The sequence below is a fragment of the Triturus cristatus genome, chromosome 12 (assembly GCF_964204655.1).
Source record: "Triturus cristatus chromosome 12, aTriCri1.1, whole genome shotgun sequence".
NCBI lineage: Eukaryota > Metazoa > Chordata > Amphibia > Caudata > Salamandridae > Triturus > Triturus cristatus.
Genome location: NC_140595.1, coordinates 708,693,673 through 708,982,030, shown reverse-complemented (window position 1 = coordinate 708,982,030; position 288,358 = coordinate 708,693,673). Strand labels below are relative to the sequence as shown.

The 288,358-nt window shown below is 43.1% G+C and overlaps 1 protein-coding gene across 2 annotated transcripts; it reads right to left on the bottom strand.

Moving 5' to 3' along the window:
- Positions 1–69,553: 69,553 nt before the first annotated feature.
- Positions 69,554–271,614, bottom strand: LOC146780368 (hydroperoxide isomerase ALOXE3-like). Of its 2 annotated transcripts, none has more exons than XM_085639758.1 (14): positions 271,231–271,614; positions 127,082–127,286; positions 117,650–117,734; positions 112,221–112,343; positions 111,158–111,261; positions 108,247–108,419; positions 95,206–95,349; positions 93,740–93,943; positions 93,408–93,494; positions 91,196–91,365; positions 89,764–89,885; positions 88,671–88,771; positions 87,814–87,984; positions 69,554–70,244 (listed from the first exon to the last, which is right to left on the bottom strand). In XM_085639758.1, the coding sequence occupies exons 1-14, from the start codon at positions 271,375–271,377 to the stop codon at positions 70,065–70,067; spliced, it is 2,016 nt and encodes a 671-aa protein (XP_085495884.1). In that variant the 5' UTR covers positions 271,378–271,614; the 3' UTR covers positions 69,554–70,064. The 2 variants fall into 2 exon arrangements, with proteins under 2 accessions (XP_085495884.1, XP_085495883.1); XM_085639757.1 differs by lacking the exon at positions 271,231–271,614 and adding an exon at positions 170,705–170,915.
- Between the last annotated feature and the right edge of the window lie 16,744 nt (positions 271,615–288,358).

The following is a 288,358-nucleotide window of genomic DNA, read 5'->3' as shown; positions in this document are numbered from 1 at the left end:
GAGTGGTTACCAACTCTGTGTCTGCTGAGACACTAGAACGTGTCCAGCAGGACACAACATTCCTCCCAAATATTAATGACAACAAAACAATCAATAGTCCAACCTGTAGGGGTAAACAACAATTAAACATACACCACAGGGTCCACCCGCTTCTCATGTCAGGCAGCAGGAAGACAGCAGACAGGGACTGGTGACTTGACTGCAGCAGGATGATCTCGGCGGGCACTCATAATTTAACCCGGGTGGTGCAGGACACGAACACTGGCTTGGAGACGTCAGCTGCACTCTTGTAACATGCCGGTGGAAAACTGTCTTTTGGTCCTAGGTGGCTCCCCTTCACTGACATCGAGGATGGTATGTGGTGGGTAATAACAGTTCATTAAACAGGGTGCTTCAGGAGCATGGTTGAAGACGATGGCAAAAGTACACAGAAGAGTTGCGGGATCACCTGAAGTGTCTGTTAGACTCCCTTGCTGTATCCGGTAACCTGTCGGTGGGGCAATGTCTCTTCCAACCCTCTCGCATGGGGAGGCCCTTTGTCGGGTTTGCCACGGGACTGCTTGTGGTCTGCGTGTGTGCCGACTGGAGGCAGGTGCAAGACCACCGAGGAGGCAGCACCTAGTCGCTCGCACATACCTCAAGGATGAATGAGTCTTGTGCAAGACATGCTCTCGCTGCTGCAGCCCAGGTATACACCAGGTTAGCAGGTAGCCTCTGGGTCTTCTTGTTGGCTGGTTTAACAACAGTGTAGGACTCCAGTCCATTGGTACTCTTGAGATGGTATCGTTTGATGCACTTGACGAGGTCTGGCGCGATGGCATTGGCAGCCTTGTGGGGAATCTGGACAACAGGTGGTGATGACTTGCCTCAATGGGTGCAGGCCTTCAGTCTTGAGTCGATCACCAGAAGCAGGGGGTGGCCAGGTGCCTCCATTTCCTTTGGGGAGGCAGCTACATTCGTGCACTTGGACTTCTAGGGCTACTATGACGTTGGTGACAATGGCGTGATGGACACGCTGACAAACTTGAGGCATGAGACTGTTCGCACAGGCTTGCAGCTTAGTCTCGGTCTCCCACTGGATGGTCACCAGTTCTTTCTCTGGTTGTCACCCCTTCCCTTGCTGTTGGGGAGTCGGGATGTGCTCCTTTGGCAGCTCGGGTTCTCTGCATGGTCCGGCCCGGCCACTCACGACTTACCTTTCTGAACCTGGTCGGTTGTCCGACTCTTTGTCTAGACCGTCCGGTCACACTTCCATGTTTCTTGCTTAATGAGGTGTGATGCACATGGCACTGATGATGTGGTTTCCATGGGACCTGGACAACAGGTGTTGACTATCTTCTGTTAGAGGAGGTTTCTGGAGAGACTTCACAGCTACATGTCTCTGCCTTGCTGTGAGGCTGTTCCTTCACCTCTGGCATCTGCGGTCAGGAGCAGGGATGCAGTCCGACTTTGACTGCCGACACTTGGGGATGGACGGTCGCAGTGGGAAGCGTTGGGGAGAGACATGGTTCATGCTTTCTGCGGCCTATGTTTGGTTCTCCCATGGGGCTGTTTCCAGGGATGCAGCCACTTGTCTTGGGTGCTCCTTCTTCAGGCAGCTTCTTGAAGCTCCTACTCCTGGTGTTCCCTCTTCTGGGAAGGACTTCCACAGGCAGTAGGGAGCTGTGGTAGTGGCTGGCCACTTGGAGTGTGCTACTCCCCTCTTGCCTGTCTTGGGTCACCGGCGACTCCGTCTTGAGGCAGTGTGAGGGAGAACACTGTGCTGTGTTTGGCCTGCTCGGGGCTCAGTTGCTGCTGTGGAAATGTAGAGGATCTCCCTGCTGTCTCCAGCATTGCCTCTTTCCTTTGGAGAGGTCTCTTTCCCTCCTGGGCATTTACCCATGCTGACGCGCTTCAGGGTGCACGTGTCACGCACCTCGGACTGCGCACGCTTCGCCTTTTTCTTGGGTGCCCTCTTCTGGCACCTGGCGTACCTACTCTGTCCCCTTGCGGTGGTGATCGTTCACCGCCAGGGGCATGTGGCGCACTCTGCTCCAGTCATTCTTGGTTAACTAGGTGGGGACAGCTGGTTGGAGGCTTTTTGCTTCCGGAAGCTCCTTGTGGGGGTTAACAGTCTCTCCCCTCCAATGCAACAGACAGGAGGTGGTGCCCCATCGGGTATTGGTGGTGTTACTATGCAGTGTCTGCTGGTGCCTTATGTGCCCACATTTCTATGGAGCTGATGGGCGTTCGCCACTTGGGGCATGCTGCGCTGTCTTCTTTTCCGAGATGTTGTTTGCCCACGTACTGCCTCTTGTTTCTGGCCCGCATACATGCACTGCTACACCTTTGCTCAACTTGCATTTATGGCGGAGTGTTGGTGATGCCTGACATTGTGCATGGTCATTTGTGTGACTGCCGGCAATTAGGCTTCCTGTGACATTGTCTCTATTGCTGCAGTGTCTGACTACCACTGAGAGCCATACCATTCTCTTTTGGCTAGTCCTTGCTTCTAACCACTTTGTCTCAGGCTTGACTTTGGTACCGTACTTGTAACCATGGCTGCCATTAGAGGCAGAGTCTCATGCTGAAGAAGTCAAAGGGAAGTCACAGGGCAACCCTTGACCCTGTGTTCAGGGAGGTCGCTCCCCACGCGGCACAGCTAGCTCCACCTGACTGTGCCTGTGCCCTTCCTCCTGTGAGTCCGAGCCTCCTGTGGCCGCTCTTGTTTTTCACTGTAATTTTGCTGTAATTTGCCCGCACTTTTGGGCTACTGTGATGCCTTTTCCTGCATTTTTTGTATTTGGTTTTTCGTCTTCCTGACCTTCCCCCCCTCTCCGTTGCACTCCGATTGTTTTTCCCACTGCTGTGTCCTGTGGCCCTGCCCTCCCCGCTCGCCCATTCACCCTCCCACCCATCTCCCAGCTGCTCCTCCCTCCCACCTCCCCTTCTTAATGGCGGCGGCCGCTGGCACGCCTAAGGCAAGCCTGTCTGCTCTTGGACCGTGCCCAGCGCCAGACCCCCTGGCCCCCGTAAGTGCCAAACACCAGACGCTGCTACAATGCCAACCTCCTGCACGCACTCAATGTGGCCAATAAACCACCTACTTCTAGGCCACCCCGAAGATCACCCACGGACCCTTCACCTGCCAGAAATGCATCTTCACCAGCCAGCAAACACCTGCACATTCTGTCCCTCCCACTAGGGCAGGTCACAACCACCTCAGATGCATACTACTTAACACCCGCTCCATCCACATGCATGCCGTTGAACTCTGGGACCTGCTAGACTCATCCTCCCCGGACGTCGCCTTCCTGACTGAGACCTAGATGACCCCCCTCGTCGGCACCAGACATTGCCATAGCTATCCCGGAGGGCTACAAGATCACCCGCAGGGACCACACCAACAGACCGGGAGGAGGAATCGCCATCGTCCACCAGATTACCCTCAGAATCTCGACCAGCACTGCAGACACCCTCAGCACCATCGAACACCTGCACTTCCAGATCCACATCGACCCTAACACCACCCTCAGAGGAACCCTCGTCTACAGACCCCCAGGACCCCGACCACAGTTCAGTGACTCCATCACAGACATCGTCAGCCCGCACACACTGGCCTCCACAGACTACATCCTCCTCGGAGCCCTGAATTTCCACCTTGAGAACGCCGACAGCAACTCCACCACCCTGCACGGCAACCTCCCCAACCTCGGACTCAAACAACTCATCAAGACACCCACTCTGCCGGACACACGCTCAACCCTATCTTTTCCACCAGCAACCACGTCACCTTCAGCCACACCACTGAACTCCACTGGACCGACCACTGCTGCGTCCACTTCTCCTTTGAGAAAAACACCACACACAACCACCCGCAACGAATCCCCCACTGCAGCCGGAACAAGATGACCAAAGACCAGCTAGTCCCCACCCTTGCCATAGACCCACCTACCGACCACACCGACACCAACACAGCTGCCCGTAACCCCAGGCAATGGATTGAGGACTGCACCAACACCCTCGCCCCAATCAAGAAACCCTCAAACAGACATACCAACAGAAGGGCTATCTGGTTCACCACTGACCTCCAAGCATCCAAGCAGACTTGCCGAAGACTCGAGAAGAAGTGGCGCCTTAAACAAACACAGGACAACCACGCAGCCCTCAAGAACGCCAGCCGCAGACACCACCAACTCATTCAAACCGCCAAAAGAACCTCCTTCAAGAAACACCTCGACAACTACGCACACAACAGCAAAGAGCTCTTCACCATCGTGAAGGAACTTGCCAACCCAGCTCCAGCTCTAACGACATACTGCCGTCACAAGACCTCTGCGACTCGCTAGCCACCTTCTTCCACCGCAAGATCATAGACATCCACGACAGCTTCAACACTCAGACCCCCCCTCCCCGACAGCCACCGACACTTCAGACTCACCGCCCCAAATCACACCGGCCTCCCGCTCTCCTGGAACCACGTAATTGACGACGACACCATCAAAACCATGATTACCATCCACTCCGGCTCACCGTCAGACCCATGCCCCCACTACATCTTCAACAAAGCGAGCTCCATCATCGCACACCAACTCCATAAGATCCTCAACAGCTCCTTCGAGACCGTCACCTTCCTGGAGAGCTGGAAACACACCAAGATCAATGCCCTACTCAAGAATCCCAAGGCAGACCAAACGGACCTCAAGAACTTCTGGCCCATCTCCATGCTCCCATTCCCGGCAAAAGTCACCGAGAAGATAGTCAGACAACTGACCCACTTCCTCAAAGAGACCAACACCCTGGACTCATCCCAATCCGGATTCCGCAGCAACCACAGCACTGAAACCGCCCGCATCGCAGCCATTGACGACATCAGGACCCTGCTGGACAATGGTGAAACCGCGGCCCTCATCCTCCTAGACCTCTTGGCCGCCTTCGACACCGTCTGTCACCACACCCTACGCACACGCCTCCACAACACGGGGATCCACGACAAAGCCCTGGACTGGATCACCTCCTTCCTCACTCACAGAACCCAGAGAGTCCGCCTCCCTCCATTCCGATTCAAAGCCACCAAGATCACCTGCGACGTACCCAAAGGATCATCCCTCAGCCCATCCCTTTTTAACGTCTACATGTCACCGCTCGCCAACATCATCCGATCACACAATCTCAACATCTTCTCATATGCCTATGACACCCAGCTAATCCTCTCCCTCACCAAGGACCCCGCCACCGCCAAGACCAACTTCCACAAAGGAATGAAGGCCGTCGCCGAATGGATGAAGAACAGCCGTCTGAAGCTGAACTCGGACAAGATGGAGGTCCTTATCCTCAGCCTGGGAAGACTCCTGGTGGCTGGCCTCGCTAGGAGCTGCACCGATACCCACCAACCATGCACGCAACCTGGGTTTCATCCTGGACTCATCACTGTTAATGACCCAGCAAGTCAACGCCGTCTCCTCCCCCTGCTTCAACACCATCTGCATGCTTCGCAAGATCTACAGATGGATCCCCTCCGAAACCAGAAGGACGGTCACCCAGGCTCTCGTCACCAAACTCCAGAAAAGACTTCAACGCATACAGAACACCTCCGCACGCCCAGTCCTTGACATCCCATGCCACAGCCACGTCACTGCCCACCTAAGAGACCTGCACTAGCTCCCTATCAACTAGAGGATCACCTTCAGACTCCTCACCCACGCTCACAAAGCACTCCACGACACCGGACCAACATACCTCAACAAACGATTCACCTTTTACACTCCCAACCGCCAGCTTCGCTCTGCTGACCTCTCCCTCGCCGCCATCCCATGCATCCACCAAACTACCTCTGGCGGCAGATCTTTCTCCCACCTCGCCACCAAGACATGGAACATCCTCCCCATCCACCTGCGACAGACCCAGGACCTGCTGACCTTCAGGAGACTTCAAGACCTGGCTGTTCCAACAGTAGCAGTCCCCCCCCCCCCCCCAATCACCTTGAGACCCTCGCAGGCGAGTAGTGCGCTCTCTCTACAAATGTTGATTGATGTTGACAGGCTGCAGTCAGTGCTTGCTGTGGCTGTGCTTCACAGCCTCCATCTCCCTTGAGGAAGGTAGGTGTAGAGGTGCCCCAGTTTGCAGCTTCCAACTCTGAGGGTTTCGCATAACAAGTGTCATTGTCGCGGTACACTGCTGGCTTACATTCTTGTAGGGTGCTTGCCTGTGGTGTGGCATAATGACCGCCAGGTGGCGCAACAGTTCTTTTCCTAGACCACGGCAACTTCTGCAGGAGGTCCTCCGTGCTTCTTGTAGAAGATGTGGTGCCACTAATGGCAGCCAGGTGGCGCTACTGGCACCTCGTAGGCCACCTCTCTTCGCTGAAGCTGCACTTTAGCCAAGGCTGTCCATGCGGGCGAGGGCACGCAGCTCCGGTGAGCTCATTACCTTAGCACCGGTCGGGGCGGCCGCACGGAAAACTCCAGTAAGTGTTGGCTTTCTCTACCACACGTTACCTCTTCACACACAGACAGCTTCTGCCCGGACGGTGGGCTGTGCCTGACAATGGCGGTGTTGGGAGAGGACCATGGAGAGCATTGCCATTGCTTCTGGGTGCGGTATCTCCGCTCACGAGACGGCCGGTGCGATTTCCTTTTCCTTGCTGCCATCCATCCTGTTAGCTGTGCCGGCGCTCTGTAGGTGGGGAAGGAGGGCTAGGGAGCCTTCCATCCATTCTTTGTTTGCAGGTGGGGAGCATGGGGCTGTTTGTCTCTTAACGGCAGAGACCGCTTTCTTCCACGGGACCGAGGTGCGGCTATTGGGTGCTTTTCTGCACATGCGGGGCCAATGAAGTCGTCACAGCGCTGCAGGCTGTTCTTTCTCCCACCTTCCGCTGCAGAAAGCCGGCATAGGGCATGCTGTGCAAGGGGCGGTAGATCAGAGCTGGTGCGACTTCCTTGCGCTTGCCGGTCAGCGCTGCCCTGCCTGCCTTAGCTTCACTGTATTTCTGACTTGCGATGGCGAATCTTGGCAGGCAGGGGCAGCTTGCAGCACCACAGGCATGGAGCAAGACTAGTCTTACACCCTCTCGTACTGCTGGGGTGTTCATGGGCTCATCCACTTGCTGCCTTGCATCCCTCTTATACATGCCGTGACTCACCAGGCGGGCGACAATGGGACTCCCGAACTGTGGATGGACGATTTAATTCTTCTCTCCCACATCAGGGCTGGTCAGCGTAGCAGGCTGCTGCAGGCAGGGGAGCATGATCTCGCCAACATGCTCCGAGTTGGTGTGGGGGGGGGTGCCTCCAATGTCAGCTGCATAAGAGAATATGTTGAGTCTGTGGTGTTTGACAAAGTCTGCGAGGGGATCATGTAGATGTTGAACAGAGTAGGGCTGAGGGATGATCCTTGTGGTAGGCCGCATATGATGTCTGTGGGCACGGAGGTGAACGGAGGACTTTGGATGCTCTGTGGGCGTCCTGTAAGGAAGGAATCGAGCTATTTGAGGGAGTATTGCTTTATGCCTATGTTAGAGTCTGATGATGATTGTGTTGTGGGAGATGGTGTTGAACACTGCGAAGAGACCTAAGAGGCTCAGGGTCACAGTTTCTCCTCGGTCGAGAAGTGTTCAGAGGTAGTCTGTAGCAGCAATCAGCGTGGTCTCAGTTCTGTGGTTGGCAAGGAATCCTGATTGTGAGGCATCCAGTAGGAGATTTTTTCCAGGACTTCAGTAAGCTGCCGGTTGATGGCTTTCTCGAGTACTTTGGCCGGGTAGGGGAGTAAGGAAATCAGACGATAATTTTTTAGATCACTGGGGTCAGTAGAGGCTTTCTTTAGGAGGGGTCTGACGTCTGTGTGTTTCCATCTGTCCGGAAAGGTTGCTGTGGAGATGGAGGTGTTGAGGATGCTCGTAATTTGCATGCTGATGGGGTTCAATGCAAGGTTGCAGAGGTGGTGGGGACAGGGGTAGGTGGGTGGGTACCCTGGAGTGGATGGAAGACAATATTGCTGAGGTGGTCAGGGCGGTGAGCGGAGACCAAGTGGTAATGGTTTGGATGAAGTTCCCAGTTTTTTTGAGGTCGCTGGGATTGGGGGTGGCAGTTTGGAGGTTGTAGATGTTGGTGATCATGCTGTGGAGGTAGTCTGAGAGGGTGTCACAGAGTTTTGGGAGGGGTGGATAGTGTTCTCTATGGCTTTTGAGATCTAATTTGGAAACCCTTAATTGTTGGCATCCCAAGCTACTTAAAGTTCACTATGGATGCTATCAATCTCTTAGAGGGGTTGGAATTTGATGAAACTTATGATACATTTGTCACACTGGATATTATCAGTGTATATACCAATGCACCACAAGACCGTGCCTTGAAGGCCAATTAATATTTACCCCAACAAGAGGCCAAGTTCACATGAGGTCCCTACACAGTACATATTGGAGCTCGCCAAGACATGTCTGAAATACAACTTCTTCAGATTCAACAAACAACTCTATCTACAAACCAAAGAAACAGCGATTGGCTGTCCCTTCGCACTGGAAATGACACTCATGTTTGTGGCTTTGTATGAAGAGAAATGGATTCTGAATAATAACCCTTTACATTCCCATTTGAAAAAGATACATAGAGGAGTTGGGCTAACAATTCTGTCACTTCCTCCCCCAATTTCAATGTAATGCCATTTATCAGCGGCATGTAGATACAAAAGGACGACATTATCTACCTGCGCCCATGTGATTAAGGGCTAGCTGGAAGCATACAGAAGTAATACTGGCCTTGAACTGCATTCATAAGCACATACCGACGCACACCATAATAACCTGAGTACGTGAGGCATTGCTGCTTTTTGGAACGCGACTGTACAGCGCCAAATCCAGTAATATGGCAGATTGAATACTATGGAAGGCATGTCGAAAAACGATTGAGTAACACTACCACTAATATGCCATTGTTTAGGCATTATGGATTACTAGTGTGTCTATTTTTCCCCATAGGTTGTCAGTTAACACTGTGTGTTGTTTTCCCGTATAAAATAAGGGTGGGCGTAGTTCGCGAAGTAGCACTTCGCGAAGCTACGCAAAGTGAAGTTCGCACTATGTGAGCTACGCGTAGCACTTCGCGAACTGCGTAGTAACATGTTCGCACTGTGCAAGATGTTGTTTTCAATGATTGCACAGTGCGGACAAGCAACCGGCATTGTGCAATCATTGAAAATGGCATCTTGCACAGTGCGAGCTGTAGTTTTCTGCTGCTCGAGTAGATTTTTACTCGAGCGGCAGCTTTCTCAATGCGAACTGGTAGTTTCTCATCGCGAGCGGTCGCGAGCATACGCGACCCCTCGCAATGAGAAACCTGACCTCCTCGCGTTGGGAATCTCGCAGGGAGGTTTATTTTCCATGCTCGCGATCGCCAACTTGATGTTGCTGATTGCGAACAAGGAAAAAGTCTTGCCGGGATGTCATTTTGCTTGCTCGCGGTCGCCAACTTGACGTTGAGGACCGCGAGCAAGCAAAAAATGACCGCAACACTACGCTACGCGTGTTCGCACTGTGCTACGTGCAGTTCGCGTAGTGCGAAGTAGAGCGACCTTCGCAAACTACGCAAGCGTAGCGTAGAAGCTTCGCCCAGGCTTAGTATAAAAGTCACAAGGTATGCATTAACATAATCGGGGGAGAATGTTAGGCTTGGCATCTTTTGGCATGTTTCCCCTGTCGTTTTGCTTTCTGAACTTCTGTTTTTTGCTGGTTTAGTGTCTCTGCACACATTCTCACTGTTGTCCAGTGTTAAAGTGCAAGTGCTCCTATTGTAAATTGTATTATGGATTGGTGTTTCCATGATTGGGATATTTGATTTACATGCAAGTCCCTAGTAAAGTGTACTGAGAGTGCCAGGGCCTGTAAATCAAATACTGTTAGCCGGCCTGCAGCACTGATTGGGCCATGAACACGAGCAGCCTTTCAAAGGGTTCTCAGACCTGCCACTGCAGTGTCTGCATGCAGTTTTTAACGCCATGCCGACTTGGCAAGAGCACCCACTTGCTAAACCCTAACCTTCCCTTTTATGGCATGTAGGTCACCCCTAAGGTAGGCCCAAGGTACCCCTGTCGGCAGGGTGCAATGTATGTGAAAGGTAGGACATATACTGGTGTGTGTAACATTTCCTGATAGTGAAATACAGTGCAATTCAAATTTCACTGTTGAAAGGCTATCCATCCTATAGGATAGAATGGGAGTTTACTTACAACATCTTATAAGTAGATCTTCCCACTGGGACAAGATAGAGAAATTGAGTTTAGTATGCCTGAACTCAGAATGTAGAAATGCATCTTTTAGAAACAATGATTTTTATATTCTGTGTTTCAAAATACCACTTTTAGAAAGTAGGCATTTTTTTGCCTAGCCATCCTGTGTGCCTCTGCTGGGTTGTGGATTGACTGTCTGGCTTTTGAGTGACAGTGGTTTGGGATGTGCATTCTCCTCAAACAGCCACTTGGGGAGAGGGGGGGGGGCAAGGTGTGTCCTGCCTTTCCTGGATGAGTAAGGGTTGGGCTGAATAGACCTTGGCCGCATTTAGTGTAGTGGGAGGAGATATCCTTGCACTGAATGGGCCTTGTCTGCCTTGGACAAAGCTGTCTCCACCTTCTGCCACGAAGCTGGGCCAGAGGGGACCAGACACTCTCTGCCCAAGAGAACAAAGAGAAATGCAGTAGAAATATTGGGGTACACACCCCAGAACTTTAGAACTCGTTGGAACCTAGGAACCTGCCAGGTAGAAGAGCTGGAAGAGCTGCCAGGAGAAGTACTGCTCATTTGCTGTTTTGTTTCTTTGTTCGGTTGGCCTGCAGTTACTGCTTCTGCCTTGGGCAGTGAAAGGACTGGACTGAACTTTCTCCACTTGTGCTGGGAATCTCCAAGGGCTTGAAATATAGCTTGCCTCCTGTTCATGAAGTCTCAAGGGCAGCAAAGACTTCACTTACCTCTGAGTACTGCCTCTGGAACCATGGGTTTCAGTTGCCACAGAGGGCAAGAGTCACCAACTCCACTGCTGGCTCCGTGTCCTTAAGGCACTTCAACCCTGGTCTCACCATCTACCGCCACCGCGCTGCTGCTTGCACCACGACCTGTTGGCACTCCACTCCGCACTGCCTTGCTTCACCCTGCCGCTCTGGTCTCACCAATGACGTCGCTGGCCACTGACTTCGACATCTGTGACAGCACCGTGGCTTGGGAGCACTGCTCACGAGTCCTACAATGCACCACCCCATCCTGCACAGCAGTCTGGGCCAACCGACGCCAGCTCCCATCAACTGGCTCGGTCGTGTGCACCGTGACCTGTCAGCACCACAACGAGCACCGCCTCACTCCGCACCGCAGCCCTGGTCTCACAACTCTGCTGGACAACCATCACCGAGCCACTGCCTGCACCACGACTTGACGACACTGCACCGCTACGCTTCACATCGCAGCTGCGATGGTTGCCACGACCGGCCCACACCCATGCGGCCGGCCAAGACCATAGGTACTGATTACGAGTCTGTCAATGCTACTGCTGACCCGCACTGATGCGGTCGGCTGGAACTGTTGGATTCTGTTTTTTTCAGCACCGCCGTATACGCGAATGGAGCTACCGACTCCCAGGAACTGCATTTTAAGGTTATTCTTGCAATGGGCATATCTTTAATAACTGTATGGTGGTCTTTTATCGTTTTTGGTCTTGTTTGCACAGATAAATATTGGTTATTTTTCTAAAACCGATGTGGTGTGCTTTTGTAGTGTTTTCAATGTATTCATGTTGGTTATGAGCTAATGCTTTACACACTGCCTCTGAGATAAGCCTGACAGCTCGTGCCAAGCTACCAAGGGGGTGAGCAGGGGTTATTTCAGCAGTGTATCCCCTTTATCCCGACTAGAAGAAAGGGTCCGTACTTGGACAAAGTTGCAAGTCATTGGCAACTAGCGATCCCCACTTCTAACAAGGAAACATGTTTTTTTTGTCAGCATGCTGCACAGCTGACCCACTTTTATTGTTTCAGATCAGCCTCTCATGGCTTCAAAGTAAACTTACCTACCATATGATGAAAAAGACCTACTTTTGGCATAAAAGAGACTGGCATGTAAAGCTTCGGTTGTATGTTTCCTCTTTGCTTAGAAACATTTTCTGGTGATTAGTTTGTGACCTATAGTTTCACTTTGTCTCTGCACAGTGTCCGTTATGGAATCTTGTGAGCCCAGTTGAAGACCTGAATTTAAAACTTAGCCCCACAGAAGGTTGAAACACATCAGCATAATATATATATATATAGGTTGAAGGCACATGCACAACCAGGTCAAAGGATGCCAGGAATTTGTTGAATGGATTAATTAAATTCAAACTGTCCAAAGTGATGGAAAAGTGTTCAACCTTGTGTCCAAACCCCATATGGCCCCTCGGAGTTAGACAAGTATAAGGAGGATAAACTTGAATCTCCTATGGTGTATTGTATGTTGGAGACTTATTTTTGTGAAACTGAAATTTTGTTTTGTTATCAATCTTAGTTTGAGGATGGATGTTAAATGTTAAGTATTTATGTGATTGTATTGCAGTCACTTTTGAGGTCAAGATTGTACAGCAATTGTTTCTGTGAAGTCAAGAATGTTTTTTAATAACACTTTGTCATGAATTAATCATATTATGTGCTATATGTCTTTAGTGATATATTGTCTCCTGATTAATGTCTTGTGATACTTTTTATTTATAATTCTGTATGATATTCTCTTTTAAACATGCAGTTTGGGTTAGCTTATAAATATTTATCATTCATCAATGTATTTGTAAGACAACAGAAAAACAATTTATCAATGAATACAGAATGTATTTTAAAGTTTGAGGTTCCGAGTAATTACGAGACCTTGTGAAAATGACAAGATTTATGGTTTACAGGGTCATTTATTTGTAGTGTATTCTTGTACGGATCCCTCCCCCTGATTCCTTAACTGGATCACTCTCCATATTTGGATTTACTTTGAGATAGCTGGCTTTTTCTTATCCCAAACTTATGGTGCCTGCAGCCTGTATCCTGGGTCAACTGACTAGGTTTAGATGACAGTTTGTCTTTGTTTATTACTCCCAGAGAGTGAGACAAAGGGGGTAATAGGTGCTGGCAGGCTAGACCATCTGACTTGAGGGGGGCGGAGCGGTCACCTACCCCATCACAAGGACTGCCTCAAAACCCTCGCAAAGGATTTTAAACTAGTCATTTGTGCCCCCAGACATGTTGGGGCCAGGACCGGGAGGCCAAAAATTCCAGACATCTCAGTGGGGGAGGACTCTAGAAGCTTCCTCCATTTCAAAGAAGGCACCAGGTATAAGTAGTGGAACCTCAGTCCCAACTCTTCAGATCACTTCTCGACCTGTGGACTCTGCCAGGGAGGAGGAATGACCAGCTCTGAAGAATGCCCTTCTGCCCAATCTCTGCTCTGCTGACCAAGGCTGATTTGGTGCCCAAGCATGCTGTTGCAGCACCAGTACTCTTCTGTTGCTATGAACTGCCCTGCCGAATCCAACCTGCCTTTTTGGACCCAGAGCTCTAGAAAACCCTCAAAGGTCAATGGACTGACCCCCTGTTCAAGCCATGGGGATACAACAGGCTTCTTCGATGTAGATGCATTTTGACACACTGCAGATACCATCAACTCAGGCCCAGCATGGTGCAGCACATCCTAGATGCAGACACATCCCAGCTCAAGCCCTGGAGGATTCGTCAATGCCGACTCAGCCCGGCACCAACACTGGCACAGTGCAACACATATTGTCCCCTGCACTGATGCAGCATAAGTCTCGCAAGCACCAACAGCTTCCTCAGCAATGCAAGACCTCGCATTGCAGCTCTTAGTAAACAGTCATACACTCTGCTGCTGTGCAACGCATCTCGATTTCAGACTTCCCATCACAACTTCCGGTCAACGGCTCCGCAACAGTGGCCCCTGCAGCTCAGCACAAGGACTTTGCATCTCAATGGCCAGGTCGCAAGGTACTTTGTCAGTGGACTGACATCGTCCTGTATCCGTCTCAGCTCCATCACAGTCACCCTGAATTGAAACTTGGACCAGTCTACTGTGACCAGATAACTGTGGTTGGCCCGTTTTGCCTCTTATCGCTGGATTTCTACAAAACCTTTAAAATTGCCTATCTCCTGTTCTACTAATTCAATTTTTGATGTATTGGGGTCATTTTATTAAAACGTACTCTATTTTTCTACATTGGTGTGGGATTTTTCTGGTGTTGTGTTTTCACTTTATTTCGGTTCATGCATTGCACAAATAGTTTACACATTGCCTTCAAGTAAAGCCGGACTTCTTTTGTACCGAGCTACAATAGGGTTAAACAGGTTAATTTGGGGTTTACTTGTGTTTCATCCTGACAGGTATTGTGGCTCTTGCCTGCAGAAAGATCCGTACACCTGCCAACTAACAAGCACATTTCTCACAAAAACAGTTACCAATTAAGTTACACTCCAGACCTACACCCTTTTCCAATCCAAAAAGCGTTATTCGACAAATAAATGTCATAAAAGAGAAATACATCTAATAAAGCTCATTTTTGTTACAAAAATTTCAGTGCAGTAAATTTAAAAATACAATAAAAAGAGTATTAAATATACATCAATCTGACACTTAGTTAAAATCATATTAAACAAGTAGAATAATGCAGTAAATCAAAATGTTGGATTGTCCTATTTAGAAATACAATAAGTAATTAGACATACACATTGGTTAAAAAGAATAAACTACGGACATGGATGCCAGTCAACAACAGAGCGATTGGTTAGGAGAGATCTTGATCTTATAGCCCAAATCCAGCTCAGATACTTGGCAACAGCTATTGCAATACAAGGGAGAGTATCATTACACAATATCCTCATTGCAGTGCTACATATTCTGATAGACAGCAATCTGCATATAGGAGCCAACCACGCTTTGCGTGGAGCTGTATGTGCTGGGCACACAAAAAGGACATGAGCAAAGGACTCTTCACACATCTCGCAAAAAGGGCATTTACTGTCGCTCTCATATACCCACTTAGCCGTAAAGGGTCGCAAGGGCAGAGTCCCAACTCTAAATTGGAAGTACAGCTTCCAGTCATAAGTTTTGGATATAATAGCCCAGTACAACTCCAATTTAGGTTGGGTTTTCACTATTAAGAAAAGCCCTGTTTCGGATGAGCGATCACATTTATCATAGGTATTATAATAGCCCATATTCCAGTGTCTTTCTTTTAGAATTTCTTAAGATGGAATTGGGTTGTTCATAGGGTTATCCCATAAGTCTTGCATACCCATGTTTAATCAATAATGCTCTGATTTCACAAAGCCAACGAATCTTATGAAAAGGGTCTGCCTTAATTATATCCCTTAGGCCTTCAGTGTATGGTAGCAGTTCTGGTGTGCCCAGATTCTGCGCCAATACAGAATAGGGCACAACCTGGCAAGATAAACCAGAGCTTTACGGCCAAGATCTTACAACAAAGGCAGTGTCGTAGTGCTTTGTGGAAGAGCAGTAATGTTCCGAAGAAAGCGGTTTTAATGAAGCACAGACCACGGTCTATCATGTTAACTCATCCTCCAAATGCACTTCACAGCGTATCAGTATGGATCACAATGTAAATGCATCTACAATGCAAAAGAATACAGATATTTGTAGAGAAAATCCTTTCTATGTAATCAACTGGCTGCCAACCCCTCCCTTAAAGCAAACATGCCATTTCCTTCGGACCACACTGCTTCCTCACCTGGCCATATTACACCTGGTTAGCACCAACCCTCAAAATGGCAGGCATGCATGAGAGGAGGCCCACATCACTGCCTCCTTGTACAAAGGTAAGATAGGTATATTTTGTTAGATGTAGTAGTGCTCCTCATATTTTGCTCCCTAATGCCCTGTGAAATCATTTCGGTGGACGTGACAGAGGGAGTGTAAGAAATTGAAGTATTAGTTGAGGGAGTTGCAAACCCACCCTAAATAATCACAATTCTTGTCAGGGTGAATCTCAAAGTTCACTAAATAAACACGTACTTAACCCTCTGGTAGCTTGATGCAAAAACAGTCAGGCCTAACTTAGAGGCAATGTGTAAAGTATCTATACAATACTCAAACAGTAATATAGTATAAAACACCACAATACATTCCTATCCCAATTTAAAAAAATAGAGGATAAATCCAATCAGAAGAATGGGAGATATGAATTTTTAAAATTATGGTTTAGAATAGTACAAAAAAATCATACCGGGCCAGCCATGGTCATGTGGTTCCACTTGACCAGGGCACAGTCAAAAGTTAAGTTATGGCCGATCGTGATGCAGCGCAGGTGGAATACAAGGACCAGGTTCATCCCAGAGAGAAGTTTAACCTTCAGGTTTAACCTCTGGGATGAAGTAAAAAATCCTCAGCGTGTATGGCAGTAGGCTATGGCCAAAGAGGCCTCCAAGTTGTCAAATAGCTGCTGGGTGAAGTCTTTGTGAAGCAGTTTACTTTTGTTGAGTAATGTCAAGATAGAGAAATTGGAATTTCGTGCCTAGAGAAGGTCTCTTGCTGGCTGGATACTTTTATTGCCTTCACACAGTGAAGATTTCCAACTTGGAATTTCATCATGTTTCCGGAACTTGGATTCTTTCAGGGGGGCAAGGCTCAGGATTTGACTGAAGAGGGCTCTATGAGGTGGGCCACCCTCTCCACAAAACCCTGCTAGATCTAATTTACTGTTGCAGAAAAGAGTAGAGCAAACAACCTGAATCTTTGGCCCAGCAACAATGCATCTTCATTGGATTGGCACGACAGGTTGATCCCAGTCCCCCATCAGCTCTCAGAGAAAATATTTGGCAAAAGCTTCAGAGTCCCAGGTTTCAGGAAACTTTAGGAGGAGTACACTGACACTAGTGAGGGCTCCAGATCTTGGGGCCAGCACTTTGTGTCTCCAGCTAAGGCCAGCAATGCAGTCCAGGGCAGGTCCAGTTGTAACTGGTCAGCTGGGCGGTCAGATGCATGAAAGGCCTCTGGAAGCTTCTTGTATTCCAGTGGCTCGAACAGGAGTTAGCGGAATTTGTGTAACTCGGCATTAACATTTCTAACACGGAGTTCATACCAAATTCAGCCAATCGTTGCATGGTTAAATTATTATGCCATTTGCGCCCTGCAGGAGCAAAGCAAGTCTCTACAATGCGCTCTTTTGAGCATGATTTGCTGGCCCCTGGAGTAAGTTCCAGTCGCCACAGAGTTTTTCAGCACCGTTCTATAACGCAGGCAGGCAGGAATGGTCGCGGTCAAAGAGGACTGCCACTTGAGTAGATTTGCTGCCGCTCAACTAGATTTTCTACTCGAATGGCAGCAAAATCAAGTCTACAGGCCATGGGCACTTGCACAACACATGATGCTGTTTGCGCCGATTTGATCTGATTGATTTTGGGAGTTTATCTGTAACTCTGTGGATTTACACAGAGGGAAATGGAGTTCTGCGCACCCCTAGATTCAAACAGCAGGCAGTCCTCCTAATCTTCAGAGGTCCAGGAATATTCTGAGAGATACCACATTTCTGCCCAGTGCCAGTTTGTGGATGGAGAGGATCTCCTGGCCACTCACTACCCAAGGGGTAAAAGTTCCCCCACTTCTGCATTTCTTCATGTGAGTTTTACTGTAAACTATCACACAAATCCAACAGGACAGAACCCTTCTTCCATGGACAGAATTCCCTGTGCTCACCCAAATGTGCGGTTATGATCATGGGCAAACCCTCCCTTCTGGTCACTCCAAACCAATTCTGGAGACCACTCCAACTGGACTTGGAGCCAAGCAGACTAGAAAGGCAAAAGGAAGTAGTCCTAGGTGTGATCTACATCTGCCAGTGATAGGGTAGGCAACATTTGAAGCTCAAGAAGAGGCTGAGCACAACAACCCAGGCCATCCCGCTCAAAGAAGTAAACAACCTCTCCACACAAACAACCTCTCCACACAAAAGCATTTTGTCCACTGTCTGGTAGCAATCCACATCTCACCACAAGGGAGACATTTATCAGTCATGTGACACTAATCACCGTCAGAAAGGAATATTTGACAGACAGGAAAAAGACTTTCTAAAAGTGTAATTTTCTAAATAGTAATATAAAAACAGACTTACTATATAAAATACAACTTACCATTAAAGTGAATTTTAAATTACTATCAAAATAAGTCCTTGAATCTCTTCTAGCCACTCCAAAACAAAGCATTTTGAGTGGTTATAATGTAACCCAGTGTTTCCCTATGGGAGAGCCAGTGCCAGCCTCACTTCAGTGAAAAATTACTTTGGAGGTTTTTCACTGCCAGCACTTGTAAATCATTAAGATACACGTTCTACTTTTTAAGTACAATGCACTCTGCCCTATGGGCATTTAGGGCAATTTTTTGGGACAACTTTGTACTAGAGAGGAAGGTTTAGGACAGGTGACAGATTTCATTTGCCATGTCAAAATGACATTTCAGAACTGGACACAGGTTGCAAGGACGGGCCTGGAGACATTTGCAGCCCACTAAAGAGGCACTTGAAAACATGAGTGCCGCAGCCCACTTGTAGCATTTAATTTACAAGCCCTGGGTACATGTAGTGAAATATACTAGGGAGTTACAAGTCAATGAAATGTATACCAATTTTTACATGTTTAAAGATGACAGCACAAGTACTTTACCACTGGTTGTAAGGTGCACAGAGTCATATGGCCAACAAAAAAATGGGTTCAGCAAATAAAAAGGATGCGTGCCACTCATTGTCCCCTTCTCTCAACATCAGTTACAAGGCTGCTGACAGGTTGGGGAAAGTTAATATGCCCTTCACAAGCAATTGCTTCTCTGGAGGTAGGAGTGGAAGGAATGGTCTCAGAACTGGGTTCACTTTTCTTGTGGTGTATTCCATCTTCTAGGACAAAAGTTCTAAACCTGTGGTCCAAGGACAACGGAGTTCAAGGTGCCTATTCAGGGGTCAGTAGATCAATATGACCAATATAATTATTTTCTATCAATATTCATAGACAATTTCTTTTTTTAATTTTTTATTAGCCATATGTATAACATAATACATTGCAAGCACTTAAGTAACATTTAACCAAATCCATAAAAGAACACAAGATCACAGAGGCGAGAGCTTGCATTATACAATTGAAAAATGGATATTAGAATACCTTGGTAAGTATAATTAATTTGCAATAACTAATACAAAAAAAATTCATGCACAACACAAATTGTAGTACCACTGAACACTGGACTTCTTTAAATTTTTGCCAGGAGTGTGGGCTTCTAACTTTATAAAGCGCCAGCTCCATTTCATGAATTTCTCTAAAGAGGACCCAAAATTCTTTAATACTTAGACTTGCCTTTTGAATCCAAGCTCGAGCAACACAAAGACGGGCACATACATTTGCAATAGAGACAAATAATCTCGTAAGACAACCCCGATCTTGTATTGTCCCCAAGACTATATCCTTCTCCGTCATTCGAATGTCATATCCAGCCAGTACTGAAAGGGCAAGATTTAGAACAGACCGAAATAAGCTCAGCCTTGGACACGATATAAGCATGTGTCTTAAATCAGCAGCATACTCTTGACATTTTGGACAATATGATCTAGATGAGAACGGTTGATTCACAGCCCATTTAGAAATGAGCTCAGGGGTATAGTACAGCATAATAATATGACCGTGTGCTGCTGCAGTTTCAGGTTCACAGATGCTACCACAGAGTCTATGGTTTCCAAAGATCCCTGTAAATCTTCTTTTGTCATAACTGTATTAAAAGTTTGGCTTAAGTTTATTGCAATCTGTATGCCATCGTCACTAGCAGTAGCTAAGAATTGCTGATATACTTTACCTATTAGCCCTCGACCTGAACTCTGGTCAGATACAGATAGCACCTCTGATGGACTAGGCATCTGTAGTAAACCCAAACCACGAGTACAATAGTTCATAATTTGCAAATATTTAAAGAATGAGTTCTGCAACAACCCATAACTCTTCTTTTAAAGCACTAAATGACCGAAACCCTTGGTCCATCATACAGCTGGCCAAGCTGTACAATCCCCTTACTTAGCTACCCTCTCCCTACAGAATCGTGAAATATGTCAGGTAATGTGGGGTTTCCCCATAACATAGTATATGCATTTACTTTTTGAACAGCATATGCCTTACAAATATCATGCCATATCCTTACAATGTCCAACTACCTTAAATCGAACCCTCTTGTAATAATTTGGATCAGCAGTTTTATATAGCAAAAACCCCGTATCGGGGCCACAGGCCAGTTGGTATGAAAACCAGACTGTTCCAGTATTGAGTCCCTTAAGCAGGCTTTGAATTCGACCAGCAAATGTAGCCCAGAAGTATAATTTAAAATCTGGAAGCTTAAAGCCCCCTTGATTATATGGCAATTTAATATACCGAAGGGCTCTCCTGGCCCGCCGATAACTCCATAGAAAGCTACCTATAGCACGGTCTAGGCACTTAAAAAAAAACACCAGCGATACCCTTAACGGAATTGTACGATATAGATACAAAAACTTCAGAAGGACATTAATTTTTACAATATTACACCTCCCAACTATACTAAAAGGGAGCCGGTGCCAGCTACGAAAGTTTGCCACTACCCTCTTAAGCAAAGGTTCATAGTTTAGCTTAAACACCTCCTCTATTTTACTACTAATACAGACTCCTTAGTACGTTGCGGTTTGTGTAATCCCCAATACAGCCGGAGCCGTGTCAGATTGATAATTTAATATTGTCTGCGTCTTATCTAAATTAAGTTTATACCCGGAATAAGACCCAAAGCGTTGAGCTTGGATTGGGATTTCAGTTATAGCATCTTCCAGTCTAGTGTGAAAACCTGCTATATCGTCTGCTTATGCAGTTAATTTAAGTTCTAGGCCATTGAGATGTACCGGGAGGATCCTAACATCATACAACAAATATTTTATATAGGGCTCAATGTATAGAGCAAACAGTAGCAGGGACAAAGGGCATCCCTGTCGCGTACCCCTTTGAACAGAAAAATAAGGTGAGGAGAGACCGTTCAGCTTAACAGACGCCATAGGTTTAGTGTACAGTTTCTGGACTGCCGATATAAAACAACGACCGAGACAAAGTGCAATCATTGTTGACCATAAAGATCCCCAAACCACCCGGCCAAAGGCCTTCTCGGCATCCAGCATCAGCATCCAAACGCACTGATTAGGTTGGCCAGAAATATCAAATGCAGCAAAAGCTGTATTTATGTGGGCCACCGTGTCTCTCCCAGGGACAAAACATGCTGTTGCTCTGAAACTAAAACATGATTAACTGAAGCCAAGCGGGAGGCAAGAATTTTAGAGAAAAATTTAGCATCAGCATTAATCAATGATATTGGCAGATCTGAACTAATTTCCTCTACTGGCTTCCCCTTTTTTGGAAACACTATAATATTCTGAATATTCCAGGAGGGCGGAGCATCATCCCCCTGCATAATCTTATTACAAAGTACTTGGAAGACCAGCGTAAACATTTCTTTAAAGATCTTAAACAATTCCAATGGGATTCTATCTTCTCCAACAGCTTTGCCAATAGGCAAAGCATTAATCGCCTCCTCAATTTCCCCAATATCAACGTCTCTTTGAAGAGGCTCCGAAAGAAATGGATTCAAAACAGGCATTGCACTCTCCTGAATGTAATCAATAGCAGCTTGCTGATTAAAAGGAGTTATATATGCCATACAGATCAGCATAAAATAGCTTAAATTGATCCACTATATCTTCAGATCTAGTAAACGCTAAACCACCTGCCCCTTTAATTTAACAATAGATCTAGCCCTTAGATCAGCAATCTGGTTAGCCAACAGTCACCCAACCCTAATGACCTGCTGATGGACCTGTTGTTCACAGGGGTCCTTTGTAACAATGGCGCTAGCATGCATTTGCTACAAATCTAAGTAAAGCTTATGTTCCTGTTGCATCAAATGTACCCTCTGCTGGTTCTGATTAACAATATATTGTAATGTGGCCCCTCTTACAAAAGCCTTAAAAAAATCCCAAACTATTGTCACAGAGGCCGTGCCCCTATTTTTCTCAATATACTCCCCCAAAGTTCCTTGAATAAATTCAACATAATCTGGGTTGCTAAGAACATGACTAGGAAAAGAAAATTGCCTCCCTGACCACTTGTCCCCCGGCTGAAACCGTACTGTCAGCATCACAGGATTGTAGTTTTAGGACATACCTCAATAGATACATTCTCTAAAATCGCATTATGAACGAAAATCATATCTATTCTGGAGTATGTTTTATGCGGATGCGAAAAGAAAGTGTATCCTGGCATCGTAGGATTTAGTTTTCTCCAAGCATCCTCCAATTGATGTATGTGGAGAAATTCCACAATAGCTGCCCTGATCCTGCCCATTCTGGCACAAATTGAGGTATTAGTAGTATCTATCTTGCTATCTAGAATACAATTACAGTCTCCATTGACAATCAGCTCCCCTGCCCACTCCAATAGTTCAGAGCACAGAAATAAAACATCTGGACAATCAATATTGGGACCATATACCACACAAACCATAACTTTGCGACCGTAAATCAATAACTGAGCAATTGCCCATTTCCCTTTAGAATCAGCCAGTGTACGAAGCACGGTAACCTGGCAAATCTTAGATTTCCAAATAGCCACCCCTCAAATAGTAATTGATTGCGTGGTGCTAACAAGCGTATCGTATCCAAGCTGCTTTAAGTATGCTCTATCTTTAAAAGCCAAATGTGTTTCAGAGAGCTCAAGTATATGAAGTTTGAAAGCCAGAAGTTGCTCCATTACAAGGCGGCGCTTTCCAGCATTATTGTGTCCGGCTACATTCCAACACATATACTTAAGATCCAGCATTTTATCTACATTTGTACAGCCAATCTATTAACTGCCCCCTCATTACACGTCTCATTACATGTCTCTCTCCCTTATGGTGTACCAATGCTGCTTTAACTAAACAATGGCTACTTAAACTCCCCCCCTCCCTAACCCCCTCCCCGACTGCCCCTCAAACAGTTTAACCATTGACGGCCAGCTCCTGTCGTGTCTTCCTCCTCCAGCGATCTAACCCATCCCTGTGCCTACGGAAAGGAATCGCCACCTTCTCTGCTGTCCCAGAATGACAGCATAAAGAAACTGCTCCCTCCACTCCCCTCAGACCCTTGAACTCCGCCCTGACCCACACGCTCCTCCCAAAGTGCACATACAAAACCAACCCAAAAATTCAAAAAGCCATGAAAAGATTGTGAAGCAAATTACATAAGCAATAACAAATTAGTCCTTCGTTAGTCCAGGACAGAAAACAAAAAGGGGAGGTTACAACTTTTAAGAGTTCGGTCCTTTCTTGGCAACAGATTGCCACTCTAATAAAGCTTGTTGAGCATCATGTCCGTTAGAAAAGAAGTGAAGTCGGCCATCCTTCAGAACCTTTAAATGCACCGCAGGCTCTTGCAAAAATACTTGTGAGCACATATCTTTAAGCGGATCCATCAATTGATGCATCGTTTATCCATTGTCTGTTTGCAGAGATCAGAACGCATAAATATAGACATAGCGTCCACCTTCACAGTGGCCGATGGACGTGCCTATAGGTAGATTGCCTGTCGCAGCAAAAAGTTACCCAAAAACACCAGAATCGGCTGTGCAAAGTTAGACCTGCCCTGGTTAGCCTGCGATATGTTAAAAGGTAGCCTATGCGCACGCTGGACCGGAATGTCCATATCCCAGTCTGCCAGGTCAGGAAAGGCATTCTGAAAGAGACTCACAATAAAAGCCAGAGGGTCTGCGCCTTCCCTCCCTTCCGGGATACCAAAAACCTTAGATTCGGACAGCATTGCCGATTCTCCAGATCCTCGATCTTTGCTTGTATAACCCCCATTAGAGAGTCTTGTGATTTTGCCAGATTAACTGTATAAGTATTAGCCTCCTCCACAGCTGCAAATCCCTCCTGTAGGTCCAAACCTCAGAGGAGAGCAGAGTGACATTTGACGCAACATCTAGCAGAGCTTGCTATATCTCCTTACTATCAGTTTGGCCTGCTGATAGTACTCTTGGGCCTCTGCTCTCTGAGTTGCTAATGCTTGCATTATTCTGAGCAATAATGTCTCCTCACCTGTTGACAGCAGCTGGCCCTTGGGAGAGGTTTCTTTCTCCAATGCTGCTATTGATGAAGATGTTAAACCAGGAGCCAAAAGTGGGAGTGTCGAAAGACCGGGAAGCACGAGGCGGACAGTCTCCACCCTCTGCTACGGGTTCAATTAGAAGTGCTGAAGAGCCTAAAAGGCTATTATTTTGTCCATTGGGTAGCATGCCCTGGTTATCAGTACCATCCTGAATAGTTGCTGTAGTCCCAGGGTTGCTGTTAGTATCGATCGCTAAATACCACCCTCGACTCCTGCTCCAACACCAGTCCCTGATACGACCACTGCCATGTTGCCAGAGTTGGATAGCCTTGAAACAATGGCCTTAACTTCGCCCTTTGTAGCAACCCATTTGCGTATAGGACTGATCCCAGGGCCTTGCTTTGCAGTACAAACCGCTGCCTCCTTAAGCCGTCCCACTGAAGTAGCTACTTGAGGCTTTATTCCACCACCCCGACCCTTGCCTCCTTTCCAAACCCTGGTGACTTTAGGGCCTTTTGCTTTATCGTTTTTCGCCCCCTCTAAGATATTAGCTTTAGGGATGCAGGTAGCCCCTACATCATGAGTACGACTTCTATGTAAAGTTCAGGGAATCCTGCTGTTTCAGAGGTTCTATCGGTGGGCTGAGCTGCCCTTGCCCCACGTCTTGGATGAGGTTGGATGGCACCACATCTACTGCCCGGTCGCAACTTATACCTGAGGAGGAACTACAGCTTGAGTGCTCAAGCAGATTTGCTATTCCATTACCGGGACTGCTCCCGTTCTCTTTCCCTGTGGCTTTATTGGGCATTTTTTCAAGTGTCTGCCTGACTGTTTAAGGCTACAGCATCTTCTTCAAGTAACAAACTGCACAAATTTAGAACAACTGCTGCTTTAATTGTCGAGTTTGAAATGAAATCTGTCTCCGAGCCATCAAGCAGTACGGCACTGGCTAATCCATCTTTCGTGCGGATTTCATTGCGGTCACCATCCATTAGTGTTTGAAACTGACCTGGTCTCTCTGCTAAAGCATCCTCACGCCTAAACCCCTCCTGAACTGCTGTGTTCAGTAAATTGGCCATGGCAAAACCAGAACTGGAGGGCTCTGTTCCACAGGATAGGAGCAGTTCCATCACCTTTCCCCTACTGCAAAATCCTCAATGTCAGTTTACCCAGCCTCGAACCAGTGCCATCATCCAAGCCGAGTGTAGGGGTACCATCCAGCACAACTTCCCCAGTGCCTGCCATTAAGACACCTGCTGTGGCAGCATCGTTGCAGCGCCTATTGTCGCCCTGGCCCCCCACAGGAACTCCTGCTGCTACTGGTACCTCCACACGGCCTCGTCCTCTAGCAGAGCACTGGGGGGCCATTCTTGTCACTGAAGTCACCGCCAACCTCCACCTGCCGTCACAGAACCCTGAAACGCCTCCGACCTCAGATAATGGCGTCCACTGTATCTGCCGTGTTAGCCACCGCACCACCCGACCGGCTAACACAGCACTCTGCAGCTGAGTAATCTGGCACATAAACAGGATACTACAGTCCGTGATTTAAGTTTGAGGTTTTTTTTTTTTCTTGAAGTGCTGGGCATCTTCTTTTGCTAAACGCTTTGTTTATCCGTTTTGTGGGAAGAGCAGGTGGGCAGCGGCATAGCCCGGGCTCGAAGGTGGAGAACGGAGAAGAGCGTCCTCACACGCGGAGTCAATCCGCCATGTTCCCTTCCCCATTCATGGCCATTTTCAGCAAAATGACTATTAAAATAGTTACTTCTACAATTTTAATCGATTCAAGTAACAATAGTAATTTAAGTCTACTATATTGCCTCCACAAAGTAATTGATCGGTGTATTAATAAAATCAAGAAAGATATCAAAAATAATCATAAGCAGTTTAAAAAAATGTTTTAATCAGAAGCTGATAGCTAATCCATGAAGAAGCATGTGTGCAAGCACAGTGTTGGCATCCAAACACTCCAAGCTGAAAAAGCAATCAACTGACTAACAAACTTGAATTGCTTATGATTTTCTAAAAAACAAATCTGCTCTTAAATAGGCAATGCTCAGGGTACTCCTTGACCTATGTGTATATATATATATATATATATATATATATATATATATATACACACACACACACATCTGCTATCCTAGAGAAAGGTCTTAGCAGAGAGGTCAATACTTCTTTACACCTACTTTGAACACTTGTCATTCCAAAGAGATGTATCAGTAGAGGGGCTAGTCTCTCCACTCACCCTACCATGCACACCGGTCATCCAACAGAGGCCAGGCCCTCCCTACATCATATTATGCATATTCATCAACCAAGACAGAGGTTTCAGAGGCAAGGCCTGTCCCTCCATACACCCTACTACACACAGACGTCATAAAGGGAGAGGTTTTAAAAGGCCATTCTCGGTCTTTACCCTAGTAGTCTGAGTGATGAATCCAGTCTCTTCAGCTTAGAGTCTTTTTTTTATCTATTAGGCTCATTAGTATCAAGGGAGTCAGAGGTAGTCAGATAAATATATGGGTAGAGTCAGCGGTTTGGTTGCTCCCACACTTGTGGGTGTCAACATACCAATGAAAATGGAGTTATTATATAAAAGATATATTGGTAAAAGTGTCAGTTTGGCAAAAGAATATGGTATTTAATGAATATGCAATTCTGTTGCAATCCAGCAAGAGTAGTTTTCAGGCATCAGGGAGTGAATTTTATAGCATGAGGCTTGTGCGAACACATGCGAGTCCCTCGAGGACGGCATGGAAAATGACTGAGCCTGCCATGAGGTATTTTACGATCCTGCAGGAGCCTTGCCAGATTGTATAGGGAAAAGTAGAAAAAAAAATGGCTGGGTTATATTAAGGACAACCGATAGCTAACATTGTGTTTACATGGTTGAGGAAATGCTGTAATGTGAATGGCTGCACAACCAGAGAGAACCAGGATTGTGCTTGGTGGTTTTAACAAGAAGGAAGTCTCTGTGTCTTGTGCTCAGCAGATGTGAAATAATTTGGAACTGAAAGACTGGCGTCTTAAGCTGCATTTAAGAAACAGTACCAAGTTCAGGTAATTGATATACTTTAGGAACGTTGTTGAGAAGTGTGGGTGATAAATTTACAAACATTTCAAAATTACAGCTAATGATTTTGGTTGCTTTCTATTTTTCTAGGAGGAAAATGGAAAACAGATTGTTGAAAAGCAAACTACCGTGTGATAAAGTATGGAGGCGGAAAATAAAACTGTCACTTTTGAAGAAACGGGAAACAGTAACTTTGTGGAAAATCATGCTCCTGCAGGTTTATGGATCTATACCGTAGTATACGCATATTTTATGCTAGTGAGACTTGTTAATGGAGAAGCCAATTATTTCAACACCCCAATACGCGGTTTATCATGCACTGGAGAGCCCACTCCCTACCCACACCCTACTGTGTATTCTTCTTGCACTGGAAAGAGGTGTCAGTCAAGAGGCCACTTCCTCCTCACACCCTACTGCTCATCCAGGTCACCCTGTGGAAAGGACAATCTTTACTTACACCGTACTGCACAGGTCTGTCACACTGGGGAGAGGTGTCGGTGGACAGACACATCCCTCCCCAATATGCATGGTTATTGCCCTGGGAAGAGGTCTTAACAGAGAAGCCAGTCGCTCTTACACCCTACTCTGCACACTGGTTGCCTTGAATAGAGTTCCCAGTGGAGAAGATAGTCACTCCCAAAACCCTGCTATACACAGTTTTGGCCCTGGTTGGAGGTATCAGTGAATAAAGTCTATCCTTACACCCTCGTATGCACTCTTGTAATACTGTGGAAAGCTTGGAGTAGATAAATCACTTTCTCCTCACATCCTTGTAGTGGGAACTATAAAGTATAATCACTGTTAGCAAAGAGTGTAAAATCTTTCCCCCTAAACATTTTACGATCTTGGAGACTCTCACTTGATCGGAAAATAGTAAGGAGGGGTAGAGAAACTTTGTCTGAAGAGAGGTCTCAGTTGACAGGCTTGTGTGTTTGTACACTGTACTACCCACACTCAAGAATTCAAGACAGTTATCCCTGAAATATATGCTAAGCGTTAGAGCTTGTGAGAGTCAGACAAATATACAAATGGAGTCTGGCATTTGGAAGCTCCTGCTCTTGTGAAAGTATTGGTGGTGTCATTATCTCAAAAAATAAATGGGAGCTACAACATGAAATTATGACATAATGTAGGGTATGGTGGCTCTGACAAACGTTATTGTCTTCACAATGTATGGTGTTTAGTTATCCTTAGAACGGGATGCATTCCTTGATGCTATAGAGGAAGATCCGGTTCCCTTCTGCAGTGAAGTGCACTCCATCTTGCCTATTGACACCTGGCATATCAAACTGGATATTGTTATGATATATAGAGCCCATGCCATGGTCACAAAGAAACACAGAAGTTGTTTTATAAACATGCTTCCGTGATTCTCAATCTTAGGACAAAACCCTTAATGCCACTTCCATTTTTGCCTTTGACATATATTAGAATATAGAAAGTCTGTGTGAGGAAATACATCAATTGTGAAAAGGTCTCCTTTTGGATTTCAAGTGCAATCCCTATGACTATGCCTAAGCAATTGCCACAACACTGCACAGTCATCAGGTCTGGTTGCTCACAATCCAAAATGCTCTCAAATATTGGTAACAATTGATGCCACTTCATACCTCAATGGCCAATCCACATTTTTTTCAGTACCAAAGTTAATGGAATAGCTTCATCCACTGGATGGGAGAAAGAGTCTCAAATTCCAGAGGCAAACCATGGTGCATTATGGATATCAAAAAATCAAGTGGGGAATGGATCACTTGTCCTGAGTAACCAGGGTTTTTTCAAAATTTTTGTATGCAATACTGATAAAAAACCCTCATTCACGTACAGAGATAGCGGTGGCGGTATATCTTGGTTGTCCACCTTTCTCTTTAAAAACATGACAGCATCGTCATCGGGTTAGTTTTTATGCTTCCTCCACCGGGAGGTGTACCACTGGTTAGTGCAGTAGTAATCAGTGATGGTTGGGTTATGTACAGTGAGAAAAAAGGGAATAGTTAAAATGCTCGTACAGCCAGATAAAGTTTTTTACTAAATCTGGATTCGAGATAGTCTAAAAATAGTTCCGTGCGTAAGGGGATTTATTATGAATCTCCCGCACCTAATATGTCCATAAAAAGGTCGACATGTTTCAGCCCTTGCGATTGCCCTGAGGGGTCAAGTGGGCTTTCTTCAGGACCTAGAGTGAAAAGATGTAGGAAAGGGGTATAGTGAGAAACCTATTGTGTCTCTGTGAACTTAGACCATGTGTTGTCAGGGTCTTCGTGAATCTAGGTATATTCACCTGATTCTGCTTTGGTCAGATAGTACCTGTAAGAAAGGGAGGAAACAAGACAAAACAAACAAAGGAGAATATCAGGTCTGTATTCTCACAAATGGTCATGCTGTCTTTGTGCTAAGACAGTGCAAGAAACTATAAAATGGCAACTCTTTATAACAAGGCAAATTCCTATGACAGACCTATTAGTGGGGATCTCTAATCTTTGCTTGCTGTGGGCTCGAGTATAGTTGGAATAGCACTCGATGTTTTGTTGTTATCATGTAGATTGATAACATAAATGTGGTACAGTGTCAGGAAGTGTTAATTATCAGCGTTCTGGGTGAAAAATCTACATGTTTCATAGTTGACGTTACATTAAATGATGTTAGCTGTTGTTACGCTCTTGTAAACAAAAGTGATAGGAATTCTAGCAGGTCTCTTATTCGCTGGGTAGTACTTAACAATGTGTGAGTGTTGAAAAGTTATCACAGCATGATAGCGTAAGATGTTAGTACTTAGGGTTAAAATATTTGCAAGCGTTCTGAGTGAATGATTAGGGCGTCTCAATATTGGTGTTAAATATAATTTACTTGGTGATGCTACCCATGATTGGATACAAAATATGTCCTGTTCCTATGGTAGGGCGCTTCCCTTAGATTCACATTCTGGCCAACTCCTTCGATCTTTCTCATGTCAATTTGTATTGTTTCTTTACAACTAGATGTTAATGTGTGGCAGATTAAAATTTGTAGTGTAAAGAGTCCTGACCAAATGGCAGCATGCGGTAATCGCTTTATTAGTTGGAAAGTATTTATGGAAGAAGGTCAAAAATAGTCGTTACAATGCTGCTGTTACTTGGAATGTTGTAGGAACTAAGTGCGCAGTGAAACAAAATGTTTATGGGTGCATTTCCCTTAGTAAAAAACACTCCTCTCAGTTAATAGATGTGACCAGCCCCCTCGCTCGCACCCTTCTTGATTTACCTATTGTCCTCGTTACTGGACATCAACAGGTTTTCAGCGAGTAAGTCACCTGTCTAAGGACACAAAATAATACTCATTTAACACATATTTTGATAATACGTTACGGTTTCGTAGATCCTAGCTCTCTTCGTTGTTTGCTTCTACCCATCAGGTTGGTGCAGCACGACTTGTGCTGACTCTACCTCTGCCAGCCTGGTTGTGTTCGCCTTCACCGTGGTGTCATTTTTAAAGAGCTAGAAGAAAGACTATGGGTGGTTTTTACCACTGATATAGTTCAAGAAGAGGTGTTCAATTATTTTTCTTTAAAAAAAAAAATGTTTGCTGTGTATATTGTTAAAATAAAGACAAATAAATATCAATAAATGATCGTGCTTCTTTCATCAGACTCTGGGTGTTTTTAGCCCTCGATCTCTTGACTCATTATTTGAAAGGGTGTTTATAAAAGGTGGAACGATCAAGTTTGTTGAGGTATTTGTTACGCCGGTCAGAGAGGTCTTTATCAATGTGTAGTTTTACATTAGAAATTCACAGATGTTTTGTGTCAGATGTTCATCAGGTACGTGAATTAGTGGTTTAGACTCAACCACGGGATATTATCATTGAGTCCATGATCATTTGTATGGAAGCGATGGACCCATCTCTGTTGCTTTTCAAACAGCACTTTTTCTGCATTATGATTCTTTGTCTTAAGTGTTTCCAAGATCAACCTTTTTAAGTCTCTTTTTAAGTTTCTTTGAAGTGGTTACTCATTTTTGTCGTGTTTCTTTTACATTTGACCTTACTCTTGTGTTCGCTTACCCTTAGCTTCACTTTGCGACACGTCATCCCTATGTAGCGTAGGGAACAAGGACAGGTGATCATATAGATTGCGTGTGTTGTGTTGCAATTCGTATGCGATCTAATCGTCCATTTGAAATCTGGAAGCAGTTGTATTGTTTCGGTTACTGTAGTCAAATTGCAGACAGAGCAGGAACTACATGGATAATGTCCCAACACGGGGGGACTGTCCCACAGTTGTGGAATCATTTCTCCTCGTGTGTTTGGAGGTGGTCTGGTGTGTACAAGAATATCTTTAAGATTTCTAGTTCTTTTGTTTGCGGATCTCGGTTTTGGCCAGCTCAGGGAACCTGAAGCGAGGATCCTCCAGTTTTTGTTTATTATTTTCTTTACATTGTTAGAGGCCGTGTTATAGGTGGTCACACAGGTAACAAGGTCTTTTTCAGGTGCTCTTGGTGTTGTGTCCAGTAGGCTTTCTCTTGGTTGGTGCTTGGCTCTCTTGACATTTGCTAATGGTTTTCTCAGGGTAATCACGGTTCCTCAGTTTCTTGCACAAGTCTTCTGCTTGGCTCTCGTAGTCTTTGGTTTTACTATAATTCTGTCTAAGACGTAGAAATTGGCTATAGGGTAGGTTCTCTCTCAGTGGTCGTGGGTGAAAGCTTTTGTAAGAATGCAGACTGTTTTTGACGTCGGTTTAAAAAAGGTTTTAGTTTGTAGTTTATCATTTTCAGCATAGATCGTTATGTCTAGAAAATCCAGTGTTTTCTTGTCTGCTGTGTATGTGAATTTGAGCCATTCAACCCTTGTGTTGACCCATCTGTGGAATTCTTTGAAGCTTTCTATGTCACCTTCCCAGATCAGGATGATATCGTCAATATAGCGTTTCTAGAGCAAAATCTTTTGTTGGTATGGATTTGAGATGTTCTCTATGTGGGTCTCCTCAAAATCGCTGACATACAGCCCTGCCACACTGGGGGCAAAGGTGCTGCCCATAGAAGTCCCGTGGCATTGCTGGTACATGATGTTGTACTCGAAGTAATTTTCGGTTAAGGCTAGCTTGCAACAATCTAAGACAAAATGTACACTGTACTAACCACACAAGAATTCAGGACAGTTATCCCTGAAATATATGCGAAGCGTTAGAGCTCGTGAGAGTCAGACAAATATACAAATGGAGTCTGGCATTTGGAAGCTCCTGCTCTTGTGAAAGTATTGGTGGTGTCATTATCTCAAAAAATAAATGGGAGCTACAACATGAAATGATGACATAATGTAGGGTATGGTGGCTCTGACAAAAGCCATTGCCTTCACAATGTATGGTGTTTAGTTACACATAGAACGGGATGCATTCCTTGATGCTATAGAGGAAGATCCGGTTCCCTTCTGCAGTGAAGTGCACTCCATCTTGCCTATTGACACCTGGCATATCAAACTGGATATTGTTATGATATATAGAGCCCATGCCATGGTCAAAAAGAAACACAGAAGTTGTTTTATAAACATGCTCCCGTGATTCTCAATCTTAGGACAAAACCCTTTATGCCACTTCCATTTTTGCCTTTGACATATATTAGAATATAGAAAGTCTGTGTGAGGAAATACATCAATAGTGAAAAGGTTTCCTTTTGGATTTCAACACTGCACAATCATCAGGTCTGGTTGCTCACAATCCAAAATGCTCTCAAATATTGGTAACAATTAATACCACTTCATACCTCAATGGCCGATCCACATTTTTGTCTGTACCAAAGTTAATGGAATAACTTCATCCACCGGATGGGAGAATGAGTCTCAAATTCCAGAGGCAAACCATGGTGCATTATGGATATGTCAGTCATCAAAAGAGGGTTCAGAACAATGAGTAAGCTTCAGAAATAATATAGTTACATGAGAAGAGAAAGCATTGGGAGGCAAAATGACACTTGTAATTGGTAGATTTTTCCAATTTATAAAATTAGGTCAGATTTTGACCAACTGCTGTTTGTATGATGCACAGTTACGTGTTACACAGTACAAGTTTTATTTTCTTTGCAATTTTCCTACAATCCTGCAAGAGTCTCGCAAAAGTCATTTACAAGCTTCTGTGGATGAAGCTTGCTGTGGGCAACCTCGTACAAGCCCGCAAGACTTGTTATATTCCCAAGTTGGACCCATGTAGCGAAGCAGCTTATTTCGTACAATGTCCTCGCAAATATCCTTTTCAGTGGAGACCTTTTACACAGATGTGCGTGCACAACAATGTTGGATTGGTTTCCCTGAAACCAAACTTGTTTTTACATCTAGCTTTGTGCAACATTAACAACATTATCACAACACCCTGAACATCATCTACAAGGTCTAGTTTCATACTATGTAAAAATGTCATCATCTTCTTCCACGGGGCAACAGGCCTATCTACATATCCCTAACATTTCTAATCTATACGCACAACGCAAAACTGCTTTCTATTATAAAAGATAAGCATCCCAATAGATAAGCATAGCAGGAACTAACGCTGACAACGAGGGTTTTTACATGCTGAGAAATAACCAAGCAGCAGTCGGATATCTCGTGAGGGGTGTGCAGTGTGTGACCAAGACGGGGTCCTACATTCTATACCATCAGGAAATGAGATCGGATCGTACCTTGGGGTGACTCACGTCTTTATGCCTCCACACACACACTCTAGATGCACTTACAATAAGGTTTGCATCATAAATGTACGCTCGATCACGGCCTTTTTTTATATCCCTGCATATATACATTGCTTTAGCACCATGGTAGAATTATACCTACTATTTATGCTATTGGCACTCGTAATCACCTTTATCAGCTTCTGTCTTTTAATCATTACAGCACACGTGTTTATGCAAGAGTAAAGTTGATTCAATAAAGGTATTGAAAAACATTCCACTGTGTATTCTCCCTATACTTCTCTGAGAATAAGTGAGCACGAGTGACAAAGCAAAACGTTCAGTACTGTTTCTACGATCCCAGAGGGGTCAGGGATGTCATGTTCAGTGGTTGCCAGAAACTATTTGCTTCCTGGTGAGGTTAGTGGGGCTTATGGTGGCACTGTGAGCTAGCTTGTGGAGAGGCCGACATATGCTGAGGGGGTGTCCGGAATAAATCTCGGCACCAAACCACTAGTTTGTTGTCAAAACAATGCACAGATCCTATGGATTAGTAGGAACTACACGACATGGCCCGACCAACATTGGTTAGGCTCTTAGTTTCACGGTCAAATCTGAGTAGTTTAGAGCGGGGAAGCTGTTTGCCAAGGCCTGTTTCAGCTGCTGTTACTGGGGGGCGGTATTGCTGCAAAACCGGCCCCAGGTAACAAAAACGGCCCCCAGCGGTCCAAAACCAGCCCCCACTCTAATGGCCCATTGGGGAAACACCCGGTGCCAGCTACGCCCAGTCCGGCCCTGGACCTGGCCTGTCCTAGCTTCACATACACCACATCCAGATATTGCTTTCTTAGCAGCAGGAATGCGTAACTCTATAGAGACCTAATAAAAATTTACAGAAATCTTACAAAATACGCAATGAGAACATTAACATTTCAACCTATGAGGGCTGCTCAGGCTGCACAACCACAATTAGCTAATATGGGTATCAGTCCCCAAACACAATGCCGTTATGATAAAGATTCCCACCAGCTGTGGGCAAATCCCATTCTGGATAGCACAGAAAACAGCTCAGCTAGAAGCAGGTATTTTCCCATACGTGCCAGCAGAAAAAATAAAGAAAACCACCAATTTTCTTGCCAATGGATATGGCTCCTCTGATAGAAGATTGTGTCACTTGGAGTAGAATCTTTGCTGCTTTTCATACCAGAACACATGGTACCCCTTGAATAGCAGTCATACCAGATGTACTGAATCAAATTCCGAATGAGTACGGGGCAGGGCCTGCTCTAGATCTGGGGATGAAACTGATGGGCAATTTTGCCCAGGTATCAGCGATTATGCTGAGTAACATAAAAGAGAAGGAAGCAGCAGTGGCTATAAGCTAGCACCTGAGGGATTTTGCTCCTGTACAGAAGGAGCAAGAATTGCCCAAGATTATAGAAGATGCATATGCTTCGCTTGGTAAAAATAATCTGGGACCCAGACCTGGGATACCAATAGTTAAGGGCAATTCTGAAAAGGATAACTCTAAGCAATCACCCAGTTCTTCAAAGGAGACATTGGAGAATAAACAAAGAAATGAACAAAACAAAGGCACGGGTGGGTCTCCTCAACAGGAACACAGTGAGAGAAAATACAATTTGGGAAACTGTGACAATGTTAGGAAGCCTGACAGGCATCAGGATACAGATAAGCGTTCCTCTCGTTCCTTTCAGGATTCATCTGAAAAACGTTCAAAGAGATGCACGGTCAGAGCACAGCTAGGAATAGAGAGACAAGCTGAAAAAGGAGACACATCACAGTTTTGACTACATCATTAAAAAGGAAGATAAAAGACTTACAAACCTCAATTTAAAAAGAAGGTAGCTGGGATCAAAATAAGAAACATAGAGGCTAATGAGAACACTGCTCTGAATGGGGAATGGGCAGTTTCGATGCTGGACAGCGTGACAGATGTCACAATAGCTCACCAAAACCTGATGGATTATCTGGCAGCAGTAGGTCTGAGTTAGCATATCACGGTGGACACACCAGATACAAGGGTAAGTGCCCCATATCGTTTATAGAACATAAGACTCCAAATGGAGAGGGACATACTCAGGTGAGTGAAGGGTCTCTTTTGGGAGAACCTGACATATGGTTACAGTATGGGGGAAGAAGTTATTTTACCTGCTTTCTCTGACCTCTTACCAGATTTAGTTAAAATTCATATGCGCAGGAGTGGGCTTTTGCGCTAGCTCTTACACTTTACCGCAATCATGTTGGGTGGGATGATAAATCACCTAATCACAAAATACCATTAAAATCGATTCCTCAACCACAGAGACAGTACCCAATAACGCATGAGGCAAAGAAACAAGTCAGGGAGATCCTAGATCAACTTGAGTACCAGGATGTGATAGAAAATTGCAGCTAGCCTATGAACAATCTCTTGTTTCCTGTAATGAAACCCGAATAATTCATATAGTTTTGTCTTCGATTATAGACATTTAAACGCATCCACTTGGACATTTCCAGTACAAAATACACATACTGCTACACTAATGCACAATATCATGCGGAAGAAATACAAAACACTAGATACCTCAAATGGATTTGTCTGCCAAAATATGGCGCCTGAGAGCAGGTACTTGAAATCAGTCTCAGCGCTAGGTTCTCAATGACAATTTTGTCAATAACTTCAGGGGTATGATAGCCATAGGCTCCTTTCAGCCCGATTGACAGTTGCTTCAAAATGTTAATGAGGAGGCATCGTCCTATGTAGATGACATCCATATGAATTAATAGAACTCTTGTCTAGGTTGAATCACATTCTTGGGTTCACTCACCTGGGATACAAATTTAATTTGAAGAAAAAAAAAAATCAAAAATTGCCCATCTCAGTGTCCTATTTCTGGGGTATGCGCTGTCAATTCAAGGCAAAAGCCTGGCGGAACAGTTATTAGAAAAATGTGCACTGCTCCAACCCCGAACGACTCTGAAAAGACTAGACTGCATTTTAGGATTTTTTAATTTTGGTAGGACATAAATTTGGGATTACACAGAGTAAAACCTTTAATAGATTTAATTAAACCTTATTTTTCACTACATCATTTGACACAAAAACAGATATTTTACATTCCATACAGGCCGACAGGATATCTTCTAATCATCTACATATGCAAGTTAACACAACTAACCTGGTTATCCGCATAGTTACTGGACCAACTGGGTACACATTTCTCACTTTCAATTAAGGTGATACCGTAACAATAGCATACAAATCACCTTTGTACACAAACGCAGAAATGCGTTTTGCACCCAATGAAAAATTCTCACAATTGTACAGATTACTATAGTGAGAGACAGAGCACTAGCACAGGAGAAACACATCATTGTCGTGACCCTGGCACCTACCCTAGAGACTGTTACAAAGGCAAGCATCCTAAATGCTAAAACATTCATCCACAACGGATTCAATGGGCTAACTCTCTGACTGCCACAGATTACAGATTTGACTCTACATTACAAACACAAGCATTCTTGCAGTACGAACAAGAATATTCTCTGCCAAATGAAATCATGCCTCTAGATTGATATGAAGGTATCATTTATACCGATGGATCTGCACAGCTGGCAATAGGAATGAAACTGAAATAATCCACAGCATATGCAATTGTAAAAGAGTGCATGCATGACAAAGCACAGTCCAGGGAAAACACACTCAGTCTCTAGGGGATTGTACAGCACAGGGATTTGCGAGTCTGTATAGGACCATACGCAAATGGCACACTACATTCCGACCAGGGTCCGGCGTATAGCTCTCGGGCTTACAAGGAAGACATGGGAAGTTTGGGTGCAGCCTTGAAGTACCGCTCCCTGTACCATCCCCAGTGAATTTCAGCTGTTGGGAGAAAGAAACAGTCCATGACTTAAAGCAATCCTTGACAGCAAGGGTATTAGGCTTGGGTGGCAGTTGGGTCAATCATCTATATGGGGCCCAGAGGGCACTTAACATGCCTAGAAAATCCCTGGGGGGGGGGGGGGGGTCGTACACCTTATGAACTCCTATTTGGTGTAAGAATGTGGATACTAGACCTAGATAGTTTCAGCATAGTGGCGGCTAAATCTCCATTTGACATCAATGAACGTTTGGTTGTTTTACAGGGAATCAATGAATTCCAGGCTTTACAATGAATTTATAGGCCCAAGTAAAATGCACCACCACTGGGGAAGTAAATGTAGTCTTAGCAAGATCTGCCTGGGTCCCAAAGATGGGGGATTTGGTCAGAGAAAAGATAGTGGACAAGAAAGAATTTGGGCCATCTTACAGAGCCCCTGTACCTGTCCTGGCTGATGAAGGTACCAGAAGTTTACATCTTCGACCTCTTGCCAGCCGCCGAGACAAAAGGTTGGTCTCAATTGGGCTGATCAAACCACACTACATGGTCAATTCTCAACAGTAGGCCACGTCGCCTCCTGGGTAGCCACCGCTCTCTTCTCACTACCGAACATGAAGTTCGAATGGAAGCTTTAATAATGACTGAAGACTCCACTCTCCAAAGAGACACTACAAACCATGAAATGGTACTTCGTCCTGTTGAAATAACTACAACTGCACAATCAGAGTACAGAAATCTCAATTAAAAAAATTGATGACGTCTAGGTTACCATGTCACAGATCCAGTCTTCTACCAGTTCTACAAAACCTGCTGAGCTGCTAAGAATAGACGTCATGGCATCTGGCTACTTCCTTCATTACGACCATTTCTCATTGGATCCCAGAAAACCTAAACTGCCAACACCGCCGCTCCCTTTCAAGCTACAAGCATATGCTTTCAATCTTTGGATAAAAAAGACATACTTTATGGTTTCCTAGATGCATCTCTGGATTACAATTGGATTACTTTTCCTGGTTCTCTGAATTGGTTTAGTGACTGTCTTTTTCCTGCTTCTGAATGGACGTTCTTTCCCAGAATGCTCTGCAGTACACCTTGTGAATTGCGTTCTTAAGCCACATGCATCATCACACCTTGAATTAAGGGACCCATCCCTGGTGAACATTACAGTGGTCCTGAAGGGATTGTATGGGACAGGGTACCATATGAAGTATATGGTCCTACTGAATTATTACAAATTCCTTATTTGTTTAAAATTTCCTTAAATGATATCATCACCTCTAGTACTTTCTCTGATGATTGGGACATTGAAACTGTGCATAATGTCCTTGCAGATTTAGAGTAATCAGCTGCATTTTCTAATGATGAATTGTATGATGGTACAAGTAAGTATAGAGACATGTTCTGTTACCAGCATTGCGGTCACCATATTTCACACAACGGTAGTATCCAATGCACTGCTTATAATTACAAACCAAGAGAACACTGACCCTCACTGCTGAAAGGTAGTTCAAAGACACTTGCAGAGAAGTTTGCTTATTTTTCAGGTTTCAAAACATCAGATCCAGCCTCGTATTACTATAGGCTTGCACCTACACCTGCAAAGAAAACTAATCTAACAAACGCCAAACTGATATACTCTGCCTCCTTTATTGCCCAACTGTCTATACAGGGTTTTGACTTTTGGAAAGTATCCAGAGAAAATCTGTCTGAGGGACAAAAGAGTGGCAGGTTCAGGGAACAGAGGCAATAGTTCGAGCATGCCACATACCACATCAAATTATTTTTATGAACAAAACAGTGCAAACTTCATGGCTTTCTATAGCAAAAATAAAGGATTCAAACACACCATGTATTCCCGCATTCTCATGCTTCGAGAATTGGCAGCACTTTACACACTTCATTGAGGATACACTAGATACCATGATAAGTAATGGTTTCTTTGATTCATCAGACCCCAATCGGAAGGAATAGTTGGTTTGGCCTGTGGACACAAACTGGTGTCAGTCTAGATTCCTGGGTAACACCGAAGGATTTAGGATCACTAGGCTTGATCAACGATATGTACAAACAGAACACTCAGTGGTGGTGACATCATACAGTGTTGGGAAGTTGTGCCTTACGTAGGTAAAAACCTCCACACTTTCTCAGGTGAAGCAACACTTGTCCCTTCTTTCAGATGACATGGATTTCAGGGATTTTTTATTAGGTTCTGGGAACCCACGTCAAAAGCGCTTTTTGTATAGAATATACGAGCTATGGAAAACTTTTCAGCAGGAAGCTGCTGGGATATTGCGCAAGATTGGTAGGGTTAATTTAGAAAAAGGCTATGGCTGTGGTTGACAATAGTATGACCACATTATCATCCAGAATGTCTTCACTGGGCAACATAGTGTCTTCTGACATTGACATAATGCAGCATGACAGGTCTAGATTACAACATGGACCGTCACAATTAGGGTCAAAAGTAATACCGAGCTGGACGTTACAAACATTATGTTCTGGCCATGTGCCATGGCATTACATCAACAGTACAAATCTGTTTTTAGCATATGATCTAACAAGGAAAAAAGATAGTAATGGCACACAGATGTGAAATATACCATGTTCCACATTGAAAAATTAGACTAATTACCTTACACTGTTTCTGAGATACCATCACTGACTGGGAAATCCATTGTTACATCAACCTCCCAGTCCAGACTTTCAAATTGCAATATTGTCTCCAATACCTACAGGTAGGTAGATATGAAGTGCTAGGGGAAGGATATGTGCACAAGTATTGGAAATTACCTTTCAGGTTTAGAAGCAGGAATGGGTACATGGATGTTTTTCTTAGTGGCTCTGACTGTAAAGATAGTTTAAGTGGCTCTTAATTTGCAAGCACATTTCTCTCCATGGGGCCTGCAATGCTGCAGTAGCGAACTTTCTTGTTATCTGAAGGGTTCCCCAGCTGCCGTGATTCATCCGGTGTTCAGGCTGCTGCCGAATGGAGGGTACTTAATGCTGAATGATCAAGGTTGCTACGGAAAGGAACCAGGTATCGCTTATCTAATATCAGTTAATTCCATAATGACTTGTTGCACTAAAGTACAGTTTCCACCTGCCTGCACAGATAGGGAGGCGGAGCTAAGGCCTTCAATAAATGTTTCCAACATATAATGTGATTCTCTAAGCAAACTGAACGACATGCTTGTTCAAAATTATGTGGCCCCAACTTCAGCTGGCAAGATATTTGATCTCCAGGTTACAAGGTCCTCGTCTGAGATACAGACACTCCTCCACACTAATTTCCCACTGCATTTTGGGGAGCTCGACAATCATATCTTTAACATTCTGATTCCGCACACCTTGGATTCAGTAACTGAATGAGCATTGGATCATACCCTTCAGGCCTGTCTGGCTTGACTGCATACAACCTGTGTTCTGCGGTCTGCTCTGCAGCCATGAATGCGTCCTTGATGTGTGTCTCGGATCAGAATTGGTTGCTCCATCGGACATTGATTTACTGATGGACCCCTGAAAGGCCCATGCATATTGCTGTCCCCAGGGTATTCCGTTGATGAATGCATTCTTAGAGCCACCCTCGGATGCTCTAGCTCCTAGTGAAGCGAACAACGGTTCTGCGTAAAACTTGCGGGATACGACGCCTTACTCGGTGGCTGCTGTGGAAATCTGATGGATCACCTTTACGCCATAAACATTCTACAGGGTACGCCTTTGGGAACATCTGAAGTTATGGGCAACAGAATTGTTGCATCCACCACTTGGAACACAAACAATCGGCCTTCTCCGTGTGGGAACAATTTGGCCTCTTTTTTAAAACAAAGTAAACCAAAAAAGTTTTTGCTTTTTCTAGGCACCATGGCTTTCGGAGTGCTTGGGATTTCAAATGACATAAATGACTTATGAATAAATATTTTAAAGGGAAGCCAGCCTTTTAGATGCTTTTAAGAGTAGATAATGTTTTTAAAATGGTCTGTCTTTTTAGATAGCTTTTTAGAGATCGACCTTTAGTATGAGGACGTGTGTTATGTTCCCAAGTTAAAGACACACAATTGATGGACGGAATGCAGAACAAATCAAAACATTTACTCCCAGTCAAGAGATCTGGGTTAAATCCATCATTCTTTTGCTCACCATGCCACCCCAGTTTAGACTTGGCCTATGCAAATCAGTCTTGACCCTGTGCCTCATGGGAACAGTCCAGACCGAACTGCCAAGCCAGGTCCTCCTTGGACCGGAAACACGCATCCTAGGACCGGTTTCGGGGTTTCACATATCCTTAACTTTGCTAACCTGTACGCACATCGCAAGGCTGCTTTCCATTATAAAAGATGAGCATCCTGAGAGATTAGCAAAGGAGGCACCTCTGCTGACGAGTGTCCTTACATGCTAAAACAATCACCAAGCAGCAGTCTGATATCTTGTGAGGGCTGTCCAGTTCATGACCAAGACGAGGTCCTCCATTGTATCCCATCAGGTAATGGGGTTGGATCATCCCTTGGGGGGATTATTGACTTTACACCTACACGTAAACACTCTAGGTACACTTAGAGTAGGGTTCGCATCGTAAGAGTTCGCTCGATTACTGCCTTGTTTTATATCCCTGCATATATACATTGTTTTAGCACTATGGTAGAACTATACCTACTATTTACACTATTAGTGCTCATAATCATGCTCATTTGCTTCGGTCTATTAATCATTGCAGCACACATTTTATGCAAGAACATCTTTGGTCCATTAAATATATTGAAACATTTCCCACTGTGTATTCTCTGTGTACCTCTGAGAATAAGTGAGCATGAGTAACTGAGCAAAAAGTTCTGTAATGTTTCCATGATCTCTGAGGGGGTCAGGGTGGTCATGTCCAGTGGTTGCCAGAAACCATTCGATTCCTGGTGAGGTTGGGGGGGAGGGGGTTTATAGTGGCACTGTGAGCTAGATGGTCTATAGGCCGATACATCCTGCGGGGGTGTCCGGAATCAGTTGTGGCACCAAACCCCTAATTTATGTCGTCCAACAATGAGCAGATCCTACAGATTGGTAGAAACTACATAACAGACTCTTGCGTGGAAATTTATAGAGTGACCCTGCTCTGAGGACTTTTTACGATCCCGAAAGAGTCTTGCGACCCTGATGGCACAGGGATAGAAAAGTGGGTGTAGTACAACTGTACAAGTGTCATTAACTGGGTAAAAAAGGCTATTAAAGAGAATTATGGTACATGTAGTACACGTGAAAACAGAAGTAGTATGCAGTTCCTAATATATGGTGCAGGTAATGGTAAGAGCTCAAATGGTTAACCAGAGTGTGGATAATAAGGCGTGCAGGAAATGTATTTCCTCCTTTCGGAAAAAGACCCTCACACATTCAACAAGCAGGTGTCTTGCTTCATAATCGTGTCTGCTCCTTATCGGGTCGGCGCTGCAATACCCGATCAGGCACCCGTGATGGGGCCTTCTTGGCAGAGAGCTTTATTCCCAATGCCGGTGGGTGTAGTGCGTGTGAGGGCCCTAGCGGATATGTATATAGTGTAGGTGGTGGTGATGTGTAGGGATGTGAGAATAAAACAGGGATTAGTGGTCCACTCAGAACAATTTTAATGAGTTGTGGTCACTACCCTGATTAAAACCAGAACAAACGCAAACTCTCACTCTAAGGTATGTGAGAATATGTGCTAGTGAAAAAGGTCAAGTATATTACACCCAGCTTTTAATCTGTGTAGAGCTATTATTAGAGAGGAAATGTTACAATAAAGGTTAGCCTTTCCCTTTGTATGGAATTGTATTACAAATGTTTACTTTTGCATCAAATTTTAATATCCTCTATTACTATGTGATAGCACAGGGCCTAGAGTTTCTCTGTGAACTTTTATACACACACACCTATTGTAGCAGTCTGATGCTCATGGCCGATTGCATATTTCAACCAGCATTTCCAGATCTCTCCATGTACTTACTGCATCAAGGTACTGGAACCTATGTGTCATCACCCCACAGACCACAGCCGAATGCTGTTGTACTTGCAGCATTGGGTTATATTGGGATCTGGATTGTAGCTGCACCTGTGCCTGCATCATCTAGTGGCCGTTGGGATCATGGTAACTGAAGTCCCAGTTTCTTCCCTCCCTCTACATCATGAAGATTCTTCCTTCAGCGAGGAGCCCTTGTATTAAAAGGAGCATTTGTTATTGGCTCAGGAAGATAGATTAGATAAAGAGAGATAAAAGAGATAAAAGAGATAAAAGAGGGATAAAAGAGGGATAAAAGAGGGATAAAAGAGAGATAGAGAGAGATAGAGAGAGATAGAGATAGAGAGATAGAGAGAGATAGAGATAGAGAGATAGAGAGAGATAGAGAGAGATAGAGAGAGATAGAGAGAGATAGAGAGAGATAGAGAGAGATAGAGAGAGATATAGAGATAGAGCGATAGAGAGATAGAGCGAGAGAGATAGAGCGAGAGAGATAGAGAGATAGATAGACGTTTGCTACAATTAGTGCTGACATTTCAAATTAGTATTTCTTTATACAACTGCAATATTTGTCTGCTGTGTGGGGAAGACATGAGTCGGAAGACATTTATTGGTCTCCCACATCCCTTGGGATTGTGGAAAATGGAGTCCCAGTTTGTTTCATCGCTCCTCTCAGGTCATGTCTTAAAGATTTGTCCTTTGCATTGGAGGACTGGCAAATGAGAATGGGACACATCTATTTATGTCCCAGGTCTCATTTCTTTAAAACATGCACTATGGGCATCCATTTACGCCAAAATTATACCTAGCATCTAGATTGGATTCTCCTTTTGCACTTATGTGTTTTCCTGTACTGTGACGACATGAGTCAGGGAACGCTGTGAGGGGCATGTCTTACCGGCCACTGTGTTGTCCTTCTGGCTATCCGTTGGTGTGTCATAAAGGGTTAATAGCTGCGGCATTGCTTTTAGTCTGTGCTAGCCTGTGGTCATTATCTGGGTGTCAATTGTGACCATGGGATATCTCCACTCAGTCCTATAGACATGCTGCACAACTTATAGTCCCATCTCTGTTCGCATCTCAACAATTGTTGTTTTGTTGCAGGTGGAGACAATTTCTCAATGGCGAACCAGGCAATATAATTTTCTGAGTGGCCCATTGGTACAAAGTGTTGCACCAATTTTGTTATCTTTTTTCACCGAAAGGTGCCTCGGTGTTTGTGAATACGAATCTTGATTCTGGTGGTCATGCCTACATATTTTAGCCCACATTTGCAAATCAGGATGTACACCACATTAGAGCTATTGTAATTTGTATGCCTCATTAAAACCAATGGTGTCTGCTGGCCCAAGTCTATATCTTTAGTTCCTCTTCTGAGGGGGCAGACATTGCAATGTCTGCAGAGGTGGTGACCCATTATGCTGGATAGGTTCCACATGGTGTGCAATGTTTGGTCTGTGGTATTCTGCCGCTTGGCCTTTTATGGACCAGCAGGTCTCTTAGCAATTTCCCTCTTTGAAAGGCAAACATTGATCGTGCAAAATCCAAGGAGCTAGATGTAAAGGTTTTTCAATGTTTCAGAATCAATCTTTTCATTTGGTTTGAACGTCTACCAAAGGTAGTGACACACACTAAACGATCACTGTACAGTTTTTCAATGGTTTGTAAGAGGTAGTCCCTCTGGTTGTTCCTTGCTCTTTGTTTTGCTCTAGTGATCAAGTGTTGTGGGTAAGTTTTGACTTCCAGTTCTTTCATCAGAAATTCTGCGTGATCATCCAAGGTAGTTTTTTTCCGTACAGTTTTGAGCAATCTGAGAAACTGGCATAGCGATAACTTGACTCTCTTGGCTTTGGGATGGAAACTATTGTATTGAAGCAGGTTTTTGACATCTGTCGATTTGTAGTGCACCTCAGTTTTGAGATGGTTGTCTTCTGACAAAATTCTAAGATCCAGGAATGTAATAGACTCTATTCTGGTTGTGATTGTAAATTTTAGGAAGGTATCCGTGGTGTTTAGTGAATTAGCAAAATTGAGAGCTTCATTCATTCCCACCTCTCCAGATGACCTATAGATCAATTAATCATTTTGACAATTTGATGTTGGTATTTAAAGTATTCGTGTTGTTATATATAAGTTTTTGTTCAAACTCATGAATGTAGAGGCAGGCTATGCTTGAGGTGAATGTGATGGTCATGGACGTCCCGTGTGTCTGCAAATAGAAGCTCTCTTCAAACTGAAAATAATTCCAAGTCAGTGCCATGTGTGCACAGTCTAGGATGAAACTCTTAGGTGTAACAGTCTCATTTTGTCTCATTTAGTAAAGCATCAAGAACCTCTAGTGAACCCTCTTGAGGTATACTCTTATACAGGGCTTTACATCCAAAGTTACAGGACCTCACATTCAATCCAGATATGGATCTGTTTGTCACACCACCAGAATATCCTTGGTGTCTTTCACATATGAAGACATTTGGCTGACAAGGGGTCTTAGAAAATTGTCTGTAAACTTTGACAACGGCTCCAGAGCAGAACCGATGTCAGACAATCGGATTTCATGGTGGGGGAAGAATCCCTTAATGGATTTTTGGCAGTATGCAAAAATAGGGAACTCTGGGTCCACGTCCAATGAGGAATTCTTCTTCCTGTGCAGTTATCCAATCGTTGTCCTTTGCCTCATTCACTATGTACTGTATATCATCAGTGATCTCTCGTGGGATCCCTTTCAAGCTTCATGTAGTTTCTTGAATCGTTGAAGAGTCTCTGGCACTAACAGCAATACATTTCTTTGGGAAGGATCAAAGTTGCTCTTCCTTTGTCGGCCGGCTCAATGATTAAGAACTCCATATTGTCGAGCTCATTTACTGCTTGATGTTCCAATTTACTGAGGGTGTTGAACGTATGCAAAACCTGATCTTTGCATTTTTCTACATCAGGGAAGACCACTTTTTCGAAGGCTAAGACTGTTGGGTGGATTGAATTGGGATTTTTTCCATAGTTCTGTGTTCACATTCTCATCAAAGGACACCAGAGGTTGTTCTCTGAAAAAGACAGCTAAGCAGATCCGATGGAAGAATTGAGCCAGATCTCCTCTCAAGTTGGAGAAGTCGGATTGTGAGGTGGGGACAAAGCCCAACCCCTTGTTTAGTACCTTCAGTTGGAGATCCGAGAATGTCACTGTGCTCCAGTTCCCCATTTCTAGATGGCTATGCTGGTTCCAGGCTGAGGGATCATGGGCCAGTTCCTCCTGGAGTTATGTCTGCCACTGTACTTTCTAGCTTCTTCGCCCCCTTCCTCAGTTTTGGCCCCTCTCTAAAAAAGAAGCTGGGAAGGTTTGCCAAGGATATTGGCATTGTGGTGTTTAAATTGGGGTGGAGCATACAGATTCCACCCGAAAGGTTGGGGGGTGAAACTGTCGAGGCTGTTGATAGAACCCACTGTCTCTCCACAGGCATTTTCCTAGTTTTCCTTTATGGTTGGGGGTGGAGATTTCCACTGGTGAAGTCACTGGAGTACTTACAGGATCATATCTCATCTGTATCGGAGAAATCGGATGTCTCGGAGTCCATAACTTCAAATATGGAAAGGTGTCAAACGTAAGCCATTTCAGGTCTTTTTTGGAACTTGTTTATCTTTGCTTGTGTTAAATATTCTTTGTATTCATTGATCATTCTGTTGTTCTCGTCAAATTTCTTCTTAAACATTGTTGCTCTCAATTGTGTTTAAATTAATTTTCCTTAGTTTTGATTTGGACCAGTAACATATATGAATTTCTCTTTGCGGTCTGTATAATTAGAACCAGACAGTCCCTCATGCAGTTCCATTCCATGAGGGACCAGCTTAGTTTAAATTCTGCGTCGTTCAGAAAAATGCATGGAGCACTGGACACAATGAGACCATTTGGGCTATATTGCAGTGTAAATATTCAGCCATAATTGCCCATGTAAGAGTGCTTTTAGTTGTGACCATTTCAATCCAGTTAGGGATTTCCAATCACTGGTGCATACACTTGTAAGGGATAGTGTAGTGTCAGAAATTGGGGGTGGTGCTGATAAAATGGATAATATTACATCCTCATCAAAAGATAGACCTTCTACCAGCTCTACTGTTTTTCAGGTGAGGGGTGCACAAATTAATACACACTACTCTAGCTCTGACACTATCTTCAGATTATATGAACCTCTCAAGGCTATGGAGGCCCCACTATACTGTTATCACAGAGAGAGAGCAAGAGATTACCTACCCAGCTGCATTCGCCCAAATAATCACTTTTTTACAAACTGGCAACTGGGAGAGAAGAACAAAAAAGAGTGGAGTCCAAGAAATACACTATTTTGTAGTCCTGCCAAGATATCCAAAGATATTGGAATAGACGCCTCACTCACTTTATCATGAAATACTTCATCATTGACGCCTATCCACATCCTGGTAGGGTGGTACCACCAAGGTGGACTCATCCAAAATAAAGGGAGTTCTTAGATAATGTTTTAAATGGATAAAGCAGATATCCAGATAAAGAGGGAAAGTTAAAAAATACCTCACAGTATACCCAAAAACATTCTTCATTTATAGGGTACTGGGGGTATAGGTCAACATTATTTCCGTTTTTTTCATTGAGTTTCAATATCTCAATTAACTGTAGTCTATGTATGCCAGCATGTTTCGGCCCACACCTAGAGACCAACCTGGTCTGGGGCCTTTGTCAGAGCCAAAGTATATATCCCTGCCTAACTATGCATGCATTCCATGCACATACGCGAGTCCTTAGGCTCTCACCGGAGTCAGTGTTCTGTCTGTTAAGGATTCCTAGGAGACAAGTATTGTCGCCAGAAAGGAATACACAGTAACAGGATAGTGTGCATTCTGTAAAAAATGTTTTGACATAGTCCATAATACGCTGGTTACAGAGAGCAGAGCAGTCTGTCATTATCAGTGTGGGTTGCCCATTCTGCTTTTAGAGTGCTGGAGATGAACTGTTCTGGTTCATAGAGTGCAAATGATTTAATCCCGAGTGACAGTAATATCCAATCAGAGTGTACTAACAATTGAAATAAATTGCCTAAACTCCTGTGTGTAGCTGGGAGGCCAGATGCGGTGTGTAAATTAAAATTACCTTAATCCTTCATCATAAACCGTTTTTTGCATTTGAAAATAGTGGTGTCATGCGTAGCACATGTATTGTACTAAGGAGTTCAGTGGTCCATTCACACACCCCCATTTCTTACCCCGTCTTCGGGTTGTTCAAGGGTCATGTGTGTCTGGTGCCATCCTATAGTCACACTCCTATCAAAGTAAGAACATACAGGTCATATCATTAGGGTTCAAAGTTACATTTCTGTATTACATCAGTGTCAGTAACGGTCCCTAAATCAGGTGTGATGACGTGGCCATGTTGTATATGTGTGTCGTTCAAGAAGTTAGTTTCATACTTTATATTGCACGCTAGTGTCCATACGCCTTTCATACTTTATATTGCTAGAGAGTGTCCAACCACCTGGCAACAATCATGTTTCTTTACCAGTGTCAGTTCATAAATTGTGCCAAATCATTAATGTTTTTTTTGCCAGCCTCTCATGTGGCCTCTTCAGCAATTGTTCTAAAGAAAGATAGGATCTTGTTGAATGTTTCAAAGCTTCCGCTACACTCAGCATCTAGAGTGTGCAAGTATCTCTACCAAAGTTTCTTTGAAATTATATTAAATCACATTGTTCAATGCAATGTCATATAAACATTCCTGCAGCCCACATGAATATTTACCACAATTTTTACACCCTTTACTTCGTTCAGAGATAGTAGTAAAGAGATTGCAGTTTGTAAAGCCAAACAAGACAGGAGGTACTAGTTCTCCAAGTTCTTTTACAAAAACCATAAACTATCACTAGAGGCGCTGCTGTTAGAGATTGAGATAATTATGCGTTTTATGAAACTATCATACAAAATGTATAGCATGTTGAAATGTACTAGAACAGAGCCCAGTTTTTCTCTTAACCCTTCCAAACGGTCTATTCTGTTCAATGGCATCATTAGAAATGGTAGCCTTACTGTACTGAACCAAACACCCCATTCACTCACAGAAAACATCTTTACAGAGGGATGACTTTCAGTAAAGCCTTTCACACTCAGACTATCTTTGAGAAAGAGGTCACCAGACCTCTGTTATCATGTTATCATAAAAAAGAAGCATTTACCAGGTCTACAGTTATAAGAAAAGGAGCAACTCTCATCAATCAGTAACACACTGTGTTTTTTATATAACTGGTTTTGGGGAAATTTTAATTGTTGAATTTACTTATTGTGGCTCTGACCTTTTTTTTGCTGCTATATTGGAGGTTGGTTATCACTGTTGAACTTTAGAGGCGATTTGTGAGGCCTGTTAGAGCCCACCTCTGCCGTTCTCTTATAGTTGCCTTATTGGCTGGCATGGGGATTGTCCCCTCCTTCCGTCAGCCATTTTGATTGTGTCGAGAAGAGGCGGTCAGTGGGGTAGCACGGATTTCATGTGCTCTAGTGCACATAAAAACCCGTCCGATGTGCGGATACACAGCTGGCGCACCAAAGGCAAGCCCGTCCGCTCCTGGACGGTGCCAGGGATGCTGCCCGTGTGAAATTTTAAGGTAGGGGACTGTATTACTCCTGAGATGAGCTACTCTCCTCAAGGCAGTAAGGGCATCTGTGATTTCGTTTTCCCTACTTACACCCTTGCGCATAAATGTTCCCTACTGTAATTGGCACCCAAATTCAACTTTGGACACAGGAATGGCTTCCCGCCATTACAAGGGAATACAAAAGGTTTAATGGGGTCCTAACGCAAAGAGGCAGACTCTGCCGCTCCCCAGCCTTTTATTGCCGAGATGCCAGCCAGGCCAGTTCTAACCGGCCTGGCATTAGCCCAAACGCGTGACCCGGAAGTGTTTCAATCACTTCCGGGTCACGCCCGGACTCCGACCAATTAGTGGTGAGGTGGGCCAGTCGCGTCATCACTGCGCGCGACAGGCCCGCCCTCCGGATGGTCATCGGGGGCCGGCACGACCGCCATACCTTCGGCGTGGCAGATGCCGGCCCGCCTTTCTTTTTTGCACCCAGTTGAACGCCCGGTAAATGGTTAAACATAGTACTGAATTACATGAATTATTTGTTAACCAAGATTTAAACTGCTTATTTGTGACTGACCGAATCCTGGACCAAGGAAGACTCAGGACCAGAATTAGTAGAACCCCCCCCCGCCCCTCCGGGTTATTCTTTGCTCAGATTTGAGGAGGGGGGGTGGGAGTGGGAGTGGGAGTTGGCAATAATATTTAGAGACTGCTTGAATTGCACTCTGCAACCCATAAGAGCCGATATACAGGTTTTTTGCGAGATAGTGCAGTTCATAATCAAAGCTAGGAAAAACTTTCTTTTCTAGCGTTTCGCCCTCCTGGCTCTAGTAGGCAGTTTGACTGCTGGGACCAAATTCTCTAAGCCTTGGTTTCCAACTATAATTTTAACATTTTTGGTGATTTTACTCTCCATTTGGAAGATTTGGAAAGTAAAGATGATAGTATATTTTTAGAACTGATGAATAATTGTGTGTTCTCTCATTGGTCAACCTTCCCACTCATGTGGCTGGGCATTGTATTTTTGGTGAATAATTCGGTCTTGGAGACAGGAAAGGTCCCTATTCTTAGATGGTCAGACCACTCATCTATTACTTTTACCCCGAAATTGCAGATGGAACAAGTTAGGATACAGAGCAAGTCTATTTCCTCTAGAAGTTGAAGCAAAATCTCCCAGACAGTGTTGGAAGTGGCCTTAGATGGTAAAATGGTGGCCATGAGAGTCAAGACATCTGCGCCATGGTTCTCTGACAATTTAAAGGAGCTTAGATGACAATGCTTTAGACAGGAGCGCAGGTGAAAGTTTACTCCAACTGCAATAGAGAAGACCACACAAAGAACTGTGAAATATAAACGTGACTTTTTTAATGCTAAATCTGAATATATCATTTAGAAACTAGGTGCTGCCACCCACACCCCCAATTAACTAAGTTTTGAAGGAGCTCTACAAACCCTCTTCTCAGCAATTCTTACAGAACTCACAAAGCTTTTGCAATGAGAACGCAGATTATTAAAAAAAAAAAAAAAACATTGAATATATCAACTGATTATAAGGAAGGAGTGCAATTTTTATCACGTTGAGAATATGGAGGTTTCTTTGGTCAAGGAATCTGTGACAACTCTGTCTACCTTTCCTCCCATATCTTGAATGCAAATTAAAGCCTTCCTTATGCATCTGAAATCAGGGTCCCCAGAGGACCCTTGCCCGCCCAAAGTACTTTAGCTGGTCCCTGACTTGATTACTACTTTCTTGGAAAGTCTACCACCAGATAATTTGGAAAGAAGCCATTGTTATTTCTATTAAAATTAAGCAAATGGAGAGAAAGATTTTAAGAATGCGTCCCCTGTTTCACTTTTACCCACCACGGCAATAAGTTTTGAAAGATATCTTAAAACAGACTTTGGCAGAGGTTTTTTTTTCCCACACAGAACCTGCTGGACTCTACACAGAACGGTTTCTGTAGAGAACACAGCACCGAATGGGCTCTAGTAGCTGTGGCAGACAACATTCTGGTCATTCTGTATCTGTCAGCAGCATTTGACACGGTGTTCCCCTCCCAGTACAACGTTTGTGACAAACTGGGCTGAAGGACACCGCACTGGACTTACTGAGATCTTCTCTCACTAACAGAACTCAGACTGCTAGCTGCGGGAACTTCACAGCAGAACCTTTCCATCTTCCTTTTCGGGTGGCTCAGGTGTCCTCGCTCAGCCCTACTTTGTTTCATCATTATGTACCACCAATGGCAACTCTGGTGAAGTCGTTTTACTTCCAGGTGTTGTCATACGCCGATGAAATCTAGATTGTCTCAGTGTCTGACGATTTTGATATCAGTGGCAGGAAAATTCCAAATCTGAATGGTGAACATTGAACTTGGATGAAGGAGAACTGGTTGAATATGAACTGAGGGAAGACAGAGCCTGGTTTGGTGGGCTCAGCATTCTGTATGGTCAGCACTGTAGTGGTGAGATGCCTTCTGATCCCCTACCTGAACCGGTTGCCTCTGTTAGAAACTGTAACGCCCTGAACGTCTCAGGATCGTTTAACAGACACGATAATGAGAACGCAACCACTTGTGAAGGTTTAGTTATTTTAATGAAGGCAAAAATAATACAAGGAATAAACAAAGGTTATAGTCACTGGAATCCTCCAGGCTAAGTATGTTACCAGCCCACAGCACGGATGGTCCTAACCGTCCTCTGCATATACGCCGATCCCGGCGTATGCCAACAGAGGGCAGAAATGAAATGGCCGACAATGCCAATCGGTAGGCTGTGAGGGGCACGAAGAGTGTTGGGGAGAATCGAGGAGTCAGGGAAACACCCAGCCGGGGTCTCTACCTGAAGGGAGCAGCCGCTCAACCTCTTCCTCAGACTGCACCGGGACGCGGAGTCACCTCCTGGTGATGCGTCACCGATACCCCAATCACAAGCAAAGAAGACTGAACCGAGAGCAGCCGCTCGATCGATCCCGTGGACTTCAGAGTCTGTAACGCGGCAAACACCTCCTGGTGTGCGTTACAGCTGGCAGTCCCTGTATCTCTGGTCGGGCTGGGAGTTACGACTCCAACCAGCAAAAGCGCCACTGTGCTTTGACTCAGCCGAGTCAAAAAGCGAAGCTCAATGGTTATCCGGTAGAGCTTCCGGGTCCTTCACAGGTGACGATGGGGCAAGACACGGCCCAGGGAGTAACGACTCGACCTACCTCCGTTCTTGCCTTACTGGAGCACCACTCCGGAACACTGCTCTTCACTAAGCAGGTACGTCGGTGTAAACACAATATCCGACAGCGTTGTACCTCCCGGTTCCTCCCTTTATAGGGCGTGTTTTCCTTGAGTTATGTAACAGCTCTCCTGTTTACATAAGGGCGTGTTTTCCTTGAGTTATGTAACAGCTCTCCTGTTTACATAAGGGCGTGTTTTCCTTGAGTTATGTAACAGCTCTCCTGTTTACATAAGGGCGTGTTTTCCTTGAGTTATGTAACAGCTCTCCTGTTTACATAAGGGCGTGTTTTCCTTGAGTTATGTAACAGCTCTCCTGTTTACATAACCTCTCAACCGCTAAGCATCCTGGGAGATGTAGTCCGTTTTCGCTGGTTACCGTTTTCCTCCCCTCGCATGACAGGAATTCTTGACAGAAACATTGGACTAATCCTTGACAAGGAACTCACTTGTGATACTCAGGGAAATAGGACCACAAGCTCTGGCTTTTTCATTATTAACATTTTGAAAACGATCCTTAGTTTTATTCCTGTGGATCACAGAACTGCAGTAGTCATTGCACTAACCACCTCTCGCCTCGACTACTGCAATGCTCTCTACCTGAAGATCAGTAAACCCGCACTCAAACTTCAGATTACTCGAAACGCGGCTGCTCGTTTGATACTGAATATTCCTAAGTGCCAGTCAGTGAGGGAGGGCTTCTGCTCTCTACCATGTCCACCTGTGAGGAAGTGGGTGATATTTAAAGCTTTATGCATGGTCTAGTCGGCCATGCAACATCAGGGACTGCTTTTCCTGAGGTTAACTTTCCAATGATGTTCACTTGAAAGGCAGCCGAGATCTTCCTTGAGGATGGGGATAGTACAGAGTGTTCGAGATGCGAGATGGTGGTGGCTGCACCTTTTTGTTAGCTGGTGCCAAATTGTGGTATACCCTGCCAATACACATTTCAAGTTTAACTGCTCACATGGCATGCCATAAGAATTTTACGACTTTGTTATGCTGTGTCCCGTAAGTTTTCCTCCTGTGGATTGCTTCTTTTCTGCTGGCAGTGCTTTGACACCTTAGGGCATAGTGTGCTCTATAAATAAAAGCAAAATAAAAACAGAATCTGCACAGAGTTGAAATGTGATAATGCAAGCCTAGTGTTTCCAAGGACTCTTCTAGACTGATCCTTTTTCCTTTTCAGAGGTGTCAGTAGACAGATTGCTGTTTGTAAACTGAGATAAATACCCTGTTTAGTATAAGAAGAGAGGTGTAGAGAGGGATGGGTTCATTAATAAAGCCCTTTACACACACCGTTTAACCTGTAAAGAGATGTCAGTGAACATAGTGTTAGAAAACTGAACCATTCATACAGCATGTTGCCTCAGAGTAATCGTCTTTATAGCGGGCGAATCACTCACTAAAGCCTTTTTACCTCTCTGTATAGAATTGTATCAAAAATGTTTAGTTTTGCATCAAGGTTTACCATGACCAATCTGAACTTTGTTAAAATGTGATAGCACAGGGCCTATAGTTTCTCTGAGACCTTCTACACAACTCTTTAGTCTATCCAGAGGTATAATAAGTAGCTTGCCGTTTGTAAAGCCATATGACACAGCAGGTACTAGTTCAAGTCCTTCTACACATACCATTAGCTCTCTTCTGAAGCGTCACTAGAGGGGCTGCTGCTGTAGAATAGTATGAAATAAGATTACTGTTTTACGAAAGTACCATACAGAATATATAGCATGTTGAAATGCACTAGCACAATACCTATTTTTTCCTCTTAATCCTTCTACACAGACAGTCTACTCTGTTCAGATGAATCATTACAGAGGGGGATCTTAGTGCACTGAACTAAACACCCTATCAACTCACACAAAATATCTTCAGGAAAGGATGACTTTCTTGGTAAAGCCTTTCACATTCAGCCTGTACAGTGTATAGATGTCTGATCAGAGACTAGGTTGTTATAAAGAAAAAGAAGCATTTAGCCTGTACACATTTATATGGAAAGGACCAATCTCTCATCAGACTGAACCATACAGAATCTGCACTCTTAAAATGTGAAAATACTAGGCCTAATGTTTGCATGAATCCTTCTACACAGATCAATTATCCTCTTCAGAGGTGCTTGTACACAGATAGCGGTTTGTAAAAGAAAAACCCTGATCACTTTGAAAAAAGGTCTATAGAGAGATTAGTTGATCACTAAAATCCTTCACACCCACTGCTTAACCTGTAGAAATGCATCAGAGAGATGGTGTGCTTCAAACCATTCACTCTGTATGGACTTGTATGAGAAAGAGTGAGGCTTTCATCAAACTACCACACACAATCTGTACCCTCTTTACATGTGCTAGCAGAGGACCTAGTGTTTTTCTAAAATCTTCTACAGCAACCTTTTACTCTGTTCAGAGGTAACAATAGAAGGTTTGCTTTCTGTAAACCCAGTCATACACCATGTTCCCGGAGTGGCTACCTTTGTATGGACCTGAATTAAGGCCTTTTACACGCAACTTTTGACCTCAACAGAGCTATTAGTAGAGCGAGATGGTTCCCTTTGAAGTGAGTCATTCTCCCTGTATAAAATTGTATTACAAAGGTTTACTTTTATATAAAAATGTACTATCCTCAAACTGCCATCTGCTAAAATGTTGTAGCACTGGGGTAGTTTGTCTGACAATTTCAACACACCCTTTAATCTCTTCAGAGATATCAGTAGAGAGCTTTTGGTTTGTAAATCCATAACACACAGCAAGTACTAGTTCTCGAAGGTCTTCTATACAAGGCTTTCCATCCCTGCTAAGGTGTCACTAGAGAGGCGCCTGTTGTAGTGTGACATAGGATCACTGTTTTATCGATCTCTACCATATAGATTGCATAGTATTTTGACATTTACTAGAACAGGAGCTAGTTTCTCTCTTAATCCTTCTACACAGACAGTTTATTCTGCTCCAAGGTATCACTGAGGATGGTGTTTTATCATCCCTCTTGAAATAATGCTCATATCAATTTTATACATGGGTGATGATAGGTCCTAAAATGTTGTTGCATATACTTGCCACTGTACATTTATAATTGATGCAAGAAAACTAATGAGCGAATATACACAAGGGGGGATTATGGTCTTTAAAGAGCTGATACATTTACCCCTATTTCCTCTAGTGACAATGAGCATGGAGCACCATATGGCGGGCTCACAAAGGTAGAATACTCTTATGTAACTTTACTAGTTTTGCTGTTCATAATAGGGAGATTCAAGAGTCGGGGGAATAGATGTTTGCATGGTGAAGTGAAGGAAAAAATAGTTTATTTAACTCAAAAATAAATGTTAGATATTTTTTCTGTTAAATATTAATGTAAAATAATTTTATATATTTATCTTAAATTCAGACCATTAAAAAATGCTACTTCCTTAACGTTGAAATAAAAACTTAATTAAAAGGAAATATTAAATGACAAATATTTTACTGACATCTAAAGTAAAAAACAGATCTGCACCAAAAAACATGTTTTAATATGCATTAAGTATTACATGATTTATAGCAATAATTAAAAATGTATTGTATTTAAAAATTGTTACTTTTTAAAATTGAAAATAGGGTACTAAAATATTTTATAATTAAATAAATATGTAGTATTTTTATGTGTTTTTACATTATATTTATTCTTTCCATTTTAAGGAATTTATTATAATGTAACATTATTTTGTATGTGGTTTCAATTTAATTTCCGACCGTAATTTATGAGATGGTGTTTCAGTACCAGTGGTTGGCAATGTGTGGTGCTAAATTTATTTGTTTTGTGTTTTTAATTTAACTTACACTTGGATGCTGTGAATAAACAAAGTAGTAAACTTACTCAAAAGTGTAAATTATTCAAAAATGTAAGTTACCCATATAAAGCATGCCCTATGATTTCTTTAAGTATATGGTAATGAATAGCTTCTACATAAGGAATTACGGGTGTTCTACTCTATTCTAATGGTTTATTTTATTAAATAGGGTGCAGCTAATTGTTTTAGTGATTGTTAGACATTGGCTGTTGAATACCATTTCCACTGCATTCTAATGGTTCCCAAAAGGAAAGTGGTTATATCTAATTTATTCAAAGGATGGGTATTAAATGGCTGTTATATATTCTCTGTAAGGTGTTTTATTCTTGTTTTTTTTAAGTAATGGGCATAGTGATTTTGCTGCTCCTCCTTCTGTCGGACCGCCAAAGTTGTAATATGGCCCTAACTCAAGAAACATTGTGTAATTTCTGTGGCTTAAACGATGAAAACATCTCACACATACTCTGCATCTGCTCCTCTTTGGTACAGCTTCTTCAACGAGAGGATGTCTGCTTGGGAGTCCAGAACTGCCGACAGGCTGTAATTGCGATGAAGAACTGCAAGAACACTACAATAAATGTTAAGACATTACATTTATTCAGTTGACTATGGTGAAATCAGGACCCACAAGTACTTCCTTCGCTTAAGAATTTGGTCCCAAAATCAGCCCGACATGAAACTGCTATCAACCATTTTAAGCAATACAGGGACAATCCATTGCTTCGATACACTTAGCACTTTCTACTGCATGAGTCTCCAAGAGGAATGTTAGGAGTATCTTCGTTGCTCTGTTATTAAATCTTCAATATCAACAGCAATCTGGGGACTCCTCGTGTCGCCTTCATATTTAAAACGTTCAGGTAACCTCAGCTATGGAAAGGACTGTCTGTTGATAGCTCAAAATGCACTTCAATGTACCTGGCACTTTCCACTGCATGAGTCCCCAAGAGGAATGTCAAATATTTCTGCTGCTCTGCAATTAAACCTTCAACATAGAGCGCAATCTGGGAACTCCTCGTGCCGCCTTCATATTTGTAACGTTTATGTGACCTCAGCTATGGAAAGGACTGTCTGTTGATAGCTCAAAATAAACTTGGCACTCTCCACTGCACTAATTCCCAAGAAGAATGTCATGAATATCTCTGCTGGTCTGTTAATAAACCCTCAGCATTGGCAGAATTTGTACTTTCATGTGAATTCAGCTATGGAAATGATGGTTTGTTGACTGCACTGAATGAACACCAGCAATACCTTTAGATTAAATGTTTTATTTATTGATTTATATAATGCACTTGGAACTGCTAACATTGCGCCAGTACCACCATCATTCTACTTATACTCGCATTGAGCCTGCTGCCTTGGGCAGAGTCCTGGCAGATACCCGCCCGGGTACCTTTGGGGGTCTGTTGGAAGCAGTTGACGGATTTAATACTTGGCTGGCCAGAGCAGTGGAGCAATTTTCCGCACCTCTGGGTCATAAAAGAGCATGAAAATCCCCGTCCCAACCCTGGTTTTTAAAGGAATTAAAAGAACTAAAAAAATCCTGTAAAAAGCTTGAGCGCTGTTGGAGACAGGCCTATTGTCCGCTAGCCAAGATAGCTCTCAGGAAGGCTCAGAACAACTATTACGCCATGGTCAAGCTGGCCAAAGGCCACTTTTTTGCAGAGCGCATTGCCTAATCAAAAAATAATTCAAAATAAATATTTGCAATCGTTCAAAGCTTCCGGAATCCATGCGCTGAACAGATGGCTTCACCCGTCTCTAACGATTGGTGTTAGCAGCTTTCGGGATTTTTATTGATAAAATTCAAGCCATACAGCATAGCTTCAGAACTGTTATTCAACTGCAGGCGATCTATTCGCATCAAACAGCCATAGACTCTGATCCAGTCCACCCCTGTTTGACTACCTTTACTCCCATCCCGCTGTCAGATACTCTGGCAATACTTAAATTGCTTAAATCAGGCTCTCCTACGGATCCCGGACGAGCAAGGTTATTGGCGGCAGTAGTTAACCCGGAAGTCAACAAAACTGTTAATCTGTCCCTCCTGGCCGCCACGGTCCCGCCTGAGTGGAAACAGGCAAAACTCCTCCCCCTGCTGAAAAAAACCTTCATTAAATCCCGCTACCCCGGCTAGTTACCGCCCAATTTCACTCCTTCCGGCTGTGGCTATGGTGTGTGAGAAGGCCGCTCACAAGCAACTCTGAGTTTGAGACTTCTGGCACCCTCCACCCCGCCCATGCGGGTTTCAGGGCCGCTCATAGCACTGAGACAGCCCTGGTTGAGGTGGCGGAGGCTATTAGAGGCTGCCTGGATGCCGGCGGCAGAGCGGCTCCAGTGCTATTAGACCTCTCTGCCGCGTTTGACACTGTGCCACACCACCAACTTTTGGCGCGGTTGTCTCACATCGGCATCTCTGGTCAGGTGTGGATTGAATCCTTTCTAGCCAATAGAACACAGCAAGTATGGCTGCCTCCTTTCTCCTCAACTCCGAGAAGTCTTGACTACGGAGGTCCCTCAGGGCTCAACATTGAGCCCTCTTCTGTTCAATGTTTATATGATGCCCCATATTTACCTGGCGGAGGAACTGGGTGCTAAGATCATAGCCTATGCTGATGTCACCCAGCTCCTCTTCACGTGGAAGAAAACGGATTTCTCTCCGACCATTGTCAAAAACTGTCTTGCAGAAGTTTTTAAATGGTTAGCGCAAGCCCAACTGAAATGCAACAAGGAGAAATCTGAGGTGCTCCTCTATGGATCCTTCCCCCGCATTTAAGAGAGGACATCTGGCCGGTGGATTACCCCTTGACTAACTATGGGGAGCCCCGCAAAAAATCTGGGGGTTTGGTTCAGTGAGGAATTAAGATTTCTGCCTCAGATTAATAAATTAGACGGTGTGCGCTTTGGCACACAAACGCTTAAAGAAGTTCCTGCCCCTCTTGCCCAAAGTGGCTAAAGAAATGGTGACCCGTGCTCATCCTTTCACGTCTGGACTATGCCAATGCTTTGTACATTGGTCTCCCGGCATATCAGCTAAAAAAAGCTGCAGATTGTCCAAAACGAGACGGCGAGAGCTTTATTGGGTAATCCTGGCAGGTCTAGCGTAAGGCAGACTCTACGGGATCTGCGCAGGCTCCACGGGATCTGCGCAGGCTCCGGGTTGACCAACGGATTTTGTTTAAGGCTCTTACAATGGCCCACAGTGCCCTCTACAAGGCAGGGCCTCAGTATCTTAGGAGACGCTTCACGTTCTATGTGCCACCCAGACAGTTACGCTCTACAGGACAATGCCTCGCTGTCATACCTAGGTACCGCCTGGCTAGAATGGGCCGCAGCTCCCTCTCTGTTAGAGCGGCTATGGCTTGGAATACCTTGCCCTTTGAACTTCGAAATATCGTGACCTCAGGCTGTTTAAAAAACATTTAAAAACTTTGTTATTCAAGTAATCCTCCAGCCGGGTCAGCTCCCTTCTCTCTCCTCCATTTGGCTTCTGCGCCGGGACACTTCCGAGTAGCCGTGCGCGCTATAAATTAAGGTTAACATAACAGAACTTTTCATGCTGGCTCAGGTCATGTAAATTGCCTACCGACTGCCAAGAGCCAACATCTGCAGCAATTTGGGACTAACAATTTATCTGCATATCCGTAAAAAAACAATAGAAAGGGGGTCAGTTAGGCCAACTATAACAGCCTTGCACAGGCCAAAATACTCATCTTTGCACCCTGCTGCACTCAGCTCCTTGCTTTACTCCCTTCTCATCAACTCGGATGCCAAACATCTGTGCTATAGATTCACTTGTCTAATACACCAACTGCTATGTTGCTCAGAAAAATTAAATACTATAGGGGTCGGTCAGGGCTTTAAAAATAATTTTGCACAGATCCTAGAACTGCTTTTGCACTCTTCACTTTTTCTTGCATCCTTCAGTACTTATCATACTGTAGATGAGAAAGAACAGAGCTAAGAATCGGTTCAAATAGAACAGCTCCTCTTGCGATGCGGCCGAGTCGCTGACTATAAAACCTTTGTTCATTCTGTAATATTTAAATAGCTTAATTAGCCACAATCAGTCTCCTAGGTAGTTCAGGGGTTCCAGCTATTTTATGCACTTTCAAGTCCGGTTTCAAATGGTGTTTGAATACGCGTCATGAGACGTTCGTTTGTAAGGGTTTTAATTAACTGCACAGTAACATTTTACTTACCCACTTACACTACTGACTCTGCCACAGCCATCCCGCCTTTTCAAACCGGATATCTTTATCACGCCTCTTTCATGGTGTCTTTTCTCCCCCTGCTCTCTCTCCTTTTTCATTTCTCACGTCTCCCCATGCCAAATGTAGTCCCCAATGTTCCTACCCGACAACTGTTCATGTTCTACAACCATCTCTCTTCCCTTACCCGGAACTGCCGCTTTCTCTTCAGTCTGTAACCCCTCCATCTCTGATTCACGCCAATGCTGGAAAATTAGTCACTCATCCTCAGCCAGACTCATTTTTGGCTTGGGATCTTGAAGGACCTCACACTGAGCTGGAGTCAGCCATGTAGCTCAAAAAACAGGGTTTTTGGACTACCCTAGAGGAAGCCAAGAAATTGCCAAACTTTCTTTTAAGACTTCCGATTTAAGTTTTCTGTAGTTTTCGGTCCTAAATGAAGCATCCAACTTCGGGTGTGTTTTCAGATGTTATGAAGCTTTGAGGGAAGTCAAACACCTCAGTGTTTTATGGGTAGAATTGGTACACACACACACACACACACACACCAATGGGTCAATTTGCCATTTAATTCAGTTTGAAAGGTGTACTGAAGCCATCGTATGAAACATGTTGGTAGGCGTTACTGCAAAGGGACCACAGGTGAGAGAAAAAAATATGATCATCAAGTAAAGACTTTAAAAAAAAAAAAAAAACTCACTCAATATACAATAAAAATATATGTATTGTGTAAGTTCTACTCATCCATTCTTTAATGCATTACTGTAACATGGAGCGAAAGAAAAACATTCACAAACAATAAACCAAAACAAAAATCTTCAATAAATTGACATTTAAACAATATAATTTAATTTGGAGATGAGATTTGTTAACATAACTCCTAGGCAACACACATGAGAAATTGTATATATCAAGGGGGTGGGGGTAGTGTTGAGGGGCGGGGGATAAGAATTACTACTATAACCTCAATCCCACCAAGAGCTAGTAAAGTGCATGTATTTGGGACAGGGTCAGAATAGCATTGGGCAAAGTGCATATAATTGGGGAAGGTGGATTTACTATTCGGATTCCAACCCACAAACATCGGGGAAAATTCATTATTTGGGGATGGAGCAAACACAAGGAGATGATTAATGGAGCACTAAACTTTTCAGACACTCACTCCCAGTCACTATTACACCTAGGTTGAATCCATCATCATTCTTTAGCTCACTTCGCCATCCCTGTTCAGACCCAGACATATGCAAATCAGTCTTGACCATGTTCCTCATGGGAACAGTCTAGCACAAACCGTCAACTTAGGTCTTCTCTGGACTGGGATCAAGCATCTTGGGACTGGTTTCGGGGCAACACCCCTCATTAGCCAGGCTAGCTTGAATCCAGTGGCAACCGGTCCCAGTATGCTTGTTTCCAGTCCAGGGAGGACCTGGCTTGGCAGTTCGGGCTGGACTGTTCCCATGAGGTACAGGGTCAAGACTGATTTGCATATGGCTGGGTCTAAACTGGGGTGGCATGGTGAGCAAAGGAACAATGGATTTTACCTAGATCTCTTGACAGGGGTGAATGTGTGATTCATTCAGCATTCCGTCCATCAGTTGCTTGTGTAACACTATATTGGGGAATGGAGCACATTTACTATTCCAATACATAGAGGTGATCAAACCAGTGAAAGCTCAATCTAGCTAGCTGGTCCAGCTCAGCTCGAGGTCCTTTATGACCCTCAAGCAAAAAACAAGCCTAGCCAATCTGAGAATGAAAGACTAATCTTCCAGCTACGATGTGAATCAGATGAAGGTATAAGATTTGAGCAAAAGAGAGGGGACAGGGGAAATTAAAGGAAATGAAGTAAAGAAAATGAAATGAAAGAAAGCAAAAGATAGAGAAGTAGAACATGGAAAGTTGTCAAGGCTAGGCAGTGCAGAGAGGGAAACAGAAAGCTTGGTAATAGACATGTCAGAGAAAAATAGGTGCTAGATTTGCCCTGGGGAGTGATGAGATGTAAAAGAAGATACAGAGCAAATATGCAATTGAAGAAGAATTAAAATGGTGCAGCCTAGAATGAAAAACAGGAAGAGATGTGCCAGCTTCAGTAGTGTTACTAAAGAAGACCGCGTGCTCTAATGGATTTTAAGGTGTGCCAGACTGAATTTTGCAGTTCTGCCCCGGTACACCTCTAATACCCCTATTCTCGCCGCCAGGTCACATCTTGACATTACTTTTGCAAGCTTGGGTTATGCCTTCGCTCTTCGAGCTAATGTGGATTACAGACTTGTTCACCTCTTCCCATAATCTTCACATTCCCACATCTTCACCATGCTGGGTATCCATCCAGCCTCACGCCCCAGGCCAAAGACAGTAAGGTCGGGGCATGAGCAGACAGGAACCGGAGCATGTGTGCCCTTGCACCAATCCAGGAATGATCCAGACCTCCCACCAAAAAGTTATCCAGTCTACTGTAAATATTGTGTCTGAGAGTGGCACCTATAATCAACTGCCTGGGTGTAATAGGTGCTACCCATCTAAGACACTCAAATACTGCATTGCCCTCCTCAGTGCGCCAGTCATCAGTGGCTTTGTTCCGTCCTTGGGTGTATAGCAATCCCCTGACCCCCTTCAAAAGACAATCACTGACACTCCAGCTGGGGCATTCTGCCCTTGACAGTCTCCACATCCCAATCTGCCAAGAGCCAGTACTTTCTTTAGGCAACCTGTCCCAGAACACCAACCAATGCCACCCACCCTCAAGGCTATCAAATATAATTTTCTGCCTGACAAACACCCTCAGCTGGGACGGGTACAGCAGAATATAGCATAGGCCCACGAGCGCAGTTTTGCCTTTATCTCCAAGAAGGTTTTCCAGGCGCCTTGTACACTATTAATATAGTCCGGATAGATGGATATTCTATGATTTTCATACCTGGCTTACCTGATGACAATCCCTGTCCTTGCAATTCAGTATGCAGGCAATGATGGTCCACGGTGGGGTTCCATGAGGAGGAGGCACCAAGGCACAGTGCACTTGGGCAAGGATGAACATGGGGCAGACGAGAGGGCTTTAAATGTGTTGAGAATCCATATCCAGAGTGTTCAGTAGCAGTTCCCTCTGCCTGCTCTGGAAACCCCAGCAGGTGCACATTATTGCTCTGCGATCTCACCTCTGCATCCTCCACCTGGGCCACCAGAGCCCCAGACCTGGATGTAACCTAAGCCACCTGTTTCTGTAGGGTGGCAACCTCTGTATGTAGCCCTTAAATCGAATCCTCGGCCACCCAGACCTTTTTAGAGACTTTGCACAGGTCTATGGGGAGCAGATTGCCCTCCAGGGCCACTGTCTCAATTGTATTTTCCAATGCCAATCTTGAGCCCTGAATGGCTGCCAAAAGTTCAGCCTTCAAAGGTTTCTCCACAGATTGGTCAGGATGTTGGCCCATCCCACCAGAAGCAAGACAAGTGCTTCTCAGTGCCACAGACCCTGGGGAGTGTATTGTTCCATGGTGTTCCCTTGTGGGGCTCCCGACAATTTGTTTCTACCCATGGAGGGGCAGATTGGAGGACTCCCGTGTGCTGGCAGATCCTCAGAGCATACTACAAGTAGACCCCCCCGATCCACTCGGAGTCTGTCTTGCCTACACACTCCACTCTAAGGCTTTGCACTCAAAGCAAAATCACAGGGCCACTGCAAATCGTTATGTAAATCAGCCCGCTGGAGATCCAAATCAGTCTCCATAGAAGGAGAACCCTGTCTCCAGATCCAGGCATCCAAGTCTTAGTGCGGTGCCCCAGTTGCAGCCCAGGAGACCACGAGAGACAGACCCCCCCCCCGCATAAAGCGGAAGGCCTGAACAAGGAGGTAGGAGTTGCTCGCCGATGCAGGCTCCGATCACTCTGCAGCTCTGTCCAGGCCCGGACTGTACAATGGCTACACTTGCATCCCCAGTGGAGCAGTAGAGGCCCGCTGACCACAGATAGAAGCTCCCCTACAGCAGCAGTATGCATCTTCCAGGGAATTAGGCCCCACCAGCCATAGCTGCCGCAGCTCCACTCCATCCTCAGCAGCCAGGAGCGCACAGGCCAGTAAGACTCAGCACCAGTCAGCGCCTCTAATGAACCTACCAGCATCATACCAGGACACAAATCGAGCCGCAGAGGCACCACAGGGACAGATGTCTCAACTTAAAAACTTAAATTCAGCAGGATTCTGAAGGATTAGCTGGGGTCAAACAGGAGCCACCAAGGAGCAAGTCCTGTCTGCCATTTGTATGGCCAGGCCCCCTATATCAAGAATATTTGACTGCACCTCTGACTGGAAAGATTTTGCTTTCAGTCAACCTTGTTGCCTAAAAACTGCAGCTCTTGTCCATAGCACAGTCATCTTGGATGATGTGTGTTCCCCTTCTTGCTAGATCTTCTTCGCCTCTGATCTTCTGTCCTCTACCACCAGGTCTATGAAGGCACTGATAGACCAAAGTTGACTGCTGTGCAACCCAATATTTCCAGAGTGTTGGCCGCATGAGCGGTGATGGCAGCCATGGTAGCAAATCTCTTGCTTATATTGTCCAAGCGCCTGCCCTCCATCTGGTGTAGCAGAGATAAGCGTGGACGGTTTTTGGAATGATGCTCAGCAGCTGGAGAGATATTGGACAGATTAAGCCAGACTCCATTAAGGCAGGCTGGTGAGTCATCTGGTGCCTTGTATTTCTTATCTATGTGTGGTAACACAGCAGCTACTGTAGCAGGTTTCTCATAATTTGTGTGATCTTCCCATATGTAGTCTACAATGGGGATGGCTCATACCGATTTCATTCCTAGCTCACATTCAGACTATTTGACATATCTTGGCAGCTGCAATCTTGTCGCTGCTCTCTATGTTAGGTTCTGAACCACCTCCTCACATATCCTCTGGAGAGGAGTGGGAATCAAATAGTCATCCCATTCGTTGTGGGTGGATTTGTTTTCTGAAACTTCGCTCATCTCTCCATCATCCAATGAAGAAGTATCATTCCCTAGGAGGCACTGTGATTTTTGATGCAGGAGTCCTCGGTGTTAATGGTGGAAGAATGGACCTTTGTGTTCTGGGGCATGGAGATGGTACAGTGGGCTGTTCTGCTGAGGGCTCTGAAAACCTGTTATGGAAATCCTTCAACATGTCCTGAAGGTTCTGGAAAAGAGACATAGGTACTTGCACCATACCCTCATAAGAAGGCGATTCGCCATTATCCTGAAAATGTCCCCCATAATGCCTTTCCACATATAGTATTCACCATAGTAGCATGCTTCCTCTTCCTCATCCTTTTGATATTTTACATGAAGTTCGGAAAGGCTATTGTCTGTCCAGAAAAGGCCTTCATCATCATACTCCTCCACGTCCAGAAGATGGCGGGGGGGGGGAGGGAAGAGGAGACACTTTATTTGGTGATATATGCTCAGGCAAGAGGAAAGTCTTTGCAATTTATGGTGTTGTCAACGTCACGGAGTCAATGATTGCAGATCCAAACAGCTGGGGCTGCCTAGTGACTTTCAGCACCGATAGTGCAATTATCGTTGGCAAGCTCAGCGTCTATGGTATCACCTTTAACGGTAGCAATAGGGGTCATCAACAGAACCTTCGATGATGATACTTCTTTAGTTGGCGGGATTGATAACTTCGGATGGCGTCATCGATGCCATAGTCCATGTCAGTGGTAACTGATCGGCAAAAATGGTGTTTGAGGGTGAGGTGGTAGTCATCTAGAGTTTAAAAGTGGTTTTCAGCTTGGTCATCGGTTCCGAGGAGGTATGAACTCCAGCTTTTACAGCGGAGCTCGGGTCTGGCAGTCTGAGATATTTTCCTTTTTCTCCTTTTTTGAGCTGTTCTTGGCAGACTCACAATGAGCTTTAAGGGCCTCTCTGCATTCTTCTAAAGCCTCTTGGTCATGGGATTGGTCTGCTGCTCAAATATGAATTACCTTGAAAAAACAAAAAACAAGAGCCGTTTTGCAAAATCAGAACAATTTGTTTAATTAAAAGCTTTGGCTGGTAGACAGTTACAGAAATGGGGTTTAAGGACTGTCAAATTACAATTAGTCGGAAATGGGTTTTATACAGTTCATTGAGGTCCATAATTTAGTTTCGCCAATCCTTTTTTGGTAAGGAATGTGAACCACTGTGTTTGGAGTCCTAAATAAAAGGCAATGAATGAAGACTCCAGGTGGGCCTCAACCTTGCCTGGACACAATATGGCCAGTGGGTAACGTGTTCAGATGTTTGGCATGGGTTGGGCATGTGATCACCGTGTGTGCTGTGTCCTGATTGGCTATGTGTTACTAACTTTGTGTCATCTTATTTCATGGTGTTTTGGGAACACGCATACACCTCCAGCCATGTGTGCTTTACTGGGGCCAATCTCCCTGGACCATTGTGGTGTTGCTCCGCCTATCTGTGGGATTGATCAGGGTTTCCTGTTAGCGCATTTGTCTGCTGGCTACGTGCTACCCCACCTGTTAAATCAGTAACCCCAGGCCTAGGTATCAGAACTTGCTGAGCACGTATTTGAGTCGGGGTTGAAAGAGTGTTCATGACAGGCAAATTCAATAACCGATGCGATTTCGTTTTTATGCATGAATGTATAGTTAATCAGATTAACAGACTGTTTCAATATTAACATTTCCCCCTTATGTGATCTCTTCTGAGATGTTGAAGAGGTGTCATGGTCTTCCACCGAGCTAGGAGACCTTTTAGACTTCCATTTTGAAGTCATAAAATAAACTTCCCCTACCTATCATTCAAGGTTTTGGAGGAAAATGTATGACAGTCTTTATAGTCTTTTACCTTCTGCTGGGGATAGAGGCAGTACGGACAGTCCTTGTGGGGGTCTTCAGCATGAAGTCTTTTGTTCCCACATGTATGGAAGGACCTGAAAAGCCCATGTTAGAAGTCTCAGACATGGCAGAAGCAGTAGAGTAGCTTTCCAAAAATGGTTTTGAATAAAACTGAGCAGAGCTCAGGGAGACTCCTTTCCCACGACGTGTGGTAGAAAACCTCTCTGTTCGAGAGGGTGCTATCATCTGACTGGTAGGACTTAGATTCCTTTTTTTAAAGGAAATAAATAGGCTATTTAAGTTATTGTTCATTGTCATTATAGCCTATGATAATGACCCATACTGCTTTATTATGTTACTGTGGAACTCATTTTGATGACTCGGAATGATTCAAGCATGTGACTATGAAAGATCCAAAGCTGGAGAAAGTAACAGATGTGTGCCGTGAGAATGAGGATGGAACTGGATACTCCTGAAACCTTGGTTTTCATTAGTAGTCACATTGAGACTGTAGAACAGAATCTTTTGACTTTGAGGGGTTAAGACCCCTCTTTGCTTCTTGTTCCTTAAAGTGAGTAGCTTTATGCTATACACTTGACCCTCTTTTAGAAGACTTCTACTGAAGCCTTCACAATGCTGACAACTTCTCTTGATTACTGGTTTTCCTGAGATCCTGGATTTATTCTCATATCTGATTTAGATTTACCACTAGATGGCCCATAGTTTTATTCATGTTTAGAAAGGAGGAGTGGAGATTTACAACTAATCAAGTTATATTTTTCTGTACTTGAATTATTCTAACTGCAGTCTTTATTGGCACTATTTTGTCTAGCCAACATACTAATTGATGAATTCATTTTCTTATTGTTATGTTTCACATACATAATACCTTTTTATTCTGCTTAGTTTCTGGATTGTTCATAAAGCAGAACTACATTTTACTTTATTTAACTAATTCTGGTCTTTGTGTGACCAAATGGCTTACACCTATGTGAATTTTTCACTAATGCCCATTACTCCTAGGCAACCAATAAAAAATACATTAGGTGAACACTGATTCCCATTTCCAAATGGTGTTACTTACATCAGAACCTAGTCTTTGTTCTTCTGTCTCTAACTTCTTCAATCATTTCAGACACAAAACATTTGCTTTACTGGTGTAGCCCATTGATGTAGTAAAGTGAATACAAGTACACATTTCTAAACAATTCAAAGAAAAGAACACATTTTGTGATCATGTCTCCAATTTGCAAAACTTGTTTATTAAAACACTTTTGCAAACAAAAACAGCTGCCCAGTATGCCTACATTTGCGCACACAAGGTGTGCATCAATTACATACATCACTTTCTCTCGAAGAATCAATGTCATCTTAAACGTACTAAGGGACAACAGGGAAATCTGAGTTTTTTTTATCTTTCAAGATCTTCTAAGACAGATTTGTAGAAGATACCAGATGTCGATAAATTAGTTTGTAAATAAAATACCTTGCTTTGTCGATTAATTAGTTTGTAAATAAAATACCTTGCTTTCTGTGAATGCGTTTCACTCTGCACTTGACCTATTCCAAACAATTGTATTTCTGTTTTTAGCACCTCCAACACTAGAACCCTTGAAGTGACCTCTCACCTAGGTCCAGTGATGCTAATACTTGACTGATCAGAATCTAGAACAGAGAGGGATGTGGACCAAGAGACGCAATTTACTGACTATGGAGGAGCATGGGATGTTCTTGCTGGTTGGTTAGTTGCAGTTATATGGACACACTGTTCTCAATCACTTTGGGGTTCAGGTAGTCGTACTTGAGAGGCAGGGACGTGTTTCTGCTTTCAATCTCTGCAGATATCTGAGACAGGCGTTCCTGGAAAGCTTTGATGCACCGTTCAGGTTCCTCCTCTGTAAAATGTACATCAGGGAATGTGCCTAAAGGCCGCTTTAGAAAAAAAACGAGAAAAAACAAAACATCATCTCACAAATCAAGAGAGTAGATTAGGGCAGCAACAAACAACGCATTCACCAATGTCCCTTGCTTTTAAGTGATCAGGTTAGTGTAGACTAGCCTAAACATGGAATCTGCTTTTCGTTCCTCCCTCACCTCCTTGTACTGCTCAGTGGTCCTCTGACCTTTGAACGCACTCTAAGAGATAAACACTGATCCCATGACAGATCTAGGTTTCTCAAGTGCCTATCCTAGGCTTAGTGCTATTCTCCTCAAACACCAGCTCCCTTTGCAACATCTCCTGTGGCTGCTCATGTTGTCTTTACTAGGGATTATGCAATATCGTTTCATACAATCTTCCTATGAGTGACTGTTTCTCTATCATCAGATGTTGGATAGCTCATGTCTCTTATTTAATTCCCCCAAAACTGAGAAAGTTTACTTTCTCTTCACCTCTGCACCAACATCCCTGTGAAGATTTTTATCAACTTTAAGACATATGTACTTTCTCATACTCTGTCAGAAACCTTGGGGTTCACTCACATCATAGACACAGCAGCAGGAGACTACATGTCTAATGCAAGAAAAATACAGTCCAGTCCCTTTTCACACCACTATGACGCACATTAATCCACAAATAGCTTGTAAGGTATGGTTGTTTCTTACCTGTAATCAGAGTTCTCTTAGGGGAATCTCCATTGAAGTCACAAGCATGTGAATAGTTTTGCTCATGTGCAGGAATCCCACAGCAACTTTCCTTAGAACACCTTCTTAAGCGTAGACGTTCGCCTTTCTTCAGGAAGGCCTCAAGAAACACTTAAGAACAGTTTATGCAGCCTATAAACACTGGCTATAGTGGAGAAATCCTTCATATTGTACATACAAAAGGTTTAATATGTCCATAGTATAATTTTAGGCAAATATTTATACAGAACAGCTTAATCTTTTACAAACCCTTTTTGTAAGAGTACAAGATGAAGGATAGTAGGACAGTGTAGCCCTTAAGGCTGCTGTTATGCCAGTTCAAAACCATGTCTGCACCTTTAAGGACACAGAAACCACAGTATCCCATCAAGCCTAGCAGGTGGCAGTTGCCTTAGTTCTTTTTAATGAGATGCGTCAGTAGTAGGTATGTACAATAATTCTCTGTTATGTCCACCTTAGAGGCATGAGGGTTGTTTAGGACTTCAATGGAGATTCCCTCAAGAGAGACCTGGGATTACAGGTAAGAAACCATACCTTCTCTCTTAGGGGGATCTCAATTGATAGTCGTAAGCATTTGAATATAACAGCAAACCCAGCCCCACCAAGAGCGGTGGAAAAATAAAAGTGAAAATGGGACTGAATTAAGTAAATAAATTAGAGGCTTGTCCTACTTAGGCATCTGCTCGAGCATCCGAATCCAAACAATAGTGCTTGGTGAGTGTGTGAACTGAACTCCATGTCGCTGCTTTTCAAATATCCACTATAGGGACATTTCTCTTCACTGGGCAGTAGCCACTTTGCCCCTAGTGGATTGAGATTTAGGTCATGCTATCAAAAGGCCAACAAGACGGTCAGCTAAACAGTATGCAAGACATTTTCCATGGGGGATGGATTGTTTGGAAGTGGCTAAACCTGTGCGGTCCAGGCCATAATTGAGAACAAAATTGGTCCGATCTACGTAGGTCACATTTCTTACCAAGATAAAAATATAGCCCTTCCTCACCTCCAGGGAATGATGTGTTCTTTCAGCCAGGGTTGAAGGATGCTGAAAGGTTGGTAATGAAATAGTCTGATTGACCCAAAAATCTGATATAAACTTGGGGAGGAATTTCAGGTGAGTCCTCATAGCTCCCTTGTTAAGGATGAAAAACTTTAAGGTTCATGAGAACATAATGCCTGGATTTCGCCAACCCTCTGATAGGTGTGGGATTGCTACGAGGAAAGCAGTTTTCCATCAGAGATACAGCAGTGAAGACTTATGAATGGGTTCAAAAGGATCCTGCAAGAGTCGTGAAAGGACTGTGTGAAGCTCCCAGGGAGGGGGAAGGACGCCTAATGGGAGGGAACACCACCTTCAACCCAAATCTGGGAGTCAATTGCAAGCCAGATTTTACCAAACGGAGAAGGTAGGGTCTACGTTCTTGAAAGAACACCAAATTCAAAACCTCTTCCACTTGAAGGCATACACTGAACGGGTTGACAGCTGTTTAGCCTCATTGAGGATGTACATGCAGTCGTGTGGTAGGTTCAAGTGTCCATACTGCACTAGCTCAGAAGCCATGCTGCCAAATTCAAGGAGGAGAGATTAGGGTGAACCATCTTGCCTCCAAACTTCGTTAGCAGGTCTGGTTTGGATGGCAGCTTGAGGCATGGATGCTTGGACTGTTGAAGGTCCATGAACCACCAATGTTGTGGTCACTACGAGACTATTGAGATGTTTCCGGCTCTTAAATAAGACAGTTTGAGGACTAACAGGATCAGTTGGATTGGCCTAAAGGCTTAGAGAAATCTGCTGGACCAGTGGTTCCTTAGGGCATTCCCCAAAGTCCCTGTTTGGAAGTACGTATCTTGAGGCAAAGTCTTGGCAGTTTTTGCTTTCTGCAGTGTTGAACAAGTTGAAGTGTGGAGCACCCCACAGCCTGAAGATAGCTGACACGACATGGTGAAGGAACCATAAGTGGTTTTCTTGTAGAACTCTGCTGAGGGCGTCTGCCTGAACATTTTGTACACCTGGGAGTTTCCAGGCTATGAGCCATTTCCAAATTGCCTGGGCTTCGGGGGATAAGGGTCTGGATCGCGTTCTCTCTGCTTGTTGAGGTAGAACATGGTGGTTGTATTGTCCATCTGAACAAGCAGGACTGGGTCTTGAATGACAGGCGAAAAGCTTTTAGCACTAGGTGGACTGCCTGGAGCTTGAGGAGATCGATATGATAGGTCATCCTCGGAGACCATGTATCCTGAATATGGAGATGATCCAGATCCATGTGGGCTCCCCAGTCAAGCAGTGATGCAGCTGTCATTATGGTCTGAAAGGAGGGAACCTGTTGGTGAAAAGGCATCCCTTGAGGCAGGTTAACTGGAGAAAATCACCATTTAAGAGACTGCTTTGCAGGAGGAGAGAATGATCTTGTCCTCCCAGTTTCCAGTCAATTGGTCCCACTCATCCTCAAGACACTCCTGAATAGAACGCATGTGAAGTTGTGCATTCGGAGTGAGGATGATGCATGAGGCCATGTAGCCAAGGAGAGAGAACACAGACCTGACTAAGAGCTAATAAAAAAAAAAGAAGAAAAAAAAAAGGCGGCTTTCATGAGAGTGTGACACTTCCGATGGATCAATAACAGTCTCTCCTCCAAAGGACATGCTCTTGCCTGCATGGTGTCGATGGAAGCCCCTAAGTATTGTAGAGTCTGAAGTGGAGATTGACTTGCTGCACTTTATGTAAGGACTCAAACATTGTAAGACCAGTTGTAATGTGGCTGGGCATCCATGGATTAGACTCCTCAATTAACTGATCATCTAGGTAGGGGTAGATGAAGAATAGATGTTTTCAGAGGTCGGAAACTACTACTGCCATGCAACTTTGCAAAAAGATCTGGGTGCTGACCCGAGGCCAAATGGAAGAACTTGATACTGATAAGGATCCTGCCCCATGACTAACCTCAAGAATTTGCAATGTTTATTAGTGATTGGTATATGAAAGTACATGTCTTGGCAGTCTATGTAGCAGAGTCAATCTCCCTGTTGTAGTTGGGGGATATATTTGATGCAATGCCAGCATCCAAAACTTTTCTCCCCAAATCGGTTTGCTAATTTTAAATCGAGAATGGGTCTGAATTCATTTGTTCTCTTTTTTTTCAGTTATTTTTAGTTTTTGGAGAAAAAGCCTGTTCCTTGTAGTTTGTGAGGATAGACCTCTACCTCATGCTTCTGCAGCAAGATGTTGACTTACAGTTGAAGCTTTTGCAGATGGTGATTAGATGGTTTTGGTGGTATGATCAGTGGAGGACTTGTGAATCAGAGACAATACCCATTCCCAACAATATTCAATACCCAGGAGTCTTTTGTGATTTTTTACCACACTGCCAAAAGCTGAGATGCTTACCCCTACTGGAATGGGTAACTGAAGAAGGGGAAGAAAGATACATGGCTTTGAGCCTGTTGTCGATTTACCCCTCCTTGGGAAGGCTGGTGGGTGGATATTTCCTTTAGGCTGCCTTTGCTGCTGCTATTAAGGTAGTTGCTGTTGTGACTGCTGGCAACCTAAATACCATTGAGGAGTTTGAACCCTCAGACGGTAAAACCAGCACTGGTAGGGCTTGAAAGAAAGTCCTTGCTCTTTTGGCCTTTCTAGGCCAACCACCTGAAGAGTCTCATTCCCTGATTTCATCCGAGCAATCTCAGTGTGGCTACTGAAGAGGCTAGAATGCAAGAATGGAAGATTGAGGAGCCTCTGTTGGCACTCCGGTTTAGGTGTTGTAAGACAAAGCCAAGAATGTTTTTGTAAGGCTATGCCTTAACAAAATTCATGTGCCACCAATAAGGAAGAATCAGCTGTGGCACTAATAACTTGATTGGAAACCATGAGGCTGCCGTTGACTATTTCTAGTAAGTCTTCAAGTGGATCCCTGGGAAGATCTTCAGCAAACTTTTGAATAGAGTCCCGAGTGTTCTATCGTACCTGCCTAGGAAGGCAGTAGCACTGGTCGCTTTTATGGTGGATGTGGCTGTGCTAGACTTTGCTGCCTACAGAGTCCAGCTGCTTTTTCTCTTTATAGGGTAATACAGAGGAAACAGGAGTAGCCACTAATATGACTACTGAGTCTGCAGGTGGGTCTGAGCAGAGGACGAGAGGATCCTGCTCAGAAGGTCTATATTTTTCTGCAACCTCAATGGAGCACATTTAGCGGAGGACAGAGTCCAAAACAATTCCATTGCTGGCTTTAAGAGGCCTGGCTATAAAGGAAGGAGTGGTACTAATGCTGAGCAGTGGTGAAGAGCTCAAACATGATTGATATAGAAGGTATAGGGACAGACATCTCTGTATTAGAGCTTTGCAGCTCCTCTTACCTGGCCTTCCTAGAAGGTGGTGATGTCATCCATTGGAGAAATGCGAAGTGTTGGAAAATTGGACAGGGTCGGTGAATACTTTCCTGTAGAAGTGGAGGACATGCATCTGGAACAATGCCTTGATCTTGTGCATTATATGGATCTTGATCAAGATCTATGGCTGATGGGGAGTCCACCTAGAAGATGGATGGGACAAGGAATGCCTGAATATGAGGCATCTGTGATGGCGTGAAATATGGTGTGTTCTTGAACGGGATCTAGGCTTTGGGAGAGAAGATTCCATAGGCAGAAAAATTGGCTCTGGTGGAGGGGAACATAAGGTGGTGGTGGTGGAGGAGGAGGAGACGATGGCAGATGAGGAGATGGTGGTGGAGAGTCTGGTAATACTATCTTTGAAGAGGGGAAGTATACCTTTGAGTATGCGGAGTCTGGAGATGAATAGCTGCACCTCCTCTTCCTCCTTTTTTCCTGTTGTGTCCTTGACGTCTAAGTGCTTCGACATCCGTTGACGCCCCAACATCAATATGCTTGTCGATAGTGACCCTCAAGGCCTCAACGTCTATCTGCTCAGACGTTGATGGATCTGCAGGCCTTGATTTCGACACTTCAATAGCGATCTCACTTTGCGCGTCAACAGCATACAAGTCTTTGGTGTTGTCCTACCATGTCTCTACATCCATCTTTACTTATCCTACATCTAAGCTGCCATGGATGGAGAACAAGTCAGTGCCGTACCTTGTCTCAGCAGGATCCTCTACATCGAGCTGGAACTATATTGTTTTTTTGGTCTGGGACCCTCTTTTTGGACATTTCACGTCCTTCAGGGCTAGATGGCAGAGCCCTAGTAGAGGACTGACCCTCATCTCATTTTGAAGTCCCACCTCCAGACTGCTTGCTCTCTGCCTCTTTCCTCAGGGTCATGGAGGCAACTTTTCTCCCTTTCCCTCAGGGTGCTCCTTGAAATCTTCTGGCCGCGCTGACAATTTTCAGGAACATGGATTACTAGAAGGCAGATAATGCTGATGTCATGCTTGACTTGGCCTTCTTTCTCCCACAGGCAGGACACTTGTCCAATATAGAAAGCTTTTTATTTGACAAAATTTCACACTTTTCTGTCAGAAACAGGCAGAAAATGTGAGGGAGATGAAATACATCAAATGTAGTAGTTGCAAGATTTCACTGGCGTATTTTGAAGAGAAAGACTAAAAGGCGGAGCGCTCAGTGCTCCAAAATCCTCTCACCAGGAGCCGGGGGGGGGGGGGGGGAAGACAGGCAACTGCCACATGCTAGACGTGATGTGATACTAGTTTTATATGGGTCCTTAAAGGTATAGACACTGTTTTGAATTCACGCAATAGCAGCCTATATGCTACACTGTCCTGCTATGCTTCATCTTCTACAAAAGATTTAAGCTGTTACATATAGAATATTCCCCTAAAACTATACATATATATGGGTATATTAATAATTTTGCAGGTACAACCTGTACAGTTTCACCACTGTAATCTGTGTTTATAGGCTGCATATTAGGTTTAAGTGTTTCTAAAGGTCTTCCTGAAGAAAGGAGCATGTCTACACTTCAGATATTCTGTGGAAAGGTGCTTCGGGATCCCACATGTGGGCGGATCTATTCAAATGCTTATTACTATAGATGGAGATTCCCCAAGAGAAATTAGATCACCTGCTCAATTGCCACCCTCAAAAGCCCTTCTCACTGAGACCGGGTTCTAAACTGTGCCTGCAAAATCTTACTCAACCTGCCAGGACACCAGCCCACCACTCCCTTTTGCACAAAGCTGGGTGGCTCTTTCTCAAAACATTGGCCCTATACAAATCATTGTCAATCATATAAAGTGCCACAGTACCTCTCCAGACTATCTTTCTAATGTAGTGCCTGGCTATGCTCCCACCAGGAATTTACTATAAGAACTCACTGGCTACACCCAAACTACAGCACCAGCATCTCGATTCCCATCGTCCCATTCTAGTCCCCACCACTGGATTGCATTATTTCAAAGAATGCCCCACACTTTTTCCAAAATCACTCTGAAACACCACCACAAGTCTTTTAAAAGAAAAATTATAGAAGCACTCCCTGCCAAAATTGTGAGTCTACCTAGTTACTATAACCTGCATTATTGTTGGTGTGTTGCATTCCATTTATCACAAAAACCAGATGTTTTGTTCAAAGCGTGAATCTCCTCTCTGGTTCATTCATTCCTCCATACTGAAATCTCTATGTAACAATCCACCTTACAGAAGAGGGCTCAAAGATCCCACTGTTCGACCCACACGAACAAGTGAAATATTAATTAGCAAAAGAACCTGGCTTCAGGTTTATTTTAATATGTTGGTAATATGAAGAGTTTAAACACGAAATACATGATCTGAAATAATTTATTGTGGAATCATTTAGTCAGGAACCATACAGATTGGAGAGTGTTGAAGCAGCGTTCTAACTTTCCACTGTATACTCACACTTTGTGAATGCAAATATAGCTTTTACACGAGAGTTCACACAGATAGGCAGTTCCTAGCAGCTTGGGTACTCGCCATTTCCCGGTTGACAGTGGTGCATACAATAATCTACTTTTCCGGTCGGTCTAAGGGTTCTAAAACTGCTTGTGATAGTTGTAATAACTGAAGATAAAACATGCAACGTCACCATGGCTGCTCTTAGCGTTGTAATAAAGTAACAGACATATGTATGGCTGCCTCCCTCCAGTCTGTGAGAGGCACCCAAAACTGGGAAAGCATGCCACATTTTAAAGCTTATTTTACTTTCTCAGAAGAGATCTTGACAAGAGTTATTCTCGCTTACAGCACTGCTAGGTGACTGGGCGGCAGCGCTGTTCAGGCCTATTACGAACACCCCTCAGCACACAGGCTAACACCATCTCAGGCTCAAAGATCTGACAACAGCTCTTTGTTGCCACACTAAGGACCAGTGGACATGTAAGGGCCTAATTCCAATACTGGAGTTTAGCTTTTCAATCAGCCATACATCCATAGATCGATAACTCACGGGGTTAATGTAGCTGCTGCAGCGATTTGTAAGCAAATGAGTGGTCGAAACACTATTCTTGGAAGTTAAGCTTGGTTTCTTCCAAAAGTAACCACAATGAGTACACTTACTCAGATTCCATATCAAGTTTTGCTTTCATATATGGGATTAAAACGAGGTAAGCCTAAAGCAGGAATGCTGTATTAAACGTTATAAAATGCACAACCGGGCAGTACTCCGTGTGAGCGGCTCTCCATTGGCACAAGAGGCCTTTGACTAAAAGCAGCAGAGATGTTCAGAAGGTGAACGAGTAAGTAAACAAAAGGACATGCCTGTTGATGGGGAGACAACCACTTATAAGTAGCAAAAGGCACCTGCACACCAGTAGCTTACAACTGCCACTATTACTGGGAAGGAGAGGACACAAGCATCCTTCAGAGAGCAAGCAATCCGTGCTGCTGGCTGGTCATGCTGACCAGCCAAGAAGCGAGTCGGCGACTGCCAGTCTGGGAGTTCAGATATCTTTTTTGCTTTACATTCTATGCCAATTACATGGTCAAGAAGGTGGAGTGTTTCCACTACTTATTCCTAATGCATTACAGTGGCCAGTCTGTTTAACAGCAGGGGCAGGGTGAGTACATCGATCCAGGGACATCTTAAGGATTTTGGGGGCCCTGTGCCAAACGCATTTTCGGGGTCCCGGTTTGGAAAAGCTTTGAATTTATGCTTCAGTTTCAGCTCTTTCATGCCCTCTTTGGCCAGGTCACTGACCGAGCACAGACACTCGTCCACATTCTCAAATTCAAAAATTCTTTATTTCGGCCAATTTGGCCATAAAAGAGTACAAAGTAAAACACAAAGGGGAAGAAGGGGGGAAGGAAAGGCAAGTAACATTTAAAATTAATTTATATACACATGGGAATATTTTCATACAGGCAAAAGTACCCTCTCATCTGTAAAATATTTAAAAATACATCAGGTTCCAAACACTCATTTTATAAACATTAAGGCTAGCAATCGATAGATTAATTTACGCCGCTTACACCACATAGCTAGCAAAAATTTAGAAAGTGCAAAAACAATAGGGCTCGATGTACTGGTTTTAAAAATTCTAAAGGCATTCAGGCAATGTTTAAAACCCAGATTTCTGCACAATGGTATCAACCAATATTTTCTTGATTTGGTATATGCTGGACAATAGAAGAGAACATGAAGCTCATCTTCTAAGTCGCAGCTGCAGGCCGGGCAAGACTTATTAGAGGAGGCCGTCCACTTGCTTGTGACGGCCTTGAGGGGTAAAGTGCCATGTTGCCATTGGATAAAAAGTTTGCGCGCTAAAATCGGGAAGACAACATCCATGAAGTCTTCGAAATATTAAGAATTTTTGAATTCTAAAGAGTTAGTGAGGGAACCTGCATTAGGGGCCGTGATTAAAAGTTCCAGCTTTTGCCCTTTATAAATTTTGGTAAACATCTTTCGTGATATCCGGCCACATGCCCTATCTGGATCTTCCCACATGGATTGTAGTCCTAGACTTAGAAGTTCACACTTCATGATCGCAAGCCAGGGAATTTTGCTTACACAATTAAAACTAAGGATCTGTTTGAGTTCGTCCCTATAGTTTAAAAGATCTGGAGTGGTCCATAGTCTGTGCCAGAACCTTAGGGGCTTTACTGCTAGCACGTTTGCAATAGGCGTCAGTCCCAGGTCTAACCTCAGCGGTGTTAATGGAGTACTCTGAGGAAGCGATAGTAATCGCCTTGCAAATTTGGACTCAACTTTAGTGATTTCAGGGGCAGCACAGTGACCCCAAAGCTCACCCCCATAGAGAGCAGCTGGCCTTGCTTGCGTCTTATAGACCTCCAGGGCAGGACTCACTGGTCTTGAGGAGTTGGAAACCTTTGAGATAGCACCCGACAGCTGTGAAAGTCTCATGTGGGATTTGGCCTTTTGCGGACCCCATGACAAATTTTCATGAATTGTAACACCCAGGTACTGGAAGGTCTTAACCCTTTCCAGTCATACATCGCCCAGTGATGGATTTGCGTGAGTATACACTGGCGGGTTAAAGATCATGAATTTTGTTTTGTCAGCGTTGATCTCAAGGCCTCTACTCCGACAGAAGTCCCCAAAGCCATTCAATATCCTCTGGATCCCCATGGGAGATTTGGAGAGTAGGAGGGTGTCGTCCGCGAACATGATCGCCGGCACCCTCCTACCAGCCAGCCTTGGTGCGTCAGTGAGGAACACTGTCCAGATGTGAGATTACCCCGTTGACATAAAGGCTGAACAGGGTCGGTGCTAAGACACAACCCTGTCTCACCCCCCTGCCAACTGGGAACCTTGGTGACAGCGTCCCATTCTTGCCACAGCGTACCTGGGCGAAGTTCCCCCCATGCAATCTCATGAGTAGCACTAAAATCTGATGCGGGAGGCCCAGATCCTGAAGGACAGCCCACAATTTCCCCCTAGGAACTAGGTCAAACGCTGACCGGAGGTCGACGAAGACCATATAGAGGCTGCCACCCTCTACCTTTACCGTCTTCCAGTACAGTAGGATCAGTCGGAAAATTTGGTCCATAGTGGACGTATTCCTTCTGAATCCCGCCTGGAAGGGGCTCAGTACGTCGTGATCCTCCATCCACGTCAACAAATGGTCCAGGACCAGTCTTGCAAATATTTTTTGTTGAACGTCGATTAAACTGATTGGCCTGTAGTTGGCTGGGAGCAGAGGTGACCCCTTCTTAAATATCGGGACTATCTCTGCTCCCAGCCAAGTACTGGGAATTTCCATGCCTCTCGAGATAGCGTTAAATACGACAAGGAGATAGGGGCCCCAAATTCAGGTTGGTGTCTAAAAAGATCCCCCGGTAATTTATCAAGTCCCGGGCCCTTTCCCGCTGAAAGTTTGCCTATTACGCTTATCACCTCCCCCAAGGTAAACTCCAGGGACCCCTGCTGATCTTCTGGGACTTGTGAGTCGGGCAAACTACACAACGCGGCTTCCCCCCCATATAGGCCTTTAAAATGGGCCTCCCATGCTGATGCCGCAATATTCGGTTCTATGGCAGACTTTAAGTCACCCGAACCATGGTTAACAAGTGACCAAAATCTGCGTGCATCTTTTGTGTCCAGGGCTAGCTTTAGGTTCATCCACCTTTCCATATCCCATTCTTTTTTTGCATGCCCCATAACCTCTTTGTACTGCAATCTGCAATCTCGAATCGCCATTTTGCTGTGCCCTGCCTTAATTGCTGTAACAAGATTGCTCTTCTGCATGCTGAATTATACCAGGATGAGGCAGATTGTCTGGGCCTTCTCGTGGGTGCCTGGGGGTAGAAGACTTCAGCCAGGTTATTGGCCAAATCTGAGTGGATTACACTAAGTTCTCCATTGAAGTCACTAGGAGCATCTTGGGAGATTAGAGTTTCGACCTCCAGGAATCGTGAAAGAACTAGGTTGTAGACTTTAGCTAAGTTCTCTTCCGAACCTACTATTCTCCCCCCCTTTACCCTACGCCCGTTACTTGATAAGATCAGACCAGTACCCTCATCATCTCCTCCTGCATTAAGTGAGTCTGTTTCTTGTTGCCCTGGATTCACCAACTCCAGGCGTAACGCGTTATGGTCACCATCATCCCTCTGAACTACCCTAAAATCAATGAGCATCGACCACATCCGGGTTTCCACCATGATGTAATCGATTCGGGACTCTTGCCCCTTCTTGTTATAGGTGCATACTGACGGGCTATTGGACGCTAAACGGCCATTACAAGCCCTAAGGGAATTATTTAATGCAAGGGCTGTGATCTGAGTAGCCAATGGGGACCACACCTTAGGGCGTGGGGACTGACATTGGGGGATCGCCCAATAGTCGTCCTCTCTCATAAGCGCACCATCGCCACTTTCAAAAAAAGGCTCATATTGGCAATTCACATCCCCTGCCACCAAAAGCCTAGAATCCCCTGGCAATGTACTCAAGAATTGGGATAAATCATCGATTGTGGATGACTCGAGCCCTATCCGAACTGGCCGCGAATAAACATTCACAACCGCCAGTCCATACCCATTGGGCCATTTTAGTACTAAACACTGCACATCCTCTGAATGAGTGGGCATATTTTCCACCACGCAACCCAAGTGAAGAGCAACCCATATAGCCAATCCCCCAGAAGGTCTTCCTTTCCCTCCCCACCTTGCAGGTACATAAGTGGCATATCCCACTCTTGAGTGTTCCTCCCTGGCCCAAGTCTCCTGGAACAAGCATAAGTCCATCTGGTCTACCAGGGCACCCCACTCTGTGCAATGTAGCTTGTTTGTTATACCCGCCACGTTCCAGGACAGTATTTTAATTGAAGTCAGTGCCGTGGCTGCTTTGGTTACTGCAGCACTTCCTAGTGTCTCACCTATACTCGGTGCCCCACAATCAGGTTGAGCTTGGTGCTGTAGCTCCACACTTTGAGTCACAAGCCCCTCTGCCGTTTTAGGTACCCAGGTCTGGATAATTGGAAACACACTTTCTGGACCACCCTCGGATTCCTCTGCACTTTCAGTAGTCTTTTTAGGGTCCATAGTCTGGGAATTGCCCACTCTCAGCTCCCTATCCGCATGAAGTCAGTCCACCATTTCAAGGGAACTAAACCTATTATGGGTCACAGGGTAGTTTTGGGTGATTAGGTCTCTGTGACCACCCCTGTTCACCCTTTGACCCCGCCTTTGCATCACCAGTGACCAATCTGATGCGCAAACTGGGGTTACAGGTCGAGGGTAAAAGAAGGACAGGGGATAGGGTTTGATCCTTGAGCCTACACTGTCGTGAGTCCAATTGCAAATGTGTTCTACTGTGCACGGGTCCCTAAAATTAACCAGAACACAATCGCCTGGGATGGTTTTTCTACTGCGTCCCACCCAAGCTATCCAACGTACCATCAGTACTTCACTTTTTACATTGTGCGGTAGGGGCCAATTATGATTGAGCCACTGGGTCACTTTATTTTTTAAGGACATAAATGATTCCTGACCGGAGTTGCTAATTTCAGGAATACCTGTCAATACCACCACATACGGACTGGTTTCAGGTGGTAAATCAATTCTTTTCGCAACCTGGGGTGTAAGATTGGGTAGAGACTCTCCCTCCTCTGGTGCTATCGCGTCTGAGGTGGACGTACTCAAATTGACTGCCGGTACTGCCCCAGCACCAACTCCTGCAGCCACAGCTGTCATATTTGCAGCTGTGATAGGAGGCCCGGTAGTAGGAGAATGAACAAGACTCGCGACCCCAATGGGCACAGAACTGGTTTGGGCTGTTTCCACGACTGGATTTTTTTCCTTCTCTTTACCCCATTCCTAGCCATAGCCTGTTGTAACTGGGAGAGCTGAGATTCCATGCGGGCTAGTCTCTGATCTAACGGATCAAGCGCTATCTTTAATAAGAACCCCATTCTCTCTATGAGGATATCGTCCTCCCCCCTAGCCTCCCCCATACGCTGAACCTGCTCCGGGGTCGTGGGTCCTTTTGAAGCTGGAGGTGACAAGGATAGGTCAGTGTCCGAGCCAATTGAGTCATTCAAGGTAGGACCTCCCTTGGGTTTTAAGGATGTAACACTGCTAGTCTGGCCCTTCGCTGTTCTGGTCTTCCTGTGACGAATCACTTTAGTGGCAGCCCGCTTCCTCTTGCATTTTGCCGCTCTTTGATCCCCCCTCGATGGATTTGCCGGTGATTTCACGGGCGAGGTAGGCAAAGATGAAACCTCTAGTACCACAGTTGCCTCTGGAATTGGGGAGCCTATAGTTGATGAGGTGTGGCCATCGTCCTGAGGAGCATGTACCAGGGCTGGAACGCAGGTGGTATTAGTACGATTGTCGTGCACAGGCATCCGAGCATTGGCAAGGTGGCCCAAGGAAGATCGTTTAGCCATTGCTAGGTCCTAAGACACTCTGCGCTCCATAAGGATAATACCCTGGTCAATCACTGAGTTTGCTCTAATGATAAAATTGTCCAAAGTGCCAGTAACCAGCCCTCTACTGGCCATTGTATTGCTCCTTGTTCCCCGAGCAGCCATATTAGTAATATCCCCAGCAGTACTTACTGTGGCAGATGTAGTTCAGTTCTGGAGCCACAGGCGAAAGAGGAATAGCCCGGCCCGGCCTCTCGGGCCCCCGGGCGGCCACACCCTTGTCCCGCAGCGGAAGTGGTGGTGGAATGAGTAGCGTCAGTAGGGGAGGCGTTGCTCTATCCCAGGGGTAGGTGTGTGCAGCAAAAAGGATTCCTGGGACTTCGAGTCCTTAATTAAATAATGCGCCTCTTGTTTTTCGTGCTGTGGACCTCCAGTGTTCTCCACTCCGTGTCAGGCAGTCAGGCAGTCACCTCGAGCCCCCGCTGGCCTCCTCGTAAATGTAATGGGCACAAACTCAGCACTCCACAGGACGCAGTGGCACATTAAGCCCTCTCTTTGCCCGTTTCTTAGGAAAATCAGACGGGCTTTTTTTTGACCGCTGGCAAGGTCTGGATTGGTATTTATTTTGCCTTCTAAATTGAAGGTTTAGCGCGGGTATAGAGTTCCACAATTAAGAAAGCTTTTACTAGAAATAAATGCGGTGACTTGTTGTTTTCATTAATTGAGATTGCTTGTACGAATTTAGGAGTTGCAAATCAGCCCAGATTGAGTTAAACATTATGGACTCTGGGATTGCTATGGTCATGAACACTGCTCCCAGTCCCAAACGATCATCAAATCCCTGTCACTGGCAGCAAAAAAGCACACTTCCCAACCTGTGCATTACTTTTTTCAAAGCGTACCTTTATGTTCAGAGCAGTGATCCACGGCTAACCCTTTCCAGTATCCGCTACAGAGCAGACAAACAGAATCTAAATATGTTCACATCCAATAAACAGGGATTTTTTTCCGAAAATTAACTTTATGGCTGTTGCATGAAATGAACCCTGTGAATAAGCATGCCACCAACTAGCGTTAGTTGGTGAGGGTTCTTTTAAAAACAGAAAGGGTTTCCCTGCCCAGGGTAGTAACAAATCACAGCTGGCTCACTTCAATGGATTGTTGCACTTGAGAAGGGAAGTGAATTGAGCCTCCTCTCTTCCCACTCTCTCCTTTCGTTATCCTCTGAAACAAACGCCACATTTCTCTGCAAAATGCCAGTAATACTCACACATCACCCACATTATAAATTTTTAAAAAAGGAAAATGGAATTTAAAAAGATATGTTCAAGTATTATTCGAGGTCATCGGGGCAAGACTCCCTGCAGGACAGAGCTCGCTCTCTCAGGGGCCATTGAAAGGCTGGGGCTCTGTGCCCCAGCCTTTCAATGGTCCCTGCATCGATCTGGTGCTTCGACTCCCCCCCCCCCCCCTCACTGGAGCAGCGCCAGGCACTGATGTCTTGGGTGGGAAGGCTGTGCACTGCACCAGGCATGGCGTTACCCTCTGGTTTAAACCAATCCTATCATGGCAAGGTAGCCAAGCCCACTCGAGGGCCAACAAAAAACACTGTAGTCCAACGAGGCGAGCTCCTCGGTAACCAGGAGAGTATCTCACCTACAGGCCAGCCCAAACATCAATTCCTTCTTTTACTAATTGCAGATAGAAATGCCCGGTCAGCATTAGAATGTTGCCATTGATGTAACACATTTTAGAATAATTGTGTGACGATCTTGTGAGTTTGCGGGTGGGAAAGAACTTAAAAATAAATTTGACTTGCATAACGAATAAGAATGACCAATCTGTCTTGGAATTTAAACTTTAGACATTTGGTGCTGAAAACCTGAGGTTTTGATATTTAAGGGGTTTTACCCCACACGCTTTTCCTTTAATAGAATCATGTTCTTTAGAATGCTAAAATATGCACATATATAATTTATAGTTGATGTGACTGGTTTAGATTTTGTCTTAACTATAGAATGTGTTTTTTTTAAACTTACAATAATTATTAAACGTGTGCAGCATCAATGTACAGTTTGTATTAAATTAACAGGACATTTAAAAGTGCAGAAAACAGTAACAGCTAACTAGAATTAATTGATGGTAGAAATGGAGCTTGCTCAAAAAAGTTCGCCTTCTAGATCACAGTAGAATATGCCTTGTGTTTGTAAAATAAAGACGCTCCACATAAAATACAGCATTTAACCCTGAAACATTCATGATATCCTATTTGTTGCTGAAGGAATATTATTTGAAAAAGAGCCCTATTCATAAACGACCTGAAGCTTAATTTATTTGCCATAGAGGACAGAAAGCACACTTATTTGAACATGCATTACCATTTATTGTTTATAATAACTTCCTGCTAACAAGCTTTTCTCTGCAGTTTACAGATGTGTTCAGTTAAAATAGCAGTTGCTTTATCAAAAGATTAGGAAATGAAGTAATTTAAAAATGTGAACAAAGAAGACAGCCTGCTTGGATGGTGGATGGAGTGTGGACACAGGAAGGGGGCAGATGTGCATTTGAAGAATGCCGAATTTCCATTGCATGGAAACATCAGATGCCACATGCTGCTGCAACTTTGAATTACTGCATTAAAAACGCGCTCTTAGTTTGGGAGCTTCAGATTCAGAAGAGCTGCAGACTTGGACTTAGAATGAGATTCCTTTAGCACAGCAGAGATTCGGATGGGAAGCAGATCAGCTGGGACGAGCTCAGTAGAGATTTAGTACCAGAGGAGAAAGGAGGCAGATCAGCTGGGATGAGGGAAAACTCAGACAGAGCTTGAGAGATTTAGTATGAAGGTAGGCAGATCATCTGGGATTCACAGCAGAAAAGGTCAGGCTGTGTTCTTTTAACGTTTATTAAAACCCAAGCTTTATGCTTGGACTAAATTGGCTTTGCCAAAGCTTATTTTCTTTATTTTCCCTTTAAAGGGAATTCTTCATTTAATTATTGATTTTAGCTTCATGCTAATCTCATGCTTGCCTTTATTTTGTAGCTCTCCATGGGTTCTGAATGACAACATTTGCGCCCCATTTTCTAGAATAGGGATGATTTCCTTTATGGAACGCGCTGTATGCACATTATAATATGATCTGCACTAACTATATTTTTCTATTATCAATTCTGTAACCGGATTGATTTGACTAATTTATTAAGAATCAGAGAAACCTAAACTTTAATATGAAAATAAAATCCTTTAAAAACTACTCATACCTCATCATGGACTCAAAATAATAAGCTTGACAGTTGATATACTTGACCTGTACGTTCTGTTTGAGCTCCAATTCTGAACATGGTAGCCAAGGTCCATTGCCCTGTCAAGAGCCATCAGAAATTCTAGAGGACGAAATCTGTAAGTGGGGGTGTTTAGTCTTAAATACCCATTTGAGCAAATCCTCTTAGATTTCCAACAGCGGTAATGCACAGATACTGTTCAAATGCATCAGTATAATGCACAATCCGTAGAACTTGGCAGGGCGGAGTTAATAAGTCACAAAGATGTACTGTTTACCCACAACTTGAGATTACTAACATACACAAGGAGAGAATTGATTGCTTACCATGTCACCAGGCTCGGCACTCAGGAGCCGGAGAGTCACCATTGAGTTGGCAGTAGTGCCCACCTCAGGCAAGATCTCGAAGACACTTTCCAGGGTTGCTGTGCCTTTTGTCTTGGGAGGAGGTTGGCGCATTGTGCTGGGACTGTTCGGCATCCAGCCAAGGAAATCAAACTACAGTGGCACAAGCCCAAAAGAAAGAAAACAGTCGATACTTGTGATTTTAAGTAGATTTATATAGTGCCAATAGACCTAGGAGTGTCAGAGTGCTTTATAAGAAAAAACTATTTCCCTTTCCAGGGAGCATATCTTCGTTGAAGGGAAGGTTGGAAAAGTAAGTTTGTCAGGAGTCAGAATGTCAGCTAGAGTTTATATACATGTATTAATTACAGGCCAAGTGGTATTTCCAAAAATATTTGAATATTCAGTCTCCCATTTGAGGCATTCTTCCTCAGCTGGTAGTGTACCATCTTTCAAAAAAAGTCCTTGTTGCTAGGGTGAAATGGGGAAAAAACACCCACGCAATGACTCGCCATGAGTAAAGTCTGTCCCAGTGGTCTCCATTTAGATTTGTGCTCCAGCTGTCCAAAGATGCACTAGGCACATTAGTGAAGACTTTGTTCTAGGAAACCCTGAACCTCCCCATCCAAAGCTATACCTTCTGATAAGCCTCTGGACCTCCTCGGCTCAACTTCTAATGTCACAAACTCAGTGCGCTGATCACTTTGTACCCTGCTATTGTTTCCTCTCACAAACACCTTTTTAAGATTTATATGGTACACATTAGTTTTCTAGTCTCTCACATTCCCTTGATTATTTTTCCCCACCATCTACAGTACTAGAAGCATATTCACAATTACCTGCCCACTGTTGACAGCAGCATGCTGAGCAGAACTTGTGAAAATCACCATAGTCAGATACTTGATCAATTCAGGGCGGGTCTGTAGCGAAGATGGAACTCCTGAAAGAATGAGAAAGGGAAAGCATTTTATGAAGACTAATAACACATTTGCCGGAGTCAGATCCTGTGCCGCGTGGGCCAGGAGAAGGTAGGCCTGCAGGTGTACGATTGAAATGAGGAGTATGCCGGGTATTTAATTTTGGCAATGTTTATACAGATTTACAATAGAGTGCTACAATCTAATAACATTGCCAATAGTGTTTTCCGAGTTGTTGTACAGTGAAAATTGGCACAGAATTATAGATAGGGCTCCCGATTATATGGTATTTATTTTTTCAACATTTTCATCTGTATTTATCCATATTTATTTTTTGCCCATTTTTTTCTGTTTTTATCCATTTTTATTTTATGTTTTCTAAAAAAAAGAAGCTACAATGGGTATTTTTCCACATTTAACTGCTAAATGTATACTTGCATTTGAATGTCCAAAAGGTTTCAGCAGTATACAGAGCAATATCGCTATCTGAAAATACTTACATTGTAGAATAGCATCAATAATTTTAGGTCTGCACTTAATTGGGAAATCTGTTGTCTTTTTTCATCTCCCCTACCTCTCAATCTGTACTCCTACTGACCTGTCACTCATGATTGACTGTAGAAAAAAAAAAAATCACCCATAGAAGACCTATTTTCCATATTCTGCATTTAAAAATAAATACAGACAGAAAAATAAACAGTTTTTGGTCTGTATTTATCTGTAGAAACGGAAAACAGAGGGCCCTAATTATAGATCAGAATAAGTTCTGAAACCTAAATCAGCATTTTGTTTGAAAGAAAAAAAATAGCAGTTCACACAGAAAAGGATCTCCAAACCATGCTAGAAACCTAATTTCTTCAATTTGGATGGCACTTCAAGCATAAAAGTTCATAAAGCCTGAACTTACAATCCATCTCAATGTTTTGTGGTTCTGCTATCAAACCATAATCAGGGCGAAGAATGTGAATGGGGAGGAGCAACAAAAACACTTGCCAACAAGTTCAAGCAATCATACCCGAGGATTTTCTCTCAAGGAAGCCTTCTTTGAAGATCTCCCCCACCCACGCTTGAAGCTCTGGGTCCATCTGGATGCTCTTGTCACTCTTATAGTAGAAGTCCACAATACCAGACACATAGCTGAGAGAGTGAAAAAAAAAATGGAGTAGAGTAAATAGATGCAATACCACATGGGACACTTCCAAATCAAAAGCGATCAAGCTACACCTCTTACTACAAAGAAAGTAAGAGTTCATCTCATTTATTCAGCATGTGTTTTTAGGTCAACTGTATAATAGTTTGTGTCTCCTGCAGAGATTAAGGCCTGCTAATGTTATCAAGCCACCATGTCTGCTCGCCTCTATATAAAGTAAATGGTTTTTTTAGGCAGTCTGTTTTCCTCAAAAGAAGCTTGGGTGCATCTAAAATTAAGTTTTATTTTTTGAAAAGTTTAAAACTTCACAGTGGTTCCCATGGACCACTGCCTTTTCCAGAACAAGCTCTTGTTTACATTTGCAAAGGGGAGATGGTCTCTGCAGGCCCCCTTACTCTGTAAATGGCTTACCACCTCAAGTGGGGAGTGTGTCATTTTTCAATGTTTTGCAAATGGATTTCAGTCATCTCATATAGATTGGGTATTTAAGAGGGACACGTACAACACACCCCTCCCACACAGTGAATCAGTATGAACTGTAAACCCATTTTAGTAGTCATTAAACGATTGCAGACTCCTAAAATGTGAATTAACTTCTATTTAGAGTATTGGGCAAATGGGCTACTTATTTTTCCCTCCAGCCACTTTAATAATGACTTCTTACCTCTTATGGGCTTCAATTTCATTGCCTAATAAATCCTCAGCACATCACTAAGTCATCAGTGATCTTTGATTTATCAACCATTAACCCCTTTTTGATCTGCTCCTTACCTGTATTTCGGTAGGTTTGCCAAACTCTGCAAAATCTTTGGCTACTAAATTGTCACTCCTTGGTTTCCATTTGACAACCCAACGCATTCTGGGAGTAGTATTTTTGATAAACTGAACTAGACAAGCACAACTAATGTCAATGATCTGGTAAATAAAATCAGCGGATCAAATATCACAACAAAATGGAGTGAGGGGACAACTCTTCCCAAGGTTTCCAGTGTCTTCTCCAGATCGCTGCTGTTCTCCCCCAAGCTGCGAGAGGCGTTATCAAGGTTTCTTTTACGTTCTCCCATGTTAACAGGTCAAATCTTTTTTATACACAACTTATTCCTCCTTTTAGCTATTTGGTTGCTGTGTCGGATTTGAATTTTGGTATCAATCACAAATATTCTTTTTCATTTGTTAATTACTAAGCTATTCACATTTTACATACAATGCTTTGGATCAAGGCATTCCATTAAAATCCAAAAAATAAGCAATCACTGAAAGCCACAAAACTACTAGGGACAAAGAAATCATGCCTCACCTCTCGATAGCTGACCAGATCTTCAACCCATCATCTCTGTAGTAAAAGTTGGGCAAACACTCAACCTCACGGGATTTGAGATTTTCTGCAATGCAAATGGAAGTGTAGGTCACGGCCTGCATGTCTCTTGATATAAGCTCAGCAAGACCCGCTACTCCTATTGCTGTGTTCTGTGGGTGAAAATTACAGTTTCTGGTTAGGTCCATTTTCTGGGCTGCTCCGGACTCTTTTACTCCTGGACCACAGTCATCACTTTATACATTTTGGATAGTGCAGTCTCTAAATCTAGGGTGTGTGCCAATGTTTCAATGATGTAGCTTTGGGTGTACAATACGCAACAGAGGTGCTGTTGGAGGATTTGTTCAATTGTTAATACATTCCATAGGACAGAAAATCCAGCCGTCTTTGGTTATAGATAGACTGAGTTTAGGTTACAAATGATGCTGCATATCTGACTGTTTTGGGCATGACAGTGGCTGGCGAATGTGTTCCTTGTGAAGAAGTGGCACTGAGGAGGAGTCCAGGTTCTTTAGTAGCAAATGTTTGGAGTGGTGTCTAATGGGTTTGTGTGGTCTGTCAATGGTGGGTGCCATACACAGCCATGTTGAAGCTTTTCTATACTAAGCTGAGTATACGAGATAGACTCTGAAGTTTAGTGTTTACACCAGATTAATTTTATATGTTGTGCTTCAGTTCACTATAATTTTAAGAGACCAATATGGTATTGTATGGAAAATGCTCTATTGAATGTTTCAATACCAAAAATACATGGTAGTAAGTGCTTGCGAGAGCACCATGATAGCAAAGTACAAGGCAATGATATGTGTCATATTTTATGACAATAGCTTCACCCTCTTCCCATTTGTGAAATGACTTGTTAAGAAAAAGATGGGTGGGTGAAGGTCTTTCTCCAGTGATCATAATGCCCACAATTCTGCAATTGAACCAAGTCCCACAGGAGCGATGTTGTGAGAATATGGCACACAAGCAGCATTTATGAATGAGCAAGGGCAATCCAAGAGGTCATAAGCCAGACAACAGATGGCATGGCATGTCAGTGGCAATCTATGATTAAGGACAAGAATGGCACAATGAGTGCCTGCATGTAGGCTCTACTGTTCAAAGCTATCTGGTTCCTGCCCAGGTTAGGAGTTATCCACCAAAAGGACAGGGGTATATACTTTTTCTCCAGAATGTGCAAGGTATCTATGGGTTGAACTAGTTTCTTTTCCAGGTTCATGTGGTTGTCTTTCAATAGACTGAAAAGCAGATATAGCAAAGTATCCAGCCTCCATGTCACGACTGTTGAGTCTCTCACTGGAGGATTAGCAGCCCTACTCAGATACAGCCTCTGATAAACATCTAGAAACAATTCAGGTATTAGTAGTAGTTTATGGAAATGTTATACTTTAAGTAGACGTGCCCAATACAGTGATTAAATCCCAATCCACTGTATGGGCTTCCCCAACTACTTCAAGCAAAGTTAGTGGAGAGATAGAGGTACTGACAGGGGAGATCTACGAAGCTTATTTTATCAAGTACAAACACTTGTCTACACTCTGGGGGGGGGGGGGGGGGGGGGGGGGGGGGGAGACTTGAGACCAAACAAGAATCCCTCATTCTACATCAGTTATGGATGATTTGTATTTGTCTGGTGGGGACTGGGGGGATTCCTTTAGATTGTTGCCCACAAATATTTGCCAACAAAATACTTTTTGGGTAAAGAGAAAATTAGTGGCCTGTGTGAAAATGCTGCAGGTAGATGCACTGTAATTATGTTTAATAAGGTCAGGTACGAATATGTCATAAGGTAGTGAAAAAGCTAATATCATTCCAAGCAGGTTCCATTTATTTTTTTCCTGAACTCTGTGTTCCTCTACCATGGGATCATAGCTTTCATTCCATCCACCTCATCTAGGGTAGTCTGGTGGGTCAGTGGACTAATGCATCCACTCCATGGATCTATGTTGGAGTTCCTGGCCATAGGTTTGAATACTGGATATCCCACTTAGCATTTCACACTTCAAAGTTAAATAAAATGAGTACCACCAAGTTGAGTAGCTAACATATGTTATTTCAGTGTCAAGAGACTGAAGGGTGAACATGTGCTTTACAGTGTTACATGCTATGCTTATTATGTTATTTATCTTAATCACAGCTTCTTTGCAATGCCCACAAAACAGGTGGTCTAAAGTATGGGTTCTAAACTTACCTTGTCAAAGGATCCTCCTGGTCCAATAAGGCGTTCTCTGGCAAGAGCATTAATTTGCAAAGTGTAGCGATGGTGGGGGATCAGGAGCTAAAGCGAGACCAGGTGAGTTATTAGAGATATAGATACAGTGGTGGTTTTAAACAAATCTTATATTCTCACTGCCTCGCTTCTTCTATAACATGTAGCCAAATACCCGGTTAATGTTCAGTCCTCCAAGAATCTCAATCATTCTTGCTCTTTTGTACCCAACAATGCTTGGACAGCATGACCCATGAGCATCCATTTATTGAGCATGGAATTAACAGTCTTTGCATGGTCTGATTTGTCTTTACCTTGTATAGAGGATGAGCCACGGGAAGCTGCCTCAATGTAGAAATGCAGAATACCTCTGCAAAGATGTGCGTACGCAGGAAGTGGGAAAGAGCCTGGTGGGTGGAAAAATTGGAGCTCCTCACCCACATCTTGGCAAGCAACCAGTCCCACTCATTATCGCTCGGCAGAAAGATGGGATTTTCTGAACCCGGAGTCTGATTTAGCTGCAGAGGAAGATTCACAAAGAGCCAGTTACTAGACTTGCGTGGTTACCGACCAAGCAGCTGCTGTCGTAAGTTAGCTCAAGAGTGAGACAACACATTAGACTTTGGAAATGTTTGCATGATGTTTACTGAAACAGAACGCCAAGACCATTGCAAACTCATTACACAATCTTTAATTTGCAGAAGTCCCACAGGACGAAAGTGTCAGCCGACAATAGGTCTGAACCCATTGATAAGACACAAATGTTAAACCAACAGCAAAGTGAGGTAACATACACTGCTAAAACTAGGTGACTATCCACTCATATGGATTAAGTCCAGTGTGGGAAACTTGTACACTAAAGAGGACAAGCAATCTTCTTTCGATCTTATACAAACTATTTCATAAGGCTTTTTGGACAGCGAGTAGATGGACCTATTCTTCAGCGTACTCTCTAGAATAATCTTTAGGAATCAAGTGCAATATATTCAAGAGGGTTCTCTTGAAAAATATATTTTCTACTTTAAGGCAGACACCATTGATACATTCTGTAAAAAAAAAAATATGTCTGTGGGCAATGGTGCATAGAAGTGAATGTGAAACCCATGATTTTGGCTAGCAGTAGGAAAGAGAAACAAGCAGCCTAGGAGAATTATAGAGGCCATCTAGAAATTGAGAAAGAAAAAGGACAAGAAAAGTGTCTGGTAAGGAAAGTAACAGCCAGCTTACACAAAGAACATCTTCCATATATACTGCAAAATACTCCAAGGCAGAGCACAGATGAGAAATAGGTATGAGCACTGAAATAGGCTCGCAGGGAAAGATATTTACACTGCCTAATAGTATTCCGTAAGATATCTTTTTCATGTATGCACAGTGATAAACTGACTATTAGTGGTAAAAAAAAAACACAAGACCCTAGAAGAGTGTTTTATTTAGAGTGAAGTTAAGGAGTTGTTTTCATTTCTTTGTTTGTCCAATGACAGTTGAAATGCATGTACTTTTTCTAGGAAAGGCTTTTCTAGAACTGCACATAGTTAAAATCCCAAATAGGTAAAGGTTAGCTCCATAGTACAAAACACCCACCGTTGTCATAAAGGTAAACCTTTGTGACAAAGAGGTTGGTTGGTTCTAGCTAATAGGAACACTAGTAGTCAATATCGATCAAGTAACAGGTAACACATTGTCAAAATGCTGATCCCAAAATTCTTCTGAACTATTCACTAATGTCTTAAATTTCAAAGTTCTAGACAGGCCGGATGGCTCAAATACAAAAACTTACTTGGATTGCTAGGGGTATCATCTCATCCTGGGGCGAGTGGTAGAGAAGACACAAGGGAGCAGCCATGTACTGCTGAAGACCATTCAATATATTTCCAGGAATGCCTTCCAATATCTTAAAATCCACAATGAAGATCTTTCCTCTCTGCAAACAGAGGAAACAGTACAGATGAGCTTGGCATTGTAAAAACACATACCATCAACAAATGCATCCAGAATTGCAAGGTGGCATGGTGGTCCGATTATATCACATCTGACCACTCACCCACCCATGACAACATTCTTGTTCAAATACAACACAAAATAACCCCCCCCCCAAAAAAAACAAAAACACTTAAACATTTAATATTGTCTTTACTTGAAGAGTAGATCATGTTTTGTAATTGGGAGCTCTTTAGAAATGGACACTGTATTCAGACACATCTAGTAAATATCCCTTCGGACTCTTCAAGCAACATATTCCATTAAAAAAACCTGATTCAAGAAGAGAGCTGCAAAGAAATCTGCCAACACGCAGATTTCTCATATGCATCTTTGGCATTACATTTCTACTATTTAGCGGTGCATGTGCCAAAGTTACCTTAAATCTCAGAAGCTCTGAAGTTAGCTTTGTGCTGGAAGCATTCAAAGAGCTTTCATAGGGTGGAAAGTGTTAAGAAGAAGATGGTGCACTTATTGTGGATTCAGGTAGTGCATTCCATGACTCTGCATGATGCTGGGCATCCTCGTGGGCTAAACTGCACTGGCATTTAAGCAGTTGTGGACACCCAGAGTTGGGCTCAGCTAACTGCACAGAGAATCAAAAGGGAAGAGCAGTGGTTGGAGCATAAAGTTCTGCATCGGAGGAAAAATCTCAAGCTTGGGATTCTTCATGTGTCTAGTTGACAACAGGGACAAAAAAGTGGTGGCCAGGCCTTATACAAGCAGCTTTCCGTTATTCTGGTCTGTCCAGAGCTTATTGCCAAAGGCTTCCAAGTAAAGATAAAAGTGTCCATTCTGTGATGTCAGTTCCTGTTTAGATCAGATATATAGGACGCATTGACAAGAAATTGAGGCATCATTACGCATTCATTCCCTTCTTGTGTTGCGTTTAACACCCACGTGCAACTATTGTCCCTAATTTTTGCTCTTTTAGCCATATAGCCTATTGGATTTTCTTCTGAAAGTCTTGGCCTGGCTCTTTTTCTCTCTTCAGATATGAGTGAATTTGGTACTTTGCTTACCTACTTCCACTTAAGCCTACATCTTTAGGCTAGAGCAACTGTGCCATGAACGTTTTTTGCCCTTTGTGTCTCCCTCCGCTAACTCCCAAAATGGCACCTGTTTAAGTAGACACTTGACACCTTTTGCAAATACTAACAAGTGCAGGATGGCACACTGGCTACTCGGAGGAGACACTTTCCTCAGGCATTCATGATTCAAATTTGATAGACCTTCCCAGAGTCGTATGGGTCTCAAGCTAGTGTCTCAATAGTAAAAGTTATCTCCGGTCAGTACAAACATCTCAGAACCCGGCATGCAAGGCTTACTGTTACCTCAGAGTATCTCATAGTGAGGGGCACACTTGGAAGTTACAGAATACCAGGCATAACACAGCAGGTTGCAAGACTTGTCCAGACCAGTGATGGTCTTTACTGCAGAGAAGTATGCTTGACACATACAAGGGTCTGCTCACAACCTTCCAACACTTATTTCCTTGCACTGAAAGAGCACTAAGGTTCACCACTGAGAGGACACAGCAGATCTACCAGATTAACCATTGTGGCAGTGGGCACCCGAGGCACTTGCTGCAAGACTTATAGGGGTAGACTTAGAGTTCACACGCTAGGTTGTTGAGTAATGAAGTGACGGACAGTGAACAGACTGAAACGTGTCAACCATACGTAATGTGGAGTCCACGATGGAAAGCTAAAGAGGGAAGTAACTGAAGTTCCAAATAAATACTTCAAGGGTTCATCGCTACTACACAAACTGGCGACTGGATATTTTATGTACTATCTAGAGGCGGACCATTTTCAAGTTATAGGACTTGACGTCTCATTGACCACATTGTGATATTAACAAGGACAATGTGGAATTTGATTTTAAATGCATGAACTGTACAGAACAAAAAGTAAAAGTTGTATTCTTTTCTATTCCAGCAGCACTCTAGTGTGAGAGTAGTGGGAGCACTGTTGTAGAAGGTCTACCCACTAGTGATTTGGTGAATTACCATAACCCTAGAAAAATCCACTTCCTTTCACAAAAGTACAACACAATTGTGGTGAATAACTATAAATTATATCCTACAAGGCCTTGTTTTTCAGCTTCGCAAGATAGCAGGGGAGATCCTTGGCAAAGAGTCTCTCTGCCCATCACATAACTCCTCCCAAAACGTCATACCTTCCAAACCAGTTAGGATTAAAAAGGTAAAGGTAAACACACCCCTTTGTTGCTCCCAATCCTCCGAGGTCTGACTTTGCAAATGGATGAAACCAAGGGGGGGTCACAGCGGTCCGGTAGGCGAACGGCGAAGCACTCACCTGGATGCCTGTGGGGAGGCTGTGAGGAGGACAAGCCTGCTGTTTCTCGCCGCTGCTGGGTGATTGTTGGCTGACACACGGAGGGAGCGAAGGACTACGGCTCCCAGCAACCTAGCTGGCACCGCCCCCTCCAGCTTGCACTTCCGCGCCCGGAGGCGCTAAAAACAAACGGCTCCCTCGGTGGAGCGGGGGTCACAGCGGTCCGGTAGGCGAACGGCGAAGCACTCACCTGGATGCCTGTGGGGAGGCTGTGAGGAGGACAAGCCTGCTGTTTCTCGCCGCTGCTGGGTGATTGTTGGCTGACACACGGAGGGAGCGAAGGACTACGGCTCCCAGCAACCTAGCTGGCACCGCCCCCTCCAGCCTGCACTTCCGCGCCCGGAGGCGCTAAAAACAAACGGCTCCCTCGGTGGAGCGGGGGTCACAGCGGTCCGGTAGGCGAACGGCGAAGCACTCACCAGGATGCCTGTGGGGAGGCTGTGAGGAGGACAAGCCTGCTGTTTCTCGCCGCTGCTGGGTGATTGTTGGCTGACACACGGAGGGAGCGAAGGACTACGGCTCCCAGCAACCTAGCTGGCACCGCCCCCTCCAGCCTGCACTTCCGCGCCCGGAGGCGCTAAAAACAAACGGCACCCTCCGCGTCGCGGGACGCGCGCGGGTGGCGCCGGGCAAAGGGCGGGCCCTCTGTGGCCCTCCGAGGACCGATTGAGGCCGGGACGGGCCACGTCACTAACGTGTAAGACTATTATATGTAAGCACACGGTGTGGGAGACCTGCCTATCCCTTGGTCTATAGATTGTGTTGTATTGGTTTTAACTTGTTCATTTTTGGCTATTTGGTATCATCACATGTGTTGGTGCTACCATATTGTACGATAGTTTAATTTAAGTTTTAGGAACTCCCAGGGGTGTGCCTATCATGGCTAAAGCCTTAATGAGCAGTAAATCCTTGACTGCGTCAACATTAGATAACTACCTGGTCAAAGTAGTCACCAAAATCAATAGCGATAGGCGCAAATCCTTAGGCCAGGGACCAAATTCAACGACTACCAGCCCTCTTTTAGATAACACAGTTACCATATCTTCTCCTCCATCTCATGCCATGAACAGTTTAAATGAGAATAATGATTCGGTAACCTTGGGCGATCAAGTCCCTATTGAACAAGAACCGCCAGAAGTAAATAGGGTTTTAGTAATTGACGTCAATGAGGCCTCAGAAGACTCCCCGGACCTGTCTACCCAGAGAGTGCTAAGATCCCGTAAACGCACTCAATTGAAACAGGGATGTGCATGGAGCACTCACAAAAAGACGGGTTCTGCTTCTTCAAACCGGGTTACCAAGGAGTTAGCTACTCCTATTAACCCCACAGCCAAGATAGATTCTTATCAATTAGATTCCTTGGTAGGTCTTTTGGAGGCAAAAATTTTGAAAATTGTTGAACCCCTAGTAACTAAGATCGACGAACTATCCGCTGAGATTGAAGGCTTACGCAATCTTTTGGCACGTAACAATATTTCCTCTGGGAAATCGTGTAGTGTGGCTGAGGGTTTATCTGCATCTGCCGATTCCCCTAAGTCCTCAAAGGTAATCCCAAACTGTGTAGAACCCCTGGTTCTTGAACCCACGACTAATGTGAACAACATTTTACCCCCAGAAAGTTGTTCAAGTAGTAATAATGTAATGGTAAGCATGCATACAGGAGGAGTGAAACCAGATTTACCCCCTGATTGCGCCCCATTTGTTGAAGTGTTAACAAACGTACCCCCCTTGAAGGATGGTGCCCAGAAAATTAACTTAGAAACCCACGAATCTCTTAAAAATAAAACAGTCTCGTGGTTAAATAAGCACTGTGGTTTTCCAGTGCACTTAGCCCATCAGATAATAACAACGAGAAGAGTCTCCTGGGTAGGGCGTTCCCGTAAGACCATAAAGGGGGACTGTGTTGTAATAAATTTTAGAAATCCCTTCATAGTGAATAACATCTTATTAAAAGCTACTTTGCACCCTCACTTTGATGAGGGTATTACCCTTCGCTCACTGGGTTATTTCTACAAACAACAGACAAATTTACCCATTAGTGTTCCGTTGGAGGGCAGAGTACGTTACCCTGAAGGTCAGTTTCCTCAAGGTCTTGTCACCTCCAACCGCTTTCAAGCTTTGAGTAACCTAGATTCTAATGACTGACTGCACCGTGATGGGGTTACTTCCAGATCTACTAGGGAAAGTTTAATTTCTACATGGGAAGAGGACCAGGGTTCTAGTGTAACTGTGCTAGGCACAAGCGTAGAGGGCACCCCAAATGCTATGACTAAAGTAAGGAATGTCATTGTTGAAAGAGTGGATAATATTGTTGTTGCCCCTCGGCTGCCCTCAGGTACAAGTGTCCTTAGCTGGAATATAGCTGGCCTTAACAGCAAAGCACATGATCCCACATGGAGGGACTGTTTATCAGGCCACGAAATCATCGGTTTACAAGAAACTTGGGACACTGAAAGTACCTTTTTGTTGGATGGGTTTTCTGCTTTTTGGTCACCTGCGGTGGTCTCTTGCAGGGGGAGGGCTAAAGGCGGACTTCTAACTCTCATCTCATTGACTATTGAGGGTAAATACAGTAAAATGGAGTCAGGTTCCCCTTATTGTCTAGCAGTAGAAATTCAATCCAACTCTAATGGGAATTGGCTTATTGTAAATTTTTATAATTCATTCACTAAGAGTACGCCAAATGAACATTTAGTCAGTCTATATGATTTTTTGCAAATGTATAACGAAACTAGCAAAAATCCTTATTCGGTTATAGTGCTTGGTGATTTTAATGTTCATTGTTGTTTTAACAATTGTTTTATATGGGACAGCTTAGGTCCACCAAATCAAGGAAACATACACTTCGATCATACACCACAGGGGATGTTTCTAGATGAGCTTCTTGTTGGGAACACCTTGGTTCATCCCGTCAATCACATTAATGACATCCCAACCTACAAAGGAAGTGGCTTAGGTTCCACCATTGACTACATTTTTGTTAGCTCTAATTTAGTAGATAATGTAAGTCAATACAAGGTAAAATGGTCTATTTATAGTGATCATAACCCTGTCCAGTTAATTCTGACTGATGATCTTAAGAAAAGAGAATCTGATAATCCTACTGTCAGAACTCTGGACATAAGGCCAACTGACCAAACACGTCGCCTGAAATGGTGTCAGGTGGTCCCAAAGGATTTTATTGAGAACTTGTGGGGAACGGTTGGGGATGAAATACACTTGTGTCTGCAAGATGGGATCCTTGGTGATGCAGTCCTGACAGCTTATGATAAAATTTGCTGTCAGGTAAATAGTGATCTTAAAAAAGTATGTAAGGTTAAACCCATAAATGGGGAGAAATGGTTTGATCACAGCTGCTCATCCGCCCAACGGAAGTTAATGACAGCTCTGAAAGCGGTCCCACTAGATAGAGCAGAAATTGCCTTATGTAGGAAGGCCTATAAAATGGCTCAGAATAAGCGTAAAAATGAAATTAGGGATGAGGCATGGAATGAACTCCTGTCCATTGATGTTATCAAAAATAGTGCAAAATTTTGGTCTATCGTAAACAAGCCTTTTTTTAATGGTAAAAGTAATAATGAGCTTGACTGCGGTATCCAAGAAGATAAATGGTATACCCATTTTAAACAGGTGTATGATGGAGATGGTCCGAGGGTGGGGTCCTCACTTAACCTGGAGAGTTATACCCTGTCCTTCACAGAACTAGAGGTCACAAATGCCATCATGCAAATGACAAGCAATAAGGCGCCGGGACCTGATGGAGTCCCGGCAGATCTTTTTAAATCAGATATAAAACTCTGGTCCAAAATCTTATTTAATGTTTTCACAAACGCATGTCAACTGGGCCTACCGTCGACGTGGGCGAAATATGTCATTTCTATTTTTAAAAAGGGGGATAGAGGCGACCCGAGCTGCTACCGTCCAATCTCCCTTATAGATTCTTCCGTGAAAGTATTGGGGAGGGTGGTCCTTGCCCAACTGAACGGTTGGTTAGAGGAATCGGGAAAACTCTCTAAGGTCCAGTACGGATTTAGAAAAGGGATGGGTACCATAGACCAATGTCTAAATCTACAACTATTAATTGGCAAATACACGGTGGCCAAGAAGGGAACCTTGTTGGTTGCCTTCATGGATTTGTCATCGGCCTTTGACCGTGTAAATAGGTCAAAACTGTGGTCCCTGCTCCTATCCCTTGGAGTAGACAAAGACATCGTCTACTTCTTAGCGGATCTACATAGAGAGTTATCAGCAACAGTTCGCTATGACCAAAGGGGTAATTGTACAAAAGATATACCCATATCAAATGGGGTTAGGCAGGGGTGCATTTTGGCACCTCTCCTTTTTACATTGTACATAAATGAACTAGACAATACCCTAAACGCCTCATGTAATGATATCCCCCGTGCAGCGAAATGTTTAATCCCTGCCCTTTTATATGCGGACGACGCCGCCCTAATTGCTAGAACGGGAGTGGGCCTTCAGCTACTGCTCGATTCATTTGCTGATTTTATGAAGGCTTTGGACTTATCTGTTAACTTTGTTAAATCACATGTCATGGTTATTGGCCCTAAATCCGCCAAATCTAAAACCTTTTTTTGCGGGGGTCACCAATTATCCAGTGTATCTTCTTTTCCTTATTTGGGCGTTCTTTTTGACGACCGAGATTCTTGGGTAACCCAAATAATGGCAAAAAAGATTGTTTTTTCAAGAGCAACTGTGGGTGTTCTGGGTTTCGCCAGAAAGCTAGGTGCCAGACCAATGAGGGCCCTTATCCAGGTTTATAAAGCTAAGTGTCTTTCTATAGCTTTATACGGAGCTGAGATATGGGGCATTAAAAATGCCAAAAGCATTCAGACTGTCGAGGATAGGTTCTTAAAAAACCTCCTCTCAGTCCCGATCTCAACTGCTAACTATAATGTCCACCAGGAACTTGGAATCGGTTTTCTAGAAGATAGTATTGCCCTGGCCCCGCTATTGAAATGGATTAGCATTTGGCTAACCCGGATTTACACCTGAATCATACAATTCTGAGAGACTGTATGTTGCTAGACTATGGGTTGCATATACCCTGGCTGAAATATATTCGGAACTTGGCTATTAAGCTTGGTAGACCTGAAATATTTCATTCTCCTGAGACCCTGGTAAAAGGCGACATTAAATGGTGTAAAGAAACATTTATGTACATATCCACCATGGATAGGGAAGGGAAGGAGCTGGTTAAGGGCACCGTTAGGGCCCACCAGCTCTGTAAAACAAGACCCTCCATGGAACCTTATTTAGGATTTGTCACAAATGCAAATCACCGTTTCCTTCTAACTAGATTTAGATTAAATCAATTACATCTCCTGATTGGAGATAAGAAAGGTTGGAAAAGGGCCCTGGACTTTGGCCCTTGTTCTTGTGATAATTTTTCCCCTCAGGATATGATGCACTTTTTCTTCTTCTGTGAGCACTTTATTGATATTAGGAAACGCTTTTTATTCCCTATATTAAGAAACAAAGGCTTTGTTCAAGTGAGACCTGCTTTTTTATATCTTCAGTTGTTAAATGATGTATGGGAAACTTTTAATATTGCGAACTTTTTAACTGTGGTAATTCGCTCCTTGAAGAAATGAACTGTACCCTTTTAATGCTTTTAACTGGACACGTTGCCCTGTTAAATTTACTTGTGTCAATGTGTTTTTTAGGCGTAGTAATTTTATATAATGAACTTTGTATTTTTAAAATGTATTTATTGTAGTATGCTTTTATGGTTTGCACTTAAACCGAATAAAGACTATGACTGACTGGATGAAACCAATGGCGTAATTACCTTTTGACTTCAAGTAGTCAGAGAAGGCAGGAGGCATAATGTCATACTCCCACTTTCAAGAGGTTGGGGAGACAGTAGGCATCCTATCCTTTATCACATGAAAGGCATCTGTCACAAGATTTTCCTGCTCCAACTAGAGGCAGGGTAAAACTCAAGGGACTAAAGCGCATGACTTTTACGGCACTGAGGGAGAGTGAAGTATGTGGCCCATTCCCAAATGCCCCTGCTGCTTTCCAGAAATCGCAGCCAAGAAAGCAGATAGGCATAAGGTTAAACCTGGTTTAATTGAAGGCAGGACTTGTTCTACCCAGTATTTTCGTATACTTCAAGAAATTTGCATTCAGAGACTACATGGATGAATTCTCTGTTCACCTCAATATCTCGTCCATCTGACATGCCCATACCACCCACGTAGGGTGACAGAAACAATTCAAAATAATAGCTCAAAAAATAAAATCCCCACTCAAGATGCACAATATGGTAGTGTGTCACACAACCACCAAAAAGGCCACAACCTTGACCTTCTCTAATCACCACCAACAATCCAATGAAAACCACTTCTGCTCTTGAACTGGACCGACCACTTTGAGCAGGGAGATGGGGAGGACAATGTACTACTTTTAAATCAAGGTCAGCACAAAAGAGAAGATCAAACCTTCATATTCTGCTAGCATTTATCCATGCACAAACTAAAGCTTGAACACATTTTTCACCCCATCTACTTCACATTCAATGCAAACACCATTCTGAACAAGGTCAACGTTGTTTTGGAAAACTTTGTGAACATCCACACTCCAATTACAACATAGAAGTGCATGCCAAAGTCTACAGCACCTGGCATTCTGATGACGTTGCTGACAACCCATTTGCAGACAGAAAAGAAAATAGAAGATAAACAGAACTTCCCAGGACCTCTTAATACTGAAGTCCCTTTTTGCAACATAGATAGCTCATCACATCAGTCAAAACAAAGTACTATGCCAACCCAAACAACATAGCCACCAACAGAATTAGAAAGCTGTGGAAGACCAGTATGCCATCAACCCCCTGCTGGACTCAGATAATCTTCACAGAAATGTGCAGTACCATCAATGTCTGTCACAATGATGCACGGATAGATTTTAAGTATTTCACTAATGCAAAACATGCTTCATCTTGTGCACCCACCTCTTCCTAAAGAATCCTGCAGTAGTCCGCCTTCACTGCCTTAACTCTCCCAGATCGGACTGATCTGCTCGACTTCCCCAAAGCTATTTCTGAAGAGGTCTTATCATCCTTCAAATCTCTGGGGATGCTCTTCCCCCTACTTACCAATGTGAATGCTTCCTTCACTCAAGGAATCTTCTCAGAATCTCTGAAGACAGGAGAGATCCTCCCACTCCTAAACAAACCTACACTAGACCGAGATGACTTCGCCAACTACTGGACCATCACTCACCTACCATTCAACAGCAATATCATTGAAATAGCAGTTTATGCTCAACTCCACAATCAATTATAAGTATCTCCTGCACAACTATCACATCTGGCTTCAGATCACGCCACGGCATGGAAACTACAAGGTACACCTTGTACATTGTAGACCTTGCCCTCTTGATCATAGATGGAGATGAACCCAGTTTTCTGCTATTGCTGACCTCTCAGCTGCCGTCACCACATTTGACGGTCTCAATCACGCACCCTTGGGCTGTGACAATGGGGTTCATTGGAAAAGGTCCTTCACTGGTTCTCTACCCACCTTTCCAAACACCAGTTTCCTAACATGGGCACCTCCAAGTCTCAAAAGATCCCCACCACATGTGGAGTCCTACGCTTTCATACTGTCTCCGGTCATCTTTGGCATTCACATGGAACAGTTTGGTGCTCTACTCTCAGACAACAGCAACAAGATTTACCAATATATGGCTAGGTACATACTATAGAAATAACATATCTATAAAGGTCTGGAGTGTACATGGGGAAATGGAACCGGTCCTCACACTTACATAGGGGTTTGATCAAGCTAGATGGTGTAGAGCACTGGCACAGAAATAGAGCATTTTTTTAAAGAGCTTGTCATTTTGCAGGCTGAATGAAAGCAGGTTACAGGACTAAAAGGGCTTTTAAATCTACTGCTACAGGATTGCTCACAGACAATAGACAGAAACGGATGCAGAGCAGGTCACCTTCAGTGCTTTGATGGGGCAAAAGGGCAGCCTATTATCAGAAACTTGATATCTGTCATTAAAGAACATTAAAGGCTGCCTCTGAAACTGGTCACATAATACATGCTCCAACTGCACCCTACTGGGCCGGTCATCGTGCAACCTAGTAGTATCCAATTGTTCTGAAACAGACTCCTGTGTCAGGAATAAAGACCTGGTATGCATTACTTGGGTTTAGACTAGTAGAGATTGCAACATGGGCCAATCAAGCTCAATGGACATAAGCATGAGGTATATTTATGGTTTCTTACATTTAGTAATTCAAAACGTTTCCAGATCTTAAAATATCACATTCACGCACTTCATATAGAATGCAAATTTAAGTAATGTTCTACATTTCAAAGTTCCTATTCTAAAAGCACTTGTTTATCGCATCGTTACCTGTAGGCATCTCAGCTCTGGTAGTGCGGCACAGAGACATTCACTCAGCTTTAGGAGGAGTTTACGAGACACATTATGGAATAGCCAGGTTTTCAGGGATTTCTAGATTAAAGGTTCCTTTTCGACTGAACAAAGAGACATCGGAAGACTGTTCCACATTTTTGTGGTGTTATGAGAAGGTGCGCCCTCCATATTTTACTCTTGACAGCAATCTTAGTCATCTCTAGGTAGGGACCTAGAGAGAGCAATGCGGAACCCTGACTCTGGGAACGAGAAAACTAATTGTGCATCATCTGCATAGGATATTATTGAGATCCCGAAACAGAGGACAATATCTGAAAGAGGTCTCATATATATTGAACAGAGTGGTATTCAAAGCAGAGCCCTGAAGAACTTCATATTTAAGAGGGAAATTGGCCAATGTGCAATCCCCCTCAAAGATCTGGGAAGTCCTGTCTTCTAGTAAAGACTTTAGCCAAGCTGGAGCATGTCCAGCAAAAAGATGGACGCCAATATGGTGAATATTTTGCATATCATTCCCAAACCAAGCAGTGGTCCACATAGTGAAACTCACATTACAAATTAAAACAAATATTATTACCTAGAATGAGGTGGCCATATTTGAACTATAGTAAAATATGGCAACAGAAGGATGTGCTGTTAATAAGATACTCTGCATGACAACTTAATGTGTGAGTCGATATCTAGACAGAAAGCTCTTTGTGACACACCTGTTTGGAGCAGTGCAAAATCTGGCTGCCAGACAAGCCAATTACAATTTTGTGCTATCCAAAAGTACATTTTAAAGCTAAATTCTGAGCCAGTCATTCTGCTGCAGAAAGATAAAACAGAGTAACCTGGCCATTATAACCTTAGACTGCTACTCAAGGCCAGGGCATTTATAGACAGCAAGCTCTATTTTAGCTAAACATCTTTCCAATACTATCATGATCAGCAGAATAAACAAGGTATGGTTGGAACACAACTACAGCCCTAACTTATCAGGCTGAACTTTTCACAAAGGATATCCCACACACACACCTCTCTCCCGTCTCCAATATAATTTCTTAGACCTGCTGAGCCAATGCAACCTAAACTGAGCACATCTGCAGCCCTCATGCACAACAATACTCTTCCCACAAGAGGACATCACTCACCCAGAGCTCTCAAACCATTCAGAATGGCTCTGGCATCCAACTACTGCTGGCCAAAACTCTACTAGACTACACCAATGATATCTGCACCCTAAACAAACACTAGTTAACATCAACACTACAAATGCTGGTCAGGTCTCAATTGAAAAGAATGCAACACTCAAATTACTAACACATATCCAGAGATCTGAGGTATAATAAAGACTCACATAGGCTGCAACCCCCGACAAAGCCTGGTTAAGTAACTAACATTTATCTTATGATATTCTAAAACAAGCACTAGCACAGTAAACAGATCTGCCTTTTGACATGCTGAGTGTCCAGAGAGTAACAAGAATTTTCAGTTAAAGAAGCTAAACTAGATTTCATCATTTGTGCATCTGCTGCTGTTGCGCGTGCATATAACTTTACTGCTATGGTCAGTGCTGTATTGCACTATGTGTGTGAAAGAAACTTGCACTCCTACTGAATGTGCTATGCTGGAGCAGCTTGCTGCTTTGATAAAAAAACAAATATAATTTTTTGCTGTACACAATGCATATTTGAGATAAAGAATTTAATGTCATTCAATGCACGAGAGGTGTTAAGTATAGGATAGACTAGACAGCAAAAAACAGGAGGACAGAGAGAAAGTCCTCTTGGCAGAGGGCAACCCTACATTACATGCAGGTTTAAGAGCTAGCAACAATAGCTCTTGAAGACAGTTACACTGTAAAGACACCAAAAAAAGAAAGAACTGGTGGAGCCTCCAGCTGAATCATAGTATATATATATATATATATATATATATATATATATACATATACATATATATACACATATATATATATACACACATACACACATATATATACACATACACATACATACACACACACACACACCCCTCCCGTTTGCAGGCTTTTGGAAACCAAGATCAAATGTACACACCTGTAACTCTGCAGTAAGGTTGGTCTTTGGCCCCAGGATGCTGGCCACCATGCTGTCCGTCACTGGGAAGTTGTCTGGGATTTCGTTACACTTCTTGATCATCATTGGATCAACGCCATTGAGGAACTGGTACCCAAAGAATGCATCTTCTCTCCAGTGTTGGGACACATACTCTAGGCAACAGAGCACAGTAATGTGAATAAGAATACACGGTCTACAAAATATTTATTTCTGAGTGCTATTATCCTTAAGAGGATAGGTTCTTCTCACATACTTCTCTCCAAAATCTGCTGCCCTACTTTAGTATTTGTCCATTTAGAGCTTATTTTCCAGTGAGTGTTTTCTGTATTTGATGGAATTGGAAATTAATATGTATAATGTTTGTAGTAGACATGGTACTATAAATTTGTTTATTCTTAACACAGGGAGCACACAGCATGAACAGTGTGGACAGACTCAGAACCTACCTACCACAATTTTCAGCTAACAGCACGTGATGGGTTAAGCATGCGCACGGCAACTCAAGGAAGAAAGGGGAAGGAATGTGTTAAGTGCTAAGAAGAGCAGGCAGCGGAGGTAAAGCCGGACTATCAGGGTCCACGGATTACATGCCTGTAGGGCTCCAGGATGTACGAACATCAGCACCAGGGAATAAGTGAAGTTTGGGAGATGAAGAGAGCATACACACTTCACCCCTCAGCAGGGACCACTACCATGATGGGGGAAAACCCATGCTCAGGACTGGCGCAGCATCCTTTTAAAGTAACCAAATCCAGGAGGAGGACTTGACCTTGCCCCTTTGAAAGCCTAAAAGACTGAGAACGGGGGTCAGCGGACTGCTCTGGACGAAGAATGTGTGGGGGCAGCAACATCTCACAAAGGATTAGGGCTTCACCCCAAGGGAGGAAATAAGGATTGAAAGGTGGGATTTTGTTGGAGGTTGGTCTGAAAGGAATCTGATTTAGTTTGCCGAATGGCCTCCAATGGGCTTGGAGAGCCCTTCTGCCATTCGGAAACCCTGCAGTAATTCCTCGGCCATCTCTTTCTGACTGGAGGGAGAACGATGAAAGGTTCGCACTGCCTTTCTGTGCCAGCCTTTCTGACACAGAAAGACATCAGGAATCTGTCTCTGGTGGCCCCCAGCAGGGCCCCCATGGGTGCCCCCCCCGTCCATCCCTGCACCCGGTGGGGTGCAGGGATGAACTGCACCTCTGCTCTTTGCAATGAGAGCATGCTCTCACTGTAAAGTATAGGATTGCCACCTAACAGGGTTCGGTCGCATCCTACTTCCTGGGCAGGAACAAACTACAGGAGGTCGTTTGGTTCCAGTTCCAAACTGATGTCGAACGAACTATGGTCCGTCCGACATAGGAATCGGGCCTTTAGTGTTTGAGGTAGGATTCTGGGTGAGTGACATTTTGTTGCTTTTCTTTACATTCACCAGTGCAAGCTTATAAGTAAAGGCGTTCTCGTCTGTGACCACCACATGAGCACACCACTCCATGGCGGTGTGTGGCACAAGTGATGTGACAGGAGATGGCAGCCCAGCCCTCACAGAATGAGTGTTTGCAACAGATATTCACCTTGAGCCCCACAGCGTTCAATAAGCTTAAACCCAAACCAATATGGACACCATGATGCTGAGTTTACAAGGTCCAGGGGTCCCAGATCCAGATAGAATTGTCCAATGTATATATAAATTATTTTTAGAGGAGATTGGCTCGAGGCACTGGACCTCTATGGCCTCAAGGGAAAGTTCATGTGTAGGGTTATGAGTCAATGCTCCTCCTCAGTTAGTTTGATGTAAGAATAGTCAGAGACCATTAGGTCTGGTTGATAGAAAGAGCTTGTTTTATTTGTTATAGAATAGAGGTTTTTTTCCCCAAAAAATCCAACATAAGAGTTATATCCTTAATTCTGTTTGCTGTTTTTTTGTCTTTATTTTTTCACACTGAAACAGAGCTAACAGCCAATATGGACACCATAACTTCACTTAAAGTCACAAGAGTAGATCACAAGCCAGGTACACCGTATAAGTAGTGGTGCATTTTAAATGATTTCCTCTAACAGTAGCGAGAGGTTAGATTGTAAAGTATTTTACAGTATTTTACAGTGAGTGTGTGAACAACATTTGGTGAGTAATAACGTGGAAGTGGGAACAGTCGCCTCAGTATCAATGGTGTGTTTGAGAGCGAAGCAATGGATGCTGCCACCTGAGTGCATCTCCAAGAGGAGAAGGTGTGGCGTTTCATCCAGAGTTGCCAGCTTTGGACCTTTGGAAGCAGGTTCAAAGGTCCAGTGTCTGCTAAATATCCTGTAAAAATCGTTTAACCTCCTTGTGCCTAATAAAAGGCATCTGACCTTGCATAATATAAATGGTGCTTGTTTAAAGTAGCTCAAAGTCCCTGGGCCAGGTAGCACTATATAAAACTGCAAAAAAGCTTATATTTCTCAGAAGGACACACAGACAATGGTGCTCCCTGCTGCCATGTACTCCCATAAACTCTAAGGCTATTTCTGAAGTTAAGCAATAATCTAAGTTTGACAAAGGTACTCTAATTTTAATGCATTGTAATTGGTTACTCAGGTGTATAATCACAATGCTGGACCAGATTAAACAGTGATGTGCCCAAGGCTTTCAAGGGCCACCAAGATCACCCATTCCTCTCCTATCTCCAATAAAACACTCAAGCACCCTACAAGCAGGAAAGAGCCAATAAAGGTAGATTTCGAATAGATAACAAGCCCACCAGCTAGATAAATATTCATAAAACTGGGTGTTAGATATTTGGCAATCCTTAAACTGAATTGTAAAAATTGCTGTAATGCCAGTCAACGCTCAGAGGTCAGACTGCTTAAAGTGAGCTAGACACATAATGTACCCACTGCCTCGTCAAAGGAAATTTCTTACCAGAAGTAGCAGTTTTATGAGTCCATAAAACCCTCTTGAGGTCTTCAAGTGATTTCCAGGATTCCTGACGTCCAAAAAATCCTTTCAGTTTCATTTCTAGCGTTCTAGGAGAATGAGTGCCCATCACATCACGATAAGTATAATGCATGAAAGGGTATTTGAGGTGTTCTGTGGTTTTTCAAAAGATGGATTCTGTTAAACATGAACGCTATCGCCATTTGTTAACATATGCGGATTGTGTCAAAGCAGTACAAAATTAGAGAGGCTTTGAAAGGTAACTACTAGAATAAAGGAGGAATAACGCTGTATGAAATACTTTTTCCAAACTTTATAAAATATGTTAAATGCAAACATTTTCTAATGCAAGTATACTTCAAGGACAAAGAGGCATGACAAAAACTAAGGTTGGGGCAGTGAGTTAGGAGTCAGAAGTAGTAAGCTATTTAAATGATATAATTCATGACTGCTGTGTCTCCCCACCCCAACCCCCCATGTTTCAGTGGTTGGGCAGTAAGTTCAGGCTTGGCTTCATATACACCAAACCAATCTTTAAAGCTACCTCTGCTATTAGAGTTAATGGCTTAATTTAACACAGTCACCTCTGGGTAATTCAGCCAAATCAAGGAAACAAGATGCATGCAGATAAGAATGAAAGAATGCTTGTGCATCACATGCACATATAACTGAACGCTTAAATGGCAAACACTGGAGGGAATCTTAGACTTACAATGACCGAATGAGATTAGAATAAGACCAAAGTTTTTCCCCTCACTCTTCATTCCAGTGGATGCAGGACGTGGTTCATTTTAAATGAAGCTCAACAAAATGGCTGCCCATTCGTACTATGGTTCTTAAAGCAGGAACCATGCTTTTTGAACACTGGAAAGTCAATGCTAGCAGCTAGAGCAAATCTTGAAATTAAGAAAAACCTTGAGTCATGCAGGATTTCCATTGGAACAGGCCACTATTGCGGTCTTATAAGAAGACCAAGTGCTATAGCGGGCATGGCTCCGTATGAAGCACCAACATATTTGTTGTGATCACCATAACACTCAATACTTACGAAGCATTCTTCCTGAGGGCAAAATGAAGGGATTTGGTAATGGAGTATTTAACGTTCGAGTCTAGTTCTGTGGCGTTACCAACATCAATGCATCTTGGAAAGGCTTTGTGGTACACTCTCCACCTGGCAGGGATCAAAGGATAGAGAAAAGACAGGAGAAAAGTGTCAATGAATACTTCAGTCTGAAAAGGGGTCTAGAAACCGGCCTTATAGGTACAGCAAAAGGCCTGCCATATATATTACATTGTTATTCAATGAACAATCCCAGGTAATCACAACAATAAAAAATGCGTGTGAGTGAAGGCATGGGCAGTGTGTTGGGTAGAGGCGGGGTGCCTTGCCGCATCTTAGATCCTTAGGTTTGGAACTAGCAGCCCAAACATTTTGCAATCATTACCTACACTTCCTTGTTCAAGTTTGTTTTATACCCAGCACAGTATGTGCTCCCTTTGTTTACTTCTGGACCTTAAGCCCCTCTTCATGAAGCAGAATAAATGCTTGCCTTAAATAAAACCCTCAACTGTTTTTCGATAGACCTCCCACTGGGTGATCCGCAACGATTCAGCTTCTGTTGCTGACCAATCACATCACAGTTTGTTTACATCAGGTGGCATTTTCTTTGAGTAATGCATCACTGTATTAGATCTACAAGTGGTTACTCCTGGAGATCATTTTATATAAAAAAAACAATGTCTCATCTGGAAAATTTGATTTGGAACTAGTGCAGGATGCTGGGCACGTGGTGGCCAGGGAAAATTAGATAGTCCAGCACGAGGGGACAGTCAAGGGCAGGGGAACCAATTGAGATCCTGATTAGAAGCAAAAGTCCCCCCAGTGGTGGAAGGCATCCGGGGTTGAGGTGATCCAATCACTGATGGGGTCCACAAGATCCTAGGTACGAAGATCTGGGAGGAGGCGTCTGATTCCAGAGATCCGGGCTGTGGCCGAGTGAGGGCCGCTTGGATTAGGGACGAATGAAGCGGAAGACGCAGACGCTTAATTTGTCCGCTTGCCGCCTCTCCTTCGTGATTTACTTACCCTCCCTGTACCGGCGGCCTGAATTAATTTCTCAAATCCCTAATCCAATCGGCCCTCACTATTTCCAGATCAAGTGACCTTTTGTCCTGATGAGGACTTGAAATTGATCAAGTTGAAAGGCCGTCAACTACCCAGCTCAGAACTTTGGCGCTGTTGTGGTCAAACTAACTGACTTAAATGACATATTGACCTTGTACATATTTTGTATCATCGACCACGTTTATTATTTGTCCTATTGCGCCGTTTACGCTGTTTTTCACCCTTGTGTCACTGTCACCCACTGTCACTTGCACGTCCAGTGCACACCTGTTTGGTATGGTCAATATTTATTTAATTATATGGTAGTGCTGTTTAACTACTTATATAAAGTCATTCTTTTTCCTTGCACCAATCAGTTTGTGGTCTCCCTTTGTTCCCTCCCTTGTGATTTTTCGCCATTACCTTAAAATTGACCTTTCTAATGGTTTTCAGACGAGCCTGTTTTTTTATATAAACTGTACCCAGTCTCACCTGGGTTAGCGGGCTTACTCCTGTAATTTTTTGCCTACTCCTGGAGATCGACATTTGCCTGCAAGTCCCTCTTGTGCGAGAGAGAGTTGTGAAGTAGATTGAGGTAGCCTCTTTAGTCTCTGCAAACAAGACCCCACCCCCCTGTTGAAGCTAGCTCCAAAGGCTGAAGGGCATCTATGCTTGTGAAACAAGTTTGACGTTTTGGCAGGTGAAATGTAGCATATGTACAGAGGTAGCCTCTCATGTGATATGTGGCAGCAGTGAGTAATATGGTGTAGTACGATTGGGTGTTCTAGAGTAATGATATTTAATATGATGCAATGTGGGATTTAGTGTGGTTTGGCATGCAGTACTATGTGATGCAAAGCATGACATTCAGAGAAGTGTAATGTATTGCGCAATGGGATAAGGTGTATTTATTGGTCAAGCTTGGTACGTGATGAAATACATTATGTACTGTGGTCATATATGATATGGCGTTTAGTGCTACGATGTGGTACAGTTTGCATGAGATGTGATGCAGCATTTGGGGACGTAATGCTGCATAGTATCTGGTGCTATGGTTTGTTGTGGATTGGTTGTGTGTTGTAAGGAGGATGTGGAATGATCTGGCACAGGGCTGAATGTTGCATGTCTGGCTTTCTTCTACCCCCTCAGACAACAGGTCAAAGTAAGACGACCAATTCCAGCACCCTCCCGGAAGGCCTATAGCCACACTTGTTTTATGCACAGTGAAACAAATGTTTTAAAGATGGAGTTCTAGAACTCTACACAGAAGGGATAGGAAATAAAATTAGCCCCCTGAAACCTGCCATAATGAGCGGCTGGTCAAGCTAATGCTCCAGCATTTATACCTACTATGCTACCAGGGTCAGCAGTAGCTAGACTGGAATCACCTTCTGGTATATGCATTTGGCATGCAAATAAATATCCAATGATATGAAAAAGGTTGGCAACATTATATGTTTAATATCATTGAGTATCAACAAATCACTGTATCATAACCCCCCCCTCCCCCGATTTAAAAGCTGCTAACTTAGACTTCAGATTTTAAGTTTATCCCCGCATTTTTTGTCCACATCTACCTTCTCATATCTGGTGAGATAGCAAAGTATCCTGGTCATTATGGAAGTTGTGTTAAGGTGCTGTACAAAATGGTCCTTGTGGTGGTGGATGTAATGTGTTTATGAACAGGGTGGTATAGAGAAGAGGGGTGTACTACAGTGTGGTGTTGAATCAAATAATACAGTATTTATTGGGTTTTAAAGCGGAAACAAGACCAAGGTATCAGAGCACTGTACAGAGAGCTAATAAGGGTTGCAGTACAGTAAAGCACCCATTTCTAATGATAACCTGCACATAGCAGTTGAAGATCAAAGTACCAAAACAATAGGATGCAATAAGAAATATCATCAATAAGATACAATACGAAACTGGGTGAAAGACACTTCTTATGCAAAATGCGACAGATTTTATGCAACATGTCTCTCTAGTAGTAGGGATTTTATTTTATTCTGAAGATCCTGAGGGAGGTAATTGCTCTAATTGAGGGAGGTAGGGAGTTCCATGTTTTAGGAGCAGATACAGCAAATGTGCAACCTTGTGTCTTACTTTCTTTTTAACTGGCTGGTTTTATTATGATGGATTTAGAACTTCTAAAATCCCTTTCTCCGGGTGATAGTTTGATCATATTCATATCCGCCATGTATTTAGGACCAGCATTGCATAAAGGTTTGTGTGTAATGCATGAAACCTTCAATTGGATCCTAGCTTCGACTAAGACAGTTGAGGGTTCCGAGTGAAGGGAAAATGCAGTCATAATGCTGGGTGTGTGTTAAACATTTTGCTGCTGCATTTGTCACTTTCATTGGGGAAAGGCTGGCTTTCAGTAGACCTACGAGTGTGGCATTCACATAGTCCAATTTTAGGAGCACTAGAAATTGAGTCGCTGTTTTGAGGTCTCCAATCAGTGAAAAGGGTTTTATTTTTGTTAGAAGGTGCAGATGTGTGTTAGTGCTTGTGGTTGTAGCTTGTATGCGAGCTTGCAGTCTAGTATGATGCCTAGTGATGTTACGGAGTCACAGATGGTTGGTTTGCAGTTTAGCGATTTGAGAATTATAGGACCATGATTGAGATTGTTGGTTTCTAATGGGTGGGAAGAAAAGAATGAATCTGCTCATCGGATTTAGTTTTAAATGGTTGAGTGCCAGCCAGTCCTGTGTTTTTATTAGGGTGTCATCCAGTCTCCGTATATCCTTGAGAGGAGAGTTTGATGTAGAGTTGCGTATCACCAGTGTACATGTGGTACGAGGATGTTTGATTGTTTAAGCATTTCCAGGAGTGTTTCCATGTACAGATTGATGAGCGTTGGTGAGATTGTAGATCGTTGCAAAATGCTCCTGTTGATGTGAGATACAGATAGGGTGGTGTTGATTTTAACTTGTCGTCGTTTCTGGCAAGTAGGAGGTGAACCAGTTGAGTATCGCTCCTGATCAGCCCATTCTTGATTCAAGAGTTTCTCTGAGGCGTTTATGACTGGCCATTTTAAATGATGCTGTTATATCCAGAAGCATTAGCAGATAGGATTTGTTTTGGTCTAATGAAATGTGTATATCAGGAATGTTTTGAATGGCGACCTCAATATCGTGTCCACCCTAAAACCTGACTGGTGTTCGTCAAAATTCTCGATGTGTTCACATAGTTGCTCATGGGCGCATTTGTCAACTAATTTACCCAGGAAAGGCAAATTGAATATAGGTCAGAAATTGTTGGTCATTCTGGTCGGTGCCCGTTTTTTTTTTTTTTTGTTGTAGTGAGAAACGTGGCCCATTTTCAGGCATTCCGGGAGGGATCCTTGTTGGAAACATGCCTTCACAATGTTTGCCCATAGGGGAGTTAGGGATGGATCTCTTTCAGTATCTTGGAGGGAATAGGATCGAAGTTTATGGTGGGTTTCATTGACAATGCCATTAAACGTGGAAAGACAAGCTGTACAGATGTTTGGCAAGGTATGGGATACTGCATGCATTTGCATTTTCTACATGCACTTTTTTTGGTAATTGGAGATAAACAGTTAAAGCTCGCCCACCAGACCATAAAACAGACCCACAAACAGCCCATCCCCCCAAAAACAAACAGCCCACACACACTCCTCTCAGACCAGCCTTTTGGGCACTGCCAGATTGCCCTAAAAGTCACTCTGATCCCGACAAGGGCAACTGCATCTGCCGGGCCTATCAGCTGTATGTATAGGTCTATGTAGAGGTGCTTATTAGCACAAAACTCAATGGGGAGTGTGCTGAACACACAGTGGTAAACACCAAGGCAAGTGGCAAAGGGTACATTTTGGAAAATGTTCCCAAACAGGAAAAGGGGAATTGGGTGCCTGAGGTGTGGTAATGTGGGATGGGATCTGCACCATATAGTATTTTATTTAGAAGATTGCAGTGCCCCTTAAATATTTCTACTAGGGATAGCCCATCTGCAACAAGGATCAGAAGGAACAGCAACGATGTAAGGGGGGGGGGGGGAAAGACTCACGAAAGTCAAAGTAAGTAACCAGAGTTCTTGTTTTACAATAATCAGATAACCCACAGAGGAAATCATTAAATACCACAGTTTCACTGTTGACTGAAGAAAATACCATCACCCCCCCTCCCCCCCGTGAAAGCAAAAACTTCCCTTAAACGCTACTTCATATTTAGCTGCAAGCTAACTTATAAATTACGTGTTAGTTTTCCTGTATAAATGGTCATCAATAAAGTGCCAACAGTATAAGGATGTCCTGTAAGGACCTTCTAAGAACTACAGGGAGAGATTTTTGTATCTCAGTTGCTAAAGTGTTAGCACAATATAGGTTCACATAACCTAGAATAACTCACTTGTATGTCTCTCTTCTTTCTTTCAGCTCGTTCTCTCGCCACCTTAGGAGGAGGGGTTTGTGAACTTCGACAGAGGCCAGGGTAGCTGCTCCAAATGTTAAAAAACTGTTGTTTAGAGAAGTCTTTCATTTAATAAATGGAAAATATCATGCAAGAACAATAAAAAGCTACATGAGATTGCATTTGATAGGTATCAGATTCTAAGAAAATGTGATTCAGGCGACATCAACCTGTCCCAGGTATAGAAGAACAGGAATAACGGGCAACACATTTGAAATTATCCAAGGACAAGTTGTGGTACATTTCACTTCTATAAGGTGTTCAAGCTTAGTTTGGTTACCAGCCTTCTGCCATCTTACTTGTAAAGAAAATAAATAACAAAGGATACCTTGGACACTGAAAATCTGTTCACCAAACACCCTCATAACCACCCCTCCCAAAGTCTTTTCTCTGCAAAAAAGGACACATTGGTCACTGGTATTAATCACCACATCCCCGTACAATAAAAAAGTCTTCCAGTACTTCTAAAGGACCTTAATATGGAGTGGACAAAAGCCCTGGTCCCAACAAGTCAGGCTACTACAACATCAACTTTGCTAGACTGAGAACCTTATTGCCAAGCTACAGACCCAGGCAGTTTGGAATATGCAAGAACTCTAACAAATGTTAAGACATCATCAAGCTCTCCCTGAATGTTCACTGGCTTCCAAAGGAATTCAGGACCAAATCTAAGGTTCTCTTCAGTCCATGAATGAAAGTGGGGCAAAAGCCCAGAATACTTGCAGAAACTTGCCCTACACTGCTCTTCAGGCAGTAATCTCTCATCAATCACACTCCTGATGTATTAATGACAATTTAAGAGCAGGAAACATGACTGATACATTGCAGTGCAGTAACCCAGATTGTGGAGCACCATCAACCCAGACTTGTGAATTGAAAGAACCACTTATGATTCAGGAGATGCTTTCATCAAATTAGATGGGATCCTAACCTATTTTCCCCTTTATAGAACTCTACACTCCTATGTCCTCTGTATTTGAGCTAATTCAATGACAATGTGGTGTACTGCTGTGCCCACACGATTTCTCACTGCACCTCTATAGAATTTCTTTAGCAATGTTCTGTGCTGTTTGGTACATTATAGAGTACTGAGTGAATGTTCTTGAAGTCAGCTGGACTTTGGCAAGAAAAGCTATGGCGATAAGGAAATTAAATCTTACTTTGAAATACTCCCTGCTCTCAACAGTCTTCCCTTCCACACAAAACCTAGTGCTCTATAAAAGTCAGTGAAACTAACAAGGTGTTCCTTTGTGGAGTGCTAGTACTAAGTTAATACAGAGGAGCTGGGGTGCAACAGCCTATTTTTTTCTGGTGTTTGTAGAGCACACCACTCCCCCTCGAGGATATCGGAGTGATGAAGTGTGTTTGGGCCAAGCTAGGACAGAGACTAGGTGAAGAGTCAGATCTTCAGTTTGAGAAGACAAGAACTGAGGCAGTGTCATTGATGAGGAGGGATACGTTATTTCAGGTTTTGAAAGAGGCAGATGACCCAGCCACTAGATAGGTTCTGCATTTGCAGGGTGTAGGAAGGTGGAATCTGACTGCATGGTTGCCCCCACTTTTTTCCTGGTGTTTTGCTGGTTTTCAACTTAGTCTGGCTGGGACTCCAGCCTATCTGCTTTCTCCCTTAAATTGATTACAATTACTTTAGGTACACTCCAGATTGGATTCTGGGGTACCCTTATAAGTCCCTAGTGTATGGTATACTATGTACCCAGGGCATAGGCACCCCAGAGGCCTACCTGGAGCTGCAGCATGTATTATGCCACCCCTGGAAAGCCTCCCAAAATGACACCACAGGACTGCTACTGCAGCCTGGGTAAGGGGGTACATGCACCCCTTACTGAGATATAGGTTCACTATATCTCTCCATCAGTGCACATATAAACCTATCAGTCACCCCTATGGCAGGCCTTACTAATCCTGAAGGCAGGGTGCTGGGTTGTATGTGAGCGGGTGCCCATTCATGAGCAGAGCCCCTCTGCAGCCTTCGAAACCTTTATTCCTGGGTTGTTAGTGATGCAGCCAAACCATATACTCAAGTGCATTATAACCAAACGGTAAATGCTAACTTTGGGATGGCTGCATAGAAACATGTTGTGTTTGGTGTCAAACACCTTGGAATCATACCCCCAGACCAGTAACTGGTGTGGGAGTATGATCCCACCCTTCTAGAGGGAGACACATGACAGCACCGGTATACCCGGTACCAGCTAACAGAGCCCTGGCATCACAAAATGGATGCTGCCAGCCACAGACACGAGTCTGCCCTCCTGCTGCTGGACGAAACTCTGGCAGGGGAGGCCTGGGCAATAGGTTTCCTGTCACAGGGAGGTGCCACCACCTCCCAGACAGGCTTTAGTGTATTGGGGCTTGGTGGGTGCACTCCAAGAGTGCTTTGAAGTTCAGCACTGGGGCACATTTGGTGTCCCTGTGGATAGCCCAGCTCAAACCGGCTGCAGGGGCTACTAGCTCCAGCTCTGGCACAAAACTGGACAAAGGAAATGGGTGTAGCCACCTCCCTTTCCTGACCCTCCCATAGGTGGGTCCCTAGAGTTTGTCCCACCCCTTCCTTGGGTATGAGATAGGAATCCCTGGCTACAGGACTTTAGATTACACCTGGACGAAACTGATACTGAATCCCGGAACTTCGACGATCTACATTGAACTAGATGACTATGGAATCTCACTTGGAGTAAAGGAGTTACTTCCCTGCAAGGCAGGCACCAAAGACGGATCTGACCAGTTTGCATCTCCGAAGCTCCTGAGGACTCTGAAGAACTTTAAGACCACGGAAACCCACCTTCTGTGTTGCAGAGGTCGATCAGTGCCCACAGCAAGTCTGAGGTCCGTATCCCTCATGGCAACCGTGCAACCGGAAACCCTGGACACCGCGTCCCTTTGCAGAAGCATCAGCTTTCCTACAACTCCTGCAGCTGAGCTTTGGGTTAATTGTAGTCCTGACCCTGAGCAGCATTTGCACTGAAGATTGCCCGCCTACACTCCATGAGTGTTCCGTGAGCTGGCCCTTTGTGTTTTCTCTCGAGGTCTCTTCGCGATTCCTGGTCTGTCGACTGGTGGTTCTCTGTGAAGGCAACTTTAACTTTAATTGAGCTTCCTTGGTTGCTCTAGATGTGTCCTGACTCTCCATCACTTGGGGAGTCCCGAGGACCTTGCTGGTCCACACAAAGCATCTTTCCTCTTTCTGTATGGGTTGCTGTTGCCAAGGCTTGTGATCAATCCGAGCACAGACACTGCAGCACTCGACATCCTTCGTGGGACAGCTCGAATCCAGCTCCTGGTTGTGGTCGATGCCTCCTGGTCCTCGTGGCTGCAGAGTCAAGCTTCACCTCCTCACACTTGAAACACCAGACATCGATGGGCATTCGTCTATCGTGCCCCTGGTCACTGGCAAGTGACCCATTCTCTGTCCCCTCTACTTTCAGGTTCTTCTGATCTTCGATCCAGGCTTAGATCGCACTTGACACTTTTCTTCTTGCCGGCAGCAGCACTTTGCAGCAGATCGCCATTGAAATCAACAACGATTCCCGACACCATTTGACACCTATGCACCCAGCTTCCCTGGGTGAGGTAACTCAAGTACCAGGGTGCTCCTGTGGGTGCTGGCCCTAGAACCCCCTAAGTCTAAAGGGGTTTGTTCAAAGTCCTCTCTTATTTTATATATATATATATATATATATATATATATACACCTTGTGTGGTTCCCCTTTCATTTAGTGATTCAAGAGGTTATAATCTGGTAAACCAAGCTGCTTTACTCTCCTTCAAGACTTAGCCTGAAGGCTGCTCTTCATAGCTACCACTAGGATAGCTTTCAATAAAGGTTGTCTTTAAACCTATCAACAATAAGGGTGGTTTGGACTGGTGCAAGGTGCCCACTATAACTAGTGGACAGCATGTGCCAGGCCAACTACTCACACAGGGGAGGTGTGAGAGTAGAGTTTGGTTGAGTAGAGGAGTCTGCTCTCATTGTAACCAAGACGACATCAACCATGGACTGGTTTCAGCAAAACCGTATATATACACATTTATGACATACACATTTTATGTGTTTTAGCACATAGTGAGTAGTTCTGTAGCCACCAAGAGAAGAAATGATTTACTAGCGACCACTTTTTTGTAGTTTTATATAGCGCAAACTCACCCCAAAAGGTATTCGACCACTTTACATGAGCACCAGTTACATTATACAAGGACTCATTCATTTTTGTTGGGCACAGGGAGACGAAGTGATTTGCCCAGAATATTGAGCAGACACCGAGATTAGAACCTGGCCCCTCACTCAGTTTCAAAGTTGGCAGCTCCCATCGTTATGCCACACCCTTTACCAATTTACATTATAGTTTGCACAGCATGGTTACATTACCTGTTAAAGAATGTATGTTTCACTCCCTTCATTCTATGTACTGTGGTCTAGACGGATCCGTGCCACCTGTTTGCCACATAGCATTGCTGTTCACCTTAACCAACTGAAGGACTGAATGCTGGTCTATGCATGAGAAAGAGGTCCTGATTGGAGTGTGGCTGGTTCCTAGAGAAGAGTGGTTGTTCATGCCTAATCCATATTAAGACTGTATTCAGGGTAAGACGGACTTTCTGGCTCCTGCTCCGATAACCACAGCTTCAGACCAGTACCAAACAATATTCAACCACCCACAACACAACAACATTTGCTTTCATAGATTAGAAAGTGAACCATGCAATTACTTTCCAATATTTGATAGTATGGAGCAGTTAAAATCTTTGCCAGCCATTCAATGTTCCCAGGTGAGCCACAAGAACAGAAGGGCCATCATTCGATAACTTTAGGGTTTTCCTGCAACAGACTGCTGGCATAGTTTTGAACATAACAATTACAACTTCATTAAAGAATTTTGTTGACTGGTGCAGCAAATCTCAAGTCCATATGAGCTGGAGATCCTCCCTGATAAAATAATTAAAGCCAATCATCAAACTATATAGTACATGTTTTGTGCATCGATGCAAATTTTCCCCATCAGGGAAAGAGCTTTACATAACGTTCATCAAAATATGGAAACACAGAAAAGACTCCAGAGAGAGGGCAGGGCATGATTTTTCATGGCCTTGGCTGTAGGACATAATCTACGTTTAGGGGTTTTATGTCGAGTTGCATTGTATTTCTAGGTATTTAGGAAAACAGACACATTAATACAATATAATGGGTTTGAAATATTGCAAACAACAAAAAGGATCACTATTCCTGTATACCTAATGTCCAATATGTCCTGCCATGGTTTCAACCCAATACAAACAATCTAGTATGCGTTCTGGAATAACTGGCCCACACTGTCAATTCATGGGAATGTTGTAACAAAGAATTTAAAATCTACACACTAGCATTCATATGCAAGTGATGGCCTACAGGAGATATGGTAAAACATTGGTGTGCTCAAATAAACTACCACCCATGGGGGTAAACATCCCTCATGGCTTACTTAAAGTGTTAGGAATTACTTCTAATTTCCCTTTTGTACACAAACTCAAAATGTTCCATGAGGAGGGATTACGGCAGCAACATCCACTGGCTGGAAGGAGTTGAAAACAAAAATGTTAAAAAGTCCACTATAGAAAACCATAGGCTCTGTATTAAATACAGTCAGCTATGAGGTCCAACTAAAAAGTAGAAGCCTGCTAGTAATTTTGATTTAACCTTGACATTTATCACTGTTACAGGTATGTAGAACAGGTGTTTAATGGTTTAGGAAAAAATATTGCAATGGGTATTAACATGACCTTAAAAATGTAATCAAAGTATTGCAATACTTAATGCCAAGTTACTCTAAAACGAAATTGTACCATGAAAAAAACAAAACTGTAATGAGTTACTGTTGGCAGATGAGGCAGCTTCTGTAATCTTCTGCTACTGTAATGTGGGTGATAGAGGGGGAATGAAGCTCTACTCTGGTCACAGTTTGCTTCAAATGTATGTTAGTAATTTAAAAAAGTCACATACATGAAGTAGTGCCTCTTGAATTGCTGCATAGTTGGTCGAGTGAGAAAGTGAGTTTCATCTTCCAGGAAATCCATGATGCATTGCTTCTAATGTTCAGCTCCTCCAGAGTCTGTGCATCTTCATTTCAAACCAAGCGACACCCTACACTATATTAAGTCATAGTTTGAGATTAGTCTTTTTATTCCCCGTAAATGCAGTGCAAGGCTGTAGCCTCTTTTTAATAATGTGCCCCATATCCACTAATGTCAAGGTATGTTCATCCTTAGGTTCTTTATGCCTGTCTTGAAGCAGTAAACGTTCTGGGTTTTTATATTCCGGTTGTGTTTTATGCTTGGAGGACAAACATGTGGCCAATTTATTAGAAAAGACCTGAAATTTGTGCACCTTTCTTATGCTTGAAGGTATGAGATATCAGTCACGTTCTTGTTTCTATGAATGATAACATTTGGTGCATAAATGGTAAACATAAGGGATGCAGCCAAGGAATTCAATGCTGCACGGCCTAAAGCAGTCACTGCAATAGACAAAAACAAAAAAAAAAAAGCAGAGAAACCATTGCCCACCTCAATGGTCTGCTGCACATTGACAATACATAAAACACGTTTGTATACCTTTGGTTCTCAATCACACAACCTCAATGGGATAGTGTCCGACCAACCAACACTGTGGTAGACAGGACGTGAATTTGGGGTGCTGTACACAGCCCAAACAGGACTTCAAGGAGTCTTAGAATTTGGGGCACCTGCAGCTGTTCCTCGTGGGAGTGCGGTTTTAGAGGAACACACAGTAGACACTATTCCCTAGAGATTGTGTGATTGAGAACCACATGATTGTGGTATGATTAATCTACTTGGATTTATGCCACGGATTCTTTAACCGGATGATATACACAGTGGCCCCTGAATGATCACATTTTTCATCAGGACCGAATATTGAACCACATGTGTTTTTTAGACGGTGATTCTATTTATTTCACACCAAGAAGATACTTGCATCCCCAGTGATTCAAATCTCTGGCCCTGATGAAGCCTTTGTAAGGTGAAACGTGTTGGATGCATTATCTTGGAAATACCCAATAAAGAAAAATATTGCTTCAATAATCAAGACCCATAAGCATTGTTTATGTTAAATGTCTTTATTCATAACCATCTGTTGCCTCTCTACTTCTGGCATACAAAGGTGTATAATGGTAAATGCATATTTTCAGCTGGGGTTCTGTAAGTTAAAAAAAATATTGGATCAGAGTATGTTCCAGGCCTTCACTGCCATAAAGGAGGGGGCCATGAAGTATTAACCATATTTCTTATAACCAATTTATAATAAATATTAGAATTATAACAAAATGCATGAATTGTTTTCTGAAGGACATTCATTCTTACAAATACATGTAAAATATAGATATATTTCATGGTTTGGCCTTAAGTGTTAATTGCATTCTGGTTTCTTGCTTTATTCTGAAAGATTTGCTATGTTTGATTTTAGGGATTACACACCGCTATACTTTTCTTGGATGTCTAGGATTAATTGAAAGTCTTCTGTGGGAAATAGGAGCACTAAACATTAAGCACAGAGAAGAAAACATGTACAGCCTGGTAGAAGTGGTCTTCCAACTGGCTTTCTCCAGATTGATAGTTGTGTCATCCAGGTCCATATTAAAAAGAACAGAGCTCAGACACCAAATCTGTACCACATGTTCACATGCCTTAAAGGGCCACATTTCAGGTAACACTGTATTTGATCTGGAAGCATAATTCATACATTGCCTTATATAATGAACACCCAATGCTACTTTAAAGGAGCTTAAGTAACAAGGTCAAAATGCCCAGTTGAGATGGAGTATTATGAGACTTGTGAAAGCAAGCCAACATTCCCCCATTTGTGGCTTGAGTACATTGGTCTATTAGTGTATGGAGTGTGTAGATCTAATCCGCTATGAATTTGGAAAAACACCTATTTTACTTCAATGTAACATCTATACCCATATAAAATGCAGAATACACCACAAAAGTGCATTCAAGCTGCAAAATACAATAAGTTGTTCTTACAAAAAGGTGGGCGAAGGTTACACAAAGTCAGTAAAGTTTGGCATATTTGAGAGCCTTATATTGAATTTGGCACTCAATTTTTTGTTTTGCGACCAAATTTCCCCATGGCATAGCTAAATCCACAGTGTGGAGCGGGGAAGGTGATTGAGGGGTGGGGTGTCAGGAGGCCTTGGGTGATGGCTGCAGATTGTCAAACAAGCAGGATTCAGGAATTTGCTGCCACAAAGAGCTGTTGAACATGTCACAATTAAATCAAAATCCTTGCTAACATTAAACATGAAAGGTTTTGTTCAACAAATCCATTTGAGAGTTCAACCTTGCAAAGCTTGGGAGGTTTTGACTTACACCGCTTGGGCTGTTGCCAGAGCTTTGTACCGGGTTGAACTTTGGGACGGTTTAAACTAATTAGTCACAATTGATGAAAATGGATTCTTTGGGAGCCAATGATATTCAAACGTGGTACTATGACAATACCTTTTAAAACTAAGATGGGCATCAATTCAGTGTAAAGGAAGGAGCCTCCGAACCCCTCTCTTTCAAATCGCTTGATCATAGATTATCTGCAGTTCCATGAAGCAGCCTCAACCTAACTTGTAGCAAATCTGTTGCTTTAGTTTAGTCGCAATTCTGCTCAAGTAATTGAATTAGAACTGTGAACAATGAAGCATACGTAAATGCAGCTGCCTCCAACTGGCATAGCCAGCCAGTGTGAGGTCTCTTGAGGCATCATGCCTCAATGAGATGCATCCTAATTGAAGGAAGGCCTTTATTGCCTTGAGGTGGGGGGGGGGGGTTACATGTGGTGCATATAACCCTTTAATGGGATGGTATTGAATGTTCATCCTCCAGCTGTATCATCAAAAGCTTGACTCACAAGACTGACATCCAATTTGGTCTTCTTATATCTCAATTATCAGGACACACAAGCAGTGCCTAATTGTTTGCAAAAAAGTGAAGAACCAAAGAAGGCTCCTCTGATGAACAGTGAAGAAAACTGATTTGCTTCAGCTGAAGACTTAGAGAGGACTCAGGCTGCATGAAGAAATAGTGCAAGCATGGGTAACAGAGGCCATTGCATTAGTTTGTTTGAAATGTATCAGAAGTAGTGTAAAACTGGATTTTTATTTTTTTTAAACTACATCCACTTTAATTTTTCTATGACTTGAAGGGTATCTTTTCTAGATCCAATACTACTTGTGTGATTTTTCTCCAGGGTTTCAATTTGTGTGCCTATATAATGCAACTACATATATTTATGTTGTGATAGCTTTGCCAAAAATAGATTAGCAAGCAAGATAAACCAGAAAAGTTCCAATTAAAGAAGTGCTCTACCTGTCCCTTCAGGAAGCTCCACAGTGAGGTATCCCTCTATCCAGCGGTAGCAGGGGAAGTGGTAGATCTTTCCTGTAGGAGATTCCACAGTAACTTGACTGCAGAACCAGCTGTCTTCTGGAAAGAATGAAAAGGGCTCCTTGTGAAGGCGGATGAGCGCAATATCCCCCAAGTCCTGTTTTTCATGAATGTGGTACAAGTCATTCTAAAACAAAAAAAAACACACAAAAAAAAACAGAAGTATTTTTTTACTATACAATTTTTCATTTAGATGTACCAGCCACTAGTGCATTTAAATATCAGTAAGAATGACATTGCTCAATTTACTCTATCCGACTTCTTATGTTACAATAGATAATAAATTAATTAGCAAACTAATTTCACTATTACAAGTTAATCCGTTCCAAAGCAAGAGACCAAGGGAGGATACCTTGGAACCGGCTTCATCCAGCAATCTAAATTCTTTATCTTCAGTGGTTACCTCTGTGAACACGGAGGACTCAGTGGGAGTCACAGAAACTGAGAATAAGCCCGACAATTTTTTATTGGAAATGGAAAGATTCAGATTGGGTGCGAGATCAACACCAAAAGATCAAAAACCAGAAAGGGGGGGGGGAGGTGAAGGAGATGGCAGGGATCTAAGCAGAAACAGCAACAAAAAAACAAAACCAGAACCAGTGGACAGAATGACCAGATCAAAGAAAATGGAGAACTAGCAAATGTAGGAGGAGGAGAAAGGGAGTCTCGATAAGGAGCTAATGATTGTTAATTTGTCAAACCGAATGCTTACCAATGATGATATCTCTGTCCTAAGCAAGGGACTTTGTTTTTGTCCCAATCAATTGTGAGGTGATGTGGATATGTTTGTTGATCTGTCAAAATGTATCAGACTACTAAAACGTAAGGATCACTTTGTACGGAACCCATTTTCTTGTGTTAAACTTGTGCCTGAAAATGCTCCGCCAGTACACACTGTTCATGAAATAAATGTTATTTAATCAATGTCTGTCGAATATGAAACATCTATAGAGATGGAGCAGATTAGAAATGAACTTGATATAATGGAAGAAGTGTCGGTTGACAGTGGCCTAAGACCTCAGTCGAAATTTATTCCTGTGGCACACACCCGAATATCGATACTTTCAAAGAGAGAGTTAAACAAGGTTTTTTATCACTTATTGGAACATCCCGTCCCCCCCCTCCCCCCGAACCAGAGACAATACAACCTTACATCTATGGAAAACGCAGCCCTAAAAAGTTTAAAGTCAAACCCCTCAATTGTCATACGAGAGGCAGACAAGGGGGGGGGGAAATGTTGCCATAATGGACAAGAAAAGCTATATGATGGAAATTGATAGTCAACTAGCTGACACATCCCGTTACATTAAACGGTTAGGGAATCCCATTAAGAGTCTCAGTACACATATAAACATGAGACTACAAGAATGGAGTGAGATTGGACTCTTGAGTGAGGAAGAATGTAGATATTTAACAGTCTTGGAACCAACTTTCCCCTGTATCCACATTCTCCCTAAAATACACAAGGGCGGCCGTTTTCCACCAGGCCACCCGATTATTTCTGGGGTAATTTCACCTACGAAAAAACTCTCCGAATATGTTGATCTTTATATACAGCCACTGGTCCAAAACCTTCCGGCATATATCAAAGATACAAAGGATATTTTGGGGAAATTTGAAGGCTTTAAATGGTCTGAGACCCTCACTTTTGTGACTTTGGATGTTGTCGGCTTATACACATGTATCAAGAAGGAATTTGGGGTAAAAGCCTTACAATTCTATTTTGGACAAAGGACAGCAGATCATTATTTACACAATGAAGTCCTACTTGAAATGACCAACATCATTTTATCCAAAAATTTCTTCCTCCATGATTCAGAATGGTTCCACCAAATACAGGGCACAGCGATGGGCTCCAGGTTTGCTCCCGCTTATGCCGGGCTCTTTATGGGCTGGTTTGAGCGGGAGTATGCCTGGGGCCATGATGCGTCAAGGTGGATGGAGCATGTAATCTTTTGGGGCAGGTACATCGACGATGTTATGTTGTGGGATGGACCTGCCCCGGAACATATGGAGTATCATGCTCATCTCAATGATAATCCTTTTAATGTGACATTTACCATCAATCACAGTAGGGATGAAATTGATTTTTTGGATGTCACCTTTTTTTATTCAGGATAATCACATACACAGCCGTACACACAGAAAGAGCACCGCTTGGAACAGCACATTACACTATCGGAGCTCACATCCCCAACATGTCATCTCTAATATGCCCTATGGGGAGATGATCCGCATGCGCCGTAACTGTAGCACAGAGGAGACCTTTGTCCGGAATCTAGGAGAGACTGAAAAACGCTTTCTGGATATTGGATATCCGGACACTATATTGAAGAAAGCGCATACGAAAGTGATGAAAATCCCTAGACAAGAGACCTTAACAACTAAACCCGGCAATAAGTCTAAGAAGGTGCAAATCGCTTTTAAAACACAGTTTGGTGACCATAGTGGCAGGGTTAAATAACACCCTAAGAAAAAATTGGCACTTATTGGCAGACATACCAAGTCTTAAGGACATCATACCGGTTAAACCAAAAGCTACCTATAGGAGAGGACAAAATTTACGGAATATTCTTTGTCCAAGTTATGTCGCCACTCCCAAGGTACAAACTTGGCTTTCATCTAAAATGATGTTTTTTTTTTTACATGCAACCAGTGTAGTGTTCGTAAACTAGGTAAAAACAGAATAAAAAAACTTTAGTTTTAACACCAAACGCAGATACTCTAGTGATCATTTGATCAACTTTAATTCCAAATATGTGACATATGTGCTAGGCTGCCCATGTGATAAGGTCTACGTGGGCAGCACCAAAAGAGCCTTGAAAATAAGAATGCAGGAGCATGTACGAGCCCGCCGTAATGGAGATCTCAGATACCCCCTGACATTTCATATGCAGGACAATCACACCGCTGAAGAGGAACTTTGGTTCATGGGAATAGACCATATACCCGTTAACCCAAGGGGGGGTAATCGGGAATTGGCCCCGAGAAGAAATGAGGCAGGGTGGATTTGTAGATTACGAAGTGTAGAACTTGGTTATAATAATGATGATGAAATGCATTATTTCTTATAATTTTCTGCCTGCGTCATCGCCTCCTTACTGTTCCTGTGTTAAAAATTTCTGGACTGGTGGACCACTAGTAAGATCTATTGGCTGTCCTATGAAGGACACAAATATGTGAATGAATCTAACTGCCTCCCTGTGCTGTAAAAAATTGCTGGACCTATGGACCAACAGTAAGACGTATTGGTTTTGCTATGAATAACAAACATGTGAATGAATCTAACTACCATATATAACATTAATGATATTAACAGCACATCAATACTGATGTTAAACCATCATATCCGATCCTCTTCTCCTAACAATTTTTATAATGTTGTTTCTTGTGTTGTATTCTCTTCATTCATGGATTTTTATTGCCTTAACTTTGTGTTAAATTTGAGGGGCCTTCCAACATAGTATAATTCCGAAATGTCTGTCAGGTTCATTTTCCTCCCAGGTCATTAGAAATCCTAATTGTGTGGTTATTAGTGTGAGAACTGGCCGGTTTAATTTGGGTATAAAGGGTCCTGGAAGGTGCTGCGTTTTGAAAGGCCTCTCCCCAAAATAATAGGGAAACATAGCCTTCTTGGCATTTAATGCTCTTAAGATTTTTGAACATGAGGGTGCACCCTTTGAGGCAGTTTACCCAGATAGGAATTGTCTAAGAGGTTATCAAAATTACCACTGACTGGGTGGTTGCGAATGTGAGAGCAGGCCGGGTTAACATAAGCAAAAAAAGGGTCCCGGAATGTGCTGCGCTTCGAAATGCTCCTCTCTATAATAATAGTGGCATATAGCTATCTCGGTATCATATGCTCTTAAAACTTTTGAAAATGATGGCGTTTTCCTTGAGGCCGTCTGACCAGATAGGATTAGTTTAAGAGGTTATCCAAATACACGTTCCGCCTGTGAGGTAGACAGTAGTCGGAAACATTTTTCATTCTATCATTTTAATTTTGACCGCTTTACTAGTCACAGGTTACAGAGACATAGGAGCTTTACTGTAGAAAAAACCCCGTGCACTTAGGACATCTTCTTTGATATGATATTTGTTTAATCACCGATCATGGTGGCTGCATACGGGGAAATTTGCACATATTGCACATTACAAGATGGCCGCCGTATAAGCACCGCCAGGGACCGTTGAGGTAGGGCTCCGTTAAAATTTTACACGCAGGAGTTTTGAATTTCCCCGAACGCATGCACTAATAAACCTCTCCCAAATGACAGCTCAGATTCCTTGTTTTGGCGTTCAGACCGCGACGTTGTATTCCGTTGCAGTCCGCAACTGCTACATTGCGGTAAGTTCAGGGGTCAAGGAATGCAGTTTTTCGCAAGTCCTCTGGACTAAGTTTTCTTGCTAATACTCTAGTTCTGGGTGTTGTCAGGTCCCCTCATGATTGAAGGGGTTTAATCTGTGGAGGGACTCTTTCTCCCCCTCATATTCTAATATTGATGAAGTGTTTGGCGCATCAACTGTAGTGCAATGTTACCTAATAGCTCGATAATGAGGGTCATTTAGGTTCTAAGTTTGGACTGGGCGATATCTTTATTTTAATTCCTATAAAGAAGTTAGCACATGATTTGTAGCGCACGCGCTATTTACCAGCTATTACTAGTCCTTATTAGGTTTTTTGCTGCTCAGTAAGGGAAGTACAGGAATGCTGGCTTCATTCATTGGGGCCTGGTACCGTCAACTTTTGCTAAAAGTGTGGCATATTAATAATGGAGATTTGTCTATTAGAAATCCCACACTGAGCTGCAGCGTTTTTTTTCTTTTCTTAGAATGCCTCGGGCTTGGCCTAAATCGGCTCTTATGCAGTGATATCATTGCTTACGTGAATATTGACCCTGGATCTTCCAAAGGTAAAGGTTTTATACATGTGGTCCTAATATAGATTCTCTACCTAGCTTGGTATATATGCCCCTGGCTCATTTTGCCAAATTTACTTCCTGACACAGGGTGATTTTTGCTCTAAGTTCTCATTGTTTCATTTTTCAAGTGTGAGATACAGATTGACTTACTAGGCCGATATAACATGCATCTTCTGCCCATTGCTAGGCAATACTGTGTGGTTACCCTCTATACTGTTATGGGGAAATTGGCTCCCCACCCATTGGTGAACAAATTTAGAGCGAGATATCATAATTCTGATCTAAATAACTCTAGACAGAATAAATAGATTTCTTTTATATAATTTTGAATTATGTATTCATAGACTTACAATTCCATTTCCGTTACAACTGACCTCAGAGATGTTTGTCGTTTCCATCCTTTAGATCTTACTGGATGGGAGAACTTTTTCAACATATATTCGATTATGCTTCCCAAGCACAATAAAACTCTACTCACCATCAACTACTAGCGGTGGGTACTTACTATTTCTTTTACTGAGCAAAGGTTTTCCTGATGCCCTTGTCTCTCGACACCTCGTCTTGCATCATTTTGTTTTCCTCTCTTCCTGCTTTCCTTCTGAGTTGTAGCTCCTTTCCCTCCGTTTCCTATAATGCCCCCAGAAATTTAGTAAGTAGAGGAATATTTTCACCTCAAATTTTTTATGTGCATTTTAGTCTGATTATGTGTGTAGTCTTAATGAATCTTTATACCCTCTATTGTTTAATAAAGTTCATTATCATTTTCAAATATAAAAACAAATAGATAATAAATTAAAACCAAATTAAAAATATAATTTCACTATGATTAACAAACCAGGCGAAAAAAGAAAAATACATGAGTGTTTTAATGTTTAAACAAAATTATCTAAAAGTTCTGCACTTTGTGGTAGGTCACTTCTTATGTTAATATAAATTATTTTTTGTCATTGGTAACATGTATGTGGACATAGCCTTGGTCCCATGTCGTCACATACTGTTCTGTCTTTGTAGTGTTGAGTGTATTTATACATGTATGTTTATTTTGTAATTAACAGCCCTGAAGAAGTCCTGCAACAGAACGAAACACGTCAGCTGTTCTGTTTGTTGTCTTCCAAGAATCGAAGTCTGTCTTTTTTACATATTATGAAAATGTAATAAAAGAAAGTAACTTTGGAGAATCCGCATTTTTGGAGATAATCTTATGATTGTGAACTGTAATTTTTTCCCTGTGGTGCACCTGTACTTTGATTTTATACTGTTGGATTCCCGAGGTAATAGGCACTGTGGCAGTGGGTGCTATTCAGTGTGCACGCGAATCCCCATTAAAACTGAAAGGGAGAGTATTGAGAGAGTGATACTAGGTTAGGTACTGCTCATTAGAAGGTTCCACTGCTTTTGGTCTTTGTTTAACAGTTCCAAAGCAAGTGTTTAGATTGCCCAACCATGAAAGAAATTCCACTTACATCTCAGAACTTGATTACCAAGACATTGTTTTCGCAGTCTCAGTTGCTAATTTGAATTGAAATTCCATTTGCCCCTGCAGTCCTAAGGGGTCCAGTGTCGAAACAATAGATGCAACAGGACCTAGTAAAAGCCATTTAAGAACTGGATATCGGATTATTTCGAGAGAGAAAATAAAGTTTTATGAAGTGTTGGGTAGTTAACACAACTGCTAAAATGGAAATTGTTCGATTTTGTAGAAAAGTTGGTTCTTTTTCAAACGCTTTCCAAAAATAATAATGACACTGGACAGTTCGAAGCAGACCTTTTAACATTCAAGAGCAATACTGTGAAGGATTTAATGGCCAGATTTGTCAATTCAGGATAAATTGTAGCGAAGAGCAATACCCTTTCAGAAAGGCTATTTAAGTAAGCTCCAGATAAAGGAAAACCTTCATGGCAAATCTATGGCCATGCCTCCACTGGCTGGTTAGCCAAATTTGCATAACCCTTTTTTGAGAGGGCGTAAGACCGTGTCAAACAAGTGAAAAGGCCCCTTCCTTATGACCCCTTGTTTTTAGACATTTGCCAGATTTATGCGGAAACCTTTCAAAACATTAGTGCAGTCAAAGAAAAAGAAAAGACACTAATCATACAGGCATGTGGGAAAGGATGCCATACACAAAATTAGTTCTTACTGTAATGTCCAGTATTTTATACAAACAAAAAAAAAATACAAACTCATACTTTGTACCTACTGGCTCTTAACACTTGTGTGGATCATTTACTGTAGTTTTAATATTTGTTCAAAAATTCTGAATGTATGAGTTTAAGAACTGCAATTTTAAAAAGTGATAAATTGAAGAATGCCCATCACCGTAAAAAGGTGTATATTTGGAATCAAATCATTGCCATGTGTAGAATTGAGGACATTTGCATGACCAAGACTGACATTTAGGAAACAATCTAGAAATGAATACATCCAAAAAAGAGAGCCTAAACATGGCCAGAGGTTTAGACGCACTGCCCAAAAAGCAGGGCGTTGGGTTCTTTCTACACATTAAACTAACATTTTCAAAAAATGTATTCCGTCCCCCTACAAAAGAAAAACAACTTCTAAAAAACTGGAGATTTACCCAACTGTTAAAAAAAAAAAAAAAGGCTTGAAGGAGTTTGCCTACCATAAAAATGTATACATTTAAAGGTTAATGTTGGTAAATTGTCAAATAGCTTTGTAGAAAAATAATATATATTATAGGGAACAAAATGTCCCCCCAATGTCCCCCGTCCTTTGGTCACATCGAAAATATAAATCCGAGGGACATTCTAGAACATAGCTACACCGACACGTGAAAGCAGGGGAGGTTGGTTACACGAACAGCAAGGTTTTAACAAATGCAGTAGGTACACGGCCTATAAAACAGCAGCAACCATAAAACGTACAAGCTACCCATGGGCAAGACACGCTGCATTAACAAGTTCATCACATGTAGAAATGATTGGGTTTAGCTTATACAGTGTCCATGCAGTTACATATATGTCGGCAATACGGCAATTGTGAAAAAGAATTTGAGCATCACAGAGCTATAAAAAAAAAAAATCTTGATGGAAGCTACCCAGTGACCAGGCACTGTGCCAGAGAACATAATCAGAATGCTAATCTGTTGTCATTATTTGTAATGGACAGGATTGTGATAAGTGCACAAGGAGGAGACCGAAAGAAGAGGCTCAGGCTTTTGGAATCAGAATATATTAGTCTGCTTAGGAGCAAGTCCCTGAGAGGACTTTGAGGCATTACATCTTTATGTTGGCTGATGTGGTAAAGTGGGCTTTCCGGTTTACGTCCTGCTGTGATAGGATTATTATTATTATTATTATGCTTGTAAAGCACTATGGTTACTCCAAACGGAGTATCCCCGAGCTAGGACATAAATGAAACCCAACAACCCTCCCATGCTAACCAACTTCCTAAGCAGAACTCCACACAGAGATGGCACCCAACTACTTTAGACCTCCCGAAGGGTGACGGAAGAGCCAGGTTTTCAGTTTCTTGCGGAACAGACTCAGATGTCCTCAGATCCACAGGGAGCTCATTCCATGGCTTGGCTGCCAAGAAACCAAAGGATCTCCCACCAGCCAGAGCCTTCCCCACCCTGGGCACAGTCAATCTAGCACTGCCTAATGATCTCAAATCGCGGGTGGGCTGGTAGACAGTCAGGAGGGTGAGTAGGAAACACAGACCCCTTTTCCTAAGGATCCTATGACTGAAGCATAAGGCCTTAAAGGGGGACTCTGGCCAGGATTGGGAGCCAATGCAGTTCCTTCAAAGCTTCTCCCACCGAGGCCCTCCTTGGGATATTCAAGACAAGCCGGGCTGTGGCATTTTGGACCTTCTGCAAGATGTTGAGGTTTTTTGCAGTCACGCCTAGATACAAAACATTTCAATAATCAAGGCGAGACAACGCCAGAGCCTGTACAAAAGTTTTTAGCATCCAGGGGAATGAGGTCCAGAAACTTACGTAGCATTTTAAGAATGCCGAAACATGTACCGGCCACAGCAGAAATATGCTCAGAGAAGGAGGGATTTTCATCGAACCACACACATTTTTCACCTTGGCTTTCGGTACTGTGCTAGGTTCTAGTTCCCCTGGCCACCAATGATGCGACCAGAGAGAGGGCTGTTTTCCAACCACCATCACCTCTGTCTTCCCCGCATTTAACTGGAGGCAACTCAGTCTCATCCAGTCCATAAGCTCCCCCAGGCAAGTTTTGAAATAGGCAGCCCTTCCAGATTCCTTTCGTTCCAGGGTCACAACCAGCTGTGTGTCATCAGCATATGACGCCAGCTTAATTCCAGGTCTCAAAATAATTTTTGCAAGCGGATGCATACAAATGTTAAACAGGGTGGGGCTGAGAGCGGATCCCTGCAGCACCCCGTGGTTCAAAGGACAGACTCTGGCGCCAAAAGGGTGTTGCAAGACCTGGAAGGATCTATTCTCCAGAAAGTTCTTCAACCAAAACCACGTAACACCTCCGACCCCGACCTCCTGTAACCTCTAAGTCAGGAGGCCGTGGGACACCGTGTCGAACGCGGCACTTAGGTCTAGCAGAATCAAGGCAGTGGTCCTACATTCATCAGCCGCAATCCTCAACACTTCGGCTGCCAGGAGGAGAGCAGACTCCGTACTATGCATAGGCCTAAAGCCTAACTGGGTATCATGAAGAACCCACCTCTCTTCCAAAAACCTCAAGAGTTAGCCATTCAGATGTTTCTCTGCAATTTTTGCTACATAGGGAAGTAGAGATACGGGTCTTACATTTTCAGGAAGAGCGGGGTCCAATGAAGGTTTCTTCAACAGTGGGACCACCATGGCATGTTTCCAATTGCTGGGGACCTGCCCCATGCTAAAGGACAGGTTCAGTAGTGAGTGGAGAACAAGGGCAATAATGTTCGAGTTGCAGAAACTTTGGAGGGGCCGGGTGCAGAGGTGACCCAGATTTCACCACCTCCATCAGCCCAAGGACCTCGTTATACACCAGAGGACAGAGGGCAAATGTATCCTCTGTCCCCGGTGCTTCCATACCAGGAACAGGGACATGCCTCCTTCTACTTTCTGGAAAGGTGGCATATATCTTATCAATCTGATCAATAAAATAGTCAGTGACCTTATTACAATAATACGTAAAAGGCAGGGAGCGCAGCTGTCACCCGTTCCAGAGAGGATAGTTGTTTCACTACCTGAAAGAGGGTAGTAATAGAATTTTTAGCTAGCTCAATTTGCCCTCTATAGTATTCCCTCCACACTCTCCTGATCTGACAATGGTAGAGCTTCAAAGTCTCTAAATATTTGTCTGTTTTCATCCCGATTGCTCTTCCTCCACTGGCGCTCAAGATGCTTACAGTTGGATTTCATTTGCGCCAGATCTTCCAAAAACCACTTTGCAGAGGCAGATATACGCCCACTTTTACATTGTTTCAGCGGTATCAGGGAGTCCACAGCATCCATCATCCAACTTGATATAAAATTATCAGCTCTCTGGATGTTGTCCCCTTCCTCAGGAGGACTGCCAGCCAGTGCCTCTTGAAAGGCATCCTGGGTTAATGCGGCCCATTTCTGGACCAATGTGGGTTTGGAGCAACTACCCCACGAGTGGAGGGCCTGATCTGGTGTCAGTATACTAAAAGGCAGTAGGTAGTGGTCTGACCAGACTAGAGGGACAGGCGGTACAGCAACGATCTCTGTGCAATTTGTGAAAATGTTATCTACCGTATGACCTCCGTAGTGTGTGGAAGTATGGAACAATTGGTTCACAGGCCCAGAGCCTGAAGGCCTAATAAAAACTCCGCAGATTCACTACAGCCTTTATTTTCTAAATACAAATTGAAATCCCCCAGTAGGAGAAAGTTAGAGTAGCGGAGGGCATATGGGGGTAGTATTTCCAGAAGCTCATCATTAAAGGTTCTTCCCGGACCAGGAAATCTATAAATAAGGAGCCCAGAAACAGATCTAGGGATAGTGATATTCAGGCTGGAAAAAAAAAAAAAAAAAAGCTTCGCAGTTAGAAAGCAGGAATTGATCCAGTTTAAGCTGAAGATCTCTCCTGAAAATCACAGCAAGCCCCCGCCTCCCCACCCCCCCACCTCTGGTCAGACCTGTCCACCCTAAGAATCGCATAGCCTTCGGGTATAGCGTCCAGAATATCTGGGGCAGACGTCTCGTTAAGCCAGGTTTCAACTAGGAATAGTACAGCTGTTTTTTGGTCATTAAGAAGATCGCAAATTTCTATGCTGTGTTTACTGAGCGATCTACAGTTCAAAGAGAGACAGTAAAGGGTTGCCAGTCGTTCTTAGCACTTTCCTTTTACCCCTTGCTTCAGCCAAAAGTCTGTGCTCACAGTCCCTTCGCCTGCCCCACTTGGCTGACAATCTTTAATTTTTCCTTAAAATATTGATTTTGGTTTTTAACCTCCATGAGAATTGTGCTAGGACTATGTGGCCTTCTCCTATGGATTAGGACACCTTTTGGATTACTCTCCCTCTCCCAATGTTCCTAGGTCAAAGTAACACTATTAGTTGTATTTAACATTAGGAGATTAACTTCTTGTACGTTCCAGCAGCAGCAACCTTTCATAGTGCGCTATAGCGGAGGATATATATTATGTTTTCTGTGTGTGAATTATTTCACGTTGGGCGAGTGATACGCAGTCTAGAAGGGCGTTTGGAACTTTATTTTTTTCATGGATTAGGGTAAAAGACAGCTGGCAATGTAATGTCAAGTCCTACCACTTGGTTAAAAGGTTTTCCTCCTATCCTTTTCCTTTAATGGAGTAAGACAAAACAGTCCTCTTTACTGCCATAGCAAGAAAGCGAAAGGGATGTGTTGGCATGTATTTATTGTATTGAGAGCCACAGGGCACATTTTACATGTATTTCTTCTACCTTTATTTTCTATTTTTGTATTTTTTTTGCATCTATTGTGCATTAAATGACCAATTACGATGAAGTAAATACACAAGTACATCTATATTGCTCCAAAAAGGTCACAAGGCATATCCAGTGTCATGGAGCTTGTGGCTTGGTACAAATTTAGGCTTAATGATAGTCACTATGAATATTTTGTTTAAATCCCCTTTTTTTTTTTTTTAAATAATTTAGTGAAACAGGAGGGTTATATGAAATACTAATGATGTGTGCCACTGACAAATTTCCAAAGTGCTTGATGGCTGCAGAGAGAGAGAGACAGAGACAGACAGAGACTAATTGTTTTGAACATGTCAAACTGTGCAAGTTATGGTGTGAGTTGTGAGGGTATGTGCAAGCAAATCTTTCTATGGGAGCTAAAATAGTAAAACCCATCTGTACCCCCACCCTTCTTAATTTAATGAAAGCTGTAATAACTTAGTTTAGTTTGTTTCCGATTTTATCAATCATTTGCAAGTTTGCATTTTAAAAACTGTTGTAAGCCTTCTGTGAACCAGACTGATATCAAAGACAACAAGCATTGGTTATTGCATTAGGTTTCGCCTATGAGTAATAAGCTTGCTGTACGTTATAGCTTACATAGTAGTTGTACAAGTTACAGAAAGTCCATTAAAGTGCTATGACAAATTTATGTACAAAAAGGCAATATATTATGCGGTTACTAGTGGTATAGTGCGAGTAAAAGCAATATTTTGAAAAGTTAAATGAAGGAAGAAAATAGAATGAATTGCTGTAACAGCAATATTATGTGTTTAAAAATATAGCAATATTTGGTGTTTAGAGGAGTTACGACAACTTTTGGCTCAAGTGTCAATGCACCTGCTGCAACATTCAAATAATTACCAAATTGCCTGTAAGGTAACTGTACTTGTGACTGCCTGTTTAATTGTAAAATATAGCAATAAGCTGTGTTTAGTGGTGTGCCTAGAGATTTTAATCCCAGTGCCACTGCATTTGTGGCACTATTGGAATCATGACCCAAGTGCCTGCTAGATAACTGCCCCTATGAATGCCTTGTTAGGAAGTAAAATTTTGCAATATTAAGGGGTCCATTAGAATGTCGGGCGGATCGCCACCACCCGCATGGCGGTGACGATCCACCAGACAGTCTCCTCCGCCCGCATGTCATTTCCCCCGCCATATTAGTATGGCGGGGGGGCCCTGCAGATGGAAAGACCGTCCACCGGTTTTCCGCCATCACACAGGTGACCGGGCGGAAAAGGGGCCTGATATGGTGGTGGTGTCTGCTAAACACCGCCATCCACATCATGATGGCAGTGGGATGCAGCCTTTCTGTGGCGGCATTGCAGCCACGGAAAGGCATGCGGTTTCCTCAGTTGTGGGCCCCAGGATGTTGGGGGGTACCTATGGTACCCCCCTGCCCATGCGGGACCAACGCACACTTAGCGGGCGGTCCCATTTCCCAGGGCGATGGCGGGCGGACTTTCATAAGAGACCCCTAAGTGTTTAGTGGAGTGGCTAGAGCTTTTGGTCCTTTGCTACTGCACCTGCTGCACCATTGAACTATAACCCTATTGTGTGCTGTACCAGATAACTGCATTTGTGACTGTCTTGTTTAGAAGTTAAATTTAGCTATAATCTCCTGTTTAGTGTGGTCCCTAGAACTTTTGGCCCCAGTGCCACAGCACCTGCTGCACTATTCAAAGTATGCCCCTTTTAACTGAAAGGTAACTGCAATAGTGACTGCCTGCTTAGTTGTAAAATATAGCAATAATCGGTTTAGTTGGGTGCCTAGAGAGTTTGGTCCCAGTGCAATTGCACTATTGAAATCCTAGCCCTAGTTTCTGCTAGAAAACTGCACTTAGGACTGGCTGTTTAGTATTGAAGATCAGCAATAGTTGTTGTTTAGTGGAGTCACAAGAACTTTTGGCCCTGGTGCCCCTGCTGAACCATTTAAATCAAGCCCCTTTTAACTGCAATTGTGACTGCCTGCATAGTAGTAAAATATATGCGATAATGCCTACAAAGTGCAAAGAAATGTACGGAAGCATGAATAGGAAATGCCTCACACTTTCAAAGGCCTAAGCATCTGCTTCACACAAGATAAAAAAAAAAAAGCAAGCACTCCCCATACTGTTAAAAGTGGTCTGCCTTTTCCTGGGAAGAGATGTTCTCTTATAGTGCAACTATTCCTGAAGTCTGGACAGTGAAAGGGGCTTAAACAGTGTAAACAGCTTTAGTAAAAGATAAATATTGTAAATGTGTGCAGCCAGGGGTAGATTAGCATCTGGAAATAGTACACTCTGTGCAGCCACAATGTAAGAAAAAAAAACGTTCCACCCACTAAAGCGGATTGGAGGAGTGCTTTGGCCTTGAGAACGGATAAAAAGCCCCTTTTAAGAAAAATTCAATGGAAACCTAGAAAGGAGAAAATTACCTTCTGTAAATTTGGAGAGCCTGGTCCCAAGCTTTATTTAGAATCATTGGTACTGGAATAACTTCAAGGCAATTTCACAAGGACAAAAACCCCCATGTCCGAGTAGTGGCTACTTAACAAATACAATTTTTCTCCTGAAAAAGGGAAAGTGAAGGAGGACGGGGATACTGAGAAAGTGAAGGAGGACGGGGATACTGAGAAAGTGAAGGAGGACGGGGATACTGAGAAAGTGAAGGAGGACGGGGATACTGAGAAAACTAGATCTGCCTTGAAGAGAACCAGAAATCCAGTTCTAACTTGACTTTGGACTCTGACTGGGAGTTATGAGGCACTTTGACAACTTCTACACGTTTCCACGCTTACGAAGCCTCCCATCAAACTCAAGACATTTGAATCACAAAGAATGGAAGGAGAAGCGCCTAGCAGGATGAAGCTGCCACCTTGGGAACCTGTATACCAAAGATTTAATTCTGGTCTCTGGGCCAGGTCCAACATTGTGCGATTTCAGGCTAGTCACAATCTCCCTGTGCTAACTATATAACTCTACACTTCCCCACATGTTAGCAGTGGAGAGGTGCTTGTGCTCCTTTGAACATGCTGAAATTGGCATTCCCAACTTGGTATATTTGACGTACCTCTAACACCCTAATAAATGGTGACGACTGTGTGCCCAGTGCCTGTAAGTTAAATATCACCAGTGACACTGCAAACATGGCTGCAGGCCTCCCTGGAGCAGCACCACTGTGTAGGTTTAAACTGCAAATCTGGCCTGTCAAAAGAACCCTTTGATAGGCACAGTCCTTCCTTTTAATTCCCAAGTCATCCCTAAATCGGTCATACAGCCCATAAAGGCAGGGCGCGTTGCATTTGAAAGTAGTACATGTAAATGTTTAATGTTAAACATGTCGTTCTAGTAAAAAAAATAAAAAAAAATAAATAAAGCTATATTCACTGTAGCAGGGTTGGTTATTCCCTAGAGAAGTACAAATACTTTTCGGAAGTTGTTTGTTACCTGCTTAAAGCCCATCGAAGTCCATTTGCATGAGCTTTCAACTGTCACCCAGGAGCTGAATAGCCCCCTTTGATTTGTCTCTGCCCTGGGAGGAAGTAAACACAAGCCTTGTGGGTGTGAAGACCTGTTCTGTTCCACTGACAGGTTGACCATCTGGTCTGTGCCTTTTTTTTTTTTTTTAAATGTAAGCAGTCTCTCGTCACAGGCAAATGTTATCAGGCGCCTGGGCAGGGCCTTCGTTCTCCCAGTCAGGCAAGCACCAATCCCAGTGAGAGAGGAGCTGCTACCAGTACTGGTTTAAAGCAACCTCAGGGGAGAAGTTGCTCATTTTCCTGGCTGCAACTCTGGGTTGGCAGAGGAACTCCAGGAAAGGGGGTGGGGGGAGAAGGGATCTGACATATTGGTTTTAGGAAGAGCGGACTGTGGGATTTGCAGTAGCCATCTATACCTTGATCTGTGTATTGAAATACGAGACTAAAGCACACTGAATCAAAGCAATAATGTTAATGTTAATGTTATGGTAATTTATATAGCGCACGGCTGCCCCAGCCAAGGAGCGTCCCGGTGCTGTGAAAAGACCAATTGCAGAGAGAAAGAGGCGCAAAGAAATGGAAACAATTATTGAAAAAGGTGATTTTTTATAGCCTTTCTGAAGGCAAAAAGGTCCTGCATGCCACGGATAGATTCCGGAAGACTATTCCATAACTTGGCAGCTAAGAAGCTAAAGGATCGGCCGCCTACTCTGGCCAGTCTGGTGCGAGGGATGATCGCGAGATGTTGTCCCTCTGAGCGAAGCGACCTCCTAGGAGTATACTCCGACAAGAGGGGGCACAACATTGGGGGAGAGGCGGTTTTAAGGATTGTAAAGGCTAAACACAGTGCCTTAAACTGGATCCTTTTACCCACTGGGAGCCAGTGTAATTTTTTCAAGGCTCCGGTCGCCGAGGAGTGGCGAGGGAGACCTACCAGCGCCCTGGCAGCCACATTCTGGACTCTCTGTAGTCTGGAGGTTTCGGCAAGGTTCGCCCCTAATAAAAGAGAACTGGCATAATCCAGTCTTGAAAGGATGGTCGCCTGAACAATTAACTGGCGGGTGCGGCAGTCGAAGAACCTCAAAATGGGTCTGAGGTTACGTAAAATGCCGAAGCAGGTGGCCGCCACCTTTTTAGTATGGTGCGTGAACCTCAGTGCAGAGTCCACCCAGACTCCCAGATTTTTAACGCATTCCTTAGGCTTAGGAGGTTGGCCCAGGACATCAGGCCACCAGCTATCTCCCCAGGACGCGGTATTTTTCCCCAGGAGCAGTATCTCTGTTTTCCCCGCGTTAAGTTGGAGAAAATTCGCCGTCATCCAGTTGGTGATATCAGTGAGTGTCTGTTTAAAGCGATGAGCCTCCAGACCACTGTTGTCATTAAGAGCTACCACCAGCTGGGTATCGTCAGCGTAGGATACCAATGCTAGTCCGCTCCTTCTAGCCACCTCTGCAAGAGGGCGGACATAGACATTGAACAGGGTAGGGCTCAGGGAAGAACCCTGCGGCACTCCCTGTCCGATGTTATGCTCCTTCGAGATGTAAGGGGGGGTGGAGTCTCTGAAAGACCTGTTGGAAAGAAAGTCTCTAAACCATCCTAAAGCTGTCCCTGTAATACCAATTTCCTCCAGTCTCGTCAGAAGGACCTCGTGCGACACCGTATCGAAGGCAGCACTGAGGTCCAACAGGACCAGTGCTGCCGTTCCGCCGCTGTCAAGGATGGTACGGAGGTCCTCTGTAACACTGAGCAAGGCTGTCTCGGTGCTGTGACCAGCTCTAAACCCGTGTTGGGAGTCATCCAGAATGTTGTTGGTTAGGAGGAAGTTGGTCAGAATGTTGTTGACGTGTGCCTCGATGATTTTGGCTGGCCAGGGAAGCAGGGAGATGGGCCTAAAATTTTCAGGAAGCGTGGGGTCTAAAGTGGGTTTTTTTAAGATGGGGGATACCCATGCCTGCTTCCATTTGGAAGGAATACTGGCGGTAGAGAGAGACAGGTTAATAGTGTCTCGTATATGTTCTGTAATAAATTCATGAGCTTCACAGAAAGTCTCCGGTTTTAAGGGATCCGCCGGGGAGCCAGATTTGATTTTTCTACAAATTTTTTGAAAACTCTCTCGCTCAAGAGTAGGAAGAGAGGAAAGAGAAGGTCTGGTAGGATCCAAAATAACCGAAAGCTGCGGACAGTTAGGGAAAGTATCATAGATTTTCCTAATCTTATTGGTGAAAAAATTAGCCATATTGTTGCAAAGGTCAGGGGAGGTAGTGGCAGTGATGGCAATTTTTTTCGCAGTAAGGTCTTTCAGAATTTTAAAAACAGATTTAGAGGTGTTGGAGCTACTGTTGATTTCATCGGCATAATATGCCGCTCTTGTTCTGCACACCTTTCGGTGATAGGTTTTCTTGAGTAGGGCATAATTCTGTTTGAGATTGGCATCGTAATTTTTTCTCCAACCCCTCTCCGCCTTTTTGCATTCCTTTTTCAAAATGGCTAGTTCAGAATTGTACCAGGGACTAGCCGTATGGGTACGGGCCTTGATCCATCTGGCAGGGATCAGGGTGTCTAGTGCCTGGGTGATCCAGAGGCAAAACTGGTCATACCTTACGTCAAGGTCCTCACTTGAGGGAGGGGGATTTAACACCAAGAGTTTATGCAGATCTTGTAAGCGGAGTTTTCTCCATGGACGTTTTTGAACTAGCGGAGTGGGCACCAGAACAGGGCCAGAATTGCAGGAAATTGACAATATTACCAGATGATGGTCCATCCAAGTCATAGGAATAGGCGGGTATGCGGATCCACTCGTAATATTAGAAAAGATGGGATCAAGGAGGTGTGCCGCTCTATGGGTGGGACCACTTACGAGTTGATTAAGCTGAAAAGCAGCAAGATCTGCAAGAAAGGTGGCAACTTTAGGCTCGGTGTCTCTGTCTAGATGTAAGTTGAGGTCGCCTATGATCGTGAAATTAGCCGTTTTAGTGATGTTAGTGCCCAGATACTGTAGGAGAGAGTTAATGAAGGGGGCATCAGCGCCAGGGGGTCTATAGATCAAGAGGCCAGTTGCGCAGAACTGTGAGTTGGCTTTGATAGAAAAGCGAGCGCTTTCGCTGCCCTTAATGTCCACTTTAGTTAGTTGGCAGGCAAGGTGAGATTTGACTATAAGCGCTAGCCCGCCCCCTCTCGAGCTCCTGTTCACAGTGTGAGTGGTATATCCCGTAGGAGTAGCTAAATTGCAAACCGAGTCCATGTCATCCTGGAGCCACGTCTCGGTCATGAACAGGGCATCAAGGGAGTGATCTATTAAGAGATCATGGATTTCTAGATGGTGTTTTTGCATATATCTAACATTTAGGTGTCCTAGCCTGAGAGCCTGGGGCGGTTTAGGTTTCGATTTGGTATTAGAGCAGAGTTTGGAGGGGTGTAGCAGGGGATTTAGAATATGGGCTGGGTTCCGCCTGGTACAAGAGCAAGTGGGGTGCTGGAGACTCAACAACTCTGTCTTAGAGTAGCACATCTTACCGTGAAAAATGTAAGAGGGGGAACAATATATCTGGCGCCTGGCGCTGCCTTAGCGCGGACGGGCGCAGACGGGCAGCTCTTTGGCGGGTCTTCGGCGGGGCTGCGCGCGATCGCTGCGTGCTCGTGGTACTGCGAGGGCTAAATAGCCCAGAGGAAGTCAAGCACTAGAGCGCTAACCGCTCTTCGTGCAGGCCGACCGGAAGTGCCTGGAGGCCCCCACGATGAGTAGCAGGGAGGCGGCTCCGCCAGAGAAGGCAAGTCAGTAATGGCGTGTGATGCAGGGGGGTATTGAATTTTACAAAAGCACTCAAAAATGTGACACAATTTCACAACAGAAAATTCAAATGCACTTTAAAACAAAAGCGCTGACAAGCTCGTACTGCCCAGGTCAGGTCGCAAAGCGGGTCGGGGACACTGCCACTGTCTTCCTCCTCCTTTTATAATCAATAAACAGTGGGAGGCAATTCAAAACCAACTAGATTTAAAAGAGCGGTTTCCATAAAATCCCATATTCGCCTACAACCGCTCAAAAAACCTGAAGGAACTGTTCTAAAGAGAGAAAAAAAAAAACAGAAAAGATTCAATACAACGGCATGCAAAGATGCCTAAACTGTACACACTGCAAAAATAAGATCGCAGGAAATTGTTTACTTCATCCTACAGGGAAAAAAAAAAAAAACCACACAACAAACTACAACATTCAAGCACTTGCAATCATTCAATCAGGTGTTTGTTAAGCGCGACTACTCACCCATAAGGGGTCTCTGTCGAAGAGCCAGGTTTTGAGGTTTCTTGTGAAGATGGGGAGCGAGGTTGTCTGTCTGAGGTGGAGTGGCAGGGCATTCCAGGCTCAGGCTGCGAGGAAGGAGAAGGAGCGGCCTCCCTATCTGGTCTTTCTGGTGCAGGGGGACCACAGCGTAGGAGAGCTGGGCAGATCGTAGGGTCCTCTGGGGTGCGTGGAATTTGAGTCGGCTGTTCAGGTATGCTGGTCCGGTGTCGTGGATGGCCTTGTGGGCATGGGTGAGAGGTGACTAGCTTTGACGGGTAGCCAGTGGAGTGTGTGCAGGTAAATGTGGCAGTGTCTTGGCATTTCGAGGACCAGTCTTGCGGCAGCGTTCTGGATGTTCGTTAGCTTGCGGGTGAGGTTGTTGTTTATTTCGGCATAGAGTGCGTTGCCGTAGTAGAGTCTGCTGGTGACCAGAGCGTGAGTGACGGTCTTTGTGTTCAAGGGGGATCTATTTGAAGGTCTTGCGTAGGAGGCGGAGGGTGTGGAAGACGGAGGACGAGATGAAGTTTATCTGGTGGTCCATTTTGAGCTCAGAGTCCAGGATGATTCCCAGGTTGCGTGCGTGGTCCATAGGGGTGGGCGGGCTTCCGCGGGCGGGGGGCCACCAAGTGTCGTTCCATGCGTCAGGGTTTGGGCCCATGATGAGTGCTTCTGTTTTGTTGGTGTTTAGTTGTAGGCAGCTGTTTTTCCTGCATTTGGCGACGGCTTCCATGCCTTCCCGAAAATGGTGTCTGGCGGTATTGGGTTCGTTGGATAGGGAGAGGATGAGTTGGGTGTCATCTGCGTATGACACAATATTGAGTCTGTAGGTTCTGACGATGGGGCGAGCGGAGCCATGTAGACGGAGTGTAGGGCTGAGGGAGGACCCCTGGGGGACTCCGCAGGTGGTAGGCGTAGGGTCGGAGAGGAAAGTGGGGGTGAAAAGGAGAGACTGACCCGCTGCGTTCTGCCGGAGAGGAAGGAGCAGATCTAGAGGAGCGCCTTGTCTTGGATCCCTGCGTCGTGGAGTCTGCGTATTAGGGAGCAGCGAGAGACTGTCGAACGCCGTTCAGAGGTCGAGGAGGATGAGGGCTGCTGTTTCTCCTTTGTCCAGTAGGGTGCGGATGTAGTCTGTTGCTGCGAGGAGGGAGGTTTCTGTACTGTGGTTTTTTAATGAAACCGGATTGGGAGGAGTCGAGGATGTTGTGCTCTTTGATGAATGTGGCAAGTTGGCCGTTGATGGCTTTCTCGAATACTTTAGCTGGGAACGGGAGCAGGGAGATGGGACTGTAGTTTGAGGTAAGTGGGTTCCGCCGAGGATTTCTTCAGGAGGGGGCTGACCTCTGCGTGTTTCCAGTCGTGGCGGTTGCCAGGGAGCAGTTGATGGTGTGGCAGAGCACGGGTGCGATGGTGTCAGCAGCTCTGCTGAAAATGTGGTGGGGGCAGGGGTCCATGGGGGCCCTGGAGTGGATGGACTTCGTCTTCAGTGTGTCCTCGGTGGTGAGGGCTGTCCAGTTGTCGATCGCTGGCTTCAGGGTGGTTGGTGAGGGTTCAATGTGTTGGTTGCCTTCGAAGTTGTCGTAGATGCTCTTGATTTTGTGGTGGAAAAAAGGTGCTGAGTTTGTCACAGAGGTCTTGTGAGGGAGGGATGTCGGTGGACTCGCTGGTGGGTTGGGCGAACTCCTTGAGGATGTTGAAGAGTTCTTTGCGGTTGGGTGCGTGAGTGGAGATTCTGTCTTCAATCGCTTTTTTCCTCATTTTTCTGATGAGTTGGTGGCGGTTCTGAAGTTGTTGTAGGCTTCTGTGGATTTGGTGTTCCTCCAGGCCTTTGAGGCGGTGGCAAGTGCGTCTGGACTCTCGAAGTTCAGTAGTAAACCATCTGGCTTTCTTGACGTGGGTGTTGTTTTTCTTGAGGGGGGCTATGGTGTTGGCACTGTCGGAGATCCATCCGTGCAGGGTTCGAGCTGCGGTGTTGGGGTCGTCGTTTTCCGGGATGGTTGGGGTGGAGTTGCTGAGTTAGGAGGTTAGCTGGTCGTCGGTGATTCAGGTCCAGTACTTCGTGGGAGCAGGTGTCTGTGGATGGTGGGTGTTCTGAGGGTGAAGTGGACGCATCGATGGTCAGTCCATGGGAGTTCAGTGGTGTGGCTGAAGATGATGGAGTTACCTGTTGTGCAGAGGGGTGGTCGAGGGTGTGTCCTGCTGAGTGCGTGGCTTCGGTCACAATCTGGCGGAGTGCAATGTTGTGGAGGTTGTCCAGGAGGGATGTGGTGCTGGGGTCCAGTTGGTTGTAGAGGTGGAAGTTGAGGTCTCCCAGTAGGATGTAGTTGGTGGACACGATGGCATGCAGGGAGATTATGTCCATGATGGAGTTGGCGAAAAGTCCGCGGGGTCCAGGGGGTCAGTAGATGAGTGTTCCTCGGAGGGTGGTGGTAGGGCTGGCCAGTTTCTTGAAGTTAAGGTGTTCCATCAGGTCTGTGGGCTCATCAGGGAGTGTGCTCAGGCGGAGGTTGGATTTGTGGACAATGGCGATTCCTCCTCCCGGGCGGGTGGGGTGGTCCTTCCTGGAGATCTTGTATCCTTGGGGAATGGTGATGTGCGGTCCCGAGGTGGTGTTGGTCATGTTTCGGTGAAGAACGCTTCGTCTGGGGTGGTGCGGTCAAGGAGGTCCCAGATTTCGGTGGCATGTTTGTGGAGGGATCGAACGTTGAGGAGGATGCATTGCAGGGTCTTTGTTTGGGTTGCGGTCTTGCGGGCGGGTTGCACCAGGTCCGTGGTCTTGGCGTTGCTGCAGGTGTGCTGGCAGCGGTGACAGCTGAAGGGTCCGTGAATGTCGGCAGGTGAGGCTTGCTTGCAGTTGTTGTGTCCTGTGTTGAGAGCGTTTAGTGCCGCTGGGTCGTAGCATTGGCGTTGAGGAGGTCCAGGGTTCCTGGCGCTGCTCGTGGACTTAGGCGAGCCTTCGGCGCGCCCGCATCCGTACAGCGTCTGCCATTAGGTAGGGGTCGCGGAGGGCTGAACAGCTGGGAGGTGGAGGTGAATTGGGCCGGTCACACTGGTCATGTTGGGGGGAGGGGGGGGAGGGGGGGGGGGGGGAGTAAGGGCCGCTGCGGCAGGGAAAAAACAGGCAGAAAAGGCAAAAAGAGAGGAAAGAGTGAAAATGAGGCAGTGAAAGGTGCAAGAAAAGTTGCGGAAAGACACAGAAGGAGAGAGAGAGGGGAAGATGAAATCAGTAAAAAATGAGTGAAAATGGAGGAAAGAGGGGGAGTGAAAGGGGGAGATTGAAATCAGTAAAAAAATAGAGAAAACTGAGGAAAGACACAGAAGAAGAATAAAAGGGGGAGATTGAAATCAGTGAAAAACAAGTAAAAACGGAGAGAAAGAGCGGAGCGAGAGAAAGGAGAGAGGTCCACCGGACCACCAGGGATGAGGGGCAGGTAAAATCTGTGGGTGGAGGAGGGCTGCGAACACCAGCATTCGAGAGTGCAGGGGCTCGGGGGAAGGCCTCACTTGATGGTGGACCTGCGGGGGAGGGCAATTTCACTGACAATGAGTCAGTGGTCTTGCTGGTCATGCGACACCATGAACATTATTTACGCCCTAAAGTGCCCATGTGGCAAACTATAAATTGGTCAAACAGAGGAAACTTAAAACCTGCAACACAAAAGCAATAACCAAACCAGAGTAAAAACTAGTGTAGACATGCACTGACTGGAAGCAGGGCATAACATAGCCCAATTAAGATTCTGAAAGCAGTGCGCATCAAACCAGATAGACCCACACAAACAATTGGCGCAAACTGAATTCTTTTGGATCAATAAATTGGAAACCATACAGTCCTCCGGGATGAACGACAGTTTAGAATACACATTTCTTTTTTTTAAAAGGCACAAAAAATAATTTCAAACATACATGTCCTAATCATGATTCAAGGATGCTTCTATTTTTTGTATAGGAATGTATTATGTTTGTTTTGATTTTTGCATTCAATGTGTTCATCCTACAACCACCTACTTGTTGTCAACATGTAAATTTGAGGTAGGCTTTAGATCTGTTTAAGAGAGTTACCATTCAGCATTGAAACACAATTATGTGATGCACCTTTAAGAGGGAAGTTTTGCATACGGCGTATGAGGATGCAGTTCACTTAAGACTTACACATGCATTAGTTGATTGCATCAGAGAGGAGAAGTCACTTCCTCCCACTAATGGTTTACTAACTATTTGGGAGATGCGCTGCAGTCACTAACAGAATGGGCAAGTGCGTACAAGGCAGGACATGGAGAACTTAGTTACACGACTGGTGAAATTGCACGCACAGATAGGTTTGCATGGTGAGAGGTATCTCTCTGGAAGAACTGGGTGATGTCGCTTAAGTGCTACGGGCCACATGGGTATCATTTCACATTGTTGCAATTTCTTTTGCAAGATGCTGTCATGGGTTGACGTATGTGAGAAGTTGGCCTGGCATATGCGGTCCACTAGTTATAGGGGACACCTTGCACCAGTCCAATTCGACTCTTATGGTGATAGGTTAAAGACAAACCTTTAAAGAAAGCTATCCTAGTGGTAGCTGTGGAGAGCAGCCTTCAGGCTAAGTATTGAAGGAGTGTTAAGCTAATTGTTTTACCATAGATAACCTCTTGAATGACCAAATGAAAGAGTAGTCCACACAGGTATATATACAAAACATATGTATTTATTCTAAGAATAATCCCACTAGTCTCTTTATGAGGCTGGAGGTAAAGATACAATTCAAACAAGCATTGATAGTTACAATAAATTGCACTGGAATCATAGGGCCCCAGGGGGGGACCAAACCATATATCAAAAAAGTGGTATAAGAACCACGACAATTCTACAGACAATGCCTAGGGCATTTAGGGTCGCTGGCCCCTTGTGAAACCACCCAAGGTAGTGAGGAAGGGGAGACGCGTGCAGTGTCAGAAGCTACTGTCGGGACCTCTATTAAAGCCTATGGAGAATGTCGCGGTTGAATTTTACAAGATTAAAAACACTTCTAGCAGAAATTCAAGTTCAATACTTTAGAGTTAAGCTTTTGAAGGGCCCACACCCACGAGAGTACCGAGGTACCACTGTTACCTGCCCCAGAGAAGCCGGGTGCATAGGTCGTTTTCGATGTCGGGTCGCGGTCTGATTTTCAATGGCAAAACGTGAAGAAATGCTGCTAGCAAGAAGCGTCGTCGATGTCGTGAAGATTGAAAATGTAGATCTTGAAGAGAAGGACCTGAAAGCAGAGGGGACAGAGTCTGGGTCACGGCACAGTGACCAGGGGGCTCAGGAGAAGGAGCCCTTCAATGTCGGGTGCTTCCAGGTGGAAGAGGTGTAGCTTGGATCATCAGCTACGGGGTCCAGGAGGCGTCAAGGAAGGCCAACTTCTGGAGGGCAACTGTCCCACAAAGGATGAGGGTCGCTGCGGTGATAGTGTCCGGATTGGATCCACTAAGCCTTGGCAACCGCAACCCACGCAAGAAACACAAAACAGCTACTGGTGAAGACCCACAAGGTCTGAGCGAGGTCTCCAGCAAGGAGACTGAAGAGCAGGCCTGGAGCAACCAGAGGAACTCTTGGAAGTGAAGATTGACCTCCACCAGGGCCCACCAGTCGAGAGACAAGGGACCGTGGGAGGCAGCAATTTGGCGTGCGTAAAGATGCGCCCACGGGTCGCCGGAGTGGGCTAGGGTGTCGATCTTTGGCACAGATGATGCTGAGAGGTTGGCACAATAATGGGCCAAAGATAAACTTTCCCACTCGTCGGGGGTCGTGTGCTGTGCAAGAGGTGGCCGGTGTCCTCGGGTATTGAGGATCTCGGTTCCTCGGGGTCCACGGTGCTGAGCTTTGCTGTGCACACTCACTGGCCTCTGGGATGCTTGGAAACCCACCTCAAGGTAGGAAAGAGTCGTCGATGTCCGTAGGAGCAGCGAGGTTCCAACCGGGTCACTTGCAGTGTTTCAGGTGCCTGTCAAGCAGGGGGTAACTCCTTTACCCCAAGGGAGATTTCTTCCTTTAGCTGTGCGGCAGCAAGTCGAAGTTCAAGTCTGTGAAGTCCAAGAATAGTCTGAGGCTCTGGGGACCCTGTATTCACCTTTATCTAAAGATTAGGGGAGTGTCCAGATCAGAGCCCACCAATGAGAGTTCAGGCGGGAAAGGGTGGCTACACCCTCTCCCCTTTGTGTGGTTTCCCACCTGGGCAGGGGACAGGATGCTCCTGAACCAGTTTGAGGCGGTGTATGCAGAAGTAGGCACTGGAGAAGCCTACGTGCAAGTCTGAAAGACATCCTATGGTGCACCCACCCAGTTCCAATCCACATAGTCAGTCTGGGGAGGTGGGAGCACCTCCCTGCAACAAGATTCCTATTGTCCAGCTGCCGTGGCTGGAGTTCTGCCCAGCAACAGGCAGCCAGAGTCGTGTGGGTGGAGGGTAGCATCCATTTTGTACTACGTGTGCACTTTTAAATTGGTGTCTAAATTCTGCCGCTTTTCCCATATCGCCCCTCTAACAGGGGGGAATCATGCCCTCACTCCCATGGCTGGATTGGGGGTATGATTCCTACATGTTTGACACCAAACAGGATCTGGTTCTGTGTAGCCATTCTCAAGTTATCACGCTATCGCGATTACTTATAATGCGGTTAAGAGTATATGGTATGGCTGCACTACAAACAACCCAGCAATGGTTTTACGAAGGTTGCAGAGGGGCCCTACTCAGGTAGGGGTTCCCCCTCACACATCTCAGCACCCTGCCTTGTAGGATTAGCAAGGCCTGCCTTAGGGGTGACCTATGAGAATATATGTTTTGTATTAAGTGGGATACAGGATACCTATATCCCTGTAAGGGGTGCAAGCACCACCTTACCCAGACTACAGTAGTGGTCTGGTGGTGTCAGTTTATATGGCTGTCCCAGAGATGGCAGAATAAGTGCTGCAGCCCCTGGTAGGCCTCTGAGGGACCCATGCCCTGGGTACCTAGGGTACCATCTACAAGGGCCTCATAGGGTGTCCTCAGTATCCAATTGGTATTTACAAATCAAATTTCAAAGCTTTATTCGACAGCATGTCATAAAAGCATGTTTACATCCTAACAATATCATAAATATAAATACTATTTTTAAAAACAATGTACAATTTTTAAAATTACATTAAACCATGATGCTGGCGAATAGTTCCGATGAATTAATACCATCAATTTAAAAAGCAAACCTTTGTAATAAAAGTAGAACAATAACCTTAGTGTCAGATACTCATTGTCCAACTTCTAGCATTTTTAGGGTACGCGAACGTAATACCCAGGCCCACCCCAAGAATTTTGCTACAGCAATAACCAAGCATGGGGTACAATCAGATTAGAGTATCCTTAGGGCATCCTTGTATCTACGTATTCCCAAATTTAAACATACTGGTTTTATCCACCTTTGACGTGGGATAACATACAATGGACAGACAAACAATAGATGACCAGCATCTTCAATCAAATCTCGACAGTGAGGACAACTATCATTATTAGGTAACCAATTTTGGGTAAATGCTTTGACAGGGAGAGACCCAATTCTAAACTGGAAATACAGTTTTCTATCAGTGGGCCTCTCTATGTAATCCCAAAATGCCTCACAAGATGGAATACATTTAGTGTCAAGGTATCGTCCTGTTAGATTGGAATTCTGGCCAGAGCTAAAAGCAGATGTTAAAGTCATGTCCCAGTACATTTTTTTAAGTTCAAACTTTGAAGGAAATTTTAACCCATTTGGGTCATTCCATAGATGTCCCAGGTCTAATTTTATTAACAAGTCTCTGATTTCTTTAAGCCATGCTATAGAGTGAAAATGGTCAGCCCTGATAATGTCTTTTAGGGCAGTAGCATAATGCGCAAGTTCCGGTGTGACCATGATGCGTCGCCAATAAAGGAGTGGGCGCAATCGTGCCAAATCCTCAACTCTTTTCCTACCAAGATCATATGCTAGTGGAATCATAGGGGTACTTCGAGGAACTCCCGTTAGACAACGTAAGAACTTATTTTCGGCTAATCTTAGTTGTTTCAGGTTGCCAAAGCCCCATAATTCCGATCCATATAGTGCAGCACTAATAGCCTTCATATTATAAATCTCTAAGGCTGGAGTGATGGGTTTAGTCAAGGATAGTTTATATTTCGAAACAATTGCTCCCGCTAACTGGTGGAATTTTAGGACAGCCATATCAATATGGTTTGTCCATTTTATATTGTTCTGGAGGGATATCCCTAGATATGTGAATGCCTCTACTTGTTCCAGCGGGGTGCCATTGAATTTAATAACACCTCTAAAATTTTGTCCCTTGTTTAAGCACATGAACTTTGTTTTGGAGGTGTTTATTTCAAGACCTCGTTCTCGACAAAAGTCACCGAATGCATTTAGCGCCTTCTGCAGGCCACTAGGTGTCCGTGAGACTATCAGCGTGTCGTCCGCGAACATGAGAACAGGCACGCGAGACCCAGCCAATACAGGAGCGTCTGTGGGGGAACGGCTCAAGTATTCTACAATGCCATTAATAAACAGGGAGAACAACGTGGGTGCCAAGACACATCCCTGCCGAACACCACGCTCTACAGGGAATGTGTCAGTAACCTCCCCCTGTGTTCCCCACCTAATTCGTGCATAGTTGTTCTCGTGCAAGCGGACGAGTAATGTTAGCAGTTCCGGTGCTATCCCTGCTTCGTCGAGAACCCTCCATAGTTTAGTGCGGGGCACTAGATCAAATGCGGATTTTAAGTCTATAAAAACCGCATAAAGGGTCCCATTAGTTCGCTTTACATTCCTCCAATAGAGTGCTAGAAAGTAAAATACCTGGTCAACCGAGCTAGTACATGGTCTAAATCCAGCCTGGAATGGGGACAAAATATTGTTTTCTTCAATCCAGGTATGTAGTTTATTTTGTACTAATCGACCTATCAGTTTCTGAGCAGAATCAATGAGACTGATAGGTCTATAGTTACTGGGTAATGATTTGTCCCCTTTTTTAAAAACTGGGATTATTTCAGCCCCTTTCCATGAGGGGGGTACGGGCGCCCCCATAGCTATAGAATTTGCTAGATATTGAAAGTACTGACACCAGGATGATCTATCAGTTAAAAATACATCCGCAGGTATCCCGTCAATCCCGGGGGCACGGCCCCTGGTTATACAATCTAATGCTAAATTTACATCTTTGATCGTGAACACCTGCGTATGAAAATAAATAGCCGGAGGGGGTGGGTGCTCACCTTCTAGCGAGACTGAAGCATATTGTGGTTTGAAAAAAAATCAACCCACTGGTTTATTGCCACATTATTTTGGGGAGATGGTGCAACCCCGCCTCTATCCCACTTCACTATTGCCCAAAACTTCTTTTGATCCTTGGACAAACAAGCAGTTTTCAAATCCTGCCAGTGATCCTCGTCCCATTCCTGCTTTGCCACTAGCTGTGTGTGTTTATATAGCTTTCTGGCAGATCTCACATTTTCCACATTTTTCGATCTAAGGGCCAAACTTAAACTCTGGCGAGCTGTTCTACAGGATTTATTGAACCATCCCGCCATAAGTTGTTTGCCCTTATTAGATTTCTCACCCTCTAGGGGTTTTATGAAGAATTTTTGGAGATTTAGAAAAAAGGTGGTATGGACCTCATCCATAGATGAGAAAAATTTATTACCAGTCGTTTGGGTATTCAATTTAGCCACTTCGTCGGTTACCACTTTTTTAAGATCTTCTAATTCCTCAGGCTTCTCTACGAATCTTCCCCATTTAACATGCCTCCTGTTGTTTGATACGACAACATCCAGGCTGATTTTCCCTCCATCAATTTCAGGTTCTGTGGGCTCATTGGGGGTTTGTAGCTCCAAGCACAGGGCGTTATGATCACTATCTCCTCGTGCGATTATGGTCATATCATTCAATCTAGCCCAAATCCTTATATCCACTAGAAAATAATCAATACGACTAGTGGACCTGCCATTGTCAAACGTATTTGCGCCCTGGCGATCTGACCGGGTACGTCCATTAGCAGCTCTGAGCCCTCTCTCTAAACAGAGTGCTTTGAGTTGGATGGCCGCGGCAGTCCACCTCTTAACCGGGGGTAGATCCAACTGGGGAACCCCCCACCTACTATCCTCTTCTTCTGCTAGAAACTGATCCTCCGAGCCAAGAGGCTCGAACGTCGTGTTAAAGTCACCACCCACTACAATAGGCTTCTCCGATGGTAATACAGAAAGGTGATGGTCTAAGGCGGATATCACATCAGATGAGGTGCCTCCAACCGTCCCTCTAGCATAGATATTTGTTATAACCACTCCCTGGTCATTGGGCCAAGTGATATTTAATGACAAGATGTCGCTAGATTGAAGACTATGTTGGTCTATCTTACAGCATAGGGATTGGCGGATCCAAATTATCAAGCCTCCTGAGGGACGACCTTTAGTTTTTTTAGTAGCAGGTACATAGAAGTTAAGGAAACCCAAACGATAAACCGGGTCCGTTGACCATGACTCTTGGAATAAGATTATGTCGAACTGGTCGACAAAAATGTGCCACTCAGGGCAGTGCATTTTATTGCCAATTCCTGCAAGATTCCAGGATAAGACGGACAGATGTGACTCGGGTTTAAGAGGACTAATAAACTCATTTAACATTGGTGAGCTTTGAGTCTCACCACCAATCCCATTCACATAATCAACACTACTGCGTGGAATGCCTGATGATTCAATTATTGGTACCTGGGGTACGATGTCTCCAGATCCTAAATGAATGGGTAATGTTGATCTATAGAGTTCCTTTGCAATGGGCTGGGTAAAACTGGGGTTGCTTATTTCAATACTGTCTTTGTAACTGGCTGACACTATAGGGATAGATGAAGTATCGTGCAAAGTTGATGCAATATCCTCGAGTCTCACATTCCCATCAAGTCAATCACAGTCGTTCATATCTGACAGAACCCCGAATCTATTTTCTATGTTGATGTTCCACATCCTAGTGGGGTCGCTCCCACCCCCTATACTAGGCAATGGGGTCCGCCCTTTCCTCACTGTCGCTTGATTTACCTCCCATTTCTTTCTACAATAAAAAAATTTAAGTGTTAAGGGAATGATAGTGCCATGTCTCTGTTGTGGGGGAAATATATTGTGCAGGACATTAGGGAGGACAGCTGGATTAGAAAAATTGATAACCACACAATCCCCAACATACTTTTTAGGATCATGGCCTAACCATGAGACCCTTCTTGCCATGATAATTTCGCCAGCTAGTTGTCTCGCTCCCCAAGGAGACATCCTCATATTTTTTATCAACCAGTGCAGAGATTTACTAATAAGAGAAGATGTAGTTTCTATTTTGTCAGGTGTCAAAATAGGTACATTGGCAAGAACCAATGTGGTAGGAAGGGCCTCCACAATACATTGAAACTGATCATTCGCTGAGCGTGAAGCAAGTCGGTCAATAGGAGGACCTGGTTTAGATGCCTTCTGGGAGTTCTTATCAGTTGCAGATTGCAAAGGTGGAGGATTCGCTATCTCTTTTTGTGTAACCCTTCCCTTCCCTCTATCAGGTAGTGCAGTCAGGGTACGGCGGCTTAATACCGGAGACTCAACTCTAGGCACTTCTTCTACAGGTCTATTTAGTAAGGAACTTAATCTGGCTACCTCTGTCATTAATTTATCAATTCTGGCTACCAGAGGAGTAATAACACTCAATTTTAGTATCAATCATATTTGCTATTTTCTTGGACAATTCATTCTCGGAATATTTAGCAATTTGAAACTCTGGTGCCTCTGTATTTCTCGTAATTTTAGGTGCAGAGGTTGCCTTTTTTCCCTGGGCGGGATCCATTACTTCTAGCCTGGGTTTTCCTACAGGCTCTAATTTGCCTGGTTCTAGGGGGAGGGATGGAAGAATCGGAATCAACTAATTCAGTGTCCGTATGCAAATCTACATCAAGAATAGGTTGTGAACTAACTGTTGGATGAACGCTTAATTCAGGAATATCACTCACTAAAACATCAATTTCAATTGGAGTACTACTGTTAACCAATGAAGGAGAAGCCAGCAGCGAATCTGACAAGGGTGCTGGCAAAGGAGAATTTTGGGAACAGTTTAACCCCAGTGAAGCCCTCCTATCGTTATTGATTTTACTAACAATCTGCACCATATAGTTGTCCATGGTGTTTACACTTGCTGACTTTTTCCATTTTGGCATGTTACCACACAGCTATGACAGGTATACTAATAGTTCACAGCGGCTTAATATCAGCTGTAAATAGTTCAATTAACAGTGAAGTCCAGCGAGCCAGAGATCAGTAAAACACTCACTCAGTCACTTTCAGGGGAGAAAAGGTCTGTCCCGTCCGGTCCTCTGTCGTCCTCGGACGGCCTCAGACGGCCCGCCCTTTGCCCGGGCTTAGCCCGGCGCCGCCCGCGCGCGTCCCGCGACGCGGGGGTCACGGTGGTGTTTTGTGCGCCTCCTGGCGCGAAAACAGCGTGGGCGGCTCCCCTGGCGCTAAGGGTTATGGGGGATGTAGTCTCGTCCCCACTCCGCGGCCGCAGATGGTGGAAGCGGCGGCGGGGGACGGAGCTTCCAGTTGCAGAAGGTGTCAGGCGTCAGATAGCAGCAGCAGCGGAAAGCAGCGGCAAACCCAGGCAAGTCCTCGGGAGAAAGCAGAGCCCGCTCTGCCGAGGTCACAGTGGTGTTTTGTGCGCCTCCTGGCGCAAAAACAGCGTGGGCGGCTCCCCTGGCGCTAAGGGTTATGGGGGGATGTAGTCTCGTCCCCACTCCGCGGCCGCAGATGGTGGAAGCGGCGGCGGGGGACGGAGCTTCCAGTTGCAGAAGGTGTCAGGCGTCAGATAGCAGCAGCAGCGGAAAGCAGCGGCAAACCCAGGCAAGTCCTCGGGAGAAAACAGAGCCCGCTCTGCCGAGGTCACGGTGGTGTTTTGTGCGCCTCCTGGCGCGAAAACAGCGTGGGCAGCTCCCCTGGCGCTAAGGGTTATGGGGGATGTAGTCTCGTCCCCACTCCGCGGCCGCAGATGGTGGAAGCGGCGGCGGGGGGCGGAGCTTCCAGTTGCAGAAGGTGTCAGGCGTCAGATAGCAGCAGCAGCGGAAAGCAGCGGCAAACCCAGGCAAGTCCTCGGGAGAATGCAGAGCCCCATTTACCTAGGGTACTCACATCAGTTTTAGAGAGGAAGCAGATAGGCTGGGGTCCTGGATAGCAGGATCCCAGCCAGACTGGTCAAAAACCATTCAAATACCAGGCAAAAAGTTGGGGGCAACCATATAGTCAGATTACACCTTCCTACAACGTACAAGCCCATACATACGATTCAACACTGAGAAGCATTGTTCTGAATCTAGACAACTCTCCAACCGCTAAAGTAACACAGCCTCACATGCACATTGTGATGGAGATAGATTAAATGTCAGCTCAATGCAGCTCTTGCACATAGGTATTTATAGTTATTTTGATTTTTAGCACAGATCCCCTGAAGAAGGGTCCTCAACCCAAAATGCATGGGACACGGATTGTACAATTGGATATTTCAAGCAATGGAGACCAATGATTGGAAGTCATTTATGAGATAACTATTGAGTAAGAGTGGTCAATTAAAATAAATTGTGTGAATAAACATGGACAAAAAAAAGATAACTGCACAGCAACGTATTATTTTATTTGCCAAATAAACATGGTGAACAAAACCATCACATTTTGAAAGCCAAGTGCGACCAGAGTTGGCAAGTGAGGATCCACTCCCGACACATTGTTCCATTATTTGCAGTAGAACACACATGAAATAGTGTTGAAGTGTTTTAGGTCACCTCTGGAAACTTTAACCCATTTGGCAACGGAGTGGTCAGGGGTTTCCCCCCCACCCACAGGGTGGAACTGTGCATTAAGGCAACACCCTCATTACCCTTCAGAAAACACTTTATGGATCGGGGGGGAGAAAAGAATGGACTTGCTGTCTGAGCAGACCTCCTGCGAGTTAGAGACAACATGCTTCCTTAGGCCATTTTCCTGTATTACTAGGTGACCAGTTCCAACCGGACACACCCTGAATCCAGCTGCTGGCCTCAGAGTACTGACCCAAACCTCCCCACACCCTATTCAATTTAGTGGCTTTAAGGGCTCACCCTGCCAATGATTGTGGTTATTACTCGAGGTTGGTATTCACCCCTTCAACCAACGCCCCAATATTTTACACTCATGTAATGTACAGCGCTCCACTGTATCATTGAGGTTTTGGATTTACATAGTGCAAACCTACATACTATGCAGTAACAAATTCTTACTTCCTTTTCACATCTTAATTGGGTATAAAGCTCCCATACTGCCAAAAAAAAACCCAAAAACTTGGATGTCTAGATTTTCTAATGCTGTGTTTCTATGAGAGATTGATTTCAAAAGTTTGAAGCTACTGCAGGTCTGTGAAAATGATACCAAGCTCTGTGGTGCCATGCTCTAGTACAGCTACAAGTCTAGCCCCACTAAAGATTTGCAGGTCTAAAAAATGTACTAAATGAAAAGATGAATCTCTTTACTGGGAACCACCAAGGGCCTTTGCCTAGCCTTGCTCCATCGTCCACTGACTGGATCTTCGTCCTTCTCAACTTTTGTATAGGATGAACCAACAGTTTGTATCCAACTGCATTTGATCACCAAATGGCCTCAGTGCCGACATGCTCGTGGCCTGCATCCGACTCGTTTATACCGACTGGAAAACAGTTTTTATTTTGTTGTAATTTTATTAATTATCTACTTTAAAATTAAATATTTTATCAACTGTGATGATATTTTGGCATGATGGCATATGCAACATATGCATTTGTCTGATGAACTCTAATACATATGCCAAGCTTTTAACAGTAAACCAGGGATTCATGAATGAAAACGGCTGATCCAATATGAATAGTGTTGCGTTTTATCTGGTTATACGCTCTTCCTTTAGTTACACATTTCGTACTGCTCAGCCAGGATGAGTGCAGGAGTGCTTGGTGATGTAGTGGAATGCTGAATGCTTGGTGACGGCATGGAATGCCTGGGAGTCTAGTGCGGAGGGTCAGTTAGAGTGTGCAGGCTGAGCAGCAACAGGGAGGCTGCTCCTGGTGGGGCGGTCTTCTAAATACTTACCTATTTACCTGAAACTTACCATCTTGATAACTTGCAACTAAGTCTTAATTAACCATCTTCTATACTGACTGGCAACAATTTAAAGAAAGAACCGACATGTTGTGGAAGTTAGTGTATCTGAACCTGCTGCAGAAACTGGAACTAAGGAACCTGAAGCTTGAAGGAAAGTGAATACCCTGGTTAGCCCCACCAGTGTCCCTCATCTGGACAGCCTGCAATCTGGGACGTTTGACCTGGTCCATTCTATGGATTTGATGCACTGATACCAGCAAGTCTGTTTGCCTGTGTGGCCCAATGTGCTGACTCAGATTTAGATAAGTGGTGGAAGCACTATGAGTTGTTGCAAGTAAACAAGGAACCTTTGTACCGACTGCTTTGAAGTTGGGCAAGTCAGCAAGAGCAACCGGCAGCATTTATTTTTAAAGAAATGGGCAGTGTTTCTTAGACATTATCGGGCCGCATGGGAGTGTGTTCTGCCTTGTGTTCACTGCATAGAAATTGGATGAGGCATCTGCGGCGTTTATTTTGTAGCTTTCATGTGATTCAACGGCATCGAAGTGGGAGTGAACTTTCATTGTGTTTTGATCTGGACCAGCAGTTTGCGGAGGGATATCTCCATAATACCAAGTGGTCATTGACAGGACTGGGCCACAGTTAGACGCTAAAGTGCCTGTGCTTTCTGGGATCTACAAAACCTTCAACCTACAAATCCTGAGATTTAATGGGAGTGGTTATTTATTTATTTATTTTGTTAAAGTCCTAGCTCGAGCTTTGAAGACCAGCCAACTTACTCACGGTTTGTTCATGGCTCATTCGAGTAACCAGTAGATTAGGAGAGCACGAGCCACAGCATCGGTCTTCGCTTGGAGGTTTCATAGTGGTAAGGCTCCTCGCGTCAGAGGATAGGTCTCACAGGAGGACATGTACTGACGAGCCCCTTCAAGCATGCGCAGTTCAAACGTCGCAGCCATTCATCTTGTGGCTGAAGTCTCCAATGCATATCTAAGCTGGGCACAGCAGTTTGGTTGTGTCACACCGCATCGAAGGACATCTCTGCAGTGCACGTGGAGTGGAAATTTTATTTGATTCCCTCATCTTCATATTTTGTCAGCTGTATGGGGTGAGGTATGAGGTTATGTCATTTCTGACATTCCAAGCCTTGTGGGAGTTGAAGCTAATGAGGGCTACAAGTTAGTAATCATTTCAGACTTTAAAGTGTTGCTGTGCAGTTCAAGTCTGTATGTATTACAGAGAGTGAAGTGAATTTTATGTTAAATTTTATTGTCTTGAGATATGGTCTCCTGTTGCTGAGTATTTAGAAGAAAATTGGGTAAGGGATTGCTCAGAAGGGGAAACTATGAAGGTTTTTGGGGCGGTTAATAATTGCCATCCCAAGTTTGCTTATGATGTTCTATTACATTAATTTGGTAATGTTTGTTTCATGCCATATACAGTTTCTCCTTCAGTTGATTTGTGAACGTCTGATTATTTGGTTTGTGGATGTTTAATATTTACTCTGTATGGGGGTTATGCCATTCTGCTTTTCCTGCTTAAGTTAACGTTAAATGCGGGACTGAATTTACTGATATGCTGCATGCTGGTATTGCAGGGTGAGTGGTTGTTTGGTGCCATCTTGGATTTCCTGCCAATGTGTATTATGCCTTGCTTGTGTGAGTACCTGGAGTTTTAGCCCATGTTTTGTAAGGTGTGTGGAATGCATTATTCGGACTGATTTCAGAGTCATGTACAATCAATGTATGATCTGGTCGGTGTGCATAAATGTGTGCGTGGCAGGGTTGTGTGCCCTGGTACTGAGTTGTACAGTCATGTACCCTAGTACCGTGTTGTAGAGTGGTGTACCCTAGTGCTGTGTTGTAGAGCTGGGTGCCAAGTGCAGAGTTGCAAGGTAGTGTACCCTAGTGCTGCGTTGCAGGGTCGTGCAGCCTGGTACAGCATGAAGGGAGTGTGGCAGGGTTGGGTATCCTAGTACTGCTTTGTAGGGTCGTGCACCCTAGTGCTGAGTTGCAAGGTTGTGTACCTTAGTGCTGCGTTTTAGGTTCAACGACCCTAGTGCTGTGTTGCAGGGTCACGTACACTGCTATAGTATGAAGTGAGTTGCCTGCGACTCATTCTGGTCAGGCTTACAGTGTGGGTTGCCCGAGACTGCACATCCTTTCAGGTTACGTTAGGTTTGGGTCAATAAGTTTCCTAAGGAAAGGGGGTGGATGTGATTCTAATGTATTTGATACTCTAGGAATGTTCTACTGAATATGAATGAATGAGGAAGCACTTGTAAAGCGCCTGGTTACCAGAGGGCATCCCAGCGCTAAGGAATACGCTAAACCGGATTCACGACATATCAGGGGAAGAGGAAGGTTTTTAACTGTTTACGGAAATGTAGGTGGTTAGGTTGAGAGCGGATATAAAGGGGAATGAGATTCCAGATCTTGGCGGCACTATATGAAAACAAGCGACCTCCACTTAGTTCGTTTGATTTTTGGGACTGTCAGTAGGTATTTACCCTCTGATCTTAGGGATCTTCCGGGCTGGTGGGGATGAATCATCGACAATCCTTTTCCAGCTAGTGCTTTATGTACGATGCACATGGCTTTGAATTGATTCCTCTCCTGGATTGGAAGCCAGTGTAATGAGGTCAGAGCAGGTTTGGCTGAGAGCCGTTTTGGAACATTTAAGAGCAGCCGAGCTGCACAATTTTGGACTGTCTGAAATATTTTAGTAGTGGAAAGTGGGGCTCCAAGATGGATAGCATTAGCATAATCCAGTCGAGACCAGATTAATGCTTGTACTAGCAACCTTCTGGCCAAAAAAGGTAGTAGGGAGAGGGTTTTCCTAATCATCCGCAAAAGGCCTTAGCAAGTGCCTGCCACTTTTCGTGCTTGTTCCTTACGATCTAGGTTGGAGTCGAGTACAACTCCTAGGCTTTTTCGGGGGAGGGCCCAGACCGTTAGGCCACCAGGAACCTATATTTAGGGGGGCCGCGTTGCCAAGAAGCATTATTTCCGTTTTTGCTCCATTGAGCTTCAGATAGGAGGTGTCCATCCAACTGGCTACTTTTTCTAGACAGGATGTGAGGGCCGATCCAGAGTTGTCATTTTTCTTCAGGGAGATGACAGAGTATCGTCTGCATAGGTGACGATCTGCACCCCGAACGGGATGACTACATGTGCCAGGGGGCTCAAGTAGACATTAAACATAGTGGAGCTTCATGCAGATCCATGAGGGACTCCACATGTAAGGGGTACTTGTTTGGAGATGCTATCTTCCTCAACAACTGGAAAAACTCTTTTCTAAAAAACACTAACCATTTAAGTGCAATTCCGTTAACTCCAACATCTCAAAGTCTGCTAATCAAGAGCAAGTGGTCGACTGTGTCGAAGGCTGCGCTTAAGTCTAATAAAATTGCAGAGCAGCCTCTGCTGTCGAGTATTTTTCTAGTTTCCTCCACTACCGACAGGATATTTTAATGTATTTGATGCATTAGAAATGTTCTCTCTTTTGAGTCTTTAGCCTGTTGAATTTACATTTCAATAATTCCGCTTGTAATTTCAACTCCTATCATTTATGTTTATATGTATTTTTTTGCTTTTTACATTGTTTCTGTCAAACGTTTCCTTGGGGAAAGGAGAGATGTTGTGACTTAAGTGGTCATACACTCTTCCCTTAGTTACACCCTCCCTACTGCTCCACCAGGATGACTGCGGAGGTGCTTGGTGATGTAGTTGAATGCTGAATGCTGAATGCTTAGTAAGATCATGGAATGCCTGGGTGTCTGGTGCTGTGCTGAGTTGGAGAGTGCAGGCTGGGCAGCAGGGAGGCTGCCCCTGGTGGGGCTATCTTCTATAGGCTTACCTACTTACCTGAAACTTACCATCTTGATAACTTGTCACTAAGTCTTAATAAACCATATTCAACAATCAACTTTATGGCTACCTGGACTTCTTTTACAGTTACAACAAATAGCCTAGTCTGGTTTTCTAGTCATAGGGCTTGTAAAATTGCTCCAATTTCTCTAAATGTATTCAACACTTTACAGGTGGGCTTGAAGCACTTCCCTCCGACAGCCTACCACTGAAGGTCATCCTTCCAAAGCCAGCATGTTGGAATCAACTTTTATTACAAGTCATTCACCTCTGCTGACTAGTGGAGAGCGTCAAAGGACAAACTAACAGAGGGGATCTTTATGCAACATGCTTTGATGCATTTTGAATTTTCAGGATTGTTGTTCATAGCCTAATGCTCGGCACACTGTGCAGTCTCTAGTGTCTGAGGGACACAGGACAGGTGGCAGTAATGCAAGGCTGAAGGAAGTTTAGTGACAGTGTGCCCTTAGTAATATCTGGAAATGCCGGACAAGTCAGTCTGAGCTGGTACTTGGCAGGTATTTCCATAAACAGTTAGACAACACATAAGGCATTTGCAAATTTAGAACAAATTGTTGAACGAGTTTGTTGAATTGTATTAGACTGCATTCCTTAGACTAGGCTAGGGGAAACCTGAGAGAGGCTTGCCGACTTACAGCTGAGAAGACCCTTCTAGCCTCTGTTAATCTCCACTCCGAGTGCTAAGCCTTCATTCTTATGTGTTTCTATTTACTAATCACAAACCTTCATTGGACTTTCTGAAGTGGCCAGGTGACCTAATTTGGTTAATTTAAATTCCACTCACCCAAACCTTCTTTAATTTAGATCAGGGATTTTCCTTCATGGAACAAACTTGCTGCATATTTTGCATGTATTTGTAATTCGTACAAATGTGCCATTTAATCTTATTCTGAGATGTTGACTATTTGGAGCTGTATTAAAGAGAAATAAATCTGAGTACCTTACAAAATTAGTTCAAACATCATTTTAAATCTTCATGTCGTTTCCTGTGCAGTCCCAGTTGGTTTTCACTATTATGGTGATTAATGTAAATGATCGCTCCTTATCCCTTCTTGTCGACTAACAAAGGTCTACACAACTAATTTCAAGAGTTATTTGAGGATGATACCAGACGTTGCCGATGCAAGAAACCCCACAGTGTCAATGGTCTACACATACCAGTAACAGGTGGTTTTACTCCATTTCTCTAGTAGGCAAGAGTGCCCATCAGGACTCATTTTAGTTTGCTCGATTAAAGATTGTCATTTGTTGTAGAATTGACATCCAGACTGATTCGGTAGAAACCAATTGCACAAAATAGATTTGAATGATTTTGTTAAGGGTCCTGCTGTTGGCAGGCCCAGACGATGGGTGTATGCACACAATGCATTTCATCTCCAATATTTCTGTAATTTAAGGCACTTCTGAGGGCTTCAGCTTCTGGTGTGCCTTCATCATGGCAGTAAATTGGGGGACTGTGGAGAACAACGTCTTGTGTAATCAGAAATCTGTTCACCGAGAGCGGATATTGCTGGTAAACAGGCTTTATTCTGCAATTATCTCTTTGCCCAAGAGTTATTTGCCAACAAGGTCGTCATTCCCATTACAGGTCACTTAAAGATCAGTTTCTGTAATAAACCAGTTTGTGGCGGAAGTACATTTCCTATTGCTTCCGGGATCAGTTTGCTAATCTCACACCTTCTGTACATCCTGCGGTTGGACCCCAGCCACACTTCCGGCCTCTTCAGTCACAGAAATTCATGTTCGCACAGTAGCGGCGTTCAGTACTCCCATGCGCTCGTTTAAAACCGATTTCTAATCTGCTTAACTGTGTTGGGTAATTTTGACACTGTGGGTGGCCAAGGAAGTGTGCACTTTGCAGGTTTGGCACCTTCACAGTTTTGCCCAAGTTCGTGATTTTCGCACCTCTGAAAGTTAGCAAGGTTTTACAATTTGTACACTATACCTTCGGTGTCCTTACAAGATAAATCTCCCGTTAGCCGAAGCCATAAAGTATTTGAGGTTTGTGAAGTAAACTTACCATTGTAGAGTTTTTTTTCTATTCCGGATTGATTGCAGTGCAGCACATCTTAACCCTTTATGCCACACCAAAGTGCAGGGGGGGGGGGGGGTGGCACTGCAGAATTAACAAAATAACCATGGTGGAGTTCAAAAGGTGAACGATCAATAAAGATGCCTTTAACTGTTGGCTTCATCTTGACACACGTGTGATACTTCACAGGCATAAGTCCAATGTCAGGCGGTGGCTTCTGACAAATTGCTGCTTATTCTTTTAACATGGAGACTGACGCTTACTTTTAACTACATAGTTAGTTCACTTTACAAAATGCTCTATCTGACAATCTTACAAGCGGTACAGGGAACTGAAAGGAGAGACTGTAGGATGCCAGTTTGGTGTAAATAGCTGTAAATGAACTGTATAAATATTTCAAAATATATCAGCAGCTGGGAAGGCCCGCAGGAAGCACTTTTTTCGTAATTCTGAAGCATGATAGAAACAGATTTTATTAGGATGAAAACAAATCAAGACCCTGTACTTGGCAATGTAGAAATGATCAATATTTGCCGAACCACAATTTTTGTGCTACAGTTGATCAATACAATTGAATGTCAGGGGTAATATTTTCCATTTCAGTGCATAATGGCTGGCTGTATCTATAGATATATATAGACACCGCGTGGGAATGGGGAAACATCGTTTACAACGCGGGGATTACATCGCGATGCCATTACATCGCGGTTTTTACAACGCAAGTCGTTACAACAACTAGCGCTAGATGGCGCTCTAGGACAAGGAATGGTATAATTTACTATCCAACACCTTACCTACTGTACGTAGACTGGAGTTGGAATAGTAAATGATACTACTCCTAAGTCCAGCACCCTCCAACGCAAGTCGTTGTAACGACTTGCGTTGTAAAAACCACGATGTAATGTACCACGATGTAAATGTATGCGTTGTAACGTCATACATCCGTGGGAATGGCATACACAGTAAAAGCATAAAAGTTGGAAAACAAATGCAGATGTGTGGTTAAGGCGTGCAATGAATTTCCCTGCATTGTTCCACCGAACAACCGTTTTCTATAGTATTCTTTGATTAATGCATGGTTTTCACATTTCCTAGGACGGATGTAACATTGATGGTAGTACCGCCACTTGGAAAATTGTTCCAGCACCACTGTACCCAAGTGCTGTACCAGACAAGAAGCAAACCACATGCACTGGAGTGGGTGGTTGGGAAGAATGTTCTTAGTGGAGCTGATATGGAAAGCCCTGGAGTGTCATGAATGAGTGACAAGAGTGGGGCCTTGATCTGGTCTGGAGACAATGTAGGCAGCGTGATGGATGAAAAGTACTACAGATACTCTTTAGTGATAGGACTATTTGCGGGTGGTCTTAAAAAAAAAAAAAAAAAAAAAAAAAAAGCAGCTCTGCAGATTGGTTAAACTATTAGGTGTTTATTGAAAAACCACAGTTCAAAACTAGGTTGGAGTTCAGGCTCAAAAGCATCAACTGGTGCTGCCTGTTAGGTTTCTCTCCTAATAACCATCTTTGCTGTTAGCACAGTGAGGTTTTGAGAATGGTGAATTCCTGGAGTTATGGTGTGGGCTAACACCATAACTGGCTAATCAGGGATTGTGTGTTTGGGCCATAATCACGATTTTTGTCTTTCCTTTTTTCACTGTTGCATTATACATTTCTGAACACTTTACTCCTATCTCTAGCTGTGTTTTGAGGATCATCTCGGTAAGGGACTGCAAAATTAAATCGGCATAAATTAACTAGGAGATTGCCCTAGACACCAAATGGGGCAAATGGGGCGGTACAATGGTCTTAATAAGCAATTCAGGAAAATTAGTCAAATAAAGAACACCGAGATAAAATGCAACCCTGCATTCGGCCATTTTAGGAAAGTAATCTCAGGAGTATTTTCGGACCCCAAAGTCTAGTAAATGCCTTTATTATTTTTCCAAATATAAATGTATCAAGGGACGCGATAAAAAAAAAATCCAAGTTAGCTTTTGCGCTAATAGTGGACCATGAAGTTTAATAAAAGTATTGCAAAAAAAAAAAAACACCCACACAATTGACACAGCTTTACCTTTTGTACATTTATACAATGTTCAGCAACACTTAAACACAGAATATCAACTGTGGAGCAGCCCTCCCTAAACCACAGGGTTCAATCGAAGAAGGAGAGTTAAGTTTACTCAATTGGAGTGTAGAAACCATGAAATAAATAAAAGTGCGGAAAAAAGCAACTTATGAGAAAATGAAATAGGGGGTTCGGGGTCTGACAAGCAGAGACTGGAGGGAGTTTTACAAGGAAAAGAAAATGCTTGATGTTGAGAAGAGGAGATCAGAAATTGTTCGGGACATAACAGGTAACACCGGAACAGTAAGTGCGAGACCACAATTCGTCCAAAAACAACTTGAGAGGAGAAAATTAAGCGGTGAGAGAAACGGGTGGTGATGAGAGAAAGTGAGGAGAGAAGGAGGCGGCCAGGAGAAAGGGAGCAAGATCGGGACAGGACACAGAAAATCGGGGGTGTAGCAATACACCCTGGGAGGGAATTCCAGAAAAATGCGAGAGTTTGGGGTTCGGGAGGAAGTAGTGTTAAGAAAGCAGGGTGAGCGATAAGTAACCATCGAAACTAACGGACAACACCCAACCGCTGGCACCTCGAGTGATGTGCACGGTGCGCCATGCCAAGCTCCCGCAATGACACCAAACTACAGTGGTCCCGCGCGCTCTAGCCTGCAGGGATGCCCCTCTTTTCAGCTCCGGTCCCTAGCGCCTCGAAGCAACACGAGATGCTGCAAATGCATATAAGTATACATAGAACGATAGTATACATGTAACAACGTTTACATCAACCTTAATACTTCCACCACCCTCTTCTGCACCTGCGCCCATATCCCCGTTTGTGCTCCTACTTACAGCTCCTGGTATAAAATCAGGGCCAAGGTGATCGAGAAGGCGCTTTTCACCCTGGCCCTGGGAGCCCACCAGGGTGATGGAGATGCAGTCCATAGTCTTCGCCTGCAGGACCCTGCCGGTCTCCACCTGTATCTTGTAGTCAGCCATGTCTGAGAGCAGCTCTGCGGTGCTGGGTCACACGGGCTCAGTCCCTTTCTTTTAAAGGAAGTCAGCAGCGTCTTTATCAAAACCCACCCCCTTTTACACCCAGGGAGGTTGGACTTCATCCCTGCCAGGTGCCTAGCTCCGAAAACGGACTTGGACACACTTCAACGGCTGTTGGTGACTACCAAAAGGAGGGTGGTCTCTCAAAGGGCTGCGGCCGGTGTAATAAAAGGGCGCGGCTTAAAAACACAAGCTAAAAATCTGTGATTAGCATAGTGTGCCCCGGACTGGTATTTTCCTGCTTCTGTCATTGCATCCTGATATACAAGACAGCAAGTAACATTACACCTGCAACAAGCCTGGACTTGGTTTTGTCAATGGCTGTTAGATGCGTACTAAAACACATAAATACAAACAAAAAAAAAAAACACACACACACACCCACACCCACCCCCTTGGTTGAATAGAATTTGAAAAAGCTTTGGTTCTAAAATAATGAGACTGAAAGAAGTAACTGAAGTTACATCACAGGCAGTGAAGGGTAGTACTGCTGCAGAGTCGTTTTATTTATTTCTCCCCACTGAGCGTGAAGGCGAAAACGAGAGCCCGATGCGGACCCATTTCAGCACCTGTGTTTTTTTTAGAACTGGCAGGACCCGGCCCACTTAATGCCCTGGCGGTTTCCCAAGAAGAACTTGTTCAGGTCAAATTCACTACACTCAGATCACACATTTTGTGAATGTGTTGTGGTCTTATTTATTTCCCTTCCCTTTTTCTTCCACATCCTGTTGCCCCCTCTCCCTTTCCTTTCCTTCCCTTCCCTTCCCTTCCCTGTTGCTGGGCTGTGTCCCTGCATTCCATGTGTCATTGCTGGAAAACAGAATGTTCTGTTCTGGAGTGAGACCTGGGAGTTGGGATGTTAGCTGCTGCCTGAGCTGGTGGTCTTTTTGTGTGTGTACTCCTGAATAAATATACTTCAAGCCTACTGGAGCACCTCGCTGGACTTCTTTACACTGGTGACGAGTTGTACCTACGTGGGGACAGGAATTCCTTGGCCACCAGCTTCCCCATCGAACCCTTTTCTTTCCAGCAGCGCTGGATTAATGTTGATTAAAATCTCCTTGGACTACGGAGATTCAAGTACTATTTAAACTTGGGCTGGTTCCTTAACTGAATTTTTACTGTGCATTTTCATGGTTTTGCCCTAAAAAAATTCGCGAAATTACTCCATGCCTCCATGCCTTGGTGTTGTGTTTTTTTCAAATTCAAGGCCTACTGTAACGGTAACTCACTGCCTTGAGTAAAGGCCTTGTGACGTCCCTTAACTGGCCTGGCTGGACTCTGTTGTTCACTCCTAGCAACCATGGAATTCTGATGACGTTACTCCTCTTCTGAAGATCTCGCTGTGCTGAGCCTGTTGCCTAGAGAAATGGTGTCCGTTCTGCCCGCAAGGGTTTCTCTCCTCGTTCCAGTGCCTTCTGTGTGCTGTGGCCACGACTTCTGTGGACGGCGGCAGACACCTTCGCAATCCTCCTTACAACCAGAGTCTGTGTAAGCTGCATTTGCTGATTGGTTATTTTAAGAGCATGCGCGATGATGCGCACACCCTCTTTCAGCTTCGAGCATGCGCACTGAGGAAAATTCAGTGGCAAGCGCACATGAGCATGCACGCTGCACACACCGAGAATAAAACTAGTTATATTTCGGCAGCGTGTCAGTGATGCGCACACTTTACTCATACTTAAGGTTGGTGATTACGCTCATAAAATCTCAAGATGAATTTCACTCTACAGCATGTCAGTGATGCACTCACTTTAATTGGCATTAGATATCTATGTGCACAGTGATGCACACATCAGTTTTGGAAGACTCAACACATTTGTGCGTGTACGGTGATGCAAACCATTTACAGTTTTTCTTTGAGTTAATTATACAGTTCTAGTCATTGTGTTTTTACGTTTGCATCACAGTTGTTTGCACAAGTTGGTGATCGCGATTTGATATTTACATTTGCTGCATCATACATATGTATCTTCATTTAATTAGCTACAGTTGTCATATTGTGTGAAACAAACCCCAGTTTGCATTAACTGCCGGGAGGTTGAGATTCAGACCGTCTTGGCATCAAGACTATGAAAGGTTTTAATTACTTTGTCTGCATTATTTTTGTTCTTACTGCAGTTGTATTTTTGGCTTCTGTAACTTTGCTATATCTTCTTGTTCAACTGTACGGGAGGGAGATGTGTTGTGGTCTTATTTATTTCCCTTCCCCTTTTCTTCCACATCCTGTTGCCCTTTCTCCCTTTCCTTCCCTGTTGCTGGGCTGTGTCCCTGCATTCCATGTGTCATTGCTGGACAACAGAATGTTCTGTTCTGGAGTTCGACCTGGGAGTTGGGATGTTTGTTGCTGCCTGAGCTAGTGGTCTTTTTATGTGTACTCCTGAATAAATCTACTTCAAGCCTACTGAGCACCACACTGGACTTCTTTACAGAATGATATGGTTGTATGACATTACAAAGCTGACAAATAGCACGCATGCCTTTACCACGCATGGAAACTATTTAAGGGAAGCATTTTTTAAGATAAGTATTCCACTATATATATTTCCTAACAATTGATTCTGGCACACACAACAGCGGGTACAAACGTGGGGCCGGATCAAAGCCCAATTTAATTTTGAAGAACAAGAAAACGCTGCACTCAAAATTTCCAATTGTTCAAGACTTATTCTCTCAGAATGTCTCGACCAGACTTGAATACTTTACTCTTACGAGATACATTTGATAATATCCGCATTGATGAAGTTGGGCAATGGGCAGTTCCAGTACAGCAATAAAGATCAGGAATGTGGCACCACTGAACTGTGCAATTATGAAATAATGCTAACTGTGCTCCACATAATTGTGGGTGCTTAAGGACTTTGTTATGGTATACACCATTGCATATATTAAAGGTGTGGGGTGAACAATTTTCCTTTGAGCAGTGCATTGCAAAATTGTATAAAAGTTAAATTGTGTGAGATACATAAGTGGGCGCCACAGTTCCCCCCCCCCCCCCCCATCAACCTTTTTTTCCATCCCTCCCGATCCCCAAAATACCTTTACCACCCCATACCCTTAACCACCACAAAAAAAACCCACATAAAACCCTATTACCCCTATCCATCCCTACACGCAACCAATCCTACACATAAAACCCCTACGCAGCCCTTAACCTAAAAGCTTAAATGTGTGTGTATGCAGTTATAGCATTCACTGGAAAAAAAATTATTAAAGTTTACAGGGACGTTATAGTGGGGCTCAAATTTCACTCCTTCAAAACCATAGAAATTCAGCAGTTCTTATTATCGGAGCCAACTATAACTTACGCACCTGCAATGCACGGCTATGACCTCACTCATGACATGGTTAGTGACATCATCCAGTGACTTAGTATTTTGTAATTGTTTATGATTGTTAAACATATATACTCTGAGGTACAACAAAAGTTAAATTCATATACTAGGGGCCATATTATGAAAGGGCCCTGGGGTCACACTGGGTATTTGTGCACGCTTTACATGCCCAAGGCCACTTTGGTATTATAGATGGGGCCGCAGACGCTGGTGCGGCCAACTCTATAATACTGACAGCACTATCTTTAGATAGCGTTCCCTCATTTGCATATGGCGTGCACCATGCAAATGAGGGAATAGTTTGCCTCTGCATCCACGCTGTATTACAGACATGGGCGCAGAGGCAAAGATGCTCTCAAGGGGCACATTGACAGTGCTCCCCTCGATTGCAGCCCCCTGGTAGGATGAGTGGGGTGGTCCAATGGACCTCCCCCCAGACATCCCCTTTAAAAGTGAAAGCAGGTTGCTGCCTGCGCTGTGAAACCAGAGCAGCTTTAAAGGAGCCGCTTCATGTTTCACAACGATGGGCGAGTTTGCGGCTACCCTAGGGGCAGTGAATTCACAATAATGCAGACATTTTTCATGGATTGCGCTGGGCGCACCTTTGAAAGGTGCGCCCAGCGAAATATATTCTGCACCTATATTATGGTCCTAGGTGTACTGCTAATGAGTGATACTACTTCTAACATTTATTATAAGTGGCTGTGTGACTATGTATCTGTGTGAGATTGGGTGTCTGAGTGACTGTATGGGTGTATAAGTGGGTGGGTGTGAGTGGTGGTAGGAGCAGCTGTGAGTGAATACGTGGTGTGTGGGTGAGTAGGTGTGTTAGTGGCTGTATGGGCGAATCAGTGGCTGTATTGCTGAGCCAAAGGGTGTGTGTGTGACTCGGATGCAGCTGCAAGGGTGGGTGTGCAAGTTGCTGTATGGGTGAATGTTTGGTTAAGTGAGTTGGAGTGAGTGGCTGTGTTGGAGTTTCTCTGTAAATGGCTGTATGCATTAGCAAGTGGATGTAGGAGTGCTTGTATGGATATGTGAATGGGTATGTAAGTGGTTGAGTGGTTGTGCAAGTGCTTGTATGGTTGAGTGAGTTACTGTGGTAAGAGGCTTTATGGGTGAGTGAATTGTTGTGTGAGTGACTATGTTTGAGTGAGTGGCTGTGTGTGTACCAGTATGGGTCTGTAAATGGATATGAGAGTCATTGTGTGGGTGTATGAGAAGTTGTATGGGGTCAGGAGTGGGTTTGTGAGTGGTTCTGTGGATGAGGTTTATCAGTAATGTCATTGACCAGGTCATGAGTGATGTAATATGCAAGGCCAGAAGCAGTTCATTGCAGGACGTAAGTTATAGTTAGCTCAGTAAACTGTAACTGCTGAATTTCTATGGATTTTGTATGAGTGAAATCTAGGCATAGCTATAACATCCCTTTAACTTTTGTTTTTCAGTGAATTTCTAAGGTTTTTAAATTTGATTTCCCCAACTGTATCCTTTGTGAGCGAGTGTGTGAGTTTGTGTTTCAATGGGTCTGTGAGTAGGTGTGTAAGTGGCTGTGTGGGTCTGTGATTGGTTGTCAGTGCCTATGTATTCCTGTGAGTGGTTGAGCGAGTGCTGCTGTGGGTAGGTGTGTGTGAGTGGCTGTAGGGGTCTGCGAGTGAATGCATTTGAGAGGTAGAATGGATTTTTGGCATTTGCATGCTGGAGGCATTTAAAAAGGAAGAACCATGCAGACGAGTGTTTTGTTTATTGACATAGCCTGGTGATGAGCAGTCACACAAGTTCAAATTGTGCTCCAATAGATAAACAATTGATTCACTTCTATTGAGGATTTCAGATAATTGTTCAAAGTAGAACATTGGTGGAAACATATTTGCTTTGCATCCGCCAATGCCAAGATGTTCAGATCATATTCATTTTACTCAAGTGGAGATTCACCTGGGCTGGCAGCTAAGTTTATACTGGTAAGTACTTCCCGTTGAGGTTTTATTGATCTGAAATAAGAATCAGGGCCATAATGGAACCTCATTTCTTTCAAGGCAGGTATACAGTTTTGCCTAAAAGATATCTACCCAACTACAGTACTTTCTACTGGCAAATTAGTAAATGCTTTCCCATTGTGTACATGCCTAGAGTATGTTGTATACTACAGTTGTGTAATAGGCAACCTCTTTACGTGTTTCTCTGTCTCACCTTGTTGCAGTGAGGTAGTAACAATAAAAAAAAAATGTTTTATTTGTTGCAAATTTGTCACGAATTATCGCAGCATGTACGTTCCAGTTTCATGAAAAAGTTGAAAATAGCGTGTTTTTGAAAAAAATTTAAAACACAAATAAACATATTGCAATTACTGTTTGACAACAGCTGTTTACTAATAGTGTTTAAACTTCTATTTTTATAAAAATTCTTAATGTAAAGCACACTTAAATTGTATTGCACATCTTTGAGACAATGCCCGTTTTCGCAAAGGTCATGTGACTATAACAAAGACGTGATTGGAGAAGACCATTTTCATAAATCTTCGAAGGAAGTTCCCACACATTTCTCTCTTCTTGAATTTTTCACTTGATATCTGGGTCATTCTATAAAGCGGTCCTATACTACTAGTGCAGAACTCTTAGGAATTTTTTTATGTTACCCAAAATATCAACTGGAGGCAGGACCAGCAGGAGGCGCCACAGCAACCAGAGGAGCAAAAGTGGGAGGAACTGAAAGAAGATGTATTAGAACCCACCTCAAAGGCAAAGCACTGTCTGGGATTTCTTTACAATTCATTCTGGGTAATCTAAATTGGTTGCAAAGTTGGTCAAATGCAGCATGTGCAATAAGACCCTATAAAGGGGCACTGCCAAAAGTATTCTTGAGAAACAAGCAGGTTATAGCGAGCTAGGAGCTGCAGGTGCGCTAGGGGCGGGAGAGCTAGGGGCTGAATGAGCGGTAGTGTGAGGGGCTGAATGAGTGGAAGCGCGAGGGGAGGCACGGGCCATGTAAAGGTTAGCGTTCCCAGCGTGTTTCGGGTCTGAGACATTCAGCATGAGCGTCATATTGGTTATCTTATTTATACCGGCACGGGCTCATGCGCGCATCATTTTCTTTAACAAATGTCACAGCCTTCTTGTAATGCAAGATACACATCAGTCAAATATCTCTGAATAGAAGAACAGTCAAAAGGGTTTAAAATTCTTCATGTAATATTAGTTTATACATGACCTGATTAGATCTCTTATTGGAGCACGAGCTAATATGCTCGCCAATTGTGTAATGAGGAAAATCATGGCCATCTTGTAATGGGCAATATTAGAGAAGATCCAACTATGATCAATAAATCTCAATTCGTGAAAAGGACCATCAAGATTCAGAATCCTTGTTTGATAATCATTTTACGTAATGGCCATAATACTAGAATTAGATTTTTATTTTAATTTTTTCAACACGAAACAGTACTTTTTAGTGTTGGCTATACCTCGTGATTTTCCCACAAGTGAAAATAAGTAGTTTAAAGGGTGAGAAAGTGCGAGATGGAAAGATAAGGCGAAATACGTCATAAGAGTCGATTTACTCCATCATACATATTGACGGACATACTTCATCAATATTGTATCTTTTGAGTGAATGGGTATTTTAATACACGACACTTACGATTTCGTAACTTATATAGGGAATATGCTTGTGAACAGACACAATCCCATCGAAACCAAAACATAGTACACGTTCTTAAGAGCATATTGCATAATCGTTTTACTTAACGGACATAATCCTATAATTTGATTTTTTTACAACATGAAACATTACTTCTTAGTGGTGACTATACCTCATGATTTTTCCACAAGTGAAAAGAAAGTAGTTTAAAAGGGTGCGCGAGACGGAAATTTAAGGCGAAACACTGTTGTAACAGTTGATTTACTCTTAGGAGGGTATTCTGTTGATATCTTCAGGTGTCTCCGAGGTGGATACCTTTTTCCTATTTTGCTTTCATATTGCCCATGTTCTAGCCCGATTTATGATTCATTTCTTCTTTTTGCAATTAACATACTATAGCGCACTGGCTGTCATTCTATTTTTTTCACAGGTGTAGTTTATGTACTGATATGCAAATGCAACAGGGTGTTGGGAGTACCATTAGAACATGGAGAGCAAGGACACAGGAACACTTTAGAGCAGTCAAACGGGGGGATCCGATTTATCCCTTTGTGGTTCATGCACTTTCCTGAGACAAACAGGACCGACACAGGTCCTTTCATTTTCATGGATTGGAAATATTCCCGCCTGCTGACAGGGGTTTTAATAGGGAATTTAGGCTTTGATGACAAGAGGCGACTTGGATCAGGCGCCTTCAGGCTGTAGTACACAGTCTGAATATAGACTGGGAACTGCGATATTATCTTGGAGTTTGAATTGTCTGATCTGAACGTTTGAATATGGATATGTTGGGAAATGTGAAATGCATCTTACTCCAAGATTACGGAGGATTGAATGATCTTATTTCTGTACAATACGGTTATACCCAAGATTGGGAACATTGACTAAGATACATGTATAACTATGTTGTGATATGATCAATATCCGTCATCCAATGTAGTGAAAGAGGCGCTATTGTGGTTTGGCACCCTATGAGGACATTTGACTACCATCATTTTAATTGACTTTAGTGTGTTATTTTACCCTAGCCTGGATATATGAGACGGTCCTGCATATGCCTGCTGCTCTTCTCTCTTGTAATCTTGCTGTCTTTCAGTGGGAGCTGTCATGGAGTAGAATAGTCTTGCCAAGAATAGAAGGTGTGGGACGTGATTTGAAAGCGTGAGAGGTGTGGAATGTACTTTTTTGTTTCAAAGTGCAGTGTTGTGAGCAGTGGTGCACACGTGCATTGTGTTGTACATTGGTGAGAATTATGAGCTCTTACAATTGGCTTTGACATGGCCTGATGTCATCTTGTTTTCTGACTTTACCTTGCTTCAGCTTGTGTGTGTGCACAACAGTGCTTGCAAGTTGTTTGGGTTATGAGAAAGTGCTTTCTATTGGCTTTGCATCACGTCATGTCATCCTTTGCCCTGGCTTTGCCTTTCAAGCACTGCTGTGGACGCTCAAAAACTGCAGTAAATGGTTTGGGTTATTCACATTCAAAGTCATTCTGTTTTCCTGAGTGATTGCTTTTGTTTAATGTACTCAGGAAAGCCTTGTGGGAGCATCGTCAAGATAGAGGCTGGAAGATGTGAGAATGTAAAACTGCCTCAGAGTCAAAATACGGGAGCTGGGCCAGCCTCCGTCTGGTACAGCCAGCTCGGTTTTTTTTAATAAGAAGGGGGCAATTTTTTCTAGAAGCTTAGCCTCACGTTTAGTAATGGTATTTAAGCAGGGAACCTTCGAGGGCCAGATGGAAGTTCACCACAGAATAGACGTATTGCTGTGGAGGTGACGGCACTTGAGTCCCAATTGAACTCCTTCCTGGGCTGTTGAAGGGCTTCCCCAGCTCGAGTTGGCAAGGATGATGCTAATTCAATCGGTGAGGTGTTCCTAACCATAATATATCTATATCTCCCCTACTGGTGGTCGCCAGTAGGTAGTTATAGTTAGGACCTATTTTCCATAGGAAATCCGCAACATTCTATTTGGAATAACTTTGGCACCCGTTGACGAATCTTCGCGAATTTTTCAAAACTTTTGGCCAGCTCCGGTCCGCTCCTGTCCTGAAAGTCTCGGGATGATTAGTGTAAAAAAAAAAAAAAAAAAAAAAAAAAAAAAAAAAGGAGGTCCCTAAACGTATTTTCCCCATGCAATTTCCCATAGGACCTTTAGCCACAGCTACAGTCCGAACTGCTGAACGGAATTACACCAAATTTGGCAGAAAAGTAGACCTTGGTTCAGAGTCATGCCTTTTGCTTAAATGGTGTAAATCCGTTCAGTAGTTCCAGAGAAAATCAAAAGTAAATTCACATATCTGGGCGGAGCCTAACCACACATCTCATCGTGAGATCTGATTGGCTGTCAGCACTTCATCCAAGAAGTGTTGGCAGCCATCTTGGGACCAATATACATGATAGCACCTCATTAAAAAGCATTGCAGTTAATAGAAGGTTTTAAGACTTTAGTTACATTATAAATCATTTGTTGATGGTACCATACTCATTTTAGAAATTGTGGTATGTTCTAAGGTGATTTCACCATGTAAAAAAGCCTTCTGCTGGGATATCATGATTGAGAGAAAAATATTTTCTCATGCTTTTCCCACAGAGGTTTGGAAGGTGATCTATAAGCTAAACTGAGAGCTTATTTTCTGTAAATTCACATTATCTTTCTCAGTCATGTGAGAATGAAGTCTGACATTCTCAGTAAAACATGTACATCCAACAAGGGCAGAGACTGTCAGTTGATTCCTTTGTGTTCTACTGCAGCTTCCCAGAGTGTTCCAAAGAACAACTAGAGCGCTAACAGTCCTACTTATGATAAACGTATGGCACACCTGAAGCCATCTTGCTTGGATTAAAGTGGTAACTCTTAAAACATTTAATTTAAAAAAGAACAAAATGAGGGGGTTCATTTTTCCATAACAAGTAGGATTAGTGCTGCAGAAAGAAAAACTAGGGCACATTTTGACTTCTGAAATCCTCTTCTATTTCATAAAAAAATTCTGACATGCAGACTGAAACATGCATTTTCAATACCAGCAGCAGTCTTCCCTGGTGAGCAGTAGCTTTACTACAGTGATCTAATGAGCAAAAAGAGTGCCAACATTCTGAATTTATGGCAAATGTGTGACACATCTGAATGCCTTCTTGATGGAATCAAAGTAAAAAACTGAAAGTATTTCCTACTGAGGAGACTGCAGTAAATGAGGAAATTAGGAAACTTCATAACAAATAAGTCTCCCAAGATGGCCACCAGAGACAAAAGAGCCAAAACGTAGCCCAAATATCACCCAGATGTAGCCCAAATATAGCCCAATGACAGAAATGTGCCAAACACTTATTATTTTGTGTTTTTGCAGTGTTATATAGTGCAGACTTGTCAGGTATTGGAGTGCTTTACATGAGCATTGGTTACATCACACAAGAACAAATTCATTTTGGTTGTAGACATGGGGAGACTAAGTGATTTGACCAGAATCACAGAATGTCGAGCTGAAGCAGAAACTCCAACCTGGTTCCCCAGTTGCAAAGTCTGCAGTTCTGGAAGTAACACCACATCCTCTCCCCTAAGTGCAACATTTAATCAAGTAATCAACTGGATAAAAAAAAACAAAGATAACAAGTAATTTAAAAGTGCTTTGTCGCTATTTGAAAACTCAGAAAATATCTCCTTATTTTAGTCTTTTAGAGCACTAACCATAATTTTGATGCCAATAAGACCCTCTCATATATGTACTTTCTAAAGGAAATGCTGTAGGTATTACAGTTTTGATTACATCAAGATGACGTCCATTCCACACTTTTGTAATAAATATAGAATGTTAGCAATCTAGTTGTTCATTAGGATACTGTTGAGAGGCAGAGGCCAGGGGCATGGACTCTGAAAATTGAAGGCAGGTAGGAGGGTGCAAAGGCAACAATTTAACCACACTGAGCAGGCAGGAAGGGCCGTGGCAGCACAACAGACTCTGGAGGGCAGTGGAAAGGGGGGCAGGGGCAACAAACCAACAATACAGGACTTGCAAGAGGCAGTGGCAATGTAATAGACCATTGTGGGCAGAAGGAAGAGGCAATGGTAGTACAACCATACATGCCAACAGACCCGATTCAGCCAGGAAACGTCCAATGTTTTTAAGCTCAAATGGGCTTTGTTTGATCTGTCTCCTGTCTACAATCTCCTCTTTTTCAATGTAACTCAAAGGGGAAAATCAATACCCCAGTTTTTTTTCAAAATCTCCCTCTCACGAAGTTCAAAATGTTTGCAAGTATGGTACATTGGATCATGGAAGGAAATGAGGTAGGGACATGGACTTGGATAACAGAGGACAGGAGGGACATGGAGAGGTGCACCAAACTGACCCTGCAGGGCAGGCATCAGGGTTTGCAGCAGCACAATACACCACACAGGGCATGCGGGACGGGAGTGCAGCACAACAATCCATAGAAAGCAAGAGGGAGGGGACAGGACCATGCACATGGACAACAAAGAACAGAGGGGCAAGAGGCAATGGTAGCTAGCTGACCATAATGGACAGACAGGAGAGAAAGCTGCAGCATAACAGACCATAAAGGGCAGGAGGGACGGATCAGGGGCATTACAATGGAACAGACAAGCCAGGAGGGAGAGAGTAGGGGTCTGCACATGTAAACAGAGGGCTGGGAACAAGGGGGCAGGGCAGGAGCAGCAAGATAGCCACGGAGGTCAGGCAGGATGAGCACTAGAAGCAAGACACACCATGAAGAGCAACACTGAGACTGTGATGGCATACACACAGACCATGGAGGGAAGGTGGGAGGGGGTCAGGGGCAGCTAACTGACCACACAGGGAAGGTCCGAGGGGCCATGGCAACACAGAAGACCATGCATGGCAAGTGGGAGGGTTAGTGGCAGCACAATGGCTATGATGGGCAAGAAGGAGAGTGCAAGGGCATGCACAAAGGACGATGGAGGATAGAAGGGAGGGTCAGGACCTGTACACAGACAAGAAAGTTCAGGGGAAGGAGCCTCACAACAGACCGCATGGGGCAGGCAGGAGGAGCAGTTGCAGCACAACAGACCAGGGAGGGCAGAAGGGTGTGGCAGTTCAATGGACCATGTAGGACAGGAGGAAGAGGATAGGGGCATGGCATGTGGACAGGCAGGGTGGAGGTGGCAGGGACAGGTTACAGTCATCTGACAATGCTAGGCAGGTGGGAGGGGAGTGGCAGCTCAACAGAACCCTCAGAGTAGATAGGAGTGGCAGGTCCATGGAACATGGTGGGCAAAAAGGATGGAGCAGGGGCATGCACAAAGACATCGGAGGGCAGGGGGAAGGAGAATAGGGGCAGCAAGCTAAGCACAGAGTTTAAGCAGGAGGTCAATGATGGGGCATAGAATTGGGCAATGGAGGGCAGGAGGAGGGGACTGGTACATCATACTAAATTGAGGGCAGTGGCAGCACATCAGACCATGCATGGCAGGAGGGAGGCGGCTAGTCCATGGATTCACACAACAGAGGATAGGGAGGAGGGGGATGGGGCAGCAAGCTAACAGTTCATAGAAGGTGGCTATTAGGAACTTTATTGTTTTTAAAACGTGTGTCTGTGCGAACTACTTACTTACTAGTCTCTAAAGTTGTAATATAAAATATGTGCTGGGGAGTGTAACGTTGCATATGCACTGTGACAAAGATATGGATCCCAGATTGTAATATGTATGGCATAGCACTGTGCGTTATAACATAGGCATCGAGGAAGGCACGTTAGATGGGGCAATATAACCCGTGCTAAGACAAGTGTGGCATGACATATTCATGGGGTGGTGTTACAGTGCATATGGGCTAGAGAGTGTCATAGCATATGCACTAGCTGGTGGAATACAACAGAGATGTGTGGCACTCGGCAGGCAATGGTGGGTGTAACACAGCATTGGGCTCTGCCAGGAGCGCGCTGTGACTCAAGTGATGTTCGTCCCCTTTCCAGAGAGTAAAATAAAAAGTATTACACATCCGGCAGTGGATGTGTTTTTTATTAACCGTGAGGGGGGTTTCTTGCATAGTTTGTCGAATTCTTGTCGAATCCCCTTTGAATGGCTTGGTGTGCATGTGTATTAAATGTGCCCGTCAATAGCTACCCATGTTTGTATAAATAAACGACAAGGGTGTCTACCGGGATTAGGCACGGTAGGGCATCAGACATGTCAGAGCTTCACTAGTGGTGTAAATACATTCCACGTGGATTCATTGTATGCGTAGTCGCCTTTTAATCAATATCACGCAAATCGTCATGGTGATGGGTACGTACGGTTTGTCCAGCATGTCCTAGGTGTGTCTATAAATATATATTTTTTAAAAATATAAAAAAACAGTGGCCGGCCCTGGGGATTGGGGTCAAAAAAATATGATTAGGAGACAGGCCCTGGGGGATGGGGTCATCAGGGCCAATAAATTATAATAAGAAGGGGAACCACACAGCCCCCTTCTTAAAAAATTAAAATAAATAAAAGACTGGCATCGTGCCGGAGGCCACGCCCCCTCCTTGCAGCACTCTGCAAACACGCCCCCTGGCGAGTTGTAAGTTGGGGAATTAATTCCTCTTCAATACTGAGGGTCCCTGAGGGCCAACTAGCCCAACAGGCATCTCCAGTATGCGCCAGGGAGCTGCGCTGCAGACAGGTGTTCTGAGGCCAAGCCCCTTTTTACACCTCTCTGCAACGCAGCTCTGTGGCGCTTACTGGAGGTACCTAGTGGTCTAGTTTGACCCTGGGGACCCTTAGGATTCAAGGTGACTTAATCTTTCAACTTAGAACAGCCACAGGGCGCGTTTACACAGTGGTGAAGGGAGGGGACGGGGCCTGAGGTGACGTGTGCAAACACGCACTATGGCACGTTTTAAATTGGGGATATAATTTCCCTTCAATACTGAGGGCCCCTGGGGGCTAACTAGCCCCCCAAGTGCTTCCAGTAAGTGCCACTGAGCTGCATTGCAGAGAGGTGGTCCAGGCTGTGCCACTTTTTACACCTCTCTGCAACGCAGCTCTGTGGCGCTTACTGGAGGTACCTAGTGGGCTAGTTGGACCCTAGGGACCCTCAGGATTCAAATGAACTTAATCTCCCAACTAAAAACGGACACAGGGCGTGTTTACACAGTGGTGAAGGGAGGGGATGGGGCCTGAGTTAACGTGTGCAAAAACGTCCTGTGGCCTGTTTTAAGAGGTAGTTTTAATCCCCCTGCCCCATTATATACTAGGGGCTTACAGAGGATGTCATGCTAATCACAGTGGGGCCCCAACGCATAATGTTCCATAGTGTATGTAGGTGTTTTCACTGTATTCTAAGTGTCTTTTAACATAGCTCTGGCTCTAGGACTGGTTAGTCAGACTCAGTTACCACCAGTATCCGTCTGAAAAAGTTGAGGGTACAGGATGATTTTGCAACAAGGCTTCTTTCTGCTCTTCTTTTTGTTCTTTCTGCACGTTATCCTTCTTCCTGCACTTTTCTTCGTCTTTGAGGACTTCTGTTGCTTCTTTCTGCACTTCTTTTTTTTCTTTCTGTGCATTTTTTCTTCTTTCTTCACATGTCCTATCTCTGTAGGCACAGTTAGAAATTAGCATTTAAAAAAACCTTTGAAATTCACAGAAAATCCGTAGGTTTCAGGCACGTTATAGTTAGGAATTAGCATTTAAAAAACCTCAGAAATTCACTGAAAAAACCATAGGTTTCAGGGGTGTTATAGTTAGCTGGACTTTTCACTTGTACAAAACCATTGAAATTCCCCCGTTATAGTTAGTTCAGCTAACTATAACTCGCGCGCCCGCAATGCACTGCTGATGACGTCACATATTACATCACTCATGACATGGTCAGTGACATCACTCATGACATCTCAAATGACATCACTGATGACATCACTGATGACATCATCCTTGTGATAGAGTGGCAGACCTCCTCTCACCCTAATATAACCTTTGATACACACATTCAAAAATAGAGACTAAAATTTCCAAAACAATGGCCATACCAATACCAGTTACAACAACCTCTTCAGTAATTCTAAGATCCACATACACATCCACTCATTTACCAACAGTCCTATACAGTAACTCATACATGTATTCACTCATCATATGTACTCATACACTTACACATCCTGTTACACAATGCCACTCATCCATAGAGTTACTCACACACATAGTCACTCATGCCAATAAAGGATCAAACATACATTTACTTGCATATACAGTTATACACACACCACCACACTTACTTCTACTGAAACTTACACATACTTAGTCTTTTAAACAATCACTTATAGAAACACATACTTATTCATACAGGAACTCTTTCAATCTCTCACTCTCACATATACTCACTTATGTACACCAATAGTCACATATACTAGTTTAAAACATATGTAGTTACTCATAAAGACACTATTGAGACAGTCATTCACTCACTAACACACCCCTACACACACTCATCCACCCATACAGTCCTGCACACATGCTGTCTTCAACACATACAAAGAGTGAGTCACTCATTCATGCACCTATGCACTACGTAATACCCCCACCGAACCATGCAGACACTCAGACTGATATTCAAAAAAACAACTAATAACCTATATAGACACCCATGTAGCTACTCACCAACCCATGCAGCCACTTATACACAAAGTGAGAGACTGATACAGATATTTACATATTTAAACATTACTCACTAAGCCATGTATTCACTATGATACGCTTAATCAGTCAGTTACACAATCAATTTTTCAAAAACAAATCATCCATTTAGACACTTATATACCCATTTATTCTTCCATCGACCTTGAGATATACATATATAAACATTTAATTTTCAGAAAAACAGACATTCACTGGCTGATGTAATCAGTGATGTCATCAGTGATGTCATTTGAGATGTCATCAGTGATGTCACTGACCATGTCATGAGTGATGTAATATGTGACGTCATCAGCAGTGCATTGTGGGCGCGCGAGTTAAAGTTAGCTGAACTAACTATAACGGGGGAATTTCAATGGTTTTGTACAAGTGAAAAGTCCAGCTAACTATAACTCCCTGAAACCTATGGTTTTTTCAGTGAATTTCTGAGGTTTTTAAATGCTAATTCCTAACTATAACGTGCCTGAAACCTATGGTTTTTTCTGTGAATTTCAAAGGTTTTTTAAATGCTAATTTTTAACTATGCCTACAGAGATAGGACATGTGAAGAAAGAAGAAAAAATGCACAGAAAGAAAAAAAAGAAGTGCAGAAAGAAGCAACAGAAGTCCTCAAAGACGAAGAAAAGTGCAGGAAGAAGGATAACGTGCAGAAAGAACAAAAAGAAGAGCAGAAAGAATCCTTGTTGCAAAATCATCCTGTACCCTCAACTTTTTCAGACGGATACTGGTGGTAACTGAGTCTGACTAACCAGTCCTAGAGCCAGTGCTATGTTAAAAGACACTTAGAATACAGTGAAAACACCTACATACACTAGGGAACATTATGCGTTGGGGTCCCCCTGTGATTAGCATGACCTCCTCTGTAAGCCCCTAGTATATAATAGGGCAGGGGGATTAAAACTACCTCTTAAAACAGGCCGCAGGGCGTTTTTGCACATGTTAACTCAGGCCCCGTCCCCTCCCTTCACCACTGTGTAAACACGCCCTGTGTCCATTTTTAGTTGGGAGATTAAGTTCATTTGAATCCTGAGGGTCCCTAGGGTCCAACTAGCCCACTAGGTACCTCCAGTAAGTGCCACAGAGCTGCGTTGCAGAGAGTTGTAAAAAGTGGCACGGCCTGGACCACCTCTCTGCAATGCAGCTCAGTGGCGCTTACTGGAAGCACTTGGTGGGCTAGTTAGCCCCCAGGGGCCCTCAGTATTGAAGGGAAATTATATCCCCAATTTAAAACTTGCCATAGTGCGTGTTTGCACACTTCACCTCAGGCCCCGTCCCCTCCCTTCACCACTGTGTAAACGCGTCCTGTGGCTGTTCTAAGTTGAGAGATTAAGTCCCCTTGAATCCTAAGGGTCCCTAGGGTCAAACTAGACCACTAGGTACCTCCAGTAAGCGCCACAGAGCTGCGTTGCAGAGAGGTGTAAAAAGGGGCTTGGCCTCAGAACACCTGTCTGCAGCGCAGCTCCCTGGCGCATACTGGAGATGCCTGTTGGGCTAGTTGGCCCTCAGGGACCCTCAGTAATGAAGAGGAATTTATTCCCCAACTTACAACTCGCCAGGGGGTGCGTTTGCAGAGTGCTGCAAGAAGAGGGCGTGGCCTCCGGCACGATGCCAGTCTTTTATTTAAATTTTTTAAGAAGGGGGGCTGTGTGGTTCCCCTTCTTATTCTAATTTATTGGCCATGATGACCCCATCCCCCAGGGCCTGTCTCCTAATTATATTTTTTTGACCCCAATCCCCAGGGCCGGCCACTGTTTTTTATTATTTTTAAAAAAATATATATTTATAGACACACCTAGGACATGCTGGACAAACCGTACGTACCTATCACCATGACGATTTGCGTGATGTTCATTAAAAGGCGACTATGCATACAATGAATCCAAGTGGAATGTATTTACACCACTAGTGAAGCTCTGACATCTCTGATGCCCTACCGTGCCTAATCCCGGTAGACACCCTTGTCGTTTATTTATACAAACATGGGTAGCTATTGATGGGCACATTGAATACACATGCACACCAAGCCATTCAAAGGGGATTCGACCAAAACTATGCAAGAAACCCCCCTCACGGTTAATAAAACACACATCCACTGCCGAATGTGTAATACTTTTTATTTTACTCTCCGGAAAGGGGACGAACATCACTTGAGAGTCACAGCGCGCTCCGGTTAGAGCCCAATGCTGTGTTACACCCACCATTGCCTGCCGAGTGCCACACACCTCTGTGATGTATTCCACTAGCTAGTGCATATGCTATGACACTCTCTAGCCCATGTGCACTGTAACACCACCCCGTGAATATGTCATGTCACACTTGTCTTCGTACGGGTTATATTGCCCCATCTAACGTGCCTTCCTCGATGCCTATGTTATAACGCACAGTGCTATGCCATACATATTACAATCTGGCATCCATATCTTTGTCACAGTGCATATGCAACGTTACACTCCCCAGCACATATTTTATATTACAACTTTAGAGACTAGTTAGGTTACACAACACTGCCCTGTGCATATTACACTCCAAGGCGCATATCGCATAGCACGCGCTAGTGCCTGTGCTATCTGGCGCTCTCCAATGAATCTGTCATTGCGCACAATGTATTGCATATTACATTTCATGCCCGGTTCATCTTATATCACACTTTTTGGTGCATAGTTTATACCATACACTATATCTAGTTTTCATTTTCAATCGTGCTCTCAGGACTATGTTCTATACAACACTGTGTTCACCTACCCTTTTCACGGACATTACATTTTGCGATAGGGCGTGGAGGGTCAGGGGGTGTTTCTGCCAAGTGAGCCCGGAGTCACAGTCACAAACGTCCTCTTCTTCCTGAATAAAAGTGAGATTATGCTGCATACTTGTTCATATTTTAAGTAGTTCGCACAGACACACGTTTTAAAAACAATAAAGTTCCTAATACCCGCCTTCTCTGAACAGTTAGCTTGCTGCCCCATCCCCCTCCTCCCTATCCTCTGTTGTGTGAATCCATGGACTAGCCTCCTCCCTCCTGCCATGCATGGTCTGATGTGCTGCCACTGCCCTCAATTTAGTATGATGTACCAGTCCACTCCTCCTGCCCTCCATTGCCCAATTCTATGCCCCATCATTGACCTCCTGCTTAAACTCTGTGCTTAGCTTGCTGCCCCTATTCTCCTTCCCCCTGCCCTCCGATGTCTTTGTGCATGCCCCTGCTCCATCCTTTTTGACCACCATGTTCCATGGAGCTGCCACTCCTATCTACTCTGAGTGTTCTGTTGAGCTGCCACTCCCCTCCCACCTGCCTAGCATTGTCAGATGACTGTAACCTGTCCCTGCCACCTCCACCCTGCCTGTCCACATGCCATGCCCCTATCCTCTTCCTCCTGTCCTACATGGTCCATTGTACTGCCACACCCTTCTGCCCTCCCTGGTCTGTTGTGCTGCAACTGCTCCTCCTGCCTGCCCGTGCGGTCTGTTGTGAGGCCCCTTCCCCTGAACTTTGTCTGTGCACAGGTCCTGACCCTCCCTTCTATCCTCCATCGTCCTTTGTGCATGCCCCTGCACCCTCCTTCTTGCCAATCATAGCCATTGTGCTGACACTAACCCTCCCACTTGCCATGCATGGTCTTCTGTGCTGCCATGGCCCCTCCCACCTTCCCTGTGTGGTCAGTTAGCTGCCCCTGACCCCCTCCCACCTTCCTTCCATGGTCTGTGTGTATGCCATCACAGTCTCAGTGTTGCTCTTCATGGTGTGTCTTGCTTCTAGTGCCCATCCTGCCTGACCTCCATGTCTATCTTGCTGCTCCTGCCCTGCCCCCTTGCCCCCAGCCCTCTGTTTACATGTGCAGACCCCTACTCCCTCCCTCCTGGCTTGTCTGTTCCATTGTAATGCCCCTGATCTGTCCCTCCTGCCGTTTATGGTCTGTTATGCTGCAGCTTTCTCTCCTGTCTGTCCATTATGGTCAGCTAGCTACCATTGCCTCTTGCCCCTCGGTTCTCTGTTGTCCATGTGCATGGTCCTGTCCCCTCCCTCTTGCTTTCTATGGATTGTTGTGCTGCACTCCCGTCCCGCATGCCCTGTGTGGTGTATTGTGCTGCTGCAAACCCTGATGCCTGCCCTGCAGGGTCCGTTTGGTGCACCTCTCCATGTCCCTCCTGTCCTCTGTTATCCAAGTCCATGTCCCTACCCCATTTTCTCCATGATCCAATGTACCATACTTGCGAACATTTTGAACTTGGTAAGAGGGAGATTTTGAAAAAAAAACTGGGGTATTGATTTTCCCCTTTGAGTTGCATTGAAAAAGAGGAGATTGTAGACAGGTGACAGATCAAATAAAGCCCATTTGAGCTTAAAAACATTGGACTTTACCTGACTGAATCGGGTCTGTTGGCATGTATGGTTGTACTACCATTGCCTCTTCCTTCTGCCCACAATGGTCTATTACATTGCCACAGCCTCTCTTGCAAGTCCTGTATTGTTGGTTTGTTGCCCCTGCCCCCTTTCCACTGCCCTCTATAGTCTGTTGTGCTTCCACGGCCCTTCCTGCCTGCTCAGTGTGGTTAAATTGTTGCCTTTGCACCCACTTACCTGCCTTCAATTTTCAGAGTCCGTGCCCCTGGCCTCTGCCTCTCAACAGTATCCTAATGAACAACTAGATTGCTAACATTCTATATTTATAACAAAAGTGTGGAACGCCTGACGTCATCTTGATATAATCAAAACTGTAATACCTAGAGCATTTCCTTTAGAAATTACATATATGAGAGGGTCTTATTGGCATCAAAATTATGGTTAGTGCTCTAAAAGACTAAAATAAGGACATATTTTCTGAGTTTTCAAATAGCGACAAAGCACTTTTAAATTATTTGTTATCTTTATGTTTTTTTTATCCAGTTGACCACTTGATTAAATGTTGCACTTAGGGGAGAGGATGTGGTGTTACTTCCAGAACTGCAGACTTTGCAACTGGGGAACCAGGTTGGAGTTTCTGCTTCAGCTCGACATTCTGTGATTTGTCTCCCCATGTCTACAACCAAAATGAATTTGTTCTTGTGTGATGTAACCAATGCTCATGTAAAGCACTCCAATACCTGACAAGTCTGCACTATATAACACTGCAAAAACACAAAATAATAAGTGTTTTGCACACTTCTGTCATTGGGCTATATTTGGGCTACATCTGGGTGATTTTGGGCTACATTTGGGCTCTTTTGTCTTCGGTGGCCATCTTGGGAGATTTGTTATGAAGTTTCCTAATTTCCTCATGTACTGCAGTCTCCTCAGTAGGAAATGCTTTCAGTTTTTTACTTTGATTCCATCATGAAGGTATTCAGATATGTCACACATTTGCCATAAATTCTGAATGTTAGCACTCTTTTTGCTCATTAGATCACTGTAGTAAAGCTACTGCTCACCAGGGAAAACTGCTGCTGGTATTGAATGTGCATGTTTCAGTCTGCATGTCCGAATTTTTTAATGAAATAGAAGAGGATTTGAGAAGTCACTCAAAATGTGCCCTAATTTTTCCTTTCTGCAGCACTAATCATACTTTTTATGGAAAAATAAACCCCCTAATTTTGTTCTTTTTTAAATTAAATGTTTTAAGAGTTACCACTTTAATCCAAGCAAGATGGCTTCAGGTGTGCCATACGTTTATCATAAGTAGGACTGTTAGCGCTCTAGTAGTTCTTTGGAACACTCTGGGAAGCTGCAGTAGAACACAAAGGAATCAACTGACAGTCTCTGCCCTTGTTGGATGTACATGTTTTACTGAGAATGTCAGACTTCATTCTCACATGACTGAGAAAGATAATGTGAATTTACAGAAAATAAGCTCTCAGTTTATCTTATAGATCACCTTCCAAACCTCTGTGGGAAAAGCATGAGAAAATATTTTTCTCTCAATCATGATATCCCAGCAGAAGGCTTTTTCACATGGTGAAATCACCTTAGAACATACCACAATTTCTAAAATGAGTATGGTACCATCAACAAATGATTTATAATGTAACTAAAGTCTTAAAACCTTCTATTAACTGCAATGCTTTATAATGAGGTGCTATCATGTATATTGGTCCCAAGATGGCTGCCAACACTTCTTGGATAAAGTGCTGACAGCCAATCAGATCTCAGGATGAGATGTGTGGTTAGGCTCCGCCCACATATATGATTTTACTTTTGATTTTATCAGGAACTACTGAACAGATTGACACCAGACCTGCAAAAGGCACCTTCCTGACCTGAGGACTACCTCTCTGCCAAATTTCAAGTAATTCTGCTCAGCCGTTCGGGCTGTACCTTGCACTAAAGGTCCCTATGGAAAAATGCATGGGGAAAATGCGTTTTGGGACCCCCCTTTTTTCTCAGCCCCCGCACGGCACGAACTGCGTAAAGTGGGCGCACAGTGCGCGAAGCGCACCGTGTGCCCACCGCGGGTGCACGGTGCGTGAAGCACACCGTGCGCGCGCCGAGAAAAAGTTTTGTTTAAAAAAATATATTAATAAATACATAACTTAGCATTTAAAAAACCATACAAATTCACTGAAAAAACCATAGGTGGTTTTGAGAAGGGAACTCTCAAATTTTTAGTTAGTGTATTAATGGTTATATTAGGGTGTGTGAAGATGTGGTAATTTCACATGGATGACGTCATCAGTGATGTCATGAGTGATGTCACTGACCATGTCATGAGTGATGTAATATGTGACGTCATCAGCAGTGGATTGCGGGCGCGCGAGTTATAGTTAGCTGAAATAACTATAACGGGGGAATTTCAATGGTTTTTTACGAGTAAAATGACCAGCTAACTATAACGTGTGTGAAACCTCTGGTTTTTTCAGTGAATTTGCAAGGTTTTTTAAATGCCAATTCCTAACTATAACGTGTGTGCAACCTATGGTTTTTTCAGTGAATTTGCAAGGTTTTTTAAATGCTAATTCCTAACTATAACGTGTGTGAAACCTATGGTTTTTTCATTGAATTTCAAAGGTTTTTTAAATGCTAATTTTTGTATTTTTTAATTATATTTTTTAAATATTTCTTTTTCAAACATTTCCCTATGTATACATTTATATATTATCTGTATCCTTTAATTTGGTGTGGCTCTTTTTTTTTTAACTTTCAATTAGGATAAAGTTGAACAGCATAGTTAATATCTTCTATTAAGTTATGTCCACTTTTTTTTTTTTTATATAAATTCTTGGGGTGCGCGCTCAGAGCGCGCACCTAGCACGTTTGCGTAAGTTTTTCATGAATTCCGGCTTACGTTATTTACGTACGCATACATACGTTTTAGTGCGCGCTCGGAGCGCGCACCCAGTACGCATGCGTACGTACGCATGCGTGCGTCGTACGTGCTCCACTTCCATATACGCGTAGAGTACGCGCGCTGACGTTCGCGCATACGTGCGTGCTGCGTATGCGCGTTACGTACGCGCATAGTGCGCATGCGCGCGTACGCGTTCGCGCATGCGTAATTGCACCATGCGCGCTCGGAGCTTGCTCAGTGCGCGCACCTCGGGTTATGTGAATAATAAAACAACACTTTTAATTGGTTTTCATTACTTTCAGTTTCAGATTGTTTCAACACCACACCCAATCCCCTCATGGCAAGTCATGTGATCAAGAAACATCACTTTTCATTGGTTCAAAGTACTTTTAGTTCCAGATTCTTCCAAAATCACACCCACCCCCCTCATTGTTAGTTCTGATTCCCTAGGAGAAGGAGCTAATCTGTTTTTGAGATACAATGGCAGAGCAGCAGCCATCTTCTGAGAGTGAACAGGACACTCTTGAGACACAGAGGCAGAGGAAGCAGAAAGACTCCTTCATATGGCAGTTTTTCACTTTTCCAGAGGGACAAAAGAAGGTGAATGCACCAAAGGCCACCTGCAAACTGTGTCAGCGCGACTTGTCACGTGGGAATGCTAACAAGAAGTACTCTTAGTATTCATACTATGATGAGGCACATAGAGGCAATGCATCCAGTGACTTTTCGTCGAGCTTCTGGAGCAAACCCTCCACCTGCTCAGCCGACGACATCTGCAGCAGCTCAGCCGAGCACATCTTCGGCAGCTCAGGTGAGCACTTCTTCTGCAATGGTGCCTTCACCTTCTTCCACACCTCTGGATATTCGTCCTTGTTTTGGGAGGATGAGTACACACTGCATGGATTGTGGTCTTCTTATTTCTTTGGGTGAGAGCAGTATTGATCTCATTCAAAGAAAATTTGAAGAGCATCTTTGCGAAAGGCCATAATTTTCTTTTTTTTTTTTTTCGTTTTTCTCTTCCTCTGTCCCTACATTGACTCAAGGGCTCTTTTTAGAGCCACCTAAAATCAAAACACCACAACTTGTTTTTTACAATCTATTTCTTTTTTTTTTTTTTTTTTTAGAGTGCGCGCACCCAGCGCGCACCCAATGGGTTTTTAAAAAAAAAAAAAAAATCATTTTTTTCACCTTTAGTAAACCTTCAGGGACTCCCTGACAAAGTGAGGGGAGTGGCAAAGTAATTAAAAAAGAGATGGTGTACATTTCACAGATGAAGGGAAGAGAGTCTTCCTATTAAACTTTAAACTCTGCATCAGTATTTATGTATAGGTACCCAAAAAAGATAATAGCTCATTTTAGTGCTGCATTAGAATTGCCTGTATTTACAAGGAGAGGAAAAGACACACAAAGAGGCTTATCCTCTCCTTGTAAATATGGAAAAGCACCCTGCGCCACTAGTTCGTCAAAAAAATTGACGTAGTGGTGGCGCAGGTGGCTTGTAAATGTGCCCCAGAGATGTTAAGGAAATTAAGGGTAAAACAGACAAACCGAGAGTGACAGATACCGACACAGAGAGCAAACAACTGAGAAGGAGTAAGGCAGTTAAAAAGACTAAGACATATGCATACAGAAAAAGAAACATGGATGAAAAATTAGTGATGGAGGTAGTAAAGGTAGGAGAGTAGTAGAGAAGGAGTGAGGGAGTTACAAAAGAGTAGAAAAGCAGGAAGAGAGAGTGAGAAGAGAAATGAGAAAAGTAGAGTAAGGAGAGGTGAAGAAAAGGAAGCATGAAACAAAACCAGTGACACATACAGATATGTTAAACTTACCTGACCATCAAAATAAATAATTTAGAATTAAATGTTTTAATTCAATTGCAAAGTTACTGAATTACATCTTCTAAATGTTCTTTCTAGTTCTGAAAAAAGAAAAAAAGTATTAATATTCAACAATACACTTTATTAAACAGTACATGTTTTTTCATATTTAGCAAAGCAATTTTTTGCCCTTTTTTTGCTGTTTTCAGAATGTTTTGATTTTCACTGAAAATAGTGAAATCAATTGTATTCATCATTTAACAGCGGGCAAAAAAAAAAAAACAATCTGAAAGATTGTTTAAAAAAGCCCCAAATGTATCCTCACTAAAACATACCTTAATAGAAATGTCAAAAATACCTTTTAAGAACAATAACAATTTTCAAGAAATTCCGTCTGTAAACCTTGTTACAAAAGAACATTTTCCAAAATAATATCTGTCAAAGAAGTCCATAAATGTTTGTTTTACCTTTCCTTGAGGCCAAATGGTAAGTTTAAAATCTCTTTTGAGCGAAATATCCAATTTTAAGCCTTTTATTTTGGGCTTCAGAAAAATTAGGTAAGAATTGGGTAAATCATAAGACAAACGTTGATTGAAAATCAATTGAGAATCATTACACAGTGTCCATCCTTTTTCACATTGAAGATAAACTGTGTAATGACCAGAAGTTATAGAAGGACCATCATGAAAAATTATTGCAACTGCTACAAAAGTTTTTCCAGATATAGATACTTGGTTGCCAAACTTCTTTAGTAAAGTTTCCAATTTTGTTCCATCAGCTCTACAACGTTGTACCATTAAAATTACATGCTGTCCATATTTCTTTAAAAATAACGTTGACAACATTTCAGATTTACATTTAGAACATTCCATGTTGCGATTAGCATCTTTAACTAATTTACTAAAATTCACTGTTTTACTCTGGTAATGGTAAATATATGAACCTTTCAGAATCAACATTAGTATTGCTTGTGTTCATACAGTTATCACAACAATGTTCCCATTTATAAGAGACACCAAAAAAAATTTCTACTTCTACCCCTTCATCTTCTAGTACCATCAGGATATACATCAAGAATTCCTGTGCATCTTGCTGGACATTTTGTGTAAACTGTGTACGTCCAGAACATACATCTAAAAGATTTCTAACATCAGAAGCACTTTCTATTTTAGTTTTATCATTACTCAGCTTCTCATAAAGGAGACTCAGCAAAGAACAGAATCTTTTTTCATGATTTAGTATCATCTGCTCTTGCAAAAAATCAAGATAAAATACAACATTCAGCACTACATTTGCGTAGCTGTTGACACCAGAGCTATTTTCAAAATGACAACCAACAACCTCTTTCACACTGTCCTTTTCTTTTTGCTTGCAGTCACATCACTATCTTTTTGTTTTCGCTTCTGTACATCCTCATTACAGATATTCTCAAATCTCCTTTTCCGACAAACACGTTTTTCCAACACAGGATACTGACCTAAATGAGGAGCATAGCTTCTTCTTAATCTATTATACTCCTTTACACAGTTTGCATCAGCACTAACTTTTGAGTCATCAAAGTCTATCATGAATAACCCAGATATTTTTTTCACGCGTGACAAAGCAACACATGCCATACCTTCTTTAAACACAGTAGATCCAATGTTTACAAAAGCACTATCAACAGTTAATCCTTGAGATTTGTGAATAGTTACAGCATATGCTAGAGAAAACGGAAACTGCTTCCTACGCACATATAAGTCTTTCACAAGCAAGAAACGTACTGAACAACGACAAATGTCTTTAACCTCTTGTATCTGATCAAATTTTATTTTTAAACATTCAATTCCAACTTTTTTCTGGTACTTAACAAAACCCACAACTCTTCCCATAGCTCCATTCACTAAACCTTTCTCTACATCCAAATTACGTCTTAAAATTACTCTACAGTTAATGCACACATAAAGATGCTTTTCCAAACCAGCTGTTTAAATGTTTTTCTCCAGAGAATCCAATTTAGTACCCAATTTGCCTGTCAATATAATAGTTATTCGTTCATGTTCTATTTTATCCACAGCTTCCAGTTGTATGATCTCTTCATTTTCCAATTTCAAAAGTTCTTGATTGAATACAGAGCATTCATGAAGTGTTGGCATTAAGCAGATTACAGTATTTTTTTCCGCAATTTTCTTGTATATTTTCTCTGGAACTATTGGTTCTGTTGGAAACAAATTACATAGCAATCGACTCTGTAATGCTTTTCTACCATGTTCTGTGAGTAGTCCAATTCTTATATCTTTCAGAATACTTGCATAGTCCTCATCATTGGCTTGCCTCATATTGGTAAGGAGTTCCTTATACTCAAAATATGTCCAAATATTTACATTGCCTATACTTCTTTCGTGTCTTCATGTGTAAGAGTATGGAATACCGGTTGTCCTTTAACTGGAGTAAGTTGCAAAAGATCTCCAAAAACTATGACGTGTTTTCCGCCAAATAACACGTCAAAGTCTGTCTTCAGAATTTGCTGCATTCTTAAATGCACAAAGGCAAGCATTAAGTTTGATACCATGCTAACCTCATCAATAATGAGTACTTTCATTTTCTTCAATACTCTTGAAACTTCCAAGCATGCTTCTCCTGCTAGTTTGTGGTACTGTATTTTGTTCTCGTGCTCTACTGGTAACATTAGCAAACGATGTAAGGTAACTCCTTTGATGTTCTACGCTGCTAACCCAGTTGGAGCAGTAACAACACAAGACAAAATGGATTCCATTTTCTTCTGTAGGTAGCTTCTAATTACATTAATTAAGAAACTTTTTCAAGTTCCTGCTTGTCCACTTACATACATTATCATTGGTTCAAAAGATGTGCATGAGCACTCTTTCTTTTTATGTAGTAATCCGTGATCAATTTTTTGTCTGACTTCTTCATAAATTTGTTTTTGTACTTCATTCAGTTGCTCCTCCAAATATGTTAAGTCTACTAAATCTTCCTGAGCTTGATTCATAGCTGTTTCCACTTCGTTCATAGCTATTGCTGCTTCATTTTCGACGATCGGTTGTCCTAGAGGATCTTGACTGAATGTCCCAGAACTTGACTGTCTTGAGAACTGTCTCTAGCTACTTCAGCTGCAATTGTTGCTTCTTGTTCAATTTCTTCATTTAACATTTGAACATAAGTTGTTAAAGTACTGCATTCTATGCTGTCTTTGCTAGCATTGAAGGAATCTTCATAGCTCTGAAATTCTCCAAGTAGTTCGTCCTCAGAACGCCATGGTTTAAACAGCTGCAAAAGTGCCAAGTAGTAAAATTCCTTTTTATCAGGAGTGTCGCAACTCAGCTTCCGGTGATTTATCAAACTTCCTTTTGTTTGCTTCACCAAACATCCTTCCTCACCAATGACTTTATATTTTCCATTGTTGATATCTTCTGTGGCATTCCGTTTAAAAATAAAGTTCTGCAGCACTTCATAGAGACACATGTTCCCAAGGTGATGACTTCTTTGTGGGTAATATGTGTCCAACATGTTTGTTCTTAAAATGTCTGTACTTTCTGGTTCAAACTCTGCTAAATATTCAATTTCTCGAATAGATTTCAGTACCCGATTTCGCATTCCTGCAAGACCTAAACTTGCCCAAATTATTCTTCTGGATTTTGAGTACAGACTTGCAGATGATAACCTATCTGAGCATTCGTAGGATCCAATTTCTCGATGCGATAACATCTTTAAACTGAAGCTGTATAGCTTCTTACTGACAGTCTTCTCGTGAGAAATCTCTTCCCACATTTCCTTCAATACCGTTTTCTCAGATTTAGTGATGTAAGATGTGACATAGCGAGCAACAGCAATAGAATTGTCAGCCACATACTGTATATCCATGTTAGCATTCCACATGGATAAAATGACTGGGTTGTAGTCATTTATATATTTTGACTCTTCTTTTCTTCTTAGATTGTAGGTATTTTTAGGTGATTTTCTTGTAATAGTATGTCGCACAGCTGACATAAAACTGTTTACTCTTCCTTTTGAAAGAACAGGTCGTGGAAATCCAAAAATCGACATTTTGTGTAGAATTTATCTTTACTCTTGTACTTTCGTCGACAGTATTTTCCACACCGATGACTTTGGAAACGTAAAACTTGCTCTTTTAAATTTTTCTCTTCTGTGCTTTTAGGTATAGCACATGTTGCATATCCTTCGATGAAACCTAAAACTGCATCATCAGAATCTGTTCCAAATTTTGGGGCATCCTTGATCCACAACAGCATGAATATGAGGAGCACCTCTGGCTTGGTACTCTTTTCTCCAAAAGAAATCCATTACTTCTCCAAGAGGTGGATTTTTTTTATTGCAGATGAAGGACATCATAGCCTCAAATCTATGATTGAAATATCTGCAAACATTAACTGGATCCAATGAGCACAATTCTCCTGCTGTCTTGTATTCGATGTTTTTAATGTTTGAATTTGCCTCTCGAAGAAAACCAAGAAGATCATCCTAAGCGTACTCAGCACAGCCTAGGGTAAGGAACCATGTAGTTGTTCCTAAATTCCGTAACATACACTTCAATTCTCCATGGCGTAGGTACCAATATTCATTAGTCCCACGCTGACAAGCCATCAAATTGATCAATTGAGATTCCAAATGATCATCTCGCTGTTGCACTTTGTTCATAAAATCCTTTGCAGTCACATTACATAGATGTACTCCAGTTTTCAAAATGTGATTTACTGCATAAGATAGTGCTGACAAGTCACTTTCAAATAAAAAATGGAACAAATAAGGAATACTTTGACGAAATCTAGGATCTTTTGCATATAATCTTGTAGTCCGATACTCCGAAGCAGGAATCTGTACTGGACGTTCATCATATCGTCCTCCTTCTCCTGTAGGAAACAGCTGTGGAAAACAACGCGCTTCCAAGCTCTCTTCCCATACACTCACGGGAGTTCCTTGTGCTTTCTTCATCTGAAACAGATCAATAGCGTTTCCCATAACTTCTTTAGAATGAAGAGGATGTATGCTGAAATGTTCATAAATTTCTTCTTCTTTTGACTTATCCACTTTTTCAAGTTGCCTAGTTGGTATTCCTGTGTCTTCTAGTATTTCTTCTTCATCTTCATCCATATAATGGCTTCATACCATTTATTATTTTTTTTCAAATACAAATTTGCTCTTTGTACTTTTCGTACATCCACCAGCTCCTGCCAATTTCTTTTATTCTTTGTAGGTACACCATTAACCAGAATAACTAATGGTTCAGTTTCCAAAGTATCTGCATCAATTGTTTCCATATTTTTTTTCAAATCCAATGGCAAATAGACAACTCTTCCTTTTAAACCTCTTTGTAAATCCGAAGGAGGTAATTTACCAGTTTTTGGCTCCATACGCACTATGGTCTGAAATGGATGGACACATTGAATGAGTATAGACACATTGAATGAGTATAGACTCATACGTATTTAAATCAGAAAGTTCTGGAGGAATTTCAACCAATTCTAAATTATTATGTACAGCTCTAGCTGGCATTCTATTTTCTTCTAACTTATTATAACAGTATTTACAAATATGCTGATCTTCACCCAAATCAAAACAATTTTCCAGAAATATATATGTTGCAAAATCTTTCCACTTGTAATTATCTTCATTTTCACTTTTTTTATAGAGATGAACATTCCTTGTTTGAATTTTATAATGGCTTCTCCGGCAACAAATACAAGTAATATTTGGTCTTTCATTAGAGATAGTAAAAATTTTGAAGAGGAAATGACAAAATTTACTATTAACAGTGAGTTCTACATTCTCTTCCACATTTTCATCAATCACTGTGTCATTTTCTACACTTTCTTGCTCTGGACCAAAGTAACAAAACTGAATTTCATCAGTAACCTTCACTACATCTGATACAGATCCACGGAACAGAGCATTATTCAACTCATTTAACTTTAGTGCTGGACTTTTAGCAAAATACAATGTTCTCACAAACTTTCTCATTTCAGTGTGATGAACAGCCAGCATCCTAAAATGGTGAAAAACACTTTGACACACTTTCCTAGATAGACAAGCCAGAGAATGTCCTTGCAAACCAGTATTCTCTCTCACTCTGCATGGATCTAGTCTTTGAAGCACCTTAATCTTCTGTTTAATACTCTTTTTACTATATTCTCTTAGAAAGTCACGTAATTTATCAATAGATTCCTGACGCACAGTACAAATACTACTACAATTACAAGTGTACACTGGGGCTTTAGGACGTCTCCCCATAACCTCATCAGCCATGACTTATTCCTCATTTCTTGGAACCATTTTCTCCTTTTCCATTACACAACCATCCTTAACTTCATATGCTCTACCATTGGTGTCAACTGCATGCAACAAACTATTACTTTGAAGATAACTCTCTTCATTAAAAAATGGTTCAGTACTTTAACTATGATTCCATTCTCTTAAGAACACTTTACAAAAGTTTGTTTTTTTGACTTCTCTTTTCCTTTTGCTTTGCAACTTCATTGCATTGACTAATTTATCTAATCTACGCATCCTGTTCAAAATTAAAATGAATAGTTTTTTTGTTATTTCTAAGGCCTTGGTAACAATACTTTCAATTAATTTCTTTTTCTTATAAAATTTGGTTTTTTTCTTATATTTTTTCACATCCTTCAGCAAATTTAACATCACTCTTCTCTAAAATCTATTTTCCGTGTTAAGTCACTCTTCCTAACTTCTGAGTCTATATTAGCATTTTCTTTTTGCTGTCGACTATGTTGTTGTTTTGTACTTGAAACACTGTTTGAATTTATCTTTCGATCATTTTTTTTTTTTTTGGAAGATATTTTTTAGTTTGCTTACCAGAAGACTTTTTCTGTTTTCCAACACACGCTTCGCCTCCTATTTTTTTTTTACCAGTCGTCTTCAAATATAGTGGTTTCTTTCCTTTTTCTTGACTTTATAGGCATCTTTATATTTTTTCACTGTTGCTCAGCAATACCTGCAAAAAACTAAAAAAAAATACCTTTATGTAATTTTAATTCATTTCAATTTTTTTTTCAACTTTTCATATCCTATCACATGAGCTGATCCTTTCCTACGAGTCCAAGTCTTACAAAATAGGAGAAACATGAATTAAATCTGTGACAATAATTCCTGTGTGCACACAGACTAATGGTGTGATTCTAGGCAGAAAACGATATTTCCTTTGGCAATTTGAAAGCACATGTACTTCTGTTGAGGAGCAAATGATAATTACTGTGACAGCCTGACACATTTTTCTTAAATTTTAGAGAAGTAGAAAGGAGCACATGTCCTTACAGCTATTTGACACCATGACCATGTGTTACAGGGTGAGTGATTAGACTACAGCAAAGGAAATGAGCCTTGATGACGTTGAATGTGTTAGCTATGTGTTTGCATTTGCCTCACATTTTTGAGATACTGATTTCTGCTGAGTACTAATCAACACATTTGAAGAAAACAAGCTGGCCCTTTCCTGAATATGCAAGTTTTACAGAACAACAGCAACACAAATTGGAACGCTGACAACAATTCCTGTGTGCACACAGAGTCATGGTGTGATTCTAGGCAGAAAGCGATATTTCCTTTGGCAATTTGAAAGCACATTTAGTACTGTGGTAGAGCAAGTGATAATTACTGTGACAGCCTGACACGTTTTTCTTATAGTTTACACAGACAGAAAGGAGCAAATGTCCTAACAGCTCCTTGAGACCATGACCATGTGTTACAGGGTGAGTGATTAGACTAGAGCAAAGGAAATGAGCCTTGGTGACATTGAATCTGTTTGCGTTACACACTACTATCTAAAACACCACACACAGCTGACTATTATACATGGGAGTGTACAAGAAGCTGCTGCGTGTGTGCAAAGAGTGTGTTTCTGGAAACTGTGTATGGTCAGCTGCAAGAGATCTGCATGGAGACTTCCACAACTGCATGAAGAGTGCAGACATGTGTATAAGACTACATGTGTGGTAAGGGTTAATTAGACTTTTCAACATGTAGGAACCACCTCAGCCATTGCAAGAATTGATGAAAAATCTACCATGCTATTTTCAAATGTGTTTGCATTTGCCTCACATTTTTGAGATACTGATTTCTGCTGAGTGCTAATCAACACATTTGAAGAAAACAAGCTGGCCCTTTCCTGAATATGCAAGTTTTACAGAACAACAGCAACACAAATTGGAACGCTGACAACAATTCCTGTGTGCACACAGAGTCATGGTGTGATTCTAGGCAGAAAGCGATATTTCCTTTGGCAATTTGAAAGCAAATTTAGTACTGTGGTAGAGCAAGTGATAATTACTGTGACAGCCTGACACATTTTTCTTATAGTTTACACTGACAAAAAGGAGCACATGTCCTAACAGCTCCTTGAGGCCATGACCATGTGTTACAAAAAACAAGCTGCCCCTTTCCTGCGAGTGCAAGGGTAATAGAGCAAGACCAACACAAATCAAATCTCTGATAACATTTCCTGTGTGCTCACTGTCTCATGGTGTGATTCTAGGTAGAAAACAGTATTCCTGGGTGATACCAGTACACCTTAACTTATAGTGAAGACATACTCCATAATATATAACATGTTCAAGCCACTTAAATATCTTCCTTAACATAAAATGAAAAACACCACTTTTAAAGTGGTAGGAAAATGTACCATGCAATTTTCAAATGTGTTTGCATTTGCCTCTTTTTTGTGAGTAACTAATTTCTGCTGAATGCTAACCATCACACTTTAAGCAAACAAACTGACGTTTTTCTGCGAGTGCAAGGCTAACAGAACAAAAGCAACACAAATTAAATCTCTGACAACAAATCCTGTGTGCAGACAGACTCATGATGTGATTCTAGGCACAAAACAATATTCCTCACTGATACCACTACACCTTAACTTACAGTGAAGACATACTCCATAATATCTTACAAGTTCAAAACAGTTAAATATCTCCTAAACCACAAAATGTACAACTCAACTTTAAAAGAAAAATGACATTTCTATTATTTATATCAAAATAAACCACATACTTCCCCTCTCAAACTCATAACTCACCTTTAATATTAATTAGTTGAGAAATAAATGTGGCACTCAAACAGCAGATTATCAGAGCCAGAATCAGAGCTGTACACCTCTCTCCTCTCAGCAGAACCAGTAAAGGGCAATGTTTCCCTCTCTTTTTTCTCACATATACATGTTCATATCAAATCACAGTCCTTCCCACATTTTTTCAAATGGAATCACACATTTCTATTGGTTGCAACTTTCAACCCCTTTTCCAAATCATCTCTTCCCCCAACATGACTTCTGCCTGCTACCATAGCAACAGGTCATGGAACACTGGTGTGAGCAGAGAGGTCAGTAGTTCACCACACAATGTTTCAAATCCAAAGAGCAAGAGTGCTTGACTTTTCAAACCTAACAGCAAATCCAAAGTAATGTTCTGTGGGAACACATTTTTCTGAACCAATACAAAACATGCTTCTAAAAATGTACACATACAGCCTAGTTTTAACTGTAAAATGGTTTGAAAAAGCCAATGAGTTTTTTATTAAAAAAAAAATATGTATGCCTCCATTTTACAACTGTCTTTCATTTCATATTGCCATTCTACTGAAAGACACCTCCTGAGTGCATCCACATCTCCTTGAAAGATGTTCACAGTGTGGATTGTAGGTCACAGCTATGTCTTCTGGAGTGAAAAGTATGCAGAAAAAAAGAGGTATGGTGAGAGATCTTGCTTTGCCAAATGTAGACATTAAATGGATTGGTCAGAGAGGGTTAAAGTGGCACCAATTAATGCCTTTGGTGAAAACCTTTCTACATCTCCCACAGCCTAACCTTATTATTGTGCACTGTGGTGGAAATGACCTAGGCACTTTAACTGGGGTAGGTCTGGAAATGCTTGTTAAGGACACCTTTGTGCAATTGATGTCGCTTTTTCCTCAATCTGCCTTTGTATATTCTAACATATGCCAAAGGCAAAAGTGGAACTGGTCCAACCAACATTGCCCGCAGATTGACAAAGCAAGAAAGCACGTCAATAAGTCTGTTTCTGCTTTCCTCAGAGACTATGGTATGGGTTCTATATACCACAACAACTTGCGTTACAACATGCAAGACATTTATAGAGGAGACGGTGTACATTTCAATGATGAAGGGAACAGAGTCTTCCTCTTGAACTTTAGACTCTGCATCGGTACTTACTTGTAGGTACCGAAAAACACTCAAACACAAGGGCTCTTTTTAGAGCCACCTAATATCTAAACACTTAAACGTGATTTTTAATTCTATTTTGTTTAATGTTTTTTTTCGGGTGCGCGCACCTCGCGATGTTTTTAAAAAAAAAAAAAATCTATGTTTTTTGCCCTTCGTGGTCCTACTGTGACCCCCTTACAATGGCTAGGGGGTCAAGAACTCTCTACCCTGCCCCCTATTCATGGTCTCCACCTTTCCTTTTCAGTGCGACATACAAAATGGCGGCCGACACTTCCTGATTTCGACCAATTCGAATGTTTACTGACATCTAACAACCAATCAGAATTACGCTCGCGCACGGCAGGGTGCGCGCACAGGGCTTGCTCAGTGCGCACACGGTACGCACGTATAGATATTGATATGCTTTTAAATGCTATTTTCTCAGGAAATACTGAACAGATTTACACCAGACCTGCAAAAGGCACTTCCTTGACCTTATGGCTACCTCTCTGCCAAATATCAAGTAATTCTGTTCAGCCGTTCGGGCTGTAGCTGTGTCTAAAGGTCCTATAGGAAAATGCATGGGGAAAACACGTTTTGGGACCCCCCTTTTTCTTGGCCCCTGCTTGACGAATCACCCCGAGACTTTCAGGGTAGGAGCTGAACGGAGCGCCCCATTAGTTTTGAAAATTTCGCGAGGATTCGTCAACCGGCGCCAAAGTTATTCAAAATAGAATTTTGAGATTTCCTATGCAAACACGGTCCTAACTATAACTATCTACTGGCGACCGCTAGTAGATTATATATATATATATAATCCAAAGATCGCTCCTTCTGGATTGCTCGACCCAGGAGAGGTGGCGCAAAAGCCGGCGATCACGCCGGCTCGTAAATGTCCCCACACAATCCAATGATGCGCTCTCAGTCACCAAGAAACACCAGAATCCAAGAAAATGTCCAAAAAGAGGTGTTTATTCCTCACAACGCGTTTCAACTCGTTGCAGAGTCTTGATCACGTAAGGAAACAAGGGTGAGTGAGCAATGGATAACGTTTTTTGGAGGGGTAGAAAGTAACAAGGGACAACATAATATGTTACACTACTCGTGTAGTCAACCTGTCAGACATCTTGCAATAGCAGTACAATCGTGGATCGCAATGCATGTAGTGTGAGTACAGGTAAAATACCACACTGATGTAAACTATATTGCACCCATGTGTCGGAGACTAGACATATGCAGGCATAGACCAAATGCTAAATCCAACAAATGCTGTACATCAAGTGCCGGTGAGCCGAGAGAGAGACGAGTTGTCAGTTGCAATCATTGGCAAAAAGGTATATACCCACACATTACCCCCAGAAAGTGTATAAACCTGATCCCGTCAGTAAACATAATGCATGAACAATGATTACGGGATAAGGAGGGGACAACATGCCGTGCGGCAAAGTAGGGCGGACATATTGTGTAAGTGATTCACTGGAGAGTATACAGGACAAAGTCAACATTAAATACGGCTGAAGTCACAATGTATACTGGTATGCACGGAAGTGTCGCAGTGAATGCCACTGTCACTTGAGCTGAAATAGCACAAACTGATAAACCATCAAGTGGGAGCAAGACATGGCAAGTGCCAATGTTACCCAAATTCGAAACATAGTCCGCTGAAAACGTTGGCATCAGTGTGTAAATAACAAATCACCATACCCCAACAACAGTAACCTTCATCCATATACAGTGAAAGAGCGGGGGAAAGGGTAGGATGCCCGTGATAGTGCTCGTTGGTGGTTGGGCTCCTTCCTTCCCTCCTGCAAGTGAAAAGAAACAAAAAACAACTTTTAATACATTAAAATAACAGACTAGCAAATCATCAAACAATGCTGCTGTTCCTGATCTAATGTGTTACTTGCATGGTGGAGGAAGGCGAAGAGCAGATACAGACAGGTCTAGTCCTAATATGAATGTTAACACCAACACTGATCACCAACACCTTAACAACACTACATCTACTAAAGTCTGTCTTACCACCACTCAAACCTTAGAGGGTTTGGACCTCATCACTGACTCTTCAGCGCATTCGAGTTTCAAACCCAAATCCACTTTTCTACCTATGTTGCCCCACGATAATATTGACACTTTTCAAGATGTGGTTAGCAAGACCTTATGCACATACAGACATAAAAAGAACCGGCACTATAAACCCAATCTGTCAGTCCAACAAAGATCACTTCTTAAGTCACTTGGTGATGATATTAACATCATCATACGTCCAGCTGACAAGGGAGGGAATGTGGTGATCATGGACAGAGAGGACTATATAGCTGAGGCACAGAGACAACTATCTGACACCAGATACTACATACCCATTGATACTGCCACTTACAACAATAGCATCATTACCATCTGGGACATGCTTACCACCTGGCAAGATAAGGGTATTCTGGAATGGGAGGAGAATTGTTTTTTGAAGAACGATCACCCCATTTTACCTGTCCTGTATCTGTTACCCAAGGTACACAAAGATCGTACGAAACCACCAGGGCGACCCATTGTGTCATCTAGGGGATGTGTAACAGAACATGTGTCGAAATATGTTGATCATTTCCTTAGGGGTTTTGTCATCAACTTGCCTAGTTATGTCAGGGATACGAAGGACTTTCTAGGTAAGATTAACAATCTGCAGTTAGATGACAAATGCCTATTGATTACCCTAGACGTACAATCCCTATATACAATCATCGATCACAAACAAGGCCTTGCGGCATGTGAACACTTTCTGAACACCAGGCCCCTATATTATAGGGTACACAGTAAGATGATTTTGGGTATGATCGATTTTTGTCTGGCAAACAACATTTTTCTCTTTGACGGTACCCTTTATAGACAGACTACGGGTACCGCGATGGGTTCCTGCTTTGCGCCAAGTTTCGCGAACCTGTTCATGGGCCAGTGGGAAGAAGAGATATTCACCAATCCTAACCTTATCAAATACTTAGAACAAACGGTTATGTGGTTGAGATATATCGATGATTTGTTTCTGATTTGGAGGGGCACGGAAACTGAAGCCCTGGAATTTATTGATCATCTCAACACCAATAACTGTAACATTGTACTAACCAGTACCATCAGCAATAGTTCAGCTGAGTATCTTGATGTCAAACTCAACATTGAGGGCAAATCCATACTGACCACTCTGTACAGGAAAGCCACAGCCAGCAACAGTATCCTACATGCTCTGAGCAGCCACCCGGACACTCTCAAGTGGAGCATCCCCTACGGTGAGCTGCTCAGAGCAAAAAGGAACTGCAATACTGACACAGCTTATCAGCGGGAGAGCATATGTATGTTGGAACGCTTCAGAGCCAGAGGCTATCCCAATTGGGTATTGAACAAAGCTAAAGACAGAGCTGATATGGTAAATAGGGATGCCATTCTTTCCAACGTAACCCCTACCACAGCTACAGACGATACTGAGACCCGGATCATTCTGACATATAGTGCTGACTCTCGGAAAATACAAGGCATTCTCAACAAAAATTGGGATATCCTCAGAGCAGATACGATCATTGGTGATCTTATTCCCAACAGACCCAGTGTTACTTACAGAAAGGGGAGGAATTTTAGGGATCATCTATTGCATAATGATGTTACCAGGTATCCACAGAGACAGGAACATGGCCTGCAAGGATTTTTTCCATGCGGCCATTGTAAGGCCTGTAAAAACAGCCATTTCTGTAAGAAGGTTAACTGCAATGGGGTTTATAAGGAAATCACACAATTTCTCACCTGTAGTTCCACTTTTGTGATCTATGGGATTGAGTGTCCCTGCAAACTGTGGTACATTGGCAGCACAACCCTTATGGCGAAGAAACGGGTGTTGGAGCACTATCGTGCCATTACACACTCCGATGAAAAATATGCTGTGGCTCGCCATTTTAACGAAAAACAGTTCTCCAATCCTGCTCTCCTGAGATTTTTCATTTTATAACAAATTCCTAATAATCCCAGGGGTGGTGACAGAGTTCTAAAACTGAGACAGAGAGAGTCCAAATACATCGTGGATTTTCAGACCAAACACCCCGGGGGATTAAACCAGGACGAGGAGATGGCGGTACATCTGAAATAATGCTTGACCTAGATGTTCTTCCTGCCTTTGTGGGTTGGGTTTTATTACATTCCAACTCATTCTGTCTATCTTTGGGTTCCTTTATTCAGTGTATGTATTAACTCATGATCAAGTATGTATTAGGACTAGACCTGTCTGTATCTGCTCCTCGCCTTCCTCCACCATGCAAGTAACACATTAGATCAGGAACAGCAGCATTGTTTGATGATTTGCTAGTCTGTTATTTTAATGTATTAAAAGTTGTTTTTTTTTTCTTTTCACTTACAGGAGGGAAGGAAGGAGCCCAACCACCAACGAGCACTATCACGGGCATCCTACCCTTTCCCCCGCTCTTTCACTGTATATGGATGAAGGTTACTGATGTTGGGGTATGGCGATTTGTTATTTACACACGGATGCCAACGTTTTCAGCGGACTATGTTTCGAATTTGGGTAACATTGGCACCTGCCATGTCTTGCTCCCACTTGATGGTTTATCAGTTTGTGCTATTTCAGCTCAAGTGACAGTGGCATTCACTGCGACACTTCCGTGCATACCAGTATACATTGTGACTTCAGCCGTATTTAATGTGGACTTTGTCCTGTATACTCTCCAGTGAATCACTTACACAATATGTCCGCCCTACTTTGCCGCACGGCATGTTGTCCCCTCCTTATCCCGTAATCATTGTTCATGCATTATGTTTACTGACGGGATCAGGTTTATACACTTTCTGGGGGTAATGTGTGGGTATATACTTTTTTGCCAATGATTGCAACTGACAACTCGTCTCTCTCTGGGCTCACGGGCACTTGCCTTTACGTATTACCATGATGTACAGCATTTGTTGGATTTACCATTTGGCCTATGCCTGCATATGTCTAGTCTCCGACACATGGGTGCAATATAGTTTACATCAGTGTGGTATTTTACCTGTACTCACACTACATGCATTGCGATCCACGATTGTACTGCTATTGCAAGAGGTCTGCCAGGTTGACTACACGAGTAGTGTAACATATTATGTTGTCCCTTGTTACTTTCTACCCCTCCCAAAAACTTTATCCATTGCTCACTCACCCTTGTTTCCTTACGTGATCAAGACTCTGCAACGAGTTGAAACGCGTTGTGAGGAATAAACACCTCTTTTTGGACATTTTCTTGGATTCTGGTGTTTCTTGGAGACTGAGAGCGCATCATTGGATTGTGTGGGGACATATATATATATTCAATGAAAAAACCAAAGGTTTCACACATGTTATAGTTAGCTGGACATTTCACTCGTAAAAAACCATTGAAATTCCCCCGTTATAGTTAGTTCAGCTAACTATAACTCGCGCGCCCGCAATGCACTACTGATGACGTCACATATTACATCACTCATGACATGGTCAGTGACATCACTCATGACATCACTGATGACATCTCAAATGACATCACTGATGACATCATCCAGTGAATGTGTGTTTTTCTGAAAATTAAAAAAGTTTAATATATGTATATCTCAAGGTCGATGGAAGAATAAATGAGTATATAAGTGTCTAAATTGATGATTTGTTTTTTAAAAATTGATTGTGTAACTGACTGATTAAGTGTATCTTTATGAATACATGGCTAAGTGAGTAATGTTTAAATTTGTAAATACCTGTATCAGTCTCTCACTTTGTATATAAGTGGCTGCATGGGTTGGTGAGTAGCTACATGGGTGTCTATATAGGTTATTAGTTGTTTTTTTGAATATCAGTCTGAGTGTCTGCATGGTTCGGTGGGGGTATTACGTAGTGCATAGGTGCATGAATGAGTGACTCACTGTTTGTATGTGTTGAAGACAGCATGTGTGTAGGACCGTATGGGTGGATGAGTGTGTGTATGGGTGTGTTAGTGAGTGAATGACTGTCTCAATAGTGTCTTTATGAGTAACTACATATTTTTTAAACTAGTATATATGACTATTGGTGTATATAAGTAAGTATATGTGCGAGTGAGAGATTGGAAGAGTGCCTGTATGAATAAGTATGTGTTTCTATAAGTGATTATTTAAAAGACTAAGTATGTGTAAGTTTCTGTAACAGTAAGTGTGGTGGTGTGTGTATAACTGTATATGCAGGTAAATGGATGTTTGATTCTTTATTAGCATGAGTGACTATGTGTGAGTAACTCTATGAATGAGTGGCATTGTGTTACAGGATGTTTAGGTGTATGAGTACATATGATGTGTGAGTACATGTATGAGTGACTGTATAGGATTGTTGGTGGATGAGTGGATGTGTATGTGGATCTTAGAATTACTGAATAGGTTGTTGTAACTGTTATTTGTATGTCCATTTTTTTGAAAATTTCAGTCTCTATTTTTAAATGTGTGTATCAAAGGTTATATTAGGGTGAGAGGAGGTCTACCACTCTATCACAAGGATGATGTCATCAGTGATGTCATTTGAGATGTCATCAGTGATGTCATGAGTGATATCACTGACCATGTCATGAGTGATGTAATATGTGACGTCATCAGCAGTGCATTGAGGGCGCGCGAGTTATAGTTAGCTGAACTAACTATAACGGGGGAATTTCATTGGTTTTTTACGAGTGAAATGTCCAGCTAACTATAACATGTGTGAAACCTTTGGTTTTTTCATTGAATTTCTAAGGTTTTTTAAATGCTAATTCCTAACTATAACGTGTGTGAAACCCATGGTTTTTTCAGTGAATTTGCAAGGTTTTTTAAATGCTAATTCCTAACTATAACGTGTGTGAAACCCATGGTTTTTTCAGTGAATTTGCAAGGTTTTTTAAATGCTAATTTTTTTTTTTTCTTCTTTTTTTTTACATATTTTTATTTTAATTTTCTATCCTTTTTTAAAGAGTATGGTTAAATTTTTAAAAATCTACAATATGTTTTTATTTTACATTTTTTATAAAATAAACAGGTAAAATTTATTAGCAATACATTTTTTCCTTTTTTTTTTAGTGCGCGTACGGTAAGCTTACGGTAAGCGTACGGTTTACGCAATGTCCGTAATTTATCTACGCTGTTTGCGTATAGTTACGCAATTTGCGTAGCCGCGCGTACTCCGCGTGGGGCGCGTACGCTACACGCGCACGTTACGCGCAAGTGTTGGGGAGTGACTGTTATGCGCATGCGCGCGAGCGCGTGTCTTTTTTACGCGCATGCGTACTTTTACCGTAAGCGCACCGTAAGCGTACGGTAGGTCATGTGATTATGAAACACAACTTTTGATTGGTTGAAACTACTTTCAGTTCTAGAACTCTCCTACACCACACCCATTCCCCTGTTTTCTGCTTGTGATCCCTTAGGAGAATGAGCTGGGTTGTCTTTGTGATACGATGGCAGAACAGCAGAGCTCTTCTGAGAGTGAGGCTAGCAGCACTACCTTGAGGCAGAGAGCGAGGAAACAAAAGACCTCTTCCGTATGGGAGTATTTTACTTTTCCAGAAGGCCAGCAAAAGGTAAATGCACCCTTAGTGACTTGTAAGCTGTGTAAGCGTGTACTTTCAAGAGGGAATCCTGACAGGAAGTATTCCTTTGGGAATCACACCATGATGAGACACCTTAAGGATGTACACAGAAGGACACATGCTCGACTTACTGAAGGTAACCCTTCAGTAAATCAACCAAGCACATCCACAGCAGCTCAGCCTGGACCATCATCTGCAGGGCCGAGTCCTTCTTCTGCAGGTCAGGTGAGCCCTTCATCTGTGGGGGGAGCATCTCCTTTTTCTGGTCCTCTGGAAACTAACCCTCGGTTTCTGAGGGTTGATATACGGTGCGCCACTTGTCATGATCCAATTTGTCATAGGGAGACCAGTATTTCCCTAGTGAACAATAAAATGGATCAGCACACTTGTCGTACCGTCTAATATTCCCAATCTTTCTTTCCTCTGTCCCTGCATGAACACAACGGCTCTTTTAAGAGCCAACCTTACCTTTCATCTATTTTTTATATATGTTTTTAAAAACTTTTTTTTTTTTTTTTTTTTACCGTACGCGTAATTTATTTTTTATTTTTTAAAAACACTAAAAATCAATTATAAAATTACAAGGTCCTTGAGAGACTACAATTAAAAACTGAAAATGTGATTGTAGAGAAGTGGAAAAAAGGGACCATGACATTATTGACTTACCATACCCACTCAAAAAAAGATTTATTCATTTACATTTTTTTTTTTTTTTTTTTTAATTGCTTTAAAAATGGTTCTAGTTTTCGAAAATTTTCTATCTCAATCTGAAAAAAAAGAAAAAAGTATTAATATTTAATAAAACATTTTATAATACAGTACACATATTTACATATTTTTCAAAAAATATTTTTGCCTTTTTTTTGCTGTTTTCAGAAAATATTGCATTTCACTATAAATTGTGAAAGCAATTGCATTCATCATTTAACAGCAGGCAAAAAAAAAAATTAACAATCTCAAAGATTGTTTTAAAAAAGCCCACAATCTCTTTTTGCATAAACATAACTTTATAGAAATGCATAATATTCTTAAAAAATATCATCTAATATCTATACTTATTTCTTTAAAATACCGTCTGATATTTTTGTTCCAGAAGTATAATCACAATAATAGATCTCAAATAACTCCACAAAACATCTGGTTCCATTTCCTTTAGGCCAAATAGTAATTTTAAAATTCTTTTTTTGTTAAATTTCCAATGGTAATCCAATAAAAATCTAAAGTTTAAATTGTACAAATCTCACCGATTCTCTGTAACATTTTGGTTTCCGAAAGATTTATTAATAATTAAATAAGTCCACAATAGAATTGCTTACCTTTCCGCATGGCCAAATAGTAATTTTAAAAATCTTTTTTGAATAAATTTCCAATGGCAATCCAATAACATTTCAAAATTTAAATTGTGCAGATGTTACCGATTTTTTCTAAATTTTTGGTTTTCCAAAGTTTCATTAAAAATTGAAAAAGTCCACATTACAATTGGTTACCTTTCCATTAGGCCAAATGATAATTTGTAAAATCATTTTTTTTGAAAATTCCAATGGTAATCCAATAAAATGGTAAAATTGTTTTGTACAGATCTTGCCAAATCTCTCTAAAATTTAGGTTTCAGGAAGATTAGATAGGAATTTGCTAAATCAAAAGGCAAACGTTGCTTAAAAATCAATTGGGAATCATTACACAGTGTCCAGCCTTTTTCACATTTAAGATAAACTGTGTAATGTCCAGAAGTTACAGTAGGTCCATCATGGAAAATTATTGCAACTGTTACAAAAGTTTTCCCTGAAATTGATAATTGCTGTCCTGTAAACTTCTTTATTAAAGTATCTAATTTTGAACCATCAGCTTTACAGCGTTGCATCATTAAAATTACATACTGTCCGTATTCCTTTAAAATTAACGTTGAAAACATGTCAGATTGACACTCACTGCATTCCATGCTATGATTAGCATCTTTAACTAATTTAGCAAAAGTGACTGTTTTACTTTGGCAATGTTAAATAAACCTTTCAGAATCAACATTAGAGCCACATATATTATAACAGTTTTCACAACTATGTTCCCATTTATAAGAGAGACCAAATACATTTTCAATGGGAACCCCTTCTTCTTCCAGTACCTGAAGAAAATACATCAAGAATTCCTGTGCGTCTTGCTGTACATTTTGAGAAAACTGTGTTCGTCCTGAACATACATCTAAAAGTTTTCTAATTTCAGTAGCACTTTCTATTTGAGTTTTATCATTACTCAGCTTTTGAAAAAGGAGACTCAACTCAGAACAGAATCTTTTTCCCTGATTTACTATTATCTGCTCTTGCACACTTTCCAGATAAAATGCAACATTCAGCACTACATTTGCGTAGCAGTTGACACCAGAGCTATTTTCAAAATGACATCCTACAACCTGTTCTTCATTTTCCTTTTTCTTTTTGCTTGCAATTACATCACTCCTCTTTTTTTTTCCTCCTCTCTACATCTTCATTACAGATATTCTCATTTCTCCTTTTACGAGAAACTACACGTTTCTCCAACACAGGATACTGACCTAAATGAGGAGCATAGCTTCTTCTTAATCTATTATACTCCTTTACACAATTTGCATCAGCACTAACTTTTGAGTCATCAAAGTCTATCATGAATAAACCTGATAATGTTTTCACTCGTGACAAAGCAACATATGCCATACCTTCTTTGAACACAGTTGAACCAATGTTCACAAATGCACAATCTACAGTCAATCCTTGAGACTTGTGAATAGTTACAGCATATGCTAGAGAAAACGGAAACTGCTTCCTACGTACATATAAGTCTTTCACAAGCATGAAACGAACTGAACAACGACAAATGTCTTTAACTTCTTCTATCTGATCAAATTTTATTTTTAAACATTCAATTCCATCTTTTTTCTGATAATTAATAAAACCCACAACCCTTCCCATAGCTCCATTAACTAAACCTTTTTCAACATCCAAATTTCTCCTTAAAAATACTCTACAGTTCATGCAAACATATAGATTTTTTTCTAATCCAGCTGTTTTGGAAATGTTCTTCTCTAGTGAATCCAATTTATTTTTCAGTGTGCCTGTTAATGTGACAGTAATTCTTCCATCCTCAATTTTGTCCACTGCTTCCAATTTCCTGATATCTTCCTTTTCCAATTTCAAAAGCTCCTCATTGAATATTGAGCATTCACGTAGAGTTGGCATTAAGCAGATGACACTTTTCCTTTCTGCAATGTTCTTGTATATCTTCTCTGCAACTATTTCTTCCTTTGGAAATAAATTATGTAGCAGCCGACTCTGTAATGCTTTTTTGCCAGCTTCTGTGAGTAGTCCAATCCTGATATCTTTCAGAATACTTCCATATTCATCGTTTGCTTGCCTCATATTAGTTGTAAGTTCCTTGTACTCAAAGAAGGACCAAATATTTGTATTACCGATGCTTCCCAATGACTTCTTCGTGTCTTCATGTGTCACAGTATTAAACACTGGTTGTCCTTTAACTGGAGTAAGTTGCAAAAGATCTCCAAAAACTGACGTGTTTTCCTCCAAACAACACGTCATAGTCTGTCTTCAGAATTTGCTGCATTCTTAAATGCACAAAGGCAAGCATTAAGTTTGATACCATGCTCACCTCATCAATAATGAGAACTTGCATCTTTTTCAATACTCTTGAAACTTCCAAGCATGCTTCTCCAGTTAGCTTGTTGTATTGTATTTTGTTCTCATGCTCCACTGGTAACATTAGCAAATGATGTAAAGTGATTCCTTTTATGTTATATGCTGCTAACCCAGTTGGAGCAGTAACCACACAAGACAAAGTAGAATCCGTTTTTTGCTGTAGGTAGCTTCTGATGACTTTTATAAGGAAACTTTTTCCAGTTCCAGCTTGTCCGCTTACATACATCCTGATTGGATGAAATGATGTGCATGAGCACTCTTTTTTGTCATGTAGAAATCCGTGATCAATTTTGTTTCTGATCTCTTCATAAATTTGTTGCTGCTCTTCGTTCAGTTGTCTTTCCAAATTTTGTAAGTCTATAAATTCTCCTTGAGCTTGATTCATAGCCGTTTCCACTTCATTCATGGCTATTGATGCTTCATTTTCAACGATTGGTTGTCCTAGGGGATCTTGACTGAGTGTTCCTGAACTTTGGCTGTCCTGAGAACTGTCTCTAGCTATTTCTGCTGCAATTGTAGTTTCCTGTTCAATTTTTTCATTTAACATTTGCAGATAAGTTGAGAATGTACTGCATTGTATGCTGTCTTTGCAAGCATTAAAAGAATCTTCATAGCTTTGAAATTCTCCCAGTAGTTCATCCTCTGTACGCCATGGTTTAAACAGCTGTAAAAGAGCCAAGTAGTAAAATTCCTTTTTGTCAGTAGTGTCGCAACTCAGCTTCCGGTGATTTATCAAACTTCCTTTTGTTTGCTTCACCAAACATCCTTCCTCACCAATGACTTTATATTTTCCATTGTTGATGTCTTCTGCGGCTTTCCGTGAATAAATGTAGTTCTGCAGCACTTCATAGAGACACATGTTCTCCAGATGATGACTTCTCTTGGGATAATATATGTGTCCAACATGTTTGATTTCAAAATATCTGTACTTTCTGGGTCATTCTCGGCCAAATATTCAATTTCTCCAACAGATTTCAGTACCCGATTTCTCATTGCTGCAAGGCCTAAACTTGCCCAAATTATTCTTCTTGATTTCGAGTAGAGACTTGCAGAAGATAACCTATCTGAACATTCGTAGGATCCAATTTCTCGATGCGATAACATCTTCAAACTGAAACTGTACAGCTTCTTACTGACAGTTTTCTCGTGAGAAATCTCTTCCCACATTTCCTTCAATTCTGATTTTTCTGATTTCGTAATGTAAGACGTTACATATCGAGCAACAGCAATGGAATTGTCAGCTACATACTGTATATCCATGTTAGCGTTCCACATGGATAAAATCACTGGGTTGTAGTCATTTATATTTTTTGATTCTTCTTTTCTTTTAAGGTTGTAGGTATTCTTAGGTGATTTTCTTGTGATAGTATGTCTCACAGATGACATAAAACTGTTTACTCTTCCATTTGAAAGAACAGGTCTAGGAAATCAAATCGACATTTAGTGTAGTATTTATCTTTGCTCTTGTATTTCCGTCGACAGTATTTTCCACACCGATGACTTTGGAAACGTAAAACTTGCTCCTTTAACTTTTTCTCTTCTGTGTTTTTTGGTATAGCACATGTTGCATATTCTTCAATGTAAGATAACACTGCTTCATCAGTATCTGTTCCAAACTTTGGGGCATCCTTGATCCACAACAGCATATGAATATGAGGAGCACCTCTTGCCTGGTACTCTTTTCTCCAAAAGAAATCCACTACTTCTCCTAGAGGTGGATTTTTTTTATTGCAGGTGAAGGACATCATAGCCTCAAATCTATGATTGAAATATCTGCAAACATTAACCGGATCCAATGAGCACAGTTCTCCTGCTGTCTTGTATTCGATGTTTTTAATGTTTGAATTTGCCTCTCGTAGAAAATCCAGTAAATCATCCCAAGCGTACTCGGCACAGCTTAGGGTAAGGAACCATGTTGGTGTTCCTAAATTCCGTAACATGCATTTTAATTCACCATGGCGTCGGTACCAATATTCATTTGTCCCACGCTGACAAGCCATCAGATTGATCAGTTGTGTTTCCAAATGATCATCTCGGTGCTGCACTTTCTCCATAAAATCCTTAGCAGACACATTTTGCAAATGTACTCCACTTTTTAAAATGTGATTTACTGCATAAGACAATGCAGACAAGTCGCTTTCAAATAAAAGATGGAACAAATAAGGAATACTTTGTCGAAATCTGGGATCTTCAGCATATAGTCTTGTAGTCCGATACTCAGAAGCTGGAATCTGTTCCGGACGTTCATCGTATCGTCCTCCTTTTCCTTTAGGAAACAGCTGGGGAAAACATCGAGCTTCCAAGCTCTCCTCCCATACACTCACGGGACTTCCTTTTGCTTTCTTCATCTGAAATAGATCAATATTGTCTCCCATAACTTCTTTTGAATGAAGAGGATGTATGCTAAAATGTTCATAAATTTCTTCTTCCTTTGACTTGTCCACTTTTTCAATTTGTCCAGTTGGTGTTTCTGTGTCTTCTTGTAAATCTTCTTCTTCTTCTATATAAATTGATTCATACCATTTGTTATTCCTTTTCAAATACAAATTTGCTCTTTGTACTTTCCGTACATCTACCAGCTCCTGCCAAATCTTCTTATTCTTTGTAGGTACACCATTAACCAGAATAATTAATGGTTCAGTTTCCAAAGTATCCGCATCAATAGTTTCCATATTTTTTTTCAAATCCAAGGGCAAATACACCACTCTACCTTTTAAACCTCTCAGTAAATCTGAAGGAGGTAATTTACCAGTTTTGGGCTCCATAGGTACTATGGTCTGGAACGGATGAACACATTGAATGAGTATAGACTCATATGTATTTAATTCAGAAAGTTCAGCAGGAATAGCATCCAATTCTAAATTATTATGTACAGCTCTGGTCGGCATTCTATTATCCTCTAACTTGTTGTAACAGTATTTACAAATACGCTGAACTTCACCCAATTCAAAACAATTTTCAAGAAATATATATGTGGCAAAATCCTTCCACTTTATAATTATCTTCATTTTCACTCTTTCTGTAGAGATCAACATACCTGGTTTGTTTTCTATAATGAGTTCTGCGGCAACAAATACAAGTAATATTTGGTCTTTCATTAGAGATTATTGCAAATTTTGTTATGTGATCATTAAATGTCTTACTTACAGAGGGTTCTACATTCTCTTCCACTTCTTCCTCATTTACTGTGTCCTTCTCTGCACTGTTTTGTTCAGGACCAAAGTAACAAAACTGAATTTCATCAACAACCTTCTCTACATCCGATACCGTTCCACGGAACAGAGCCCTATTCAATTCATCTAACTTTATTGCTGGACTTTTAGCAAAATACAACCGTCTCACAAACTCTCTCATTTCAGTATGATGAACAGCCAGCATCCTAAAATGATGGAAAACACTATTACACACTTTTCTAAATAGACAAGCCAGAGAATGACCCTGCAAACCAGTATTCTCTCTCACTCTGCATGGATCCAAACTTTGAAGCACCTTAATCTTCTGTTTTACACTTTTTTTACTATATTCTCTTAGAAACTCACGAAATTTATCAATAGATTCCTGACGCACAGTGCAAATACTACTACAATTCCAAGTGTACACTGGGGCTTTAGGACGTCTCCCCATAGCCTCATCCGCCATCACTTGTACCTCATCTCTTGGAACCATTATCTCCTTCTCCATTATGCAACCATTTTTCACTTCATAAGCACGACCTCTGGTGTCAACTGCATGCAGCAAACTATTACTTTGAAAATAACTCTTCATTAAAAAAAGGTTCACTACTTGAACTATGCATCCATTTTCCTAAAAACACTTTAGAAAAGTTTGTTCTGTTCACTACTCTTTTCCTTTTGCTATGTGATTTCAGTACATTAACCATTTTGTCTAATGTACGCATCCTATTCAAAATTAAAATGAATAGTTTCCTTTTTAATTCTAATGCCTTTGCTGCAATGGCTTCAATTTCTTTTTTTCTCTTATAATACTTAGCCTTTTGCTTATATTTCTTCACATCCTTTATCAAATTGGACATAACTCTTCTCTGAAACATTTTTCTACGTATCTCTTTAAACGCTGTTTTTCTGTTTAAGTTAATCTTTTTAGTTGCAGAAGGTATATTTGCATTAACTAAATTCTCAATTTTTTCCTGTGCTTTTCGATTGAAATCATTCTTTCCAGTACAGACATTTTGTACATTTTTCCTTTTTTTGAATATGTTCTTTAGAAAACTTTGTCTGCTTACCAGAAGATTTTTTCTTCTTCCCAACATGAGCATCTTCAACTAACTTGGGTCCTCCAGTTGTCTTCAAATATAGGTTTTTTTTGTGGTCTTTTTTTACTCTGGATTTTGTAGGCATCTTACATTTTGTTCACTGCTCTTCAGCAATACCTGAAAAAAACTAAAAAAAAATTCCTTTATTTTAATTAAATATATTACTACATTTGTTTTCACATTAGTCACAAAACGAAATTTCTTTGCCAATTTGAAAGCACACTTACTACTCTTTTTTTTGGCAAGTGATAATCACTTTTACAGACTGACACATTATGAATCCACTTTTCAGATTTTTAAAAAAGCACATGTCCAAACTGCTTTTTCAGACCAGCACCATTTGTAACCTGGGTGACTGCCTACACTCCAGCAAGGGCAACCAGCCTTAGTGATGCTGAATGTATTTGCATTACTGAGTCCAACCTCAAACCCTTAAACTATTCTTTTATTATACCAGTACACCTTAATTTATTGTGAAAACATAGTCCATATTATTTTACTTGTTCCTCACATTTAATTTTCTCCCAAAACAGAACATAATAAACACAACTTCAACAAAAAATTGCATTTCTATTATTCATTTCTTAATTTACCATATACATCCCCTCTCAAACTCTAAACTCACCTTTAAAATTAGTTAGTTGTGAAAGAAATGTGGCACTCAAACAGCAGATTATCAGAGCCAGGATCTCTGTTCTTTACACCTCTCTCCTCTCAGCAGAACCAGATAATGGCAAACTTTCCCTCTCTTTTTCCACACATATACATGTAAGTTTCAAATCTCAGTGCTTCCCCCTTTTTTTCAAATGTAATCACACATTTCTATTGGTTGAAAACCAACCCTTTTCCAAAAGTACCCTTCCCCCAACTTGACTTCTGCCTAGTACCCTTCCCCCAACTTGACTTCTGCCTGCTACCATAGCAACAGCTCATGGAACACTGCTGTGTGGAGTTAGGTCAGAAGTTCGCCAAACAATGTTTCAATTCCACAGAGCAAGAGTGCTTGACTTTTCAAACCTAACAGCAAATCCATAGTACTGTTCTTTGGGAACACATTTTTCTGTATCAATACAAAACATGCTTCTATTAATTTACACATACAGCCTAGTTTTTATTCTAGAATGGTATGAAACAGCCAATCAGTTCTTTTTTTTATAAAAAAAATATGTATGCCTCCATTCCCAAACTGTCTTTCATTTCTTTTTACCATTCTACTGAATTACACCTCCTGAGTGCATCCAGTTCTCCTTTGAAGATGTTCACAGTGTGGATTGTAGGGCACAGCTATGTCTTCTGGAGAGAAAAGTTTGCAGAGAAAACAGGTATGGTGAGAGACTTTGCTTTGCCAAATGTAGACATTAAATGGATTGGTCAGAGAGGGTTAAAGTGGCACCAATTGATGCCATTGGTGAAATCCTTCATGCAAAACCAACACCCTGACCTCATAATAGTGCACTGTGGTGGCAATGACCTAGGCACTTTGACTGGGGTAGGTCTGGAAATGCTTATGAAGGACACCTTTGCACAACTGTTTTCACTTTTCCCTAAAACTGCCTTTATGTTTTCTAACATATGCCAAAGGCAAAAATGGAACTGGTCCAATCATTTCTGTCCGCAGATTGACAAAGCAAGAAAGCACGTCAACAAATCTGTTTCTGCTTTCCTCCGTGACTATGGTATGGGTTCCATTTACCACAACAACTTGCGTTACGACATGCAAGACATTTATAGAGGAGATGGTGTGCACTTCAATGATGAAGGGAACAGAGTCTTCCTCTTGAACCTTAGACTCTGCATCGGTACTTACTTGTAGGTACCACTTAAAAATCACTTCATAAACACAACGGCTCTTTTTAGAGCCCCCTAATATCTAAACACTTAAATCTGCATTTCATTTCTTTTTTTTTTTTTTACCGTACGCTTACCGTACGCGTACCCAGTGTTTTTTTTTTTTAAATCAATAAATGTTTTCTTTGTACTTTTCTGTCCTTCTTTGACCCCCTTACAAATGTTAGGGGGTCTGTAACTCTCCTCCTTGCCCCCTTTTCTTGTTATCACTCTTTTTTTCTGAGTGAAACACACAAAATGGTGGCCGCCGCTTCCTGGTTTCGGCCGATTCGAATGTTTACTAAGATCTAAGAGCCAATCAGAATCGCGCTCGCGCACGCCACCGTACTCGTACGGTAAGCGTACCGTAAGCGCACCGTAAGCTGGCTCAGATATATATATTGATTTAAAGGCTATTTTCTCAGAATCTACTGAACAGATTTACACCAAACCTACAAAAGGCACTTCCTTGACCGGAGGACTACCTCTCTGCCAAATTTCTAGTAATTCTGTTCAGACGTTCGGGCTGTAGCCCTGTCTAAAGGTCCTATGGAAAAATGCATGGGAAAAACACGTTTTGGGACCCCCCTTTTATCTCAGCCCCCGCTTGACGAATCCCCCCGAGACTTTCAGGGAAGGAGCAGAGCGTAGCGCCCCACCTATTTTGAAACATTCGCGAGGATTCGTCAACAGGCGCAAAAGTTATTCAAAATAGAATGTTGCGGATTTCCTATGGAAACGTGGTCCTAACTATAACTACCTACTGGCGACCGCCAGTAGGTAATTATATATATATATATATATATATATATATATATATTTTCAATGAAAAAACCAAAGGTTTCACACATGTTATAGTTAGCTGGACATTTCACTCGTAAAAAACAATTGAAATTCCCCCGTTATAGTTAGTTCAGCTAACTATAACTCGCGCGCCCGCAATGCACTACTGATGACGTCACATATTACATCACTCATGACATGGTCACTGACATCACTCATGACATCACTGATGACATCTCAAATGACATCACTGATGACATCACTGATGACATCATCCAGTGATTGTGTGTTTTTATGAAAATTATATATTTTTTATATTTATGTATATCTCAAGGTCAAAGGAAGAATAAATGGGTATATAAGTGTCTAAATGGATACTTTTTTTGGAATTTTTTTTGTGTAACTGACTGTTTAAGTGTATCATAGTGAATACATGGCTTACTGAGTAATCTTTAAATATTTAAATATCTGTATCAGTTTCTTACTTTGTGTATAAGTGGCTGCATGGGTTGGTGAGTAGCTACATGAGTGTCTATATAGGTTATTAGTTGGTTTTTTATCACTATGAGTGTCTGAGTTTCTGTATGGTTCGGTGGGGGGTATTACTTAGTGCATAGGTGCATGAATGAGTGACTCACTGTTTGTATGTGTTGAATACAGCATGTGTGCAGGACTGTATGGGTGGATGAGTGTGTGCATGGGTGTGTTAGTGAGTGAATGACTGTCTCAATAGTGTCTTTATGAGTAACTACATATGTTTTAAACTAGTATATGTGACTATTGGTGTATATAAGTGAGTATATGTGAGAGTGAGAGATTGGAAGAGTTCCTGTATGAATAAGTATGTGTTTCTATAAGTGATTGTTTAAAAGAGTAAGTATATGTAAGTTTCTGTAGAAGTAAGTGTGGTGGTGTGTGTATAACTGTATATGCAAGTAAATGGATGATTGATTCTTTATTAGCATGAGTGACTATGTGTGTGAGTTACTCTATGGATGAGTGGCATTGTGTAACGGGATGTACAGGTGTATGAGTACATATGATGAGTGAGTACATGTATGAGTGACTGTAGAGGACTGTTGGTGAATTACTGTATGTGTATGTGGTTCTTAGAATTACTGAATAGGTTGTTGTAACTGATATTGATATGTTCATTATTTTGAACATTTTCGTTTCTATTTTTGAATGTGTGTTTCAATGGTTATATTAGGGGGAGAGGAGGTCTGCCACTCTATCACAAGGATGATGTCATCAGTGATGTCATCAGTGATGTCATTTGAGATGTCATCAGTGATGTCATCAGTGATGTCAGTGACCATGTCATGAGTGATGTAATATGTGACGTCATCAGTAGTGCATTGCGGGCGCGCGAGTTATAGTTAGCTGAACTAACTATAACGGGGGAATTTCAATTGTTTTTTACGAGTGAAATGTCCAGCTAACTATAACATGTGTGAAACCTTTGGTTTTTTCATTTAATTTCTAAGGTTTTTTAAATGCTAATTCCTAACTATAACGTGTGTGAAACCCATGGTTTTTTCAGTATTGAAGGGAAATTATATCCCCAATTTAAAACATGCCATAGTGCGTGTTTGCACACGTCACCTCAGGCCCCGTCCCCTCCCTTCACCACTGTGTAAACGCGCCCTGTGGCTGTTCTTAGTTGAGAGTCCCCCTGAATCCTAAGGGTCCCTAGGGTCAAACTAGACCACTAGGTACCTCCAGTAAGCGCCACAGAGCTGCGTTGCAGAGAGGTGTAAAAAGGGGCTTGGCCTCAGAACACCTGGCTGCAGCGCAGCTCCCTGGCGCATACTGGAGATGCCTGTTGGGGGCGCGTTTGCAGAGTGCTGCACGGAGGGGGCATGGCCTCCGGCACGATGCCAGTCTTTTATTTATTTTAGTTTTTTAAGAAGGGGGGCTGTTTGGTTCCCCTTCTTATTCTAATTTATTGGCCCTGATGACCCCATCCCCCAGGGCCAGTCTCCTAATTATATTTTTTTGACCCCAATCCCCAGGGCCGGCCACTGTTTTTTATTATTTTTAAAAAATATATATTTATAGACACACCTAGGACATGCTGGACAAACCGTACGTACCTATCACCATGACGATTTGCGTGATATTCATTAAAAGGCGACTATGCATGCAATGAATCCACGTGGAATGTATTTACACCACTAGTGAAGCTCTGACATGTCTGATGCCCTACCGTGCCTAATCCTGGTAGACACCCTTGTCGTTTATTTATACAAACATGGGTAGCTATTGACGGGCACATTTAATACACATGCACACCAAGCCATTCAAAGGGGATTCGACAAAAATTCGACCAAAACTATGCAAGAAACCCCCCTCACGGTTAATAAAACACACATCCACTGCCGGATGTGTAATACTTTTTATTTTACTCTCTGGAAAGGGGACGAACATCACTTGAGAGTCACAGCGTGCTCCTGACAGATCCCAATGCTGTGTTACACCCACCATTGCCTGCCGAGTGCCACACACCTCTGTGTTGTATTCCACTAGCTAGTGCATATGCTATGACACTCTCTAGCCCATGTGCACTGTAACACCACCCCGTGAATATGTCATGCCACACTTGTCTTCGCACGGGTTATATTGCCCCATCTAACGTGCCTTCCTCGATGCCTATGTTATAACGCACAGTGCTATGCCATACATATTACAATCTGGGTTCCATATATTTGTCACAGTGCATATGCAACGTTACACTCCCCAGCACATATTTTATATTACAACTTTAGAGACTAGTTAGGTTACACAACACTGCCCTGTGCATATTACACTCCAAGGCGCATATCGCATAGCACGCGCTAGTGCCTGTGCTATCTCGCGCTCTCCAATGAATCTGTCATTGCGCACAATGTATTGCATATTATATTTCACGCCCGGTTCATCTTATATCACACTTTTTGGTGCATAGTTTATACCATACACTATATCTAGTTTTCATTTTCAATCGTGCTCTCAGGACTATGTTCTATATAACACTGTGTTCACCTACCCTTTTCACGGGCATTACATTTTGCGATAGGGGGTGGAGGGTCAGGGGGTGTTTCTGCCAAGTGAGCCCGGAGTCACAGTCACAAACGTCCTCTTCTTCCTGAATAAAAGTGAGATTATGCTGCATACTTGTTCATATTTTAAGTAGTTCGCACAGACACAATGTTTTAAAAACAATAAAGTTCCTAATACCCGCCTTCTCTGAACAGTTAGCTTGCTGCCCCATCCCCTTCCTCCCTATCCTCTGTTGTGTGAATCCATGGACTAGCCTCCTCCCTCCTGCCATGCATGGTCTGATGTGCTGCCACTGCCCTCAATTTAGTATGATGTACCAGTCCAGTCCTCCTGCCCTCCATTGCCCAATTCTATGCCCCATCATTGACCTCCTGCTTAAACTCTGTGCTTAGCTTGCTGCCCCTATTCTCCTTCCCCCTGCCCTCCGATGTCTTTGTGCATGCCCCTGCTCCATCCTTTTTGCCCACCATGTCCCATGGACCTGCCACTCCTATCTACTCTGAGTGTTCTGTTGAGCTGCCACTCCCCTCCCACCTGCCTAGCATTGTCAGATGACTGTAACCTGTCCCTGCCACCTCCACCCTGCCTGTCCACATGCCATGCCCCTATCCTCTTCCTCCTGTCCTACATGGTCCATTGTACTGCCACACCCTTCTGCCCTCCCTGGTCTGTTGTGCTGCAACTGCTCCTCCTGCCTGCCCCGTGTGGTCTGTTGTGAGGTCCCTTCCCCTGAACTTTCTTGTCTGTGCACAGGTCCTGACCCTCCCTTCTATCCTCCATTGTCCTTTGTGCATGCCCCTCCACCCTCCTTCTTGCCCATCATAGCCATTGTGCTGCCACTAACCCTCCCACTTGCCATGCATGGTCTTCTGTGCTGCCATGGCCCCTCCCACCTTCCCTGTGTGGTCAGTTAGCTGCCCCTGACCCCCTCCCACCTTCCCTCCATGGTCTGTGTGTATGCCATCACAGTCTCACTGTTGCTCTTCATGGTGTGTCTTGCTTCTAGTGCCCATCCTGCCTGACCTCCATGGCTATCTTGCTGCTCCTGCCCTGCCCCCTTGCCCCCAGCTCTACTCCCTCCCTCCTGGCTTGTCTGTTCCATTGTAATGCCCCTGATCCGTCCCTCCTGCCCTTTATGGTCTGTTATGCTGCAGCTTTCTCTCCTGTCTGTCCATTATGGTCAGCTAGCTACCATTGCCTCTTGCCCCTCTGTTCTCTGTTGTCCATGTGCATGGTCCTGTCCCCTCCCTCTTGCTTTCTATGGATTGTTGTGCTGCACTCCCGTCCTGCATGCCCTGTGTGGTGTATTGTGCTGCTGCAAACCCTGATGCCTGCCCTGCAGGGTCAGTTTGGTGCACCTCTCCATGTCCCTCCTGTCCTCTGTTATCCAAGTCCATGTCCCTATCCCATTTCCTTCCATGATCCAATGTACCATACTTGCGAACATTTTGAACTTGGTAAGAGGGAGATTTTGAAAAAAAACTGGGGTATTGATTTTCCCCTTTGAGTTACATTGAAAAAGAGGATATTGTAGACAGGAGACAGATCAAATAAAGCCCATTTGAGCTTAAAAACATTGGACGTTTCCTGGCTGAATCGGGTCTGTTGGCATGTATGGTTGTACTACCATTGCCTCTTCCTTCTGCCCACAATGGTCTATTACATTGCCACAGCCTTGAAGGAGGGTAGATTTTGTATCACAGGGGGTCCCTGGCCCGTTCTGTCCACACCTGAAGTATGAGACCCTTGTCCTTGCCCTGCCAGCTGCATTTGTAGGCCGTATTAAATTGACCAGCGGGTCCTGTATTGCTATATAATTATCCTGAGACATCCTTACCACTCAGCCAGCATAAAACCCCTGTGTAGGCCCTTCTGTTCAATATGTAGGCCTCTTTGTTAAATTGACCATAGCTCTGCAATTTTAGTGTATAGCAGTCTGAAGGCAGGTCTGCGAGGCCTTCTGATCCAAACTAGTAGCCCCCACCCTACCCGAGTGCTCCGTGCTCGGTATCAAAGTTCAACATCCCCCTGAAGCTGTCGACATACAGTAGGCTGCATCCTGGACTGGTACTTGCTTCCTGGGCAGGTTTCCCGCTTTTAAGGAAGTGGCAACCGCAGAGCGTCAAGTTAGGAGAACTGAGGAGATTTTATACATGAATATATTGAATTCCCGTACAATGCCCATTATTTTCTGCTTGCTCTATGGAACTTATGATAAGCGATTGGCCTGAGAGACTGACCTTTTCACCCAGTCCATTGTCAGCATTAAGTGGGTAAATGACGAAATGTCTGGTAAAATCTGCAGTCGAAGCTTTTGGGTAGCATACGTAGGTAGATGTAGCGTGCAAAGGAGCCCACAAAATGATATAAAAAGGGAGCACCCACAGATATCGACGGACTACCTCGCCGTCTGTATGTAGGTTAACAGGCAGTGCAGGTTTTCCCCAAGAGCTGGGAGCTCTTGTCTCCCTTTGCTTAAAATGTCTTGCTCTGCTTTGCTTGAAGTATCTTATTCTATTTTACCTATATGAAATGTCATGTTATGTTTAACCATTGTTCTCTTTACTTTTGCATTTAAAAGATTTTGTATTGTAATTGCAGGAATGCTTGCTCTAAGAGTAAACGTGAGTGTTCCTAGGTAACATTTTCCTTGGTGTAACTTGTTTCTCATGATGCATTTATAGATGTGTTTTCTCTCTCTCTCTGTCAGTACATTAATTGAGATACAGAGAATATTATGACAGCTGTATGATTATCTGGATTCTGTTTTTTGTACTTTATGTCTCTATTCTGCGGTTTCTTTGAAGTTGCATCTTCTCATTAAACTGCCTCCAATTCCATGTCTCATATGTCTGTTTTCTTCATTTTTGGAGCAAGCGTTCCTAGGCACCCCGGCTCAAATTAAGGTGCCCCTTTTGTCCCTGACTCACTCTCCTGCTCAGTTCTGTGGTGGCTCCCGGGGATCTGGGGACCGCCCCTAGCTTCCTTGACCCGTAATAGATCTTCCCTCCAACAGCCTCTCTTGCAAGTCCTGTATTGTTGGTTTGTTGCCCCTGCCCCCCTTTCCACTGCCCTCCATAGTCTGTTGTGCTTCCACGGCCCTTCCTGCCTGCTCAGTGTGGTTAAATTGTTGCCTTTGCACCCTCCTACATGCCTTCAATTTTCAGAGTCCGTGCCCCTGGCCTCTGCCTCTCAACAGTATCCTAATGAACAACTAGATTGCTAACATTCTATATTTATTACAAAAGTGTGGAACGCCTGACATCATCTTGATGTAATCAAAACTGTAATACCTAGAGCATTTCCTTTAGAAATTACATATATGAGAGGGTCTTATTGGCATCAAAATTATGGTTAGTGCTCTAAAAGACTAAAATAAGGACATATTTTCTGAGTTTTCAAATAGCGACAAAGCACTTTTAAATTATTTGTTATCTTTATGTTTTTTTATCCAGTTGACCACTTGATTAAATGTTGCACTTAGGGGAGAGGATGTGGTGTTACTTCCAGAACTGCAGACTTTGCAACTGGGGAACCAGGTTGAAGTTTCTGCTTCAGCTCGACATTCTGTGATTCTGGGCAAATCACTTAGTCACCCCATGTCTACAACCAAAATGAATTTGTTCTTGTGTGATGTAACCAATGCTCATGTAAAGCACTCCAATACCTGACAAGTCTGCACTATATAACACTGCAAAAACACAAAATAATAAGTGTTTTGCACACTTCTGTCATTGGGCTATATTTGGGCTACATCTGGTTGATTTTGGGCTACATTTGGGCTCTTTTGTCTCCGGTGGCCATCTTGGGAGATTTATTTGTTATGAAGTTTCCTAATTTCCTCATGTACTGCAGTCTCCTCAGTAGGAAATGCTTTCAGTTTTTTACTTTGATTCCATCATGAAGGTATTCAGATATGTCACACATTTGCCATAAATTCTGAATGTTAGCACTCTAGTTGCTCATTAGATCACTGTAGTAAAACTACTCCACCATGGAAGTCTGCTCCTGGTATTAAAAGTGCATGTTTCAGTCTGCATGTCAGAATTTTTTAATGAAATAGAAGAGGATTTGAGAAGTCACTCAAAATGTGCCCTCATTTTCTTTCTTCAGTATTAATCATAATTTCTATGGCAAAATGAACCTCCTCATTGTGTTCCTTTTTAAATTAAATGTTTTAAGTGTTACCAGTTTATTCCAATCAAGATGGCTTCAGGTGTGCCATACTTTTGTCATAATGAAGACAGTAAGCGCTCTAGTTGTTTTTAAGAACATTCTGGGACATTCTGTCATTGGGCTATACTTGGGCTACATCTGGGTGATATTTGGGCTACATTTGGGCTCTTTTGTCTCTGGTGGCCATCTTGGGAGACTTATTTGTTATGAAGTTTCCTAATTTCCTCATTTACTGCAGTCTCCTCAGTAGGAAATACTTTCAGTTTTTTACTTTGATTCCATCAAGAAGGCATTCAGATGTGTCACACATTTGCCATAAATTCAGAATGTTAGCACTCTTTTTGCTCATTAGATCACTGTAGTAAAGCTACTGCTCACCAGGGAAAACTGCTGCTGGTATTGAAAGGGCATGTTTCAGTCTGCATGTCAGAATTTTTTAATGAAATAGAAGAGGATTTGAGAAGTCACTCAAAATGTGCCCTAATTTTTCTTTCTGCAGCACTAATCATACTTTTTATGGAAAAATGAACCCCCTCATTTTGTTCCTTTTTAAATTAAATGTTTTAAGAGTTACCACTTTAATCCAAGCAAGATGGCTTCAGGTGTGCCATACGTTTATCATAAGTAGGACTGTTAGCGCTCTAGTAGTTCTTTGGAACACTCTGGGAAGCTGCAGTAGAACACAAAGGAATCAACTGACAGTCTCTGCCCTTGTTGGATGTACATGTTTTACTGAGAATATCAGACTTCATTCTCACATGACTGAGAAAGATAATGTGAATTTACAGAAAATAAGCTCTCAGTTTAGCCTATAGATCACCTTCCAAACCTCTGTGGTAAAAGCATGAGAAAATATTTTTCTCTCAATCATGATATCCCAGCAGAAGGCTTTTTCACATGGTGAAATCACCTTAGAACATACCACAATTCCTAAAATGAGTATGGTACCATCAACAAATGATTTATAATGTAACTAAAGTCTTAAAACCTTCTATTAACTGCAATGCTTTTTAATGAGGTGCTATCATGTATATTTGTCCCAAGATGGCTGCCAACACTTCTTGGATGAAGTGCTGACAGCCAATCAGATCTCAGGATGAGATGTGTGGTTAGGCTCCGCCCACATATATATATGCTTTTAAAGGCTATTTACTCAGGAAATACTGAACAGATTTACACCAGACCTGCAAAAGGCACTTCCTTGACCTTATGGCTAACTCTCTGCCAAATTTCTAGTAATTCTGTTCAGCCGTTCGGGCTGTAGCTCGTTCTAAAGGTCCTATGGAAAAATGCATGGGAAAAACGCGTTTTGGGACCCCCCTTTTATCTCAGCCCCCGCTTGACGAATCCCCCCGAGACTTTCAGGGTAGGAGCGGAGCGTAGCGCCCCACCTATTTTGAGAAATTCGCGAGGATTCATCGACCGGCGCCAAAGTTATTCAAAATAGAATGTTGCGGATTTCCTATGGAAAAGGGGTCCTAACTATAACTACCTACTGGCGACCGCCAGTAGGTAATATATATATATATATATATATATATATATATAAAAAATTCACAGAAAAAACCATAGGTTTCAGGCACGTTATAGTTAGGAATTAGCATTTAAAAAACCTCAGAAATTCAGTGAAAAAACTATAGGTTTCCGGGGTGTTATTGTTAGCTGGACTTTCCACTTGTACAAAACCATTGAAATTCCCCCGTTATAGTTAGTTCAGCTAACTATAACTCGCGCGCCCGCAATGCACTGCGGAGGACGTCACATATTACATCACTCATGACATGGTCAGTGACATCCCTCATGACATCACTGAAGACATCTCAAATGACATCACTGATGACATCACTGATGACATCATCCAGTGAATGTGTGTTTTTCTGAAAATTAAATATGTTTTATATATGTATATCTCAAGGTCGATGGAAGAATAAATGGGTATATAAGTGTCTAAATGGATGATTTGTTTTTGAAAAATTGATTGTGTAACTGACTGATTAAGCGTATCATAGTGAATACATGGCTTAGTGAGTAATGTTTAAATATGTAAGTATCTGTATCAGTCTCTCACTTTGTGTATAAGTGGCTGCATGGGTGTCTATATAGGTTATTAGTTGGTTTTTTTGAGCATCAGTCTGAGTGTCTGCATGGTTCGGTGGGGGGTATTACGTAGTGCATAGGTGCATGAATGAGTGACTCACTGTTTGTATGTGTTGAAGACAGCATGTGTGCAGGACTGTATGGGTGGATGAGTGTGTGTATGGGTGCGTTAGTGAGTGAATGACTGTTTCAATAGTGTCTTTATGAGTAACTACATATGTTTTAAACTAGTATATGTGACTATTGGTGTAAATAAGTGAGTATATGTGAGAGTGAGAGATTGAAAGAGTTCCTGTATGAATAAGTATGTGTTTCTATAAGTGATCTAAATATGTGTAAATTTCCGTAGAAGTAAGTGTGGTGGTGTGTGTGTATAACTGTATATGCAAGTAAATGTATGTTTGATTCTTTATTAGCCTGAGTGACTATGTGTGTGAGTAACTCTATGGATGAGTGGCATTGTGTAACAGGATGTACAGGTGTATGAGTACATATGATGAGTGAGTACATGTATGAGTGACTGTATAGGACTGTTAGTGAATGAGTGGATGTGTATGTGGATCTTAGAATTACTGAGGAGGTTGTTGTAACTGGTATTGGTATGTCCATTGTTTTGAAAATTGTAGTCTCTATTTTTGAATGTGTGTATCAAAGGTTATATTAGGGTGAGAGGAGGTCTTCCACTCTATCACAAGGATGATGTCATCAGTGATGTCATCAGTGATGTCATTTGAGATGTCATCAGTGATGTCATGATTGATGTCACTGACCATGTCATGAGTGATGTAATATGTGACTTCATCAGCAGTGCATTGCGGGCGCGCGAGTTATAGTTAGCTGAACTAACTATAACGGGGGAATTTCAATGGTTTTGTACAAGTGAAAAGTCCAGCTAACTATAACACCCCGGAAACCTATGGTTTTCACTGAATTTCTGAGGTTTTTTAAATGCTAATTCCTAACTATAACGTGCCTGAAACCTATGGTTTTTTCTGTGAATTTCAAAGGTTTTTTAAATGCTAATTTCTAACTATGCCTACAGAAATAGGACATGTGAAGAAAGAAGGAAAAATGCACAGAAAGAAAAAAAAAGAAGTGCAGAAAGAAGCAACAGAAGTCCTCAAAGACGAAGAAAAGTGCAGGAAGAAGGATAACGTGCAGAAAGAACAAAAAGAAGAGCAGAAAGAAGCCTTGTTGCAAAATCATCCTGTACCCTCAACTTTTTCAGACGGATACTGGTGGTAACTGAGAATGACTAACCAGTCCTAGAGCGAGTGCTATGTTAAAAGACACTTCGAATCAAGTGAAAACACCTACATACACTAGGGAACAGTATGCGTTGGGGTCCCCCTGTGATTAGCATGACCTCCTCTGTAAGCCCCTAGTATATAATAGGGCAGGGGGATTAAAACTACCTCTTAAAACAGGCCACAGGGCGTTTTTGCACACGTTAACTCAGGCCCCGTCCCCTCCCTTCACCACTGTGTAAACACGCCCTATGTCCGTTTTTAGTTGGGAGATTAAGTTCATTTGAATCCTGAGGGTCCCTAGGGTCCAACTAGCCCACTAGGTACCTCCAGTAAGTGCCACAGTGCTGCGTTGCAGAGAGGTGTAAAACGTGGCACGGCCTGGACCACCTCTCTGCAATGCAGCTCAGTGGCGCTTACTGGAAGCACTTGGTGGGCTAGTTATCCCCCAGGGGCCCTCAGTATTGAAGAAAAATTATATCCCCAGTTTAAAACGTGCCATAGTGCGTGTTTGCACACGTCACCTCAGGCCCCGTCCCCTCCCTTCACCACTGTGTAAACGCGCCCTGTGGCTGTTCTAAGTTGAGAGATTAAGTCCCCTTGAATCCTAAGGGTCCCTAGGGTCAAACTAGACCACTAGGTACCTCCAGTAAGCGCCACAGAGCTGTGTTGCAGAGAGGTATAAAAAGGGGCTTGGCCTCAGAACACCTGTCTGCAGCGCAGCTCCCTGGCGCATACTGGAGATGCCTGTTGGGCTAGTTGGCCCTCAGGGACCCTCAGTATTGAAGAGGAATTAATTCCCCAACTTACAATTCGCCAGGGGGCGCGTTTGCAGAGTGCTGCAAGGAGGGGGCGTGGCCTCCGGCACAATGCCAGTCTTTTATTAATTTTAATTTTTTAAGAAGGGGGGCTGTGTGGTTCCCCTTCTTATTCTAATTTATTGGCCCTGATGACCCCATCCCCCAGGGCCTGTCTCCTAATTATATATTTTTGACCCCAATCCCCATGGCCGGCCACTGTTTTTATTATTTTTAAAAAATATATATTTATAGACACACCTAGGACATGCTGGACAAACCGTACGTACCTATCACCATGGCGATTTGCGTGATATTCATTAAAAGGCGACTATGCATACAATGAATCCACGTGGAATGTATTTACACCACTAGTGAAGCTCTGACATGTCTGATGCCCTACCGTGCCTAATCCCGGTAGACACCCTTGTCGTTTATTTATACAAACATGGGTAGCTATTGACAGGCACATTTAATACACATGCACACCAAGCCATTCAAAGAGGATTCGACAAAAATTCGACCAAAACTATGCAAGAAACCCCCCTCACGGTTAATAAAAAACACATCCACTGCCGGATGTGTAATACTTTTCATTTTATTTTATTCTCTGGAAAGGGGACGAACATCACTTGAGAGTCACAGCGCGCTCCTGGCAGAGCCCAATGCTGTGTTACACCGACCATTGCCTGCTGAGTGCCACACACCTCTGTGTTGTATTCCACTAGCTAGTGCATATGCTATGACACTCTCTAGCCCATGTGCACTGTAACACCACCCCGTGAATATGTCATGCCACACTTGTCTTCGCACGGGTTATATTGCCCCATCCCTTCCTCGATGCCTATGTTATAACACACAGTGCTATGCCATACATATTACAATCTGAGATCCATATCTTTGTCACAGTGCATATGCAACATTACACTCCCCAGCACATATTTTATATTACAACTTTAGAGACTAGTTAGGTTACACAACACTGCCCTGTGCATATTACACTCCAAGGCGCATATCGCATAGCACGCGCTAGTGCCTGTGCTATCTCGCGCTCTCCAATGAATCTGTAATTGCGCACAATGTATTGCATATTATATTTCACGCCCGGTTCATCTTATATCACACTTTTTGGTGCATAGTTTATACCATACACTATATCTAGTTTTCATTTTCAATCGTGCTCTCAGGACTATGTTCTATATAACACTGTGTTCACCTACCCTTTTCACGGACATTACATTTTGCGATAGGGCGTGGAGGGTCAGGGGGTGTTTCTGCCAAGTGAGCCCGGAGTCACAGTCACAAACGTCCTCTTCTTCCTGAATAAAAGTGAGATTATGCTGCATACTTGTTCATATTTTAAGTAGTTCGCACAGACACACATTTTAAAAACAATAAAGTTCCTAATACCCGCCTTCTCTGAACAGTTAGCTTGCTGCCCCATCCCCCTCCTCCCTATCCTCTGTTGTGTGAATCCATGGACTAGCCTCCTCCCTCCTGCCATGCATGGTCTGATGTGCTGCCACTGCCCTCAATTTAGTATGATGTACCAGTCCACTCCTCCTGCTCTCCATTGCCCAATTCTATGCCCCATCATTGACCTCCTGCTTAAACTCTGTGCTTAGCTTGCTGCCCCTATTCTCCTTCCCCCTGCCCTCCGATGTCTTTGTGCATGCCCCTGCTCCATCCTTTTTGACCACCATGTTCCATGGAGCTGCCACTCCTATCTACTCTGAGTGTTCTGTTGAGCTGCCACTCCCCTCCCACCTGCCTAGCATTGTCAGATGACTGTAACCTGTCCCTGCCACCTCCACCCTGCCTGTCCACATGCCATGCCCCTATCCTCTTCCTCCTGTCCTACATGGTCCATTGTACTGCCACACCCTTCTGCCCTCCCTGGTCTGTTGTGCTGCAACTGCTCCTCCGGCCTGCCCCGTGCGGTCTGTTGTGAGGCCCCTTCCCCTGAACTTTGTCTGTGCACAGGTCCTGACCCTCCCTTCTATCCTCCATCGTCCTTTCTGCATGCCCCTGCACCCTACTTCTTGTCCATCATAGCCATTGTGCTGCCACTAACCCTCCCACTTGCCATGCATGGTCTTCTGTGCTGCCATGGCCCCTCCCACCTTCCCTGTGTGGTATGTGTGTATGCCATCACAGTCTCTGTGTTGCTCTTCATGGTGTGTCTTGCTTCTAGTGCCCATCCTGCCTGACCTCCATGTCTATCTTGCTGCTCCTGCCCTGCCCCCTTGCCCCCAGCCCTCTGTTTACATGTGCAGACCCCTACTCCCTGCCTCCTGGCTTGTCTGTTCCATTGTAATGCCCCTGATGCGTCCCTCCTGCCCTTTATGGTCTGTTATGCTGCAGCTTTCTCTCCGGTCTGTCCATTATGGTCAGCTAGCTACCATTGCCTCTTGCCCCTCTGTTCTCTGTTGTCCATGTGCATGGTCCTGTCCCCTCCCTCTTGCTTTCTATGGATTGGTGTGCTGCACTCCCGTCCCGCATGCCCTGTGTGGTGTATTGTGCTGTTGCAAACCCTGATGCCTGCCCTGCAGGGTCAGTTTGGTGCACCTCTCCATGTCCCTCCTGTCCTCTGTTATCCAAGTCCATGTCCCTACCCCATTTCCTTCCATGATCCAATGTACCATACTTGCGAACATTTTGAACTTGGTAAGAGGGAGATTTTGAAAAAAAACTGGGGTATTGATTTTCCCCTTTGAGTTACATTGAAAAAGAGGAGATTGTAGACAGGAGACAGATCAAATAAAGCCCATTTGAGCTTAAAAACATTGGACGTTTCCTGGCTGAATCAGGTCTGTTGGCATGCATGGTTGTACTACCATTGCCTCTTCCTTCTGCCCACAATGGTCTATTACATTGCCACAGCCTCTCTTGCAAGTCCTGTATTGTTGGTTTGTTGCCCCTGCCCCCCTTTCCACTGCCCTCCATAGTCTGCTGTGCTGCCACGGCCCTTCCTGCCTGCTCAGTGTGGTTAAATTGTTGCCTTTGCACCCTCCTACCTGCCTTCAATTTTCAGAGTCCGTGCCCCTGGCCTCTGCCTCTCAACAGTATCCTAATGAACAACTAGATTGCTAACATTCTATATTTATTACAAAAGTGTGGAACGCCCGACGTCATCTTGATGTAATCAAAACTGTAATACCTAGAGCATTTCCTTTAGAAATTACATATATGAGAGGGTCTTATTGGCATCAAAATTATGATTAGTGCTCTAAAAGACTAAAATAAGGACATATTTTCTGAGTTTTCAAATAGCGACAAAGCACTTTTAAATTATTTGTTACCTTTATGTTTTTTTATCCAGTTGACCACTTGATTAAATGTTGCACTTAGGGGAGAGGATGTGGTGTTACTTCCAGAACTGCAGACTTTGCAACTGGGGAACCAGGTTGGAGTTTCTGCTTCAGCTCGACATTCTGTGATTCTGGTCAAATCACTTAAGCTCCCCATGTCTACAACCAAAATGAATTTGTTCTTGTGTGATGTAACCAATGCTCATGTAAAGCACTCCGATACCTGACAAGTCTGCACTATATAACACTGCAAAAACACAGAATAATAGGTGTTTTGCACACTTCTGTCATTGGGCTATATGTGGGCTACATCTGGGTGATTTTGGGCTACATTTGGGCTCTTTTGTCTCCGGTGGCCATCTTGGGAGATTTATTTGTTATGAAGTTTCCTAATTTCCTCATGTACTGCAGTCTCCGCAGTAGGAAATGCTTTCAGTTTTTTACTTTGATTCCATCATGAAGGTATTCAGATGTCACACATTTGCCATACATTCTGAATGTTAGCACTCTAGTTGCTCATTAGATCACTGTAGTAAAACTACTGTTCACCATGGAAGTCTGCTCCTGGTATTAAAAGTGCACGTTTCAGTCTGCAAGTCAGAATGTTTTAATGAAATAGAAGAGGGTTTGAGAAGTCACTCAAAATGTGCCCTCATTTTCTTTCTTCAGCATTAAACATAATTTCTATGGCAAAATGAACCCCCTCATTGTGTTCCTTTTTAAATTAAATGTTTTAAGTGTTACCAGTTTATTCCAATCAAGATGGCTTCAGGTGTGCCATACTTTTGTCATAATGAAGACATTAAGCGCTCTAGTTGTTTTTAACAACACTCTGGGACATTCTGTCATTGGGCTATACTTGGGCTACATCTGGGTGATATTTGGGCTACATTTGGGCTCTTTTGTCTCTGGTGGCCATCTTGGGAGACTTAATTGTTATGAAGTTTCCTAATTTCCTCATTTACTGCAGTCTCCTCAGTAGGAAATACTTTCAGTTTTTTACTTTGATTCCATCAAGAAGGCATTCAGATGTGTCACACATTTGCCATAAATTCAGAATGTTAGCACTCTTTTTGCTCATTAGATCACTGTAGTAAAGCTACTGCTCACCAGGGAAAACTGCTGCTGGTATTGAAAGTGCATGTTTCAGTCTGCATGTCAGAATTTTTTAAGGAAATAGAAGAGGATTTGAGAAGTCACTCAAAATGTGCCCTAATTTTTCTTTCTGCAGCACTAATCATACTTTTTTGGGAAAAATGAACCCCCTCATTTTGTTCTTTTTTAAATTAAATGTTTTAAGAGTTACCACTTTAATCCAAGCAAGATGGCTTCAGGTGTGCCATACGTTTATCCTAAGTAGGACTGTTAGCGCTCTAGTTGTTCTTTGGAACACTCTGGGAAGCTGCAGTAGAACACAAAGGAATCAACTGACAGTCTCTGCCCTTGTTGGATGTACATGTTTTACTGAGAATGTCAGAATTCATTCTCACATGACTGAGAAAGATAATATGAATTTACAGAAAATAAGCTCTCAGTTTAGCTTATAGATCACCTTCCAAACCTCTGTGGGAAAAGCATGAGAAAATATTTTTCTCTCAATCATGATATCCCAGCAGAAGGCTTTTTCACATGGTGAAATCACCTTAGAACATACCACAATTCCTAAAATGAGTATGGTACCATCAACAAATGATTTATAATGTAACTAAAGTCTTAAAACCTTCTATTAACTGCAATGCTTTTTAATGAGGTGCTATCATGTATATTGGTCCCAAGATGGCTGCCAACACTTCTTGGATAAAGTGCTGACAGCCAATCAGATCTCAGGATGAGATGTGTGGTTAGGCTCCGCCCACATATATATTGTTATTGTTAAATTAGATTTATATCGCGCCCAATCACCTACAGGTCTCTAGGCGCACGGAAATCAATGGTCAAAAAACAATAAACTAGGCAGACACTGAATAAAGGCACTTCCTGGTTTAAGTTCCGCACAGGGTTCTTTTAAACAACAATGTTTTTAGCATCCTTCTAACCCGCAGGAGGTTCCCCTCCCTGCGCAGCACCTCAGGCAGCGTGTTCCATAGCTGAGGAGCTAATACAGAGAAGGCTCTCCCTCCCTTCGTTACTAATTTGTAACGGGGGCAGACCAATAACTGAGAATCTGAAGATCTAAGTGTTCTCACTGGGCTGTACAACTCCAAACGATCTCTGATGTAAGCTGGTGCCTGACCGTAAACTGCCTTGTGAGCCGTGCATAAATTCTTAAATTCCACTCGCTCTTTAATAGGGAGCCAGTGCAGGCTGTGTAGCAGGGGGGAGGCCTTAGTTCTCATTGGGAGTCTAAAAATAAGCCATGCAGCGTCATTAATCACGACCTGCAATCTGTTGGTCAAAGTTTTAGGTAGGCCGAGATAGAGAGCGTTTCCGTAGTCTATCCTTGAGATGACAGTCGCTGCTACGATTGAACGCATCATTGATTGAGAAAGGACAGGGGTTAACTTCCGCAACTGTCGAATAATATTTGTACAGCTTCCCACCACGGAGGAAATTTGACTGGACATTGAAAGGTCACAATCCAGCTTGATCCCCAGACTCTTTACATTCATACTTGGTTTTGGAGCAGGGCCTAGCTCCGCTGGCCAATAGAGGTCACTCCAAGGTGAGGCGGTAGATGGAATCACCAATAACTCGGTCTTATCTGGATTGATCTTCAATAGATTTTCAGTCATCTATTGTACAGTGTACCTCAAGATGTTCTGAGCATTGAGTTGTGCGGTCCTTGAATTGTCGACACTCAGCAACAGCTGTGTGTCGTCCGCATAGTTAAAAACTCTACAGCCCCTGCTGGCCAGTGATGCAATCAGAGGTTGTAGGTAGAGATTAAATAGGAGTGGGGACAGGGCTGAGCCCTGTGGCACCCCACATTCCAAGGTCCCCACCTCAGATGTTTCATCCCCCAGTTGTATCCTTTGTGTTCTTCCCAAAAGGAAGGATTGCAACCACTTAAAGGCCAGGCCTTTGATCCCAAAATCTCTCAATCTCTCCAAGAGTAAGGCATGACTGACCGTATCGAACGCCGCTGATAGATCTAACAGAATCAGGGCGCTCGGTTTCTTACAGTCCACCATGCCTCTTAATTCATCCAGCACTGAGAGCATCACCAACTCGGTGCTGTGATGAGCTCGGAACCCTGCCTGACGCTCATGGAGTAGATGGTGAGACTCCAGATACAGGGACAGGGACTTTAATACATGTTGTTCCAGTACTTTTGAGAGAAAAGGCAGCTGGGAAATAGGCCTGTAGTTTAGCACCGCAGGGTCCGCGCCAGGTTTCTTCAGTAGAGGCCTTACACATATGATTTTACTTTTGATTTTCTCAGAAACTACTGAACAGATTGACACCAAACCTGCAAAAGGCACTTCCCTGACCTGAGGACTACCTCTCTGCCAAATTTCAAGTAATTCTGTTCAGCCGTTCGGGCTGTACCTTGGACTAAAGGTCCCTATGGAAAATTGCATGGGAAAAATGCGTTTGGGACCCCCCTTTTTTCTCAGCCCCCGCTTGACGAATCCCCCCCCCCGAGACTTTCAGGGTAGGAGCGGAGCGCCCCACCTATTTTGAAAATTTTGCGAGGATTCGTCAACCGGCGCCAAAGTTATTCCAAATAGAATGTTGCGGATTTCCTATGGAAACACGGTCCTAACTATAACTATCTACTGGCGACCGCCAGTAGAATATATACTATATATATATATATATATATATATATATATATATATATATATATATATATATATATATACACACACACACATACACATATATATATATTTATATACAAATATATGTATGTATATTTTTATAACATGCATTTTTATATATGTGCACATATATACACATTTATAAGTGTATATATGTGCATATATATGCATATTTGTGTAAAGATATATGCATGTATATATCTGTAAACATGCATAAGTATGTATTTATATCCATGTATACATGCATGTATTTCTGAATTTATATAGATATGCATATCGCTGTTTAAAAAAATAATAAAAAGGGGCCCCAGGGGGTACCTTCTGGGACTCCTAAGCACCTCTAGAGGGTCAGAGTATTTCCACTCTGCCCTCTTTATATGTTTTACACACTTATTCCCCTTGCTTCTTCAGCCTTGCTTCTACCGAGGCAGAAAATGGCCGCAAACAGTTCCTGGTTTCGAATGTAGAGAGACACTCGACAACCAATTAGCATTCAGCGCGCGATCGGGAGGGTGCGCGCTCGGTTCGGGGAGGGTGCGCGGATCCTCCCTGACCATAGATATCACTAACTTTTTTACCCTAATTTTCTCAGGAACTACTGAACAGGTTCACACCATATATGCAAAAGGCATGAGTCCGAACTGAGGACTACCTCTTTGCCAAATTTGGTGTAATTCCATTCAGCGGTTCGGGCTGTAGCTGCGACAACAGATCCTATGGGAAATTGCATGGGGAAAACGCGTTTTGGGAGCTCCCTTTTTTCTCGGCCCCCGCTTGACGGATCACTGCAAAACTTTCAGGGTAGGAGCGGAGCTGTCCAAAAGTTTAGAAAATTTCGCGAGGATTCGTCAACCGGCGCCAACGTTATTCAAAATAGAATGTTGCGGATTTCCTATGGAAAATCGGTCCTAACTATAACTACCTACTGGCGACCGCCAGTAGGTAATATAGATATATATATATATATATATATATATATATATATATATATCTATATTACCTACTGGCGGTCGCCAGTAGGTAGTTATAGTTAGGACCCCTTTTCCATAGGAAATCCGCAACATTCTATTTTGAATAACTTTGGCGCCGGTCGACGAATCCTCGCGAATTTCTCAAAATAGGTGGGGCGCTACGCTCCGCTCCTACCCTGAAAGTCTCGGGAGGATTCGTCAAGCGGGGGCTGAGATAAAAGGGGGGTCCCAAAACGCGTTTTTCCCATGCATTTTTCCATAGGACCTTTAGACAGGGCTACAGCCCGAATGGCTGAACAGAAATTTGGCAGAGAGGTAGTCCTCAGGTCAAGGAAGTGCCTTTTGTAGGTTTGGTGTAAATCTGTTCAGTAGATTCTGAGAAAATAGCCTTTAAATCAATATATATATCTGAGCCAGCTTACGGTACGCTTACCGTAAGCTTACCGTACGCGTACGGTGGCGTGCGCGATTCTGATTGGCTCTTAGATCTTAGTAAACATTCGAATCGGCCGAAACCAGAAAGCGGCGGCCGCCATTTTCTCTCTCGCACTGAGAGTTAGGTTGTTAAATAAAACCAATACACATGTAAAGGAGCTGTTTTGACAGCTCACACACACATAGCCATGATGAGGGAGTCCCCCAAGACCCCCCAAGGCCAAAAATGGCATTTTTATTTTTTCGCTAATTTCGCCGATTACGCTTACCGTACGCGTACGGTAAAAAATGTAAAAAAAAAAAAAAAAAACACTATCCACACTCTCTCCACCCCGTGTGCAAATGGTGCCCGAAGGGCACCGTTTGTGCATGGCTTATAAGCACCGTAAGCACAGTAAGCACTGTGCGCGAAGCGCACCGTGCGCGCACGGAACGAACTGCGTTAAGTGGGCGCGCACGCCACGAATGGCGTAAAGTAACTTAGCATTTAAAAAACCGTACAAATTCACTGAAAAAACCATAGGTTTCACACACGTTATAGTTAGGAATTAGCATTTAAAAAACCTTGCAAATTCACTGAAAAATCCATAGGTTTCACACATGTTATAGTTAGCGGAAATTTTACTGATAAAAAAACCAGTGAAATTCCCCCGTTATAGTTAGTGCAGGCAACTATAACTCACGCGACCGCAATCTTCTGCTGATGACATATGTGTCTTTATGAAAAAAAAATATTTGTAATATATGTATAGCTAAAAATGTATGGAAGAAGACATGGGCAAATAAGTGTCTAAATACAGTATTAGCATCAGCAGAGGATTGCGGTCGCGTGAGTTATAGTTGCCTGCACTAACTATAACGGGGGAATTTCACTGGTTTTTTATCAGTAAAATTTTCGCTAACTATAACATGTGTGAAACCTATGGTTTTTTCAGTGAATATATATATATATATATATATATTCACTTAAAAAACCATAGGTTTCACACAGGTTATAGTTAGGTGGATATTTCTCTCGTAAAAAACCAATAAAATTCCCCCGTTATAGTTAGTTCAGATAACTATAACTCGCGCGCCCGCAATGCACTGCTGATGACGTCACATATTACATCACTCAAGACATGGTCAGTGGCATCACTCATGACATCACTGATGACATCATCCTTGTGATAGAGTGGCGGTCGCGCGAGTTATAGTTATCTGAACTAACTATAACGGGGGAATTTCATTGTTTTTTTACGAGAAATATCCACCTAACTATAACCTGTGTGAAACCTATGGTTTTTTAAGTGAATTTGCAAGGTTTTTTAAATGCTAATTCCTAACTATAACGTGTGTGAAACCTATGGTTTTTTAAGTGAATTTGTACGTTTTTTTAAATGCTAATTTATGTATTTCTTAATATATATATTTTTTAAAAAAAATTTTACCGTGCGCGCACCCCGCGATTTGTTAAAAAAAAAAAAAAGTTGTTTTCCCCCCTGAGGGGTCCTTCTGTGACCCCCTGACAAAGGCTAGGGGGTCAGGAACTCTCTTCCCTGCCCCCTTTTCACGTTTTCTACCTTTTTTCCCCCCTTTCCTTTTCAGTGCGAGAGACAAAATGGCGGCCGACACTTCCTGATTTCGACCGATTTGAATGTTGACTGACATCTAACAACCAATCAGAATTTCGCTCGCGCACGGCACGGTGCGCGCGTATAGATATTTATATGCTTTTAAATGCTATTTTCTCAGGAAATACTGAACAGATTGACACCAGACCTGCAAAAGACACTACCCTGACCTAAGGACTACCTCTCTGCCAAATTTCAAGTAATTCTGTTCAGCCGTTCGGGCTGTACCTTCGACTAAAGGTCCTATGGGAAAATGCATGGGGAAAACGCGTTTTGGGACCCCCCCCTTTTTTCCTCTGCCCCGCTTGACGAATCACCTCGAGACTTTCAGGGTAGGAGCAGAGCGGTGCGCCCCATTAGTTTTGAAAAATTCGCGAAGATTCGTCAACCGGTGCCAAAGTTATTCAAAATAGAATATTGAGATTTCCTATGGAAACACGGTCCTAACTATAACTATCTACTGGCAACCACCAGTAGATAGATATATATATATATATATATATATATATATATAAATTTCAAACTAAACCACATTCACTGGATGATGTCATTTGAGATGTCATCAGTGATGTCATTGACCATGTCATGAATGATGCAATATGTGACATCATCAGTGCATTGGAGGCGCGCGAGTTATAGTTAGCAGAACTAACTATAACGGAGGAATTTCTATGGTTTTGTACGAGTGAAATGGCCAGCTACCACCCATGAAACCTATGGTTTTTTCTGTGTATATATATATATATATATATATATATATATATATATATTTTCTCTACTCTTTGCTACTTTTATATACTGCATTTTCTTCTAATTGTACATTTTAGTCACTTGACATGGAAATCTGCATTTACTAATATATTTGGCATGAATAAACTTGTTAATTTTAAATGCACTTGAATTTGTTTTCTTGCCTCGCCTAAAGGGAGTGCTGCGTTTTTTCCTCGTCTTTAGGGAGTGCTGCTCAAAGTGTATTATTTAAAGGTGCAGTGGTAGATTTGCCTCCAAAGTGGGAGTGCAGGTTTGGGTGTGGCTTATTGGCGAGAAGTCACATTCATTACACTTACAATGATACCAATAGGTTAAGTAGCTATGCAATATGCTCTTAATACCGTGTACTATGTTTTTTTGGTTTCGATGGGATCTTGGGTCTACTGTTCACAAGCGTATACCCTATATGAGTTACAAAATCATAAGTGTCATGTATAGTTAAGCCATTAACTCAAAAGATACAATATTGATGAAGTATGTCCGTCAATATGTATGATGGAATAAATCAACTGTTACGACAGTATTTTGCCTTTATTTTCTCTCTCGCTCTCTCACCCTTTAAACTACTTTTCACTCGTTAGAAAACTACGAGGTATAGCCACCACCAAGTAGTAATGTTTCATGTTGTAAAAAAAAAATAAAAGATGAATATTGTATTATGGCCATTACGTAAAATGATCAAACAAGGACCCTGAATCTTGAAGGTCCTTTTCACGAATTATGAGATTTAATGATCATAGTCGTATCTTCTTTAATATTGCCCATTACAAGATAGTCGCAATTTTCCTCATTACACAATTGATGAGCAGATTAGCTCGTGCTCCAATAAGATCTCTAACAAGGTTGTGTATAAACGAATATTACATGAAGAATTCTAAATCCTATTGGCTATTTCTTCTCCCATTCAGAGATATATTTAACCGATGTTTACCTCATATTATAAGATCACTGCGACATTTGTTACAAAAACAGAAAATGACAAGCGGACCGCGCCGGTATAAATAAGATAATCAATATGGCACTCCCGCTAAACACCATGGACTCAAAATATGCCATGAATGCCAACTTTTCCACAGTAAGCCAGATTATCAAGGGAACTGCATGGTTTAACAAGGTTATTGTAACAGCGAGTTTAATTACGTGGTTATAAATAATTAGCCTTGGTGATAGAAGCCAACTCTGCTTTCTCATAACAGGTCACCTGAATCGCATATCATAGCGGGAAGCGCATCTGGCATATCAGGCCAAATTGGATGTATGGATGGATGGTTACAATGTTCCATACAGATACCTCAGCAACATGGATAGCGGGACGACCCTGGCCCATAGTGTTATTTACTTATTTGATTACAGATGTAGTGATGCAATGATGCCATACACAAAAAGTCTTTGCATTTATCCTTTGGAATACTAGGTAAGCTACCCGTAAATGTTGACATTTTCTGGACCTTGCGATATTTAAGGTTCATGAACAAAAATAGGTTATTTTCATCAATTTTGCAGATATATGATTTAATTGCCTGGATATGGTGCCAGGCATTACCCTAGTGTACATTTGAGACTACATTGTGAGGGTAAGCTCAGATCTTTTTCTTTGTTAGGCAGCCATATATAATTAAACAAGCATGAATTTAACCACTACCTGTCTTGGGTTCGAAGACACAAGTGGTGAGTTTGCACTTGTACTAAACAGTCAAGATGACTTCGGCACTATATATCTTCTTACCCAACACACATTTCTTCACTTCAGTATTGGAAATATCGACTGGAATGCATAGGGCACAACTTGGGTGATGGACACTGGTGATGGGACCGGATATACTACAATATCAATCCATACGCTGACTTACTTAACCTCTCCCTATTCCTTATGATGCCGTTATCTTTGTGTTTTAGCCCTGATGAAGTCTGCTGTTAAAATTTAAAGTAACAAACAAAACATGTGTTGGGAAGGAACTTAACAGACAAACGGCAATGTCAAGTGTTTGGATGTTCAAATAAAAGGATAGTGGATACCATTACATCATAGACTCATTGCGTGCTCGGAGTTTTCTTTTTAGTACTACTCCAATCGATGTTGGAATTCATCAGATTAAAAGTAAAAAACAAATATAAGTATTCCATTTTACAGACACAATACATTTTTCATTTCTATAATGAAAACCTTATTATATCCAAATCTGTAGACATGTTGTCTGATATAATCATCTCATATTAACCCATTTTAAATTCCTTTTACTGTTCTGCGCTTTCATACTTCACCAAAAAAGTAGTCTGTATGAAGCATCCTTGAGCAATGGGAAAAATAAAAAGCTTTTGCAAAAACAAAACACAAAAATTCACAGTAGTTCACTATGAAGAAGTGACACTGCATAGCATTTACTTAATTAATCAGCGGTTTTATCTGGAGTTACTATACTTATCTAAAGAAACTGATGTAAGAAAAGTTGTCTAAATTATTGTATCTGGTACAAAACTACAATTGCATTGAAACCACTCTTAAATTTTGAAAATCATCTTGAAAACATCACCCCGGTAAGCCAATTGAAGTGTAAACTGTTGATGATACATATAGAATAATTCCCTCACACTTTTTCCACAAGTAGTACGTAGAAAATTTGTTTGAAGAAACAAAAAGGGGTTAATTATTTAGTTCCAAAGGCAGTTTTTGCTGTTAATTTTATGCAGCTGTAATTGGATTATGTCCATAAAGTTTCAGACTGATTAGAGAGTGCAGTATTTAGAAGTTAAATTAACTCCTTTTTGGAAGATAAAAGGATTTTTGAATAATGAAGAACTTTTTAAAGACATCCCCAATAAGCTGACTAATGTCTAACATAGATGATCATGTAGAAGAAACACCTTACACCAATTCTTTAGAACTTCGGTTGAAGAAAGAAAAGATATGAGTTATGTAGTTTGAAAGGAGGTTTTGGTTTCAATGCAAGGTTGCGGTTATCTGCCGATCTAGTTTTGCTCTTTAAATAGACCGTGTAGTGTCCAGAGGCTGTATTAACTGCTTAATGAAAGGTTATTGCCAAAGTAGCAAAAGGTCTTTTCAAAATTGATACTTGTGCAGCTTTGAAGTTTGAGTTTCCAATTTGTGACTATCAGCTCTGCATCATTGAAGCATTACTATAAGATGTTTTCCAGTTGTTCCTAGAAACCATGTAGACAAAACATCTGATCTGCAGTTTGGCAGGTTATATTTTGCTTAACCTTTTTCAACAATTTCTCAAATGGTACTGTTGTAGAATCGGGTAATGTTAAGTGTAGAAATCGTTCAGTGCTAGATGTGAAAGAGCAATCTTCACAATCATGGTGCCATTTGCAACCAAGTCTAAATAAAGCATCATTATTTACTTCTCATTCTGAAACTCCAAAGACGACTAACAAATTCTTGTGTCTATTGTTGAGGGTTAAGAGTAAATAATAGTGATCCACTACTTTTATCTAAAAGATCTTGGATACCTAAAGCATGGTGGGTTACAGCTCCATCAGTCAGTAAACCTTGGAGCAATTGATGTAGTGCAGAACACATTCTCTTACCCAATTTTTGCTGAATTTCGTGGACTAGATGTGGTAAATGGAACAGTATATTCATATCATTTGGATAGCAATTGACACCTTAACTATTTTCCAACTGGTAGTCTACAATCTCACTGTCATTTTCCAGTTCTCTTCTTAACACCCTCTGGATTGTCCTTGTGTCCTTTCTTTTTTAAACAATTTGTAGACTATTTTATAAGGTTCCACTGTGGGCACATCCGTTTCTCATGAACGGGGTACTGTCCTAACTGAGGAGCGTATAAACTTCTTAACCGATTTTACCCTCTTACACAGCATGCATCAGCACTAAATTTCCTATCAAAGTCAATCTAAAACAAACCATTCAATGTCCTTATTCGCGACAATGCTACATATGACATTCCTTCTTTAAATACAGTAATTCCAAGATTAACAAACTGCATATGCACTCAAACCTTGTGATTTATGGATACTTGCAGCATATGCCAAGGAGTGGGAACTGCTGGTGCCGCACATACAAGTCTTTCACTAGCAAAAAACGCATAACACATCGGCCAATCTGATCAAATTTTACAGCCAAGTATTTTATCTCAAATCTATTTTAGAAATTAATTAAAATCAATAACTTTACCAATTGCACCATTTACTAACTCTTCCTTAACATTTAAATTACAATGCAAAATTTGAAAGTATTTGCTCACCCGTAAATGCTTTTCTAATCCTGCAGTTTGATACAAACTTCTCCAAAGAGTCTAATTTTGCTTCTACTTTATCTGCGAGTAGTATTGAGACTCTGATGTTCCATTTGATCAACAGCTATAATTTCCAATAGAGTTTCTGTCTCTGGTTATAGTAACAGTTCATTGAATTTGGAGGATTCTTGGAGTTCTGGCAGTAAACAAATTGTAGATTTGTTGTTCAATGAAATTGTACATTAGTTATGCTTCAATACGAAATAGTATTTTGATAAAAAGGACTTTCCAAATCATGTTTTTCCTCCTTTGTCAGAACCCCTACTCTAATGTCCTTCAGTATATCTACATATTGTGATAAAGTTCCTCGACATGGTTAGCCCCCACTTTTTGCTTGGTTTTGATTCTAGTGTACAGGGTCCCTGCCTTCCCTAAAACATACCCACAATTTGTACCTCTGCCCCCTGTAAGCGCCTAGTAAATGGAATGCTAGGATCACCTGGGACCTCCTAACTAGGGCCATGCCACTACCCTTGCTGCTGCCTTGCCCCTGTGAGGTGAGAAAGTTCCAAAGTTGACACAGCTCCCTGGCTGGGTGCTATGCCAGTCAGCAATGCCTGTAGGTATAAGCAAGACACCCCTTTAGCAGGTCTCACAGCCCTAAGGCAGGGTGCATTATACCCCAGGTGAACCCATGAAAAGTACAGAGGCTGGAAACTCGACAACTCAAATTCCCCAGCACCATGATGGCTTCACTGAAACTAGGAGGGTTTGGTACCAAACAGGTCTACGTAATAAATCCACACTGATGCCTTTATGAGATTAAACAGGTTCTCAGAGGTACACCCTGAATGCCTACCAACCCTGGTGCGGTCTCTGACTGGTTACAGGCTGCCTGTCACACACAGACAGGTTTCTGGACCCCTGGGTAGAGAACCTCTGCTCTCTGGGAACAGAAATGATGCACATCCTTCGCAGAGGTTTCTCACCTCTTTCCCCAAGATGGGCCAGTGCTCTAAGGGGATGCTTCAATGGCCTGCCGCTGTTGTAATATGACCCCCCAGCCTGGGCTGCTAGCAGCAGATGGCAGCCCAGAGTTTACATATCCACTTTGGGTGGGAATCATAGAATAGGAGGTGTGCCTACCTCGATCATCTCCACCCCTAAGTGGAGGCAAGATGAAACACATCTTCCATTACCCGCAATCTTGAATATGGGGAGACTCCTCCAATCAGGGCTAGGTCTATGCCCCTCCCACGGGAGGGTGGTATAACTGAGGGCGTAGTCACCCCAGGAAAGGTGCCCACTAGCCCTACCTGCTACTCCCCTAAAAAGCCCCTAAATCTAGTATTTAGGTGGCTCCCCAGACCTGGAAATTAGATCGGCAGTGACCAAAGAGAGAAGACACCCCTGTAGAGAAGAGTGAAGAGGACAACTGCCTTGGCCCAAGCTCTACCAGCCTGTCTCCAGCTTTGACAATCCTGCGACCAGTCTCACAGTCAGTGACTTTTGAAAATTCTGGGTGGACTGCTGCCTTAAAAAAAAAAATCCAATCTCCCTTGGGCATCGCACCTGAACCCAAAGAACTAACCTCTAAGGACTACGGATCCAGGCTGAGCCACGTCTCCTACCCACTCCGCAATGCCCAGAGTCAGAGTGGCTCACCTGCCCAGTGAAGTCTCCCAGTGATCACACACTAGAATTCCACATTAGCTGACCTCTCCTGGCCTTTACAACTGAGTCTGCAGTGTGAATCCAGAGGCTCCCCCTGGCTGCGACCAGCTCAGGTAAGACTCAGATGTCAAAAGGCACCCCTGCACGCGAAGTCCCTGGGCCTTGGTAAGCTGAACAGATGGTGCCTATACTACGATCTACATCTCTACTTACCTCTACTGTCATTGATCTCCCTACTGCAACCTCTGTATCAATGACTGCAGTCTGTCAAAAACAGATTCCTCATTGAAAAGCATTGGGCTCCCAACACTGAATTTGCACTCTGCTCTCCATGTGCCGCTGGTGGTGTATGTTGGGTTCTGCTTTGTGCCCACCAAGATGCTGGTCTTAACCCTTTAAACATGGACCTGAAGCCAAACTACTTACCTACAAGTAGTGTGGCTCCAAGCAATCCCAGTCTATTGAAACTCAGTGGGCAGAACTCTGATCTCCGCACCCAGCTGCCCGTGCCACGGGTGGTGCAGTTTTGGTACTCACCTGACCCTTGCGGACCTTTGATCCTGAAGACTGAACTTGCAGTTTCTACTTACCCGTTAACCATAATATGGTTTTCCACATAGGATAATGTTGGACTGTTCCAAGTATCGATTTTTTAAAGTGAAAAGTATTTATATAAAAACGTTCCTACCTTCTTGTGAAAATCTTTGTCTTAAACTAAAATACAAACAAAGCTTATTTTTCTAAATTGGTGTGGATCTCTTGGAGTTGTGTATACATTATTAGTCAATATTGTGCAATAAAGGTCTTCCCCCCTCCTCTGTGTTAGGTCTAAGGCTACTCACCCACACAACCAATAAAAAAGCACTTTGGATTTTACACCGAGCCCTGTACACTTTTGGGGAACCCCTGGACTTTGTGCACATTATTAGCACCTAGTGGCAGTACCATATACAGAGCCAGCTTCCTACACAGATGCATAACACATTTTTCACTAGTGCCCTCTATACAAGGTTTAACCAAATATTTACATTTCCAATACCTCTAAGACAATTTGTTTCACTAGACACAAGTGTTGTGAAAACCGGTTGTCCTTTAACAGGGGTAAATTGAAGTTGATCACCAAACACAATTAAGTGCTTCACTCCAAAGAGGACATCGTAGTTGGTCCTTAAAACCTGCCTCATTCTTGAGTGCCACTTCAATGATTAGAAGCTTCATTTTTTAAAATACTGATTATACCTCATGACAAGGTTCACCAGATAACTTCTGGTATTCCAGTTTGTCATGTTCAACAGATATCATCAATAGTCAATGTAGAGTAATTCCTTTAATGTTATTTACAACTAATCCAGTTGGCGCACTAACTACACATGACAAATTTGAATCTGTAGTCTTCGGTAGATAACCGTTGAGAACTTTAATTTAGGTAGCTTTTTCCAGTGACAGTTATCACTAAAGAATTACAATAGAATTGGTTTAAATTAACATTCATGCAGTTTTTTTTGGGGGGGGAGGAGAGGTCCATGCTGGATTGTTTCTTTAAAATCACAATCCACAGTTTCCCTCTTGTTTGATACATTGCATTCTCCACCTCATTCATAGCTATAGTTGCTTCATTTTGAATTATTGGTTCTCCAAGAGGATCTTGACTCACTGGTGCAGAATTCTGGCTGCTTTGTAAGCGCTCTCTGGCTCTCTCAGCAGCAATGGTTTCTTTCTGTTGAATCTCATCTTTCAACATTTGCAAGTGGGTTGGAAAGACAGAACACTCAATACTGTCTTTTACAACATTGAAAGAGTCTTCATAACAGTTAGTGTCTTAGTAAGTCTGATTCAGCATGCCACTGCTTGAACAACTGCAAAAGTGCAAAGCAGAAATCTCTTCTCTGGAGTTTGTCAACTAAGCTTTCCGTGGTTAATTGGTTTCCTTTGTTATGTTTCACCAAAGAACAATCATATCCAACTACTGCATATCTCCCTTCTTCTATGTTTTCAGTTACATTACTTCAATCTGTGTAGTGCTGAAGTACTTCATAGAGATACTGGTTTTGAAGATGGGGGCTCCTTCTTGGTTAGTATGTATCCAACATATTTCAAAAGGTCTACTTTCTGGGCCAAATTCTGCTGAGACTATAGTTTTGGGAAAGACTAATACTCCATTTTCTATGCTTGGCTTCGGCTTACCCATACAATTTCTCTTGACATGGAAAACATACTAGCCCAAGCCAATCAGTCTGAGCACCCAAAGGAGCGCTTTGCTATGTGGGAAAGCATTTTCAAACGGAAACTAAAATTTTTTAGTAAGACTCTTTTCTGTAGAAATCTCCTCGCGCATCTTTCATCAGTCTTCTCCGATTTTATTATATGAAGTCACGTAGTGAACAACAACAGTGGAGTTGTCTGCAACAAATTCTGTGCCGTAACAAAACTCGAGGGGGGCCCCCCAGCAAAGTACATGGAGGGGGCCCCCTTTTGGCTCACGAAGTAGCTCTCAGGCCTGCACACTTTGCTGAGGGGGCCCCCTGGAGCTCAGGGCACCCCCCGCACTGCTGGGTCTGCAGGGGCCTTTGTTACTGCCCTTAACAAATTGTAGATCCATATTTGCGTGCCACATCTTCAAAATCACAGGGCTGTAGTCATCGATATAATAGGAAGAGTCGGTTCTTCTCAAGTTGTATTTTGTTGGGTGATTTCCAGATCAGTTCATGTCTGACTGCAGACAAAAAGCAGTTGAATCTTCCTTCGGAGATGACAGGTAATGTGAATCCAAAATATCTTGGGTAAATTTTTCCTTAGCGTCTGTATTTTCAAGAACAGTACTCCACACATCTAGGGAGTTTGAAACTGTAGAACTGGTCACAAGACCTGGTCAGCAACATCTTTTGGGATGGTGCATTTCACATATGATGAGTCATCCTCCATATGTGTTAAATCTTGAAGAATATCTATATTTTTATAATAAATATTTTTTTGTACCAGATAAAAAATTTTTTTACTTCACTAACATCCACTAATTCCTGCCATTTGTTTTTGCTTTTGGCAGGGGCACCATTGACTAGAATAAGTACTTCTTCCAAATTTCTCTTTCACCCCTACAGTTAAAATATTCTGCTTGCAATCTAATGGCAAGTACACTACCTTTAAGAACTTTAACTCAGTTAGAGGTAACTTCCTTGTCTTTGTCGCCATACAAACTATAGCTTCGAATGGATAGATACATTGTATTAGAATAGATTCATAAACATTTAAATCTTCAAACTCTTGTGAGATTGGAATTTATTCTAACTTGCTGCGGAATGCTCTGGCCGGCATAATTTAATTTATAACAGTATTTGTATATCATTTGTTGCGTGGAACAATCAAAGTATTCCTCTTCAAATAAATGAGGTGCAAATTCTTGCCACTTCTGTTTCTTTAAGCTTTTGAAGGGACAACAACAGGAGTAGTTTGTTTGTATGTGTTGAAGCACTTGCTATATAAATCAGTTTGTTTTCTCTGAACGGACTGTTAAACTTTTTAATCACTTCCTGAAAGTTATCAACACTAATAACAGTGTCCTGCTCCACTACAGCTGCAGATAGTAAGACCTAAATTTTCCCTACATTCCTCTTCAGGACCAAAGAAACGAAACTGACCACCACAAACTTTCTCTACCTCTGTTACAGTACCATGCATAAGAATTCATTTCTCCTAAACATAGGGCAGGAGCCCTAACTGATTTTAACATTTCAGAATGACCAACAGCTAACATTCTGAATTGATGAAAGGTGCTTCTGAACACTTTCTTTGATAGACATACTAGTCAATGTCCTTGACAATTGAAATACATTCTTAGTTTGTATGGCTCTAATCCTTGCAAAATCCATAACTTCTGTATCACTTTTGCATGGATAGGTATGAAGGAAGCTTCTTAATATATCAACTGACTCTTACCTACACTACAAATCCTGCTACTGTTCCAATTGTATATAGGGGCCGGTCTACATATCCCTTGCATTTCTTCAACTATGACTTCTTCATTTATAGGTACCATTACCCCTTTTGGAATAGGAGAACCATCTTCTCTCATAACATTGTCCAGATTCTTCAAATGCATGCACTAATGTGTTCTCTTGCAAGTAGTGTTCTTCATTAAATAAAAAGAATCTGTACTAGTACTATGTATCCATTCACTGCTGAACACGTTAAAAAAGTTAGATCAATTGAAAAGTCTTTTTTGGCTGTTTCTCCTTATGTGCAACACTATTTGATCCAGGGTCTTCATTCTGTTTAGAATCAAAATAAATAATTTCCTTTTGAGAGCAAAGGTCTTATTTATAGACTACACTCAATAGATTTCTTTTGTCGGACAGCTTCTTTCATACTTCATAGATTCTGAATTACTCTACTACGGAACATTCTAACTCGGATTTCCTTAAACGGCCTCTACCTTCTGGTTTCTGTACTTTTTGTAGGATTATTTGCTGTACATATCGAACTTTCTCCTTTCTTAGTTGATCTCAAACTTTGTTTTTATTTACCCAATTTTGCTGTCTTTCAAGTTGTCCACATAGTATTTTAAAAAACGTCTGTTGTCTTACCAGCAGCTCTATTCTCTTTCCCTACATTTTGCCCCTTTTGTTTCTCATTTTTGAATAGATATTATCCTTGCCTCCATTTCTTATTATTATTTCTACTTGTAGAGCACGTGGCTACCCGTGGGTTTCCCTGCGCTGAAAATAGGTAGAAATGACTAACTGGAAAATTAAAATAACCAGGTTTTAAGACTCTAAAACACCAGCAGCCGGCAGTATCTTAAGGATTCCAGGTGGGCATTCCAGAGTTTTGGGCCTAGGTGTGCAAAGGAGCGACATGTGCTTGCCATCTGGATTCTGGGCACATGGCATAAAGTCAGATTCTCAGATCTCAACATTCGACTACGTGGATACCGAGAGATCAGATCCTGGATAGAGCTAGGGCCAAGTCCAGCCCTAGTTTTGAAGAATAAAACAGTTTTAAAATTGAACTCTTAATTTGGAAGCCAATGCAATTTGCAGAGAGCAGAAGCATGCTTTGGAAGCCAAAAGAATCTAGCTGCTGAATTCTGCACAACCTGCAGACTTTGCATACAGGCCTCATCAATTCCCAGGTAGAGATTTCCATAATCCACACACTAGAGTATCAAGGCCTGAATCAATGTTCTTTGCGCAGAGTGAGGGATGATCCAAATAATCTCACTCACCCACTTCATTACAGCAAACAAAGTGGAGGCCACTTTTGGATGTATAGACAGAATTTCATCCAAACAAAATCACAATCTTTTTACTTTAGGGGCTAGAGTTGGAAGAGCCACAGGCCAATGTTGTGGATACCAGAGGTATGGGTTCCTGCCTAAAACCATAACCTTGTTTTGTCATCGTTCAGTTCAAGCGAGTTGCTTTCCATTCAGGAAGTAACTTGTCTTAGGTGACATGGATGGCATTTGGGTTGTGCCCCTGTGATGACAAAGAAAAACATTTGTGTCACAGCCCTCCACCACATCTGCAAGAGGGCAAACATATAGATTGAACATTGGGCTCAACGCAGACCCCTGGGATACACCTGAAGTCCAGGGACAAATCTGTGAGCTAGCATCTGATGAGAAGACTTGAAATGACCCATATTTCAAACAGCTAGGGTTGTTCCATCAAGACGCAATGTTGTCAGTCTATCCAATAGGATGAAGTGGGACACAGTATCAAAGGCCGTGCTGAGATTATAAGATCTGCCCTCATCCAGGAGCCATTTTACATGTTCCATGACTCCTAGAAGAGCAAACTCCCTACTGTGTCCAGCCCTAAAACCCAAATGGGAGTGAGGAAGTTGCTGGGATTCCACATAGGTGGTAAGCTGTGAGTTTGTGTGCTTTTCCAAATGACGGGCAGCAAGGAGATGGGTCTAAAATTAGCCCAGTTAGTTGGGTCAAGATTGGGCTTCTTTAAAAGAAGGATAATAGCATGTTTCCAGGACCATGGAACACAGCCCTCATGAAGTGATTAATTGAGCAGGTCTGCCACCAATTGCAATAAGTCGGGATCAAGAATCCCCAATTTAGCTGGAGGAAACGAGTCTAAGGGAGAGCCTGATTGTATTGTTTACAGGATGGACAGAGATCCAGAAAGGTCCAACTGAGGCCAGGACTCCATTTTCTGAGCAGGCCCTGCCATATCCTGACCAGCCTTAAGATTAATAGAAGGGAAATGCCAGATGACAATCAAAATCCTCATCTTGTATTCCTGCCCTGAGGGGAGGGGGGGGGGGGGTGCGGAAGACTGCAAATTGCGATTGAATATTCGTCCCCTTATCCACACAAAAAAAAAAGTATGCCAATTCTGTACATTGGGAGTGGGACAAAAGGCACAGGAGATAATTTGCTGGTGTCAGATACCACATTAAAAAGTCTCTCAGGGCAGTTCTGAGTAGAAGTAATTATTATCTGAATAATAAGATGCTTGTGCTGCTCTGCAGAATGCATGATATTTATTAATAGCCATTTTAGATTCAGCATTAGACTCTGGGTTTTATGTCTTTCTCCAGAGTCTCGAGACCCATGCAGCATTTCTCAGAATGAAGGTCATTAAACCAAGAGGCTGATATGAGAGTTGTCACCAAGAACTTAACTGTCAACGGAAGAACAGACTTTAGAGAGTTTCTAATCCAGTGGTCTATCAAAGACTGACCTGCTTCAACCTTCTACGTTAGGTCTGCTTTAGAGCTTCGAAGAAGTGCATTCAGAGCAGGGGAATCCAGTTTAAACCAATTCCTAAATTTGGTAATAGGTTTATACAGTTACTTCTCTCGCTTTTTGATAGTAAAGCAAGTCTATGTAGTGAACTAGAACTGAAAATTAATTTTAAAAAAGTACAATTACCTTTTCATTATTTACTATAATATTGCATATTTTAAGTAAACTACCATCGTAAACAGTTCAAATATAATATAGATAAAATTACTCTATTAATTTGCATGTTTAGGTCCGTCTTTCTATGTGTCACTGTAAGCATTAGTCTCTCACTGGGCATACTACCATGTCCATTACTGAGCTGCTCTGTATTGACCTATGTTTGATGTGACTACTTCTCTGGATGAAGTCCCATTCAGTACTTGGTTAGATATGTGAATGTGTGTACAAGTGCATCTACAGCAGTGCTATGAGATGGTTAATTAGTGTGCTAGTAGAAGACTGTTTTAGTAACCCTATGACTTCCTGTATGCGAGAGGTTGAGCGAATACCTCAGTGCTTGCATTAAGAATTAGAAGGTATGTAGATGTGTCTTCAAGTGCCTTTGATACTGCTAAATACATAAATAGCTTCAGAGTGAGAAGTGAATGCATAAGTCCATCCTCTCACTCTGTCTGGTTAAAAGATCGGCTCTGTTTTGAAAAAATATATAGGTCATTTGTATTATGGATGGTATACTTCATGTAGGACTTGGTGTATGGGATCTTCAAGTGCATGAGTAACATACTAAAACTCAAAAGGACATATCTCAAGTGTTTAAGCACAAAGCACCATGCTTTATGGCATACCTGTAGCGTATCTCAGAGGTCAGTTATTTGTACTAAACGTGGATTTAAGACTTGTCAAATTGCTTTCACCTGCCAAGTGAAGCTGGCAGTGAGTGTACAAACTCAGTCTGCACCAGTAGGCCTTTCCCATGTTTAAAACACTACATATTTAACTATGCCTAGCACTGTCATACTACATGTGACTCCGTATTAGTTTAAAGGGCATGTCTTATCTAAGCATATACAAACCCAACCTATAATCTACCATACCTATCTTTAAGTGTATCTAACAATTGATGGGCTAGCATCTCCATATCACTGCACCATCCAGGTACTTTTTGGACTTTAGCGATCACGCTTCTCATGTTCATGCATTATGTTCACCCACAGTGCAGGTTACTTTCAATTCTGAAACTTTTACTCCTCTTAAAATAGAAAAGAAAAAAAAAAATAGGACTACAAGTCCCAAAGCAAAACATTCTTCGCAAGCACCACATCATGTTTAGATAAGTAAAACCTGGCAGATGTTCTAATAAATTGTTAAGTACAAGTTTAACCCATAGAAAACAATTCTTTTACCAGCAATTTGAGCACACAGTAAAACAAGACATTGTTGACCAATCTCACACACCTAGTGTACACCTCACACAAACAGTAACAGTCTGACAATGATTCTTACTCGCCGTTTCATATGCATTGAAAACCACACTACCACTAATAAATCTGATGAAGTTTAAAAACATGTCTATATATTTCATACTTATCAATGCAACGAAAAAAAAAAAATTCAAAAGACAATGCAATCTACACACCTGAAAATGGTTTGTTGGTGAAATTGTTTTTTTGCTTTGGTTAGATCGATCCAATACTCTCAGGAAATATGAAAACTAAGCATAAGAATGACAGCACTCTCATTCAAAGCAATCATTAATGGCAGCCATTTGAACTTTGCACTCCGATAGTACAGAAGGCAGCAAATAATAAACATCTTTCACGTTTTAGTTTTGTGACGCAACCTTTGAATGGTTAGCATGCATCAACTCCTTCATACACTTTTATAAAGAAGCACAATATGGTAGGGTATAGGTGTATATTCGCAATCGTCGTGACAAATTCACACACAAAAAAAAAAAAGGGAGTCCAAAAACATATTTAGCATACTAATTGTATGACTTTAAAACTACAATACATTGTATTAGCAAATCCTCATCAGTAAACTAGACAGACTGTTGTGTAATAAACACCTCAAATTTCTGAAAACATACAACTCTATCATCCTTCTCTGAATGCACTCTTAGTAGAGTCTCCATAGCAACCCACTAGAACATGTAGATCACAGCACATTCTAGAGGGACCATACAAGTTACAAAATGAGCTGCAACAAGTGTGGTTAACATTAAAGAACTAAAAGCCTTTTTTATTTTTAGCAGAGGCAATCCGATCTAGTTACTGATTAATTGCAGACACTACCTAAATTTATTCACCTGCATATCCACAGTTTAACTTCCTTTCACTTTCTAAACAGTCTCATTTAGCACCAGCCTTCTCCTGTATGCTACTTCCCTTTAAGATGGTTAGTGTGGGGATTGAGGGCCACAGACATGTGTTTTGGACTAGAGAGTCTGTTAGAAAGAGTGGTATTGACACAACATATGCTTGGGTAAAGTGAACATCACTTGGAATGATCAGAGATCATTGAAGTGGCATCAATTTCTGCCTTTAGTTGAAAGCACTGGGATTGCAAACCCCCGACCTCATAATTGTGCACTGTGGTGGCAGTGACCTAGGCAGTGACTGAGGTAGGACAGGAAATCCTAGTGAAGGATACCTTTGCATAAATAATGACACTTTTCTCCTCACACGGTCTTAATGTACTCCAACAAATGCCAAAAGCAGAAATGGAAGTAGTCTAGTCAATTCTATCCACAGCCTGACAAAGCCAGGAAAATAAAATGTTAATAAAACAGTTTCTGCATTTCTCAGAGACCATAACCTGGGCTCTATCTACAACAATCTGCGTTTTGGCATGCATGGAATCTACAGAAATTATTGGAGTTCACTTCACAGACCAAGGGAACAGTGCGTTTCTCAGCAAAGTTAAACTCTGCATTCAGTCTTATGTGTAGCTGTCAAATACGCAAAATGAAGAGAAAAGGTTCTTCTCAGAGCCACCCTACTGCCAAAAATGTTGCTCATTTTCTTTATAAATATCTTATTTTCTCAAAAAGTGGGGCTATGACTCCATGCATGAGTTTGACATGTTGGCGATGTCATCAGTGAGGTCACTGACCATGTCATGAGTGATGTAAAGTGGGAGGTCATAAGCAGTGCCTTGCGGGCCCAAGTTATAGTTCACTCAGGTAACTATAAATGCGGAATTTCACTGGTTTTGTATGAGTGAATCCTGAGCCCAACTATAACGTCCTTGTAGCCTTTTGATTTTTTGTTCAGTGAATTTCCAAGTTTTTTTTAAATTCTATTTCCCAACAATGTCCCTGTAACATTGTTTTTTCAGTGAACTTCTAAGATTCAACTAAAAAGGTTTCCAATGCTATAACCTTAAAAATGTTCACACTGGATGTGTAAGTCTGTTAGTGGGTGAACGAGTGGATTTCTTAGTGGGAGTTTGAATGTGTCAGTGGGCATCTGAGATAGCCTAGGAGTATGAGAAAGTCTGAATGATTCTGTGAATACCTCTATGGGTTTGTCACTGGTTGTGTCAGAGCCTGTGTATGCCTGTGAGTGGAAGTACAAGTGGTGCTTTAACTCTTTGAGGGTTATCTTAGTGACTTTGTGGGTGTACAAGTGAGTGTCTGAGTCACGTTATTGTTTTTTGCGCATTTCCATACACAATATATTTTAAGACTAAAACCATGGTCTCTGCTTTTACAAGGAGAGGTCAGTTTAGAATACATTTGCCATACAGTTAAGTTCAGATTTTACTTGAAGGTTTTTCTAATGTAATCAGTTCTATTGAGAATGAGTTTTTTTTTTTAATATGCATTTTAGGAAGGTAGGATCCTTCTGCATGGGTACCCCCGCTTTTTGCCTGGTGTCAAGCTGTGTTTTCACTGGGAACCTGCTAATAAGGACCCCAGTCGATCTGATTTCTCCCTAAACTGTTGTGTTCAGTACCTGGGTACATCCCAGATTGGATACTGGGGTACCCTGGTCAGTCCCTAGTATATGGTGCCCATGTACCCAGGGCATAGGTACCCCAGAGGTCTTCCATGGGCTGAAGCATGCATTATGCCACCCATGAGAACCCATTCAAAATGGAACTACAGGCATGCCATTGCAGCCTGTGTAAGCTGGGTTGTCAGTGAAGCCGCCATATACTATATAGAGGGTTACCGTGTAAACGCACGATGACCCATCTCCAAAACTGCTGCAACGAACCCTATCATATTTGGTATCAAACATGTTGGAATGATGCCCCCTGGAAGAGCCCTCCGTCATGCTCTCAGTGTTCCCGGTGCCAGCTTTCTAGTCCCAGACAGCACAAAATGGTTGCTGCTGACCAGAGACATTACTGCCCTCTTGCTGCTGAGCCAAGCTCGAGCAGGGGTAGGCAGAAAAGGCATCCTGTTACATGGAGGTGTGACCACCTCCCGGACAGGATTTAGTGCATTAGGGCTGGGTGAGTGTGCTTGCCAGCACCTGAAAGTCTGCATGAGGGGCACATTTGGTATCCCTGTCCATAGTTCACTTCAAACCAGTTCTGGGAGCCATTGGCTACTGCTCTGGTGCGAAACTGGACTAGGACACAAAAGTAACCTCCCCCCTGTCCAGTCCCTCCCCTGGGAGGCCCACCTGAATCTTCCTAGCCCTTTCCATAAGGTATTACCTGGGTGTAGGTCCCTAGATTCGTCATGGGATAAGATTTAGAACTGAAACCGCTGCACTTCTACAGTCTGGGCACTCTGGACTTCGTTTGGGTCTGACTTAGTCTCACTTCCAGTCTGCTGCATTGTCTGTGCATCATACAGGAACCTTCCAAGGCCAGAGAAGCATCAAGGACAACTGAAGTAATATCCCGTGGAATGAAGGAGTCACTTACCTGCCTTTGCAGGCACCACAACGAAGATGACCAGTCTGCAGATCCTGAGCTCCTCTGGACTCCGTGGGCTCTGCAACATAGGTGGTGGTTTTCCTCAGCTCCCGAGGCCGGCTCTACCCTCTTACCAAGTTTGAGGCCAGTAGTCCTTGTGGGGGATGCAATAACAGAATCCCTGGGTACTGCTTCCCCTTTGAGGTAGCAAAGGCTTGTTGACATCTTTGCAAAAAGATCTTCGGGCTCCGAGTAGCTCCAACCTCGAGCACCTCCACAGACCTGAATGGTCAGCCACACTGCATCGTGTGCAATGTGGCCTGCATCTTTTGGTGAGTTGCTTGATGTCCTCCCGTGACTCTTGTGCCTTTGGCCCATGGGTCCAATTGAGGGTCACCTTGGTTTTCCTTGGGCTCCCCAGATTGCTCTGGACCTGCCCTGCTCGTGGGGAAGTCACGTGGACCTTGCTGGTACCTTCTTGACTTCCTGCATGGATTGCCTTTGCTAATGCATGTTGGTGCTCCCGCTGGACACTGACCCCTCACCACTCGACATCCTTTGTGGGACAGCTTGCATTTGGGTCCTGATTGTCCTCAGCATTGCCTGGTCCTAGCAGCTGCAGAGTTAAGGTCACCATCATCTTTCCTGAAGCGCCCAACATCGGAGGACATTTGTCTTCTAGGGCTCCTGGTCACTCACGAGTGACAGACTGTCGCCTCTGCTTTGAGGTACTCCTCTTCAAGAATCCACATTTGGATTCTTCTGGACACTTTCTCCTCTTCCAGCAGCGGCACTTTCCTGAAGTCCTCCATTGGGTTCGATGGCAGTTTCTGATGCCACTTCAGACCTAGGAACCCGGCTACCCTGGGACAAGTAACTTGGGTACCACGGTATGCACGGGTGGGGTGGCTCTCCAACCTTCTATCTTCCACAGGATTCCTTCAGGGTCCGCTGGCAAGGGCCCCCAATCTTTAAATTTCCAACTGCGACTTACATATAGACTTCTATGGAGCACGCAGTAGTGTTCTCACACTGCACTCGCTCTCCGTGGGGTCCCCATTAACATACCTTGGGTGGTTCTGTGGGTCCCCAGCAATTCTAACCATTTACTCAGTATATGGTTTAGTCTCCCCCTTGGGCCCACTGTGTATTAGTGCTATTTACTGTGATTTCTTTGCTAAAGTATTGTGTGCTTTGTGACTATCTCTGTGTAGGAGATCTTGTAACATACTAGAGTGTGTTATATAATAAATACATATTTGTATAGATACTTTGTGTGGTTCTTTTTCATTAAATCTATACAACATTGCATTCTGGTAAAACAAGCTGCTTTACACTCCTTCAAGACTGAGCCTGAAGGCTGCTCTCCACAGCTACCACTTGGATAGATATCTAAGGTTGTCTGATAACTCCTAAATCACCACATATGTGTGTAATGAGTAAACAAACCTGCTTTGTTTATTGAAAGAAATTTCTCATGTGTTTTTGTATGTGCTGCAAGTAGAATCAAAGTCAATAAGTATCAGCATGTCTTGCCCTAAGCCCCGCCCACTCGCAATATTTAAATGAGTACCTGCACTATTTCCCTCTCATATAAAGCACTGGTTTCTAGAGTCTACTAATCGTGCCGAGTGCGAAAGGTAAAGAGTATAGCGCTTTCATAAAGTGCTATTGCAATCATTTTTTTTTATTTTAGCGTATCTATAGAGGCTTCTTACTAAGGTATGCTGCGGTTTACACCCCTGCCGGGTTCTAGTTAGCCATCAAGTAGAAACGCCCTCCTACCGGGAAAGGACGAACTCACTTTAGTACTCTGTGGTGGCGATTAATACGTGTATCATATGTAAATTAAGTACTCAAAAAATTCCGTCCATATAGATTAGTGATTGAAAGTTGAATAAATAGTTTTTCATTCTCAATATTCCTCCTTCATATAATGCTTCTCATGTAGTAAACAGAATACCGAATCACATTGACTCCCCGATGCATTTCGGGTCTTTGCCCTTCGTCAGGGAAAATTTCCTGCTTCAGTCACCGTTCTAGCGCGTGTAGCATGAATGTAAACAGGGGTTCTAGTTAGTAACATACCCAGAATGTTTTCTTATTTAAAAAACTCTGGTTCTAACAGTTGAGGACGCCAACCGCTGTGTCACAAATAATAGACATGCCAGCACTGGCAGCTGACGCTTAAAAGTAAGCCGCTCGTGAAGAGGCTAATACTGGTTTATTACTCTCTAAAACTGTCCTTATCAGTCTAAGTCACTTCTTTTTTATCAAAGCAGAAAAAGCAATGACTTTGGACAAGTTCCCAGAACTGGCATGTAACGTGGAAAACAACTACCCATAACTGGTCTGTAACCCGAACTGCACACTGCCTATCTCCGAGCAGCTGAGCAAACTGGCCGTGGATGCTTGAACCAGGAGGCAATAAACCACATTTAATAATAAAAAAAAAAACCTACATGGCAAAGTCAGGATGGAAGATTGCAAGGTTTATGACAGGAAAAGAGGTTTAGTTTTATTGCTAAACTGTCAATTCTCATTCATACATAAACTTGAAACGATTTTACATCCATATAATGCAGTGTCCTGCTATGTAAGCAAAGAATCAATTTTAATTGGGTCTCAAAATCAGTTTATTGTCTGCACGCATTGCCATGCCCTTCAGCTGTGATCACGACTGGGCATACACAGTTGAAATGGCTCTACTGGAGAGAACCTGAACTACCCTTTTTCAGACACAAAGAACAGAACAAGGTGCCTGTATGCTCTCCTGAGTAAATTCAATTAATAAATAAATGTCAGATATCCCGGGAATGCGGTATGTGCAAATCATTTTATTTAAGCAAATCCACAGACAACATTGCTTCCTACTCAAAATTATATATTTAAAGAAAAGGCAAAAAACTAGCAAATACATCAGTATTCACTAAAGTGTTTCCTCCGATACCTCCTGTAATGTTCTTAGCCAGTACTACATTGGTTAAAACATCACAGGAATGCAGCTCATAGTCACTTAGGATACAGAACAGAGACCAGCAGCACCTTCAGAGAATCCAATAAAGTACTCCCACACAGATAGCAGTGGAAATGTTATCGATTTCACCCATGAAATCGAACAATACCTGGTTTTAATGTTTTCATCATCTTAAAATGAGTCACTGTAAACATCGAGGAGCTAAAAAAATATTTCATTTGGTTAATGTTAAAATGTTCATGTAAAAAAACCAAATCTCAATCAGAACAGTGGGCTTGGCTTTTAATTGAAAAAAAGAAAAATCAACAAACATCAAATACATAATGCCCTCTATGACAACTTCAATGAACCAATGACAGACTACACCCCACTTCCCGATGCCACCAACATGACAACCATCACAACCTGGGAACCCGCCACCGTCAAACATCACTGCCACCATGAAGAAAACCCACTCAGGAGCCCCTACAGACCCCTGCCCACCTCACACATTCCACAGGTCCGCCGCCACCATCGCACCCGAGCTAGGTCAGACCATCAACGCCTCCTTCATGTCCGGCCTCTTCCCAGACGACTGGAAGCGGGCGGAGGTTAAACCCCCTCCTCAAGAAACCCACGGCCGACCCCACCGACCTGAAAAACCTACCGAACCATCTCTCTCCTCCCTTTCGTGGCGAAAGTCACTGAGAGACTCGTGAACGCCCAGCTGTGCACCTTCATCAAAGAGTACTCCATCCTAGATACCTTTCAGTCCTGTTTCCAGAGCAACCACAGCACCGAGACCACCCTCCATGCATCCACGGACGACATCCACATGCTACTAGACAAGGACACACAGCGGCCCTCATCCTCCTGGACCCATCCGCAGCATTCAACACCATCTCTCACCACACACTTGCAACCAGACTTCACGACGCAGGGATACAAGGCGCCGCCCTAGACTAGAGCCAATCCTTCCTCTCCGGCAGAACCCAGAGGATTAGACTCCCTCCCTTCCTCTCCGAACCCACCGACATCAACTTTGGCATACCCCAAGGATCTTCACTAAGCCCCACGCTCTTCAACATCTACATGGGCCTCCTCACCGCCATCGTCAGACAGCAGGGACTCCTCATTGTATCCTATGCCGACGACACCCAGCTCATCCTTTCACTCACAAAGAATACAGAGGACACCAGACTCTGCTTCCAGGAAGGGATGAAGAATGTGGCAGACTGGATGAAGGAAAGCTCAACTCAGAGAAGACAGAGGTCCTCATTCTCGGACCCTGCACCTCTGCTGTGATGACTCTTTGTGGCCCTCCGCCCTCGGAAAGCCTCCCACCCCTACGGACCACGCACGTAAACTCAGCATCATCCGGAACTCCTCCCTCCCCATGAACCGCCAGATAATCGCTGTTGCCTCCACCAGCTTCAACTGCCTGTGCATCCTCCGCAAGACCTTCAAATGGATCCCCCCAACTGCAGAAAGACCGTCACCCACACACTCATAACCAGCAGATTGGACTACAGCAATGCCCTATACGCCAGTTTCAACAGAACTCTTCTACACAGACTCCAAACCATCCAGAATGCCGCCACCACACTCGTCCTCAGGACTCCATGCCACGAACACATGACCCAACACCTACGAGACCTCCACCGGCTCCCCGTCAAAAAGACAGTCACCTTCAAACTGCTCACCCACAAATCCCTCAACAACATCGGACCCAAATACCTCAACGAGAGAGTATCCTTCCGCGTACCCAAGAGGAACCTCAGCTCTGCCGACCTCGCCCTGGCCTCTTGCATCTGCAGAAACAGGTGGGAGAGCCTTCTCCTACATCACAGCAAAGACCTGGAACGAGCTCGCCATGAACTTCAGACACTCCCAGACCCTGCACACGTTCAGGAAGGACCTCAAGACTTGGCTCTTCGGATCCAGAGCTGCCGCCACCCCCCCCCCCCCCAACGGCGCCATGAGACCCTCACAGGTGAGTAGCGTGCTTTATAAACCCCGATTGATTGAAGATACAAGCAGGGTAGATCGATGAAACTGTAGTTGTGAACAAAATTCACAAGAGCTGTACTCGCCTCGCATCCCCCAAACCCTATATCCCATTAAAAAAATGTTTTGTATATTGCAAAAATTGGCTCAATGGCATTCGAGCAATTTGCAGAAGTACCGGATTACATTACACAAGATAACTATCATTCATCTCATAGGCCACATTGGTAAATAAAGCACTTCTTTCTGTATGTAAATTTGGATTTCACTGACCTCAACAATAAACCCATGTAGGTTGCAGGACAAAGGGAAGTAGCAAAATCAAAATACAACTTTGTTCGTAGCTGAAACATAAAATCCACAAATATTATTTAAGCGGAGCCTTTCATTGAATTTTTCAAATTTCATTTTCCAAACCCTCCTTTTGTGAAAAGAAATGGCAGCTATAACTAATTTTGGGGAACCTTTGGGCAATTACTTTATCAGATTTAAAAAAATAAGCAAATGAACAACAGATTTTATATAATGTGTTCCTTCTATTTTAAATGTAAACAAAATTGCTGGGAAAATGTACACCAAACCAAATTAAAGACATGCACCAAACGTCTCATTTCATGGCGAGCTGTGATGGCTGCAGTTTTTTCTCTCTTGCTTCCAACAAAATTCCCTGCGGACTTTGAAAATCATACACTTTTGTTCTCCCTTTATAACTCTTCCTTACACCACTTCCATTGACCGAAAAGCTTTACTGGAACAAATTTAGGTGAAGAAGTATGGTTTTGGGAAATATGCATTAAGTTTTAAGCAATTTAAAAATGTTGCCCCTTAAAAACATTAAAAAAAAAAAAAAAAAAAAAAGAAAATTGAACTTTCACTACATTGTATTACTGCTCTAGCATCTGGGACTGTAAGCACATAGATTTTACAATAGGACATAATTTTACCTAAACTTTTAAGGGCAAGAACTATTACTTTGCACATCATATTTGACAAAGCTATATAGTGTATTTTCTAGGGTGGGTGTTGGATGTCTACAGATAAATAGCAGAGTACTAGTCCACGGACACCATCATATAAACCGTACAGAAGTGTCATCTGATAGGCAGGTATACATGCAATTCACCATCTTCCTTAGTTACTGTGCTGCCTCCCTCTTCTGCCATTGAATACAAACCCCTCAGTTCGTTCCTGTTTGAGGGTAAAGGGGAAGGAGTACCTGCACTTCTACATTTCCATTGCAAGGACTGGAAACAACGAGCAGTTTCTTCTTCACAATGAAGTGCATTGTATTATGTTAGTTATGTTACTACTCCTTTTATGTTTTTTGTTTTTAAGCGGTGCGTGGCACGGCTCTCAGCTGTCTTCAATAGGTTTTGAAGCACTACTCTGATGTCTAAACGGAGGGTTGCTGCATGGTTCTGCTATGCGCACACCAATTAAGGGAGGATCAGTGTGCAAGGGTTATACCGGGTCTGGTGGCTCAGTGGATTAATTAGTCTACTGCAGGGGCCTGTGTTCGACCTCATGGTCACAGGTTCAAATCCCGGCAGATCCACTCAGCCTTTCATTAATCTGAGGTCGATAAAATGAGTTGGGTAACAACAAACATCTGTTATTCAGTGCCAAGATACCCGTAGTGGTGAACATGCGCTCTACAAATACACTTGTTATACTAGTGGAGTTGTATCCCTTGTATGTGTGCTGTGTTCTTCATTACTTGTTCTTTTGTATAGTTCATCTTGCGTGATTATTTAACATGGTTGCTTCTGTGAAGTGCTGCTTTTTCTGTGAAGTGCTGCTTTTCATATGTTGGTGTTCATTATCCACATAGTGCCACCTCACACAATTCAACACCAACCCATATATTTCATCTCAACACCACAACACACCCCATAGATCCAATCCACACCACAGTTGTCACATCATAACACAAAATTCAACAGCACACCACACACTCTCCTACATACTACTCCAGAACACAAAATACTATTCCACAGAATTCCACTCCGTAACACACAATCCCAATGTACACAATTCCAGTACATTCTATACCACATAATTGCTATCTACATAATTCTACTACATACCATGCCACATATTTCCACTACACAAAGCCACTGCACAACTAACAATTCTAATCCTAACCACATAATTCCACTATACACCACATACATACACTCCATAACACATAGGTAAAATACATTGTCATTTACAATGCTAATAGCTCTCTAGCTTATTCAAATGCAGGACTTATTACATTGGCAATGCTTGTTCAGGTAGAAATCCATAACTGTGGTGCAGAAGGGCCTCTCAAAAGTCTGGGCCCTGATGCTATTGAACCCGTTACACAATTTATAGACAGTCCCCGAGAACGGCAAAACCGTTTAATGAGAAAAGAAGAGACATGAGGCTGTTAATCCGAGAGAGACAGATGGAAAGATGGAATTCTGAAAACAAGAGCATCATATCGAAGAGCCAACGCCCCGCTGTTCTCGCGCCACCTGCGATGGTGAACAACGACTACATTTCGTCCCGCTCTGCAATGGCGGCTGCAGCGAAATACATTCTCTATAAGCCGCCAACATAACTTACAGCCCCCCGCCTCATTCCTGTGCTCGCGCTCGGCTCCTCCGCTACTCACCGCTCCTGGAAGAAAGTCCTTGCCGTAGTTGTCCAGCGCGCTCTTGGCCCCCACCTCCTGCAGGCCCACCAGGGTGATGGAGATGCTATCAAAGGTCCCGGCTAAGAGAAAAGCGCCCGTCTCCACCTTCACCTTGTAAAGAACCATGTCTGCGCGCGCCTTCAACACCCCCGTCCCACCTGATTTCCTCACTCTGACCTTCCGTCCAGTTCAGCTGTGGTGAGTGATTCCAGCACCCTGCCTTTTCTTCTCGGGGGAGGGCGGGACCGGCATCATCCCCAGGCCTCGTCCATCAGTTCAAGTGAGCGCATGAGCCGGAGACTTCATTTCAAACAACTATTGTTAGCAGCCAACCGAAGGGGGTTCCTTGCTTGCGTTGTGGCCGATGGATACCTTGCTATGGCACTAGCCCTCTCTGAACGCCCCTTTATTTCTAGAGTTCTTCCATTCTTTCAAAAATTACGTTGAGGTAACTTTTGTGCCTGACACAAAAACTAATCGTCCTGCAAGAAAACCAAGTTCGGGTTTAACCCCCCCGCCCCCCCCGCCCGCTTTTTCCCCCCAACAACAAATGCATTCTGGGACCTGAAGTTTTCGTTTTACCACTGTCAGTTCAATAAAAAATAAAAAAAATCCTGACATGCAAAATATTTCTAGTTATAGTAAAAAAGATTCCAAAATGACTCCAGTCTCGAGGTTATCTTTCACAATTTATAGTTTTCATGTGTGTTAGTTGAATTGTATCAACTAAGGCGGTCCAGGACTGCAACTCCCAGAATGCAACGGCTGTTTAACAAAAACCTTGGCTGGCGCGCCTCGTCCTTAGAGATGTAGACTCATCAGTTAACTTTACTAAAACCAGAACTGGCCGAAGAGCTGAAGGTGTCTTTCATGATGAAGACTCCAGTAGGAGCGGGGCTATGAGATGGTTCCTGTGTTGGTGCGCCTGTTGGAGGGTTTTCTGATCGGGGCGAGAGTGTTGCCGCAGTTGTCGATCCATTGTCTGAAGTTGCGGGCTGCTGCAGCGGTTTCGGAGGGCTCGGGTGGAGGGTCTCGGGCTAGTGTGGTGATGAGCTGATCCTCAGTTACTTTTTTCCAGTTGCTGTGAGGGATGCATTGAGGTTGGTTGTGTGTGGTGTGTTTCTCGAAGGAGAAGTGGATGCAGTGGTGGTAGATCCAGTGGAGTTCAGTGGTGTGGCTGAAGGTGACCTGGTTGCTGGCGGAGAAGATGGGGTTGAGCGTGTGTCCGGTGGAGTGGGTGGGTGTCGTGATGAGCTGTTTGAGTCCGAGGTTGTCAATCAGTGTTGTGGAGTTTTTGTCGTTGGCGTTCTCATGGTGGAAATTCAGGTCTCTGAGGAGGATGTAGTTTGTGGAGGCGACGGCGTGTGTGCCGATGAGATCTGCGATGGATTCGCTGAACTGTGGTCGGGGTCCTGGCGGTCTGTAGATGAGGGTTCCTCTGAGGGTGGTGTTGTGGTTGACGGGGATCTGTAAGTGGAGGTGTTCGGCCATGCTGAGGGCTTCTTCGGGGTTGGTTGAGATTTTGATGGTGTTCCTGTGGATGATGGCGATTCCTCTTCCTGGTTTGTTGTTGTTCCGGTCCCTGCGTGTGATCTTGTAGCCGTCCGGGATGGCTATGTTTATGTCCGGTGCCGAGGAGGTATTTATCCAGGTCTCCGTCAGGAAGGCGACGTCCAGGGCGGAGGAGTCAAGCAGGTCCCAGAGTTCGACGGCGTGCTTGCAACTGAGATGGGTGTGGCCTGCGGTTTTGGTATGGGCAAGACATGCTGGTGTGCGCCGGCTGGTGTAGCTGCAGTTTCGGCAGGTGAAGAGTCTGTGGGTGAGTTTCGGCTGGCGTTGAGTGCGTGGAGGGTGTTGGCGTCGTTGCAGCGTCTGGTATTGTGGGGGTCGCGGGGGCCAGGGAGTCTGGCGCTGAGCGCGGTCCAGGCAGGGATGGGCGCAGATGGGCTTACCTTAGGTGCGCCTTCGGCGTGCCAGCGGCGCGACCACGCAGCGGTCGGTATTTGTAGGGGAGGCAGGAGCAGGGGAGAAGGGTGGGGTCAGCGACGGCGAGGGTGGGAAAAACGGAGAACAGTGAACAACAGAGGGCACAGCTGCCCTAAACTACAAAATACAAGCTAAAAATAATGGGCACAGTACAGTACAAAGGGTGACAAAATCACACACTACCAGTCACACTGTGGCAGGGCAAATACAGTTCAGTGAAGGAAACAGCACACACTACCAGTCACACTGCAGCAGGACAATACAAACCAGTGGGCTCAGGGAGGGCTCGAACCCTGCAGCGAACGGCTGGCAGGCTTCAGGACGAGGCGAGTACAGCGGAGCTGCCTGGGAGAGTGAGATCCTGGGACCGAGGTTGGAGGACTCGCACATGCTCCCCGCAGCGGCCGGCACTTGTAGGGGACGGGGGAGGGACGAGCAGTTGGGAGGCGAGAGCGGGGTGGAGGGGCAGGCCCCTCTGAATAATGTGGTCTAAGTCTGTCGAGGGGCACAACTGAAAAGAGGTGCAAAGACTGAACAATTTCCTCACCCATGTCGTGGAATGACTCGGTGCAATAAGGCCAGAGATAGATAAAACAATGCAAAAGGCTGGTTTTAGGGATATTTAAACATAGACTAACTCGGTGGCCATATGGGGAAGGGTAGCTCCACTGGTGCTACGTGTGACACAGTATTAGTCAGTGGGTGGGCTAATGCATATCATATTGAAATATGACTCGATGAGGTAAAGCGAGACCTAAACACAGCAGTACAAGAAGCAGGTTATTTGGACACTTAAATTTGGTCAACACTGAGACCGTGTTTGGGAGCAGTAAATCTATCAATACTACATGGGAATAAATAATAGTCCAAGGGGCAACTAATCCCAGATAGAAACTACAGAGCACAAGTGGGATTAGTGCTGTGTAATAACTCAAGCACAATGAATGTAGAGCACTGAAAGAAGCTGGTGTTGAATAACAAAGGACTGGTTGGTGAAACATGTAATTTCCTTATTACGCATCCCCCAAGGATATGAGGGAATAACACCTGGGGAATGTATCCTATAATATAGGGAAGCAGAGTCCGAGTGGAAATTATAATGTGCATGCGCTCAACGCTGACTATGATAACCGGTGCATTACAATGACAACAAGAGAGGAGTAGAGCAGATTGAACAGGTTCAGAGGAGTGGTTACACTTTCAATTTGTGGCATGGGATCTCATTATTCATACTATTTGTGTAGAAAGGTGGAAAATCCTGCGTTGTTCCATTTCAAAGAGTTTTTTCTTCTGCCAAGATGTGTTCGTTTCCAGCAAAGTCAAAGCATATCAAGAGTGCGGTGGTGGTCAATGAAATGTGCCCACATTTTGGTAGTGTTTCTTTGTCATCGGATATTGCTCCTGTGTTCAATTATCCGGGTCTTGACTGCTCGTGTGATCATGCCAATGTATCTCAGGGAGCATGGACATTCATAAGGTATATGCATGGGTGTAGGACCTCTGTAAAACACTGAGCTCTTCCTTCCCTCCTTTGATTTATAGATCTATGTACGGCAGCTGAGTCATGGGATTTCAGTACACCTTCCTATTTTCACAGCACGGATGCACTGTGACACCCACACATAGAGCTTACATTACCTGATTAGACTTATTTCATCAGCTTACACCATCAAGCTCACTTTCTGATCTCCCTTTCTCCAACGCAAGGTCTTAGTTTCAACAATGACATAGTAGCTGAAATATTGCGAGCCCCATCACTATTGGGCAATGATAGGAATGATCCGTCAGGGAGTAGAACTGATGACTAGAATTCAGTTTCAGCCCAGAAGAAACTACAGAATATGATTGCACTCCACGGTGCATTGATGATAGAGTACTTACGCACTAACATAGTCCCGAATGGCTCTTGGTCACAACAGCACCATGTATCTTCTTGGAAGACATTGGTTTCTGACGAGAATGGTCACAGATCACGAGTGAGTGCACAAACGACTGGTTAATACTCATCATTAACACAGCCAAACGCCTACCTGATGACCTATTGATAAAGATGTCAGCAGCTGAGAACAATTTAAAAGCAGGCATCAATATTTCCTCTCGCAAGAACAAACTCGCTGAAATCAACTCGAAAATGGAGGAACACAAAGACCACCTGATGTGACAGAAGATCAGTAAATTACAAAACAATATCAAAAGGTTTGACAAAGAGAAGTTCTACCCATGCATTAGAGAAGATCTCCAAGCTCCAGGAGGCGACAGCTCCTCTGATGGAGGTTCTACTAATAGCCGCCCACGGCAGGGTTCATTCAGCAGCTCCTCGAGCAGTGGAAGCTGGAACAGCACAGAAACAACAGAGGACATCCACCACAACCTATGTTTGGGTTTCCAATGGGCCTCTTCTTTAGACACTAACCATTTTGGAACCCAAAGTTTCAAATGCCCCAGCCACATTTACCTCCCCTCTACCAACACAACTCCAACCAGCAACCTTTTTTAGGAAAAGGAAGGGACAGGGGCAGAGGCAGAAGAAGAGGAGGTCACAAACGTGTCCAGTAGCACGACCAGCCAGAACCCCAGTCTCTACTGCAAATGGAGCTCAGGAGCAAGAATAAACTACGAAGCTAGTGGTGAATCTTTTTCTCAAGGTGTTGATCCCGAGTGAACAAAAAGTGTTAGAAAGAGGCCTTGGGTTTGTACTCATCCCCCAAGAAGATCCTTTTCGACTAACCGAAGAACTACATGGATTCTTTAGGAAATTGAGACTCAGTGCCTACTTCCAGGACAAAGAACCAAACATTGAAGAGGACACAGGCCTTAGAGGCCCTTCTAAGTTTACCCCACATGAGGGGATGACACCGTATGAAATCCTGGCTTTCAAGCAAGCTGTCATCAAAGACATACAAGAAGGCAATTCCGCAATTTCACATCCCAGGAAAGGAAAGCCATTAAGCTATTTACTGATGATGATTCTTCATCATAAAACCGTCAGACAATGGGGGAGCAATTGTCATTCTACAGTCTACAGATTACAATAATGAATGCCTACGCCAACTGTCTGAGGAAAGATACTACAGATGCATCACCATCGATCCAACAGACACTCTTTCAACTAGGATAAAGACCCTTGTAGATTCAGCTGAATCAAAGAGCTAGATATCGTAAAATGAAGCAAGGTTCCTGGTTAACAAATCCAAGGATTCTTTATTTTGACATCCTACCAAAGATTCACAAAAGGGACCCTACCGCCTACTGGTCACCCCATTGTCTCAGGAATAGGATTTCTCTTGTAACCTCTGTTAGACCTAGCACCATTGGCTTGCGTCTCCCTTCCATTTTTTGCTGTTGCCTCCTGTGTTTTTGCTCTGTTTTTGCTGGGCTAGATGCTTTTGACACTTTGCCACTGCTGTTCAATGCCAAAGTGCAAGTGCTCCCTGTGTAAACTGTTGTTATGGATTAGTGATTCCATGATTGGCTGATTTGATTTACTTGTCAGACCCTAGTAGAGAGCACCGTGTGTGCCCAGGGCCTTTAAATCAAATGCCGCTGGTGGGCTTGCAGCACTGATTGTGCCACCCACAGAAGCAGCCTGTAACATGTGACTCAGGCCTGCCATTACAGAGCCTGTGTGCAGTATGGAACTACCATGTCGACTTGGCAAGTGCACACACTTGCCAGTCCCTACACCTTCCCTTTTCTACATGTTAGTCACCCCTAAGGTAGGCCCAAGGTACCCCTGTGGGCAGTGTTCATTGTATGTGAAAGGTAGAACATGCCCTGATGTGTGTGGCATATCCTGATAGTGAAATACTGCCAATTTCGTTTTTCACTATTGCAAGGCTATCTGTTCCTATAGGCCAGAATGGGCATTTAGTTTATAACATCTTATAAACATAACTGGCCTAGGAACAAGATAGGATAATAAAGTTTTGCCTGAACTCAGAATGTTAAAGTGCATCTTTTGGTGAGGGTGATTTTTACATTCTGTGTTTGAAAATACCACTTTTAGAAAGTGGGTATTTTCTTGTCTAACCATCCAGTATGCCTCTGCTAGGTTTGTGTATTGCATGTCTGGCTGCTTGTGAGTGACAGGAGCTGGGAGAGGGCTGTGGCTCCAGAAGTATGAGTAAGGGCTGGGCTGAATGGGACCTGGGTTGAATTTAGAGTAGGGGGAGGAGATTTCCTTTCACCTGAATGGACCTGGTCTGCCTTCAACAACGCTGTCTCTACCTCCTGCCAGGAAGCTGCACCAGTGAGGACAGAACTGGTTTTGGCTGGGTACAGACACCCTCTGCCTTCAGAGAACAAATAATTTGTGTGTATAAAAAGAGGGGCCCAGACCCCACACTTTAGATCACTTCTGGGAATTAAAGAGGAACCTTTGCCAATGAGAAGAGCCGGAGAAGCTGAGGAAGAATACTGCACTGTGTCTCACGCGTCCGGGAAACCCAACATGGCGCCCGTGATCGGACGCCAGGAAGAAGAGATCGGCAGTCTAGCCCCGGACTGCACAGTAATGCAGGAAGAGGAGGGGCGAGAGGACGAAGAAAACAACTCAATGGCGGCGATCGGCGCGCGACACCAACGTGAGGAGGAGGAGAACCCTGAGGAGCTGAGGAAGGAGGGTGAAGCACTGGGAGAAGGAGTCTGGGAGGAGGACGACGCGACGCCGGAAGAACCGCCTAGAGGCAAGGTCCCAGAGTCAAGCCGGTCTGAGGAGGAGAAGGACGGCGAGGCTCCCCCTGCCACAGCCCTGGAGGGTCGTGGCCACAGGCAAGCACCCTTCTTTTCTTATTTTTCCACAGGCTGGTGGAGGTCGGGAAGGTGAAGGACACCTGTGTGTGCATGTGCACCCAGCCACCTATTCCTTTCACGTGTTTTCCCTGATGACCTACACCCACAGCCCTTCCCCACACAACCAACCCCAGGTGAAGGCACACTGACAACCCCCACCATTACATAGTTGGTCACCATCTGCCTTTCTTTCTCCGAGGACCCTACCTACTGACTCCTTCCCCCCCTACATTCAGTGGGGCAGAAAGAAGAGAATGTGAGGACATCTCCTAGCAAGACAGAGGGAGGGAGAGAGTGACCCAGGAGCCTAGAGACTAAGGACAAAGGAGTCCTCCAGTTGATTGGGATCTCGGACGTTCGTGGACATTTTCTTTTTCTTTGTCTCCCTTCCCCATTTTGTTTGCTTAACCATTAAATACCCGTATATCACCCTCCCTGCCTCTCTGTTCTATGTGAGCACGCGACCACATGCCCCTGTGCTGTTTGCTGTCTGGGGTTGGCCTGCAGTGGCTGCTTGCCGCCAAGGAAAGGAGCAGAAGGACTTTGCTGTTTGCTTTGTCACCTGCTTGAAGATCTCCAAGGGCTTGAAACTGAGCTTGCGTCCTGTTCTGAAGTCTCAGGGACACAAAGACTTCACCACTAGTTCCCCTGAATTTCCTTGCTGGGAATTATATCCTGCAAAGAGGTGCCTGCTGCTGTTTAGGACCTCTAGAGATTGTCGCTGGGAGCTATAAGATCGACAGAAGACGCGTGTCGCATCCGCACTGATTCCAGGCTCATCACGAGTCACAGGGAAGAAGCGTGCCATATCCGCACTTGATTCTGACACCTCGCAACCAGGAAGAAGCGCGCCGCATCCACACCGGGTCCCGATGCATCGCCGAGAAGACAGTCGCAGCACCTGGTGTGCGGCTGCAAACGTACACGTATCGACGTATCGTACAGAATCCATGCATCGCATCGAGTCGCCATCTTGTCGCACCGTAACCGGAATGCAGTAAGAAACAGATGCATCCCCTCCTCTCCGGTAAGGAACCAATGCATCACCTCCCCTGCACTGCAGTAAGGAACCAACACATCACCTCCCCCGAAGCAAAAAACGGATGCATCACCTTCCCTGCAACACTTTTGTTTGTTTTGTGTGACGCATTTGAGGTACTTTGAAGGAAAAGTGTTGCATTTACAACTTGCATTGAACTGAACTATTTCTACGATTTGAAAGTCTTATTTTAACTACTGTATTGTGGATTTTTGTCGTTTGGTCTTGTTTAGATAAAGGTTACTTATTTTCCTAAACTGGTGTGGTGTCATTTTGTAGTGTTTTCACTGTGTTACTGTATGTGTTCACAAATGCTTTATATAATGCCTCTGAGATAAGCCTGTCTGCTCAAGCCAAGCTACCAAGGGGGTGAGCAGGGGTGATTTTAGGAGTGTATCCCCATTACCCTGGCTAGAAGCAAAGGTCCCTATTTGGACAAAGGTGCAAACCATTGCCAACTAGAGACCCCCATTTCTAACAACCTCCGAGTACATTTTGTGACCACTTCTGTAACATCTAAAGAAGAAAATTCCTTCCTACCTCCAGGACACAAGAGCTGTTCTAAACATGATCGCCGAGATCGAGAGAAGTGATGAGATTACCCATCTGATGTCCTTAGACGTGGAGGAGTTATATACTAACATTCCCCAGGAAGCCACTCTGACTGTTGTAGAATTCTGCCTGTCATCTGAGAACTGGACTTAACACACCCCTGTTACTTTCCTCATGGAGTATGCCATCTTAGCCATGCAAGAGAATTTCTTCTTGTTCCAGAACACCATGTACCACCAGATACAGAGGACATCCATGGGGAGCACCTTTGCTCCAAGCCTGGCATGCCTTTACATGGCTGAGTTTAATCGTCGCCAAAATTGTGTAGCAAAGTCCCAACAGTAGATGTAAAATAAAGAAATACGAACGGAGTTGAGATGAATAGTTTGGGTATTTAATCCTTAGGAACTGAGTACAACAGGGACAAGCAGCTCTCACAGCACAACTGATAATGTCCCCAGAACCTCCCTTCAAGTCATAACATTCCAATTACATATATAGGTTCTAGTCCTAGCCCTCAAACCCACTTAAAGCGATACACCATCGCTACAGGCGCCCTTGCACCTTGTAAGTGTCAGAATCCAGCATTCAGTTTCCTGTCACCCCACTCTGTTGTTCACTCCTGGTGCCTCCAATCTCTTGGTTCACCCCGCCACCTTCCCATCTGCTGCAGTGAGACCCAGTTAGCCAGAGGTAGGCGACAGCAGTGCCCGGCCTTTTGACAGGACTATATCCTTGAACTGTGCATATCTGGGAGCCTTTAAGCAATATTTCTCATTTACCAACTTTAAATACATCTTGAACTAGAGTAAATCCCTCCCTGGAAAGATGGGAACCCAGACTACAGTGTCTCTAAATATGGTATTATTGCCTTGTCTTTTTCAATACACAGGATGCTCAACTTTCCTCATTCAGTTGCATGTCCCTCTCTGTGCGATCGCAATCTCTGCTCTGCTCCCCCCGTACTGAAGTAATACACAGAGAGAGGTGTGTTTCAGAGGAGGGAATGGAAAACAGATGCCCCGGAAGGCACTTTTTAGGTCTCCGCTCTTCCAAACAAGCATTAGTAAACCCATTAGGTTTCGCCCAGGTGATTAATAACAAGCTGATCTTTGTTGTAAGTTGTAGCTGTCTTAGTAGGTGTACAATATAAGTTACAGTGTAATGACTTATCTATGTACTAAAAGGCAATATATTGTGCTGTTACTAGTGGCATTATAAAGGAGGGGAGGATTAGGTAAATGGTGGAGGACAAAGGTAAAAATAGATATGCCTGATAAGTAGCCTTGAAAGTGGTGCAGCTATAGGGAGAATAGGTAAAGGGTGAATGAAAAACCACACAATTACAGCATAAGCACTGTTTTTGCAAATCCCCAAAAAACAGGATGATAAACTAGATGAAAAGCTGTCTGTTTATTGTCCACTGTTAAGATAAACAAATGAAAATTAACTCTACATTTTTCAAATGAGCTTTGAAGAAGTTGTGCAATATAAGTGAAAGAAACACACTGAAAGTGAGATCATCATTTTATTGAGATGGGCAAGTTTTTATTTTATTACAGATTTCTGTTACGAAGATAATGTTTTATTTTGCACTGCATATTTTTTATTATTGCAAAAAAACGTAAACATGAATATAAACTCAGAAACAATGAGCAGATAGTAAATAATTGTATTTGGATTGTCGCTGGCAATATGTTACTTAAGGTTTACTTTTTTTCTTTAGTTAAACAGAACACTGACATTTTCAGTTATTGTGCTATATACTTTGTAGTTTGTATGTAATAAAACCTGTCTTTTTCCCCCTCGGCATTTGTTATAAGTAGTTCCAGTTCCATTGCACCCGCTGCACTATTGAAATCAGGACCCTTGTGACTTTGCCTGTTTTAAGAATGTGCAATTGATGTTCTTTATATTATATAACAAAAATACAGGAGGCTGTAAATTATGTTGGAGAACTCAATCCCTTTTTAGCAATTAAGCTGAAATATCACATGCTAAAAGTATGCAAATAAATAAGAATGCATTTCACATCCACGAAAAATGAACAGCAAAATTCTCACTATTAGGAAACAACTCCTGCTTCAGTTTACAGAGTAACGCTCAATTACCACATTGCTTACTCATATGGCCAACGGAAAATACAGCAAATGATATACCATGTTTTTGGTGCTAGAACAATACAATCTGCACAGTAAAGGCCAGTCCGAAAAAAATCCAGTCTTACCAGCTACCTGCTTACCAAGTTAAACGCTTGGGGGGCCATTATGATGTCGGGCGGAACGCCCGACTGGCAGTGGCGATCCGCCCGACATCTTTCCCCACCTGCCCTTCAATTACCCCCCCCCCCCCTGTAATATTACAATGGCAGGGGGACAGCGGCGGACAGAAAGACCGTCCGCCGCTTTTCCGCAGGCAGGCAATCATTACGATTGCCTGCAGTGCGGTTCTGGTCCAGAATATAGTGGCGGTGCCTAGCAGGCACCGCCCGCCTTATTATGATGTGGGCGGATTAGGGCCTTTCGCTATGGAAAGGCATGCGCTCTTTTGATTGGGGGCCCGTTGCGGGCCCCTGGGGGTGCACTTAGGGGGTACCCATGGTACCCTCTATATTGGCATGCACAAGGTGGCAGACACCATGCGGTGCCTGTCACGTTGTGCAAGTCAATGCACAACATAACACTTTTACATTGCGGCAGGTGCTGCTTACATCACTGCCCACCGCAATGCAAAAGAATCGGGATGCGACCACCAGGGTGACCGTTGCTTCCTGATTGCCCCCGCAGGACCACCACACCTCTGGAAGTCGGTCCAGTTTTCTGTAACGGTTTGTCGGCCCGCCATCGTAATGGGGCCCTAGGTGTTGAAAAAGATAAAAAATTGGAGCTCACGCCATATAAATTATTATTATTTTTTTTTTAAGTATTTCAAAATAACAGATCAAACAAAAAACAAACAGCACAATTCTCATACAGTCACCAAACATGCTTGCTCACAAAGACATGTTTCGAGGTAATGCAACAATATCCAGCCGCTGGAATTTTCGAATCTACTGTTCTTGAAACTACAGCTTCTCTTCTCGGCAAGTAGAAGGAACAGGCTGCAATCGTAAAATTTGAATACTTTTAGAACGGGCACATGATCATGTTTACAAACCAAGACTTTATGGCAGTGCTCCGGCACTGTAAATTTATACAGAAATTGTCCCAGCAGATTAAGGAGGTTAAAACATCCCTTTAGAGCACCAAGGAGTGTGCTCAATGAGGCACTGCAATAACACATAAAACAGAAAAAAAATATTTTATTAGCAGAACAATATCAAACAATGTGAAAATTATTTAAAAGTTCCGCCCACTATAGCAAAGTTAAACAAGCACATTTTAAATGCATGCAGGCAGGGGAAGAGAAGTACAGGTAAACTGTAAACGCCGTGCAGCCTCAACATATGAAAAAAAGGTCAACAACATTTGAGCCTGGGGCCACTGCACCATTTCAATCACGACCCTGTTGCCTGCAAGGTAACTGCACTTGTAAAGGCCTGTTTAGTAGTAAAATATAACAATAGAAGGTGTTTAGTGCTGTGCCTCAAGCTGTTGTTCCCGGTGTCACTGCTCCTGCTGCACCATTGTGATCATGATTCATGACCTTAGTGTTTCCTAAATAACTGCACAAGTGTCGGTTTATTAGTAAAATGTTGCAAAAATGTGTTTAGTGGGGTCTTTAGGGCTTTTAACCATGGTACCACTGCAGCTGCTTCGCCATTCAAATCATTCCCCTTTTAACAGCAAGGTAACTGCATTTGTGACTGCCTGTTAAGTAGTAAAATATAGCAAAACTTGGTGTTTAGAGGAGGAATGCTAACTTTGGCCCCGGTGCAACTGCACCTGCTGCACCATTTCAATCATGACCCTATTGCCTGCAAGGTAAATGCACTTGTGATTGTATGTTTAGTAGCTAAATATAGCAATGTTAGGTGTTTAGAGGGAAATGTAATTGAAACAGTAAACCAAAAGGAAAAAAGTTTGAAGCACCAACATGGATGGGAATATGTAGTTAGTCCACGGGGCACTGGTAAGGGAGACACAGAAGGGAGAACAAGTTACAACCAATAGAAACCGAGGAAAGTAAACTGGCAAGAATACAGACCAATACAAAGTGAAGGCAGGATGTAAATCCCTTTTAAGATCTAAAAAAACACAATAGATTTCACAAGCACAGTACAAGCACCGTGCTGGCGAAACCTAAGAACATAATATATGAAGATGACACAAACATGTTTGCATTGCTGAATATTTTTTTGGGCACTGGGAGCTTGGATTTGAATCGATCTCTTCCTGCACCATCCCTCTTTCTTCTTCTCCCAACTGATCCCTGTCCATTCCACTTAATTCAACTCCTTGCCAAACAATGCTACTACCAATAATTCAACTACTCTCCATACTGCATAATTTCAATCTACCTAATTAAGCTCCACATAAATCAACACAACGCCACACAACTAAGTGCCATGCAATTTTATAAAGCAAAAATCCACACCACATAATTACACTAGACTCATTTCAGCATCTCACAATTCTAGGCCACACAGTTCCGGTCTACACAATTCCACTCCACAACGCTCTACTCCATGCCACAGTTACAATACAAAATATTCAACTCCACATATTCCCACTCCTCTCCATGCTTCATTATTAAACTCAATTCCAATCTACATAATTCAACTACACACCATTCAACTCCATTTAATTTCACCACACATAATTTCACTCCACGCTACATAATTAACCTCTACGTCACAGTTACGCTTCACATATATACACAGCTGCAAAACACATTAAACTCCACAAAATTCTACTGCGCACTATGCCAAATAATTCCACACAATTCCACACCATCCAACATAATTACACTCCACAATTCAATTCCACTGAAATCCACTTAACCCACCATAGCAACACTCCACATAAATACATTCCATGCCATAGATGCACTCAACATAATTCCACTCAACACCACAATTTTACACCACATAATTCCACACCAGACCACGTAATTCCACTCCACAATTTCACTACACACCCTATACATCCAATCCACACCATAGATTTACACATCATGCAACAATTCTGCACCACACCACATAATTCCACTAAACACTATATACATCCAATCCACACTATAGAATTACACATCATGCAACAATTCCACTCCACACAATGCCATTCCACATAATTACACTATGATACAATCGAGCTCCACATTATTCCAGTACACTCTATACCACAAATTGCTATCCTCATAATTTCACTGCACACCATGCAACATAGTTCCGCTGCACAACTCCACTCAACTCAAAGCCACACACGGTTGAAAAAGAGAAGATTGTTCCGCAGGGAGCGAGGCCAAGCCACGACTCTGGGTTGGGAGTGCTTTATGTACCCTCTAGAAGGCTCAAAGGATGTAGCTAGATCATGTGTGGCACATAACCTCAAGGTTTGAGAACCTTCAAGACAAACAGGTTAGTATACTCAGTTTGTCTTGACAGAATAGGGAGCTGTAACTTGATGATCAGAACCAAACAGTAAACTAACGAATCATTTTTGCTCAAATATGCAGAAGACCCTGCTTTACTGCAATACAAACACAGGCTTCATTTCTTTTTATATTCTTTGTTTCGGTGGTCAGAGGAACATGCAGTCCCCCAATCTGCATAGGTTTCTGTAGTCCTCATTTTTAGACTCTTTCTACTCCGACCGCACAACTAACAGTCTAGGTTCCCTTTGGCACATTCCATAAAACTATGGTCAAGCCTGACAACTAAGTCAATGTAATTGGAACAATCTTGGATAAAAGAAAAGCGACTTGCAGTCCTGGATCTGCTCAGTGACTGTGCAACACTGTGGACCAGGATTTGTGACTTCTGAGATCTTCTGCGCCTGTGAGGTAGATGTGCACTGGCCCAGAACCTCTGGTTTTGCAATGACGCAACTCACTGGAAATAAGAGGAGGCATTTGCCATCAGTACCTACAATGACCATGCATTAACTTTAGTGACATACACTTGTAGGTTTCAGCAGCAGAACGGTAGGAGAACAGAATACCCAAAATCACAGATTGAAGTGTTACTCCCAGAAATAAACTTGAAACAGATTGGAGTTACTTACACTCCCAAGGATACACTCTGAACAGGTTGAGGTACAAGGTTCATGTACATACCAAAGATTCTGAAGTTCTTTCTCTTGTCCTACTGTTCAGAGAAACAGAGCAAAAGTATTTAATCCTTGCAAAGTAACCATTCTAACGCCAATGTTGCAGTATAAACACAATAACCACTGGCGTAAATCATAGAAAAGTCTATCGGTTTTTAGATGAAGATACTCTGTTCTTGTAAGGCCTGGCATATCTTGGCGTGATTACCCCAGACTTTTTGCCTCTACCCCCTTTGCTTTTAGATGCTTTGGGGACTTTACCACTGCTGATCAGTGTCAAAGTACTAAGGTTCCCTGTGTAAAGTGTAATAGTAATTGGTTGGCCATGATTGGTATGTTTGTCTTACTAGTAAAGTCCCTGGTGATGTATAGTGTGTGCGCCAGGGCTAGTAATGCAAAGGTGCGCGTAGAAGGGAATTCAGGCCTGCAGTGTAGGTCCTGCGTGCAGTTTGCTAAGTTAGCATGTTGTCCTGACAAGTGCAACCACTTGTCAGGCCTTACTTTCCCTTTTGCATACAGTGGGCACCCCTGTGGTAGGTCCCGGGTAACCCCTGGGCAGGGTGCAATGTAAGTAAAAGGCAGGACATATACTGAGGTGTGTGTTATGTCCTGACAGTGAAAATCACTCCATTTCGTTTTTCACTGGTGAAAGGCCATCCTGCCCATAAGACAGAATGGGGGAGGCTGGGTATTGTGTTGGTTAGCCTAGTTTCTGATAAGTTTAAAATGGAGAGGAAGTTTAGTATGTATGAACTCACAGTGTCATAACGCATCTTTCTATGAAAGTGGTTTTGTCACTGTGTGTTCAGAAGCCACTCTTTTAGAAAGTGGCTGAGTTTTGTACTTTAAGAATTTCTGTGTGTCTCTGCTGAATGTGGATTGACTGTCTGGATCTGAGAGGGGAGAAGAGCTGGGGGAGGTCTTTACCCAGGGAGGGGTTGGGATGGCACCAGGCTGACCTGCATCTGGAGAGTTGGCAGAGGAGAAGCCCCGGGACATGAAGAGGCCTGGGTTGCAGCTATACACCATTTGACCCACCTTCTGCTGAATGATTAAGGATCCAGACCCCCAGTATCAAAGGGAGAAAGGTGACATTGGGAGGGAGACGCCCAGAACTGATTTAGGCAGGTGTCAGGGACACCCTGAGCACAACGGACTTCAAAGACATTTAGGGGTATAACTATGAGTGCTGAGACCCCTGAACGTTGGAATAGAAATGGATTGAGACTGAAAAGGCTTGGACCCATTTCGTGGTCAAGAGGAACCTCTGTTAAGGAAGTAACAACTGAAGAAACTGCTGGGAAAGACCAATCCTTGCTTCGTGATCTGGGGCTGGTCTGTAGTTTGCTGTTTTAACCAAGGAAGAGGCGGTTGGGACTGTGCTTCGTGCACTGGGCCCCCCTGCTTGAAGAGGACTGTGCTTTGTGCTGTGTCTTGTTACCCCAAGGGCCCGAGGCGAGCTGGCTCCCTGTTTAGAAACACAGGAACATAAATGTTTCGGGAGAAGTTTCAAGCGACGCGGTGGACGCATGTTGTGGCAGCTTGAGACTCTCGGAATGTGTGCCCTGTGATCTTGGACACAAGGCGAAGTGAAACTTGGACGCGCTGGGTGCTTGTCATGGTGCACAGGAGGCATTTGTGAAGAGCGCCTGGTCAACGTGTTCATCAAAGGTGAAGTGAGTCTCGGACGCGCTGGATGCATGTCCTGGCGCACAGGAGGCGTTGGTGAAGAGCGCCTAGTCAGCGTGTGCATCGGGGGTGACGTGCACAGTCGCAGCCCGGACCGGCAGCCCCGGAGGAGCTAAGCTGCCAGGCTGAGCTGCTGAGGCCCTTTGAGGTAGTTCTGCACGGAAGGCCTGGTTCGCTGATGGAGGGGAGGAAAGTTAAGTCGCGCACCCAGGTAACGTGGATCACTGCCTGGGAGGGTTGCGGGCTCGGAGGGACACTATCGGCATGCTCGTGCCAAGCTACTAAGGAGGTGAACAGGGCTATCTCAAACCGTGTCCTTACTTGGCCTAACTTTGAGTGGGGAGTCGCGGGTCTCTCATTTGGGGACAGTGGTGCGGGACTGGGACACCAGCTTCCAACAATCCTGCTTACTAATATAGGAGGATTAGTGTGCCCTCACCTGATATCAAGTACTTAGCCTAGTTCTTCCAGTTGACTTGAGGGAGAGAGGGGGGGGAAGAGTGAGAGAGGGGGGAGAGAGAGGGAGAGAGAGAGAGAGAGGAGGTAGAGAGAGAGGAGGTAGAGAGAGAGGAGGTAGAGAGAGAGGGGGTAGAAAGAGAGGGGGGAGAAGGAGATGGAGGGGGAAAGAGATGGAGGGAGAAAGAGATGGAGGGAGAAAGAGAGGCAGGGAGAAAGAGGGAGGGTGAAAGAGAGGGAGGGAGAAAGAGGGAGGGTGAAAGAGAGGGAGGGTGAAAGAGAGGGAGGGAGAAAGAGAGGGAGGGAGAAAGAGAGAGGGGAGAGAGAATAGAGCAAGAGGGGAAAGGAGAGAAGGGGAGAGAGGATAGAGCGAGAGGGAATCGAG

Bases quoted from the DNA above. Each gene is read 5' to 3' on its own strand.
- LOC146780368 (XM_085639758.1), bottom strand. From the start codon at position 271,377: ATGGTTCTTTACAAGGTGAAGGTGGAGACGGGCGCTTTTCTCTTAGCC. The intron at 111,262-112,220 runs GTAAGTATTGAG...TCATTCTCCTAG, and splicing joins GCCCTCAGGAAGAATGCTTC to AACGCTAGAAATGAAACTGA. The intron at 108,420-111,157 runs GTAAGAAATTTC...TCTGTTGCCTAG, and splicing joins TCATAAAACTGCTACTTCTG to AGTATGTGTCCCAACACTGG.